General features: G+C 44.1%; 1 protein-coding gene across 1 annotated transcript; it reads right to left on the reverse strand.

The window, feature by feature from the left end:
- Positions 1–95,088: 95,088 nt before the first annotated feature.
- On the reverse strand, positions 95,089–209,615 carry LOC140186649 (branched-chain-amino-acid aminotransferase, cytosolic-like). The gene is made up of 11 exons (XM_072241047.1): positions 209,464–209,615; positions 174,696–174,752; positions 157,003–157,203; positions 148,262–148,372; positions 142,321–142,440; positions 142,039–142,202; positions 135,918–136,060; positions 116,897–116,982; positions 116,282–116,422; positions 111,706–111,780; positions 95,089–97,654 (listed from the first exon to the last, which is right to left on the reverse strand). The coding sequence occupies exons 1-11, from the start codon at positions 209,467–209,469 to the stop codon at positions 97,613–97,615; spliced, it is 1,146 nt and encodes a 381-aa protein (XP_072097148.1). The 5' UTR covers positions 209,470–209,615; the 3' UTR covers positions 95,089–97,612.
- Between the last annotated feature and the right edge of the window lie 78,743 nt (positions 209,616–288,358).

Consider the following 288,358-nt stretch of genomic DNA (forward strand, 5'->3'; position numbering starts at 1 on the left):
AGCCAAATACTCAAGCAATCACAGCGTTAAATCCGCGGATGACACGACAGCGTAGGGGCTCATCGCCAGCAATGCTGAGATAGCTTCCAGAAAGGAGGTGGAAGAGCTCGAGGCCCAGTGCTTAGCAAATGACCTCTTCTTTAATGTCAGCAAGACAAAGATGATGGTTATCGACTTCAAGAGAACTTGTACCACTCACACCACCAGCTCCCCCCTCCCCCCACCTTATATCGGCAGCACAACAGTGGAAACTGCAAGCAGTTTCAGACTCCTGGGAGTGCACATCATACACAACTTCTTATGGTCCCAGATCATATCCTATACAATCAATGCCTCTAATTTCTGAGGAGGCTGAGGAGAGCTGGACTTTGCACATCTATACTCACATCATTCTACAGATGCACAGTGGAGAGCATCCTAACAAGCTGCATCACTGTCTTGTACAGAAACTGTACTGCAGCGGACAGGAAAGCTCAACAACAAGTAGTTAAAACTGCCCAACGTGTCACTGGCACCAGCCTACCCACCATCAAGGTCATATATATAGGAAGGTGCTGGCAAAGGGCCGGTAACATCATGACGAATCCCATGCATTCTGCTCATGGTCTGTTTGTCCCATTCCCATCAGGGGGCAGGCTTTGTAGTATTCATGCCAGGATCACAACCAATTACTTTCCCCAAGCAGTAAGGCTGATCAATGCCCCCAGCTACTAACTCCACCACTACTGTATTATTTCCCATCACAATGACTTTGTTGTCTTTACACTTGTGCACAGGAAATGACGTTAAACAATCTGAAATCTTGAATGTATGTCTCTCTGAAAACAAAACTGCCATATGGAGGGTCGTTTCAGTATCTCAGAACTTGGGTAATCTCCTGGGATAACTCAAATAATGACACATTGCAACTGTGGTGTGCAGGAGAGAGAGAGAGAGGGTAGGGGTGCAATGTTACATGGAGAACTTAATCATTACTGGAAAAAATGAGCATGAGCACCTTCAAAACTTAGATGTTACATTACAAAGACTCAAGGAATATGGGCTAAGGGTCTGGAAGGACAAGTATGAGTTCTTTTGAACTTTGATTGAATATGTGGGCCATGTGATCGACAACTCCATGGGAATGGCCTGAAGAACCATGACAGAGGATTCACAAAGACCTTGCAGGACCTGCAGAGGGCCAAATATTCTTGGTTGTAGTGGAGACACAACCTGCAAATGGCCTCAGAACACCATCATGAAGAGAACTACATCTGAAAAATGCACTGAGGAGTGATGTTCCTTCTTCAGTCATTTTGGCTTCCTCAACAGCTGTGAGTGACAAGGGCCCACAACTTCTGTCTGAAGAGTTCAAGGTATTTATAGAAGCAAACAGTATTCAGCACATCAAGCCAGCACCATGTCATCCAATCACTAAAGGCCTTGATGAATGATTTGTACAAACAATGAAACAAGCCCTCAAGGCTTCAGCAGGAGATGGATGGCTCAACCGGCTTCTTTACACCTTCTTGCTGACGTACCACAACACACCTCACACCTCACAAGGCAAGTTGTTCTCGTTTCTACGAAGTGAAGGAAAGAAGTTTTCTGATGAGAAAAGTCTAATGGGTACTTTACCAATTGATTTAAATTCTGAGCTGGTTTCGGCAATTACATCACTGGGTGATAACTGCCGGAGTGCACCTGTGGAAAGCCAAAGTTATCATCGTCTGAGAGTGTTCTCTGGAGTCAAGCCCATCCCCGGTGGTGAGGTCCTTAATGGCAGAAAACCCATCGGTCACGTCCATGGACTACACGCAAGCATGGGAAAATGTTTTCGGTTCGACAGTGGAGCTTATGATGAGGTTCAGGCACACATTCCAGGAGAAAAGGGAGAAACTTCTGCCTACATTTTCGGGCTCGAGAGACAGCTGCGTTGCTTGTCGCATAAAGGGGCTGTTCAGCTGGCTGAGATAAATGGATTAAAGATGAAGCAAGTTGTGAAGGGTGCACTGTCACATGATGTCAATGCTTTAAGTATCCGAATGACTCACAAAACATGACCCCCCCTCCCGTGTTTGTTGAGCTGATCAGGAGGAAAATATGTTGGAGGAGCAGGAGACCTCCACCAGCAGGGAAAAGTCCTCAGTAGTAGCTCCTGTTGCTGAAGCTATCTCTGATGCCACACATGTGGGAGTTTTGCCAGATGAAGTGAAAAACTTGCAAGCTGAGGTATTTCGGTTGATATTGGCTAGTGCAGCCACCAAGCTTGACAAGTCCAATAGGAAACCTAACCCACTTGTAAGATGTAAGATGTAAGAAAGTGATCCAACGGTTACTTAAGCGGAAAAGGAAATTGGAAAATTTCAGAGGGACCCAGTAAGGGAACAGCCCGGCATCTCTGAGAGAACACATTCCAGTTCAAGGGAAACACTGAAGTGCAAAACTCTATTCCTGAAGGCTTAGTGGGGCCAAGCTCTGATGTATCCCTATGGATTAAGGGTATTTATGCTAGAACCATACTTGACCCACGTTCTCAGGTTACTCTACAGATCCTTCCACAACTAGTATTTGATGCATTTGCCATTGACTCCACTCTATGCCCTGGATATCTGGGGCTTTAGTACTGATGATTACCCGTTATTTGTTACTTGTCGTTGAAGCTGGAGTTTTCAGAAGCAGATGTTGGAGTAGCTGAGACTCTTGATACATTAGTGTTGGTCTGTCTGGATTCAGTTGAAAAAGCTGAAGGTTATTGTGGGAACAAATACTCCCATTGTGAGAAAGCTCATAGGAGTATGTTAGGAGAGAAATGGGGCAAGTTTTATGAAAACCTTATCCATTCACCCCGTTTTCAGAGCGGCTTTTGAGAAGGTGCAAGTTCCTCCAAGGATGATGAGGATAAATGAGGAAATGTGTGGTACACCCTGTCCAAACCCACCGTGTTAAGTCCTGGGAGGTAGCTAGAGTGATGGGAAATCCCAAATTCCCCTGAATGCCTGATGCTGTGGCCGTCCTGATGGATGCTGTGGAAATCATGAAGCAGATTCACGCTTGCCTGCTGGAGTGCTGGTGAGACCTGAACTGCAGAAACCTTCGGCTGTCCGCATAAACGGGATGATAGTGATTGTCAGGAACACCTCAGAGGGAGGGGTCACCCTCAGACGTGGGAAGCTGATGGCACATCTTTTCCCTGTGAGGATAATATCTAGTTTCCCTTTGAGAAAACCGGGAAAGGGACAGTATTCTGGATTGGGAAAGTTAACAGCAAAGTCATTTAACTTTGGTGGTTCCCCAGTACCTAAGGATTGGAAAAGGATACTAACTGAGAAGATGCTGAAGATCGAAGATGTTTCTTCTACTGATGAGTTTGAAGTTGGCTGCTCCAAGAGTACTCGTCACACTATTAGAGCAGAGTTAGCTAACGAGCCAAGTTGGTGTATGAGCCCAGGTGAGCAGGTTGCATAAGGATGTAATGCTGAGGTTTTATGAAGCATTACCCTCATTGTGAGGAGTTTAGGACCACATTTTTAAGAAAGGACATGCTTGCATAGGAGGGGTTCCAGAGGAGTTTCAACAGAATGATTCTGAGAATGAAAGGGTTAATATATGAGGAGCATTCGATGACTTTGTGTCTGTACTCATTGGAGTTTAGAAGAATGGGGGGGATCTCATTGAAACCTATCAAATATTGAAAAGCCTAGATTTAGTGGATGTGGAGAGCATGTTTTTATAGTAAGTGAATCTAGACCCACAGGGCACAGCCTCAGAATAGATGGATATTCCTTTAGAACAGAAATGAGAAGGAATTTATTTAGGCAGAGGGGTGAATCTGTGGAATTCATTGCCATAGACCCCTGTGGAGGCCAAGTCACTGAGAATATCTAAAGCGGTGGTTGATAGTTTCTTGATTAGTCAGGGAGTTAATGGTTACTGGAAGACAACAGGGTTATGGGGTTAAGAGGAATAATGAATCAACCAATTTAGAATGGCAGATCAGACTTGATGGGCTGAATGCCTTAATTCTGCTCCTATTTCTTATAGTCTATATGCTGTGTGTGGTATATGTTCCAGTTGAAGTGTATCGTCATCTGACTGTATATATATACAACAAAATGAAACAACGTTCCTCTGGACTATTGTGCACTCACACAACATATATCACACACACAGTACATAAACCAAAATATTATATTATAAATAACTTAATAAAATACCACTTAAAATACATGTAGTAAAACACAGCACATGTAAACAGTAAATAGTACAACAAACAGCTGGCTGTCCTTGTGACAAGACATTTGTGGTGGCAAGGTATTCATTAATATCACAGCCTGAGGGAAGAAGCTGTTACCCAGTCTGGCAAGTCCTAGCCCTGATGTTCCTGCACTTCCTTCCTGATGGTAGTGGGTCAGAGAGATTGTGGGATGGGTGGCAGGGATCCTCAACAATGCTTCTGGCCCTTCATCCGTAACGCTCCCTGTAAATGTTCTGAAAAAAACAGGGAGGGAGACCCTGAGGATCTTCTTGGCAGTTTGTACTGTCCTCTGTAAGGTCTTGCGGTCTGATGCCTTGCAACTTCCATAACACACAATGATGCAGCCAGACAAGAAAATCTCAAAGATGCTCCTGCAGAAAGTTGTTGGAACGGGGGCCTTGCAAGCCCAATCTCCTGATAAAATGTAGACACTGCTGTGCCTTCTTGGCTAATGAAGGAGGTGTTGTGGGTCCAAGCTGGATTGTTTGTTATGTGGAACCCAGGAAACCTGTGCTTTTCACTCTCTCTACAGCAGAGCAATTGATGTTCAGTGGAGAGTGGTCAACCTGTGCCTTCCTGAAGTCCACAATCACCTCTTTTGTCTTGTCCACATTGAGACTCGGATTGCTGTTCTCTCATGATTTTTTAACCCTCTCTTCCTCCTCTCTGTATTCCAACTCGTCATTGGTGCTGATGAAGCCAACAACTATAGTATCATAAATGAACTTAGTGATGTAGTTTGAGCAGAATCTGGCTGTGCAGTTAGGTGTGAGTCAGCAATATGAACCGCAGTGGGCTAAGCACACAGCCCTGGTGTGGGGGAGGCACCAATGCTCAGCGTGATGGAGCTTGAGGTGTCACCGCCAACTCGGCCAGGGCTCCTTCCATCAAGAACTCCAAGATCCAGTTACAGACAAAGTGCACTGGGTCGGACAAAGGTATAGGATCATCAGTGGACTGATCTGAGCAGGAGGCAAACTGGAAAGGGTCCAATGCAGTTGGAAGGTGGAATTTTATATAATCCGTTACCAGTTGGTCAAAGCACTTCATGATTGTTGAAGTCAGGGCCACTGGATGGTAATCATTTAAGCCAGTTATTGTCACTTTCTTGGGCACCAGAGTGGTGGTGGCTGCAGGAACAACAGACTTTTCCAGAGAGTTATTAAAGATGTCCTTTAAGACCTCTGTTAGCTGAGTGTATAGTCCCTCAGCACCTGACCAGGCATGATGTATGGCCCTGCAGTTTTGCTTGGGTTGACTCTGGCTAGGGTCCTCCTCACCTTGGCTGTGGCCAGACTGTTGCTCAGGAAGAGAGGGGGATTTTCCTCAATTTTCCTCAAATTGAATGCCACATCATTCAATTGATCAAATCATGCATAGAAAACATGTAGCCATTCAGGAAGGGAAGCACTCCTGTCATTGGTATATAGGTTGGACCTGTAATTGGTAATGGGTTGTGTACCATTCCACCTACGCCATGTGTCACTGGGGTCACGAAGATATCTGTGGATTTTGTGTGCGTATTCATGCTTTGCCTTCCTGATGGCACGAGAGAGCACAGCTCTTGCTGACCTTAGAGTAGTCCTTTATCCACTCTGAAGGCAACGTCCCTAACCCTAAGCAGTGCATGAACCTCTGCAGTCAGCATGGTTTCTAGTTTGCCCTGTTTAATCACAGCGACATCCTCAGTGCACTTTCCTATGTTTTGTGGGTGTGCCATGGTCCAGAGGAAGATTGTTTAATTTGGTTTTATACAGTTACATGGCAACAAACTTGAACTTGGAACTTGAGACTTGATTCAGTTCCCAAGAATTGTAAGCAATATAAATATAAAATCAGTATGTTTTCCATACAAGTAACCCATTTCATTTACAGGCAGGAGATTAGAATTAGTACCTGGGCCCACAAGCGTAGCAACATTAAGGAATTAATTTATTCACGCACCGTCTAAAGTTGGGCACAATCAACTAATGTGATCTTAGGTGGTCTTGAGCTGGAATTAAGAGACTTTACCTTCATAGATATGTGTAATAGTCCCTCATTGCTGTGAATAATGAATGCCACCTAGTGTTCCTTTAAATTCCTGATTCTGAAATAAAGAGTCACCACTATCAAATAAATCATTCTTTATCAATGTCAGAGTTTCCATCGTTGTTTAAAAAGAAATAGCCTCATTGTTTCATTGGACAGATGCTTTCTATCAACCATCACTGTTAAGTCAGTATACTTTACTTTTAATTCTTACTCAAAATGATTATTTTACATTGGGATACAGCTCCATATGAGCTGACTTTATTCTTCCACCACCTCAAGAACTCCCTTGCTCTTCATTGAAATAACACTGGACAGATTCAGCTCAGATTCAAAGTTGATCTAACATCCAGGAGACAGCTCCTCTGCCTGTGCACCACTCGCCTAAATCATTTGCTTTCACAACCCTAAAACCGCCAACACCAATTTTAAAGTTCAAAGTAAACTTAAAGTGCACAGTAGAACAATGAAATACAATAGAATCAATGAAAAACTACACCCAGACAAAAGCTGACAAACAACCAATGCGCAAAAGAAAATAAAGAGCAAGTACAAGTAAATAAATAAATAATATTGGGAACATAGTTGTAGAGTCCTTGAAAGTGCGTCCAACGGTTGTGGAATCAGTTCAGTGTTAAAGTGAGTGAAGTTACCCATTCCGGTTAAGGAGCCTGCTAGTTGTAGGGTAATTACTGTTTCTGAACCTGGTGGTGTGGGACCTATGGCTCTTGTTCCTCTTCCCCAACAGTAGCAGTGAAAAGAGGGCATGGTCTGCAAGATGATGGACACTGTTTTCTTGTGACTGAGCTCCCTCTCCCTCTGTCCAATGAAATAATCGGAACATTTCAGATTCCATATTGGTGGAAATTCTGACAGAATCTGTTTTCACTAACTCAGAATACTTTGCTTCATGGTGGTATGCGTCTTTACATTAGTGACTGGAGACAATAGAGTGCTTCATCCAGTTGTAGTCATTGAGTCATAGAGCACCGTACAGTACAGAAAGAGACACTTTGGCCCATCCAGTCCATTACTGTTATTCTGCTGATTCCCATCAACCTGCACCTGGACTATAGCCATTTGTACCTTTCCCGTCCATGCATCTATCTAAATTTCTCTTCAAGTTTGAAATCAAACTCATGTTCACCATTTCCACTGGCAGCTCGTTCCGCAGTCTCGCCATCCTCTGACTGAAGAAATTTCCCCTTAGGTTCCCCTTAAATATTTCACTCTTCATCCTAAACCCATGACCTCTAGTTTTAGTCACACCCAGCCTCAACGGACAAAGTCTGTTTGCATTTACCCTGTCTATGCCCCTCATAATTTTGCATGCCTCTATCAAATCTCTCGTCAATGTCCCAATAAAATCCTAACCTATACAACCTTTCTCTATATCTCAGGTCCTCAAGTCCTGGAGGTAGGATTATTTAAAATATATTTTCTGAATAATACTACCCCCTTTCTTCCTGTTTCCACAGTCACCAAGAATAATGGGATCACCCATTGCCAAAGCTCATTGGAGCTACAGTTATCTGTTCTTAATCAGAATCAGGTTTAATATCACCAGCATATGTTGTGAATCTTGTTAACTTTGCGGCAGCAGTACAATGTAATACATGATAAACATAGGGAAAAACTGAGTTAGAGTAAGTATATATGTATATTAAATAGTTAAATTAAAACGAGTAGTGCAAAAACAGAAATAAAAAAAGTAGAGAGTTAGTCTTCATGGCTTCAATGCCTATTTAGAAATTGGATGGCAGAGGGGAAGAAGTTGTTCCTCAACAGTAGAGTGTGTGCCTTTAGCCTTCTGTAGCTCCTTCCTGATGGTAACAATGAAAAGAGGGCACGTCCTTAATGACGGACACTGCTCCTGAGGTGCCATTCCTGATGGTAACAATGAAAAGAGGGCATGTCCTTCATGACGGCCACTGTTTCTGAGGTGCCGTTCCTGATGGTAACAGTGAGAAGAAGGCATGACCTTCATGATGGCCACTGTTTCTGAGGTGCCGTTCCTGATGGTAGCAGTGAGAAGGAGGCATGACCTTCATGATGGACAGTGTTGCTGAGGTGCCGTTCCTGATGGTAGGAGTGAAATGAGGGCATGTCCTTACTGACAGACACTGTTCCTGAGGTGGCGTTTCCTTGAAGATGTATTTGACAGTACAGAGGCTGGTACTCATGCTGGAGCTGACGAATTTTACAGCTTTCTGCTGTTTACTTCAATCCTGTGCAGTAGCACCGCGCGCCCATACCAGACGGTGATGCAGCCTGCCAGGATGCTCTCCAAGGAACATCAGTAGAAGTTTTTGAGTATTCCAGGTGACAAACAAAATCTCCTCAAGCTCCTGATGAAATACAGCTGCTGCCTTGCCTTCTTTATAGCTGCATCACTATGTTGGGACCAGGTTAGGTCATCAGAGATGTTGACATCCAGGAACCTGAAACTGCTCACTCACTCTCTCCATATCTGATCCCTCTATTCGGATTGGTTTGTGTTCCCTCATCTTACCCTTCGTGAAGCCCACGATCAGCTTTTTTGTTTTACTGACATTGACTGCAAGGTTATTGCTATGACACCACTTAACTAGCTGATATATCTCACTCTCGTCACCATTTGAGATTCTGCCAACAACGGTTGTATCATCAGCAAATTTAAAGATGGCATTTGAGCTATGCCTAGCCGCACAGTCTCAGCTGTAGAGAGAGTAGAGCAGTGGGCTAAGCACACATATCCCTGTGCTTGCTTGTGAGATCTTGGTTTTCACTCGTAACTACCACAGTTTATACTTTACCACAATGTCCAGTTTATTGTCACTTGTACTAGTATGGTGCTCTAATGCTAATGTAAGGATGCAACGCTGAGGAAAGAATGAAAAGCTGCACGCAAAGTTGGACAAACAATTACAATGTACAAACAATTACAAACTGTGCAAATACAAAAGAAAAAGCCTAAAGAGAAAAAATAGAGCAGTGACCGATCGGAGATCGGAAGTGTGAGAAGACATAGCTCACTTATATCTGTCGATTGAGTACAAAAGGCATTGACTGATTGCAGTTTGATGTTTTGAGCAGCAGCCAATCAGCAAGTGGGATTGATTGCCAAAAATAAATAAAAAATGGGCAGGAGAAAGTGGAGTGGCCATTGTTGGAGTGGGCACTGTTAGAGGGGCATTTTGAGGATTTAGCTCTTTGAGGCTTCAATGAGGGGAAGCTTGAATGAGAGAAAGCATAAAGCTGTTGGTAGAATTTTTCGCTACAGTTTATTTAGTGCTTTTACTTCTTTATATTTGCTCAGTTAGAACATTAGAGATGCCAGGCAGTATAGTCTAATGCTCCTCTTGCAGGATGTGGGAAGGCAGGGAGACCTCCAGTGTCCCTAATGGTGACACCTGCAAGGTGTACATCCAGTTGCAGCTTCTAACACTCTCCGTTAAGGAATTGGAGCTGGAACTGGATGAACTCTGGATCATTCGGGAGGCTGAGCGGGTGATAGATGGGGAATATATAGTTACACCCAATGTGCAGGACATAGGAAACTGGATGAAAGTCAGGAAAGGGAAAGGGATTAAACAGTCAGCGCAGAGTACTTCTGTAGACAAGGATGAGATTCTTTCCTCCTGGGTGCCAGGTTCCAGGACATCTCAGATTGAGTCATCAGCATTCTTAGTGGGAGGGTGTACAGCTAGGTGATCCATGTAAGTACCAATGACAGTGATGAGGTTCTGCATAGGGAGTTCAGGGAGTTAGGTGCTAAGTTAAAGGACAGGACTGCCAGGGTTGTGACTTCAGGATTGATACTTTTGCCATGTGCTAGTGAGGCCAGAGGTAGGAAGCTCATTCAGTTTAACACGTGGCTAAGGACTTGGTGTAGGAGGATGGGCATCAGATTTTTGGATCACTGGGCTCTCTTCCAGGGAAAGAGGGACCTATACAGAAGAGATGGATTTCACCTGAACCATAGGGGGGACTAATTTCATAGCGGGAAGGTTTGCTAGTGCTGCACTAGCGGATTTAAACTAGATTTGCAGGGGAATGGGAACCAGAGTGCCAGAATATCTCCTCCTCACTGACGATCAACATTGGTGCATCTCAGGGGTATGTGTTTAGCCCACTGCTCTACTCTCTATAAATCAAATACCATCTATGGATTTGCTGATGATACAACCATCGTTGGTAGAATCTCAGATGGAGACGAAACAGGAGTGAGATATGCCAATTAGTGGAGTGGTGTAGCAGCAGCAACCTGGCACTCAGCATCAGGAAGATGAAAGAGCTGATTGTGGACTTCAGGAAGGGTAAGATGAAGGAGCACACAGCAATCCTCATAGAGGGATCAGAAGTGGAGAGAGTGAACATTTTCGAGTTCCTGGGTGTCAAAATCTCTGAGAATCTAACCTGGTCCCAACATATCGATGCAGCTATAAAGAAGGCAAGACAGCGACTATACTTCATTAGGTGTTTGAAGAGATTTGACATGTCAACAAAAACTTCTATGGATGTACCGTGGAGAGCATTCGGACAGGCTGTATCACTGTCTGGTATAGGGGTGGGGAGTGGGGTTCGACTGCACAGGATCATAGTAAATCTAGTCAGCTCCATGTACCCAGGACATCTTCGAGCAGTGGTGTCTCAGAACGACATTATTAAGGACTTCCAGTACCTAGGGCAAGCCCTTTTCTCACTGTTACCATCAGGTAGGAGGTACAGAAGCCTGAAGGCACACACTCAGCGATTCAGGAACAGCTTCTTCCCCTCTGCCATTTCATTCCTAAGTGAACATTGAACCTATGAGTACTACCTCACTTATTAAATATATCTTATTTCTGTTTTGGCATGATTTTTAATCTATTCAATATACATTTACTGTAAATGATTTACTTATTTATATATTGATTGTTTTTTTCTTCTTCTATATTACATATTGCTGGTAAGTTAACAAATTTCATGACACGTGCCAGTGATAATAAACCTGATTCTGATTCTGAACTGATAGTGGAGAGTTTGTGGAGACAGTTGTTGTTAAGACCTCAGAAAAATTCAGGAATCAGAAGGTTGAGAATGGTGTGACTAATGTTCTACGCTGTGTATATTTCAATGCAAGTATCACAGGAAAGGCAGATGGGTTCAGTGCATGGATCAACACATCAGATTATGATATTGTAGTCATTGGTGAGACTTGGTTGCAGGAGGGGCAGGACCAGCAGCTCAATATTCCAGGGTTCTGTTGTTTTTGATGGGATAGAACAGAAGGGATAAAAGGAGGAGGTGGCGTTACTAGTCAGGGAAAATGTCACGGCAGTGCTCAATCAGGACGGACTGGAAAGTTCACCTAGTGAGGTGCTATGGGGAGAATGAAGGAATAAAACAGATATAACCATCTTAATGGGGCTATATTACAGACACCCAACTGCTTGCGGGATTAAGAAGAACAGATTTCTAGAGAGATCGCTGACTGCTGCAAGAAACATAAGGTTGTTATAGTAGGTGATTTTAACTTTCTACATATTGACTGGGACTCCCATACTGTAAAAGGACTAGATGGGATAGTGTTTGTTAAATGTGTTCAGGAAAGTGTCCTTAATCAGTACATAGCAGTCTCAACAACAGAGTGTGCAATACTTGATCTGCTATTAGGGAATGAGACAATGCAGGTGACAGAAGTTCGTGTCGGGGAACACCTTGCATCTCGTGATCATGATACAAGAGGTACGTAATAAAGTGGCCATTGAATATAAGTCCATGATGTTGCAAGAGGTGGCCTTGGTGTTCCATTGCTGAAGTAAGGTGAGAGTTGTGCAGGTCAGTTCAATATTCTTCTGTACACAAGTACATGATTGACAAGTAGTTCTTTGGTAATGAAATGTCCTGAGGAGTTAAATATGTAAAATTAATGCAAATGTTAATGTTTTAAGCCAGTGGAGGGCAAGGATAAATCTATTTGGCCCTCTGGTCCATTTTTGTCCAAGCAATAAATGTATCTTCAAAAGAAATAAACGCACACCTCTTTGCACCTGATACAGCAAACAGATTCTCCTAAGCCAACATCTGAAGCAAAGTTCCGGTGTCCTATTTTATTCCAAGGAAATGTATATTCAGTGAGGATCATGTTTGAATATCTTATGCATGCCACATTCTTCTGAATATTGCTTTAATATGTGCCCTAAGCAATTAGGACCTGGCAAAATGACAGGAGGAATGGAGAATAAATGTTTTATGGATGCAGATCAAAGATCTTATTCTTAAACTATATTTTAATAGAACTGTTCAGGTAAACATATTCAGAAATAAATGTTTCATTGTTAGTTTATTATTGCAGTTTGTTCAATACTATGAGATGGAACATGTCTTGTACAAAAACGCCATTGCTATTATCAATTTTCTCCCTTCCCTTTCCTGAGAGTGAGGAATTACCTTGTTGCTTATTGGTACAAATTACATCAAACATAGAACATGGAATACTACAGCACAGTATAACCCTTACCTCCTACATAGCCCTCCATTTTGACATACATGTGCCTCTCTGAGAGTTTCTTACATGTACCAAATGTATCTGTGTCTACCACTACCACTTGCTGGGCATTCCAAGCACTCACTGCTCTCTGTGTTAAAAAAAGTTCACCTCTGACAGACCCCATATGCTTTTTCCAATCACCTTAAAGTTATGCCCCCTCGTATTAGCCCTTTCTGAGAAAAAATTTCTAGCTATCTACCCAATCTATGCCTCTTATCATCTTGTACACCTCTATCAAGTGTTCCTCCTTCACCCACTTTACAAGGGTGAATGCACAGCTAGCAGCTCACACAAGTGACACCTATCCATGCAAGGCTTGGCTGCAAGTACAGCTGGCCAGTCAGCTTGACAGGTAGCAGAAGCAGGCCTAAACCTGAGTCCTTATCAAATAAACATCCTATCAAAGAGCAATGGCTCTTTCATCAATCATGTCTTCAAATGAAGACCATCTCACAAGTGAGAAAGGACCTGATGAATGGCCATTATCGTAAATCGTGTTGCAGCTAGTAACTGGTAACTCTAACGACCTGGGTTGGATCCTGACCTCTGCTGCTGTCTATGCAGAGTTTGCACATTCTGTCTGTGACTGAAGGGATCCCACCCGCCCCCCCCCCCGCTTCCTGCCGCCGATGTACTGGTCTTCTCCCATATTCCAAACCCTTTCAATCTGGTGGGTTACCTGGCCACTGTGTATCATCCCTAGGGTGTGACTGAATGATAGGATCAGAGGTAGCTGGGAGAAATGAAGGGAAATTAGAAATGAGAATGAGTGTGAACTCAGTGGGTTTCCATAATATTGAGACTCCATTAACATAATCTCTCTCTCTACGGATACTGCCTGACCTGCTGAGTATTTTCAAAACTGTTGTCCAATGGAATGAACTTTGAGTTTTCAAATTTTAGTTAACCCTTCCCTCCCCTCTTGTTAATCTGCCTATTTCTCCCTTCCTTCCCTTCCACTCTCTCCTTGCAGCCCTCCTCTGGTTCTCCCATTTGTACCCCCTTTCCCTTAATATCCCCTTCCTGTCCTCCAGTCCTGTGTCACCCATACTAAGGTTCCATTCACCCACCAGAAATGCACGCACACAAACAGAGTTTACCCACAGGTTCCTCTCCCGCCCCTGTCTGGTTCTAGTTCCATCTGTTATTCATCTCTCCCCTAATGGTTCCCATTCTCAGCTCTCTTACTCATCAGCGTCCAGCTCTGGTAATACTTTGTGTTCCTGCTTATTGTCCTCCAGCAGCTGTCTCCTATCTCCACCTACCTCTCAATATATTTGTCTTCTCATTCTTTGCCTTCATCTAACATTCATAAGATCATAACACGTAAAAACAAAATTAGGTCATTGGCTCATCAAATCTGCTCCACCATTCAATCACGGCTGATTTATTATCCTGTCCCCTTAAAGCCAATATCCTGTCTTTTCCCCTTAGTCTTTGACACCTTTACTAACCAAAGACATATCAACCTTGAATAAGACCTGCTACCATCTGCTAACTTCACCCCTACTCCCCTCTCCTACCTGGGACAACCAACATGGTATCTTACACCCCACGCCCCTTCCCCAGTCCACCAATAATCTCAGGCTTCTGTCTCCTCACTTTACCTTATACTGTACATGTCACCTTTCAATCCCAATGCAGGGTTTTAGCAATGATAATTCCATTCCTCCCGTGGATTGACAATCAAAGGATCAACAATTCCTTTCCTCCCATGGATCAACAATTGAAGCATCAGCAATTACTTTTCTCCCACAGATACTGCTCGACTTGCTGAGTTCCTCCAACAGATTGGCTGTTGATCCAGGTTCCAGCATTTGGATTCTTCTGTGGTTTTATTTCTGTTTTATCTGCGGTTTTTCACCCACCTCATCAAGCTAAGTGTTTCATTGGGCACCTTCTGCAAAATCAGTCTTTAATCTTAGATGAGAGATGGCCAGTCATTTAAGACTGGATCTGTTGTAGAGTCTACTCTGGTCTATCCATGACCTCTTACATCAGGAGTCCACAAGAAGAGTAGAATCAAATTAAAAAAAAGATTCCTGTATCTGCAGTCTCTTGGGTCGACATTCTGCAGCCATACTGCAGAATTTGCTCAACCTGCTGAGTTCCTTCAGCAGCTTGTTTGTTGTTCTAGATTCCAACATCTATAATCTCCTGTGTCTCCAAAAATGCTGGGACTGCAGATGTACTTGGACAGTTTTCAGCCAAGCAACCCATGTGACCTTGAGCTTATGTGCAGAAAGCAAACTGCAGCCTGAGCAAGAACATTGGAGCAGAGATTTATAAAATAAATGTTGAACGGTATATGGCATTAAACAATTATTTACAGATCTGGGATTTGTCCCTTTAAATCAAGTAATGTGGTCAGAATATCACCTCCTACTCTGCAGGTGATGTTGCTGGATCTTGAGGAAATGAGTTACAGGGAAAGGTTGAGTAAGTTAGGACTTCCTTCCCTGGAGTGTAGGAGAATAAACGGGAGATTTGATAGTGGCATAGAAATTGAGGGTTATAGAGAGGGTAAATGCACGCGGGCTTTTTCCACTGAGTCAGTGAAGAACTTGAGGTCATAGATACATTATGGACATTTAAGAAACTCTTAAATAGGAATATTAATAATAGAAAAATGGAGGGCCATGTAGGAGGGAAGGGTTATATTGATCTTAGAATAGGTAATGTCAGTACAACATTATGGGCCGAAGGGCCTATACTGTTCTGTAGTGTTCTATGCTCAATATTCTAGGTTTAAGGTGAAAGGTGAAATATTTAAGGGGAATTTGTGGGGAATCTTCTCTCATAGAGTGGTGGGAGTGTGGTGCGAGCTGCCAGTGGAAGTGGTAGAGGTGGGTTCAGTTATGACATTTGAAAGAATGTCGGGGGTCTGGAGGGCTATTGCCCAGGTGTAGGTAGATGAGACTAGGCAAAAGATCAGTTTGGTATGGACAAGATGGACTGAATGGCCTGTTTCTGAGCTGTAGTACTCTATGAACCTCTGAGAAACCGCAAATTTCCATTTCCATAGACGCTGCTTGACTTGCAGTTCCTCCAGCATTTTGTGTGCTCTTGTTTTTATAATGTTTGCATAGCACACTTTAAATAGAAATGAGCTGACTAGTATACATCAGAGAAGGAAGTAGTTAGCATCATTTATAGACTGAAGAAGTTTCACCAGTTCTTATTAGGAAACTAGAGTCATAGGCTCAGAAAGTAATAAAACTCAGAAACCCTAATTGATCCATGCCAACCAAGATGCCCGTTCCAGCTAGTCCCATTTGTGTACAATTGGCCCATATTGTTCTAAATTCATCCTATCAATGTGCTTGTCCAAATGTCTTTTAAAAGTTGATATTTTTCCTACATCAACTACTTCCTCTGGCAGCTTATTCCAAATATGCAAAGAAAGCCCTCTGCATGAAGAAGTTGCCCCTCAAGTTCTTTTTAAACCTTTCCTCTTTCAGCTTACCCCAATGCCTTCTAGTTTTTGGTTCCCATTGCCTGAGAAAAAGACTGAGGGCATTCATCCTATCTATGCCCCTCATAATCTTACATGATTCAATAACATCACCTTTCAGTTTCCCATGTTCCAAGGAACGAACTCTTAGCTTATCAAGTCTCCCCTTATAACTCAGGACTTCGATTCTCAGCAACATTCTCATAAGTATCTTCTAAACTGTTTCCAGCTTAGTAACCTCTTTCCTATAACAGGGTGACCAAAACTCCGCACAATACTTTAAGTGTAGCTTTACCAGTGTCTGATATAACTGCAGTATAATGTCCCAATTCTTATAGTCAGTGTCCTGACTGATGATGTTCAGTGTGCCATCACCTTCTTCATTACCCTGTCTAGATCTGATGCCTCTTTCAGGGAATCATGAAATTGTACTCCTTGGTCTGTCTGTTCTATAACATTCTCTAGTGCGTTACCATTTACTGTATAAATTCTACTCTGGTTTTGACTTCTTAAAATGCAACAACTCACACTCATCTGGATTGAATGACACTTACCATTCCTTGGCTCAGTTACCTAGTTAATGAGATCCCCCTGCAATTTCTGATAACCTTTATCACTGTCTATAATACTACCCATTTTAGTATCATCCACAAACTTACTAACCTGGCATTCATAGCAAGAGCATTCGAGTACAGGAGCAGGGAGGTACTACTGCAGTTGTACAAGGCCTTGGTGAGACCACACCTGGAGTATTGTGTGCAGTTTTGGTCCCCTAATCTGAGGAAAGACATCCTTGCCATAGAGGGAGTACAAAGAAGGTTCACCAGATTGATTCTTGGGATGGCAGGACTTTCATATGATGAAAGACTGGATCAACTAGGCTTATACTCGTTGGAATTCAGGAGATTGAGCGGGGATCTTATTGAAACGTATAAAATCCTAAAGGGATTGGACAGGCTAGATGCAGGAAGATTGTTCCCGATGTTGGGGAAGTCCAGAACGAGGGGTCACAGTTTGAGGATAAAGGGGAAGCCTTTTAGGACTGAGATTAGGAAAAACTTCTTCACACAGAGAGTGGTGAATCTGTGGAATTCTCTGCCACAGGAAACAGTTGAGGCCAGTTCATTGGCTATATTTAAGAGGGAGTTAGATATGGCCCTTGTGGCTAAAGGGATCAGGGGGTATGGAGGGAAGGCTGGTACAAGGTTCTGAGTTGGATGATCAGCCATGATCATACTGAATGGCGGTGCAGGCTCGAAGGGCCGAATGGCCTACTCCTGCACCTATTTTCTATGTTTCTATACCATGTACTTTCTCAAATCTTTGAAGTTTCACCAGTTTTAATGAGGAAGATCTTTATTTTTCAGTCACAGACCAGAAATCCCTCTTTGATGAGTTAGGTACAAAATCTTCAACTCTAATATGACAGCTTTTGTTTTCCCGAGAGCAACAGTCTTCCAAACAAATCCCAATTGCCAATACTTTATTCCAATTACAGTGCTAAGGTTCAAGTTCAATTCTACTACTAAATATTTATTAATAGTTTCTTAAAGTTAATGGAGACTGCAGGCCCAGAGGCAGCTTGTCCTGGGGTTGGAGGACTGTGTGAACGGGTGACTAGGAGGGAGGTAAGGGGCATGTTTTGCTGAACATTGTGGTTATTCTACATTGGTGACGGAATGTGTGGTGGCATTTCCAGGCTGCCCACAGCACATTCTTTCATTGACACAAATGAAGTATTTTACTGTATGTTTCAATATACATGTGATATATCGATAAATAAATAAATCTGAATCTGAATTTATTGTTATGGTTATACATGTATAAGGTATAAATACCATGAACATTAGCTCATGAACTTTACCAACACGATAAACATAAATTACATAAAATTAATACTTTATACTTTATTGTCGCCAAACAATTGATACTAGAACGTACAATCATCACAGCGATATTTGATACTGCGCTTCCTGCTCCCTGGATTACAAATCGTAGTAAATATTAAACATTTAAATTATAAATCATAAATAGAAAATATAAAAATGGAAAGTAAGGTAGTGCAAAAAAACCGAGATGCAGGTCTGGATATTTGGAGGGTACGGCCCAGATCCGGGTCAGGATCTGTTCAGCAGTCTTATCACAGTTGGAAAGAAGCTGTTCCCAAATCTGGCCGTATGAGTCTTCAAGTTCCTGAGCCTTCTCCCGGAGGGAAGAGGGATGAAAAGTGTGTTGGCTGGGTGGGTCGTGTCCTTGATTATCCTGGCAGCACTGCTCCGACAGCGTGTGGTGTAAAGTGAGTCCAAGGACGGAAGATAGGTTTGTGTGATGTGCTGTGTTCACGATCTTCTGCAGCTTCTTTTGGTGTTCGACAGGACAACTTCCATACCAGGTTGTGATGCACCCTAGAAGAATGCTTTCTACGGTGCATCTATAAAAATCAGTGAGGGTTTTAGGGGACAGACCAAATTTCTTTAGTTTTCTTAGAAATTATGCATCAACTACACGACAAGGTAAACAAAAGTAAATGTAACAACATTAGACTAAACTGTAAGTGATATAGTCTAAGGTAGAATTAGGATTTAATGAAGGGTCTCTGTTCAAAATTTGACTGTTTCTGTTGCCTGATGCTGCCTGAGCTGCTGAGTTCCTCCAGCATTTTGTATGTGTTACTCTAGAATTGGGGTTTTTCAAGTCAGTTTAAGAACCTGATGGTATTGGAGAAGAAGCTGTTGTTGAACTATGAGGTGTGGGTCTTCAGGCTCCCATCCCACTTACATGATGGCAGCATGGAGAAGGGGGAATGTCATAGTTGGCGAGATTGCTCTTGTGAGACATTACCTCTTGTAGTTGCCCTCGACAGTGAGAAGCACTGCCCCCAAATTGGAGCTGTAGCCTCTTGCATTCCTGTGCACTGGAGCTTCCGTACCAACCTGCGATGCAATCAGTAGGAGTGCTTATCTGGTACAGCTGGCAAGCATTAGACCTTAACTAGACAACTAATGGGTAATGACTTTCTGATCACAGCTACAAAACATAGAAGACATTCTAAACAAAATCCATGAGCAAACCATCAGTGGTTAGCTGACTCAGATATAACTGTCCACATGTGAACGTAAAACTATTTTTCAGCTCACGTTACAAATTGTCAGTTAATCCGGGATGTCTGAAGAGAATATTCACTGAGAGTGTCCTGAGAAGATGGTCCTTTGGTGACCACTCAAAAAAACAGTAGCACTAAATACAGTGTCTTGTAAAAGTATTCAGCCCCCAACCCTTTCTTCACATAAATGATTATTACAACCAGGGATTTTGATCAATTTAACTGAGAATTTTCATTTGTGAATGACACGTTCCTGTTTTCACAGTAGAGCTCAAAAAAAAGCTAGGAAAAATTGTAAAGGTAAGAAAAGCTAAAAATTCAAAACCTGAAATATCTGCAGCTCGTAAGTAATTCATCCCCCTTTGCTCAGTACGTACTTGAGATACCTCTTGCAGCTAACACAGCCTACTGGATAATCTTTTTGGATAAGTCTCTATTTGCCTTGCACAATGTGGTGAAACAAGATTTGCTCATTCCTCCTTGCAAAATTGCTCAAACTGTGCCAGGTTAGTTGAGGAACAGCGGTGGACAGCAATCTTGAGGTCTTGCCAGACATGTTTGATCAGGTTAAGGTCAGGACTCTGACTGGACATCAGTTTTCTTCATTTGAAGCTACTCCATGGATGCTTTAGTATTGGCCTGCTGAACGATGAACTTCCTCCCTATTTTAAGCTTTCTGGCAGAGGCTAGCAGATTTTATTCAGGCTTTCTATATTTAGCAGCATTCATCTTCCCATCAATTCTAACCAGATTTTCAGTGCCTGCTGCTGAAAAACAGCCCCATAACATGATGCATCCTCCACTATAGTTTACGTTAGGGATGATGTTACCTGGCTGATGTGCAGTATTAGATTTACGCCACACGTAATGTTTAGTGTTGAGGTCTGAAAGTTCTACTTTAGTCTCATCCGATCACAACAACTTCTTCCACATCTTTACAGTCAAGCAGGCTTTTTTTTTAGCTACGACTTCTTCCTTGTCACTCTTCCATAAATATCTTTTTTCAGCAAGGCCTTTGAGATTGTGAAGACATGGACTTTATCTCTAGTTTCAGCCATTTTGTCTAAGTTCACAGAGTGACTGTTGGCATCTCAATAGCCCTCTTACAAGTGTCCTTCTCCTCTGGCAAGTAGTTTAGAGGGGCATCCTGACCTAACAGGTGTAGCTGTGGTTTCATATTATTTCCACTTTTTCATGATGGACTGCACTGATCTCTAAGGTATGTTCAGTGCCTTTGAGATGGTCTTGTATCCTTCCCCAGATTTGTGCTTCTCTATTATCATTTCCCTGACTAGTCTCATATTTCTTCAGCCAGAAGTAGTGAATCTGTGGAATTTATTACCATGGATGCCTGTAGAGGCCAAGTCATTGAGTATATTTAAGGCAGAGGTTGGTAGTTCCTTGATTAGTCAGGGCATCAAAGTTTATGGGCAGAAAGCAGGAGAATGGGGTTGAGAGGGATAATAAATCAGTCATGATAGCATGGCAGAGTAAACTTGATGGGCCAAATGGCTTAATTCTGCTCCTATGTCATATGTCTTATGGTCCAGAGCAGTATTTATTAGTCCATGCATGATACAATTTTATGCTGAGTATTTTTGAACCATGCTCATTAACATAGTTTTTATAGGAATATATTCGTGTCTGGTTGGTGCTTTCATGGCTGGAAGCTCCTCTCCGATAATTAACTCCCTTTGCCTGTTCTATCCACCCACTAGCCACGCATTTCACTACCAGCTCTTCTCTCACCCACCCCTCATTTGATTCTTGCTCCACATGCCTTTCCCCTCTCCCCTAATGGTTCCCATTCTCAACTCACTTACTTAACAGATTCCAGCCCTGGTGTTCCATTGTGGTTCTTCTTTCAAGGCCATAAGATCATAAGTTATTGGAGCTTAATTAGGCCATTCAGCCCATCAAATCTGCTCTGCCATTCAATCTTTCAGTTTCTTCTCAAAGATCCCAAAGATATTCTGGCATTGGTCACTGTAAATTCCCCTAATGCAGGTGACTGGTGAGAGATTCTGGATTGGAGGTGTTAATGGGCACATGTAAGAGAGACTTCATGGCAGGGAAGTAGGTGGGGATTGGAATTGCCCTGAGAGTCAACATTGAGCTGAATGGCCTTACTGAATGTCTTTATGACTTTTGATGTGAATGTAGGGACAAGTGTGAAGTGCTCAGTAGGCTGCCTCTCTTGCAATCTGCAATTAACACAATAACCAATTGCTTCTGCAAACTAGAAACCGTGATTACAACACATCTGTTGACTTAATTTTGATATCCTTCAAGACATTTACAGAGCAGGTAGAGTAATTATCTGACAGCACATCCCAAAAGCTTCATATTCCTAGAGTGTCAGGATAAATTTTGAGCTCAAGAATTGTACCTTCATCATTCTGACTGAGGGTTCCATATTGGACCACACTATTGTTCCTATTATCTGGCCACTTGGGATTGAGGATGAATATCAGGAGGTACAGAATGCCACACCACCAAGTTCAGAAACAGCTGCTTTTCTACAGCCATCAGGTTCTTGAACTGACCTGCAGAACCCTAACCTGACCTCAACAATGGAACACAATGGACCACCTAATGCACTACTACAGATTTCTCTTCAATCATGTCTTTGTCCTTTTTTTTGTGCACTCAGATCTTGCATTTACCCAGGTTGTTTTCATCACTAATTACATATTTAATTAATGTAGAATTTATTCTCTGTGTTGTCTGTACTTGTATACCAATGATGCTGCTGTTAGCAAGTTTTTCATAACACTTGTAACTCACTGAACTCGTGCACATAATAAACTTGACTTGAAGTTTGAACTTGCTTCCACTGTTGTTCTCACAAGTTCAGTGTGGAACTCGACTGAATGTAAAGGGTACCATAAAGAACATAGAACATGGATCACTACAGCACCATACCACGTCCTTTGGCTTACAACATTGTGCCAACCTTTTAACCTTCTAAGATGAACCTAACCCTTCCCTCTTACATAGCCCTCCATTTTCTATCATTCATATACCTATATAACATACAAATTCACACTCGTCAGCCTGATCAATATAACTTTAACATTTGTGACCAAAGCCACATGGATCTTTCCCTAAAAGGCATTAACAAATGAGTTGTGATTTATGAGTAGCCAACGACTCCGTGTGACTTTTACTGATCCCAACTTTTTAATTCTGCTTCCAGTCAGGAACTACAGGATCTTAAATGCCCCTAATGCGTCTGTATCTACCACCAATCCCTGTCAGAAAATGACACAAAAATGAACTGAAAGAAAGCTTTAGAATACAGGAAGATATTCCTGTCCCCATTCAGTGGAGCAGAAAGGTAACAAGTGGAATTTAATTCAGATAAGTGTGAGGTATTACCTTTAAGAAATGCAACAGTGCAAGGGAATATACAGTGAAAGAGAGGATATTGAGAAATATGAGGGGACAGAGGGATTTGAAGTTTATGCCCACAGATCCTTGAAGATAGTAGGTCAGGTTAATAGGATGGTTTTAGAAGGCACATGGGATGTCTTTCATGTCAAACAAGAGCTACCCAACCTAATGCCAGATAGAAGAACAAAGTAAATGAATTTTGGAATGTATGTTCTGAAATCTCTGAAGTTAGCAGGGGAGCCCGATAGACTGATTAAGTTGGTGCAAGGAGTACCTGTGTGATGAGAAACCTAGATGAGAATGGTTTGGACCCAAGTGCTGGAGAATCTGAGACTGAAATTGAGACATGATGCGAGACTGAAACGAGAACAGAGTACAAAAATAGTCACTAGACAATAATCCAAGTTAGCTGACAGTTGAGCACTGAACCTCCATTCAAGTGCTCCTTAAATATTGAAATCCTGGCACCAAAACATGGCTGCCAATTAGCAAGATGGTCCTGAATCCTTAAAGGGGCCAATCCAGCTATCCATATTCCAGATAGTTTGAGCATTTAAACCCTAGAAGCTAGCATGTTTGGGTGCGTATCATAAAAACCTGTCCCTGTAGGTGGGGGAACTGGAGAAAAACAAGATCATTACCTCAGTAGATTCAATAGAACACTTAACAAAATCAGATACATACTAATCACTGTGATGAATTGAAGCTTATGCTCTCCCTTTTCCCCCTGGAATTTGCTTCCCAAGATCAATAAAATTAATACTTGTCCTATCTGATTCAACCTTAGACATCTCTGAAGCCTTGAACATCAAAACAATGGCTCCTCCAGCCTTGATTCTTCTGAAAACTCAACATACATCTCCATGATTATTGTCTCACTAATGACAGTCTTCTATACCAGAAGATCCAGAAAAATCTCTCTTATCCTTTCCACCTCTTCACCTCTATCTTCCTTCAAGATGAGCTTCAGATCAAAGCGAACACTGAGTTTTCCAAATTTAGTTAACTCTCCCCTCCCCTGCATTGCTCCCCACCTCTGCTGCCAAGCTCTTTCCCATTCCCATCTCCTCCGGTCCTCCCATTTTGTCCCCTCACCCAGCCCCCCTTCACACATCTTCATTTCCACAACCCCCTCACTGCGGTTCTATCTATCCACTACATACAGTCACCTTCAGGAATCTACTCCTAGCTTTACTCTCTAGTTCCGGTTCCATCTGCCTAATGGTTCCTATTTGCACCTCACTTACTTATTGGAGTCTGCCAATAGTAGCCCTTTATATTCCTGGTTCTCTCCCTCCAGTGCTATCTCCAACCTTCTCCTTTCCTTACCTCATCTACCTCATTCTATCTGCCTCCCATTTATTTCTCTCTCACTCTGTATGCCTCCATCCCTAATTCACTCCACCCCTCTCTTCTCTGCTACCTAGTATAACTTGCCTGTCATCTGACACCTCTCGTCAGCTTGGGTTCCTGATCACCACTCCACTTCCCCTCTCTGTACTGGCCATCTCATCCCTGATGCAGGGGTCTTGACCCAGATCATCGACAGCTCCTTTCCACTCCACGGATGCTGCTCAACCCACTGAACTCCTCCAGAAGAATGTCTGTTGCTCTGATTCCACCACTTTGACCTGTTAGCCGCCTCTCTAAATGTCTTCCACGACTCCAACTGATGGCACAACTGGATTGAAAGATCTCACAGCTTAATATTAATGCAGACCATTGCTTAGTTCCAGCAATTCACTTCTTGCTCATTGCCCGTCCCCATCGATTACTATGAATTTCATTTGCACAACCTCACATGACATTTCTATTGTATTATGTGAGTACGAGGTCATGCATTTAGTTGGCGGTCTATGCCATTTTCACAAAGATTCATGATACAATCAATGAGCATGTTTGATTTTATGGACAGCAGCCACAAGATACCTCTCTTCATAATTAGTTCCACTTCAGAGAGCTTGCACAGAATATTTAGTGTCTTTCAATTTGGCAAAGTGATTTTTCTTATGTTTTTTTTTTACCTTGCATGAGATTGGAACTGAACTAGCATGCACATTCACACAGCCAGACATGTAAGCCTGATCAATTTAACTTTAACCTTTGTGACCAAAGGCACACGAATTCTTTCCTAAAGGACCGCAACAAATCAGTTGTGATTTATGATTAGCCAACAACTCGGTGTTGAGAACTTTTACTGATTTCAACTTTTTAATCAGGTGGTGAGCGCCAATAGTTTTTGCTGGTGGGGGGTGGGGTCATTGCCTTGCTGATGCTTGAGTGTGGGAAGGGGGAGCTAAGAGGGGACTTTGGGGTTCTAACATTTAACTGTCATTCATTTTTCAGGGCACTTTTTTTTGTGGATGTTTGCGAAGAAAAAGAATTTCAAGCTGTATATTGTATACATTTCTCTGACATTAAACGTACCTATTGAAACTTTACTTTGATTCCATTCAGGAACTACAGGGTCTAAATTTAGAACTAGGTTGCTTAAAACCCTCTAAAGTACATGAAGAATAGCAGAAATCGAGTGCCTGCACCCTTTACTGAGGCTGGGAATTAAATGAAGAGATTAAACTCAGAATGAATTTTTCTTATAGGTTTGGGCATTCAGCATTCCAGACCAGCGTAAGAAGCAAACTGGGCATTAACGCTCAAAGGAGGTGCTGGAGACACTCAGTGCGTTGGGCAGCATCTGTGAAGGGAAATGGAGATTCAATGTTTCGGGTTGTGACCCTTCACCTGGCTCCTGATAACTGGTCCCAACTTGAAATGATGGCAGTCTATTTCCCTCCACAGAGGTTGTCTGACCCATTCAGTTCCTCCAGTATCTTGTTTGCTGCTCTAGATTCCAGCTTCTCCAGTCTCTTGTGTCTCAAGGCATGTGTGAGAGTCTCCTTATTGGTCGCATCATGGTCTATTATAGCAATTCATACGCACAGGAACGTAAGAAGCTGCAAAGGGTAATGGACTCATCCCAATACATCACAGCGCAATCCTCCTCACCATCAGTAATACCTACAGGAGGAATAGCCTCAAGAAGGCAACCATCCATCACCAAAGATGCCCACCATCCAGGCCGTGCCATCCTCTCACAGATACCATCGGGCAGGAGATACAGAAACCTGAAGAACATCACCAACAAGATCAAGAACAGAACCTCGGGTCTTTGGGCCCACAGCGAAAGATTTTCCGGCCTCCCTGACGACACACGAGTCTCCAGCCGTGACACCGACCCTCGATCCGCCCGTCTCCAGAGCCCCGAGATCTTAGGCTTCCGAACACTATTGAGACTCTCAGCCAAACCTTTGGCATGTTGAATAACGGCCAGTTGTAGAATCCCAAGAACGGGTCCTATTCCCACAAAGAACTGAAGCCTGCATGTAACTCCAGGTCAGGGTCTTCAAAAGAACCCTGAAAGGGAAAAATAAAGATATTAAAGGTGGACAAAGAGCTGTTTCTGAAGATGCAAGTGAAGGAGTTGCCGTTAGGCACCACCATCCCCCCTAAGCTTCGCCTTCTTATGAGAACTGTCGATATTGCAATTTTCCATAAAACAAAACCACATCATTTGTGCACGTCAAGAAAGGCAAGTTGATAAAAAATGAAAAGTGACACAAATTCTGTGAGGATGTATTTCTATTTAATTTGTATAGTGATTTGTGAATTTCATTTACTCAAACTGCTCTCATGCAGGAGTCACTTGTTTAACAAGAAGAGTGGATAGAGGGGGCCCAGTGGATACAATGTAATTGGATTTCTGGAAAGCATTTGCCAGGATGCAATAGAAAACGTTATTGCACAGGCTGAGTGCTCTAATGATTTGGGGTAATACATTAGAAAGGACAGGACATAGGAACTGGGATGAATGTGTCATTTTCAGACTGTCAATCGGTGACTTATGGGATGCCTCCTGTAGCTAATAACGTGGCCACTGAGTGCATATTCATGATCATCTGCTATAGCCCATCCACTTCAAGGATTGATGCGTTGTGCATTCAGAGATGCTCTTCTGCACACCACTCTTGTAACACGTGGTTATTTGAGTTACTGTCACCTTCCTGTCAGCTTGAACTAGTCTGACCATTCTCCATAAAACCATAAGACCATAAGACAAAGGAGCAGAAGTCGGCTATTTGGCCCATCGAGTCTGCTCCGCCATTTTATCATGAGCTGATCTATTCTCCCATTTAGTCCCACTCCCCCGCCTTTTCACCATAACCTTTGATGCCCTGGCTACTCAGATACCTATCAATCTCTGCCTTAAATATACCCAATGACTTGGCCTCCACTGCTGCCCGTGGCAACAAATTCCATAGATTCACCACCCTCTGACTAAAAAAATTTCTTTGCATTTCTGTTCTGAATGGGCGCCCTTCAATCCTTAAGTCATGCCCTCTCGTACTAGACTCCCCCATCATGGGAAACAACTTTGCCACATCCACTCTGTCCAGGCCTTTCAACATTCGAAATGTTTCTATAAGGTCTCCCCTCATTCTTCGAAACTCCAAGGAATACAGTCCAAGAGCGGACAAACGTTCCTCATATGTTAACCATCTCATTCCCGGAATCATTCTAGTGAATCTTCTCTGTACCCTCTCCAACGTCAGCACATCCTTTCTTAAATAAGGAGACCAAAATTGCCCACAGTACTCCAAGTGAGGTCTCACCAGCGCCTTGTAGAGCCTCAACATCATATCCCTGCTCCTATACTCTATTCCTCTAGAAATGAATGCCAACATTGCATTCACCTTCTTCACTGCCGACTCAACCTGGAGGTTAACCTTAAGGGTATCCTGTACGAGGACTCCCAAGTCCCGTTGCATCTCAGAACTTTGAATTCTTTCCCCATTTAAATAATAGTCTGCCAGTTTATTACTTCTGCCAAAGTGCATAACCATACACTTTCCAATATTGTATTTCATTTGCCAGTTTATTAGTCTGCCAGTTTATTACTTCTGCCCATTCTTCCAATCTATCTGAGTCTCTCTGAGACTCTCCGTTTCCTCAGGACTACCAGCCCCTCCACCTATCTTCGTATCGTCAGCAAACTTAGCCACAAAGCCATCTATTCCATAATCCAAATCGTTGATGTACAATGTAAAAAGAAGCGGCCCCAACACTGATCCCTGTGGAACACCACTGGTAACCAGCAGCCAACCAGAATAGGATCCCTTTATTCCCACTCTCTGTTTCCTGCTAATCAGCCAACACTCTATCCACGTATGTAAATTTCCCGTAATTCCATGAGCTCTTATCTTGTTAAGTAGCCTCATGTGTGGCACCTTGTCAAAGGCCTTCTGAAAATCCAAATATACAACATCTACTGCATCTTCCTTGTCTAGTCTACTGGTAACTTCCTCAAAGAATTGTAATAGGTTTGTCAGGCAGGCATTTCCTTTAAGGAATCCATGCTGAGTTCTGCCTATCTTGTCATATGCCTCCAGGTACTCTGTAACCTCATCCTTGACAATCGACTCCGACAACTTCCCAACCACCGACGTCAAGCTAACAGGTCTATAATTTCCTTTTTGCTTCCTTGCCCCTTTTTTAAATAGCGGAGTGACATCTGCAATCTTCCAGTCCTCTGGAACCATGCCAGAATCTATGGACTTCTGAAAGATCATTGCTAATGCCTACGCAATCTCCACTGCTACTTCCTTCAGAACACGTGGGTGCATTCCATCTGGTCTGGGTGATTTATCTACCTTTAGACTATTCAGCTTCCTGAGTACTTTCTCTGTCGTAATTGTGACTGCGCACACTTTTCTTCCCTGCCACCCTTGAGTGTCTGTTATACTGCTGATGTCTTCCTCAGTGAAGATTGATGCAAAATACTCGTTCAGTTCCTCTGCCATCTCCTTATCTCCCATTACAATTTCTCCTGCATCACTTTCTATCGGTCCTATATCTACTCTCACCTGTCTTTTACTCTTTATATACTTGAAAAAGCTTTTAGAATCCTCTTTGATATTATTTGCTAGCTTCCTTTCGTAGTTCATCTTTTCCCTTTTAATGACCTCCTTAGTTTCCTTTTGTAAGGTTTTAAAAACTTCCCAATCCTCTGTCTTCCCACTAATTTTTGCTTCCTTGTATGCTCTCTCATTTGCTTTAACTTTGGCTTTGACTTCTCTTGTCAACCACGGTTACATCCTTTTTTCTTTTCTGGAATATACCTGTCTTGCACCTTCCTCACTTCTCGCATAAACTCCAGCCACTGCTGCTCTGCCGTCTTCCCTGCCAGTGTCCCTTTCCAGTCAACTTTGGCCAGTTCCTCTCTCATGCCACTGTAATTTCCTTTACTCCACTGAAATACCGACGCATCAGATTTCGGCATCTCTTTTTCAAATGTCGCAGTGAACTCAGTCATGTTATGATCACTGCCTCCTAAGGGTTCCTTCACCTCAATCTCTCCGATCACCTCTGGTTCAATACACAATACCCAATCCAGTACAGCCGATCCCCTAGTGGGCTCAACAACAAGCTGTTCTAAAAAGCCGTCTCGCAGACATTCTACAAATTCTCTCTCTTGAGATCCAGTGCTGACCTGATTTTCCCAATCCACTCGCATGTTAAAATCCCCCACAATTATCATAACACTGCCCTTCTGACAAGCCGTTTCTATTTCCCATCGTAATTTGTAGTCCACATCCCTGCAGATGTTTGGAGGCCTATAAATAACTGCCATCAGGGTCCTTTTACCCCTGCTATTTCCTAGCTCAACCCATAAAGATTCTGCACCTTCTGATCCTATATCACCTCTTTCTAATGATTTAATATCATTTCTTACCAATAAAGCCACGCCTCCCCCTCTGCCTACCTTCCTATCCTTCTGATACACTGTGTATCCTTGGACGTTCAGCTCCCAGAGACATGCATCCTTTAGCCACGTCTCAGTGATGGCCACAATATCAAACCTGCCAATCTGTAGCTGTACGACAAGATCATCCACCTTATTCCTTATGCTGCGTGCACTTAAGTATAACACCCTCATACTTATTATCCTCTGACCTTTCTCATTAACAAGGCCTTTTCACCCACAAAGCTGCCAGCCACTGGATTTTTTTTTTGTTTTGTTTTTTGCACCACTTGTAAACTCTAGATATCATTGTGCATGAAAATCCCAGGAGATCAGCAGTTTCTGAGATACACAAACTGCCTGTCTGGCACTGACAATCATTTCTCAGTCAAAGTTACTGTACTTAGATCACATTTTTTCCCCACTATGACATTTGACCTGAATGACATCTGAACTACTTGACCATGTCTGCGTGCTTTCATGCGTTGAGTTACTGCCACTTGATTGGCTGATTGGGTATTTGCATTAACGAACAGGTGTAGAGATGTACCTAATAAAGTGGGCACTGAATGTACATTCTATAAAGAGGAGACCATAATGAAACTACAATGGATGCAGAGAATTTAAGCGAGATGGCAAGAAACTGGCAGATGGAATATAATGATGGTGAATGTGAGTTGATCAACTTTGGAAGGAAGAAAGGCAAACTGTTAAGTTAGCAAATTGGTTTATAATTTCCACATGTGCTGAGCTAAAGTATAAAAACTTTGTATTACATACTGTCCATACAGTACCTCGGGAAAGTACATGGGAAAGTGTTACAGTTACAGAGGAAGTGCAATGAAGGCAGACAATAAGGTGAAAGAGATATAATGAAGTAGATTGTGTGGTCAAAGGTCCACCTTATCATTCCTGGAGACCAAAAATGTTGGAACATAAAGAAATCTGGGGTATCCATACATGAAACACAAAGGTAACATGTGACTAGAAAGGCTTACGCAATAAGGAGCGTGGAGTTCAAAAGTGAGATGTTTTGATGAAACTATACAAGGTTTTGGTGAGACCACTTCTAAGATACTGTGTTGAGGTCTGGTATCCATAATATGATTACATTGGAGACAACGCAAAGAGAATCCACTTTGTTGATTGCTAGGATGACGAGGCTAATATCTGCACAGAGACAGAATAGGTTGGAACAGTTTTCCTTGCAGAATAAGAGGTGGTCGTGTTCAAACAGAAGATTTTTTTCTACCTCTCTCTGAGGGCATAAATCATCCTGGAAAGGTGAGGAGGCGGAATTATGGAAGATTTGCAAGGCAGAATTAAAACGTAGAACATACAACATAAACCATTGAGCAGTACAGCACAGAACAGGCCCTTTGGCCCGCAATGTTGTGCCGACTTTTTAACCTACTGCACAATTAAACTCACCCTTCCCTCCCACACAGCCTATAAACCCTTAATTTTTGTTACATCCATGTGCCTATCTAAGAGTCTCTTAAATCTCCCCAATGTATCAGATTCTGACATCACCCCACAGTGCATTCCAATTATTTACCTCTCTGTGTAAAAGAACTGCCTCTGAAATCTCCCCTAAAATTTCGTCCACTCATCTTAAAAGGATATCCTTTAGTATTGGCCATCACCGCCCTGGGTAAATGCCAGTGACTCTCCTCTCTACCTATGTCATTTATAATCTAATCTCCTTTGATCAAGTCACCTTTCGTTCTCCTTCACTCCAAAGAGGAAATCCCTGGCTTGCCAAGTTGCCCTCATTTAAACTACAAGGGATTCAAGGGGCATAGGGGAGAATGGAAAAGTGGTGCTGAGGCCACACTTACATCACCCTCCCAATTACTGTACACCTCCTTCAGTTCCTCAAGTTTGATGTTCTCATGAGACAAAGCCCATTGGGGCAGTCGACACTTAGCACCATCTAAGGCCAAGTTGTCAATTACAGGCCACTTCACTTTGCAAAATGACCCAAGGCAGCAGCACTGCCAGGAGCTGTGTAACTGCAACAGGTGGACCAATCACAGAGGCTGAGAGTGAAGGATGGGTTTCACCAATCGTGATTTGGCCCATTACATGGTAGCATTGTTTCCCCTGCACACGGGAATGCCCTTGTGCACCAGTTCCATTGCACAGTAGTCCCTACAGTCAATCATCCCCATTCCTTCAGTGTGAAATTCAGTCTGCCGCATTAGGACTGGAGGGACAGTGTTATAGGGAGAGCTTAGACAGGCTAAAACTTTATTCCTTGGAGTATTGTATAATGAGAGGCAATCTTATAGAGATGCCCAAGATAATGAGGGGCATAGTTAAGTGCATTCTTCCAGGGTTGGGGAATGAAGAACAAGTGGGCATAGATTCAAGGTAAGAAGGGGACAATTTAATGGGAACCTGAGCAGTAACTTTTTTTACGCACAGGGCAGTCCATATGTGGGATGAACTGCCAGAGGAAGTCGTTGATGCAGGTACAATGACAACTTTTAAAAAGAACAAGTACAAGGATAAAAAAAAGTTTAGAGGGACATGGGCCAGACACTAGCAAATGCTGCCTGCCTTGCTGAGTATTTCCAGCTTTGAGGTTTCATTTCAGATTTTAGGTGTCTGTACTTATTTTATTTTTCATTTCTATTAGTCCATACTACTAGATTAGTACAGTGACAATGTGTTGGAAGAACTCAGTGGTTCCAGCATCTGGGGGAAAGAATTTGCTAATTCTTTGCTGTTCCTCCAGTAGATCAAGATTCAAGACTCCTGAGCACAGGAGTTGAGATGTTATGTTGAAGTTGTATAAGATGTTGAAGTTGTATAAGATGTTGGCAAGGCCTATTTTGCATTATTATGTGCGGTTTTGGTCACCTACCTACAGGAAAGATATAAATAAGATTGAAAACGAACAGAGAAAATTTAAAAGGATTTTGCCAGGACTGGATGACCTGACTTATAAGGAAAGATTGAATAGGTTAGAACATTATTCCTTAGAATGCAGAAGATTGAAGGGAGATTTGATAGAGGTATCCAAAATTATGAAGGGTATAGATAGGGTAAATGCAAGTGGGCTTTTTCCACTGAGCTTGGGTGAAACTATAATTAGAGGTCATAGGTTAATGATAAAAGGTGAAATATTTAAGGGGAACATGAGAAGAAACTTCTTCACTCAGAGGGTGATGAGAGTGTGAAATGAGCTGCCAGTGCAAATGGTGGATGCAATCTCAATTTCAATGTCTAAAGGAAGTTTGGAGAGGTACATGGCTATGATCTGGGTGTGGGTCGATGAGACTAGGCAGTTTTAAATGATTTGACATGGACTAGATGGGCCAAAGAGCCTGCCTCTAAGTAATTTTCTATGACTCTTTTCAAAACTCATGTTTATTTATCACACATACACGGAAACATACAATGAAATGTGGCATTTGCTTTAACAACCAACACACCTGAGGATATGCTGGGGACAGCCCACAAGTGTCACCACACATTCCCCTGCAATGTAGCATACCCACAGCGTTCAGCAGAACAACACAGAACACAACAAGCAACAAAATAACTGCAGCAAAACAAGCCCCACTACTCCCTCCAACCCATGCACCCTGTCCTCTCACCCCAAGACAGACCATCTTCTTTGGCCTCCAGGATCCTCCAAGGTCGTATGATCAACATTATTCATCATATTCATTTAAATGTATAAGAAATTTGCTGTGAGGTGTTAGTTAGGACACAACATACAATTATAAAGAATAAATAATTATATAAAAAATAAAGTTCAAAGTTAAAGTTCAGATATGGGACAAAAGGGGCATAAATACAGAATTACCTGCATATACTTATAATGTAAATGCTATTATAAATACTGCATATACTGCATGTACTGTACTTACAATGTAAATGCCATTATAAAAAGTGAGTTAAAGTGTTTACAGTGCTGTGCAGTGCAGTGATGGGGTAATAGATAGTGGGGTTTGTGGAGGTGGTCACTAGAATCGTTGATCAGATTAATTACCTAGGAGAAATTAATCTGAATGTTTGATGCACCAGATTCCAGCATCTGTGGTATCTCATGACTCCACTTGATTACTAGCTCAGTAACTTAATCAATGTGCCAGCTGTTGTGTTTTTAATATTTCAGTAATACTTGAGTAATATTGTAAATATATCGTTTGATTGAGCATTCTTTACTTGTTTTAATAATTCATTATGAGTTCTATGTAAAAGTGCAACCATCATTACACCACTGCATCATATTTGCATGACTCACTAAAGTAAAACTTGAAGCAGAACCATATTTTCTGCCTCCACATTTTTCTTTTAATTAGTTTAATGTCTTGGAGTTACAAAACATAGCTGTGGCAATGGGGATGTTTTAAATGAACCCGAGTCAACTACCTACCTGTTGAAACAAAGAAAGACATTTGAGTTTAAAAAAAAAGTGCAGCACTTACTCCTTTAGGAAAGGACAGAGATGGTTAAGTTTAAAAAAAACAGTAAACAGATAAAATTCATGGGTTCATAAACAATGAGTATTGAGTGAAAATAATATTAAGAAATAAAAAAAAACAGAAACAGCTGGCTACATTGGAGAGATAGGCGCATTCGATTGCACAAGAGATAACTGGGTGTTGTTTACTGAAGGGATTGAATAGTATTTCGAAGCAAATAAAGTAGCCAATGAAAAGCAAGTGCCAGTTTTGCTGAATGCTTTAGGTGAAAGAGCATTGAGTTTTCTTAGAAGTTTAACTGCTCCAACCAAATCAGCCAAGATGAGCTTTGCTGATACCATGAAAGTAATGCAGGAACATTTGGAACCAAAACCATTATTGATTGCATGATGCTTTAGATTTCATAAGTAGAACCAAAAGGAAAGCAAGTCAATTACAGCTCACATGGCTGAAATGAAGAGTTGTCTGAGCATTGTCAGTTAGGTTATGGGCTCAATAATACACTGAGAGATCATTTAATTTGTGGAATCTTACAAGGAAGCATTCAAAATTGGCTCCTAACTGAAGCACAACCTACATTTAAAAGAGCAGTTGAAATCGCTCTATCATTAGCAAAGGCAGATAAAGAAGCAATTTAGTTACAGTCAGGAATGAAACTGAGTGTGAACAAAATTGCACCATCTAAACAGAAACATGCCTGACTGAATAAATTGCATAACCATTGTGGCAGGGGTTCACATACACCGGATCAATGCAGGTTTAAAAGTGAAACTTGCAGAAAATGCAACAAAGTAGGACATTTACAAAGAGCAGGTTGGGCAGACAAAAATTAATCGACTGCACAGGAAAGAGAAGAAGATCAAAAGTCAAGTTACAGTTTCAAAAAGCACACTAATCTGCATGACGTTGATGAAAATTCTGATAATGATGAGATTGAAATAAGACTCAGTAGCCTTGAGATTTACAATGTGAAAACTAACAGGAGACAATCTTACACCAGAAGTGAATGGCAAATTAATTCCAATGGAACTGGTCATCAGCTCAGCTGTTTCAGTCATTCCACAAAATGTGTTTGGATGGCATTTTAAGGATACTGAACTGAAACATGCAGATATCCAACTAAGAACTTATACTGGAGAAAAGATAACTCCTATGGAAATGGCATTCATAACAGTGGAATATAAGAACCAACAAGCTACATTGGGCTTGTATTTGGTAAAACCTGGAGATTTGATCTGTACTGGGTCCAATGTTGTTTGTCAAATACATCAATGGTCTGGATGATGGGGTGGTAAATTGGATTAGTAAGTATGCAGATGATACTAAGATAGGTGGTGTTGTGGATAATGAAGTAGGTTTTCAAAGAGAGATTTGGGCCAGTTAGAACAGTGGGCTGAAAGATGGCAGATGGAGTTTAATGCTGATAAATGTGAGGTGCTACATTTTGGTAGGACTAATCAAAATAGGACATACATGGTAAATGGTAGGGCATTGAAGAATGCTGTAGAACAGAGGGATCTAAGAATAATGGTGCATAGTTCCCTGAAGGTGGAATCTCATATGGATAGGGTGATGAAGAAAGCTTTTGGTATGCTGGCCTTTATAAATCAGAGCATTGCGTATAGGAGTTGGGATGTAATGTTAAAATTGTACAGGGTATTGGTGAGGCCAAATTTGGAGTATTTTGTACAGTTCTGGTCACTGAATTATAGGAAAGATGTCAACAAAATAGAGAGAGTACAGAGGAGGTTTACTAGAATGTTGCCTGGGTTTCAGCACCTAAGTTACAGAGAAAGATTGAACAAGTTATGTCTTTATTCTTTGGAGCGTAGAAGGTTGAGGGGGGACTTGATAGAGGTACTTAAAATTATGAGGGGGATAGATAGAGTTGATGTGGATAGGCTTTTTCTATTGAGAGTAGGGGAAATTCAAACAAGAGGACATGAGTTGAGAGTTAAGGGGCAAAAGTTTAGGGGTAACACGAGGGGGAACTTCTTTACTCAGAGAGTGGTAGCTGTGTGGAACGAGCTTCCGGTAGAAGTGGTGGAGGCAGGTTCGATTTTGTCATTTAAAAAAAATTGTCTAGGTATATGGACAGGAAAGGAATGGAGGGTTATGGGCTGAGTGCAGTTACAAACGTTTGTAGATGGGACTAGGTGAGACTAGGCGTTCGGCACAGACTAGAAGGGCCGAGATGGCCTGTTTCTGTGCTGTAATTGTTATATGGTTATATGTTATATGGCCAGTATTTTGGGGTCATGATTGGCTGAAGCAGCTACAAAGTGACTGGTGATCCATCCTCTATTTACATGTCATATTCCCTGCAATAGAGTCAACTGAAAGCTAATTAAGAAATATACTGGATGATGCCACAGTAGTATTCAAGGATGGTGTTGGAAAACTCAAATCTATCAAGGGTAAAATAGTGTTAAATGAAAATGCCACCTCCAAGTTTTACAAAGCCCACCTGGTTCCTTATACCATCTGTGATAAAGTAGCCCATGAGCATGGAGATGAAGGAATTCTTTGCAATGTTGAGAGGAGCCTGTGGGCAATGCTAGGGGTCCCAGTAACCAGGACGGATGGGTCTGTGAGTATCTGTGGTGATTTTAAGCACCAACACCCTCTGCCCAGGATAAAGACTATCTTGTCAATTACTATAACAGGCTCCTGCCAAACCTGGCTCCAGCCCCTTGAACCCATTACTAGAGTTCTGGAAGAAATGACAATGGACAAAGCCATGTGAAGAAGCTTTGCAAAAGGTGAAGGATATGGTGATGTCAGACACTGTACTCACACATCATGAACACATTGTCCAGTGAAGCTTGCCTGTGACAGTTTGCCTTATGGTTTAGGTGCCGTCCTGTCACATGTTATGAGTAATGGAAGCAAACTCCTTAGCATTATGTTCCCTTACTGCTGCAGAGAAAAGCTATGCACAGATTGACAGCAAGACTTTGAGTCTAGTTTAGGATATAAAATGTTTCAACCACTACTTGTTTGGAACAGAGTTTGCCCTCATTACTGATCAACCTCTAGTGTCCATTTTCAACCCACAGAAGAATGGTCCACTATTAGCAGCAGCACAAATTCAGAGATGTGCTCTTTTCTTAGAGGACTCAATTACAAGATTGAATTCAAGAGGACGACTAATCACGGAAATGCTGAACGATTGTCCCGTTCGCCCTTGGAAAAGGAAATGCTTGACAAATTTACAAAAGAGGACACTCCTCTTAACGCATCCCCCCAATGCAAATCAAACGCCTCCCTATTACGGCAGAGATGATTCAAAGGGAAACCAGAAAAGACCCCACACAGTCTTAGGTCTACATGGCAACTCAAAATGGTTGGAAAGTGCAGCAGAAATCCCACTTCCCCATTTTTACCAGTGCTGGGATGAACTTGCTCTTGGCAGGAGTTTCCTTACGTGAGGATTGTGAGTAGCTGTGCCATCCAAGCTAACAACTAAACAATTGAGGAGCTACATACTGGTCAAAGTTAAGTGTTGGCTCAACGCTTTATCTGGATGCCTGGGACAGGTCAACAGATCATGCAGCTTGCAATGCCCTTTTCAAAATGCCAACACTTCCAGACGATGCCAAGTGCAGCACGTCTCTGTCCCTGGGAATGGACTGCATTGTCCTGACAGAGGGTTCATTTGGATTTTGCTGAACCATTCATGGGTGCAAATGTCTTTGTGCTAGTGGATGCAGCTATAAGGGGCCCAGAAGTTTTCCCAATAGCCTTCTCTGCAACCTCGCACACTTTTGACGTGTTGAGAAGCCTCTTCTCAAGGACTGAACACTTAGTCAGTGACAAGGGACCACAATTTGTTATGGAACAGTTTCAGTTGTTCTTGAAAATGAATGGAATAAGACATGTCCAGATCCTGCTGAAGGGTCTCGGCCCAACAACGTCGACTGTACTCTTTTCCATAGATGCTGCCAGGCCTGCTGAATTCTTCCAGTATTTTGTATGTGTTGCTATTTATTTAAGTTGAGTTGGATTCTATATTGAGTTGAGTTTATAGCTAAATAGGAAGGAATGTTGTGTATTTTATACAAAGTTTGTATTTCAGTAATACTTGAATAATAATAATAATGGCTCCATCTGTCTAAGTAGACAATGGATGAGCCCGGTTATTCCGGGGCACAGACCTGGGCGATGGATATGGAGATCCTGGGCTGCCCAGACATCAAGATCCCCCTCTCGGCCTCGCGGATGTAGTCCAAAGGAATAATCTGAAGCGGTACATTTGGCATCAGCTTGGCTGCGGGAGCTGCCGGGAGGTGGCGTGATACGTCATCCAACCGCCTTAGGGTCTCCACTCGGGATTTGTGTAGGGTTTCCTCCTTAGCCTTCTCCTCTTCCGAAGATACTCACAAGGCAGTGGGATTCGTAACCCTGGACAGGGGCCCGTACCGGGTACTGTCAGCTGGAGCCAGCTGAGCCCGGGACTCGTGTAAGGCAGGGTCGTCACACCCTGTAGTAGTGACATATGGAGCCACTACCCACTACCTATGAATAATATTGTAAGTACGTTGTTTGATTAAGCATTCTTTCATTAAATAATTCATTATGTAAAAATATGTGAATGGCATATGTTATTATGCCACCATGTCATATTTGCACACCCTCACTAAAGTTAAAAATGAAGTAGATGCACCTCCTGGCTCTGCATTTTTTTCCCCAATTAGTTTTAAGTTTTAGAGTTACAAAACATAACACCACCCCTAAACCATAATCTCATATGTTACATCTTCATCAAAAAGAGCATAATTATTTCTTCTCTATTTATTGAAATGTGTTGTTTTGCTTTATTTAAGAGTGGTAACCGTCTTCATTTTTAACCAAGGCATCTGTTTTTCCATCTGTCAGTGATTTGACTCAAAATCATTGAAAATTACTTCTAAAAATCTATTCAGATTTATTTAATGTTTCAATAAATGTATAATAGCAACTTTATGAGTGAATTATATTTTATTTAGTTTGCATAGACTTTTATAATATCCTTGCTGGTGCTGCTGAAAATTAATATCACATGGAAGGATTTCTTGAACGAGTGCATTTGTTGGAATTTCTGTTCAGCTGTAGTGGGCCAGTTGTTTTGGGCAGAGCCTGATTTTGATGAAGCTACAGGGGGCCTGAAGACAGAGACTCGAGGTTTTAGGAACTGCTTCCTCCCCTCTGCCAACGGATTTCTGACCAGAGGATGAACAAGCATGGCCTGGCTAATTTTTGCACTTCTTATTTAATTTTTAATATAAATTGCTTATTGTAATTAATAGCTTTTATGTATTGTAGTGTACTGCTGCACAAAACAACAAATTTTATTTCATACGTTAGTGATAATAAACCTGATTCTGAAATTTATACTAGTGTAAAAGATTGGAAGAACCTTGAGCAGTAAAGGTTTGGGAAATAATTTGCTTGGATGTAAAGACTGTTTAATAGGATTGTTTACTCTGGTGTGCCAGAACTGCACAGATTGCACCAATACGGCCAAAAAATGAATGTAGAATCTCAAATGCAATGGAAAATCAGTAAAAATACTGCAGAATTTAAAAACTAAAACAGAAAATGCTGAAAATATTCAGGATGTCAAGCTGGCATGGTGGGAATAAAACAGAGCTAACCAGTTAAGACAAGACCCTTCAATGGAACTCGGAAGGAGACAAATAAAGTAAGATTTGATAGAGGTATAAAACTTATGAGGGATATAGATACGGTAAATGCAAGGAGGTTATTTTGACTAAGGTTGGTTGAGACTAGAACCAGAGGTCATAGGTTAAGGGTGAAAGGTGACATATTAAATGATAACATGAGGGGGAGCTTCTTCATTCAGCGGGTGGTGAGAGTGTGAAAAGAGCTGCCAGCAGAAGTGGTAGATATGGGTATGATTTCAATGGTTAAGCAAAGTTTTGGTAAGTACATGGATGACAGGGGGCTCAGAGGGCTAAGGCCCAGATGCAGATCAATAGAACTAGGCAGAATAATAGTTTGCTAATGGGTCAAAGGGCCTGTTCCTGTGATGTAGTGCTCTATGCCTCTTTGTAAGGAAGGATGGAGGAGAACGATGGTCTCTGGTAGGGTAAAATTGGGGTGACCTTAGAGCTGAGCTGTAAACAAAGTTGAATGTCAGCAGCTAGAAAGTTAGGTCATGGACAAAGGAATGTGAAAATTGTGAAATGTAGGCCTGGCAGGTCAGGCTCCACTTCCCAAGGGGGAGAGAAGGAAAACTGAGGGAAAACAAAGCAGAAGAAGCCAAGCCAACATTGAAGATGGCCGATTGATACAGGAAGCAAAATCAAATTACTTGAAGCTGAAGAATTCCGCATTATTTATTGAGGAATTTTAGTATGTGACCAATTCCTCCATCTATCTTGATGCAGTGTGTCAGTGTAGAAGTTTCCAGAGTCTGATTGCCTTTTATTTTGGCTTTTTCCTCTTGATTTCTTGTTTTAGTCTCGTCCTAAAACATCAATTGTTTATTTCTCTTCATAGTTGCTGCCTGACCAGCTGAGGTCCTCCAGCACCTTGGGTGCTTTACTAAAGATTTCCAGCACCAGCAGCCTCTCTGCTTTACACAATGTAAAGTTCTTTCATAAACGAACTGACTTCGTCAGAGTAAGATACTGGAGGATAACTGATCATTTAATCTAACCAAGTTATGGCATTTATAGAAGAGCTCACTTTGTGTAAACCAGAGAGGGCTGCAGGTACAATGGAAAACTAATAACAGAGTGCAGAATAAGGTGCTGCAGTTAAAGAGAGATTGCAATGCAAGCAGACCATAAGGTACAAGGTCCAAAATGGGGTAAATTATGAGGTCAAAATTCTATCTTATCATTCCAGTAGTTCAGAAAACCTGCCAGTCCAACACACATATTAGTAGAGTTTTACTGTACACTATTCACCCCTCTCTCTGGAACTTATGCATGTTCAGAATCAGAATCAGAATCAGGTTTATTATCACCAGCATGTGACATGAAATTTCTTAACTTAACAGCAGCAGCTCAATGCAATATATAACCTAGCAGAGAAAAAAAAAACAAATAAATAAAATTCTGTACCTCCTACCTGATGGTAACAGTGAGAAAAGGGCATGCCCTGGGTGCTGGAGGTCCTTAATAATGGACGCTGCCTTTCTGAGACACCGCTCCCTGAAGATGTCCTGGGTACTTTGTAGGCTAGTGCCCAAGATGGATCTGACTAGATTTACAACCTTCTGCAGCTTCTTTTGGTCCTGTGCAGTAGCCCCTCCATACCAGACAGTGATGCAGCCTGTCAGAATGCTCTCCATGGTACAACTATAGAAGCTTTTGAGTGTATTTGTTAAGTTTTTCAAATTCCTAATGGAGTATAACTGGGTCTTGCCTTCTTTATAACTGCATTGGTATGTTGGGACCAGATTAGATCCTTAGAGATCTTGACACCCAGGAACTTGAAACTGTTCACTCTCTCCACTTCTGATCCTTCCATGAGGTTTGGTATATGTTCCTTCGTCTTACCCTTCCTGAAGTCCACAATCAGCTCTTTTGTCTTACTGGCGTTGAGTGCCAGGTTGTTGCTGTGACACCACTCCACTAGTTGGAGTGTACGCCCTCTCGTCACTGCCTGAGATTCTACCAACAGTGGTTGTATCATCAGCATATTTATAGGTGGTATTTGAGCTATGCCTAGCCACACAGTCATGTGTATACAGAGAATAGAGCAGTGGGCTAAGCACACACACCTGAGGTGCGCCAGTGTTGATCGTCAGCGAGGAGGATGTGTTATCACCAATCCGCACAGATTGTGGTCTTCTGGTTAGGAAGTCAAGGATCCAGTTGCAGAGGGAGGTACAGAGGCCCAGGTTCTGCAACTTCTCAATCAGGATTGTGGGAATGATGGTATTAAGTGCTGAGCTATAGTCGATGAACAACATCCTGACATAGGTGTTTGTGTTGTCTAGGTGATCTAAAGCCGTGTGGAGAGCCACTGAGATTGCGCCTGCCATTGGCCTATTGTAGCAATAGACAAATTGCAATGGGTCCAGGTCCTTGCTGAGGCAGGAATTTAGTCTAGTCATGACCAAACTCTCAAAGCATTTCATCACTGTCGATGTGAGTGCTACCGGGTGATAGTCATTAAGACAGCCCACATTATTCTTCTTAGGCACTGGTATAATTGTTGCCTTTTTGAAGCAAGTGGGAACTTCTGCCCATAGCAGTGAGAGGTTGAAAATGTCCTTGAGTACTCCCACTAGTTGGTTCGCACAGGTTTTCAGAGCCTAACCAGGTACTCCATCGGGACCTTCTGCCTTGCGAAAGTTCACTCTCTTTAAAGACAGCCTAACATTGGCCTCTGAGATGGAGATCACAGGGTCATCAAGTGCAGCAGGGATCTTCACAGCTGTAGTTGTATTCTCCCTTTCCAAGCATGCATAGAAGGTGTTGAGTTCATCTGGTAGTGAAGCATCATTGCCATTCATGCTATTGGGTTTCTCTTTATAGGTATTAACATCTGCAATGTATTTGCCCCTGCACACACTTGGAAAATTACCATTTGGACTTTACACTTAGTGGCCACTTGACTAGGTACACCCGTACTCTAGCTTGTTAAAGCAAATATCTAATAGCCAATCATGTGACAGCAACTCAATGCATAAAAACATGCAGACATGGTCAAGAGGTTCAATTGTTGTCCACACTAACCATCAGAATGGAGAAGAAATGTGATCAAAGTAACTTTGTCCATGGAGTAATTGTTGGTGTCGGATGGGATGGTTTGAGTATCTCAGAAACTGCTAATCTCTTGGGATTTTCATGCACAGCAGTCTCTAGAATTTACAGAGAATGGTGCAAAGCACAAATAAAAAAAAATGAGCAGCAGTTCTGTGGGAGAAAACAGCTTGTACCAAGAAAGGTCAGAGGAGAATGGCCAGAATGGCTCAAACTAACAGGTTGGTGACAGTAACTCAAATTACCATGCAGTACAGCAATGGTGTGCAGAAGAACATGTCTGAATGCCCAAAGTGTTGAACTTTGAAGGAGGTACCCCATGAAGTATCCAATGAGTGTATTTTTCTCCTTGCTTTTTCCAACAAAAAGTTTCAAATGCACCTTCCTCATATTTATGAAGTAAGGTTCTAAATAGCTCTTTGACACACATCTCATCTTGATATGTAGGTTTCAAACCATCCTGAGTACTTTTACCATCTGTACTTTTTTTTAATGAGATCTGCTGTCTACTGTTTCAGTGAAGTGTTTAGAAGACTACTTCTCAAAGGCTAAAGCCATTTCAAAGATTTTTATTGATAAAAGAATCCTGAATTTTTGATGTTCCATTTAACAGCTACATGTTTTTTGTCCTTGCTACAACAGATGTGCTAGCCTAAAAGAGATACGATTTATTCCATAATTCAAAGATGTTTACTGGGAGAGTTCATGTACCAACTTCCATTTTAATGATTCCTTTTCAGTTTTTACAACATCTGCATGGAAATTCAATCAAAGGAAATAAGCTAATATATTTCTCAATTTATCCCTTTTATGAATGGATTTAAAGTTGCAATATTGTTTGGACTGACTTCAACAACTTGCTGTGACTGCTTACATCTTAAATGATTATTGTAATTAAAGCTGTTGTGTAGTTTAGTAACTGATATGGCTGGCATTGGGCATTCTTTGAATTGATTGGGCCAATTTTCAAAATAATATGCATAACCCAAGTATATTAAAAGTGTTGTTTAAGATTTTATTGTGTGCCAGACCTTATTTTAGTTCAAGAATTGCCTTGCACATTTTAGCATTGTTTTTCTAATTGTGCAAAGGAAAGTGTTTCAGGAGAAGCTCAAAACATATCAATAGTATCTCTAGAAGATGCCTCATACATAATGGTTATCAAACTGAAGCTGTTTAACACATCTTCAATCTCATAACCAGTTTCTAAAGTCCTTACTGTGTTGGCGCGTGGCCAAGTGGTTAAGGCATCGGTCTAGTGATCTGAAGGTCACAAGTTTGAGCCTCAGCTGAGGCAGCGTGTTGTGCCCTTGAGCAAGGCACTTAACCACACATTGCTCTGCGACGACACTGGTGCCAAGCCGTATCGGCTACGGCCCTAGTGCCCTTCCCTTGGACAACATCAGTGGCGTGGAGAGGAGAGACTTGCAGCATGGGCAACTGCCGGTCTTCCATACAACCTTGCCCAGGCCTGCACCCTGGAAACCTTCCAAGGCACAAATCCGTGGTCTCACGAGACTAACGGATGCCTATTTAAAAAAAAGTCCTTACGGAAGAAGGGTCTCAGCCTGAAATGTCAACTGTTTATTCATTTCCATAGATGCTATCTGACCTGCTGAGTTGTGCTAGCATTTTGTGTGTGTTGCTTTGGATTTCCAGCATCTGCAGACTTTCTCATGTTTATCATTGTTCCCACCTGCTCTCATTCACTAGTGCCTTGAGATTGAGGATGACCTGCTTTTAATCTGATCTTGTGGATTCTGAGATCACGCTAACCAAATGTAGAAGGATGTACATCAGGCATCTTGTCTATTGCCTGAGCATCTTCATTGCCTCTTGTACTGTTATACAAGTGCATGCCAGCCCTCCAAGGCTGCTCTGGCAGCACTTCCTAAATATTTCCAACTGGAAGGAAAAGACAGCACAGGAAACCAGTACTTTGATGTACTCTTCCAAATCACAAACCATGCTGACTTGGAAATATAAACCTACCCCCTCCCCTTACACCACAGATGCTGCTCAGCTCACTGAGTTACTCCAGCAGATTGTTTGTTGCTTCAGACTCCTTTGAAATACAAGCACTAGGTCTGAATTGTGTTGCACCTTACCTTGGCTTAGGAGATCTTTCACAGCAAAGTTACAACAATTCGAGAAAATGAAACAGAATCAGAATCACGTTTAATATTGCTGACATATGTTGTGAAAGTATACTATAAATTAGAATAAGAAATATATATAAAAAAATTAAGCAGGAGTGTAAAAAGAGAGCAAAGATAATGAGGTATTGTTCATGGGTTCATTGACTGTTCAGAGAGCTAATGATGGAGGGGAAGAATTGCTTGTAAAACATTGAATGTGTGTCTTCAGGCTCCTGCACCTCTTCCACAATGAAGTACTGACAAGAGGGAATGTTCTGGGAGGTGGGGTCCTTCATGATGGATGCTGCCTTTTTAAGGCATCACCTTTCGAAGATGTTCTTGATGGTGGGGAGGCTTTGAGCACGATGGAGCTGGCTGAGTTTACAACCCTGTGCAGCTTTTTCTGATCTTGTGCGGTGGCCCCACCGTACAGCCAGTATCAATGTCATTGTCACTACCGAGGTCAATATCCCCATCACCAAAGCTTTGGTTTCATTCATTTAACTTATCTGGGCACTTGAAGATCACCGTATCCAGCATCAAACTCCCATAACAGACACTCATTTCCAAGCCTTGCCATAAGAAGAGATGACAAGAGTCAGCGGAAAAGATTCCAAGCCTTCTTGAAGGAACGCAACAGCCCCATTGGTTCACAACCACTTGAAGTGAAGACGGAGCATACAGGAAAGTGTGAGCAACCTTGATTCCATCTATCAAGAGCAGGCTGAAGCCCAGTATTGTTGCAAGGGGTGTACTGTCACATGCTTATGCAATTTTAGTACTGGTGACAACCAAAGAAAATTATTACAAAGGATTTCAGTGTTGAAGTAATATACACCTATACACCAGGTAGACAATAAGACCATGAGACATAGAAGCAGAATTAGGCCATTCAGCCCATCGAGTCTGCTCCACCATTCAATCATGGTTGATTTAGTTTCCCTCTCAACCCCATGCTCCTGCCTTCTTCCTGTAACCTTCAACACCCTTACTAAACAAGAACCTATCAACTTCTGCTTTAAGTACAGTATACCCATAACTCGGTCTCCATAGCTGTCTGTGGCAATAAATTCCACAGATTCACTGCCCTCTGGCTATAAAGAATTCCTCCTCATCTCTGTTCTGAAGACACCTTTTTATTCATGAGGCAGTGTCCTTTAGTCCAAGACTCTCCCATTTTTGGAAACACCCTACCACAAAACACTTTACAGGATGTGGGGATCTCAAGGCAATTTTTTGCTCAAGTCCTTGCACTCAGGGCTCTAACGGATTTATTTCATTGTCTCTCTCTTCCTCAAAAGCCAACACTCACATCAGTCTCTCACCAGTCCAGTTCCAGTGTTGAGAGTGGCAGATGTATTCTCTGCACCTGAGCCCCAGAGATCGCTGCTAGAATTTCTTTATTCTTGGGAAGTGACTGTTCAAAACATAATTCTCATTGGAATACCAAAAGATCCCTCCACAATTTAGGCAAAAGATCCAAGTGATTTTATTGTACAATTTGTTTCAGCCCTACCCTCCTTTGCTACAGAGCAGCTGTGACTATCCGGTCGTAGATTAGTTTCTACAGTTCAACACATTATGTTTTACTTGGTCTCCCTTAACCACAGTTAATATCAGATGATATTTTTCTTGAGCTCATCTGGGAATTTAATGAGACATTGTTAATTGCAATGCATGACAAATGATGGGTATCTGCTAATTGTAATGCATAATTCACATTAATGTATTTGCACAATGGAACTTCCAAACAAACAATTTAACCGGTATTCAAAACAATTCGGATATTAAAAGTTCCCCAAGGCACAGACAGCAAGCTCCAGGTTCCCTTTGCAACTGTCAGAAGTTTCTCGTGTGGACCATTATCAATGTTATGCTGTGATCCCCTGTGCAGTGACTTCCAACAATCTACGCTCAAAGGCCAGAATGTATCAGTTGGGTAGTTCTTAGGGGGTTGCTAATGGCCTGGAAAGTTAATCTAGACAACTGCAAGAATTTCTGTGTTGCAATATTATGGCTTGCATCGAGAAAAATAAACCACGGTGAAATATAAATGCATGGTACCTCATCGAATAACCAGTGTTTGGGCTTAAATAACGTGAAGCAGGGCTACCACCTGATGTGGGAGTAGGTACATTCACACTTATGACCTCATTTTAGGTCCCCAGTAGCTTCAGTTTTTTTTAAATTTACATTGCCAGGCACTTATGCTTACAGGGTGCTCATGCGCCTATTATGCGCTATAGAAACACAAGGGATTCTGCAGACGCTGGGAAACGTAAGCAAAGCACAAAAAGCTGAAGGAACTCAGCAGATCAGCCTGTATGTATAGAGGGAAATGAACAATCAGAGATTCAGGCATAAACCCTTCCTCAGGACTGTGAAGAAGAGGGCAGAAGCTTCCAGTTGAGTTCCTCTGGCATTTTGTACTGAAGATGCTTTAGTGTGCTTGTAGCCACTTCTCACGATCATCTCGTACGTCAGGAAGAGGGAGTTGATTTGCTTAGAGGATGACACCTTTAACAAGTGTGGAACTCATCTGGGACATCCTACAAGTGATGTCCTGCTTAGAGTTAGAAAGTAACTCTTTCTCCATGCGGCCCATTAAGTTCACGCTGCAGCCATTTACACTAGTCCCTTTCTACATACCCCACCCACGTCTTCATTAATTTCCCCCCTATTCTGCCACTCACACTGGGACCAATTTGCAGCAGTCGAGTAACCTGGTAAACCCACGTGGCTGTGGGAGGTGGAAGGAAACCACAGCAGCAGGAGCATATCCATGTGGTCATGGGGAGAACTTGCAAACTCCACACAGACAGAGAGTAGGTTGGAACCGGGGTTGCTGGAGCTATGTGGCAGTGGCTTGGCCAGCTGCACTACTGTCCTGTCCTGCTTCTTATCATCTAGTAAAACAAGGAGCAAATCACACAACGAGTTAGTACCAGGATGAGAATTTGGGCGAGGACATCATCTGTGGAGGCTCAAGAAGGCAGCCCATCACTGTTGTGTATTTAATGTCAGTTCTATTCAAGTAATATTGTAAATATATTGTTTTTGTTTAAGCATTCTTTGTTTTTTTTTAAATAATTCCTTATGGGTTATATGTAATAGTACTTGAATGGCATATGTCATTTCGCTGCCATGTCATATGTATGTGCCTCGCTCAAAGTAAAGATGAAATCAGACTTGCATTCCAGACTCCCTTGTTTTTCTTCCAATTAGTTTTATGTTTCAGAGTTACAAAACATAACAGTGTGAAGAGGTATTTTTAAAATGAGCCCAAGATGACTACCTTCCGTTTGAAGTGCAGCGAGTCATTCAAGTGAAAAGAAGCGCGGCGAGAAAAGGTTGAGTTAGTAAATACAGCACAGTATGTGCTCTTTGGAAGGGACAGACACAGCTGAGATTTAAAAAAAAATAGACAAATTCACAGGTTCAAAAACAATGAGTACTGGGTGATAATAATCATTTTTTTAAAGCACAGAAATGGTTGGCTATATCTGAAAGAATGATGCATTTGATTCCACAAGAGATAACTGGAATTAGTATACTGAGCAAATTGGAGCAATATTTTGAAGCAAATGAAATAACCAATGAAAAGAGAATGCCAATTTTGCTGAGTGTATTGGATTTAAAGGCATACCATTTGCTTAGAAGTTTAACTGCTCCAACCAAGCCAGCCAAAACAACTTTTATTAATATCATGAAAATAATTCAGGAACATTTAGAACTGATCATAACATAACATGATCATAACATGATTGAGTTCACTGTGAAATTAGAAAAAGAGAAGCCGAAATCTGATGTGTCGGTGTTTCAGTGGAGTAAAGGAAATTACAGTGGCATGAGAGAGGAACTGGCCAAAGTTGACTGGAAAGAGACACTGGCGGGAAAGGCGGCAGAGCAGCAGTGGCTGGAGTTTATGCAAGAAATGAGGAATGTGCAAGACAGGTATATTCCAAAAAAGAAGAAATTTTCGAGTGGAAAAAGGATGCAACCGTGGTTGACAAGAGAGGTCAAAGCCAAAGTTAAAGCAAAGGAGAGGACATACAAGGAAGCAAAAATTAGTGGGAAGACAGAGGATTGGGAAGTTTTTAAAATCTTACAAAAGGAAACCAAGAAGGTCATTAAGAGAGAAAAGATTAACTATGAAAGGAAACTAGCAAATAATATCAAAGAGGATACTAAAAGCTTTTTCAAATATATACAGAGTAAAAGACAGGTGAGAGTAGATATAGGACCGATAGAAAATGATACTGGAGAAATTGTAATGGGAGATGAGGAGATGGCAAGGAACTGAACAAGTATTTTGCATTAGTCTTCACTGAGGAAGACAGCAGGATACCGGACACTCAAGGGTGGCAGGGAAGAGAAGTGTGCGCAAGTCACAATTACGACAGAGAAAGTACTCAGGAAGCTGAATAGGCTAAAGGTCGATAAATCTCCTGGACCAGATGGAATGCACCCTCGTGTTCTGAAGGAAATAGCTGTGGAGATTGCGGAGGCATTAGCGATGATCTTTCAAAAGTCGATAGATTCTGGCATGGTTCCGGAAGACGGGAAGATTGCAAATGTCACTCCACTATTTAAGAAGGGGGCAAGGAAGCAAAAAGGAAATTATAGACCTGTTAGCTTGATATCGGTGGTTGGGAAGTTGTTGGAATTGATTGTCAAGGATGAGGTTACAGAATACCTGGAGGCATATGACAAGATAGGCAGAACTCAGCATGGATTCCTTAAAGGAAAGTCCTGCCTGACGAACCTATTACAATTTTTTGAGGAAATTACCAGTAGGCTAGACAAGGGAGATGCAGTGAATGTTGTATATTTGGATTTTCAGAAGGCCTTTGACAAGGTGTCACACATGAGGCTACTTAACAAGATAAGAGCCCATGGAATTACAGGAAAGTTACATACATGGATAGAGTGTTGACTGATTGGCAGGAAACAGAGAGTGGGAATAAAGGGATCCTATTCTGGTTGGCTGCCGGTTACCAGTGGTGTTCCACAGGGATCAGTGTTGGGGCAGCTTCTTTTTACATTGTACATCAACGATTTGGATTATGGAATAGATGGCTTTGTGGCTAAGTTTGCTGACGATACGAAGATAGGTGGAGATACGAAGATAGGTAGTGCTGAGGAAACGGAGAGTCTGCAGAGAGACTTGGATAGATTGGAAGAATGGGCAGAGAAGTGGAAAATGAAGTACAATGTTGGAAAGTGTATGGTTATGCACTTTGGCAGAAGAAATAACCGGGCAGACTATTATTTAAATGGGGAAAGAATTCAAAGTTCTGAGATGCAACGGGACTTGGGAGTCCTCGTACAGGATTCCCTTAAAGTTAACCTCCAGGTTGAGTCAGTAGTGAAGAAGGCGAATGTAATGTTGGCATTCATTTCTAGAGGAATAGAGTATAGGAGTAGGGATGTGATGTTGAGGCTCTATAAGGCGCTGGTGAGACCTCACTTGGAGTACTGTGGGCAGTTTTGGTCTCCTTATTTAAGAAAGGATGTGCTGATGTTGGAGAGGGTACAGAGAAGATTCACTAGAATGATTCCGGGAATGAGAGGGTTAACATATGAGGAACGTTTGTCCGCTCTTGGACTGTATTCCTTGGAGTTTAGAAGAATGAGGGGAGACCTCATAGAAACATTTCGAATGTTAAAAGGCATGGACAGAGTGGATGTGGCAAAGTTGTTTCCCATGATGGGGGAGTCTAGTACGAGAAGGCATGACTTCAGGATTGAAGGGCGCCCTTTCAGAACAGAAATGCGAAGACGTATTTTTCGTCAGAAGGTGGTGAATCTATGGAATTTGTTGCCACGGGCAGCAGTGGAGGCCAAGTCATTGGGTGTATTTAAAGCAGAGATTGATAGGTATCTGAGTAGCCAGGGCATCAAACGTTATGGTGAGAAGGCGGGGCAGTGGGACTAAATAGGATAAAATGGATCAGCTCATGATAAAATGGCGGAGCAGACTCGATGGGCCGAATGGCCTACTTCTGCTCCTTTGTCTTATGGTCTTATGGTCTTATGAAGGCATTGTTCATTGTAGAACCTTTTAGTTTTCATAAGCAGAATCAAAAGGAAGGTGAGTCAATTTCAGCATATGTGGCTGAATTGAAGAGATTGTCTGAGCATTGAGAGTTCAGTGATGGGCTTAATGATACACTGAGAGATTGTTTAGTTTGTGAAATCTTACAAGAAAATATTCAAAATTGGCTCCTAACTGAAGCACAACTTACATTTAAAAGTGCAGTTGAAATAGCTGTATAAATGGAAACAGCAGATAGAGACACAACTGAGTTGCAACCAGGTAAAAAAGTGAGCACGAACAAAATTGCAATGTCTGGATGGAGGCCTCCCCAGCTGATCAAATTGTGTTACCACTGTGGTAAGGATATACATACACCAGAACAACGTAGACATAAAGATGAAACTAGCAAAAAATACAACAAAGTAGGACATGTACAAAGAGCATGTTGGCTGACAAAAAATAATCAGGTTGTGCAGGGCAGAGCACTAATCTACATGTTGTTGATGAAAAATCTGATAATGATGAGATGGACACAAAACTGAGTAGCCCTGAGATTTACAATGTGAAAATTAATAATAGACAAGCAATGTAGCTTACAACAAAAGTGAACAGCAAATTAATTAAAATGGAATTGGATACTGGCTCAGCTGTTTCAGTCATTGCACAAAATGGATTTGAACTGTATTTCAAAGATACTGAAGTGAAGCCTATAGATATCCAACAAGCAACTTATACCGGAGGAACGATAGCTCCTGTGGGAATCACATTCGTAACAGTGAAATACAGAAACCAACAAGCCACATTAGGCGTGTATGTGGTAAACACAGGAGGGCCAGCATTATGGGGACGTGATTGGCTGAGGCAGCTACAACTTGATTGAGGATCCATCCAGCATTTGCATGCCACATCCCTGGCAATGGCGTCAACTGAAAACGAATTAAGAAACATATCAACGGTAAAATGGTATTAAATGAATGTGCCTCACCCAAGTTTTGAAAAGTCCATCTGGTTTCTTATCCACCATGAAATAGCCGCTGATCTAGGCTGAAGGAATTCTTTCCAAGGTTGATTGGAGTCCATAGGCAACACCATTGGTCCCAGTAGCTAAGAAGAATGGGTCTGTAAGGATCTGTGGTGATCTTAAGGTCACTATTAATCCAGTACTGAAGGTAGATCAATACCCACTGTCCTAGATAGAGAATATTTTTGCAAACCTTTCTGGAGGGAAACACTTCAGTAAAGTGGACTTTGCTGAGGTCTACCTACATATAGAGATGGAAGAAGAGTCCAAAATAGGTTCTTTTTAACATAAACACTCAGGAATGGCTTTATCACTATAATAGCGACATACACACAATGCTGGAGGACATCAGCTGGCCAAGCAGAGTCAATGGAAAAGAGTAAAGCTGCTGTTTTGGGCCGAGACCCTTCAGCAGGACTGGAGAAAACAAGATGAGGTATAGAGTCAAAAGTTGAGGGAGCCCTTGGAAAGACATATCTGAATGGGAATGGGAAGTGGAATTAAAATGAGCGGCCTCCTCTACTGTTGCGATGAGGCCACACTCAGGTTGGAGGAACAACATCTTATATTCCGTCTGGGTAGCCTCCAACTTGATAGCCTGAACATCAATTTCTCAAACTTCTGGTAATGGTATCCCTCCTCTCCTTCACCATTCCCATCCCCTTCTTCCTCTCTCACCTTATCTCCTTGCCCACCCATCACCTCCCTCAGGTGCTCCTCCCCCCTTTCTTTCTTCCATGGCCATCTGTCCTCTCCAACTGGGTTCCTTCTTCTCCAACCTAGTAGCTCTTTCACCAATCAACTTTCCAGATTTTTATTTCACTCTTCCCCCTCCCAGTTTCACCTATCACCTTGCGTTTCTCCCTCCCTTCCCCCTCCCTCTTGACTCAACTCTACATCTTTTTTTCTCCAGTCCTGCTAAAGGGTCTCAGCCCAAAAATCAATTGTACCCTTTTCCATAGATGCTGCCTGGCCTACTGAGTGCCTCCAGCATTTTGTGTGTGTTGGCTGGATTTCCAACGCCTGCAGATTTTCTCCTGTTTGTGATTGTATCGCTATAATAGGCTTATTTTTGGAGTAGCGTTTGTACCTGCACTCTGGCAGAAAGCTATGAACCAGGTGACGCAAGGCTGCCCAGGCATTCAGTGTTACCTGGATGACATCATTGTCATCAGTGTTACCTGGATGACACCAGTAAGAATGACAAGGTACCTCTCCAAAATTTCAAGGTAGTGATAAAAAGATGCGAAGATTATGGACTCAGCACTACGAAACAAGTGTGGAGTCTTTAAACCAAGCATCACTTAGTAGTTGTATTGTATAGTACATTGTATATATAATATATAACTAGAGAGCTATACATTACAAATTTGAGTTGCATATCCACGTATAGTGAATTTGAGTTTATAGCTAAGCAGGAGGAGTGCTATATATTTAATATTTCGGTGATATTTAAGTATTATTGCAAATATAATGTTTAAATAATTCATTATGTGTTGCATATAATAGTACATAAATGGCATACATCATTACATCACCATGTCATACATACGTACCTCGCTTAAAGTGAAAACAAAGTGAGGCTCACATTCCAGACTCCCTTTTTGCTCTTCCAGTTTGCTTCTTGTTTTGGAGTTACAAAACATAACCATCACCACCTTCTCAAGTTCGGTTAAGGTTGGGCAATTGAACGCCAGTTCGGCCTGCGAAGTGCACATCACCTGAATGAGTAAATAAGATGGATGTTTGCCATAGACTCAGCTGCTGGTACTTATCTGGGCTGTAGCGTCATCCACAGACATCACACTTAGGGCCACAGCAAGTGATCTCTCAAAGCAAACAAAATTCTCCCAGACGTGGTGGGCTAGATATGCAGTTGACATGTCTAGACAGGAGTCACTGTCTCAAAATCAGGGTTCGGCCATTCAGAATCGAAATGGGATGGAATTTAACTGTCTAAGGGGAGCTGTAGAGGCTCAATCACTGAGTAAAATCAAAGTATGGATCAGTAAATTTTTAGATGCTATGTGCTTTGAGATAGTGCGGGGGAATAATACTCTTGTAAAAGATCATTAATGATCATATTGAATGTCAGAGGAGGCTTAAGGAGCCAACTGGCCTACATCTGCTTCTGAAGAAGGGTCACAGCCTGAAACATTGACTGTTTATTTATTTCAATAAACGCTGCCTGACCTGCTGAGTTCTTCCAGTATTTTGTGTGTGTGTTGCCCTGGATTTCCAGCATCTGCAGACTTCCTCATGTCGATGATTCCTGTCTTTTATGTTGTTATCTCAGAATTATGCATGATGAAACCGACATCCATCATTAAGGACCGTCACCTTTCGGGATATGCCCTCTTCACATTCCTACCACCAGGGAGGATGTACAGGAGCTTAACAACCCACACTCAATGTTTTAGGAACAGCTTCTTCCCATCCGCCATCAGATTCCTGAGCAGTCCATGAACCCATGAAGATTCCCTCGATAGTCCGATTTTGCACTAATTATTTAATTAATCTGTTTTCAATTTGTTTGCTTATTGCTTACTATTTATTTATTATTGTGACAATAATTTTTGTGTTGCACTGTGCTACTGCCACAAAACAACACATTTCAGGTCAGTAGCAATAAGCCTGATGCTGATTCTCAGTGCAAGAAGCTGTGTTCATGGGCTCCAGTGGCTTGGGATCAATGATGACATCGGGGAGACTCCAATCCCATGGGAGTGCACCATTTGCCACCGCCGTCCTCATTTCCCTTACTCTCCCAGCAGCCTAGTGCTGCTCTACAGTGGGTGGAGGGGAGAGGGCAGTTTAGAGCTTCAACTCCCATGCCAGCAGTTAATCTAGGAAGGACACAGAACTTCAAGCTCCATATGCTGCTGTTCTGGCAAACATGGAGGCAGTGACTGAAGTGAGAGCAACAGTATATTGCCAGAAGTTCTTGGATGGGTACATTGAGTGCTGGGACTTAAAGGATTATGGGCCAATCAGAGGAAATTGGGACTAGCTTCGTGGGTAACATGGTCAGCATGGTCTCATCGGGCTGAAGGGCCTAAATCCTTGCTGTATTGCTCTACGGCACTATGAGCCTATTACTGTATAACACAAAAATGGTGGGTTATGTAGAAGAGATGGGTTAGATTGATTTTATAGTTGGTTGGAAAGTCAGCACAGCATCGTGGGCCAAAGGGCCTGTACTGTGCTGTACAGAATTCATGCATCTTCCTGTGCTGCTACTGCAAGTTTAGCGTTGTCCGTGTGCCTCCCCGTCCATGTGGAGATGACAGTAAATTGAACTTGACTTGACTATGACTCCTTATCGATGGCGGAAAGGCAGGAAATGATTCACTTGCCTCAAGATGGCCTTGCCTCGAGTCTGCTCTATTAACCACAATACATGTGTGAGTGGACCAGTTGAGTTTCTAGTCCATGGTGACAAACCCCCCTCAACAACCCCACACTCATTTCAGATATACAGGCCTATAAAAAGTATTCACCTCCCTTGGAAGTTTTTGTGCTTTATTGTTTTACAACATTGAATAACAATGGATTTACTTTGGCTTTTTTGACACTGATCAACAGAAAAGAGTCTTTCATGTCAAAGTGATAACTAATTTCTACAAATTGGTCTAAATTTATTACAATTATTAAACACAAAATAATTGACTGCATAATTACTCACCCCCTTCAAGTCAGTATTTAATAGATGCACCTTTAGCAGCAATTACAGCCTTGAGTCTGTGTGGATAGGCTTCTATCAGTTTTACATACCTGGACGCTGCAATTTTTCCCCATTCTTCTATACAAATCTGCTCAAGCTCTGTCAGATTGCATGGGGATCATGAGTTAACAGGCCCTTTCAAGTCCAGCCACAAATTCTCAGTTGGATTGAGGTCTGGACTCTCACTTGACCACTCCAAGATATTAGCATTGTTGTTTTTAAGCCATTCCTGTGTAGCTTTGGCTCTATGCTTGGAGACATTGTCTTCCTGATGCAGACAGCATCAGATTTTCCTCCAGGATTTCCCTGTATTTTGCTGCACTCATTTTACCCTCTACCTTCACAAGCCTCCCAGGGCCTGCTGCAGTGAAGCATTCCCACAGCATGATGCAGTCACCACCATGTATCACAGTAGGGATGGTGTGTTTTTGATGATGTGCACTGTTTGGTTTATGCCAAACATAGCATTTAGTCTGATGGCCAAGAAACTCAATTTTGGTTTCATCAGACCATAAAACATTCCAGCTGACTTCAGAGTCTCCCACATGCCTTCTGGCAAATTCTAGTCAAGATTTCATGTGAGTTTTTTTCAACAGTGGAGTTCTCTTTGCCCCTTTCCCATGAAGCTGTGACTGATAAAGCACCCGGGCAACAATTGCTGTATGCGCAGTCTCTCCCATCTCAGCCAACAAAGCTTGCAACTCCTCCAGAGTTTTCATAGGTCTCTTGGTGGCCTCCCTCACTAGTCCCCTTCTTGCACGGTCACTCAGTTTTTGAGGACGGCCTACTCTCGGCAGATTTACAGCTCTGCCATATTCTTTCCATTTCTTGATGATTGACTTAGCTGTACTCCAAGGAATATTCAATGACTTGGAAATTTTCTTGTATCCATTTCCTGACTTGTGCTTTTCAACAACCTTTTCACTACAGGTTATATGTAAAAGTATGTGAATTGTATATGTGATACATGCATGCCTTGCTTAAAGTAGAACTAAGTTAGACTCATATTTTGGACGCCTGTCTTTTCCTTTTACTTAAAGTTTTGGTGTTACACAGCATTCATTTTGAGACTCATTTTCTTGCAGGCATTCATAGTAAAAAAAGAAATACAATAGAATTTATGAAAAACTGCACTTAACAGAGTCTGACAAACATCCAATCGTGCAAATAATAAATAAAAAAAGATAAGTAAGTGACACTGAGTTGTCGAGACCGTGAAAGTGAGACTGTAGGTTGTGGAATCAGTTCAGTGTTGTGATGAGAGAAGTTATCCATGCTGCTTCAGGAGCCTGATGGTTGTAGTTAAATTCTCTCTTGTTGCAAGAAGGCCATTCCCTGATACTTCTGTGGAAGTTACTTGCCACTTATTGGTCCATACCTGACCATTGTCTAGTTCTTGCTATATAGAGACATGGGCTGCTTCACTTACAGTGGAGTACTTAATGAAATTGAATATTGTAACAACATCAGCAAACATCCCTATTTTCAAAGTCATGAAGGTGGGATGTGGAGCATAAAATCCTAGAGGATCAAGTAGATTGTCGCTGTGATATAAACTTCTCTGTAATTGTTTGTAAAGAGTTTACTCTTACTCGTGAAGAAAACAGAAGGATGAAACTAATTCAGGATGTCTTTTAGATAGCACATTACTGAGTTTACTTAAGGCAGAGATTGATAGGTTATTGATTGTTAAGGGTGTTGTTAAGGCTAATAGGAAAAAGGTAAAAAATGGGATGAAAGAAAGAGAAAAAATATGCAGCCATGGCTGAATGGCAGAACAGACTCAATGGAGCAAATGGTTTAATTCTGCTCCTATATATTATGGTCTTAAAATTCTCCTCTTCCAAATCTTCATCATCATAAAAAACATTTCAACCTGGATTTGTCCTGATCTTGGATGCACTATCAGCATCCCTGTCCATAACACAACCATATCCAAAAAATCTTCTCTCCCCTTCTGACTCTTGGTTGGCATGGATCAGTTAATTGAAAGAGCACGTTTCCATGCCATAGCTCAATGACTCCATGTCCAAAAGGCTAATTCTACCCGCCTGACCCCAGTTCAGTACCCAGACTATCAAAAAATCTTTACACACTAGAACACTCCATCACAGGTAGATGGGGTTGTAAAGAGAGCTTTTGACACATTGACCTTCATACCTCTAACACTGTCCCTCTCCAACAATGTCCATTCCGCTTGCCCCTGCCTTATTTTTGTGTGTGGTGCATTAAGTACAGGAATTGGTATGTTATTTTGAAGTTGTATAAGACATTGGTGAGGCCAAATTTGGAGTATTGTGTGTAGTTCTGGTCACCTACCTACAGGAAAGATACCAATAAGCTTGAAAGAGTGCAAAGAAAGTTTGCAAGGGTGCTGCTGGGACTTGAGGACCTGAGTTACAGAGAAAGGTTGAATGGGTTAGGACTTTGATCCCTGGAGCTCAGGAGAATGAGGGGAGATCTTGTAGAGGTATGCAAAACTACGAGGGGTATTGATAGGATGATGTATGCAGGCTTTCTCTCTGCAGGTCTGGTGAGAATAGAACTAGTGATCTTAGGTTTAGTGCAAAGGTGAAATATTCAAGGGTAATCTAAGGGGGAAGTTCTTCACTCAGAGGTGGTGTAAGTGTGGAACAACTTCCAGATTAAGTGGTAAATGCAGGTTCAATTGTAATATTTAAGAGGTTTGGATAGGTACATGGATGGAAGGGATATGTCTAGTAGATGGAACTATGCAAACCAGGCTGGCACAAACTAGATGGACCAAAAAGCCTTTTACTGTGCTGTAGTGGTCTATGACCTCATGAATCTATGCACACATGCTATTTCATGGAACTATGCCCTGGTTTCATAAACTACATATTATGAATCTACAATTAAATGTACATTAGATTCATGAGCTATATATGCAAATGGACAGTGGTTAGAATATGTGAATGTACATTTAGATGTACAATGGCTGGTAGTTTAGACAAGTAAATATACATCAGTTAGAATTCAATATGAAAATAGATCACAGAATCTGTCCCTCCTACTTTCATCCACTGTCTTTGAATACCATCTGTCGAATATTGAATGACCCCTAAATAACACAGGCAAGTACTTGACAGAAAGGCTGAAGATGAGATAATGATATTGCCTTTAAGAATCTAAACGGTGTTGTCAGCAACTTAATTAATTTGAGTCAGTATGTCTGACAAATACCCCTTGGGCTTTTTAGTGCCATCTCCTACTGTTAAAGTCCACTTGAGAGAGAGAGAGAAAAAATAAGGCTATATCACATCAGTTCATTAACTTTTAAATGTAGTCCTCTTCCCATTTCTGTGTGAGTACAATGAGAAAACACTATGTGGTGCATTTAAAAGGGCAGCTCTTTCAGCAATAAACACAATCTGCATGTGAAGCTTTGCACCACATGGAGGCATTGAATTCTGTGGAACTTAGAAAAATATGCAAATATGGAACAACAGCAACATTATTCTGTGAAAGTGATTTTTTTTGCAGGGAGGGGGCAGTACAATTGAACAGAAAATAATAGATCTGCCGTCTGTGGTCAGATACAGAGTGAATATAACTGTTCAGAAGCAGCATTCTGAACGTAAATTTTGCTTCAGCATAATTTTACTATCAAGGTTTAAAGTAAATTTATTATTAAAGTATATATATCCCCATATACTACTTTAAAAATCATTTTCTTGCAGGCCTCGAAAGGAAAATAAAGACATACAATAGAATTTATGGAAAACAGTCAATAACAAAGACTGGCAAGAAACCAATGCATATAAAATATGGACCTCACTATGGCTCTGTGACCTATCATCAGAAGAGCAAGAATATTTAGATCTTCTATGCGGCCCCATGGTCTTACTGAGACTGGTCATTGTTAGTTATCAGTGCTTTCCAAATGTTTTGATGCCTAATGTTATGTGCAAGTTGCAAAGCAAGCATTTAGGGTTTCTTTCCTTCAAAACAGTTCCCTCTTTAAAAGTCTCTGCCTGCACCTCATTGAGGGGAATGTAGGGAGAATAAAATGGAATCAGCATGGGATTAGTTGAACTCATGTTTGAAGGTTAGTGAGGACTTGGTAGGCTGATGGGCCTGTTTCTATGTTACTTTGTGCTTTGATTCCATATTCCTGACATTTCACCTGTTTGACCAAACTTTTAAAGCTTCCCGTTGTGGCTTTGTGCCAATATTTTATTGTTAATGTTAATTCAAAGCTCCTGGAGACATTAAAAGGACCCTGGAAATGCACATCATCAATGCTGTTTTGTTGGAAATAAATGTCACTTTATGGGCTTCCTAGATGGTGATATCTCTAACACAGGTAATATGGAAATGAATGTCACAATCTACCTAATGTGAAACACTACATTTGGGGACGATTAAGATAAAATACAGTGTTATATATAATGCTTTTCCATCAGCAGTGACCTTAAACAGCCTTCCTATAAACAGTCTCCTCGGAGTAATTGAAATAATGAACCTTCACCATATTCACGTGGAATGTACAGAAAGATCTCAGGTTTAATCAAAAGGAATGGTGCCTCTTAAAGGGAAACTAGTCCCAAGTGGCAATGTCGGTACTTCCATTAAATGCTTACAGCTCATACACCACATGTATTGCACTATTCACTGTTGTTCTTCTTACTGTTTGGTCTTTTTCGATTATTCTTGTGACCAAATTGCACATGTCTAACTGCTTTATCCCTTCTTGGCCACCAGGACAGTTTGCAAAGTAATGCTATAGCCTCCAGGACCAAGACTAGCTGTGTAACGTCCAACTCAAAAGGAATTATCTAATAATGTGCGTGATGTATTAAAAGCTGGATTGACACAGAATGCAGTTTTAATTGACATCATTTTAGGCCGTCTTTTTGTTTTGCAAGATAGAGATGGCATGATAATGAAATTGGTTAAAACAGTTAACCTAATCATAGCTGCTAAAGGTCATCAAGAAAGTTGGGGAAGGAAGCTAGCTTGCCATGATTAAAAAACTGACTTTACAATTTAAGTTTAATTTATCTGTAAATTGGTAACCTTCACAAGAACGTGACAAGATGATTATGTTGCAGTGTTGTTTCCTCTGATTTCCTTTGAGCCTACGGTAAGCCAAGTATCTTTGTTGCACAGACAATTTACGTACTTAAAAATATTCATTTCTCCTGGAGCCTGTTTAATACTATGCATCTGAGCTGACAGCTGTTATATATATAATAACTGCATCACAATATTATTCCTTAATATTCTCAGTACAGGTTATCTGCAGGTGCAACATAAAACAAATGTCGAAACATCATGCTTGATTCGAGGACAATTAAAGACCTAACATTTCTATAGCACCTTTTGATAAATCCGAAATTACTGCCAATGACAAGTACAAACTTGTAATGTTAAGAAAATCAGTAGCCAATATGGACACATGCCTCAACAGTTTTACCAGATAATATCAGTGGTAGTGGTGGGAGGTAGACATTGATCATGATCCCTACAGTATCAGATCTCCCTTGTTCTTCCTTCCTTAATGCCTTGAGATCTGTGAAGCCTTCCTAAGATGTCGGACAGCACCACACTGCAATATCAGAACAGCAGTACACATACTTGCACTGCATCCTCATAGCCGCAGGGTCCTGGTCCGAATCCTGACTTTGAATTCTCTCTGTATGGAGTTTGCGCATTTTCCCCGTGACTGTATAGGTTCCCTCAAAATCATTGCAAGAGATTAGCTGGTCATCATAAATCACCCCTTTGTATAAAAAAGGAGAACCAGAGGGAAGTTGATGGGCATGGGGTGAAGGGGGATTAGATGTGACTTGATACAAGTGTACAAAATAATAAGAGGCAAAGATTGTAGACTGAGCAGATCAGCAGAGAGCTTTTCCTCGTGTAGAAATGGCTAAAGCAAGGGGATATAATTTAGGGTGAAAGGAGGAACGTATCAGGGTGATATCAGAGGTAAGTTTTTTACACAGAGAGTGGTGACTGTGTGAAACACCCTGTCGGGATGGTGGTAGAGAGTCATTTAAAAAACTCACGGATGGTAGACTAATGGAGGGCTATGTAGAAGGGAAGGGTTACATTGATCTTAGAATAGATTAGAAGGTTTGCACAACATCATGGGCTGAAGGGCTTGTACTGTGCTGTAATTCCCTATGTTCTATGTGTGAGGGAGAATAAGTTGCAAGTAGTGAGTGCAACAAATGGGAATGCCCTCTGGCTGCTAGCATGAAGCTGATGGGCCAAATGGATGCTTTCTGGTCATTGTAAGTATGGCACCTGAAGAGTACAGAACTTCTTCAAGGTTGTGATGTGTGTCCACCTTGTGCTAATGAACTGCTGCTGTAAGAAGGAGGGTTTGTGTTCAGAATACTGGGGGTTGCTTGAACCCACAAACATTCTGACTCAGAAGTGAGTGCCTCCACTAGCCAGTACCGACCACCAATCCAATCTGGGACTTCCCTCACGTGTTCAAATTACGGTTTTGGTGAACATGCAGATAATCATTGTTGATCACTTCTAACAACATAACAAACTACCACAATGAAACTAACAGTAGAAATGGGTGGAATTGGGTCAATAAGGAGATCATGTTGAGTATTTTAGCTTTCTGAGGCCTCCAGCAGTCAGAGTCAACCATGGACGTTGCGCCCTAGCTGTCTAGCTACGTAGCCAGAGCAGTACGATATAGAGAGCAAGCTGTTGCCCATGTAGCAATCTCTCCCTCTCTCCACAACGGATGAACCCAAAGGAATGTTTGAGACCGATACAGTTTGGTACCAGCAGTGTCGCAGGAGTTGCCAGTCAGCGTTAAACTCAACGTAGGATTGCTTTAGTGACTCCAGCGTCAGATTTTTCCCTCGGGGTTTACTCCCGAAGCTTTTCCCATGAGCGGATATAGCTGCAAGGCAGCAGAAGTTTGAGATAAGAGTTTTCTTTCTCTTAGATGAGCTGCCAACCATAGCTGATAAGCCTCATCTGCCCAAAGTTACTGGTCTTAAGGCAGCTGTAACCCGCCTTTGGCCCTTCTCCTGTCAGTAGACATGGTTCCACTGGGCTTAGTAGCTAAGCCACACATGAAGGCCAGGAGCTGGACTTGGTTATCAGAGGTTATTTGAAGCACAGGGCTTTGGGAGCATTTAACAGATAGTGGGAGCTTGTTCCAATACCACCCCCTAGCTATAACAACCTTAAGGAACCATTTTGGCTTTACCGATAAACTACAAAAGGCACTTTCATCTCTCGTTACCAGAAATTATAAAATATATTTTTGTCACATGTACATTGAAACATCAAATCAAACAGTGAAATATGTCATTTTGTGTCAAATCAGATCAGCAAGGATTGGGCTGGGCAGCCACAAGTGTTGCCACACTTCTGGCACCAATATTATCTGCCCACAACTCAATAACCCTAACCGTGAGAGGAAACCCGAGAACCCTGAGCAAACCTTTGTGGTCATGGGGAGAACATACAGACTCCAACAGGCAGCAGGGGAATTGAACTCCGATCGGTGATCACTGGTCCTATAATACTGTTATGTTAACTGCTACACTACTGTGCCACCATATTGGCAATATGGTGGTAAAAACCAGAACAATTGTGATTTTCAACAGGATAAGAGTAAATAAAATCTATGTTAAAGATCTGAATTTACCGTTAATGCCCGCTGCCTACCTGTGCAAGACTAATCTTACCTTGTAAACTCAAAGGTCAGTCTTAAGAAACAGCTCAGCCAGAACAAGGCCTACAGATATCTCCTCTGACAGACAGCAAAGGCTCACACTCAGCTCTGTCAGCTGTCAAAACTATCATGGTCTTTAATTAGAGTGATTAGTTAATTAAAGTTTTGGGGATTCAGTCTGTCACCAAATACTCTTCTAAATTTCCTCAAGTGAATGGGGGAGAGCATTCTGACTGGTTGCATCACAATCTGCTACGGAGCTTCCAATGCGCAGGATTGCAAAAGGCTATGGCAGTGTTGAATACTCAGCCAGCTCCATCATCAGCACAATTCTCCTTGTTATTGAGGACATCTTCAAAGGGTGGTCCTCAAGATGATGGCATCCATCATTAAAGACTGTCACCTTCCGGGACAAGCCCTCTTTGTGCTACGACCATCAGGGAGCAGGTGAAGAAGCCTGAAGACCCATGCTCAATGCATTCAGACCAGCTTCATCCTCTCCATCATCAGATTTCTGAATGGTCCATGAACCCATGAATACGATCTCATTATTCATCAGTTGCCCTCTTTATTTTGGTAAATTTTAGCACTTTTTTAATGTCTTGTACTGTACAGCTGCTGGAAAACAGCAAATTCCACACAGCATATGGGTGTGACAAATAAATCTGATTCTGATTAAATAATTAGAACACAAAAAATAGATTTATAAACTAAATATTTACAAATCTTTTGCATAATTATATTACAAACATTAAACAAAACACAAAAATGTAAAAATATGCAACATTCCATATTTATCCTCTTCTATTTCCTGCAGCTCAAAAATTCCCATTCAAATGAACAACTTACAACACCTGTGCCAGTTCCAAAGTCAAAGTCAAAGTCACATTATATGCACAAGTGCAATGAAAAACTTACTTTCAACACCATCACAGATGTATGGCATCAGATAAGCGGTATTCAGAAGGAAAACATAAGCACAAATCATACACATTCTTCACAAGAAAAAACAGAACATGGTGCCTTACGGAACAGCTTGTTTAAGTACCAAAGACATCCAGGCTGGTAGATTATCTGGTCATTTTAGACTGCCCCTGGAAGGGATAATTGATGAGAATTTGAAGTGAGTAATAATGGGTTAGGGAAGGATTAATATAAAAGTGGGTAGTTGTTGATCAGCACACAGTCATTGGGTTGGTAGTCTTGTTATGGAATAATAGAGTCATAAGACCATAAGATATAAGAACATAATTTGGCCATTTGGTCCATTGAGTCTGCTCCGTCATTTCATTATGGCTGATCCATTTTCTCTCCAGCCTTCTCCCCATATCCCTTCATGTCCCGACTAATCAAAAATCTATCAATCTCTGCCTTGAATATACCCAATGACTTTGGCAATGAATTCCACAGATTCACCACTCACTGGCAAAAGAAATTCCTCCTCATCTCCGTTCATTGGGCACTGCACGACAGAAACAGGCCTTCGGCCCATCTAGTTCATGCTAAACTATTCTCCTGCCTAGTCCCATCAGGACCATAGCTCCCTGTCATCCTCCTATCCTTATGCTTTTCCAAACTTCTCTTAAATGTTGCAATCGAACCCAGATCCATCGCTTTGTTGGCAGTTTGTTCTACACTTGCAGCACCCTCTGAGTGAAGAAATTCACCCTTAGATTCTCCTTAAATATTTCACCTTTCACGCTTAACCCATGACTTCTAATTCCAGTCTTACCCAGCCTCAGTGGAAAAAGCCTGCTTGTATTTGCCCCCTCTATACCCCTCTTAATTTTGCACACCTCTACCAAATCTCCGCTTTATTAAAGTCATAAATACTTCTGTGCTGTATCCCTCTGTACCTCCATTACTAAGCTCTGGAGGGCATTCAGGAGTGAAACACAGCCAGGAATGGCTGGCACGGTTGCCACTATGACATAAGGGTCTTGCAACCTGCTGGGAACGATGCTGGAAAATGCTGTCAGTTCTGTGCAGCAGCCAATAAAATCTGAGCCAGAATAGATACCTGACCCAAATGGGAGGAAAGAGTGGGAACCGAGGAGGCTCTGTGTACAGTCTCCCAGCCCTCTGTGAATATTGGGAAGGTGACAGAGGACTGGCTGATCCTGTGAGAATGCCACAACACAGGAAAGAGAGAAGAAAATCCCCAACAACAAACTAGATTTTAGATTTAGAGCTAGATTTAGATTTATTTATCACATGTATATCAAAACATACAGTGAAATGTGTCATTTGTTTTAACAACAAGCGCACCCAAGGATGTCCTGGGGGCAGCCCGCCACATATTCCAGCGCCAACATAACTTACCCACAATATTCAGCTGAACAACACAACCAGCGAAAACAGCAACAACCAAATGAAATAAGAAAGCAACAGCAAAACAAGCCCCTTTCCCACCCTCTCACATACACAGCCAGGCCTCCAACCCTGGACAGGCGGCCTCCAGGCCTCCACTCCATGGACCTGCACTCTCAGACTCAGACATCAAGCCTCCAACTCTGGACTTCGTTGATCTCTGTTTGGGCCCAGACCTTCAGGCCTACATTTCCGGACTCATACCTGGGGCAGTCACTGAGCCTCATGGCTCCTTCCTCTACCTTCAGGCTCGTTGTCTTCAATTTTCAACCTTCAGGCTCCTGCGTTGGACTTTGACCTTTGGTTTTGCCCTCTGGACTGCCCCTAGGACTTGCCGATTATTGATATGCCATTTGGGCCACAACCCTTTTGACCTGAATCATGCCTTTCATCCATACAGATCTGGGACCTTCGGCCTGGGGATTATTGGTCCCTTCAGCGCCTGCTGACCGAATCTCCAGGATCTCTGAGCTCGGCCCATAGAGACTCCAACCCAGACTCTGAACACTGCTTCCCGGCCAGGCTTGCAAATTCATTAACTCCCCCGACCTTTAGCTCTCCTTCAACCTTTCCCTAAACCAGAACCTGTCCTCTGACTTCCCATAATGTCATAATGTCGACAAAACCATTCCCACGAGCTAATAAACAACTAAGGCAGAGCCATGGCATCAGTAGACGTTGCAGCCTGGTGCCATGTTGACTGGAAATCATGTGATCTCACCCCATCAGAGATACCCCTTTCTTCTGATCACTCTCATTTTTTCTGCTACTTTTTTTCTTTTTCTCAATTCTGATAAAGGGTCTCAAACTTAAACATTAACTGTCCTTCTCTCCGCAAATGCTGCCTGCCCCGTCGAGTCCTTGTAGCATTTCCTGGTTTTATTTCAGATTCGCAGTATCTACAGTTTTTTGATTCTCCTCCGCCAATAATGAATTTATTTTAATGTTGAGGTAAGGCTGGCAGAAGGACTCAGAGGAAGATGTTTCACCCTTTAGATGGTGCCTGACTTGCTGATGTGATTTATGCTTTTCAGATTGCTGGTGCTTGTGTTTTTTTTATATTTTTGTTGCCTTTTCCAGTTTGCTTCTTATGGCTGATGATTGGAGTGGACTGTCTGGAAAAGCAGTCAGTAATATTTCACTATCGATCCATCAACCTCGCATGTGTTCAGGCTGAACATCTGGAACGGCTGATGAGATTCACAGCAATATCACATTAACTCTCCTACTCTTTGGAATTCAGAAGAATGAGGAGAAATCTACTGAAACATATAAGACTCTGAGGGTTAATGACAGGGATGATGTTGAAATGGTTCCATTAGTTGGTGAATCTTGAACAAGGGGATATGATCACAAGATCAGAAGGCCAAAATGTATTTATTTATTATTTGTCTATTAGTCTATCTATTAGGATAAAGCATGGCGACAGACTCTTTCAGTATAGTGTGCCTATACCACTCAATTACACTCATGCAATTAATTTACTGACCTGTACGCAGGAGAAAGCAGGAGCATCTGGAGGAAATCCAGAGCATCACGGGGAGAGCATACAGACTCCTTACAGATAGCCGTGCAACTGAAGCTGAGGTGCTGGTGCTGTAGTAGTGTCATGCTACTTGCTGCTCTACTGTGCCACACTTCTGAAATTTAAAACTGGACTGTGTCCAAACTTTGCGTAGGAGGAGGAGAAGATGGCGGCGCGATGGCAGCGCGCATGGCCACTTCGGTGGTGATGTCTGTTATTTGTCAAGTAGGGGACCGTGCACAATTCTGATTTGATGGAGACAGACATGAGAGCACGGAGGAACATCTGGAAAACTTCTGAAATACCTGCTTCGCTGCCGCTGCTACTGTGTGGTAACCGGAATCTCTGGAGCAGAAGACCCCGAAATCAAAGTTGCTGGTAAACGCAGGAGGCCAGGCAGCATCTCTAGGAAGAGGTACAGTCGACGTTTCGGGCCGAGACCCTTCGTCCGGATCTCGGGTCTCGGCCCGAAACATCGACTGTACCTCTTCCTAGAGATGCTGCCTGGCCTGCTGCGTTCACCAGTAACTTTGATGTGTGTTGCTTGAATTTCCAGCATCTGCAGAATTCCTTGTGTAGACCCCAAAATCCTCGGCTTTGCGAGTTTCAGCGGCCGGGGCGAGGTCGAAGGCACTCAGGAGACTGTATCAGAGAAGCTGGTCGGAAGCTCGAGGTTTTCTGACGGTGGACTCAGTGTCAGCTGTGGTCGGCTGCTTCCAAGGCATCGGCAAGTTGACGGTGCCTGGAGGTTTATGGTAGAGAGTTTCTCCCTTTTGCCACCTGCTATCGGGGACTCGGGAGTCGATCGACTTGGGGACTTTTGAGACTTTATTTACTGTGCCCATGGTCTGCTCTTCATCAAATTATGGTATTGCTTTGCACTGCTGTTACTATATGTTATAATTATGTGGTTCTGTCAGTGTTAGTCTTTGATTTATCCTGTTTTTCTGTGATATCACTCTGGAGGAACATTGTATCATTTCTTAATGCATGTATGCATTTCTAAATGACAATAAAAAGAGGACTGTGTTCTCATAATCTAAAGGTGGTAACTCTCTAGAGCACTCTACCCTGCCAGTTTGTGTAGACGATTGTGGATATTTAAAGAGGAATCAGATACTGTTTTCTTTGGAAAAAAATCAGCAAATTAACAGCAATGAGGATCTGGCACAGAAGAGCAGAGAGTGCCCAGGGTGGATCAGCCATGTTCATATTGAATAGTGGGACATGTGTGAGGGTCTAAGTGACCTATTCCTACTCACGCTTGAATGTCCTACATGAAGACGCACTCAATGAGAGAATGTTTAAGCACAATGAGAGAAAATCTAGATATTATTGATAGATTCCACCAAAGAACATGTCCAGAGAACACAAGCTCTGTGGGCCAAATGGCATCCTCCTATGGATTAAGTTCCCACAGTTCCAAGGTCATCATTAAGAACATTGGTCAAGAATTGTCATGTACTTCATGACCACCTTGTTCATTGAAGAGATCAAGTTATTCTAAGTTTGCATGTACTGACTGTAAGATCACCTTTCTCATTTCACCCTACTTTTGAAAAAACTTGAGATGTTTCAGAGAAATTTATGTCATTCAGATCTTCTAAACCTCCATTCATTGTACCGAAAAGAAATACAGGAGAAAATTTAAGTTTTTAATTAAGGCATCAGAATCAGTTTTATTACCATTGGCAATGTCAAGAAAATTGTTGTTTTGTACCAGCAGTTAGTGAAGTACATAAAAAATCATTGTAAGTTGCAACAAAAATTTAAATTAGTTCATTAATTATAACAAAAGATAATGAAATTATGTTCATAGACTCATGAAATGTTCAGAAGTCTGATGATGGAGGGGAAGAAGCTCTTCCGAAAACGCTGAATGTGGTCTTCAGGCCCTTATTTCTCCTTTCTCATGGTAATTAATGAGAAGAGGACATATCCCAGATGTTGAGTGTCTTTAAGGCACCTTCTTGAGTCACCACAGTTTGAAGATTTCCTTGATGGTGGGGAGGGTTGTGCCTGTGATAGAGCTGGCTGAGTCAATAATTCTCTGCCTGCTCTTTTGATGCTGTGCATTGAATGCTCCATTCCAATTTGTGACACAGCCAGTTAGAATACTCTCTATTGTACATCTGCAGAAATCTGCTAGTCTATGGTGTCATACCAAATTTCCTCAAATTCTAATTTTTTTTGGCATTTCTGTAAGGTTTCCAATCTTCAGGCAGGAGGAGAAGATGGCGGCATGACGCAGCGCGCGCAGCTCTCCGGTGAAATGATATCGTATTTGTAAGTAGGATGCCGTAGACAATTCTGATTTGATGGAGACAGATGTGAGAAGCACAGAGGAACATCTGGAGAAATTTCTGAAATGCACGGTTCGCTGTCGCTGCTACTGTGCGATCGAGAATCTCCAGAGGGGAAGGCCCCAAAATCCCCGGCTTTGCCTGCTGGGGTCAAAGCATTCAGCAGAGATGGTGCTCGGTACTCGGTGTCAGAGGGCTGATCAGAGCTCGAAGTTTTCGGATGACTCAGAGTCGGACTGTGGTCGGATATGGCAGGGAGGGTTTTCTTCATTCTCCCGTCTGCATGAGATGATGGGACTTTCGAGAGACTTTGAACTGTTTTACTGTGCTCATGGCCTGTTCTTCATCAAGTTATGGTATTGTTGCACCGTTGTAACTATATGTTATAATTATGAGGTTTTTGTTAGTTTTTCATTCTTGGTCTGTCCTGTGTTTCTGTGATATCACATCGGAGGAATATTGTATCATTTCTTAATGCACGCATTACTAAATGACAATAAAAGAGGACTGTGTGTCCTCATAATCTAATCTAACCTAATCTAATCTAATTACATGCAAACTACAACTCCTCCTCACTGACAATCAACACCAGTGCCACCCATGGGTGCATGCTTAGCCTGCTGCCCTATTCTCTATACACCCTTGACTGTATGGCTAGGTACAGTGCAAATGCTATCCATAAATTCGCCGATAACAGAACTATCGTCAGCAGAAATCTCATGTGGTGATGAGGATGCCATACACGAGTGAGATAGATTAGTTGGTTGAATGGTATCGTAAAAACAACCTTGCATTCAACATAAGTAAGACCAAGGAACTGATTGTGGACTTCAGGAAGGACAGCCCAGGAGAGAGGTCAACAGTGGAAAGACTGAGTGCCTTCAAGTTCTGGGGTGTCGACATCTCTGAAGACTTATCCTGGGAACATATTGATGTAATTACAAAGAAAGCATGCCAGCAACTATATTTCATTAGGGGTTTGAGGAGGTTAGAGGGTATGTCATCAAAGAAACTATCAAATTTCTACAGATGTACAACAGAGCACATTCTGACTGATTCCATCACTGTCTGGTAGGCGATATCAATGCACAGGATCAGAAAAAGCTGCAGAGGATCACGAACTCAGCCAACTCCATTGTGGGCACTTGCCTCCTCCTCAAAAAAGTGGCATCCATCATTGAGGACCTCCACAGCTTCCACATGCCCTCTTCTCATTGCTACCATCAGGGAGGAGGTACAGTAGCCTGAAAACACATACTCAATGTTTTAGAAACAGAATCATCCCCTCTGACATCAGATTTCTGATTGGGCCATGGACACTACCTCACTTTTTCTCTCTTTTGCACTGTTTATTTATTTTTTAAATATATATCTTATTGTAACTTATAGTAATGGTGTAGTCGGCAGGATTACTCCATTACTATAATTTACAATAAGATATATATTTAAAAAAACAAATAAAAAGTAATTAACTTACTGTAATTTTTTGTATTACACTCTATTGCACAGAACAACAAATTTCATGACATATGTCAGTGAAAATAAACCTGATTCGGATTCTGATTCTGAACAGGGACAGGCGTTGATTCAGAAGGTATCAGTCACCAAAAGCATACCTGGCAGGGTTGCGAACAGCAGCGCCAACCAACTGGCTGGAGTGTTCAAGGAGATCTTCAATCTCTCACTCCTGCAGTTTGAGGATTCCACATGCTTCAATCATACCGGTGCCCAACAAGAGCAGGATGAGATGATTCAGTGACTGTTATCTAGTAGAGCTCACATTTACTGTGAAGGAGTGCTTTGAAATGTTGGTTGAGTCTAGAATTAACTCCTGCCTGAGCAAGGACTGGGACCTGCTGCTGTATTTTGCCTACCACCAGGACCGATCAACAACAGATGCAATCTCACTGGCTCTCCACTCTGCTCTGGAACAGCTAGACAACAGCAAAATATAAGTTAGGCTGCTATTTATCAATTACAGCTCAGCGTTCAACACCATCATCCTCTCAAAACCAATCAACACGCTTCTACACCTTGACTTTCTTGTCATAAGACCACTGTCAGTGAGGATCAGTAATAATGTCTCATCCCCACTGATTATCAGCACAGGTAAACCTCAAGGATGCATGCTTAGCCCAATACTCTTCTCTCTCCACATTCATGACTGTGTGGATAAACACAGCTCAAATGCCATTCATGAATTTGCAGATGACAGCACCGTTGTTGGTAAAATCTGAGATGACAATGAGGAGGCATATCAGAGTGAGACAGATCAGGTGGTTGAATGGTGTTGCAACAAGATTCAAGATTGTTTAATGTAATTTCCAGTGCACAAGTATAAAGGAGAATGAAATAATTATGATTCTGGATCCGATGCTGCACAAAAAAACACAATAGGATAAAAATCACAATAAAAATTTAGAGGACAAAAACTACCTGTATAAATACATAAGATAGCTTTTATATATATCTATAAATAGATAGATTGATTGATTGATTGTACGTCCATAAACTGACGCTAGAGACAGGCAACACGCATCAAAGTTGCTGGTGAACGCAGCAGGCCAGGCAGCATCTCTAGGAAGCGGTACAGTCGACGTTTCGGCCTGAGACCCTTCATCAGGACAAACTGAAGAAGGAGCTTTTAAGAGATTTGAAAGTGGGAGGGGGAGGGGGAGATCCAAAATGATAGGAGAAGACAGGAGGGGGAGGGATGGAGCCAAGAGCTGGACAGGTGATTGGCAAAGGGGATATGAGAGGATCATGGGACAGGAGGCCCAGGGAGAAAGACATGGGGGGGGGGGAACCCAGAGGATGGGCAAGAGGTATAGTCAGAGGGACAGAGGGAGGAAAAGGAGAGTGAGAGAAAGAATGTGTGTATAAAAATAAATAACGGATGGGGTACGAGGGGGAGGTGGGGCATTAGCGGAAGTTAGAGAAGTCAGTGTTCATCAAAGGAGAAATTATTAAGAGTAAGGACTAACTCCACTAGACGGAGCAGAGTGGTGGTAGAGGGGAACTGATTAGGTCTGGAACCCAAAAAGAAGCGGAGAGCTTTGAGACCTTCCTGATGGGGGATGGAAGTATAAAGGGACTGGACATAGAGACAGGAATGTCTGCACATAAGGTGCCAGACAGGAAATGATAAAGCAATGGTGGTTAGGGGTGCGGAGCAGTGGGTTAGTGGGTGGAGGTGCTGATCAGCCTTACTGCTTGGAGAAAGTAACAGTGTTTGAATCTGGCAACCTCGCAATCAATACCAACAAGATCAAGGAATTGATTGTGGATTTCAGAAAAGAGTAGTCAGGACAGCACACACCATTTCCAACTGCAGGATCAATGTTGAAAAGGGCAAGCAGCTTGAATTTCAACATCTCCAAGGATCTGTCCTGGGCCCAGCAGATGGAAGCAACTATAGATTTTGAGGAGAGTTGATATGTCACCAAAGACTATAGTGGGTATCTACATGTCTGGAGAGCATTCTGATTGATTCTATCACTTCTTGGCAAGGAGACTTCAATGTACAGTATTGATAGAGGCTGAAGAGGACTATCAACTTAACTAGCTTCATCATAACCACAACCCTTCAATCCTTCAAGGACATCTTAAAGAGATGGTGCCTCAAGAAGGCAGAATCCATCATTGTTATCCAGGACTGTTACATGGAGCGACTGAGGAGAACCCAAGTGCAGGACACAGGCAAAGAGACTTGACACAGAGATGCATTTGGACATGACTTGGACCTGGAACTTGACTTGGACTCAGAACTTGACCTAGACCTCAGAAGTTGACCTGGACTTGGAACTTGACTTGACTTGGACTAGAAGCCTGGAACTGGACTGAACTTGGACTCAGAACCTGGAACTGGACTGAACTTGGATCGGAGCCTGGAGCCTGGACCTGGAACATGGAGCCTGGAACTGGAACACGGAGCTTGGAATTGGAACACAGAGATGACAACACCAAACAAAGACAGACAATTTATATCTTGGCTCAGAGGAGCAACAAACAGTCAGCAATCCTCAGCTAGACACGAAGAGACAGAATTCCCAACTCGGAGTAGTGGCAAACGGCCGGACCTACTCAGCTGGGAATGAAACGACTAAACCTACTAACAACTGACAATATGAATCTTGACACGGAGTAGCTCATGAAGCGGTAAACAGCCGGCAATCACTTAGCTGGAAACGAAGAGACAGAATTCCCAACTCGGAGTAGCGGCAAATGGCTGGACCTACTCAGCTGGAAACAAGATGACAGAAACCAAACAGTGACAGTCCATTTGTACCTAGACACGGAGAAGCTCATGAAGACGGTCCCTTATTCTTGGCGGCTCGAAGGACAGTCCCTTACAGTATTCCAGGCGGCTTGGAAGACGGTCCCTTATTCTTGGCGGCTCGAAGGACAGTCCCTTACAGTATTCCAGGCGGCTTGGAAGACGGTCCCTTATTACTGGTGGCTCGGAAGATGGTCCTTTATTCTTGGTGGCTTGGAGTGGTGACAATCGGCCAGCAGATCTCAGCCGAACATGAAAACAACAGAGTTCGCATCTTAAGTCGGAGTAGTGGCAAAATGGCCGGCAACTCAGCTGGACACGAAAACGACTGAATTCCCTAAGCAGCCACAGGCACTGAAGCAATTTAGAGTCCATGGTTCTCGGCTGCCGCAGGACGAGCATAGCCGCACTGGCTACGGTGATGAACCAGCAGCGAGTAGATGTGGGTCGGAGTTTTATGCTGCCGGTTCGAATGAGGATCAGGTGCCCTAATCAAGGAGCCCAGTGGAACACGGGGAAAAGGAAATTAATTGAAATGAGGAGTCAACAGACCGGACCGTGACAGGGACTTGCCTTCTTATCATTCCTATCATCAGGGAAGAGATACAGGAGCTTGAAGACCCACACCCAACCAATCAGAAACAGCCATACCTCTCTATCATCAGGCTTCTGAATGTTCTGTGAACCCATGAACAAACACTATCTTATTACTTTATTTGTTTGAACTATTTATTTACTTCGTAATTTATAGTAATTTTTTGTCTTTACACTGTGCTGCGGCTGCAAAACGTCATATTTCTTGTCATTTCCAGACAGTGATACTGAACCTGATTCTGATTCTGCATTCGTTTGTATTTTAATTGGTGAACAATTGGCAATGTGGTTTAGAATTGTCGAGAGTGCCTCAGGGCAAGAATCGTTACAACTTTCATTAAGCTCTCCTGTTCTTTAACTTTCTGTTCACTGTGTTAATAGTAGGTGATAGCTATAATTCAAGGCCTGCATTCTTGCTCAATGTTATAAGGTTGAAGGTTCAAGTGCTGCTCCAGAGATTCCAGCACATAATCCACGTAGGCACTCCAGCGCAACATTGAAGGGGAACTGATAGTTAGAGGTGGCATTGTACATTAAGAGGCAATAAACTGAGGCTAAATCAAATGGATGTAAAAGATTCTGTGAAAAAAATCAAATTCATTCTGTTGAAATCAATTGACAATAACTAGTGGATTTACTCCTGTCTTGGTGAAGATTAGCTTCCATTTTTTTGTTTGATTCACATAACGTGCCTGTGCAAGGATCAGCGAAAGGGAAGGTAAAAACAAATAGACTGCAATCAATGCCTCAAGAAAGGATAATCATGCCTGGGATGCCTTCTGACACTTGTTTCGAAAAGACAGCAAACGTGGAAAGCAATTCTAAAGAAAAGATATGCAAAGAGGACACTTGTGCGTGGGAGTCTTTGTGTGGGAAGACAATCATCTCATCAGTGTCTTGTTCAGCTGAGACACAAAGAAGCAGCTTCGAAGGAGCATTGGCTATTTGTGTGAAAAGCCCAGCTATGTGTGCGGAGGGTGAGAGAGGATGGTTCAAATAAATCCCAGGGAATGAAGTAATTATGCACTCCAAATAAAGATAACAACTTTAATACCTTGTGATTTATTTCACATACAAAATGCTGGGGGAGCGCAGCAGGTCAGGTAGCATCTATGGAAAGGAATACACAGACAACGTTCGGGCTGAGTCCTGATGAAAGACTCTCTATAGATGCTGCCTGACTGGCTGAGCTCCTTCAGCACTTTGTATTTGTAACGGCCTTTGCCCCACTGACTCCCGTTGCCTAGGGTGAATAGCCGTCGACCCTGCCAAACAGTGCAAATGCTTTGGTGCGGATAAGGTGTGAGTCACCCAATGATCAGCCACGACACAAATATGAAACAATATACAAAGTGAGAGTAAAGAATTATACTTTATAGCAAATTTTGGTGATGGGTTAGTAGCAACAACTAAAAGAAAAGGCGCCACATAGGTAACTTATCAGTCTTGTGGACATAATATTTTAATACATCGGAGCTCACGCCTCCGATTCCATCCACAACGTCCTTCCGAAACTCCAGCCGCCCTCCGAACCCCTGAGGTCCGGTATCCATCGCCATGGAAGTGCTGTCCGTTCCTCACATGTCCATCCTGTCTGCTTGCCTCCAGAAAAAGCCCACGCTCCTCAACTCAACACACATATACAAGATAACAGAACATGACTTCCATTGGCTAACAAACGAACACAGTTTCCATTATCACATTGTATAACCCAAACATTGCTGTTACAGAAAACCCCTTGCTCAGCAGTTAACAGTACGAGAAGCCATTTTAATGTAACACCTCAGAGAAGCCATTTTGATAATAAGCGATGAACAGTTAACAGTCTGTCTAGTATTACTGAAGGCCCTACATATATGTTACTCTGGATTTCCAGAATCTACAGATTGGCTTGAGATTAGTTTCTATATATTTTTGCGTCAAATTTGCAAAGGGCTAGGGTAGTCATGAGAGATGTCAATATGCAGGTAGATTGGGAAAATCAAGGTTGGTGCTGGATCACAACAGAGGGAATTTGTAGAATGCCAACAAGATTGATCTTCAGAGCAGCTTGTGGTTGAGCCCACCAGGAAAAAAGCAATTATGGATTGGGTGTTGTGTAATGAAGCAAATTTGATTAGGGAGCGAAGGTAAAGAAACCCTTGGGAGGCAGTGATCATAATATAGATTTCACCCTTCAGTTTGAGAGGGAGAATATAAAGTCAGATGTATCAGTATTACAGTTGAGTAAAGGGAATTGCAGTGGCTTGAGAGAGGAGCTGGCCAAAGTTGATTGGAAGGGGGCACTCGCAGAGTTGGTGACAAAACAGCAATGGCTGGAGTTTCTGGGAGCAATTTAGAAGATACAGGATAGATGCATCACAAAGATGAAGTATTCTAAAGAGAGAATGAGGCAACTATGACTGACAAGGGAAGTCAAAGACAGCAGAAAAGCAAAAGATAGGGCATGTAATATAGCAAAAAATAACGGGAAGGTAGAGGATTGCAAAGCTTTTAAATGCCAACAGGAAACCAAAAAAAAACATACGGGGAGAAAAGGTAGAATACAAAGGTAAGCTAGCCAAAAGTATCAAAGAGGATACCAGATGCTTTTTTCAGACATATACAGTGTAAAAGAGAGGTGAGAGTGGATATCAGACCACTGGAAAATGACGCTGGAGAGGTAGTAATGAGGGACAAGGAAATGGCGGATGAACTTAATAAGTCTTTTGTGTCAGTCTTCACTGTATAGGCACCAGAGTATGCTAGAAATTCAAGAGTGTCAGAGGGCAGGAATGAGCGTTGTTGCTAGCACTAAGGAGAAGGTGGTTGGGAAGTTGAAAGGGAATTGCAGAGATACACAAGTCACCTGGATCAGATGGCCTACACTCCAGGGATCTAAAGGAGATAGCTGAAGAGATTGTTGAGGCACTAGTAGTAAACTTTCAAGAATCACTAGATTCTGGAATGTTTCCAGAAGAGTGGAAAATTGCAACTCTCACTCCACTCTTTAAGAAGGGAAATTTTAGGCTAGATAGCCCGACGTTAGTGGTTGGGTAGATGTTGAAGTCCATTATTAAGGATGAGGTTTTGTAGTACTTGGAGGCACATGATGAAGTAGGCCAAATTCAGCACGGTTTTCTTAAGGGGAAACCTTGCCTGACAAATCTGTTAGAACTCTTTGAGGAAATAACAGGCAGGAGAGACAAAGGAGAATCGGTGAAAGCTGCTTACTTCCATTTTCAGACAGGCTTTAATAATGTGCTGCACATGAGGCTGCTTAACAAGATAAGAGACCATGGTATTACAGGGAAGATACCAGCATGAACAGAAGCAACACACATAAAAGTTGCTGGTGAACGCAGCAGGCCAGGCAGCATCTCTAGGAAGAGGTAACGTCGACTGTACCTCTTCCTAGAGATGCTGCCTGGCCTGCTGCATTCATCAGCAACTTTTATGTGTGTTGGTTGAAATTCCAGCATCTGCAGGTTTCCTCGTGTTAGCATGAACAGAAGACTGGCTGATTGGCAGGAGACAAAGAGTCGGGATAAAGGGGGCTTATTCTCATTGGCTGCCAGCGACTAGAGTTGTTCTGCAGGGGCAGTCTTAGATGGAACTGATGGCTTTGTGGCCAAGTGTGCAGGTGATACGAAGATAGGTGGAGAGCCAGATAGTGTTGGGGAAGCAGGGAGTCTGCAGAAGGACTTGGACAGATTGGGAAAATGGAGAGTGAAGCAAAAGACGGAATATAGTCTAGTGATATGAATGGGTCATACACTTTTATTGAAGGAATAAAGTTATGGACTATTTTCTAAATAGAGAGAAAATACAAAAATCAGAATTGTAAAGAGATTTGGGGGTCCTCATGCAGGATTCCCTAAAGGTTAATTTGCAGGTTAGGTCAGTTGGAAGGAAGACAAATGCAATATTAGCATTAATTTCAAGAACACTACAAGTTATGCTGAAACTTTAAAAGGCAGTGGTCAGACCGCACTTGGAGGATTGTGAGCAGCTTTGGGCCCCTTATCTAAGAAAAGATGTGTTGGCATTGGAGAGCATCCAGAGGAGAATCACGAGAATGATTTTTGGAATGAAAGGGTTGTTGTATAAGGAACGTTTGATGGCTTTAGGCCAGTACTCACTGGAGCTTAGAAGAATGAGGGGGGAATCTCATTAAAACCATTTGATATTGAAAGGTCTAGACAGGGTGGATGTGGAGAGGATGTTTCCTGTAGTGTGTGAGTCTAGGACCAGAGAGCTCAGCTTCAGAATAGATGGATGACCATTTCAAACAGAGATGAGAGGGAATTTCTTTAGCCATTTTAAGGTTGCATGTCAAGGTCTACAAGTCCATAAGATAAAGGAGCAGAATTAGCCCATATGGCCCATCAAGATGCTCTGCCATTCCATCATGGCTGAAATATTATCCCTCTCAACCACATTCTCCTGCCTTCTCACAGTAACTTTTGACACCCTGTCAAGCTCTGTTTTAAATATACTCAATGACCTCCACAGCTCTCTGCGGCAATTAATTCCACCCTCTGAGTAAAGAAATTCCTTCAAAGCGACTGCAGGGGCGTGCTGTTTCATTGTTCCTTAAAGGTTGCTCTGAGGGCCTCCCTGATGGACAAGCGTTGGCATAATCATCTCCAGTGCTCAGAACAGCTGCAAAAGAGAACCTGCAGTCCTTCACAGCTGAATTTATGTATGGGCAACCACCACGGTTGCCAGGTAATCTTATCCCTGATGCTACAATCGTCTGGTCGGCGTCTGGGCAGCGTACCACTCTCTTCAGTAAACTGAATTCTTTTACACCTATTCCCACGTCGCAGCACAGCACTTGAGTTTCAGTTGACCTACCACATTCATTTTTGTCCGCCATGGTGCACAGTAACACCCCCTTACGATGACCCATTCCACATTTTGGAATGGAATGAAAAGACTTTGATTGTAGACAGGAATGGCAAGCCTAATGTATTTCTGTAGATCACTACTGACACCTGGATGGTTCCACTACCATAGCCCCTGCATCACGACATGACGATGTGCGTGTCAGCACACCCCTGGATAAGCCAAAGGGATCTAACCAAGGCACATAGGACCCGAGTCAGGTGGCTCATATGAGTTCCAGACAGACTCAGAACGCCGGTTTTGGTGAATTATTTGGGGTGGGGGGATGACTATGTAGGGTAATATAATGGGTGAAAGGTCTGAAGGTGGATAAGTCACCTGGATTGGAATGACTAAGCACCATGGTTTTGAAACAAGCAGCTCAACAAATTATGGAGATTCTTGAAAGAGGTATTTCAAGAATCACTAGAATTCCAAAATGGTTCCAAAAGTCAAGAATTGCAAATATCACTCAACTCTTTACAAAGGAAGCCAAAAGACAGGTAACTTTAGACTGGTTAGTATGACTTCAATGTTTGGTAAGTTTCTAGAGACTATTATTAAGGATGATGTTTCAAGGTATTTGGAGGCACATGGTAAAATAGGCTGAAGTCAGCAAGGTTTCTTGATAGGCAGATCTTAACTGAGAAATCTGTAGGAATTCTTTAGGAAGTAACAGCCAGGATAAACAAAGGAAAGTCAGTAGATATTTTTTATTTTTAGTTATTCAAAGATACAGCTTGGCCCAGGCCCTTCTAGCCCACTAATACATCCCGCCCCAACCAGCAACCCTCAGAATTTAACCCTAGCCTAATCATAGGCACTCTTCCCTCTGAGCTGTGCAGGTGAGCAACCGCACAGTTACTGAAATGTTCCCATGCCTATAGCCTTTGTGACCACGCAGCTGGAATTTTCTTTTATATAATGTTAATATAGTTTTCAAATCTATGTTAAAAGAATTGTTAAAAGCCCTGTAATTAATTATGTTAATGAATATCATGCATAAATTTCTAAATAATAAATGTACCACAACCTTTACTTTGAGACATTTTAGAGCTTCAACATATCTGTATCGTCTGTGTTTCAAGTTACAAATTGTAACAATAAACACAGAATGGAAGTCAGTAACTCAATTAGCTCATAAACCGCCAGCCCACTTAACGCCAGCCCCATTCATAGCATGCATATTACAATAAAAGAATTTAAGTTGCCAGGCAGTTTACAGGCCATGTAAAAATTTCTTGCCAGAGTAATGGATGGTCTGCAGAGCTGTAAAAATAATTAGAGGGAATGTTGAACACAGGACAATTTACAATGACCAATTAACCTATTAACCAGTACATCTCTGGACCATGGGAACCAGAGCACCCAAAGGAAACTCATGTGCACACAGAAAGAATGTACAAACTTTCTTACAGAGGACATTGGAATTGAATTCTGAACTACAACACCCTGAGCTGTAATAGCGTTGCGCTAACCACTACATTATCATGGTGCCACTATTATTTACTTGGATTTTCAGATGACTTTTGAAAGGTGACACACACAAGGTGGGTAAACAAGTGAAACACGCTGGTTCCGTCGCCTGCGTAGGTCTCGGGAAGACAACCTTCGGCCCCATCAAATGTGGGAAATTGAAGTGCAAGCCCACCAAATCCACCTGTTTGTGTGGATGCTGCATGATTCGTTACCCTGTTACAAGTCAGTACCACAAAATAACAGACAGCACACCACATACAATTCGAAATTCAGCGTTGGTGCGGGAGCAAGGAGTGCTCGAGGTCGACGGACGACTGGAGATCGGAGGATCGGAGGATCAGCCGCTGTAGGTAGGCCGAGGAAGATCGGGACTACCTAGGCATTACCTGAGGAGGAAGGTAAAACTGCGCAGGCGCGGGTGATGTCAGCGGCAACCGCGGAGTTTAAAAAGAGGTCCACTTTCAGGTGTGGGCAGCGGAGTGCGCGGGAACAGAGTGCTGGGCTTTGGCTCAGTGGGCTTCGGCGTAAGGGGGTCTTCTGTGAGAGGTAATCAGTGAGCCTGAGTACGTGCTTGCTGAGGAAAAAAGGTAAGGTCGGTAGGTACTTTTTCATTTATTCTGATTAATCTGGGATCAGATAATGGGGGAGATAGTTAGAGCAGTGGTGTGCTCCGTATGCAGTATGTGGGAGGTCAGGGTCAACGCAGTTATCCCTGATGATCACACCTGCAGAAGGTGCATCCAGCAGCAGCTCCTATCAGAGTGAGTTAGGGAATTGGAGCTGGAGCTGGATGAACTACGGATCATTAGGGAGGTAGAGACACAGATAGGTAAGAGTTATCGGGAGGTAGTCACACCAAAAAGACAGGAGGTAGGCAACTGGGTGACTGTCAGGAGATGGAGGGGGAGCAGGCAGAGAGAGCAGAGCACCCCTGTGGCCATTCCCAACAACAATAAGTATACCATTTTGGATACTGTTGGGAGGATGACCAAGTTGCAGTGGTTCTGTCTCTGGCACTGAGGTTGGATCCTCGACTCAGAAGGGGAGGAGGGAAGAGAGGACAGCGGTAGTGATGGGGGATTCTATAGTCAGGGGAGCAGATAGGAGATTTTGTGGGGGAGATCAGGAATCTCGGATGGTATGTTGCCTCCCTAGTGCCGGGGTCCGGGACATCTCAGATCGGGTGCAAGTTATTCTTGGGGGGGGGGGCAAGAATCCAGAGGTTGTGGTCCATGTAGGGACCAACGACGTGGGTAGGAAGAGTGAGGGGGTCCTGTGTAGTGAGTTCAGGGAGTTAGATGCGAAGCTGAAGGGCAGAACCTCCAGGGTAACAATCTCAGGATTGCTACCTGTGCCACGTGCGAGTGAGGCGAGGAACAGAAGGATTATACAGGATTATACGTGGCTGAGAGGATGGTGCAGGAGGGAGGGCTTCAGGTTTTTAGATAATTGGGCTTTGTTCCAGGGAAGGTGGGATCTGTTCCGACGGGACGGTTTACACCTGAACTGGAGGGGTACTAACATTCTTGCAGGAAAGTTTGCTAGTGCTGCTTGGGGGTGTTTAAACTAAATTTGCAGGGGGCAGGGATCCAGAATGTGAGAGGGGATAGTGAGATGAAGTATAAAGGACAGATGGGGACTACACGGTTCCGGAATATTAAGTGTGAAGTAGAGAAACGAGTGATAAGGAGGATACATGTGCAGAGGGGTGGTCTGATGGAGCATGGAGTTAAACGTGCAGAAAGAGTAAGTAAATTAAAGAAGAACAACAAAATTCAAGGGGCGTATAGCCTGGTGAGAGTTCGGGGAGCTGGGTTATGCACAATAGGCAGCGATTTAAACAGAGAGAGGAGAAGTGGGTTAAAAATTCTATATTTGAATGCACGAAGTGTCAGAAATAAGGCGGATGAGCTTGAAGCTCAGGTGCGAATGGGTAACTATGATGTTGTTGGGATAACGGAGACATGGCTGCAGGGGGATCAGACCTGGGAATTGAATGTACAAGGGTATACATGCTATCCAAGGGACAGAAAGGTGGGCAGAGGGGGTGGGGTGGCCCTGTTGGTGAGGAATGAGATTCAGTCCCTTGCAAGGGGGGAACATAGAATCAGGAGAAGTAGAGTCAGTGTGGATAGAACTGAGGAACAGTAAGGGCAAAAAGACCCTAATAGGTGTTATCTACAGGCCCCCAGACGGTAGCATGGATATTGGGTGCAAGTTGAATAGGGAGTTAACAATGGCATGTGGCAAAGGAAATGTTGCAGTAGTTATGGGGGATTTCAACATGCAGGTGAACTGGGAAAATCAGGTTGGTACTGGACCCCAGAATAGGGAGTTTGTAGAGTGCCTACGGGATGCATTTTTGGAGCAGCTTGTACGAGAGCCAACCAGGGATAAGGCTATTCTGGATTTAGTGTTGTGCAATGAACAGGATTTGATAAGTGATCTTGAAGTAAAGGAGCCATTAGGAGGTAGTGACCATAATATGATGAGTTTTTATCTGCAAGTTGAGAGGGATAAGGGCAGATCAGAAGTGTCAGTATTGCAGTTGAACAAAGGAGACTATGGAGCCATGAGGGAGGAGCTGGCCAAAGTTGACTGGTCGGATATCCTAGCAGAAAAGGCAGTGGAACAGCAATGGCAGGTATTCTTGGGAATAATGCACAAGGTGCAAAATCAGTTCATCCCCCAGAGAAGGAAGGATTCAAAGGAGAGAAAGTGGCCACAGTGGTTGACAAAGGAAGTCAGAGATAGCATAGCATTAAAAAAGAAGTATAACAGAGCTAAGGTGAGTGGGAAGACGGATGATTGGGAAATTTTTAAGGAGCAACAGAACTTAACTAAAAAGGCAATGCGGGGAGAAAAAATGAGGTATGAACGCAAGCTAGCTAGGAATATAAAGGAGGCTAGCAAAAGTTTTTTTAGGTATGTGAAGAGAAGGAAGATAGTTAAGAACAATGTTGGGCCCTTGAAGAATGAATTGGGAGAAATTGTTATGGGAAACAGAGAAATGGCAGACGAATTTAATAAGTACTTTGGATCTGTCTTCACTAGGGAAGACACAAGCAATCTCCCAGATGTATGGATGGGCCAAGGACATAGGGTAACAGAGGAACTGAAACAGATTGACATTAAGAAGGAAACAGTGATGAGTAGACTGATGGGACTGAAGGCTAACAAATCCCCAGGTCCAGATGGTCTGCATCCTAGGGTACTAAAGGAGGTGGCTCTGGAAATTGCAGATGCATTGGTGATCATTTTCCAATGTTCCTTAGATTCAGGATAGTTCCTGAGGATTGGCGAATGGCTAATGTTATCCCACTTTTTAAGAAAGGAGGGAGGGAGAAAACAGAGAACTATCGCCCTGTTAGCCTAACATCAGTAGTGGGGAAGATGCTAGAGTCTATTATTAAAGATGAAATAGCGGCATATCTTGATAGCAGTGATAGGATTGGGCCGAGCCAGCATGGATTTACCAAGGGCAAATCATGCTTGACTAATCTATTGGAGTTTTTCGAGGATGTAACCAGGAAGATAGACGTGGGAGATCCAGTGGATGTGGTGTACCTTGACTTTCAGAAGGCATTTGATAAGGTACAACATAGGAGATTGGTGGGTAAAATCAGAGCTCATGGCATTGGGGGGAGGATATTGACATGGATAGAAAACTGGTTGGCAGATAGAAAGCAAAGGGTAGCAGTGAATGGGTGTTTCTCGGAATGGCAGGTGGTGACTAGTGGGGTGCCACAGGGCTCGGTATTGGGACCACAGCTGTTTACGATTTACGTCAATGATTTAGAGGAAGGCATTGTGAATAACATCAGCAAGTTTGCTGATGGTACTAAGCTGGGTGGCAGTGTGACATGTGATGAGGATGTTAGGAGAATTCAAGGTGACTTGGATAGGCTAGGTGAGTGGGCAGAAACGGCAGATAGCGTTTAATGTGAATAAGTGTGAGGTTATTCACCTTGGGAGCAAGAACAGGAAGGCAGATTATTATCTGAACAGTGTGAAGTTAGGTAAGGGTGAAATACAAAGAGATCTAGGAGTACTTGTTCATCAGTCTCTGAAGGTGAATGAGCAAGTGCAGCAGGCAGTGAAGAAGGCAAATGGAATGTTGTCCTTTATTACAAAGGGAATTGAGTACAAGAGCAAGGAAATCCTTTTGCATTTGTACAGGGCCCTGGTGAGACCACACCTGGAGTATTGTGTGCAGTTTTGGTCTCCAGGGTTAAGGAAGGACATCCTGGCTGTGGAGGAGGTGCAGCGTAGGTTCACTAGGTTAATTCCTGGGATGTCCGGACTGTCTTACTCAGAGAGGTTAGAGAGACTGGGCTTGTACACGCTGGCATTAAGGAGATTGAGGGGGGATCTGATTGAGACATATAAGATTATTAAGGGATTGGACAAGATAGAGGCAGGAAATGTGTTCCAGATGCTGGGAGAGTCCAGTACCAGAAGGCATGGTTTAAGAATAAGGGGTAGGTCATTTAGGACAGAGTTGAGGAGGAACTTCTTCTCCCAGAGAGTTGTAGAGGTGTGGAATGCGCTGCCTCAGAAGGCAGTGGAGGCCAATTCTCTGGATGTTTTCAAGAAGGAGCTAGATAGGTATCTTATGGATAGGGGAAACAAGGGTTATGGGGACAAGGCAGGAAGCGGGTATTGATAGTAGATGATCAGCCATGATCTTAAAATGGCGGTGCAGGTTCGAAGGGCCGAATGGCCTACTTCTGCACCTATTGTCTATTGTCTATTGTCTATTTAGTTTTATAATTCTTAATTTGACTAAAGGGTTAGTAAAGAAAAAGCAAAGAAAGAAAAGGGCCCATTTTTAATGAAACTATCTAATGTGCACAAGTTGGAGCTCACGGTTTCCCCTTCACCTATCCTCCTTCGATCTCCCTGGGTTTCATCGCATCCCGGCTTCACTCCAGGTCGACTCCTCTGACCTCTTTTCCACGGTGTCTTCTCTTTTCTCCCCTCTCAAAAGCCCCAAGCCCAACCTTAGTTTCTATCACCAGAAAATCCTCCCCTGAATCCGTTCATCCCCATTGGATGGCATACATTTCTTCCTATCTCTTAACTTCAACAGTAACCAAACACGTAGCTTACACAGAGGACCAAAAAGCATAACAGAGAAAAAGTATGAACCATGTGAATCAGGGCATTACACAAGATTGGAGCCATGTGTTGTAGGAAAGATACTAGCATAGATAGAAGACTGGATGACCCGGCTGAAAGCAAGGAGTGGGAATAAAGGGGCCCTTTTCTGGAATGGTGCCAGTAACTAATGGTGTTCCCAGGGGCTGGTAATGGGTCTTCTACTTTTCACTTACATGTTAGTGATCTGAATGACGGAATTGATGGCTTTGTGGCCAAGTCTGCAGATGATACTAGGAAAGGTAAATGAGCAGGTAGCACTTACCTTGCTTGGAAGCATGGATCTGCAGATCTTAAACAGATTAGTGGAATGGGCAAAGAAGTGGCAGATGGAATACATGTCGGGAAGTGTATGGTCATGCACTTAGGTGGAAGGAATGAAGGTGTAGACTATTATCTAAATGGAGGGAGAACACGGAACTTGAAGATGCAAAGGCACTTGAGAGTCCTGATGCAGGATTCTCTAATGGTTAACTTTCAGAAAGAGAGAGTAGTAAAAAAAGGCAAATGCAATATTGCCATTAATTTCAAGAGGACTAGAATATAAAAGCAAGGATGTAATGCTAATGCTTTATAAGGCATTGGTCAGACCACATTTGGAAGATTGTGAGCAGTTTTGGTTGAATAGAATAATCCTGGGGTTGAAAGGGTTAACATATGAGGCTCTGGGCCTGAACTAATGGACGATGGGATCTGATTGAAACCTACCTCATATTCTACTATTTTGCAAATAAAACATATGAGGGTCATTTTATGTGCTTAACAAAAGCTGCAGCCCTTTCATTACGAACAAACCAAAAACGATCGCATTGCACTAACATTATTACATCAGACACCACCGCTTAAAGTGAACACAACTCCACGTCAGTGTTCGTGAACTATATAGAACAGTTTCTATTATGAACAATATTTGTCATCTGTCACCCATTATATTACTCTACACAGCAACCCACCCACCCCCCCAAGGAATTCACTAAAACTGGCATTGTGAGTCTGTCTGGAACTCATAGAAGCCCCCTGGCTTGGGTCCTACGTGCCTTGGTTACATCCCTTTGGGTCATCCAGGGGTGTGCTGACATTCACATCATCATGTCGTGATGCAGGGGGTATGGTAGTGAAACCATCCAGGTATCAGTAGTGACCTACAGAAATATATTAGGCTTACTCTTCCTGTCTACAATTAAAGTCTTTTCATTCCATTCCAAAATGTGGAACAGGCATCGTAAGGGGGTGTTGATGTGCATCCTGGCGGACTAAAATAAATGAAGTAGGTCAACTGGAACTCGAGTGCTGTGATGCGACGCAGGAATAGGTGTAAAAGAACTGAGTTACTCAAGAGGGCGGAACGCTGCCGAGACGCCGACCAGACGATTGTGGTATCAGGAATAAAATCAGCCAGCACCCGTGGTGGTTTCCCATACACTAATTCAGTTCCAGGTCCTCTTTTGGAACTGTTCTGAACACCAGCAGGTCCCACTGGAGACGGTTGTGCCAACACTTGTCAGTCAGGGAGGCCCTCAGAGCACCCTTTAAGGAACAATGAAACTGCTCGTCCCTGCTATTGGACGGCAGGTGATACGCCATGGTGTGATACAACTTAACACTGATGTTCTGGGCTATCTAGGGGACGGGGGGAGGGGCAGAGGACCAACTGGGTTCACATTGATGTGGTCAAACCATCACTCAGGGACCTCAAAAGGTGCTGATGGTGCCTGAACGTGATGATTAATTTTCACCTGCTGAAGCACAGCACAAGCTGCACTCGAGTCTTGCATGTCCTTCCTAAGGCAATGCCACACAAACTTTAAAGCAACCAGTTTCTGTAAAGCCTTCCCACCCAGACACGAGAGGCCATGAATTGAGTTAAAAACATTACACCACCAGTCTGCAGGCACTGTGGGGCGATGATGACCAGTTAAGACATCGCACAGGAGAAAAATTCCTGCCCCTCCCACCCAGACGACGTCAGCCTACCACAGGCCCCTGACTGCTGTCCTGTGTGCTTGGACCTCCTGGTTGGTAGCTTGATCGGCTACCAACCTGGCATAGATAACTGCGACCTGCATAGCATAAACGGTCGGTTGTGAGAGGCAATCAGCCACAGCATTACTTTTCCCTTCGATGTGCTATATGTCAGTCATGAATGACAAAATGTAGGCCAGTTGGTGTAGACAGATCCATGATCTGATGCTTTGGCCATCACTTGCACGAGGGGTTTCTGGTAAATGAATACACTGAAATACCCGTCCTCCAATAGGAAACAAAAATGGTGGTCAGTCAGATAGGGACCAAACTCTATTTCCTCTCAGGCGGCAGGGGGAGGATGTTGGGGGTTGCTAGTGGGGCAGAACTGCTGGCTGACGAAGGCTACCACATGTGTCCAATCAACTGTTAGTGCACAGCACCCACAGCATAGTTTGAGGCATCAGTAGTGATGGCTGTAGCTGCATTCGGGAGCGGGTCACATTCGAAAGAACTCATTTGGAGTCATCAAAAGCTCTATTAATGTCAACTGACCATTGAAGCATGTGATTAAGGGCACTGCCTTTAAGAGCACTATACACGGAGACATAATTTCAGCGGCTCGTGGAGTGAAATGGTGATAGAAATTCACCATGCTTAAGAACTCTTGCAGTGCTGTGGTAGTGCAGGACAATGGGAAGTCCATAATTGCAGCAGCTTTTGACGGGGTTGTCTCACATCTTGCGGAGATGTGGTGGCAAAGAAAGTCGATAGTAGACAATCTGAATTGACATTTAGGGGGGTTAATAATCAGCCCAAGTTGCCTTAAGCACTTGAAAAGTATGCAGAGGTGTGATATGTGCTCGGCTTTGGAGGCAAGTACGTTGTCCAGGTAAACAAAAAGAAAATCTAGGTAGGTTCCAGTGACGTCATCGTTCAGAATGGCAGCTTAAATCAACAGCTCCTCCAGATATCTTGCCCCGCTAAGGCATCAAATCTAAGACCTTTCGAACATATCTGAATTGATAAGGGGGCAAGAATGGGGAGAAAGAATGGAGATAAAAAAAGCATCACTGCGGAGCCTATGGAAGAGAGAGGTGCAGTGCGCGGCTCTCCTACATGTGCACGTGGCAGCGTGGCTGACGTGGGGCCTCGTGCAGGCGGCTCTCTTACTCCTGCGCGTGGCGGCGAGGCTGACGCGGGGCCTCATACAGGCGAAGCGGCAAATATGATGAAGATTCTGGAAGAGATAAGGGAAGTCCAAAAAGATATAAAGCAGCAACTCAATGATATAGTCAGAGCTCGCCAACGTCAATCAGAAAATAGCGGTGGCAGAGACTCGAATTGAGAAGGTGGAAGACCGCGTGCAAAACATGGAACAGACACTAAGTAAGAAGATAAAAATATTAAATCAACAGGAAAGTAAATTGCTTGACCAGGAGGGAAGATCACAATGGAAAGATATCAGGATTTATAATGTTCCTGAAGGAGCGGAGGGATTGTCGATGATAGACCGTGTAGACAAGCTGCTGCGGGAAGCGCTGGAGATTCTCCCGAATATGGAGATGGAAATAGAAAGAGCACATCGTTCTCTCGCCCAGTGGCCTGCTAGAGACAGGCAAAGTAAACCGTGATCCATTGTACTTAAATTTCTCCGATTTAAAAGCAAGGCAGAGATTCTACGAAGGGCCTGGGGTAAGAAGAGGGTTTTTTGGAACGAGAAGTTAATATACTTCGATCATGATTACCCCCCGGCAGTCCTACAGAAATGGAAGGAATATTCCGTAGCAAAACGAATATTAAAGGAAGAAAAGATTAAATTTCAAACCCCGTACCCTGCTAAACTGAGGGTATTTTACCAACATAAACACGAGGAATTCTGCAGATGCTGGAAATTCAAGCAACACACATCAAAGTTGCTGGTGAACACAGCAGGTCAGGCAGCAACTTTAGGAAGAGGTACAGTCGATGCTTCGGGCCGAGACCCTTCGTAGGACTAACTGAAGGAAGGTATTTTACCAAGAAGGGGTACGACTGTACCAGACAGTGGAAGAGGCGACTACAGACATGAACAACCGGGTCTGTCCATTAGCGTGGTCAAACCAAGGGAAAGTCTGGCTGAGCAGTTGTTCCGAACTGCTTGGGAAGTAGAGAACCGAGAAAGCGGGGGACGGGAACAGGACGAGAGAAGGATATTAGGAAGAGACTGTGAGTTCTCCGAAGACAACCCTCACCTCCTCCAGAAGAGCCATAAGGTTTGGCTAACTTTAAAAGTGCTGATAAACTAAACGGAAGCAAAAATAGACGGTGATATACCTATCTCGAGAAATACGTGTTATAATGTGGTTTTTATATTACTCAATTTTTAAAAAATTCATTTATTTATTCCTTTTTCCCCACCTAAATGAGAATATATACATGGGAGGAATACAGAGGGAAATCATTTCTGTGTAATGGACATAGTTTTTTTTACTTACTTTTATAGGTACTGCAGCGGGGGCCCTCAACTCACAAGTAGGAGGGGCTATACCCCACGGCTAGACTTTTCTTCTAGCCCAACCCAGGGTCATCTAGAGACCCCAGCCTTGGAACCACACCTTCCTTACCTTTCTTTTTATTATTCACTTTTCTTTGGTTCTTATTTGTTCAGGGAGTAGATCGATTAAGTTATACAGTATTCTACAAATTTCAATGATATACTAACTTAGAGAGTAAGACCATATATTTTGGGTATATACCTCAAGAATGGTTGGAAAGAGATAAATATAAATATTTAATGAATGCACTGCTGGTGACTGGTAAAAAGACCCTGACCAGGAAATAGTTATCTCAGGAGAGCCCAACTTTAAATGTATAGATGGAAATTACAATGGACATTTACAAAATGGAGAAGATAACATCTGTTAATCATAAGTTGGAACAATTTTATTCATACTGGAAAAAATGCTTTAACTACATAACGTCTTATAGGTCTGATTTTATTCTCATAATCAATGAATATGTTGTTTAAAAAAATCACTCCCTACTCTGTACATAGTTTTCTTCTTTCAATTGTTCTTTCTTTCTTCTTCTTTCTATAAGAGTATACTTCTGATAAATATTTTGTGGAGATTAGTGACAAATATGATTATATGAAATATATGTACAGTATCTGAAATACATCTTATGGAAATGCTTGTTTGATGATGAAATTCAATAAAAAAAATAAATTACAAAAAAAACCAAAAAGAAAATCTAAGTCTTTTAACACAGAGTCCATTAGTCATTTAAAAGTCTTTGCTGCATTTTTCAGCCCAAATGGCGTGCACAGAAACTCAAATGGGCCAAATGGGGTTATAGCAGAATTTTGGGAATGTCCTCAGTGTTCACAGGAATCTGATGGGAGCCCCTAACTTTAAAAAAGATTACCTTTGCTGCCAAGTGTGATGTAAACTCTTAAATATGCCAGACCACATAACAATTGGGAAATTGTTCTTGTTACGCCAGCGGTAATCACCGTATGGCTGGCAACTGCCATGGGGTTTAGAGACCATGTGGAGGGGTGAAGCCCAAAGGCTATTTGACCTGCATACAATACCAAGCATTTCCACATTAGCAAACTCAGCCTTTGTGCTGGCCAGCTTTTCGGAGTCCTGTTGAAGCGGACCGGTGAGGACCGGTGAGACATTTGCAGAAATGTGGTGCAAGTGAATTGAATGTGGTGGTGCAGAGTCGTCGTGGGAAACTTTCTGGGGGTGGGGGGTACAGTGTAATGACCCAAAGTCCTTTGTGCCCACAAGCCTGCAGTTCTTAAGATCTACTAATAGTCCTTTGGCATACAGGAAATCTGCGCTGACCGTTGGTCTAGCAATTTTAGCCATGACAAAGCCCCACATGTAGCGTCATCCACTGAAGCAGAGAGTCACTGGACTAGACCCATAAGTCTGGACCCTGCTGCCGTTGGCAGCCACCAGCAAGGGTCCATCGCTCCCTGCCTTATAATCAACGGGCAATGCTGGTAGCACACTGCCACACAGGAGCCATCGCCATAATGAACAATAGATGACTCTGGCAGCTGGAACCCACTATGTTCACAGACCTCTAATGTGCTGATGTGCTGGCACTGTCAAACCTGCATGGCAGTCAGCACACTTTGATGTTCTTACCGAACAGTGTGTGGAAAAAACATAGACCCACCATGGTCTGATTCGGAGCTTGCTGACAGGGCTTATTGAGAAAGGGAAAGGAGGATGAATGATACACCTCTGCCTGGCTGAGTGTAGACCATCAGCCATTTTAGCAAGCTCCCTATTGTCCTTCACAGGTGTATTAGCAAGGGCTGTCTGAACTCGATCAGGTATCTGTTGCATAAAGATTTCTTTAAAATTAAAACAAAGGTGGTGATTGCCCAGGAGAGGTAGCATGCAGGCCATTAGTTCTAACCCAGGCCCGGCCTGGAGAGCAGCTGTTGGGCATGCTCGGACTCAGACATTCCAAAAGTTTGAAATAGGTGAGTTTTCAGTGACATATTTATCATGTGCAGGCAGATCTTCCAGTTGACTCACACTCTGGCTGAAGTGGACATAGTAAAATTTGGTATTGTCTGCAGAGATTTCTCCCAGCGTAAACTGGGCTTCCGCCTGTGCAAATCACACAGTAGCATTATGCTCCCAAAACTCCGGCAGTTTCAAAGCCACTGTCATGAAGTGACTCTAGAATCATCCAAGAGTGTCTGGGTTTCCAATGTGGGATTTTGTGAATATAACGTGCGAGAGTCGTTTTATATGCTTTACTTCCATCACAAACAAAACCAAAAGCAGTTGCCTTCCACTGATGTCATTACATCTGACACCAGTTCTTAAAGTGAATACAACTCAATGATGGTATTCATGAATTATGTAGAACTGTTTCTATTATGAACAATATGTGTCATCTGTCACCCATTAATTAAATATTGGAAGGTCTGTAAACAGTGGGTGTGGAAAAGATACTTCCAGTCGTGTGGGATCTAGAACTGGGATACAGTTTCAGAATAGAAGGATATCCTTTAGAATAGATATTAAGAGTATTTAGCTAGAGGGTGGTGAATCTGTGGAATTCATTGCCACAGATGAATGTGGAGGCCAAGCAGAAGTTGATAGGTTCTGATTAGTCAGGGTGTCAAGGCAAGGGTGCAATGCTGAGCCTTTTTAAGGCATTGGTCAAGCTGCACTTGGAGTACTGTGAGCAGTTTTGGGCCCTGTAGTTAAGAAAGGATGTTAAGCGAGGGTCCAGAGCAGGTTCATGAGGATGAGTGGATTAACATGTGTCACACATAAAAGTTGCTGGTGAACGCAGCAGGCCAGGCAACATCTCTAGGAAGAGGTACAGTTGACGTTTCGGGCCAAGACCCTTCATCAGGACTAACTGAAAGAAGAACTGGTAAGAGATTTGAAAGTGGGAGGGGAAGAGGGAGATCCGAAATGATAGGAGAAGACAGGAGGGGGAGGGATGGAGCCAAGATGGACAGTTGATTGGCAAAAGGGATATGAGAGGATCATGGGACAGGAGGCCTAGGGAGAAAGAAAGGGGGAAGGGGGGGGAAAACCCAGAGGATGGGCAAGGGGTATAGTGAGAGGGACAGAGGGACAAACACATCGCCCCCATTTCAGGCACATCTGCTCTCACTTCATCCTCCCACTACCCCACTAGGAATAGGGTTATCCTTGCTTGTCCTCACCTACCACCCCACCAGCCTCCGGGTCCAAAATATTATTCTCCGTAACTTCCGCCACCTCCAACGGGATCCCACCACTAAGCCTCTTTCCCTCCCCCCCCCTGCTTTCCGCTGGGATCGCTCCCTACGCGACTCCCTTGTCCATTCGTCCCCCCCATCCCTCCCTACCGATCTCCCTCCTGGCACTTATCCTTGTAAGTGGAACAAGTGCTACACATGCCCTTACACTTCCTCCCTTACCACCATTCAGGGCCCCAGACAGTCCTTCCAGGTGAGGCAACACTTCACCTTTGAGTCGGCTGGGGTGATATACTGCGTCCAGTGCTCCCGATGTGGCCTTCTATATATTGGTGAGACCCGATGCAGACCGGGAGATTGTTTCGCTGAACATCTACGCTCTGTCCGCTAGAGAAAGCAGGATCTCCCAGTGGCCACATATTTTAATTCCACGTCCCATTCCCATTCTGATATGTCTATCCACGGCCTCCTCTACTGTAAAGATGAAGCCACACTCAGGTTGGAGGAACACCACCTTATATTCCGTCTGGGTAGCCTCCAACCTGATGGCATGAACATCGACTTCTCCAACTTCCACTAATGCCCCACCTCCCCCTTGTACCCCATCTGTTATTTATTCATATACACACATTCTTTTTCTTTTTCTCTCTCTCCTTTTTCTCCCTCTGTCCCCCTCACTATACTCCTTGCCCATCCTCTGGGTTTTTCCCCCCTCCCCTCTTTCTTTCTCCCTAGGCCTCCCGTCCCATGATCCTCTCATATCCCTTTTGCCAATCACCTGTCCAGCTCTTGGCTCCATCCCTCCCCCTCCTGTCTTCTCCTATCATTTTGGATCTCCCTCTTCCCCTCCCCCTTTCAAATCTCTTACTAGCTCTTCTTTCAGTTGGTCCTGACAAAGGGTCTCGGCCTGAAACTTCGACTGTACCTCTTCCTAGAGATGCTGCCTGGCCTGCTGCGTTCACCAGCAACTTTGATGTGTGTTGCTTGAATTTCCAGCATCTGCAGATTTCCTTGTGTTTGCCGGATTAACATGTGTGTGGTGTTTTTGATGGCTGTGTGCCTGTACTCCCTGAAATTCAGAGGAATGAAGGGGGTATCTCATTGAAACCTGTTGAATATTGAAAGGCTTAGATAGAATGCATGTACAGAAGATGTTTCCATTTGTGGAGGAATCTAGGAGCAGAGGGCACAGCCTGAGAAAAAATGGAAGTCTCTTTCAAACAGAGGGACTTCAGCCAGAGGGTGATGAATCTGTGGAATTCATTGTCCTCTTCCCTCTCAGTCCCCATAAAAGTTTTTGATCTTTTGCCAACACAGGTGCTGCTTGACCCATTGAGTGTTTCCAGTGTTCTGGGCTTCTTTTGTTTGTTAATGGAAAAAGAGTGACCTATTTGTATATCTGACAACACACTTGTACCCTCACAGGTGATGAAAGTATCATGTATCTTTTATTATGGGAATCAGAACAGACTTTTAATGAAATGCATTTTTAAACTAAAATGCTTGCTTTGAACATTGAAGACAGTGAAACAGATTCCACAACAAGTATTTTTTTTATTGTGTTATTCTACGGCCAGGAATATAAACAACAGTAAAATTTGCATAGAATCACTGCACATAGTTAGCACTACACAAAGTAATCTGTTACGTGGGCATGGTGCAGAATCCTCAAGACCTCAGCACAACTACCAGGTCCTCTTCCTTGTAAACACAGGTCTCAAACAGAAAATAGAGGCTGAACTTATCCAGTGCTTTTGCTGTATAAATACAGGTCCCCAAACACTTCAAAGCCAATGAGGTCCCTCAATGTGGTCACTGGAGTAATGTAGGGAATTACAGTTTGCCCATAAGTTGACAACGCAAGCACTATTGAGGCAGATGCCCGCACAATTTGAGATATCATTCAGATGCTATATATTGGCTAGGAAAGCAGGCAGGTTTCTTGGTGTTGTATTGAAAATTCTTTTACTCCCATTTGATGGGACAAATGCAAAACAGTCTTTCTGTGGAGACAGGAACACAACCGATGAAAGTCCACCACCAAAAAAGAATTGTCAACGGGATAACTAATTTCTTCTCCACAGATGCTGCCCGACCTGCTGAGTGTTTCCAGCATTTTCTGATTTAATAGATTCATAGAATCATACAGCGGCCAACTGGTCCACTGATCAAGAGCCCCATCTAAGTTAATCCCATTTGCCATGTTTGGCCCATCCCTCTCTAAAATTTAGAGTCAAAACCTTTTCTACTTTCACATGTTCAATATCTGCAATTCTATATTGTTTTTTGCTTTTTGTTCCCTCAGTTTAATATCTCATTCAAAAATCATCCCTCATATACGATTCTGGGCTGTGACCACATTAATGAAGCTCTGATATTGGCCTTGTTTTGGTAGTTTCTGTCAAAATATTGGTATTTGTACCGAATACTGTTCAAAGGTATTAGGCACCTTAACTATATACATGTGCATAGTACTGTAAATATCTATGTATATTATGTACTGAGGACTACTGTGACATGTGTAAGGGAATAGCAGTTTACTGGTTCTACAATAGTGTGGTATGACAGTACTTCCACACAACACCCTGTCCAGAGTGTACACCAGAATCATTCCCTCCAGTCAAGCCAAAGTTAGAAAGGATATCAATTAATTTACGTTGGAACGGTACAAAAGGATGGTAAATTTGCAATCCCGAAGCCATGAATTAAAATTCTATTAAATCATTTGGTGAAACTGAATTCGATTAGAAGCTGCAGGATTGGCTGCTGTATAACCCTAAATGTGTAAAAAGGAACAGGTCCTGGAGCTTGTACCAACATGACACTTTCCCCCTGCAATTTGAGTCCATTAACCTCCCTTGGTTCCAAATTCCTTAAAACATAATTGATTGATATCTATGTAATTGAATCTAGGCTATATGTTATCCCGATCAACGCCATGCATTAACACTTAAACCCACATGTTCAGGAACTTGCTGCTGGTGAGGAATGGTAAATGTGCTGCTACTTGATCTCCAAAGCTCATTCGACTGAAGTCAGTGGAATTGACTGCAGAGGCAGAATCTAAGGCATGTTTTTTTATTTAACATGTTCAGCATACCAAGCCAGGAATATCTTCCCAAACTATCATCTTTGCAAGGATCAAAAGAATTGAGAATAAATACACCACAAGAACAAATGCAGAGCATATCATTTACAGTGTGTCTTATATTTTAAAAACCATGGTTTACTTTGCATCGATTTAATGGCATCAGAAAATTACCAAAGGTTGTGTATAAATTATTAAATGTTCACATGATGTCAACTGCGTCTCAGTTTGGTGTGTAATCTGTAGAAATCTATTATTTGGCATTTCAACTCTTACAATTTTACTTTTGGAACACAATATATGAGTCACTGCTACTAATGCAACATGGCTGAGAGCAGGGATTCCCATCCTGAGATCGATGGCCCCCTGGTTGATGGTAGGGGTCCATGGCATAAAAAAGGTAGGGAATCCTTGACTTAGAGGAATGCAGGAGTTTACAAGCCTAAACAATACCATGTTGACCTCAAGTCTTGACCTTTATTGTTTGATGGGGATATTATCTCCCATTTCACTAACTCCATTTATTAAAGGCTGGCACACTATTTCTTCTTGTACAGTAGAGTTGACTGATAGACAAAAAGGGCAACTTAGTTACCAGGTATGAGCTACACCTCGTGTGCCAAAGATGATGACACAGTTGTGACTTGGAGGCACACCATACAGAGCCACTGAACTAGAGAAGTGAGAATGGGAACATGCTGAGGCTCATCAGCAAAACAAAATCAGAACCAGTGAGAAGGCAGTTCTTGCCAGTGCCTCCGCCTGATATAAAACTGCTCTACTGAACACAAGTGAAAATCGGGTATACTTTGCAAACTGATTTGTGCTTCACTCTATTGAATGCTAAAGGTCAGCAATCCTTCACCGTGACATTAATACCGCTGAAGAGGAGTCGGAGCTATTGTGAAACTTGGCACTTGTCCAGTTACTCAAACCTTCAGTCGGACTGCTTGTAAAAATGCTCCAAGCCTCACGCCACCACGCAGGTCCAGTCACTCTCTTCACGTCCATGCTGTCAAAGATATTTGCATCCTATTAGCATGATGGCATATATTAAGCAGTGCACAAATATCAGGCTCATGTCTCACCAATGTGGGAAAAACGATACTACTGTCAACACATTACCCTTTTATTGTGTTGCAAGCATATGTTTTCTTGTCATGTGCTGTACTAAAAGCTTAAATTCCACTGATCGAGAGATCAAATATTGTTCTCTGAAGTTTACATTACCTTATGTGTCTCAGCATGGCTGATCGTCTACAGTACACCCAAGGGGCAGAGGAGGGGACTTAAGCAGAAGTGTGGATAATGTGGAGGTTGTTTGGGGGGCCCTTACATGGGGTTCTGGATAAGTTTGTCCCACTGAGTCAGGGAAAGGATGGTAGAGTGAAGGAACTGTGGTTGGCATGAGATGTCAATGGAAAGAAGGAAGCATACTTAAAGTTGAGGAAGGAACCATCACACAGGGCTCCTGAGAGTTATAAGGTAGCCCGGAAGGAGCTTAATAAGGGACTCAGGAGAGCAGGGAGACTGACTCACACTGCTGGCAATGACCTTTCCATGAATATAACAACCTGCAGGCAAGCAAATCTCAGCTTCTAGGTTTCAGCTTTTGTATAGAACAGTACAGCACAGGAATAGGCCCTTTGTCACACAATATCTGTGCCAAACATGATGCCAAATTAAACTAAATTTCTTCTGTCTGTACATGATCCATATCCCTCCATTCCCTGCATATTTATCTGTCCCACAGATTCTTAAACACCACCATTATAGAGTTATAGAGCACTACAGCACAGAAGCAGGCCCTTTGACCCATCTAGTTAACTTGTCTAGTCTCATCAAGCTGCACCTGGACCACTGCATTTCATACCCCTTCCATCTACATATGTATCAAAACTTCTCTTGAAGTCTGTGTGGGGCGCCACTCCTCGCACACAGGAGTAAAGAAGTTCCCCTTAAATATTTCACCTTGCATCCTTAACCTTTCACTTCTAGTTCTAGTCTCACCCAACTTCAGTGGAAAAGGCCTGCTTGCATTTACCCTATCCGTACCCCTCGTAATTTTGTATGCCTGTATCACATCTCCCTTCATTCTCCTATGCTCCAGAGAGTAAAGTCCTAAACTATTCAACTTTTCCCTACAACTCTCAGTAACATCCTTCTACTGAATCTGTTTCCATCATTACCATTGGCAGCACATTCCTGGCACTCATCACATTTGGCACAAAAAAAACTTGCCCCAAACATCTCCTTTAGCCTTGCACCTCTCACCTTAAATGCACGCCCCCTAGTACTCGACATTCCTACCCTGGGATAAAATCCTGATCGTCTGAATATCTATACCTTTCATCATTTTATAAACCTGTCTCAGGTCTCCTCTGCTCCAGAGAAAATAAACTAAATTAGTTCAATTTATAGCTCACACCCTCTAATCCCGGCAGCACCTTGGTAAACTATTTCTACGCCCTCTCCAAAGCCCCCACACCCTTCCTTAATGGTGGCAACCAGAACTTCATGCACTAGGAGATTTCTTGAGGCCCCACCCACAGGAACCCAAAGGACCTTAAACTGTTCAAAGCTACTGAAAGCCTTTAAAATAACGTGGAGCATTAGAGACATTTAAAAATTCAAAATAATTCAGAATATAAAAATAGACTTAATTAGGAGAACGAAGATGTCCTAGAAAGTAACCAAAATTGGCATGAAAATTTTTAAAAAATTGAACCACCTAACCTTTTGACTTGGGATTAATAACCGCATCCAGGTTAACATCGTGAGGCTCATGCTAAACCCATTACCCCCTCTGCTCAGTATGATGTCAACTCCATGGCAGTTCAACAACTCAGCAGAAGGTGCCACTGAGGCTGTGTGCAAACTACCAACTGTTCACCTTACGCTTTCTCTTGACTTCCTCGCGCAACAGCACAGAGCCAGCAGAAAAGAAAGTGCAACCCTGCTCGTTACAACCTTCCGCTTGAATACTGAGTTTAACAAGTTCCCGCGTTGACAGCACGTTTCCCTCTGTAATGCTAGTTCTCCTTCTCCCAATTATCAGAGCACTTCGCCGGTCTTTGATTTTACTTGTCTCCTTCACCTTATTCCATCATTCATTTATCTCTTCATCTCTCCCCCCCTCGCCCTGAGGGCAGCCATAGTGACACTGCTGGTAGAGCCGCTGCCTCACAGCAACAGAGATGCCAGTTCAATTCTGACCTCCGGCACTGTCTGTGTGGAGTTTACAAGCTTTCCCTGTGACCATGTGGGATTCCTCTGAGCGCTCTGGATCCCTCCCTCATCCCAATTATGTGCGGCTTGCAGAATTAATTGGCTACAGTAAATACTCACTGGTTTTAGGTGAATGGTGGCAACTAGAGGGTGCTGATAGGAGTGTGGGGGAGAACAAAAAATAAGATTGATGTAGGATTAGTGCAAGTGGGTGGCTGATGGCCCATGCAGACGAGGTGAGCCAAAGGGCCTGTTTTGGTACTGGCATTCTCTGATTGACCGAGAACCTGATGAAATCCCATTCATGAGCTCAGCTGCAGAAACATGCAGGAATCTCAACATAATTCAGAAAGTTTCAGCCTGATAGATTGAAACCATTTTCACCAGCTTTTACTCACAAAATGCTGGAGGAACTCAGCAACCCAGGCACTCCCTCTGCACCAATCCTAAACTGACCATGAAACCCGCAGATAAGGGTGGTGCTGCAGTAGTCTGGCGTACTGACCACGACCGTGCCAAGACCCAGTGCCAACTCTCAGACACCTCCTCTTACTTACCCCTCGAACAGCACCCCACACAGGAACACCAGGCCATTGTCTCCTACACCACCAACAACCTTACTGACTCTGGGGATCTCCTATCCACTGCCACCGACCTCATAGTTCCAGCAATCTACACCTTCCACTTCTACCTCCTTCCCAAGATCCATAAACACACTTGTCCCGGTTGACCCATTGTTTCAGCTTGTTCCTGCCCCACTGAACTCTTATCTGCATACCTCGACTGTTTTATCGCCCCAGTTCAGTCCCTTCCTACCTACATCCATGACACTTCACACACTCTTTATCTCTTCAATGATTTCAGGTTCCCTGGCCCCCATCGTCTTATTTTCACTGTGGATGTCCAGACCCTATACACCTCCATCCTCCAACAGGAAGGTCTCAAAGCTCTCCGTTTATTTCTGGACACCAGGCCTAACCAGTTTCCCTCCGCCATCACTCTCCTCTGCCTAGCGGAACATGTCCTCACTCTAAGTAATTTTTATTTTGGCCCGTCCCACTTCCTTCAAACAAAAGGGATAGCCGTGGGCACTCACATGGGTCCCCCAGCTATGCCTGCCTGTCTGTTGGCTACGTAGAACAGTCTATGTTCCAAGCTTACACTGGTGACCGTCCCGCACTTTTCCCACACTACATCGATGACTGCATTGGTGCTGCTTCCTGCAACCATGTGGAATTTGTCGATTTTATCCACTTTGCCTCCAACTTCCACCCTGCCTTCAAATTTATCGTGCATTTCTGAAACCTCTCTCCCCTTTCTCGATCTCACTGTCTCTATCTCTGGAGACAGCTTGTCCACTGATGTCTATTATAAACCCACGGACTCTCACAGCTACCTGGACTATACTTCTGTTACTTGTAAAAATGCTATCCCTTTCTCTCAATTCCTCCAACTCTGCCGCATCTGCTCGCAGGATGAGGCTTTTCATTATAGAACGAAGCAGATCTCCGTTTTCAAAGAAAGGGGCTTCCCTTCCTCCACCATCAGCACTGCCCTCAACCACATCTCTTCCATTTCACATACATCTACTCTTACCCCATCCTCCCGCCACCCTACCAGGGATAGGGTTCCTCTTGTCCTCACCTACCACCCCACCAACCTCCGAGTCCAGCACATAATTCTCCAAAACTTCTGCCATCTCCAACAGGATCCCACCACCAAGCACATCTTTCCCTCCCCGCACTTTTTGCTTTCCGCCGGGACCACTCCCAACCCAGCTCCCTTGTCCATTCATCCCTCCCCACTGATCTCCCTCCTGGCACTTATCCTTACAAGCGGAACAAGTGCTACACCTGCCCCTACGCCTCCTCCCTCACTAACATTCAGGGCCCCAAACAGTCCTTCCAGGTGAGGCGACACTTCACTTGTGAGGCTGTTGGTGTCATATACAGTGTCTGTTGCTCCCGGTGTGGCCTCTTGTATATCAGTGAGACCCGATGTAGGTTGATGGACTGCTTTGCCGAGCACCTACGCTCCATCTGCTAGAACAAGCAGGATCTCCCAGTGGCCACCCATTTTAATTCCACTTCCCATTCCCTTTCTGATATGCCCATCCGTGGCCTCCTCCACTGCCAGGATAAAGCGACACTTAGGTTAGAGTGTATATTACACTTGGGTAGCCTCCATGTAAGATCAGTGTAAATGGGGTCTCAATGATCAGTGGGCTGAAGGGCCTGTTTTGCTGCTGTATCCCTCTTGGTGTGGCTAGGCATAGCTCAAATACAATCAATAAATTTGCTGATGATACAACCATTGTTGGTAGAATCTCAGATGGAGACAAGAGGGCGTACAGGAGTGAGATATGCCAACTAGTGGAGCGGTGTCACAGCAACGACCTGGCACTCAATGTCAGTAACACAAAAGAGCTGATTGTGGACTCCAGGAAGGGTAACATGAAAGAACACATACCAATCCTCATAGGGGGATCAGAAGTGGAGAGAGTGAGCAGTTTCAAGTTCCTGGGTGTCTGAGGAGATCTCTGAGGATCTAACCTGGTCCCAACACATCAGTGCAGCTATAAAGAAGGCAAGACAGCGACTGTACTTTATTAGGAGTTTGAAGAAATTTGGCATGTCAACAAATACACTCAAAAAAACTTCTGTAGATGTACAGTGGAGAGCATTCTGACAGGCTGCATCACTGTCTGGTTTTGGGGGGGTGCGGGGAGAGGCTACTGCACAGGACCAAAAGAAGCTGCAGAGGATTGTAAATTTAGTTGGCTCCATCTTGGGTACTAGCCTACAAAGTACCCAGGACATCTTCAGGGAGCGGTGTCTCAGAAAGGCAGCGTCCGTTATTAAAGACCTTCAGCACCCAGGGCATGCCTTTTTCTCACTGTTACCATCAGGTAGGAGGTACAGAAGCCTGAAGGCACACACTCTGTGATTCAGGAACAGCTTCCTCCTCTCTGCCATCCGATTCCTAAATAATAAATATTAAAAAGTGAGGTAGTGTCCAAAGATTGAATCTTTGGACACTACCTCACTTTTTAATATTTATTATTTTTGTTTTTGCATGATTTTTAATCTATTCAATATACACATACTGTAATTGATTGATTTATTTATTACTATTATTTTATTTTGTTTTTTTTCTTCTATATCATGTATTGTATTAAACTGCTGATGCTAAATTAACAAATTTCACGACAGATGCTGATGATAATAAACCTGATTCTGATAATGGTGGCCATTTGTATTTGTTCTCTTTGCCCTAGCACTTTCTCTGCCCATTACAACCAGTCCTAAAGCTTTACAATTTCTTCATTCTGCTAAACTCTAAACATTCAACATCTTAAATCTATAAATATCTGTCCGACTGAGCTGAAAGATTAAGCCTGTTTTTATCTCTTTACAGTTGCTGCCTGGCCTGGGGTCATTTCGCGCATTTTGTATTTTTATTCACAGGAAAGCAAACAGAATGGGAATAGGCCATTCAGCCCCTTTATACACCCAGGTGGGGAATTAAAATTCAAGTCACTAAATAAATCCAGGAGTGAGGTAAACAGAACCAGGTTTAAAATGGATTGTTGTAAATCTGCCATTTATTCCTGATCTGGTGTATCTGGTGACCAATCAATGTAGTTGAGTCATAGAAAGACAGAGAGTCATACACCATAGTCAGCCTAACTCAGCCATGCTGTCTGGCATGCTCATTTATGCTAATTCTATTTTACTGCATTGGGTTAATATACCTCTATATCTTTCCTATCCTTATACTGTACCTATCTAAATACTTTTTTAAATGCTGATTGCACTTGCTTCTGCCATCTCTTTTGGGTTTGGCAGCTTGTTCCATATACCCATCACCTTCCATGTCAAAAACTATAAATATTTCAACTCTCACCTTAAACCTATGCCTTCTAGCTTTGGGCTCCCCTACCCTTGGAAAAAGACTCTTTAACTATCTACCCTATCTATACTCCTCATAATGTTCTAAAGCTCTGTAAGGCCACCCTTCACCCTTCACCCTCCCGTGCTGAAAACAATCCCTGCCTATCCACTGCCTTGTTGTAACCAAAGGCTTCCATTCCAGGCAACATTGTTGTGAATCTCTTCAGCACTTGCTCTAGCACAACCGCATCCTTGTAATAGCGTGGTGAGCAGTAGTGCACACAACATTCCTGATGTGGTCTAACTAATGTCTTGTAAAGCTACAACATGATTCCCTAACTCTTACTCTCAGAATCCCTGTCGGTAAAGGAAAAAGGAACCTAAACACCATCTTCACCACCTAGTTTCAGGGAACAATGAACCAAGGTCGCTCTGTACATTGACACTTCTTGGAACAATCTGCCAGAGGAAGTGGTTGAGGCAGGTGTAATTAGAAAGTTTATCAGATGTCTAGACAGGTACCTGGATAGGAAAGGTATGGAGGGATGCAGACAAACGGGACTGGCTTGGATAGACATCTTGGCTGACATGGATAGGTTGTGCTGAAGGGTCTGCTAGTGTACTATATAACTAAGACTCTGTATATCATTCCAGCTTGGCATCAGCGTATCCCTCTGCAATTGGACCTTGGACTTTCTGAATAACAGACCCCAATCAGTTAAGTTAGACAACCTCTCCTCCTCCACTCTCACCCTGAACACCGGCGTGCCTTAAGGCTGTGTGCTGAGTCCTTTTCTGTACTCCCTTTTCACCTATGACTGCATTCCTGTACACGGTTCTAACTTCATAATCAAGTTCACAGATGACACCATGGTGGTTGGCCTGATCAGAGGGGATGACGAGACGGCCTACAGGGACGAGGTCCAGCACCTGGCCGCGTGGTGTGCTGACAACAACCTGGCCCTTAACACCCAGAAGACCAAGGAGATCATTGTGGACTTCAGGCATGCTAGGAGTCACACTCACGTCCCCATCTACATCAACGGAACTGTAGTAGAGCGTGTATCAAGCTTCAAATTCCTTGGATTTTCCAAGGATCCCACCTGGTCCCTGAACTCCTCCATCCTGATCAAAAAGGCACAACAGTGCCTTTATTTCCTACGAAGCAACAAGAAAGCTCACTTCTGTCCCAGGATACTGATGGACTTTTACCACTGTACCATTGAGAGCATACTCACCAACTGCATCTCAGTGTGGTATGGCAATTGTCCCGTATCGGACCGCAAAGCACTCCAGCATGTGGTGAAAACTGCCCAGCAGTTGGCACCCAATTGTCCACCATTGAGAACATCTACCATAAGCACTGCCTGGGCAGGGTGAAAAGCATTATCAAGGATGCATCTCACGCTAACCCTGGACTTTTTACTCTCCTCCCATCCGGTAGGCGCTACAGGAGCCTCCACTCCCACACCAGCAGGCACAGGAAGAGCTTCTTCCCTGAGGCTGTGACCCTGCTGAACCTCACATCACAGCACTAAGCAGTATTGCACCCATATTGTTCTGTCTCAGTACTTTTATATTTGTGTGCTGCAGCACTTACTTTTTATTCGCAGTTATTTTGTAAGCATCATTATTCTCTGCATTTCTGGTTAGATGCTAACTGCATTTCATTGGCTTTGTATCTGTACTTGGCATAATGACAATAAAGTTGAATCTAATCTAATCTAATCATTCAATTGCTTAGCTATCTGCTTTCCAGATGTTATCACTGACTCTGCTTCCACCACTCGCTCCGGGCATGTTCTCGATATTCGTCAATTTGCTGGATGAGAAAAAGACCCTCTCAGACCTCTTACTCAAAATCTAATTCCTCTAGTTTAATCTCTGATATAGGGAAAGATTCCTATTATCTATCCTATTTACACTCCTCATAATTGTATAGTCTTCTCCACGAGAAAGAACCGCTTTTCCTCTCTCTGCTCATAACTGAAACACTCCATCTCAAGCAACCTCCTGGTGAATCATCTCTGCAGCCTCTCCAATGCTATCACACCCTTCCTATAATGGGTGGCCAGAACCATCCACTCCAGTTCAGTGCTTTATAAACTTGGAGCATAACTTCCCTGCCATTCTATTCAATACCAAGACCACTGAAGGCTCGTATCCCACATGCCTGTATAACCATGTTATCTACATGATAACATAATAATCAATACCATTATTAGCCAGACTATTGACCGCTTTCATTCTCCTGCCTTTGTGAAATCACCAGAGAGCTCAGAGTGTTAGAGCATACAAAGCAGCTCATTGCTCTGTTGGTGGTCGAGGTAAAGACTGACAGCCAGTGTCACAGATTTCTGCTCTGCTTTCTCTGGGTCCTCACTGTCCAAATGTTTGAACCTTTCTCCTGTATCACAGGCACCAAAATGACTTAGAATCCAGGCACCCTCAATCAAGAGTTGAGTGTTTTCCTTGCACATACTCTCAGGTATTCAATGTAGACCTAAAGCAACACACACAAAACGCAGGAGGAACTCAGCAGGTCAGGCAGCATCTATGGAGGGGAATAAACAGTTGATAGTTCTGGTCAAGACCCCAGATGAAGGGTTGAATGTTTATTCCCCTCTATAGACGCTGCCTGACCTGCTAGTTCCTCCACCATTTTGTGTTTGCTTTAGATTTCCAGCATCTGCAGAACCTTGAGTGTTAATGTATAGCTTATCTTCTATCACCTTTAAAGTAGGATTTAAATAATTCTCTTTTTGTGAGTGTAAAAATCCAAAAAATACACCTTCTGTCGCCCAGCAAAACCCAAAACAATAGGCACAATAACTTGACAACTACTGTATCATCTGGGCGTTGTATGTTCCAACAATTGTGGGTGGAGGGGGCAGGGAAGTGAGACTACATGGTTTATTTACGTATGGAGCTAATGGACAAAACAGCATTCCTCTCTCTAATTGTATTCCCTCATGTCCTTTATAATTGTGTGACTTATAATTCTCCTCAAACCTCCAATCAAATTGTATGCTGTTACATTCCTCCAATTTAAAATGTACATCCTCCATGAATCTGATATCCCCCTAATCATTGTTTGCAGGATTTTCAAGGTTGGTTTCATCTACTGACACTTAAATTATGCCCTATGCTAGACACACAATATATCCCAGAAAGTGGTTCCACAGAGAATGGTACTGGCCAGCTGAATCTCCATGGGTAGACAATGCCTCTGCGGGCTACTGGAGCAATTATCCTCACTGGGTATATTCATGTTCACCAACTACGTCTTCTCATGTGCCAGTTATTGTGAACAAAGTCATAGAGTCAAAGTGTCACAGAGTCATAGAGTAATATTGTCATAGTGCCATAATGTCATCGAGACATAGATTCATAGAGAAATAGAGAGACGCAGAGATACAGAGAGACATAGAGAGACACAGAGACAGAGAGACACAGACAGAGAGACACAGAGACACAGAGGGACAAATACAGAGAGACACAGACAGAGAGACAGAGAAACACAGAGACACAGAGAGACAGAGACAGAAAAACACAGAGAAAGAGAGACATAAAGACAGAGAGACAGTCATAGAGACACAGAGACATAGACACAGAGAGACGGAGTAATACAGAGGCACAGAGAGATACAGAGACAGTCTATTACTATTTATTATTTATTATTTATGGTGCAACTGTAACGAAAACAAATTTCCCCCGGGATCAATAAAGTATGACTATGACTATGAATAGAGGCATAGAGGCATAGAGACATAGAGACATAGAAACAGAGACACAGAGACAGACATAGAGACAGAAAAATATAGAGACAGAGTCAGAGACACAGAGTCATAGAGACAGAGACAGAGAGTCACAGAGTCATACAGACAGAGATACAGAGTCATAGAGACAGAGACATAGAGACAAAGGGTCATGGAGTCATACAGTTCGGAATCAAGCCTTTGCACTCAGCTGGTCCATGCCAATCAAGATGCCCCATCCAGTACAGTCCCATTTGCTGACATTTTCCCGATAACCTTCTAAAAAGTAATAGCAGGTGGAATACAGTGTAGCGAAGTGTGTGGTCATGCACTTTGGTAGAAGGAATAGCGTAGACTATTTTCTAAATGGGGAGCAAACTCAGAAATCAGAGGTGCGGGGACTTGGGAGTCCTAGTGAAATATTCCTTAAACGTTAACACACATGGAATATGGGGAGCAGTTTAAGGTCTTTCCTAATCATGAGACAATTAACCTATCCAGTACGTCTTTGGATTGTGGGAGGAAACCGGAGCACCCAGCCAAAGCCCCGGGAGGACATATGGATTCCTTACGGAGTACAGCGGGATTGAACTCTGAACTTCCGACGCCCCGAGCTATAATAGCATTGCACGAACCGCTGCGCTACAATGGTGGCTAACAAAGGACGTGCTGTCAAGGGCCCACTGAAGGTTCACAAGAATGATCCTGGGAATTAAAGGGTTAACATTTGGGGAGTGTTTCATGGCTCTGAGCCTGTACTTACTGGGTAAAGAAGAATAAGATGTGATTTCATTGAAAACTATTGAATATTGAAAGGCCTAGATAGAGTTGACATGGAGAGGATGTTTCCTATAGCGCGGGACGTCTCCGACCAGAAGGCAAGGCCTCAGAATACAGCTCTTTAGTACAGAGATGAGCCAGAACTTTTTTTAGCTAAAGTGTGATGAATCTGTGGATTACTTTGACACAATCGGCTGTGGAGGCCAAGTCAATGGATATACTTCAAGTGGAAGTTGATAGGTTCTTGATCAGCAAGGTGTCAAAATTTACAGGGAGAAGGCCGGAGAATGAGTTGAGAGGGATAATACACCAGCCTTAATAGATTGGCAGAGCAGACTCGATGGGCCAAATGGCCCAATTCTGCTGTTATATCTTATGGTAAACCTTTCCAATCCATGTAGCTGCCTAACAATCTTTCTAAAAGTAGTTATTGTACCTGCTGTATGACTTCCTCTGGAAGCTCTTTGCACATATTGTAGATTAGATTAGATTCAACTTTATTGCCATTGTGCCATGTACAGATACTTAGTTAATGAAATGCAGTTAGCATCTGACCAGAAATGCGAAGAATAGTGTTATTTACAAAATAACTGTGAATAAAAAGTAAGTGCTACAGCACACAAATATAAAAGTACTGAGTCAGTACTATATGGGTGCAATACTGCTCAGCGCTGTGATGTGAGGTTCAGCAGTGTCACAGCCTCAGGGAAGAAGCTCTTCCTGTGCCTGCTGGTGCGGGAGCAGAGGCTCCTGTAGCGCCTACCGGATGGGAGGAGAGTAAAAAAGTTCATGGTTAGGGTGAGATGCATCCTTGATAATGCTTTTCACCCTACCCAGGCAGCGTTTATGGTAGATGTTCTCAATGGTGGGCAATTGGGTGCCGATAATCCACTGGGTAGTTTTCATCACATGCTGGACTGCTTTGCGGTCCAATACGGGACAATTGCCATACCACACTGAGATGCAGTTGGTGAGTATGCTCTCAATGGTACAGCGGTAAAAGTCCGTCAGTATCCTGGGACAGAGGTGAGCTTTCTTGATGCTCCACAGGAAATAAATGCGCTGTTGCGCCTTTTTGATCAGGACGGAAGAGTTCAGGGACCAGGTGAGATCATCGGAAATGTGGGCACCAAGGAATTTGAAGCTTGATACATGCTCCACTACAGCTCCGTTGATGTAGATGGGGACGTGAGTGATGCATCCTTTGTGTCAAAGTTCAAGTTCAAGTTGATTGTCACCTGTCTGTACATATATACGACCAAACAAAACAGTGTTCCCCCGGACCTCAGTGCACCCACACAAGATACATCATACATAGCACATAAACTAAAATGTTACATTATAAATAGGTTAATAAAATATAATTCAAAATGCAGGAAACCCATGCAGTCACGGGGAGAACAAACAGACAGCAGCTGGAATTGGACTGGGTTGCTGGTGCTATAATTGGTTTACACTAGCCACTATCCAACTGGGTTGCCCCTTTTGGATCATCAGCAGTATAATTAGGTAGAGCAGCCTTGAGGTTTTGGTAATAGGATAGCAGCCGAGATGGTGATGAGATCAAAACCTAACAGTGCAGGTCATGAAACTGAGGATAATATAAGCTGACATCAGAGAAACGACCACATAAGTGATTGAATGGTCATAAAGATATGCGTGGTGAGTGAGCTGCCAGGGGAAGAAGTTGACACACCTGCCAGATTTTGTCCAACTCATTCCTTCCCTCAAGGCAAACAGAGCTGGGGCCATACTGCCAGTCTCACCCACAGAGACACAAGTGAACAGATCAGCCTCTGAAGCTGGAACACCATTCATTGACTGATAACCTCAGTTAACCCACATTCAGACAGTTCTATCACAGGCACAACACTCCCCACCATTGAGGACATCTTCAACAGGTGTTGCCTCAAGAAGACAGTGTCCATCATTAAGGATCCTCAACATCTGAGGGTCCCTCTTTTTATTACTACCTTCAGGGAGGAGATATAGGAGTCTTTAGACCTACACTCAATGGTTTAGGACCAGCACCTTTCCCTCTGCTATCAAATTTCTGTATGGTCCATGAACCCACGAACGCTATCTCATTATTCATTTGTTTCTGTATCAGTCACTTACTTTTGACAATTTTTAGTAATTTTATGTCTGCATTCCTGTCCCAACACAAGTTTCATGTCATATTTAAGTCAGTGATAATAAAACAGATACTGAATTCTGCAGAGATCAGGGAATGGAGTAAAGAGTTAGGTCTTTATGTTTCAACTTCTCAAAATACTGGTTAGGCTACACTTGGAAGTATTGTGTGCAGCTGTGGTCCTCACACTATAGGATAGCTGTGATAGTGCAGGAGACCACGCAGAGGAGATTGACCAGCATCTTACCTGTATATTTGCCCATTAATTCAAATATCTAATCAACCAATGACATGGCAGAAAGTCAATGCATAAAATCATGCAGACATGGTCAAGAGGTTCGGTTGTTGTTCAGACCAAACATCAAAATGGGGAAGAAATGTGATCTAAGTGACTTTGACCATGGGATGTTTGTTGGTGCCAGACAGGGCTGGTTTAAGTCTCTGAGAAACTGCTGATCTCCTGAGATTTCATGTCCAACAATCTCTAGAGTTTACAGGAAATGGTGCAAAAAAACAGAAAAACATCCAATGAATGAGCAGCCAGTCTGTTGGCAAAACTCCTTGCTAATCAGAGAGATCAGAGGAGAATGGACAAATGGGTCAAGCTGACAGGAAGGCAGCAGTAAGTCAAATAATCACTTGTTACAACAGTGGTGTGCAGAAGAGCATCTCTGAATGCATAGCGCATGGACCTTTGAAGTGGATGGGCTTCAGCAGCAGAAGACCACAAACGTACACTCAGTGACCACTGTATTAAGTACCTCTTGTACCTAGTAAAGTGGCCACCGAGTGTACACAAAAATATGAGAGACAGAGATGGGATAGATAGTTAAAAAAAATATTTTCTCCCATGGTAGGGGCATCAAAAACAAGAGGGAACAGTATTAATCTGTGAGGGAAAAAAATAATTTGAAGGGTTTTTTTTCACAGAGAGTGGTTGATATCTGTAACATGCTGCCAGAGGAAGTACTAGAATCAAATATAATCACAACGTTTAAAAGACATTTAGTCAGGCACTTAAAGAGGGAAAGCAGAGAGGGATGTTCTGAAATTGGGAAATAGGATCAGTGTAGATGGGCGGAAAGGACATGGATCTGGATCTATTTCAATTCTGTACAGCCTCATGTCCCTGGGTTCTCTATTTCCCAGCAGTAGAATGAGCCACCAAACACAGTCATTTAATCACTCTAAACACCACTGGATCAACCCCTCGTACACAGGTAAACTTCTGTAAAAAGTCGTGGAAATCCTGTAATCACTTCATACTCACTTGTATATTGGCCAGGCTGTCAGCAAGCTCCCTTACTAACTTTCCTCCACTTTCCAGGGTTGGAATATGTAGGCTCTAGAATGATAGATAAAAGAGAATGTAGAATAACCATATAAACATATAACAATTACAGCACGGAAACAGGCCATCTCGGCCCTTCTGGTCTGTGCCAAACTCTTATTCTCACCTAGTCCCACTGACCTGCACGCAGCCCATATCCTCCATTCCTTTCCTGTCCATATTGCTGTCCAGTTTAACTTTAAATTTATAGTTTATAATTTAAATTTTCAATATTTACTAATTTATACTATTTTTAATATCTTTAATATTTAATATTTGTAATCCAGGGAGTGGGAAGCGCAGAATCAAATATCGCTGTGATGATTGTACGTTCCAGTACCAATTGTTTGGCGACAATAAAGTATAAAGTATAAATGACAACATCAAACCTGCCTCAACCACTTTTGCTGGAAGCTCGTTCCACACAGCTACCACTCTCTGAGTAAAGAAGCTCCCCCTCATGTTACCCCTAAACTTTTGCCCTTTAACTCTGAACTCATGTCCTCTTGTTTGAATCTCCCCCACTCTCAAAAGCCTATCCATGCCAACTCTAACTATCCCCCTCATAATTTTAAATACCTCTATCAAGTCCCTCACTCAACCTTCTACATTCCAAAGAATAAAGACCCAACTTGTTCAAACTTTCTCTGTAACTTAGGTGATGAAACCCAGGTAACATTCTAATAAATCTCCTCTGTACTCTGTCTATTTTTTTGACATCTTTCCTGTAATTTGGTGACCAAAACTGTACACAATACTCCAAATTTGGTCTCACCAATGCCTTGTACAATTTCAATCACAGCACAGCTCCTGATACGTCCACCTGTTGTGTTCTTTCGCAGTAGTTACCGATGACCAGGCATAGAGATCTCAAACACTACCACATCAGTCACAGAGCAAGAAACAATAGGTCAAGCAGCAGATGTAGGATGAAGTCAATTGTCAATGTTTTGGGTGAACAGCCCTGATTCATGACTGAGAGTGGAGAGGCGATTTCCTTGGAATTCTATCTCCCCATTCCACTTCTCCTCTTTATACTGGCCAGCATGGGCTGAGGAGGGAAGTAAGATGACAGTCAGATTGCCTTCCCTAGCTGACACAGTCAGCACTTCCCAAGCTTATGAACTTTACCAGCTAGGACAAGAGCATGAAGTTGCCCTCCAAGCTACAAGCCACCCTGACTTGGAAATATATGACCGTTCTGTCACTATTGCTGGGGCTAATCCCTGGAACATTGTGAATATACTTACCCTGCACCTCATGGACTGCAAAAGGCAGTATATCATTTTATTGTAAGGGCAATTAAAGACAGGCAAGTAAATGCTGGCTCAGCCTATGAGGCTCACACCCCTTGATTGTATGGGAAAACAACTGAATTGAGGGTATGTGTAGGGTTTGAGTTGGAGAAACTGTTGTCAGTTGGGCAAGCACTGTGCCAATCTGTGGGTTGTTTTATGGGTGAGAAATGCCACCATTTGTATATAGGTGCACAATACCACCATGTTATTTTGTGTCACACCAGTCCTTACCAAAGGGTCAGCAGTGGAAATGGTGAACAGTCTGAAGTTCCTGGTGTCACCATCGCTGAAGATCTACCCTGGGCCCAAGCATATTGATGAAATTAGAAAGAAGGCATGCCAGCGGCTGTATTTCACTAGAAGTTTGAGGAGATTTGTTATGTCTCCAAAAACTAGCGAATTTTTACTGATGTACAGTAGTCATCATTCTAAGTGATTGCGTCACTGTCTAGTGTGGTGGGGCCACCACACAGGTTTGGAAAAAAGCCACAGAGGGCTGTAAACTCAGCAGCTCTATCATGAGCACCAGCCTTTCCGATATCAGGAAATCTTCAAAAAGGTGATTCCTCAGAAAGGCAATCTCTATCATTAAGGATTCCCCTCTCCCACCATCACACAGGGCATGCTCTCTTCTCTTTGCTACCATCAGTGAGGAGGTACCAGAGTCTGAAGACACACATTCAATGTTTTAAGAACAGCTTCTTCGCTCTGCCTGGTGCGTGGCCAAGTGGTTAAGGTGTTGGACTAGCAATCTGAAGGTCGTGAGTTCGAGCCCCAGCCGAGGCAGTGTGTTGTGTCCTTGAGCAAGGCACTGAACCACACACTGCTGCAGTCTGCCCAGCTGAAAATGGGTACCAGCAAAATGCTGGGGGTTAACCTGGCATCCTATCCGGGGGGGGTGGGGGGTGTCTTGTCCTCTCAGTCACTTCATGCCATGGAAACTGCCATAAGCACTGGCGGGTCAGACTTTAACTTCTTCTCTCCGCCATCTTATTTCTAAATGTTCCATGAACCCACTACTTTGCTGTCTTTTTGCACTACTTGGTTATTTTATATATTCCTTATTGTATTTGTTTATGACTTACACTGTTCTGCTGCCACAAAACAACAAATTTCATGACCTATGTCAGAGATAATCAATTCATTTTTGATTCTGATTCTGAATCAGCACTTCCTGTGGACGACATCAACCTTCATCTCTTCTGCAGTGCTGTGTGAGGGATCTCAGGAAGAGGAAGTCCTTCACCACCCACTTACAAAAAGTGACTACCCAGTGTATGAACACAAGAACTACCAACAATAGATTACCGACCCTGAACATTGACTCCATTTCACCCCCCACAGTCGCTGCCTGACCTCCTGAGTGTCACCAACGCCTTCTGTTTTCATCTTCTAGTATATAAGAATCCAATAACTTTGGCCCCTATCTCAGCAGCATTGTGCGTAGTCAGACAACCTAAATCTTTCCTTATAAAATTAGAGCAAAAACACAGGCTGTTTATAGTTTGTGTGTATTGACATACACCTGCCATACTGACTGCCTCGCCCTCTAAGTACCTCTTCCCACATTTCTACCATTACCTTTTCTTTTTGTAATTCCAAGCCATTAAATGCATCCGCATGACCTACTCCACGTGACCTGTAGGTACTTTCTTCAGGAATTAACCTAACTTTATCAAGTTGATTTCACCGTATTTATTCACGTCTCCATTTCCTTTTCCACACCATCACTTGTTTGACTTGACTTGTTTGCCTCCTCTTGTGCAAGCTGAGGCCACCCTCAGGGTGGAGGAGCAACACCTTATATTCCATCTTACGGCATGAATATCAATTTCTCCTTCTGGCAAAAAAAAATCCCTCTCCCTCTCCTCTTCATCTATTCCCCACTCTGGCCGCTTACCTCTTCTCACTTGCCTGCCACCTTCCCCTCAGTCCCCTCCTCCTTCCCTTTCTCCTATGGTCCACTCCCTTATCAGATTCCCTCTCCAGTCCTCTATCTTTCCTACCCACCTGGCTTCACCTCTTACCTTCTAGCTACCCCCCTTGCCCTCCCTCCACCGTTTTATTCTGGCTTTTTCCCCCTTCCTTTCCAGTCCTGCAGAAGAGTTTTGGCCTGAAGTGTTGACTGTCAATTTATTTCCATAGCTACTATCTGACCTGTTGAAGTTTCTCCAACATTTTGTGTATGTTGCTTTGGATCTCCAGCATCTGCAGACTTTCTCATGTCTCTACAGAGTTATATCCTACCTGGGTCAGAAAGAACCTCTTTAACAATCTGTCCCTTTGCCCCTTCATTCACTCTTCCTGGAAGTGTGTCTATCAAGAGATGAAATCAACCCAAACCAAGAAAATCAAAAACAAGTCTGCATATGCTAGCAATCGGAAACAAAAGTAGAAAAGACCAGAAATACTCAGCAGGTCAGGCAGCATCTGTGCCAAGAGACACTAGGTCAATGTTTCAAGTGAAAGACCCTTCATTAGGACTGGAGAAGAGAAGGAAACAAGTTATTTTTAAGTTCCAGAGAAGATGAAAGAAAGGATGAATAGGACAAGTGCACAAGAAAACCGACTGGGTACTGAAAGGCTTGGATAAAGTAGACATGGAGAAAGAGTTTCCATTAATAGTAGAGTCCAGAATCTGAGGGCACAGCCTCCGAGTAAAAGGTGGTCCCTTTAAGATTGAGGAGGAGTTTTTTCAACCAGAGGGTGGCGAAACTGGGAACTCGTTGCCACATAAAGCTGTGGAAGCCAAGTCATTCAGTAAATTTAATGCAAAGATTGACTGATTCTTGATTGGTACAAGGTTTAAGTGTTGTGGGGAGAAGGTGAACGGTGTTGAAAAATGGCAAAGCAGACTCAATGAGCCAAATGGCTTAACTCTGTTCTTATAACTGATAGCTTTACAGTCTAAAATAGGAGCAGGAGTCGCCCACCCTGCACTTCAAGCCTGCCCCACCATTCAATGATGTCTCATTTACCTCAGGCATCAACTCTTTCTCTGTGCCAGATCCCCACAGCATTCAATTCCCTAATCTTTCCAAAATGTACCTACCTCCACCTTATATACTGAACACCATAATGATCTAAGCTGCCTCCCAAAGGCAATAGCTGTAATTGGGAGACCCTGCTTCTCTCTCCATAGACATTGCTTTCATATGGTGTGTAAAATCCATCAACAAATGGTCGTTCTCCCTATATATAATATCTAGTGTCCTCACCTCTCCTTTGTAAAGGATCCGTCCCACTGGGCACAAAGTGCAAGCTGTTCCTGTTCCAAACATTTCCTTGACTCGGCCTTCATTCGCACCTTTGATAAGCTGCTCCATCGTTAACAAACGGTCCGCAACTTTGAACTTATTCTTCACATGGGCAGAAGAGGAGACACACTCATGAAAACATCAGCTCCCATTCACCTTTCTAAGCTTTGTTTATAAAAGATAAAATTTGTACCTTCTTTATCACTGTTGCACATCTAACAACATTGCCCACATTTAACCAGACATCCGCAACTCATTTTAAAAGCAATTGGTTCAGTATTAGGTCTCATCAAATATTTGACCCCAAATTTATTAATAAGTACTTCAAGCAAAGTCGACAGTGCAGTCAGAAGTAATATATATTGATTCTAATAAATGAATAAACATAACAAGGTTTGGACTGAGATACAGATATGAATTACATTAATAGTTAATGTTCAAATCAAAATTAAACAGATTAGCAGACTACAAATTTAGTGTTGTATTTAGAGCAGCTAATTAGCTGTTAGCATGATGCCAATCAGTCAGGAGAATGCAGTAAGGTTAATGCTGTTCTGTTAAGCAACACTTACTCACCCACTTGCGAGTTAAATCCAGAATGCTTTGCCTTATGACTCCAGGCAATATGATGCCATCCAGTGGAGGTGTCGCAAGTTCTTCCTCTGGGGAAACCGAACAGATTCTACTCTGAATATGTACAGCAGGAAGACTAATGCACTAATTAGAATTTAGCTGCATAATTTGGTGTCGTGCTCTCACTAATATTAAAGCCCATCTTTCATCAGCATAGATCTCCTGATTCCCTACAGCAGGAGGGAACCATGCAGCCCACCTTAACAGTGCTGCCCCTCTGACATGTGGCTCGGTGGGCTCCACTCCTGCAATATTTCCCAGCAGAGGGGCAGAATCGTCCTACCACAGGCCGCTGACCCCATTTGAAATTGGAGTGTGGGTGGGCTTGCTGTCTCACTGTGCCTAAAAGTCACCCCACAAAGCCGAAACTGGGATTCAGAATGGTTAATCTTGCACGTAATCTTATCAGAACGAGGGGTCACAGGTTGAGGATAAAGGGGAAGCCTTTTAGGACCGAGATTAGGAAAAACTTCTTCACACGGAGAGTGGTGAATCTGTGGAATTCTCTGCCACAGGAAACAGTTGAGGCCAGTTCATTGGCTATATCTAAGAGGGAGTTAGATATGGCCCTTGTGGCAAAAGAGATCGGGGGTATGGAGAGAAGGCAGGTATAGGGTTCTGAGTTGGATGATCAGCCATGATCATACTGAATGGCGGTGCAGGCTCGAAGGGCCGAATGGCCTACTCCTGCACCTATTTTCTATGTTTCTATGTCTAATGATTATCGGAGGAGTTTGTAAACAATTCAAACAACCTTAACTAATTGTAAAAATAATAAATTTATTTGGATCTGTAAAATTTAATTAAAATAGAGTTAAATACAGATAATTAGTTAAACCACTTGCCTTCACTTAACCCTAAGCCATCAGTGCCACTATAACAACACCATCCAGCCCTGGTGTAGAGACATCAGAGGCCTTGAATTAGTATTAGTAGAAGATAGATACTTGGTCAGTATGGACAGGGTGGGCCGAAGAGCCTGTTTCAGAGCTGTATAACTACGTGAGGCTGCAAGTGCTTCCCATCCCTGTGCTCCAAATGCTACTGCTAAGACCACAGTGCAACAGAGGATTCAAAGCATTGGACCTTGTACTGTGATGCATCCAATGCATGAACATTTTAGAGTGCAGGATGGGCAGTCAAAGTTGCCCAGGAAGAGGTTATGACCAGATGTCCTCTTCAAAACCGTGGGTAAGTGGTGACCACAATTCAGCTTATAGCCCCTCCTCCCCTCTGTCCAATATTACAATCAAGTCTGTTTCCCCCCCCACCCCCGACAATTCATATAGTGTGCACTTCTTCATCACTACTCTCTGGCCCACCTCACCACTACCTTTCTCACTAGTCAGTGAGTGTGAAGGAAGGATAGGACAGGGACCCCAGTGAGCTTAAAGCGAGTTTGGGAATATTGTACCCTTTGGACAATCAGAGAGCAGATTAGTCATAGTCATACTTTATTGATCCCGGGGGAAATTGTTTTCCGTTACAGTTGCACCATAAATAATTAAGTAGTAATAAAACCACAAATAACTAAATAGTAATATGTAAATTATGCCAGGAAATAAGTCCAGGACGAGCCTATTGGTTCAGGGTGTCTGACCCTCCAAGGGAGGAGTTGCAAAGTTTTTGATGGCCACAGGCAGGAATGACTTCCTATGACGCTCTGTGTTGCATCTCGGTGGAATGAGTCTCTGGCTGAATGTACTCCTGTGCCCAACCAGTACATTATGTAGTGGATGGGAGACATTGTCCAAGATGGCAACTTGGACAGCATCCTCTTTTCAGACACCACCGTCAGATTATTGGAGCTTTAACTGGATGCAAAAACTGCTTCAATTTATATATCACGTTAATGGAAATTCTGAAGTAATTCATTGCGAAGTTCTTTGAGGCTGTGTATATGTATTTCCTGCATACTTGCTCACGCTGAAACTTAGTATGTTAGGCAATTCAGCACTCTGTTTGTCACATCTAGTCCTGAAGACAGGCAGGACTGAGTGGTTGGTCTCTAACAGAAAGCATCAGGAATGAATGGGTAATGAGGAAAACTGCAGTACTATCTCCCTGCACACTTCTCCAGTGGGGCCAGGAGGCTGTCAGTGCCGACGGCAACTTGGCACGGGTAGCCCCTTCACTCGCTCGAGGAAAAGAGGGGACAGGGCAACACAGAGGGAGCAAGGGTGCTGGGACTTCTACACCGCTCATCCAGAGAGCCAACAAAGGTACAATCACAGTGCTGTGTGGTTTACAGTTCTGTCAGAGAGGATCTGTAGTTCCGGTTAAACCTGAGAATTGGAACTGAGGCTCTGCTCCATTGCACTGAACACCTAGAGGCCTAGTGTTCAGGGTAGCATAAGAGGTGACTCTGGAGTTTGAGGCCTAGTGTTCTGTGAATGGTGGGTCCTGGAGGATCAAATCGCAGGTCTGGAAGTCGAATCCCGTTGTCCAGAGACCTGAGTCTGTGAATCTCTGTGGGACCACCGGGGAAGCAGAACCCCAACACCTGCCAGCCCGTTTCCAAGCCCGAGACCCCTGGAGGCAAAAGCTGAAGAAGGCATCTTGTCCTGGGGTTAGAGGACCGTAGATGTGTGTGGGTGGGAGGGAAGACCGGAGCTTGTTTTGCTGTTGTTCTTTTGTTGCTTGTTTTGTTCTGCGATGTTCTGACAAGCAGCGTGAGCCTACTATTTGGCACCGGAATGTGTGGCGACAATCGTGGGCCGAACGCGGCACACCCTTGTTAACATTTCACTGTCTTTCCATGCACATGTGAGATATACTTGAATTGTGGAAGAGCAGAATAGGATTAGGACCGTACATAAGGTGAATCAAAACACACTGCAGCGCTCCAGGTCGGACTCCCCCATCATGTGGCAGTGCTATGGATGAAAGCAGAGAGGAGAATGTCCCCAATGGAGCAAAGACAAAGCAGCACCAACCTTCCCCAGCAGCTCCCTAGGGTGCCATGGGCCTTAGGAAAACTAGCCGGCACTCCTTTTTGTGCTGGACTTGTTGAATTGAAGCTATCTCACACTGGGTCAACTGGATGGATCAAGTGGGTGGTGGAATAGAGAAACAGAAGGATGAGATCACATTCTATGCAGCCTCAAAATATAAGGACTTTCTTTAGAAATGGATTTCTTTAGTCAGAGGGTGGTGTATCTATGCGATTCATTGCCACTGACGGCAATGGAGGCCAAGTCTTTGGATATATTTAAAGAGGAGGTAGATAGATTCTCGATTAGTAAAGGCATCAAAGGTTACAGGGAGATTAGATTAGATTATGAGAACACTCAGTCCTCTTTTATTGTCATTTAGAAACGCATACATGCATTAAGAAATGATACAATGTTTCTCCAGAGTGATATCACAGAAAACAAGACAAACTAAAGACTAACACTGACAGAACCACATAATTATAACATACAGTTACAGCAGTGCAAAACAATACCATAATTTGATGAAGAACAAACCATGGGCACGGTAAAAAAAAGTCTCAAAAGTCCCCGAGTCGATCGATTCCCGAGTCCCCGATAGCAGGCAGCAAAAGGGAGAAACTCCCTGCCATAAACCTCCAGGCACCGTCAACTTGCCGATACCTTGGAAGCAGCCGACCACAGCCAACACTGAGTCCATCCGTCCAAAAACTTCGAGCCTCCGACCAGCCCCTCCAATACAGCCTCCCAAGCGCCATCCTCTGCCGAGCGCCTTCGACCTCGCCCCGGCCGCTGAAACAAGCAAAGCCGAGGATTTCGGGGCCTTCTGCTCCGGAGATTCCGGTTACCACACAGTAGCAGCGGCAGCGAAGTAGGTATTTCAAAAGTTTTCCAGATGTTCCTCTGTACTCTTATGTTTGTCTCCATCAAATCAGGATTGTGCACAGTCCCCTACTTGACAGATAAAAATATCCATCACCGGAGAGGCTGCGCGCGCTGCCGTCACGCTGCCATCTTCTCCTCCGAAGGCAGGAGAATGAGGTTGAGAGGGATAGTAAATCAGTAATGATCAAATGGGGGAGCAGACTTGATGGACTGAAAGGCGGATTTCTACTCCTACATCTTATGGTCTTACAGTCATTTGATCTGCCTTGCCCTCCAGACAGATTGGCCTTCATCTTGCCCAGCACTACCTCCAGCTTGCATGGGAATGAAGATGCACTCTGTTGCCTTCGAATTGGAAACCGTTTCTCTCATCAGTTAATGTCTCCTTGCTTGCCCTCTATTTGTGCAAATTGCTCACAAGAAGAACAAGTGAAACAGATGCTGCAGGCCACTCAGCCCCTCGATGAGATCATAGCTGATTTGTCACCTAATCACCACTTTCCCGCACTAACCCCATATCTCTCAAATCCCTTAATGTCCGAAAACAAATCTTTTGAATTTTCTACAGAAAAACACCCTTTCAACAGACACAACATAGATCAACGGCAAGAAGATTTTACAAAGGTCAGAGGATCTTCAAGATATCCACAGTCTATGCGTAGGTATAGTCTTCAGAACCCAACAGAGAGGATATTTACATTTCAACCCAACACACTCTGTCCTTCTGCAATTAGTGGAGAACACACATCGGTCTTCATTGAGGGACCGGTGGTGGAAAAAGTGACCGGCTTCAAGTTCTTGGGCATCAATATCTCCAAGGGTCTGCCCTGGGTCCAGCACACTGACGTAATCATGAAGAAGGCATGCCAGCAGCAGCACTTTGTTAGGAATTTGAGGAGATCTGATGTGTCATCAAAGACTTTAGCAAATTGCTACAGGTATACATATGGTGGAGAGCATCCTGACTGGTTGCATTACCATCTGATATGGAGGCTGCATTGCACAGGATCAAAAGAGGCCGCTGAGAGTTGTAAACTTAGCCAGCTCCATCACAGGCACAGCCCTCCTTACCATCAAGGTCATCTTCAAAGGACTGTGCCTCAAGAAGGCAGCATCCCTCATTAAGGACCCTTATCCTGGGACATACCCTCTTCTCATTGCTAGCATTAGGGAGGAAGTACAGGAGCCTGAAGACCCACATTCAATGTTTTAATAACAGCTTCTTCCCCTCCAACTTCAGATTTCTGAACGGTCCATGAACCATAAACACCGCCTCACTATTCCTCTTTTGCACTACGTATTTTACTTATTTTTTCCAAGTCAGAGAATTTTTTGTCTTGCACTGCACTGCTGCCACAAAACAACATATTTCATAACATATGTCCGTGATAATAAACTTAATTCTGATTCTGATCCACTTTCTCAGATCACAGTATCCTTGATATGAAAGTTCTCTCAACCCAAATAACTTACTTGCTGCCAGTTATGCCACTGGTGATTAGGGCAGTAATGAAAGTCCTCCATCTTCTTGAGGGTGATGTTCATGTCAGCAGCTTCCTCTTGGTTTTCATTACTGTCAGTCATGCAAGTCCCGGGTGGTGACTCAGGAATACCGTCGCACTCAGATGTAGGAGAATTCTTCATTGCTGTTTTACCAGTCAGGGTTGTTAGCCCTGAGCTGAACCCTGAACCTGAAGGACTGGTGGACCACTCCTAGTCCAGCCTCTAACCTTTGACCTGTTTGGCATGGGTGACCATACCAAGAGCCAAAGCAGAAAGCCCTGACTCCAGCCAACAGAGCTCTCTGGGTCATTGAGGCATGCAAGGCTCCAAGCCACAACAAGTTGTTGTCCTCTTGGGTGAACCCAGACTAAGGTGCAGCACAATTCAGCCCCACTGGTTTATACTTCCAAGGAGACTCACGAGTTTGCAGATGCTAGAATATGAAGCAACAATGTGCTGAGATAACTCACTGGGCCCATGCAGCATCTGTGATGGGTGGGGGGGGGGTTGGAAAAGAGGGTGGAATTATATTTTCAAGTCAGCATGGCTTATGATTTGGAGAAGTACTGTCTTCCTGTACTTTCTTTTCCTTCTGGTTGGAAATATGTGGGAAATGCTGCAGAGCAGCCTTGGAGGGATGACATGCATTTCTATACCAGTGGAAGAGGCACTGAAGATGTTCAAGCAGTAGGTGAGATGCCAGTCAAGTGTGAAGTAAGGTTTCAACTCTATAAAATCCTGGTTAGACCACAGTTGGAGTACTGTGTTCAGTTCTGGTCACTTCATTATAGGAGGATGTGGAAGCTTTAGAGAGGATGCAGAAGAGATTTACCAGAATGCTACCTGGATTAGAGGGCACATCTTATGAGGATAGGTTGAGTGAGTGAGGGCTTTTCTCTTTGGAGTGAAGGAAGATGTGAAGTGACTGAACAGAGATGCACAAGATGATAAGAGGCATAGACTGAGTGGATAGCCAGAGACTTTTTCCCAGATGTGGCTAATACGAGGTGGCATAATTTTCAGCTGATTCGACGAAAGTATAGGGGAGATATCAGAGGAAATATTTTCTACACAGTAAGTGGTTTGTGCGTGGAATGCTCAGCCAGCGGTGGTAGTAGAGGCAGATACATTAGGGACATTTAAGAAACTCTTTGATAGGCACATGGATGATGGGCTATGTAGGAGGGAAGGGTTAGATTGATGCAATGTTGGCATAAGGGTGTGGGCTGAAGGGTGTGTAGTGTTCTATATTCTGTGTCCAAACTGCCTTGGCCTGGGTGGTGTCAAACTTCTCAAGTGTCACTGGAATTTTACTCATCCAGAGGAGTGAAAAATATTCTGTCACTGTCCGGGCTTGGATGCTGTAGGTGGGAGAAGGGTTGCTGGAGTCAAATCACCACAGGACACATATCTTCTGGTAAGCTCACAAAAACAATACTGACACTGGAGCGACAGTGCTTATGATTTCAATAGTTCCATTTAGTTGTAATAGTTCCATTTAATATCAAAGAGATATATACAATATATACCCTGAAATTCTTGTTCTTTGCAGACATCCACAAAAACAGAAGAGTGCCCCAAAGAATGAGTGACAGTAAAAACGGTACAACCCTAAGTTCCCCGACATGGAGCCCCCCCACCCTTTGTTGAAAGCAATGTCAATCAGTGCCAGGGGAAAAGGCCCCTCCTCCTGCAGACCTGACACTTTGTAACACAGGTGCTAGATATTGAGAAATTAGAGGATTCATGGGACATGGGGTTAAAGCAAGAAAACAACACTAAGATAGAAGATCATATTGAATGGTAAGCAGTCACGTACAGTCTCCTGCTTCCATACCTTCTGTTCCGAATAGAGATCATGAGTTATCAGCTCATGTTGTCCAGGTCTTGTTGCTTACAAATTTGCAAAACACAAAATAAACTGGGCTTTGAGTATTACGCGCAATTTAACTCACCACATCACCAGAATTGTGCTGGAGAGAGTGCTGAGGAGATCGACCAGGATGTTGCCTGGATTAGATGATTTTGGTTATGGGGAAAAACTGGAGTGAAGGAGATCGAGGGGTGACCTGATAGAAGTAGATCAAGTTGTGAGAGGCACAGATAAAGTAGATAGCAAAATTCTTTCTTCCCATGGTAGGGGTATCGCAAACAAGAGGACATTGAAAGCATGGAGTTTGAAAGGGGGTCTGAAGTACGGATTCTTTTTACACAGAGAGTTCGTTGATATCTGAAGATGGTCGTGGAATCAGATATAATCAATATAGTTCGAAGACATTTTGACAGACTCCTAAAAAGTCAAAACATAGAAGTATATTCTACCACACTCTTAGCTTGATGTTGTCTTAATGCAAGTGAGTGTAGCTGGAAAACGCTGTTGGCATGGCATGATGGGCTGAAGGGCCTGTTTCTGCTTATGACTCACAACTATTTTCTGAGGAGTTAGGGAAGGGGTCCCCGAATGGCTTCTCTTTCCACAGGTGCTGCTTGACTGACGGCATTCTCCCTACAGTTTCCGTTCTTGTTTCATTTTCCAAGGGAATAGGGATGGAGCTGAGCATTGTGCCTTCATCCAGAAACATCTCCACTCTGACTTCACAATGAAGGGAAAACCACTGACTTCAACTGTAGCAGAGAATTATGGCATCCCACGTCATTTCTAGACTAGACAAGGAGAACCGATCGCAGTTACGGAGGCCAGAATGTTACCAAATGAGCAGCATCAATACCTTTAGCACATCTTCAGCCAAGTTTCCTCTGTTGAAACAAGCTGCCTTATTCCAGCTTTTCAAATTCAGGTTTATTATATATACCTGTATATATATGCAACCAAATGAAACAACATTCCTCTGGACCAATCATATATCACGCAAACCACATAAAGAAAAATATTACCATAAACAAGTTAATAAAATATAAATCAAAGTGTGCAGCAAAGGTAAACAGTGAACAGTTTGCTGTCCAAGTGACTAGTCCTTGGTGGTGGCAGGGTATTCATTAGTCTCACAGCATAAGGGAAGAAGCTGTTACCCAGTCTGGGAGTCCCGGTCCAGATGCTCTGTACCTCCTTCCTGATGGTAGTGGGTCAAAGAGGTTGTGGTGTAGGTAGCAGAGATCCTCAACAACGCTTAAAGCCCTTCATCCGTAACACTCCCGGTAAACATCACAAAGGGGGGTGGGAAGGAGAACCTAATGAACCATTCAGTATTTTTACTATCTCCGCAGGGTCTTGCAGTCCAATGCCTGCAGCTTCCCTACCATACAATGATGCAGCAAGACAGGACACTCTCAGTGGCTACTCCTTGCATAAGTCGTACATGTCTCAATCACCTCAGAAAGTGTATCTTCCTGAATAATGAGGAGGTGTTGTGGGTCCAGGTTATATCGTCCATTATGTGCACACCAAGGAGCTTTGTGCTCCTCACTCTCTGCACAGCAGAGCCATCGATGTGCAACAGAGAGTGGTTGACCTGTGCCTTCCTGAAGTCCACAATCATCTCTTTTGACTTGCCCACATGGAAACTCAGGTTGTCGTTCTCACATCATTTGAAGAGTCTTTGTACCTCCTCTCTGAGTGCCAACTCATCATTGTTGCTGATGAGGCCAACCACTGTTGTATCATCAACAGTTTGAGCTGGATCTAGCAGTCCAGCCGTGAGTCAGTCACATGAACAGCAGCGGTCTGAGCACACAGCCGTGGGGTGGGGGGGGGGCACCAGTGCTCAGCATGATGGAGCTTGAGATGCCGCTGCCAACTTAGGGTGACTGGGGTCTTTCTGTCAAGAAGTCCAAGATCCATTTACGGAGAGGGGCATCAAGTCCCAAAAGGGGCAATTAACCCACCAACCTCTGAGGGGTAATCATGTTAAACGCCAAGCTGAAGTCGTTGAACACATTCTGGCATATGGGGCATCATTTTCCAGGTGGGACAGGACAAACTGGAGTGTTGAGTCAATGGGATCTTCAGTGGACCTGTCTGAGCAGTAGGCAAACCAGCCCAATGTAGCTGGAAGATGGGAGTTTGCTAGGTCCTGTGATTGTGTGTTCAGAAGAAGGGGAATACACTAAAATTATGCAAACAAGCCAACTCCAGAGTCCGGCTAAATCCCACCGCCACTGGTAAGCCAGTTGTACATTCTCCCGTGACCACGTGGGTTTCCTCCAGGTGCTCTAGTTTCCTCCCACAGTCCAAAGATGTACTGGTTGGTAGGCTAATTAGTCATTGTAAATTGTCCCATGATTAGGCGAGGGTTATATCAGGGGATTACTGAGCAGTGTGGCTCAAAGGGCCGGAAGGGCCTGTTTCACATTGTATTAGGAGAGGAATGGAACTCTGGGATTACTGGGTTTTGAGATTTCAATAGAGGAAGCAGAAGTCACAAATCCCTTCAGGAAAGGAAATGGATGAATACTGCAAATGAGAAGTTGTAGCTCTGCACGGGGATAGCAGGGATAGAGGGTTCTTTTGGAGGGTAGTGGAAGAGAAAACAGGGTGAACACCCTTCTTTAAGAACAGGCCATTTAGCCTACGATTCTGTGCTGATTTAAACAAATCCCAGCTAATCAAACATGGTCTAAATCCCTCCATTCCTTGCCTATTCATGTGCTTTTAGACAGCACTGTCATTTGTTTCCACCCCCTCCCCTGGTGACATCGCCACTCTCTGTTTAAGAAACTTGTCTCACACATCTCCTTTAAACTTTTCCCTCTCTCACCTTAAACCCATGCGTTCCACAATGTTCCACCTTGAGGGAAAAGCTACATATCCTGTTAATGCTTTCATAAATTTATATACTCCTATTGAGTCACCTTTCAGCCTGACGCTCTGGAGAAAATAATCCAAGCTTGTTTGGCTTCTCCTTCTAGCTAATATTCTCCAATCCATGCAGCATGCTAGTAAACCTCTCCAGTACCCACTCCACATCATTCCTTTGTGCAACATAATTCTATAACCCTATAAATGAGCCACGCACCAACATGAAGCCATCTTTAACGCAATCGATGGTTGTACAGTTACTCAGGTGCTTTCTTCTGGCAATGATTTCCCTCATTGTAGCACACAACAAAAAATGTAGCATTAAGATTTGAAAGTGACATTTCCTTGAAATTTTTTGCAATTATTTCCCCCCTGTGTGTATCTAAGAGAAGTTGCCTATGCCATTAGTTTTGGAACAATTATAATAACTTTGATTAGTGAGACAGATTTCCTGTGAGGAACACGTATCCAACTGTCCCGCAGTTAGAAAATGTCTAATGAGGTGACATTTCCAACATAGCACTTTCCAGAAATTTTCTCAAAAATAAAAGCTGGCATGGACATGTGGGAGAAGACAGTAGTCAATAGTTTGAATGAAAAGGCTGACTTTAAGGAGAGGTGGTGAAGTTTCACAACAGAAATCCAAAGAGGCTGGGCTTCAATGATAGAACAAATAAGGGACATTTAGAAGGGCAAAACAGAAAGGGCTTAGAAATCTCAGAGCATTGCAGAAGAGGCAGAAATGCAGATCTCCACTCCTTCTTCCACTTCTCTCTTATCTCCTTCCAGTTGTATCTTCTCTAACTTTGAGTAACAAGCCCCAAGACCATAAGTCATAGGAGCAGAATTAGGCCATTCTGCTCCACCATTCCAACATGATTTATTTTCCTGCCCAATCCCATTCTCCTGCCTTCTCCCCGTAACCTTTGACCCACTTACTAATCAAGAACCATCAACTTTCTCCTTAAATATACCCAATGATTTGGCCTCCACGGCCATCTTTGACAATGTATTCCATAGATTCATCATCCTCTGGCTGAATAAATACTTCCAGATCTCTGTTCTAAAGGGATGTCCGTCTATTCTGAGGCTGTGCCCTCTAGTCCTAGACTGGAAACACCTTCTGCATGCCCACTCTATCTAGGCCTTTTTCAATATTCAATAGGTTTCAATAAAATCCCCCATCATTCTTCTAAACTCTAGTACAGGATCAGAGACATCAAATGTTCTTCATCGATTAACCCTTTCATTCATGGGATCATTCCCTTCCCCAGTTTGTATCAGTGTTGCTCTTTCCAATGGGTTCCACCTTATCACAGACATTCCCATTCCTCTCTACACCACTCCCACTCCTCTGTAATGTAAAGCACGCCTGGTATCGAACCTTTCTTGGCCCCGGTGGAAGGTCATCAAGCTGAACCACTGACTTTGTTTCATTCTCCACAGATTCTGCCTGGCCTGCTGAGTATTTCTAGCATTTCCAGTCTTTTTTCAAACAGGACTGTACATTTCAAACAGTGAGATCAGAGGGGTTTGAAAGCAATGACAAGAATTTTAAAGGTTCAAATGTCAAATTTAATGTCAGAGAAATATATACAATATACATCCTGAAATGCTTTTTCTTAAGCAAAGTTACTGGCGGGACTCAGTGGGTTGAGCAGCACCTGTGAGGGGAGAGAAACTATTGATGTTTCGGGTGGCCACTGGACTGGAAGTCGACAAGGGTCAGGGTAAAAGAAGGCATAGTGTGAGTTCAGATGCAGCCAGCAGAATTCTGGGTGATCAAAGCTTCACCGAGATGGGAGGACAGCCCGCACACAGGAAGAGGGACACAAGAGACTGCAGGTGCTGGATGCTGGAGGAACTCAGAAGGTTAGGCAGTGCCAGTGGAGGATAACGGACAGTCAATGCTTTGCGTTGAGACTCTTCATCTGGACTGGAAGAGGGGAAGATAGCTAGTATAAAGAGGTGCAGGAAAGGGGTGGAACAAGAGCCAACAAGTGATAAGTGGACCCAGGTAAGGACAGATTAAGAGAGAGTGGGAATGGTTACAGAGGTTGGGAGGTGATTGGTAAAGGCCACGGTGGGCTCCAGATGATGGAATTGGATGGGAAAAGAAGATGGATCATGGAGTCAAATGAAGGAGGTGGTAGGGCTGGAAAGAACAGTGGGGGGAGACTACCCAATGGGAGGAGTGTGTGGGTGGAGGAAGGAAAAAGAAACAGGGTGGTGAGGGGTTGAGGTGAGTATAGGAAGATCTGGGTAGATCAGGAGGACAGAGAAAAGGGGATAGTGGGGGAGCAGTTTTCCTGAAGCAGGAGAATTCAATATTCACAGGAATAGTCCAGTCTCTATGCAAAGGAACGATGAAGAAGGGGTTTAGCAGCAGATAGGCTGGAATAGCAATGATAAAAGCCAGTGTTACACGATCCTTGGTCTTGAAGATGGAGTGAAAGATTAGAATACAAGCAGCAAATCACCGTGCATATGTTCATCATTTACCTTTCTTAAATATTTGGATTGACCATAATTCTAATGGCTCAGCTGAGGATATATATGTGGTTGAAGAATCCTTATAGTTTATTGTCCCAGAGTGCTGCTACTCTTCATGAATGAGCTTGCTAGGTTCAGGCGTCTTGCAGGATGGCTGCTTATAATATGCAGATGCTTCAAGGATTATTTCATAGATAACTTTCATGGCACTAAGGGACATTAGATAGTTCAGAGTGCTGTACTAAGTGATGGGTAAGATAACTTGTTTCTCTGTGCAACAAAATAATACTCCGAGTCCACTCAGGCTTCAATTAGTATGCATTGAACTTCAACTGGGCAATGGGAAGGGAACACAGCAGTCTGCCCTTTATCCCTATTCTGCAGCTCGTGCGCGCGTGCACGCATGAGTTGATGAGCTGACTGCCCTTTTAATGGACAATACCAAGCAGATCCAAAGTAAAATGTCAGTGATATCCCCTGTTGTGTTCAGTAGTACAGTATTTTAATGAAACAGCTACACATTAGCAACAACTTGTCTTTAAATAGTGCTTTTAATGTAATAAAGCATCCCAAAGTCCCTCACAGGAAGCTTACAGACACTAGCAATGGTTTAATCAGAGAAGTTCCTTTTATCATCTAAAAGGAGGGCATTTTAAAGGATTTAATGAGGGGTTTCTGGCGTTCATCTGAGAAGAACGGTGAAAGTAATCAATAATTGGCAGAGAGCTTGGTCAGAGGGGAGCAGAGTTCTCAGAGGGTTGTGGATGGAGAGAGAGCTCAGTGAATACTTGGCTGAGAACTTTAATTACACAGAATGTAAAATAGTACAGCACAGGAACAGGCCCTTCACCCCACAATAGTGTTCTGAACTAATTAAGCTAATAATGCCTAATTAAACTAATCACTTCTGCCTGCACAATGGTCGATATCCTTTCATTTTCTGCATATTCATGTCCCTCTCAAAGAGCCTCTAAAACACCTCGACCATATCTGCCTCCACCACCCTGGCAGCACACTTGAGCCACCAGGAATACCTCCTTCGAACTTTCGCCCTCTTGCCTTAAAGGTTCGCCCTTCAATATTAGACTTTTCACCCGGGGGAAAAAATGCCAGCTATCTACTCTACCTAAGCCTGTCAGAACGATATGAGCCTCTCTCAGGCTCCCCTCAGCCTCCGCTGCTCCAGAGTAAACAACCCAAGTTGTCCAACCTCTCCTTAAAGCACATGTCCTCTGCACCAAACAGCAGCTTGGTAAATCACTTCTGCACCCTCTCCAAAGTCTCTACATCCTTCCTATAATGAGGTAACCAGAAATGAATGCAATACTCCAGATGTTGCCTAACTAGAGTGTTATAAAGCTTGAAGGTAACTTCCTTATTCTTGAGTTTCGTCCTCGAGGAATAAAAACAAGTATGCCATAAAAAAGCCTTTTTCCTACCCTTATCAACTTGTGCGGCCACCATCAGGGAGTTTTGAACATGGACCATCAAGGTCCTTCAGTACATCAATTCTGATGCTTTCAGAGATATGGACTGATGTCAAGAGGACTACAACAATGTGGAATGCATCTTGGTATCAAAAATGATAGGCAGAAGAAAGGTAGTGAACAGCAATTACTGCCGGCAGAAGATGGGAGTCAGCCCAGGACAGCGTAGAATGGTCAAGGTAAATGCGAATCGGTGTCTACATTTTACCCCAGCCCCATATGTCCTAATGCTTTGCTTCCTGAAAGTCCACCAATCCACCCATTGCTCTTCATCTATTCTGATGTTTGCAAACTCAATAAACTCTTCAGGTTATGGCTGGGTTCTGTTCTTCTGAACTGCTCATGACTCCGACTGTCTGCATGACAGAAATGCAGCCACAATCCAAGTTCCCAATCAGCAGAAGATGCCTGCAGCCCTGCAGCAGTGAAGTTGAAAGAAGTTATCCCCTCTGGTTCAAGGGCCTGACGGTTGAGGGGTAATATCCGTTCCTGAACCTGGTGGTGTGGGTCCTGAAGCTCCTGCGCTTTCTTCCTGATAGCAGCAGTGAGAAGAGAGCATGGCCTGGATGGTGAGGGTCGCTGATGATGGATGCTGCTTTCCTACAACAGTGCTAGGTGTATTTGTGCTCAGTGGTGGGGAGGACTTTACCCATGATGGACTGGGCTGTATCCACTACATTTTTTAGGATTTTCCATTTGAGGACATTGGTGCTTCTATACCAGGTCATGATGCAACCAGCCAATATACTCTCCACTATACATCTATAGAAGTTTGTCATTCACAGTAGATACAAAGAGACACAATAGAATCAATGGAAGACTACAAACAAAGATGAACAAACAACCATCGTACACGTTATCCACGCTGGTTCAGGAGTCTGATGGTTGAGGGGTACTAACTGTTCCCGAACCTGGTGGTGTGGGACTTAAGGCTCCTGTACCTCCTTCCTGATGGCAGCAGTGAGAAGATACATCAAGCTGTTTCACCTCCCCCTCACAATACACCTCAATGCACAGTTAACAGCAAACCCAATTTCTTCCTCTGTTTCATTGCTGTTTGTGGAGAGTTAATGGACAATGATCACCAGCCATTGTTGTCACATTACAACAGAAGGCTGCTCCTCAAAATAAGTAGCTCATTGGCTGCAAAGTGCTTTGGGAAAGTATAACAGGTGCTATAGGAATGCATGCTGTTATGGTGATAGGAGTAATAAGTGACTTCAGGCATGCTGCAGGGGTAAGCTGTCACATGCTATCTTTGAATGATTCCTACCAGCTAATTTCTAAGAGCGCCTTCTTTCCTGCATTGATGAAACAATTCTCACACATTGTTAATTAAGCTGTAGAAAGCAGTCTGCTAACAGACAGAGTGTAGCATTAATCTCTGCATTACTGTAACTAGTACAATTTTCCACTGTGAGGTAATTACACACGTATCTTGCATCCCTTATCGATTCCAACTTCCAGTGAAACCTTTGCCGCCAGATTAGTGAATATGTTACTGTGTCCAGCTGGGAAGGATCAAGCAGGTTTTATTAAAGGCACTACCGCAAGAGAAAGTTTAAAAGAGAGCGGTTAATTTTGTAATGAAACGTAGAGAAACAATGCAGCCAGCCCATTTTACACTTCATGGGATTAAATTGGCTTTTATTTACCTTCTGATACTTCAGCTTTGGGAACTGAATTCATGAACATAGTTCTTCTCAGAAAATGGACTCACTACAACCAGAAAGTGGCAAAGGAATGGGATTATTAAGTGAACAACCTCTTTATAAGGAAATCAGGCAAACCTCCTCTTCACTACTTAAAACACTGCTTTATACTTTAAATGCCCTCCAGCTTCTCTTATTAATCAACATTTTTCTTTATAGCATTCTGTTGTTTTGTGCTCATCATTGTATTTATTGTTTTTATTTATAATTTACCGGTCACACAGTGAACTTCATGTGATCAGGGACTTCCATTGCACCCTCGTGCACATGCCCTATCACAGTAGGGTATGAGGACCACCAGCTACCAGCTTAGGCAGACTGGTCAGCTCAGATCTTCAGTGAGATCCAAGCAGTTCTGCAATGCCTTGTGGAGAACAAAGGGTATGACAAGGGACAAAAGAAGTCATGGTCATCTACTTCAACCAGAGAAGACCCCAGTTGCGAAGACTAATTGTACCACCATACCTGGACTTCTGAAGTCGTCGTGTGGAACTGCCCCAGGACAACAGCCATTCCACTTTACAAACTTTCCCTCACAGGTTTCTTGGTGCAGCTCACATCATCTAACTGTCATCATCAAGTGCGATGGACAACCAGCCGATGACAATAAGTTAATTTGCTTTGGTCTGAGCTTACGGTTACATTACCACAGGACATCGAGTGATACTGGGTGGATGGAGCTGAGACACACATAAACCATGCTGTAACTTAATAGGAGGGTGCATCCTTTCATCTATTTATTGTTTCTTGGAATGTGGTGCTGCTGGAAAAGAGCATCAATTTTTGCCCATCCCTACTTAAATAATCATCCGTGAACATCCCCACATCTGATATCACAGAAGCAGGTCATTGATAAAGTGGTTGAATAAGGTTGTGGCTAGGACACTTCCCCAGGGAACTCTTGCAGAAATGTCCACAAACTGAGATGATTGACTTTGGAGATCACAACCCATTCCCTCCCTGTAAGGTATGACACCAACGACCCTATGTTTGCTTTGAAGCCAGTCTTGGTCAAATGCTGCCCTAATGTCAAAGGCAGCCACTCCTGCCTCATCTCCAGGACCGGGCTCTCTAATCCATGTTCGGACCAAGGCCATGATGAGGTCTGGAGCCAGGTCGTTCCAGTGATAGTAAACTGGGCATTGGTGAGCCGGCTACTGCTATGTACCACATCTTCTGCAAGGATTGTCACCTCATCGTGGTGGAGAGGCTTGAGATCTCCTGAGATCCCGAGAGCGATGCTGCCTGGAGCTTAGCTCCTGGTAGGGTCAACCATGTTGGTAAGGTCAAGGGGTAATCCCGACAAAGAGCAGTCCAATCAAGTCCCCAGCAGCGGATCTGGCAGAAGGTGATGGCACATCAGTACGGCAGTGAAGGCGGCAGAATGCTGCAGCAGCGAAGGGTCCCCAGTCGTCTTGCCACTGGACCCTGACCCTGATCTGTCAAGGACCATGTGGTGCCTGCCTGTCCGTCAGCCTCCCCGTGTTAAACAAAGTCACGCACAGGTGTTCTCCAAATGGGAATAACCACTTAGGTGAGCAACATACTCAACTCACATGATCACACTAGTACTAGGTACCACATGGTAGCATTCATGACGACAGTTTCCATCACTGTGCTGTTGGTAAGGAATAGATTGATTGGGCAATAATTATGCTGAATGAATTTCTTCTGTTGCACAGATTATCACTGAGGGAGTTTTCCACATTGTCAGGCGGATGCCAGTATTACGACGGTACGAGAACAGCTTGGCCAGAGTTCCAGATAGTTCACATTACGACTGGGATATTGCCTGGTTTCATAAGCCTTTGCTGTATGAAGTTAGAGTACCTAGGGTGAAGGCAGCAATGCCCTTACTGAGCAGCACAGCAAATGCTGGCGGTGTCTGTCAGCACTTACGGAGGGAATTGGACAGTCAACGTTTCAGGTTGAGGCCCCTCCTCCAGAGTGCTGGTAAGAGGCAGAAACGGGCAGTGCTGGATGGAAGGCTGTGGAGGGAGATCTCCAGGAGGAGATGAGGTCAGTGATGATATGATGGTCGATGATTACTGACAGCAGCCTGATTATTACTAGAAGGACCCTAGTCCAGCATTCACTAGGAAGAGATGCTCGCAGTACATTTTCCACTTTAATATATGTACAATACCAATATATTAATAAAACCTACTTAGTAGATAAGAAAAACTGACAATCCCCTTATTTTCCTATTATACAAGAAACCCTTCAGCCCATTAAGTCTGTGCTGGATCTCAGAAAATTCCTATTCCCTAATTATCTTCCTGCAACCTATTCTCTTTCACTCATCCATTAACATTCTCTTGATTCTTCTAACACCCATCCACACTAGGTGACCGATTACCCCACCAGTGGAATTTGGAGATGTGGGAGGAAACCAGAATGCTCAGGAGAAAACCCACAGGGTCACAGGGATAACGTACATACTGTACCCAGATAAAACACTAAATGCACCATCCAGTGAAAAGCAGGGCAATTCTCCTGTGCCTAAAGAATTGTATATACTCAAGAACACTCACCAACATGGTTATTGTTGTTCCTGGATCTTGCTTTGTGCAAATATGTTCCTGCATATCCCACATTACAATAGGGATCTCACATCAAAGTGATCTTAATGGTGAAGGAACACATTATGACACAATAGTGACACACAAAATGCTGGAGGAATTCAACAGGTCAGGCAGCATCTGTGGAAATGACTCAAGCCAAGACCTTTCATCAGGACTGAAGAGGGGCCTCTGCTCCAAATGATGACTGTCCATTCATTTCCACAGATGCTGCCTGACATGCCGAGTTCCTCCAGCATTTTGTCTGTGTTGCTCTTGATTTCCAGCATCTGCAGAATCTCTAGAGCTTATGACACAATAGATAGACTTTTGCATTAAGATGCAGCTAGATAGATTTTTGCATAGAAGGAGAATTAAGAGTTCTAGGGGAAAAGAAAGTAGCTGGAACAGAGTCCACGATCAGATCAGCCACGATCTTACTGAGTGGCGGAGCAGTTTCAACGAGCCAGACAGCCGACTCCTGCTCCCATTTCTGATGTTCTGTGGATATCCTGATCCTCTGAAAGGAGCTATAAAAATGGAATTCTTACAATGGACACTCAGCCGCTTAATTAAAAAACACAAACATAAATAACACAAAGAAGAGTGAAGCTCAGTTTTTGCATCACCATACCTCCATGCTCGTTTATCCAATAAAGAAAGAGATTCATTGTTCCTGCTTCAGTTATCTTCTCATCATCATCATACAGCCACAACACCTGCTGACAACCTACTTTCGCGGCTTCTGACTGTGCATAAAGTGAACATCCATAATTTCTAAAACGAGAAAAGAACAAGGAGTTACAACCAGGCTTTGTTTTCTAAAGTTGCCGTCTAATTACTGGGCGGCACAGTGGTGCAATGGATAGAGCTACTATCTCACAGCACCAGGGCCACGGGTTCAATTCTGATTTCGGGTGCAATTCTGTGTGCAGTCTGTAACGTTCTCCCTGTGGGTTCTCCACTCTCCTCCCATATCCCAAAGACTCGCAGGTTGGCAGGTTAGTTGGTCACTGTAAATTGCCCCTAGTGTGTTGGTGAGTGGTAGAATCTGAGAGCAGCTGATGGGAAAGTGGTGTGAATAAAATGGGATTAGTGAAAGTGGATGATGGATGAACGAAAGGGCCTATTTCTCCACTGTCTCTCAATATCTAAGTCAAATGTTGTGTTCCAATAAGATGACCCCAGGCTGAAGCAACTGCTACTTATGGGGGAAGCTGGGGGTGTCTGTGAATTCACGAGACCACTGGAGGATGGAGATGGAAAGTAGCCTGTCCTGTGGTTAGAGGACTATGTTCCTGGGCGGGAGGGAGGAATGGAGTTTGGTTTGCTTGGTTTGGTCTGCTTTGTTGTTTCATTCTTGTTCTCCTAAACATTGTGGGTATACTATGTTGGCACCACAAAGCGTGGGCTGCCCCAGCACACCCTTGGATATGTTGGCTGTTCACGCAAATGGCACCCTTCACCGTGTATGTACTATACATGTGATAAATAAATCTGAAAAGGAATATGAGTCAGATTCCTCGTGCTAAGTTCAGGCACAGTGCGTGGGAAACGGTTAGGCAAAATGGCTCTGAAAGGACAATGGTGGTCGCCTATTTAGCAACCCAGTGCAGAGAGGACCACACGTCTACCTGGACATCACCCTTGTCTGTCAGTCTTTCAAGCAGGACATCATCCATTCAGCCCTCTTACCCCCTCAACATTACACTGAGTTTGGTCAGTGTCTGTGTTTGTACCAGAGCCACGTTCTCCATTTTCATATTCAACCACTCCCTTCCCCCTCCATCTCCGTAGTACTGTTTGTTGGCTATCACCCATCCGTTTCCTTCCAGACTGTGCCAGTAATCTCTCCTGCCTACCTAGCACCTACATTTAAATAGCTGCTATTGCAATAACTGCTTTACATTTAAATTCCGCTGCAATAAGAAAACCTAACTTGGATTCGGTACCACGTGTACATAATTTAGTGGCCACCAAGTGTATGTCAGGTTTGATATCACTGGCATATGTCATGAATTTTTTTTGTATGCTGAAATACATAATAACAAAAACATACAAATAACAAATATATATTTTTAAAAGTAAGTAAATTAGATAAGTAGTGCAAAAAGAGTAGAATTATTTAGGTCGTGTACATAGTGTTTATTGTCCATTCAGGAATCTGATGCCAGAGGGGTAGGGTAGCAGCTGTTCCTAAAACATCAAGTCTTCTGCCGTTGTAACCCATCCACTTCAAGGCTCAATGTGTTGTGTGTTCAGAGATGCTCTTCTGCACACCACTGTTGTAACGTGTGGTTATTTGAGTTACTGTCACCTTCCTGTCAGCTTGAACCAGTCTGGCCATTCTCTCTCAATAACAAGGCGTTTTCACCCAGGGGTCTGCCACTCACTGGATTCTTCTGTTGCTTTTTGCTCTATTCTCTGTAAACTCTAGAGGCTGTTGTGCGTGAAAATTCCAGGAGCTCAGCAGTTTCTGAGATATTCAAACCACCCTGTCTGGCACCAACAAATGGCCAAAGTCACGTAGATCACATTTCTTCCCCATCTTGATATCTGATCCCACAACAACTGGACCTCTAGACTGCGTCTGCATGCTTTTATGCATTGAGTTGCTGCCACATGATTGACTGATTAGATATTTGCATTAACAAGCTGGTGTACTAGTGTATCTAATAAGGTGGCCACCTCAATCTGTCATTAACATGTCAAGTCTTTTACTAGTACCTCTCCGATAACTGAATATTACTTTGAAATAGCAAGATCAAAATAGTCTACTTTACCCCAGTTATGATCTCCCCAGGGTTAATGCAGCTTTAGTGTCTTCACTGGAATCATATAAAGAGCTCAGATTAAATCTTATTTAAGTTCATCAGTCCATTCTATTATTCCTAGTAAATCACAAGGGGGTGATTGCAATTTGCCAGCACTTCATTTGAGAAAATACATTGAGATTTTATTTCTTTGTTGTGACTATTAATAAAGTTTTCAGTCCATTAACTGAAGAATTGCAAGGAAGTTGTTCTTGTATCCTGCATCCTTTCATCCTATTCAAAATTCCGCGCTATCTCTCTCCTTCTCTACCTCGCTCCCTCTCTACCTCACTCTCTCTGTACCTCATTCTCTAGCATTCTCTATCTCTATCTCTATCTCTCTGTCACTCTCTTTGACCCCTCCTCACGAACTCCCTGCCCAGGTGGCACGCTGTCATAGCGCAGTAGGAAAAGCTGCTACTTCACAGCACTTGGATACAACGTTCTCCCTGTGGGCTTTCTCTGACAGCTCCAGTTTCCTCCTATACCTCAACATTGTGCAGGTTAGTATTTTAAATAGTCATTACAAATTGCCCCGAGTGTGTAGGTTTCCATGATTTCCTTGCTTCCCCCAAGGACCAGTTTCTTCCAACATGCAACGTATTGTTTGCCAGGTTAACTGACCTTTGTAAATTGATGAGTGCTCGAATTAGCGGGGGGGGGGGGGGGAAGGGTGGGAATTCATGGAGAATAAAATGGGATGAATGTAATGGTTACTGTACAGGTCCAATGAATGGTTAATGGTTGGTGTGAATTCAATGGGCTGAAGAGCCTGTCTACCTCATGGAGACATGGCGCTCTACAGCAAAGAAACAGACCGTTCTGCCTAATCCCATCGACCTGCACTAGGACCCTAGCTCTCCCATCCATGTACTTAACCAAACTTCTCTTAAATGTTGAAATCAAACCTGCATCTACCACTTCCACTGACAATTTGTTCCACACTCGCCCTACCCTCTAAGTAAAGAAGATCCTGCTCATGTTTCCCTTAAACATTCCACTTTCACCCTTAAAACATGACGTCTAGTTCTAGTCTCACCCAACCTCAGTGGAAAAAGCCATTTATCATATCTATACCCCTCATAATTCTGTATACTTCTATCAAATCTCCCCTCATTCTCCTACAGTCCTGGGAATAAAATTCTAACCCAATCAATCTTTCCCTATAACTAGTTCCTCAAGTCATGGTGAGATCCTTGTAAATTTTCTCTGTTTTCTTTAAATCTTGCTTCCTTAATATCTCACTCAGCATCAGTAGTTCTTTGGAGACACGGGTGAGTGACCAAATGAGGTGGAATCAAAGTTTACCTAAACTGCTCAAAGAAATATCATTGTTTCTTAAAGGCGAGGCACTCCTTTTCAGATGAACGTAATTAATTGGGCAGAGGATGTCTAGTGAAAGCTATTGGGGGTTGCAATTAACTTCTGAAATTTGGCATGTGTCACAGTAATTAAGGCAATCTTCATACTTCCAAAGATGTTGAAACTTCTGCTGATCATACCAAATCATTTATTATCTTGGTTCAAAGTTGTCAACTTCTCTAATGTAAATCTCCCTCCACACCCCAGTAACAATGGTGCCACACTGGCTCCACACTGCACCCCATAATCGCTATCTCATCAGGAAAAGCACACAACGAAGGCTCACGCTATCAGCAACACACACACGTTGCTGCTGGGACTCAGTAGGTCAGCTGGCATCTGTGGAAATTAATGAACAGTCCACTTTTGGGCCATCAGGACTCTCCCATGATTAGTCTTTTCACATTCTAATATATCCACATTCAAAGGAAAAGCGCCTCCTAGCTTTATAAAATGTCTGCCCTACCAGGACCGAGGAGCACGTAATAGATCTTTGAGCATGGTAAGAGGGTTTATTACTTAGCACTTGTCCAGTGGAGGTTAGTCTAACTCACCACAGGGGGACAGGTGAAAGATTTTTTTCCAGTTTTCTGCTCTCTCTCTCTGTGCCCCCCACACACCCTCACACACTTTCACTGTCACATACACACACCCTCTCACTCTCTCACACATACACTCTGTTTCTCACACACACACCCTCTCACTCTCTCACACATACACACTCTGTTTCTCACACACATACGCACACCTCTCACTCTCTCACACATACACACTCTCTCTGTTTCTCACACACTCACTTTGTCTTACTTACACACACACATCCTTTCTCTCTCTCAGTTTCACGTACATAGACACTCTGTTTCTGCCACACACACTCTATTTCTCACACTCACTCACACATGCAAATCCTACACACAAAACATGCACATCATACACACATTTTATATATATATATATTCTCTCTCCTTCTCATATACATACACACATAAAAATGAGCACAATGCAATCCAAGGTCTGTGCAAAATATTGTTTATAAAGCATCTTTCTCAACTCCAAAGCATTCCACATGCTAGACACTGAATCAAGTCTTTCTCTGAGGTGGCCACTGAGGGTTGGGAAAGCAAGTCTTCTCAGTCATTCCTGCTCTGGGGAGAGGAATGTCTTTATGTGCAGTAGATGCTGGACACCAGCTGTCGCTGGGGCTTCAGAGAGTGAGGTGTTAGTCCAGTGGAATGGAGGTCCAAGACCACTGGAGACCAGGCAGTCAATGTGGAATTAGTACCCGTATGTCTATTTACTCACACATATACACACACACACACGCACACACACATCCATGCGCGCATTCTCTTTGTCTTCATAATTCTTGCTCTTGCTCTCCTTGATGGCCTCTTATTCTTTCTGCCTCCCCCTCAGTGAAGAAAACTGACCCAAATTGACCTCTTTCATATCTCTTTGTCCTTCCAAGTAGTTTTCCCTTATACGACAACACTGATGTTATGCTGGAAATCTTTAGGCAGCAACAAGGTTAGAACAACCTCAAGCTCTTCAGACAGATAGTATTTGACCAGAACTTAACACTGCTTCTGCCCTGGTCCCATTATTTCAGTCATCTAGATTTCACCAAAAATAATCCATCTCATTTCCCACAGATTTCCACTAGTTTTCAATTGCAGATTTCACTGTCCCTTGTGGGAGTAAGCCTTTCCTGGCACCACCCAAGAAGCCAAGCTCTCCTTCCAAAACTTTGGCCTTCCTCAAGAGTTTGCCACTGCCCACCCTACACCCTACTAGTAAAGAAAATACCTGAAGCATCCAGCAGGCCAGGCAGCATCCACGGAGACAGCAACACAGTTCAGACTGACCTTGTTTCACAATCCATAGACGCTGCCTGACCTTCTGAGTATTTTGTTTCCATTTCTGGCTTCCAGCACCTGCAGTTCTTTTAAGTTTCAAATATCAAATTTTAAAATTGTTATGCTGTATACTTCCCAGTTACATCAACCCCTAACCTACATCAAAGGGCTTCAGAGAAGAAAGCCAGTCTGGATGATTTAACCTTTACAACACTAGATGCGTCCATCCCAAGGACACTGCTTCCCTTCTGAACACTGCCCATTTCCACTCTCTCAACGAGAGGCAACTAAACACTTCAAGACCCTAGGAGAATTCACCCTGGACTACCTCCTGAAAGAGTACTTCACAAAGCGGAAAGCTACAAATGCAGCCAAATAACACGAGGGGCTGAGATGGGCTGTGCAGCCTGAATGCCGTTCGTTCCAGCTTGGTCACAACAGCACTGTCTGATATGACATCCTTTGACTGATACATTAAACCGAGATCTCACTCCATCTTCTTTCCCTTTGAAGGACCCATGAGGAATGCTAGGGCAGTTCTGCCATGTTTCCAGTCAATCATCATTCCCAAACAGAGGCCAATCCCTCATTGCCATGATGGGAGCTTGCAATGTGCCCATTAAGCTCCCATGATTTCCACACCACAGCATGGGGCTTGGCACATGAAAGGCACCAGGTCAAAGCAGACCTTATGTTCTGACTTGTCTTGAGTTGTCTTACGCACCCTCCGAGTTTGCAGTCGCCCGTCCCTCCTTTCCAGGCTCGAACATACTTGGGGTTTGCCCACAGGGACACAGCGTTGATCTTTCCTGTGCTGAAGTAAGAGCCAACCGGACACAGGATCACGTAGAGCAATGCTTTCGTCGGCACCTTCACGCCAAGGTGCTCCTTTGGATAGAATCAGAAGGTAAATCAGCAGCAAAGCTGGACAAACATCAACCTTGGCAGCAGGTTCATTATTCCACCCTTCCTCAACACACACAAATGCAAGACCAGAAGTTCTCACCTCGGTCCCGATAAAAGTTGGGCGAATATAGAGACTTCCATCCTTGGTGTAAGGTACCCATTCTTTTTCCAGCTCCACCAGCTTTTTGATGCATTCCAACAGCTCAGTCTGATCAAAAGTCTAGGGAAAGAGAGATTTTCTCATTCACAACAATGCCCTGCATAAACAAGATGAACAGCAAAAGAGCCAAATGAACCGGTTCATCAGCTGCAGAAAATACCAACACTCATAAACGTCATTTACAGAAGCAGAGGCAATCTCGCTAAAGATTGCTTCAAAGAAAGAATGCTCTGAATGAGGCTCTTATAAACTGCAGGAGTACACTTAATAAATAAGTCTTCCAAATAATGACACATGATTTCAGAATCTCTTGTCCTTTCACGCTCATAAATTTCAAGTTCCTGAGGATTGGAGGGTGGCTAATGTAACCCCACTTTTTAAAAAAGGAGGGAGAGAGAAACTGGGGAATTATAGACCGGTTAGCCTAACGTCGGTGGTGGGGAAACTGCTGGAGTCAGTTATCAAAGATGTGATAACAGCACATTTGGAAAGCCGTGAAATCATCGGACAAAGTCAGCATGGATTTGTGAAAGGAAAATCATGTCTGACGAATCTCATAGAATTTTTTGAGGATGTCACTAGTAGAGTGGATAGGGGAGAACCAGTGGATGTGGTATATTTGGATTTTCAAAAGGCTTTTGACAAGGTCCCACACAGGAGATTAGTGTGCAAACTTAAAGCACACAGTATTGGGGGTAAGGTATTGATGTGGATGGAGAATTGGTTAGCAGACAGGAAGCAAAGAGTGGGAATAAACGGGACCTTTTCAGAATGGCAGGCAGTGACTAGTGGGGTACCGCAAGGCTCAGTGCTGGGACCCCAGTTGTTTACAATATATATTAATGACTTGGATGAGGGAATTAAATGCAGCATCTCCAAGTTTGCGGATGACACGAAGCTGGGTGGCAGTGTTAGCTGTGAGGAGGATGCTAAGAGGATGCAGGGTGACTTGGATAGGTTGGGTGAGTGGGCAAATTCATGGCAGATGCAATTTAATGTGGATAAATGTGAAGTTATCCACTTTGGTGGTAAAAATAGGAAAACAGATTATTATCTGAATGGTGGCCGATTAGGAAAAGGGGAAGTGCAACGAGACCTGGGTGTCATTATACACCAGTCATTGAAAGTGGGCATGCAGGTACAGCAGGCGGTGAAAAAGGCGAATGGTATGCTGGCATTTATAGTGAGAGGATTCGAGTACAGGAGCAGGGAGGTACTACTGCAGTTGTACAAGGCCTTGGTGAGACCACACCTGGAGTATTGTGTGCAGTTTTGGTCCCCTAATCTGAGGAAAGACATCCTTGCCATAGAGGGAGCACAAAGAAGGTTCACCAGATTGATTCCTGGGATGGCAGGACTTTCATGTGAAGAAAGACTGGATGAACTGGGCTTGTACTCGTTGGAATTTAGAAGATTGAGGGGGGATCTGATTGAAACGTATAAAATCCTAAAGGGATTGGACAGGCTAGATACAGAAAGATCGTTCCCGATGTTGGGGAAGCCCAGAACAAGGGGCCACAGTTTGAGGATAAAGGGGAAGCCTTTTAGGACCGAGATGAGGAAAAACTTCTCCACACAGAGAGTGGTGAATCTGTGGAATTCTCTGCCACAGGAAACAGTTGAGGCCAGTTCATTGGCTATATTTAAGAGGGAGTTAGATATGGCCCTTGTGGCTACGGGGGTCAGGGGGTATGGAGGGAAGGCTGGGGCGGGGTTCTGAGTTGGATGATCAGCCATGATCATAATAAATGGCGGTGCAGGCTCAAAGGGCCGAATGGCCTACTCCTGCACCTATTTTCTATGTTTAAGGGAGCATTCAGGAATTGGAACTTGAGGCAAGCCGGCAATTTCTGTGTTGTATCTTCTAAGCTCAGAGCTCAAGTGTGGAGATCAAGATAATGCAGATGCATAAAATAACAAGTTGATAGAATAGAGAAAATTATTTACTTTGCTGATGAATCGCGAACAGAACCTCAAGTTAAGAGCAGGTCTCTTAGGAGTGAAATCATGTATTACGGTAATGTATCACGTACAGTTGACATCTGGGACTTCCTCCAGAAAGAATGTAGAAGTTGGGGAATGATTAGAAAAAGTGAGGATCAAGCGATTAGCATCAAAGAATGTATAACAAAGGCATGCAAATTGAGCTTTTCTTAATGGGCAGCATAGTGGCACAGCTGGTGGAGCTGCTGCCTTGGCGCCAGAGACCTGGGTTCAATACCAACTTCTGGTGCCCTGTGTGGAGACACAAGTGACTGCGGATGCTGGAATCTGGAGGAACAGACAATCTACCGAAGGTGCTCAGTTGTCAGTCAGCATCGGCGGGACTGTGTCTGAGTACCAACTTGAAACCGCAACAGTTTTTTTCCTCCCACAGATGCCTCCTATTCAGATTTATTTATCACCCTGAACATCCAAACACACAGTGAAAGGTGTTGTTTACCTTAACAACCAATGCGCACAAGGATGTGTTGGGAGTAGCCCACAAGTGTTGCCACATATTCTAGCGCCAACAAAGGATTTAGCTACTCCACCCTTTGAGATCCTCCCGCAGTTGGTTTGTTGCTGGTGTTTCAGTGTTCTCTCTGTCCTTGTTCTGGTTTCTGCCCACATCCCAAAGATGAGCAGGTTGGTAGATTAACTGACCACTGTAAAATGCCTTGGTGTATACATCAGTTGTAGAATCAGGGAGAGGTACTGAGAATGCAGGCAGAATAAAGTTTTACCAGAGTGCCACCTGGATTAGAGGATATGAGCTGACTGGAAAGATTGGCCAAACTTGTGTTGTTTGCTCTGGAGTGGTGCAGGTTCTGTGGGGACTTTTTACTTAGAAGGCCTTTGACAAGGTTCAGCACATGAGGCTGCTAAATGAGATAAGAGCCCATGGTATTACAGGGAAGACATAAGCATGGTAGAAGACTGGTCGAACGGCAAGAGGCAAAGTGTGAATAAAGGGGGTCTTTTCTGGTTGGGTGCTGGTGACTAGTGCTATTTCGCAGGAGATGGTGCTGGGGACCACTTCTTACACTATGTTTCAATGATTTGGATCTCAGAATTAATTGCTTTGTGGACAAGTTTGCAGACGATACACAGGTGGAGGGACAGGTCGTGTTGAGGAAGCAGGGTGTCTGCAGAGGGAGTTTGGGGGAAGGGCAAAGGATTGGCAGATGGAATACAGTGTAGGGAAGTAGATGGTCATGCACTTCAGCACTAGAAGTAAAGGCATGGACTACTTTTAAATGGGGAGAAAATTCAAATATCAGAGGTGCAAAGGGACTTGGGAGCCCTCATACTGGATTCCGTAAAGATTAACTTGCAGGTTGAGTTGGTGGTAAGGAAGGCAAAAACAATGTTAGCAACAGTTTTGAGAGGACTGGAATACAAAAGCAAGGATCTATTGCTGAGGTTTTATAAAGCATTCTCTGTATTCTCTCAAACACGAGGAATTCTGAAGATGCTGGAATTTCAAACAACACACATCAAAGCTGCTGGTGAACGCAGCAGGCCAGGCAGCATCTGTAGGAAGAGGTACAGTCGACGTTTTGGGCCGAGACCCTTCGTCAGGACTAACTGAAGGAAGAGCTAGTAAGAGATTTGAAAGTGGGAAGGGGAGGGGGAGATCCAAATGATACGAGAAGACAGGAGGGGGAGGGATGGAGCCAAGAGCTGGACAGGTGATTGGCAAAAGGGATATGAGAGGATCCAAGAGCTGGACAGGTGATTGGCAAAAGGGATATGAGAGGATCCAAGAGCTGGACAGGTGATTGGCAAAAGGGTTATGAGAGGATCCATGAGCTGGACAGGTGATTGGCAAAAGGGATATGAGAGGATCCTCTCATATCCCTTTTGCCAATCACCTATCCAGCTCTTGGCTCCATCCCTCTCCCTCCTGTCTTCTCCTATCATATGGATCTCCCCCTCCCCCTCCCACTTTCAAATCTCTTACTAGCTCTTCCTTCAGTTAGTCCTGACGAAGGGTCTCGGCCCAAAACGTCGACTGTACCTCTTCCTAGAGATGCTGCCTGGCCTGCTGCGTTCACCAGCAACTTTGATGTGTGTTTCCCTGTATTCCCTGTAGTCAGACTGTATTTGGAGTATTGTGAGCAGTGTTGGACCCCTTATCTAAGAAAAGGTATGCTGGCATTGGAAAGGATCCAGAGGAGGTTCACAAGAATGATCTCAGGTATAAAAGGGTTTGCATATGAAGTGCACCTGATAGTTCTGATCCTGTACTCGCTGGAGTTTAAAAGAATGAAGGCCGATCTTATTGAAACCTATCAAATATTGAAAGGCCTAGATAGAGTGGATATTCCTTATAGTGAGGTATTCTTGAACCAGAGGGCACAGCCTCAAAATAGAGGGACGTCTATTTAGAAAAGCTATGAGGAGGAATTCCTTTAGCTAGAGAGTGATGAATCTGTAGAATTCATACAACAGACGGCTGTGGAGTATATTTAAAGCAGAGATTGATGGGTTCTCAATTAGTATGGGTGTCAAAGATTATGGGGAGAAGGCAGGAGAATAGGTTTGAAAGGGATAATAAATCAGCAGTGATGGAACAGCAGAACAGACTTGCTGGGCAAAACAGCCTAATTTTGCTCTCTTTCTTATGGTCTTATGGAGATCTGATAGTGATTTTAAAATTAGGAGAGGCGTAGATAGAGCAGACAGCAGTATATTTTTCCCGGGGTCAAAACATCTAATGCTACAGGGCATATTTAAGATGAGAGGGATTAGGTTCAAAGGAGATGTGCAGGGCAAGCTTTTTAACATAAAGAGTGGTGGGTGCCTGGAATGCACTGCCAGGATGGTGGAGGATGCAAATACGAGGGGTATTTAAGAAGCTATTAGATAGGTGCCTGAACATGTAAAGAATGTGGGGACATGGACCGTGTACAGGCAGAAGGTATTAGGCGTCAATAGCTTTAGTTCAGCACAACATCATGGACTAAGAGGTGGCAAATGGATTTCAATACGGGCAAGTGCGAAGTGATGCGTTTTGGAAAGTAAAGCTCGTGTAGAACTTACACTACAAATGGTAGGGCATTAGAGAGTGAAATGGAGCAGATGGACTGAGGAGTACAAGTATATAGTTCATTGAAAGTGGCATCACATGCAGACTGGGTGGTGAAGCCATTTAGCATGTTAGCCTTCATCTTTCAGAGCATTGAGTATGGGGGTTGGGACATTATGTTGCAGTTAAACACAGACACTGATGAAACCCCACTTGGAGTATTCTGTACCGCTTTGGTGACCCTGATATAAGAAAGATATGGTTAAAGTGGAAAGTACAGAAAAGACTTACAAGGCTGTTGCCAGGACTTGAGGGCCTGAGTTGGCAGGGCTAGGACTTCATTCCTTGCAACAAAGGAGAATGAGAAGAAACCTTATAGAACTGTTTATGATTATCAGAGGCACAGATAAGATGGATGTTAACAGTCTTTCCCCAGGGTAGGGGAGTCCAAAACTGGGGGTGGGGAGGAGTGTAGACTTAGGGTTAGAGGGGATTTAAAAGGGATCTGAGAGGCAGGCGGTGAGTATGGAATCAGCTGCCAGAGGGATTGGTTGAGGCAGCTACAATAGTATCATTTAAGAAGCACTTGGATTGGAAATTGCACAGGTGTGGCTTACAAACTGGGACTAGTTGGCTGGGCACCAATGTCAACAGGGGCTGATTGGGGTGGTGGGCCTGTAATTCTGCTGCATTGGTCTATAACTGTGTGATGGTCCAACTTGCACCAATTAGCAAATTTGCTCAATCTCTAGAACTGGCATTGTGGAACCAGAGAAATTTCACAGAATTATTAGGAGTTGTTACAATCTGAAAGAATCAACTGGTAGAGGTAAATAGCAACACACCCAATAATTTGTCAGTACTCACAGGAAGAGCAGCCCTAATGGCTGATTTCAGCATCCGGTCCATGTTCATCATGGGTCGGAAAAGCCGAATCTTGTTGTCCACCCCTCGGAATGCCTTCAGACCTTCAAACACCTGCGGGGAAGACACCCAATCAAATAAGAATCTGATCAATGGAAAATTTTCAGAATCAGAATCAGGTTTATTATCACCGGCATGTGTCGTGAAACTTGTTAACTTAGCAGCAGCAGTTCAATGCAATACATAATATAGAAGAAGAGGAAAAAATAATAATTAATCAACAAATAAATCACTTGCAGTATACATATATTGAATAGATTAAAACTTGTGCAATAAAACAGAAATAGTATATATTAAAAAAGTGAGGTAGTGTTCACAGGTTCAATGTCTATTTAGGAATCAGCGGGCAGAGGGGAAGAAGCTGTTCCTGAATCGCTGAGTGTGTGCCTTCAGGCTTCTGTACCTCCTACCTGATGGTAACAGTGAGAAAAGGGCATGCTCTGGGTGCTGGAGATCTTTAATAATGGATGCTGCCTTTCTGAGACACCACTCCTTGAAGATGTCCTGCGTACTTTGTACCCAAGATGGAGCTGACCAGATTTACAACCTTCTGCAGCTTCTCTCGGTCCTGTGAAGTAGCCTCCCCCACCTCCATACCAGACAGTGATGCAGCCTGTCAGAATGCTCTCCACGGTACATCTACAGAAGTTTTTGAGCGTATTTATTGACATACCAAATCTCTTCAAACTCCTAATGAAGTATAGTCGCTGTCTTGCCTTCTTTATTACTGTATCGATATGTTAGGACCAGGTTAGATCCTCAGAGATCTTGACACCCAGGAACTTGAAACTGCTCACTCTCTCCAATTCTAATCCTTCCATGAGGATTGGTATGTGTTCCTTCGTCTTACCCTTCCTGAAGTCCACAATCAGCTCTTTCGTCTTACTGACATTGAGTGCCAGGTTGTTGCTGTGACAGCACTCCACTAGTTGGCATATCTCACTCCTGTACGCCCTTTTGTCTCCATCTGAGATTCTACCAACAATGGTTGTATCATCAGCAAGTTTATAGATCGTATTTGAGCTGTGCGTAGACATACAGTCATGGGTGTAGAGAGAGTAGAGCAGTGGGGCTAAGCACACACCCCTGAGGTGCACCAGTGTTGAGCATCAGCCACACAATTATGGGCACAATTGTTTAAGAAAAGCAGTTTTTACATCTGTTCACATAATTCACATTCTCTTACAATGTTGAAAGAGGCCATTGTCCTACCAAATATTAACTGGTCCACAGAGGAAACCTAATTGCATTCCCCCACATTTCCCTATAACCTATCCTCATTCTAAGATAATTAGTTAACAGTAACCAACCCATTTACCAATTTAAAGCAGCATATGTGGGCCACTTGAGCTAGTGTTTATTAAGGTCTGAGAGATGAAGAGGGTCAGTAACTTTAAATTCCTTGGGATTATCATAGAGGACCTGTCCTGGGACTAGCATGTAAGTACTATTGCAAAGAAAGCACGGCAGCACCTCTATTTCCTTAGAAGTTTGCACAGATTTGGCATGTCATCTAAAACTGTAACAAAGTTCTACAGGTGCACAGTGCAGAATGTCTTGGTATGGATCATGGCCTGGTATGGAAACACCAATGCTAAAGAATGGAGAAGCCTACAAAAAGTAGTGGATACAGCTCAGTCCATCACAGGAAAAGCTCTCCCTACCATTGAGTACATCTACAAGGAGAGCTGCCATAAGAAAGCAGCATCCATTATCAAGGACTCCCAAGATCCAAGCCATTCTCTCTTGTCGCTGCTGCCATCAGAAAAGAGGTAAAGGAACCTTAGGTCCCACACCACCAAGTTCAGGGACAGTTATTACCCTCCCAACATCAGGCTACTGACCCAGTGTGGACAACTTCACTCACCTCAACGCTGAACGGATTCTACAACCTATGCACTCACTTTTAAGGACTCTACAACTCATGTTCCCAGTATTATTTACTTATTTATTTATTTATTTATTTTTATCATTTGTTCTTTTGTATTTGCAGTTTGAATTTTGCTCATTGGTTGTTTGTTAGTCATTGTATTTCTTCATTTGCAATGCCCACAGGATTTATTTCGACAGCACAAAACTATTGTGCCATGCCAATGGCTTTTAGGACCACATGGAGAAGGAAGCCATTGAAATAAAAGTAGAGGGAAATAACTTCAACAAAGAAGAAGGTCTCGCTCTAAGTAAGAACTGGAATTTGATTGTAAACAAAGTGGGGCAGCAGAAACTGATCGGATGAGGACTAACCAATCAGGAGGGACGGACTACGGGGTATAAATATCATCTGACTAGACATGCTCAGGCATCATCCTTGATGAAGATGGCAGAGTTTGTCATTGAAATATCGGTTAAAGTATCCGTATCCAGCTGGAAGCCCAAGAAGAGTTTATTGATCATATACACCAGGGAAGCGCCAGGTTCCTCTCTATAAAAAGTTGTTTGTAGTGTTTACAGTGCAGTGCAGTGCCTTAGGTAATAGATACAGAGGGTAGGTGTGGGGATACGTAGAATGGCTGAACAGATTAATCACCTGGGGATGGAACTTTTAAGACAGTGTGAGGTTTTTGTTTTAGTAGCCCTGTAAAGAAAGGAACTTCTAAAAGAGGAAGTTTGCTGGGTAGGTAGCGTCAGCAATGATTTTCCTGCCGGCTTCTTTGTCCTGGACTCATACAAGCCCCGCAGTGATGGTAGACTGCAGCCAGTGACCTTTTCTGTTGACCTGACCTTTTGCTGTAATTTTCAAATACTGTGAGAAAATGCAGCACTAAACCAGACAGTAATGGCTGATGTGAGGATGCTCTCGGTGATGGCACTGTAGAATTGAACTAAGATGTTCTGGGAAAGGTGGAATTTTACAAAATGCCACAAGAGGTGCATCCTCTGCTGAGCATTTTTGTTAATGATGGTGATACGGTTCTCCCACATGAGGTCCTGTGTAGTAAACATGCCCAAGAACCTGAATGTTGAAACAGTGCCGACTGTCGAGTTGTTGATGTTGAGTGGATGGGAAGGAGACACATTTCTCCTTAAGTCGATATGCATCTCCACAGTTTTGGGAGCATTCAACCCCAAGTTGTTGTGGTTGCACCAGGACACCAGCTTGCTTACTTCCTAACCATACTTGGATTCATCGCCTCTGGTGATCAGTCCAATGGTCATCCGCACACTTTATCGGTTTATCCGATGAGTCACTGGAAACACAATCACTGGTATGGAGAAAATAGGAAACACCCCTAAGCAGGATGTGGAGGTATGCTTGTCTAGTCTCACACACTGCCTCCTGTCAGAGAGGAGGTTACTGCTGATGGGACCTGGTACGTTAGCTTTGGGGAGTTTCTGTTGCAGAAGCTCAGGACTGATGGAATCAAGATCAAGTTGAAGTTTGATTGTCAATCAACTATACATGAACACCCGTGAATACAGACAAATGAAACAGAGTTACGCCGGGGCCAAGGTGTAAAACACAGTACCATCTGTCACACACAGCACAAGGCACATAGAACCATAGAACATTACAGCACAGAAACAGGCCTTTTGGCCCTTCTTGGCTGTGCCGAATCATTTTTCTACCAATCGAATACTGGGGTGACCATAAACTCCAGACTGCATGCCACACCACACCGCCTCCAGTGAAGCGCACCAACTTTGGCACATCTCTCATGGGCGGCTGTAAACAGGTGGCACTGCGGCTTGAATCGGACTTGCAGCATTCCACATTAATGACGTCCAAAAGGGTGTTACAATCACAAGAAAAGCGGCTAAGACCATCACTCGCTGTTAAGTTTGCACACCATCTTCACGCACCGACCCCTCTGATGCCTCTCTGACACAGGCAGCAAGCAGCATGAACCAAACCTAGTCCAGCTCCGTCTGTACCAGGCCAAAGAGCAACTCACTGACGGGGTAGACCTGCGGTACTTTAAGCTCCTAGTATCCAGCAGTGTCTTGGAATCGTAACAAATACATTTGAAAAAGACCACAACATCTTCAGTTGTCCCCATAGAAGCCACTGCGATCCAATATGCCACCTTACTGGAAGTGCCCGGAAGTTGAAGGATGCACTGAAATCGATGGACAGAATCCTGACATATATACCAGGGGAGATGACGTATGACGTGCTGCAGTACGAAGAGAGGACCGATGGTCTGAACAGATCGACGTGTGTTCATGTGATATGAAGAGCCACACTTCACATTTTAGCTACAGCTTCTTCCCCTCTGCCATCAGATTTCTGACCGGTCCATGAACACCACCGCATTCTTCCAATCTTGCACGACTTACTAGTTTATTTTTGTAACTCGCAGTAATTTTATGTCTTGTACTTTACTGCTGTCACAAATCAACAATTTTCATGGCGATTGTCAGTGAGAATTCACCTGATTTTGATTTCCGATTTTTCCCTGATTGCTGGAAGCGAGTTAACCATCGGCTCGGATATGCTGTGGTGTCTTGCCGTGTAGAGTCTGGCTGCCACCCTATCAACAGCACAACAGGCCAAGGCCTACAGTTTACAGGCTGCTTCGGGAGATCGCAAGGTTGTGAAAAGCCCTGCTTCAATACCAATACTTTCTTTCACGAGAGCAGCACCCTTGTTCTACCTGCTAACAACCACTAGAGGATGCAGCAAGCACAGTATATCAAATCCTCGTGTGTGAGTGGAGAGATCAAGAATTTGCCTGCACAACTGCCCAGTAATCCATTTCGAGTCGTAGAGCCTTGTAGCAATACAGCAGGAATGCAGGCTCTTCAGCCCAACTGGTTCATGCTAACCACAGTGCCCACCCAGCTAATTCAAGGTCCTGCATTTGGCTCCTATCCTTTCAAGCCCTGCCCCTCCATGTGCCTATCCAAGTGCTTTTTAAATGATACTGCTGTACTTCTTCAAACACTCCGGCAGCTCATTCCTTATGCTCACCAAACTCTGCGTGAAACTGTTACTCAGCAGTCCCCTTCTAAACCTCTGCCCCCTGCCGTGTTATCATCCACTTTATCTGTGCTTCTCATAATTTTAAACAGTTGCCTCTCATCCTGCTATGTTCCAAGGAATAAAGACCATACCTGGTCAACCCCTTGCTATAACTCACTGCCCCTAGTCTTGGCAACGTCCTTGTAAATCTCGGCACACTCTCCAGTCTGACCACCGCTTTTCTATAATTGGTGATCAAAACTGTACACGGTTCTCCAAGTTCAGTCTTATCACAGCAACATAGTGTCCTAGCTCCTAGATTCAAAGCCCTAAATGATGCAAAATGCTTTTTAAACCATCTGCTGACTGGCTCAGGATGAATTAAACCACACTAGTCTGGATAAATCTGTAACCAAAGCTTTTTCTCTTCGTTTTGACCCTCCATCCACACTGAAACGGTGTTTTCCTCCCCCGAAAACAGAGCTTTTCTAAAACGCTCTCCAGAGTGTTTAAATCTGAAAACGCCAGCTGGGCGGTGTAGTGTGTACAGGTAACCGGAGTTTTTAAAAAACCTGTCGTCCCTTTCATCGGTGAAGAGACTATGGCTGTAGGAAATGTTTCTAGGGTGACCCCTCTGTGGGAGTGGGGTTTGTGTGTCCGTATGCGTAGCTATTGTAGTGGCTGTGAAGCTGGTGTTGTGGCGGTGAAAAGTACTGGGGGGGAGCCATCATATTCCTCATCATTGCAGATCCCTCTGCAACAGAGTTAGTCAGTTTTTCAAAGTTCATCGTCAGCCGGGTCGCACTGTCCGTGAACTCCCTGTCGGCTGCCTCCGTACGCTCCAGTATTTGTTTTTTTAGTTTTAAGTCCTCCTGCGCAAGAGCCAACAGCTGTCTGTCCTTCGGCAATTTCCTTTTAAGGTTTTGTAGTCTGTAACCGGACAAACGTGCACCAAGTATACCGTTTCCTCTCCGCTTCTTTTCTGTAGATGTGTCCTGCGCATGCCTAGTAGGAGGAGATTCGCCCAAGTACCCGTTTTAATGTGGACAGAGGTATTTTCAAAAACACCTGGTGTGGACGCCTATCGTTTTCACGCGAAACCGGCATTTTCAAAATTATCCGGTCTAGTGTGGACGTAGCCTTAGAGGGGAGTAGCTGAGGGATCTGAAATCCCATCACTTATAATCACCCTGCACCAATACAAAGCACCCATCCATCTCATTGTTATCCTGGCAGTGAGTGAAGAGGAGCGCCAGCACCTGACAGTTCCCCTCCAAGTCACAGACATGCTGACTTGCAAGTCTCTCACCAGTCCTTCACTGTCGCTGGGTCTAACTGCTGGAACTCGAGCACCGAGATCACCATGAGAGCTCATTCACCAGGAATGCAGTGGTTCCAGAAGGCTGCTTAGCCGCACCATTCCAGGACTGGTTACGGTGTCAAAGGTTGCGGAGAGAAGGCAGGAGAATGGGAAAATAAATCAATCATGATGGAAGGCCAGAGCAGGTTTGATCTAATTCTGCTCCTATGTCTTATGCCTGTGATGGTCTAAACACCCGTAATGCCCCAATCCCAAAATATTAATGGAACCTGCATGTGCCACTTGCCTTGAAGAGAATCTGTTTCTCTCCAAATAATAATAATAATAATAAGTACCTTATTGATCCCGAGTGTGAAATTATTTTGTTACAACAGCAACATTTAAAAACACACTTAGCAATAATAATACATTAAAATAATAAATACAATAATAATACTAACTAATAATAAAGTATTTTTTAGGCATCTGTTAGTGTTGCGAGACCATGGATCTGTGCCTGGAAAGTCTTCACTCTCCAGGGCGCAGGCCTGGGCAAGGTTGTATGGAAGACCAGCAGTTGCCCATGCTGCAAGTCTCCCCGCTCCACGACACCAATGTTGTCCAAGGGAAGGGCATTAGAACCGATACAGCTTGGCACCAGTGTCGTTGCAGAGCAATGTGTGGTTAAGTGCCTTGATCAAGGACACAACACGCTGCCTCAGCTGAGGCTCGAACTAGCGACCTTCAGGTCGCTAGTCCAATGCCTTAACTACTTGGCCACGTGTCCACGCTAATAAAGTATAGAATAATAATATAAACAATAATTTACCAATGTGCAATACTGTGCATTAATAATGTACGAAATAATAAAAGAGAACACTGTACTATGATGTGTGTTCTCCTGTCGCACAGAGACGAACTGCTGTACTTGCTTATTGCATTTGGTAGGAATGATTTTCTGTAACGATTCATGTGACAGCGAAGCTGAATGAGCCTGTTTGAAAGGGTGCTCCACTGCCTATTCAGCAGGTCATGGAGAGGATGTGCCTGATTGTCCATAATGGTTAACAATTTGTTTCGTGACCTCCTCTCCACCACTAACTCAAAAGAGTCTGGGTTGTAGCCAAGGACGGATCCAGCCTTTTGATGAGTTTATTTAGTCTTTTTGCTCTCTACTGTATGATGCTGACAAGCTGGATGTGTATTTTCATAGGGGTAGTTACTAAGTTCAAAGGAACAGTTACCCAAGAGAAGACATTTGTGGGGGGGGGGGTAGGGAGGGGAAACTGGAGCAGCTAGCAACTGCTTCTTGAAGCCAGAAACCCAGGTTAGATCCTGACCTCCGGTGCTCTCTGTGTGGAGTCTGCAGGCTCTCCCCACGACCACATGGGCTTCCGAGAAAACTTCGGATTTCTCCCACATCCCACAGATGTGCAACCACACACCAGAGATTGTCACTAGCATACAGGAGAGGGGTCGAATGTAGGGGGCAGTTGACTGGAGTTTGGGAAAAATCATGCAGAATCGGTATAAGTGTGAGATTAATAGTCAGAGATGGTCACTTGTCTCCAAGCATATCTACAACCGTCAGTGATTCACTTTATATGCAGCAAGACCCCACAAGCAGCAGTGATATGACTAAGCGATCTGCTCAGTTATCTAATCTGCCAAGGAATCATTTTCAAACACCTCAGTAGGTCCAATGATGCCTCAGTTTAATGTCTCACCTGAACAACAGCATTGCTGGCTCCCTCAGTATTACATTGTATTGCTAGACTGGATAATGTCCCCTCAGTGATGCAAATCTACCACTTTCTCATTCAGGGACAAAGAGTGCTATCAACTGAACAGCGAGGTCCCACGTCCTCTAACAAACTTCGACAGATGCACTGTTGAAACTATCCTGACTGGTTGCACCATTGCCTAATACGGCAATTCCAACACGCAGGAACAGAAGAGACTGCAGAGATTAGTGGGCAACGCACACTAAGCCCAGTCCGTCACAGGCACCACCCACCCCACCACTGACAGCGTCTGCAGGAGGTGCTGCATCAAGAAGGCGGCATCAATCATCAAGGAAGCTCACTATTTGGGTCATGTCCTCTTCTTGCTGCTGCCATTGGGCAGGATGTAGAGAAGCTTGAGGTCTCGCACCTCCAGGTTCAGGAACAGCTACTTTACTGCAAACAACAGGTTCTTGAACTGACCTGCTTAACCCTATCCTACAGTACTTCAGCAACAGAACACTGTGGACCACTCCTTGTGCTACCTTGAATTTATCTCTGATTGTGGCTTTTGCATTAATAGCTTATTTTGCACAGTCCCTTTCCTCATTGTCTTGGATAATTTATGTTTTCTGTGTGTCTGTATCTACCTGCCTGTGGTGATGCTTCAAGCCAGTCTTTCATTGTAACAGTACCTCACCATACTTGTGCACTCCATTTGAACCAACCAAAGCCAAATTCCTCTCCGCCAGCTTACCTGCACAGAATACTGGAGGGCCGATAACGCAGGGTGCAGCGAGAAGTTCTGCATGGGTTGAATCCGTGGTCTCTCCCAGCCTCCAGATAATGTCCAGTGAATCACAAGCATGTGATCAGTGAACGCCGTGCCAAAAGCCAGGTGGTTAATGTCTGGTTTCTCTGCTAAAGTTTTAGCCATTTCGATGTCAAGGTCTGAGGCCTGAAAAGCACAAAGTTGGGAAAGAAGTAAATTCAGCTCCAATTATTTTGAAAGTTTGGATGTGAAATGTTGCATTGAATTTATAGTATAGAAACAGGCATTTCCTGTACTCCTCAAGTCCCTTATTTGTTCCAATCTGCCTATATTTGTTATGCACTTCTTTGTCTTACAAGGTAAATAACCTGTCCCAATCTACATTTGCCAGATTCCTTCTGATACCATCAGAATTGGCCTTCTTCCAATTTAGAATCTTAACCCCAGATTAGATGTATCTTTTTTCCATAATTACCTTGAACTAATGGTTATAATGGCGAGATACAGTGTTCCCTTTCATAAACTCCTGTCACCTGCCCTGTCTCATTCCCTAATAGGAGATCTAGTATCACACTCTCTCTAGTTGGGACTTCTATGCACTGATTAAGGAAACTTTCCTGAACATATTTGACAAACTCCCTCTTACAGTATGGGATTCCCAGCCAATATGTGGAAAGTTAAAATCACCTCCTATCACAACTCTATGTTTCTTGCAACAGTCTGTGATGTCTCTACAAATTTGCTCCTCTAAATCCCACAGACTTTTGGGTGGTCTATAGTATAATCCCAATAATGTGATCATACCCTTCTTAGTCCTCAATTCTACCCAAAAAACCTCACTAGATGAGCTCTCCAGTCTGTCCTGTCTGAGCACTGCCATGACATTTTCCCTAGCTAGTAATGTCACCACTTCTCCTTTAGTCCCTCCCACTCTGTCATGTCTAAAACAACAGAACCCTGGAACATTGAGCTGCCAGTCCTGCACCTCCGGCAACCAAGTCTCACTAATGGCTACAATGTCATAATTCAACGTGTTGATCCATGCCCTAAGTTCATCCTCCTCTCCTATAATACTGCTTGCACTGAAATATACGTAAGTCAGAACATTAGTCCCACCATGCTCAAGTTTTTGATTCCTGACTTTGAACATAGGCTTAACATCTTTCCCTCTGACCACTCCACTACCTGGTCTGGTGCTCTGGTTCCCATCCCCCTGCAACTCTAGTTTAAACCACCCCGTGCAGCACCAGCAAACCTTTCCACTGCTCACCCTTCTACTTGAGAATGCTGTGGACACGATCTGAGGTGTCCCTGACCCTCACATCCAGAAAGGCACATGCCATAAAGAAACTTTGTTCTCATCCACAGAGCCTCCTTTCTGGTCCCCTAACAAACAAATTCTCTTCACTACAGCTTGCCTCTTCTCTGCCCTTCATTTCTGAGCCACAGAGCCAAATTCAGTGCCAGAGATCTGACTGCTGTGAATTTCCTCTGCTAGGTCACCCCTCCCCCAATAGTATCCAAAGCAGTATACCTGTTGCTGAGGGGAATGGCCACGGGGTACCCTGCGGTAGTCACCTATCCCTTCTGCCCCCACCTGACGGTCACCTGCGTCTGCACCTTGGGTGTAACTACCTCCCTGTATGTCCTGTCTATCAACCCCTCAGCCTCCCAAATGATCCAGAGTTCATCCAGTTCCAGCTCCGACTCTTTAACACAGTCTATTAGAAGCTGCAACTGGATGCACTTATTGCAGATACAGTCATCAGGACATTGGAGATCTCCCTGCATTCCTACATCTCACAAAAGGTACATTTCACTATCCTGCCTGGCATCCCCACTACTCTAAGTATGAAATAAGAAAGAAAGAATAAAGAACAAACTAAAATCTAACTATGGCCTATGCCTCTCCTTGCCGAAGCCTCAATGAGCTAAAGCCTCAGTTCCCACTCTTACACTGTCCCACTCACACAATGGCTGCTCCCAAAATGTCTGTTCTGCTTAAACCTAACTTCTTTTTATTGGATCTTACCAACTGTCTAATCATGCACAATCCAATGTCTTCTCAGGAACTGTGGTACACAAAATGTGTCAACTGCCCACACACGCTTTTGAACTCTCTCTCTCTCGACACTATCCAATGTGTCCTTGGCAACGGTGGCACCCAAAATGTGAGAACTCATGTTTTCAGTATCACTTATTGATTTTTTTTTTGTATTTGCACAGTTTGTCTTCTTTTGCACATTGGTTGTTTGTCAGTCTTGTTTGTGTGTATTTTTTCATTGATTCTATTGTATTTCTTTGTTCTACATAAACGCCTGCAAGGAAATGAATCTCAGGGTTGTATATGATGACATGTATGTCATTTCATAATGAATAAATTTATTTACTTTACTAATAACGTTTCGAGCATCGAACAGTTCAGCACAGTAGGCTCTTCGGCCCTTCGGGGCGGCAGAGTAGGGTAGCGGTTTACTTGATTGTTTATTTATTGAGAGACAGTGCAGAATGGGTCCTTCCCGTCCTTAGAGTCACATTGCTCAACAACCCCCGATTTAACGATCGCCTAATCACGGGAGAATTTACAATGACAAATTAACCTACTAACTGGTACGTCTGCCTCTTTGGACTGTGGGAGGAAACCAGAGCAGCCGGAGGAAACCCACGCATTCCAAGCAGAGGACGTACCGACTTCTTACAGCTGACATTGGAACTGAACTCCGAACTCTGATGTCCCGAGCTGTAATAGCTTCGCACTACATGCTGTGCTACTGTGGTTTCCACGTTGTGTCGTTGCCATGCTGTCTGCTGAGAAGTGAGTCAGAACTAAAGAGCTCTCTCCATGGTACAGATGCACACAAAACCCCCATGGATGCGAGGGGGAATGTAGAGAGGGGGTGTGGTCCCCTACTTTGTGTTTGGACTCTCCCCTCTTGTGAGGAATAGGCCCAATTGACTCATTCCTGCCCCCAGTAACCATGGAGACTGGATAGACTGGGTTTGTTTGCCCCGAAGCAGAAGGGGCTGAGGGTGTTCTCCTTCCAATATTCTTATTATTAATTTTACATATAAGAATACAGAGTGCAAGCAAAAAATATATATATCAATATATTATACCAAATCACATATAAAGACTCCTTACCCTATATTCATATAGATTAATTAATTCGTAACATTGAAATATAGTAATTTTGTTATACCAAAAAAAATCTAACCCACTACCAAGACCAAAGCTTGGTAAAGAAAAAAAAAATTATTAGTCATGATCTGTGCTTTAACACCAAATTAAAGGTTTTGAAAATAATTCAAAAAAGTTCCCCACAATGTTTGAAAATCTTGGCTAGGTTCAGAGATTGAACATCGAATCTTCTCTAAATTTAAACTTGACCACATCACGTAACCATTGAGCGTTAAGGAGAGGCCGCATCTTTCCATTGAAGCAAGAGCGTCCTTCTGGCCATAAGAGACATAAAAGCCAAAATATGCAAGTTAGCTGACTCCAAAATAATATCCTTTCCTCCAACAATACCAAATAAAGCGGTCAAAGGATTAGGCTTAAAGTTGACTTTGAAAAGTATCAAAAATGTTTGAAATACTTCTTTCCAATATTTTCCAAGACTCGAGCATGTCCAAAACATATGAATGAGTGAAGCTTCTCCATTATTACATTTATCACAATACGGAGATATATCCAAATAAAAACAAAACAACTTATCCTTGGTCATATGGGCCCTAAATTGTAGGAGGGAGTGGCGGGCACATAACGATGAAGTGTTAATCAATTTAAAAATTTGATTCCAAGTTTCCTCAGAAATTGAAGTCTGTAAATCTTGTTTCCAAAGGTTTTTAATTTTATCTAAAGGAATACTTCTCATTCCCAACAGCATATTATAAATATTAGATACAGATTCATTATAAAAAGGTTTCAAATTAAAACTTACAAATTGTAGATTGTTATCAGGACTTTTAGGAAATGTACTTATTTGAGACCGTAAAAAATCTCTTACTTGTAGGTATCGGAAAATATGAGTTTTGGGTAAACTATACTTAGTTGACAGCTGCTCAAACGAAAAGAGACTTCCCTCCACAAACAAGTCCTGAAAGTATTTACTACCTAATCTATCCCATTCTTTAAAAACCACATCAATCATAGAGGTTTTAAAAAAATTAGAAAAAATGGGACTCGAAAGAGAAAATCTCAATAAGCCAAAGTATTTTCGGAATTGTATCCAAATTCTCATAGTGTGTTTAAGCACCAGATTATCAGTTAACTTACTGAGAAACAAAGGAAGTGAGGATCCAAGAAGAGAGATAATAGAAAATTTATTAACAGAGTTAGCTTCTAAAGAAACCCACTCGGGCAATCCTCACAATTAATGTAATAGATCCAAAATGTAAGATTACGTATATTAACTGCCCAATAATAAAATCTGAGGTTTGGTAAGGCTAATCCTCTATTCTTTTTATCTTTCTGAAGATGAATTTTATTTAATCTAGAATGCTTATTCTTCCATATATAAGAAGATACAATAGAGTCAAGAGAATCAAGAAAAGATTTAGGGATAAAAACAGGCAATGCCTGAAAAAGATATATAAATTTAGGTAATATATTCGTTTTGATAGAATTAATTCGGCCAATCAGTAATAACGAAAGAGGCGAACCAATTTGATAGTATCCTTTTTATGTGATTCAATAGGGTAAGAAAATTTTCTTTAAATAGACACTTATAGTTTTTGGTGATTGTTACACCTAAGTAGGTAAATTGGTTTCTTACAATTTTAAAAGGAAGGTTAGAATTTGTTGGTATCAAATTATTCAAAGGAAAAAGGTAACTTTTATGTATGTTTAATTTATAACCTGAGAACTGGCTAAAACAGAAGAGTAAAGAAGGCACATGGGGTAACGAAGTCTCAACATCAGAAATAAATAGCAGCAGATCATTAGCGTACAGCGAGACTTTGTGAATAGTGTCTTTCCTTAAAATACCAGTGATATCATTAGATTCTCGAAAGGCAATGGCTAAAGGTTCTAAGGCCAGATCAAAAAGCAAAGGGCTCAACGGACAACCTTGTCTAGTGCCACGTTGAAGTTTAAATGGTTTGGCGTTGTGAGAATTAGTGATAACCTTAGCAGAAGGAGCTAAATAAAGTAATTTAATCCATTGAATGAAAACGGGTCCAAAATTGAATTTTTCTAAATTTTTAAATAAATAATTCCATTCAACTCTGTCGAAAGCTTTCTCAGCATCTAGGGATACCACACATTCCGGTATCATGGAGTGTTTTAATTTGACTTTTAGGAGTTGGGTTTCAATTGGATAGGTTAAAAGGAGATCATATTTAGTTTTAGTTTCAACACCTCTTTCATATAAGGCAGGTTTTGGAGCCAAGGCATACTCTTGGTCTAATTGTTTCAGCTGATTAGCTAATTCACTTCTCTCTTTATTAGCTTTTTTCTTAATACTTGCAGTATAAGAAATAATTTGTCCTCTAATATATACCTTAAAGGCATTCCATCTGATAAGACTAGAAGTCTCCTCTAACATATTCTCTTCAGAAAAAAAGTAATTTGTCTCTCCATAAACTTTAAAAAATCTTTATCAGATAACAAAGTTAGATGAAATCGCCAAAACCTATTTGTTTGAAGAAGGCCAGGGAGATTTAAAGATAGGAGCACAGGAGCATGATCTGAGACCGCAATCTCTTTATATTCACAGGATCGAACTGATGAAATCATTTGGCTATCAATAAAAAAAATCAATCCTGGAATATGTATGATGGACATAGGAGAAAAATGAATATTCCTTGTCTACTGGATGAAAAAAACGCCAAGCATCAACAATACCACATTTCATTTAAAAAGATTTAAAGAACACAGCTGATTTATTTGGTATCACTAGTTTAGAAGATGAATGATCTAAAGCTGGATCTAAGCAACAATTAAAGTCTCCACCCATCACCAATGAGTACAGACTTAGATCTGGCAAAAATGAAAAAAAAAATGCTCAAAGAAACCTGGGTCATCTATATTCGGAGCATACACATTGGCAAATATCAATAGTTTGTTAGTTAGTTTCCCTGATACTATAACTAAATACCCATTAGTATCAGAAATTACTTTATGTTGAATAAAGGGAACTTCATTATCTATAAGGATCAAAACCCTTCTGGCTTTGGCCTGAAACGAGGAATGAAAATGAGATCCGCTCCATCGATTAAAAAGGCATGAATTGTCACACTTATGCACATGGGCTTCTTGAAGAAAAACAATTGGTACCTTAAGTTTTATAATATAGGCAAAAATCTTATTTCTTTTCACAGGGTGATTTAGCCCTTTCATGTTAAAACTAAGTAAATTAATACTTTGATCCATTTTTAAACTATTTATAAGAAAGGTTAAAGTAGCAATCAGAGAAATATATATTAAACCCAAATAATAAACCTTAAGATATATTAGCTAAGCAACAGAATTGGCTAGATTCCCACATCAGCTTCAAGAAAAAAAAAACTCCCCATCCCCCTCCCTCCTCCCAAAGGGAGAAAATTGGTCAAAGAACAACCGCTATCTACCCTCACTGAAAACATCCCCTTAGAAAGCCTGTTGGAACCACTCCAAAGAATTCAAGGTTATTTACTGTTCCAACCAAAACTAAATAATATACAGTAAAAAGACAAGCTTAGACAGGTTTATCAAACAGATAGAGCAACTATTCATACTGAAAAATAGGAAACAGTCATTTTTTAAAATATATAGTATTTCTGTTTTTGCAAGATTTTTAATTTATTGTTACATGCTCAAGGAGATCTGTTTTTTTTTGTGAGAATGCTGTAATGGTCTTTTGGAGGTCACCTGATGTGATTTTCCTGCCAATGTGAGGTCACGTGATGACATGTGCCCCGTGAGTATATATAAGGGTTGACCCAGGTGACGCAGTTGGTTTTTAAGTTTGTAGATTTCCAGGTAGAACGTGCTGTGCCTCCGTTTCTGTTGCATTTGTTTTTGTGACGCAGTTTCATTTTTAAACCAGTTGTGCGTTCTGTTGAAAGATTCCATATTATTTGGACTGGAAATTTGTGGCTGGATGTGCCAATTTACTCAATTCCAACAGTTGAAGGGAGAGTGAAGAATTTATCGAAGGATCGAGAGAAGTCGGCATCGTTTGGCAGTTTAATAAAGAATCGACCTTATTGAGTCTTCGTTGGAGGAGTACCTGCATCGAGATAACTCTTGCCAGAAAGAGCAAGGAATTCATGCAAAAAGCTGCTCTCTCTCTAATGGAATTTGTCAGTCGATTTAAACTGTTTATTTTCAGCATCGTGAGTCCTGTGGACAGAACCAGCAGTAAAGGTGCATCTATGAAGAAATCCTTCTCCAGAGAAGTCTCTCCCAATTGAACGTGTACATCTGTTGGACTTTCGAAGTTATCGCTTTAAGAACTATATCTAACTGTATCGCTTTAAGAACTGTTTCCGCATTTAACGCTTTAAAAACCAAAGCCGAGTGGAGTTGGTGAACAGCTGCATATCTGTTAACCTCCGGTTAAAGTTTTCCTTTTTTTTTCCCTTATCGTTTATACGTGTTTAATGAATGTTTGGTTGTTTTTATATAACCTGTCTCGATTGATATTCATTGTTGCCGTTTACGTAACACTATTCAAAATATGTATACAGTCAATTTTTTGAGGTCTAAGAATTCTTGCGCCTGCTCCTTTGTACAAAACCACTTAACTGATCCACCTTCCATTGTGATTCTCAGTCGAGCTGAAAAACGAAGAGAAAGCTTAAAATTTTGACTGTACAGCTCCGCTATAACTTTTTTTAAACTTAACATGTTCTGCCATAACTTCTGATGAAGAATTTTCAACAATATGAATCTTCTGACCTTGGTAGTCAGTCACACGTTTTCCACGGGCATCAAGAATCAGACGGTCCTTTATCTGAAATTCATGGAAACATATAATGACTGACCTTGGTTTTGACTTTGAAGTCGACCCATAGATAGGTGATCTGTGAGCACGATCAATCAAAGGCAGAGACTTAATAATATCAGGGAATAATTCCATCAAAAGGTTTGCAAAGAATTCTTTAGGATTACCTGCTTCCTTTAGCTGTTTAAGTCCCAAGATTCGTAAGTTGTTTCTCCTACTTCTGTTTTCCAAATCAATAAACTTCCGTCTCGGTATTTCGTTGGACTTGGTTTGTTTTTCATACAGCTGTTGCAAATCATCCATTCCTTTGTCCAGTATGGTAATAACCTCTTCATGTTCCTTTATCTTCTTATCATGCTCGGTTAGAGTTGCTTGAATATCATCTAATTTCGTACCTATTTGTTTAATTTCAGAGCTGATTTGTTGTGAATCCACCGACGCTTCTTTTCTGAACTGTTGAAACTCCTCAGTAAGCTTTTGAATTGAGCCCATAATAGCTTCCAGAGCTGCTTTGGTAGTCATAGTAATATAACAACCCGTCTAATAGTAGTATTTCAAAAGGTTGGAGACAAAAGTAAGTAAGTTAGGAGCAGCAGCAGAGAGCTGTTATTCCATCAGTGGCCACCAGGCAAATCCCAGTTGAGGGTGTTCTGACAGAGCTTAACAACGTGATGGGGAAGATAGATAGTAATATCTTTTTCCCCTTGGTGGAAGTCACTCAGACAAGAGGACATAAGGAAATAGGAGATTTAGAGGGGATCTGAGGGGGAATTGGATCCTAAAATAGGTAGTGGACACAGGCAATATCAAGATTTTTAAGAAGCATTTCAACAATTATTTCAGAATCAGATTCAGTTTTATTGCCACTGATATACAATATGTCATGATATACATTGCGTGGCAGCAGTACAGTGCAATACATAAATATGCTATAAATTACAATAAGAAATATATTATAAAATAAGTAAGTAGAGCAAAAAGAGAACTAAGCTGGTGAGGTAGTTTATGGACATTCACAAATCTGACGGCTGAGAGAAACAAGCTCTTCCTAAATCAGCCTGAATCACAAGCCTAGGGATCTAACACAGGTAAATAGGATTCGTGTAGGATCATCAGGGGCGTATCTATGGAAAACAGCGCCTACGGCAAGCACTGAAATTGCGCCCCTGTCCAAACATCTGACACCCAACTTTTAGATAACTTTACCATAATATCAGCATAAAAATACAAGTCAAGCTCGTTAATTTTTTAATTAATAAATTATGGCACTACATGAAAATTATAACTGCACCTTCCTTGCTTTCACTGATGCAAATTGGTCTATGATGTGATCAAAGTCAGTTTTTTCAGTTTCTTCTCTTTCTACAGTCAGCAGAGCAAGATCACAGAGTCTGCCTTGACCCATGGAGGCTCTCAAATACAAAAGTATTAGTTTTAACTTGCTGAATGATCTCTCACAGCTGGCGATGGAAACTGCGATAGTTAGCATTATCTGAATAGCAATGCGAAGATTGAGGAAGACGCTCTCAACTCCATACTGAACAATAAATTCAAGAAGCTCTTCAGGTCTTGATATTTTCATGTTGACCCACCTTGATAGCAACATTCTGCAATTCAACATTTCTTCATATAGCTGCTGTCCATCAACATCAGAGCTGTACAATTCGGCCAAATTTTCCCACTTCTTCTTCAGGTCGTTACTGTCAGCGCCGTAACACAGTCCCTCGACATCGAGAAGGAACCCAAACTCAGCGTCAGTGTCGTGCAAATGAGCGAACCTTTCGTCCATTTCTCTGTGAAGACAGCTGAGTGTTCCCTTCATGACTCTTTCCATTTCCTCCTTAGCTGTTAACCCAGCATCTCTCGAGTTCTCATCAGCCATTTGCTTCTTTCGTCTCTGACGTCTTTCAACTTCAATATTCCATTCTTGACAGAGACCGACTCCTTCTTCGAGTGACTCACTGACCAACACTTCTCTTTCATCATAAAAATGATCTCGGAGGGCTTTCAAATCCAGGGCAGCATCGTGGAAGTTCATGCTAGGACCCTGCAGCCTCTTTTGAATACAGTCAATGCGAATGAGTACTTTGTTCCAAGATCCTAGCAAAGTCAGAAAATTGTAACTCAACATGCGGTTGTACAGCTGCCTTGCTTCACTTCTTGTTTCACTGGTCTCGTTTTCATTGTCTATCATGTCCTGGAGAACTTGAAGTATCTTCTCAAGGTACTTGTTGACAGGCTTCACTGCTTCTGTCCTTGCACCCCACCTGGTTTCAAACTCCGATTTAACAACCATAGGCACGGCGTTTTTGAGTTTTTCCCAGCGCTGTGTTGAACGAGAGAAAAACACATAGAGAGCTTCGATGGTTCCAAAAAATGTGACCATCATTGTATCCTGCTTGGCTGCTGTACATCCACCAAGTTGAGTGAGTGATTGTCGCAATTCACAAACACTGCCAGGTTGTTTTTCTCACTTATTCTTTGATGAACACCACTTCTGTGTCCAGCCATCACAGCAGCGTTGTCATAGCACTGTGACCGACAATCTTGTAGCTCCATTTCGTCCTTCTCTAGCTGTTTCAAGATGTTTTCAACCAAACTCTCAGCATCCTTCTGGCTTATCTGGATAAAACCAAGGAAGGACTCTTTAACATGGCCTGTCTTCCTCTCAAAATCAACTTCCACATACCTCACTACTTCTGACATCTGCTCACGGTGTGCCTGATCAGGAGTTGAGTCGAACATGAAACCATAGTACTTGGCTTTACGAATGCTTCTCAGTAAACTCTGGTGAACAGTGGATGCCATTATGTAAATGAATTCGTTCTGGACACCCAGTGAAAGATAAGATGTGGATCCAGGATGAATTTCCAAATGAGTGAGGTGTTCTTTTATGACAGGGTCAAATATGGCCAGTAGTTTCAGTAATCCAAGGAAATTTCCCACATTGGAGTCATCGTCTAGCTGAAGTGACTCCCTGTGTCCTGGCAAGTTCTGATTTGCAAGGAATTTTATGCAGTGAAGGATTCTCGTCAAGATATCACGCCATTTCTTATTTCCCTTCTCAATCTGTGACTGAAATACCGCATCAACAACTCCTCTGTCTCCAGCTAAATTTCTTTCCATTTCTTTCTACCGTGTGAAGCATTCCTGATGATTCTTGGCATTTTCATGAACACTAATTCTTTCAGGTGATTTCCACTGGTTGAATCCACTTTCCTGCTTCAATGAGGATTGATGGTCTGACCGGGAATAGAGAACACAACAGATACAAAACGTAGACTTTTTGGAAGGGAAATAGACCAGCCATGAGCAAGTCACTTCCTCACCATGCCCATTTCCCAATTTCCTCTTGAACCAAGTTTTGTTCATTGAGCAGTTACTTGTTGGCAGGAAAGGCCCCTCACTATTCTGGAAATACTTTGAACCCAGCTTTATTATTTCTGTTCTCAACACGTCAGGCAGAATTGCTTTTCCAGTATCCCTGGCGAAGTTCAGAAGTTCAATGTCATGCTGTTCAATCACTTCTGGTATGACAGTTCGAGGCTCTTTGACACCATCCAGTTCACTAGGTTCAGTGTCGTCAGGTTCAATCTCGTCAGGTAAAATCTCGTCAATAACTCAACATCACCACCACCACCATCGTCTTCCCCTCCTGTCATGTCCACGTTCTCTGTGGCAGCCTCACTCTTTAATCTCGTCATACTCCGATTTATCTGACATGACTTCTTCCTCGGCTTGTGACGCATTTGTACTTGATCCACCTTCGGATTCTAACAAACTTGTAGCAGGTGCAGGTGACTCCATGGAACGTGACGAATTACTTGTTCTGGGCTTTTCAAAGAAGGGCATGAAGAACTTCCTCAACTTCTTGGCTTCCTCCATCTCCAACGTTCGACTCTTCCGTCCTTCAGCTCCACTTTCCTTCTTCTTCATGAAGAAATGTTTCATGGTCTTCTTACGCTTCTCACCCATGATAATCAAAGACAGATCATACAACTGAAGAAAATTCTTTTTTCAGTATCTAAGGATGGCTTGTCTGACTTTATTAGAAACTGCTCAGTGGCGCCCCACTTCAGGTGGCGCCCAGGACACGTGCCGTACCTGCAATACCTTAGACACGTCACTGGGGGTCAGTATGAACATGGAGAGCCAAAGAATCTGTTTCTATGTTGCATGACTCCATGTCTTTATAATACCGTGGCTCATCCACTGGTTAGTGACTGGTGATGGAGCTCACGGTGAGGATAAACCCAGCTGTGATCAGTGAATGTGGGCACGTGGCGAAGTGGTTAAGGCATTGGACTAGCAACCTGAAAGTCATGAGTTCGAGCCCCAGCCGAGGCAACGTGTGTTGTGTCCTTGAGCAAGGCACTTAATCACACATTGCTCTGCGACGACACTGGTGCCAAGCTGTATAGGTCCAAATGCCCTTCCCTTGGACAACATCGGTGTCATGGAGAGGGGAGACTTGTGGCATGGGCTACTGCTGGTCTTCTACACAACCTTGCCCAGGCCTGCACCCTGGAGAGTGAAGACTTTCCAGGTGCAGATCCATGGTCTCGCAAGGCTAACGGATGCCTTTACTTGATCAGTGAATGGAACTCAAGACCCACTGCAGAGACAAAAGAGATTCTGCTGATGCTGGAAGTCTTGAGCAATACACACAGGATACTGGAGGAATTCTGCAGGTCAAACAGCATCTATGGAGGGGAATAAATAGCCAATGTTCTGAGTATTGCAGTTCTTTTTAAAATGGACATCTCCTTACCCAACCTTGTGCTTTGAATTAATGACGGAAGACCTGAACCTCCCCGCTCCCAACCTTTCCAGAAGCTCCATACTTCCCTGGCCATTCACAAAAATACACAACCCCTGTGTCATTAACTGTGTGTCTGATGCTAGGCAAATATCAGCGTACAGTAAGAGGAGCTTTGCACGTAAGTGCCTAAGTCACTTTGCACAGTAGGGGAAAAGAGAGGGCTTTTCTCTTTTGAGCAGAGGAGAATCAAAGATGACTTGATAGAGGGGTATAAGATTTTAAGAGGCATGGAGAGAGTGGAGACCCAGTGACTTTTTACCAAGGTTACAATGGCTAATACCAGAAGACATCCTTATAAGGTGAGCGGAGGAAAGCTTGGGGCAGATGTCAGAGTTAGGTTTTTGGCACCGAAAGTGGTAGGTGCCCAGACCCAATGCTGTGGGTGGAGGTAGAGCTGATACAAAAGGGACATTTAAGAGACTCTTAGGTGGCACATGGATGAAAGAAAAATGGAGGGTTATCAGCTGTGTAGGAGGGAAGGGTTAGATTGATGATGGAGTAGGTTAAAGAAAGGGTTGTCACATCATGGGCCGAAGGACCTGTAATGTATTGTATTCTCCGTGTTCTAAGTTCTGTATTCTTACAGCACTAAAAAAGGCCCTTCAGCCCACCAGGTCTGCACACACCCCTAACTATCCTTTTGCACAAATCCATTTTTTGTTCTCTCCACATTCCAATTCTCCCAAGTGTCTATCACTCACCTACAGTCAGGTAATTCACAGTGGCCAAATGACCTACAGAATGTAGATCTCTTGGACGAAACTGGACCACCTGCGAGAAACCCAGGTGGTCACAAGGAGAACATATAAAGTCCACAATAGACAGCACCTGAAATCGGGATTGAACCTGGTCACTGGAGCTATGAGGCAGCTCTACCAGCGGTGATACTGTGACAACCTTGTGTTATTACTTCCCCAGTATACATGAGTGCAAATCATTCTTTACTTTCTATTAACAATTTTTGGAGGACAGATTTCATTATAGATGAAAAACCTATCTGGATTTCCTTTAGAAACCTAATGTTTGAGTTTTCACTCAGTGGCCACTTTATTAGATACATCTGTGCACCTGCTCGTTCGTGCAAATATCTAATCAGCCAGTCATGTGGCACTAACCCAATGCATAAAAGCATGCAGACATTGTCAAGAGGTTGACTTGTTGCTCTGACCAAATATCAGAATGGGGAAGAAATGTCATCTAAGTGACTTAGACTGTTGGTACTAGACAGAGTTGTTTGAGTATCTCAGAAACTGCTGATCTTCTGGGAGTTTCATGCACAACAGTCTCATGAATTTACAAAGACTGGTGCAAAAAAAAACAAAAAAAAAATCCAATGAGCAGCATTCTGTGGGCAAAAATGCCTTGTTAATAAGAGAAGTCAGAGAAGAATGGCCAGACTGGTTCAAGCTCAGAGGAAGGTGACAGTAACTCAAATAACCACTCACTACAACAGTGGTGTGCAGAAGAACATCTCTGAACACACTATATACATAGAAACATAGAAAACCTACAGCACAATACAGGCCCTTCGGCCCACAAGGTTGGGCCAAACATGTCCATACCTTAGAAATTACTAGGCTTACCTATAGCCCTCTATTTTTCTAAGCTCCATGTACCTATCCAAAAGTCTCTTAAAAGACCCTATCATATCCATCTCCACCACCATCGCTGGCAGCCCACTCCACGCACTCACCACTCTCTGTATAAAAAACTTACCCTTGACATCTCCTCTGTACCTACTCCCCAGCACCTTAAACTTGTGTCGTCTTGTGGCAACCATTTCAGCCCTGGGAAAAAGCCTCTGACTATCCACACAATCAATGCCTCTCACCATCTTATACACCTCTGTCAGGTCACCTCCCATCGTCCGTCGCTCCAAGGAGAAAAGGTTGAGTTCACTCAACCTATTCCCAAAAGGCATGCTCCCCAATCCAGGCAACATCCTTGTAAATCTCCTCTGCACCCTTTCTATGGTTTCCACATCCTTTCTGTAGTGAGGCAACTAGAACTGAGCACAGTACTCCAAGTGGGGTCTGACCAGGGTCCTATATAGCTGCAACATTACCTCTCGGCTCCTAAGTTCAATTCCATGATTGATGAAGGCCAATACACGTACGCCTTCTTAACCACATATATTGAACGTTGGAGTGGACAGGATACAGGAGGTACCTAATAAAGCAGCCACTGAGTGTGAGTGTTCATGTGCATGTGAAGGATCCTATTGATTACACAATTCTGATCACTTTTGTGTTCTGCAAACTTCAGAAAGCACACCCACCCCTAGGCACCTATTTCTTTCTTGTGACTGGAGTTCATATTTCCAAACTAGACTAGTTCACCATTGAAGCAAATAGCTTCTTGTTAACCAGTTAATCATAAAACAGGTGTCTATCTTGGCAACAGGTCTACAACACAGGGGCATCAGCAGAGTGGATTTCAAGTTGGCTAAGGAGTGATCAGCTATCAATCACAGCCCTGCCTTCTCTTTATTTCATTTTCACCTCCAACGTTACCACAATGGGAGGCCATGCTCCAAATCATAACTAATGGTTTCTGTTGTTCAGTGGTCTGTATAAATGGCTTCCAGTGTAAGTGTGGTCATGGCTATAGATTATAGAATCTAAAAATAAGGATTTCCAATTGGAATTAATGTCTGCTGATCAAAAATCTACGACACTGGAAATCTAAAATGGATATAGAAAACGCTGGAAAATGCTGGTTAGGCCACATGCATGGACAATCTTAGACCAGAAGTATTAACTATTTCTCCTTCCACAGATGCTGCCTGACTTGCTTAGTTTTTCCACTACTTTCTACCTACATTCTCATCCGTTCACTATCAATCTTGACTACAGAAGTCGAACGAGCTCTTGACTACAATGGAAGATCAGTTCATGTTGAAAGCTTATTAAAATGCAACAGTTCCAGGAAACTCCAAATTGAATGCCACAGTCATATCCTGGCTCATGGCAATCACTAAATAAGATTGGTGACAATCAATATGGCTTTTCAGTCCTATTCATCTATAGGCATGTATGCAATTAGGAATTGAGAGCCAAGAAATTAATGTAAGTCACTTAAAAGAGGCGGGAGGAGAAGATGGCAGTGCGACATGCGTGCGCAGCTCTCTGGTGAAAAATGATGTTGTATCTGTTAAATAGGGGCTGTGGACAATTCTGATTTGATGGAGAATGGACGTGAAAGCACAGAGGAACATCTGGAGAAATTTCTGAAACGCCCGTCCGCTGGTGTCGTTACTGTGTGACCGGGAATCTTTCGGAGGGTAGGCCTCAAAATCCCCTGCCTTGCCTGCTTTTGGTGACCGCGAAGGAGTTTCGGATGACTCAGAGTCGGACTGTGGTCGGCATGGCAGGGAGAGTTTTTCTTCCTTCTCCCGTCTGCGTGAGATGTGGGACATTTGAGAAACTTTGAACTTTACTGTGCTTACGAACTTTCTTCATCAAGTTATGGTATTGTTGCACTGTTGTAACTATATGTTATAATTATGTGGTCTTGTCAGTTTTTTCAGTCTTGGTCTGTCCTGTGTTTTGTGATATCACACCGGAGGAAATAATGTACCATTTCTTAATACATGCCTTACTAAATGACAATAAAAGGGGACTACGTGTCTTCATAATCTAATCATGAAAATCACTAATTTACAGTCAACTGCAAATTATTACAACGTAAATTCCATGGTGCTACTGTTGTCATAGAGCAACTGAACTCTGAAAACTCACATTTGTTCCTCAATCATACTTTATTTACTTGTGCACAAAGAGAAAAGTGAGGTCCCCTGTCACCAAACTTCTCTGAAGTCTGAGCAAAAAAAATCCCATTTTTATACCGAATTGGTTAGCTGGATACAGATACTGACCAATTAGTAACCTTCTGTATGTTTGAATTCCTTATTTGCATGATCAATTACCAATCACACAATGATAATACCGGTACTAATAGCCAATAGAATCTACATTTAAAGGCCAATAGTACTTCAGATTTAGTCAAGTAACTGGCCAATAGTAAGTATCATCTGAGAACTCTTTGTATTCTTCCTTACCTTATCTGCTTATACTAACTGGCTCCAGTCCCCTACTGTTAAAAAGAGAAGCTATGCGCATCAAAGATCATTTTAAAAAGACCCTTCTTACTTGGGCTGACTGTTTACTACCCATAAACTATCCTTGCCTGAACATTACTAAACCCTGCTGTATCTTTCACACTATAACCATTAATCTATCCCAGTTATTAGAGACCAGTTTCCCGAATCAGTGAAATTAATTGCACCTAAACTTCATCCCCAAAATTCACAGGAATGAGTAACCAAATAACTAATCAAAATCACTGATACGCACATGTCTCATTGATCAAGTCTTCATGAGGTTTCCCAGTTTGAAAGAAATGAAGACACAGACTTGCAAGCTAATCTTCTTCTTAGAATGTTCTTTTATAGCCAATTAAATAGATTAGTAGTACTATGAGGCATACATCAGCCAAGTTAAATGCCACAAGAAGCCACACACATTTGGTAGATAATGCCCAAGCAGTCACATTAAGACATTTTGTTTAGGGATAAGTATTGGCCAAGACTTCAAGAGAGAGCACATCCATTTGTTTCTGACCTATCTGTATATTTTACCTCCAATCACCTTTAAATTATTGCCCCTTGTATTAGCCATTTCTACCACAGGAATTAGTCTCTGGCTATCCACTCCATCTATGCCTCTTGTCATCTTGTACACCTCTATCAAGTTTTATTTAATCTTTGTTTCTTTAAATCATTACTTTTTGAACATGGCCTTCCCATGTACATCCCCTTCTCCTCACTCAGCAGGGTTTGAGATATAGTCTTTTTAAAAACCTTACGTGTCTTACCTCTGAACCATGCCCACATAGTGCCAACACACCAATCAAAATTCAGGTCATACCTTAAATGTGTCAGCAACAGGCTGCAGGGAATTCCCAGTGATCCCATGATTGGTGCTCTACAGGAAGAAGAGAAAATAGTACATGATTAGAAAATGCACTGTGTCGCACTTCAACGATTCAACTTTTATTTTGAAAAGAATGTAATTGTGAGGCTATTGCAAAAAGCTTTGTTAAATCACTTTAAAAATCTCCAGGATCTTGCTCACACTCCCCTCCCTCTATCACTTAAGATCCATGAGCCAGTCCTCACCGAGGAATCAGAGGTGGAGAATGTCAGCAAATTTAAGTTCCTCAGTCTTGTCATTTCAGATTGTCTCTCCTCAGTCCAGCACGTAAGTGCCATGACAAAGAAAGCACACAGCACCTCTACTTTCTGAAAAGTTTGTGAAGATTTGGCAGGTCATCTAAAACTCTGATAAACTTCTATAGACGTGCCTACAAGAAGTAATAGATGCGGCCCAGTGCATCACAGCGAAAGCCCTCCTCACCATCCAGCACATCTAAATGGAGTGCTGTTGCAGGAAAGCAGCATCCATCATCAAGAACCCCCAAAATCCAAGCCATGCTTTCTTGTCACTGCTACAATCATGAAGAAAGTACAGGAGCCTCAGGACCAGCAACCACCGCCATGTTCAGAAACAGTTATTACTACACAACCATCAGGCTCTTGAATCAGATGGGCTAACTACTCAACTTCACTTACCCCACTATTGAATGGTATAGACTGACTTTCAAGGATTTCATCTCATATTTATTACTATTACTATCTTTTTTTTTCTTTCTTTTTGTACTTGCATAGTTTGCTGTCTTTTGCACACTGATTGTTGGTCAGTTCTGTTGGGGGCAGTATTTATTGATTCTATTGTGTTTCTTATATTTACTGCACATGCCCGAATCTCAGGGCTGTATATGGTGACACATATGTAATTTGATAAGAAATTTATTTTAAACTTGAAACGCCGGAATTATTCTTTGAAATCACCCACCTTAAGCAATGTAAATGTCATTTAACAAGAGTGTTCACAATAACTAGCATGTACACACAAACTGCACCATCCCCTGAATGGGATTGAGATACACAATACTAGCTGGCAGGAGACTGTACTTGTCAGTGTACGTTACACTAGACAGTTTGCAGTGACAAGCACAAACAAATATATGCACTGTACCGGCAGATATACTAAGCAACTGTTAACAGATGTTCTGTATACAAAAATAAAGCTACTAAAAATGGATAATGTGAATTGAAGGCATAAGCAATCAAGAGGGCATGAAACTTTTGAATCTGTCAGTCATCCTGACACCTGCTGTCTTTACAGCCACTCTCCCAGTCCGACACATTTACAAAGGGCACAGGAGGGCAGTCAGACATAGAGATAGACCATTAGGCCATAAGATATGGGGAAAGAATTAGACCACCTGGCCCATTGACTCTGTTCCCCCATTCAAACATGGCAGATTTCTTTATCAAACCCATTCTCCTGCCTACTGCCTGTAATCCTTAAACTGCTTCCCAATCAAGAGCCTACCAATCTCTGCACTAACTACACTTGGCGCCAAGAGCCCTCTGTGGCAATGAATTCCACATATTCACCACTATCTGGACGTCGCTTAATTCTTTGGCTGTGCCCTCAGATTTAGACTCTACTATGAATGGAAGCGTCCTCTCCACGTCCACCCTTCTGGTATTCAGTAAGTTCAAATCAGAACAACCCCTGCAACCCCACCCCATCATCATTCTGAATTCCACTGAATACAGGCCCAGATATGTCAAGCAATCCTCAAAGGTTAAGCCTTTCATTCTTGGGGTGATTCTTGTGAACTTTTTCTGGCCCTCATCAACGTGCAGCCATTTCTGAGCTCCATTATGGGATTATGTTGCTAGAAGGAAAAGAAGACATTAATCAATGTTCTTAAAGCCCTTTTGATAAAAATCAGAATCAAGTTTATTACCACTGACTTACAGGACATCATATTTGTTCTGCGGCAGCAGTACAGTGCACACATAAAAATTAATATAAATTACAAAATAAATAAATAGAGCAAAAGACAAGGCATAACAAGGTAGTGTTCATGGGTTCATGAACTGTTCACAAATCTGATGGGGAGGTGAAGTAATAGCTGAGTCACTGAGTGTGGGTCTTCAGGCTCCTGTGCTTCCTTCCTGATGGTATAACGAGAAGAGGGAATGTCCTTCATGCTGAGTTCCTCCAGCGTGTTGTGAGTGTTGCTATGTACCTCATGTCCCTGGAGTTTTCTCTCTGCACATTGGGTGTTTGGTGGTCTTTGGTTTTAATGGATTCTATTGGGTTTCTTTGTTTTGTGGCTATCTGTATGGAGACAAGTCTCAAGGTTATATAAAGTAAAAATACTTTGACATTAAATGTATTTTAAACTTTGAAAGCCTAGAGACTGGAGGCTGGACTTGGAGGACCATCCATGTGTAGGTGCATGCAAGGGAGTAAAAGAGCTTGTTTTTCTGTTGCAGATTTGTTATATTCGGCTTTGTTCTGTATTCTGTGTTGTTCTGCTGAGCATTTGGTGCCAGTATGTGTGGCAATACTTGTGGGCTGCTTCCAGCACATCCCTAGCTTGTTAATGCAAACAACACATTTCACTGTACATTTCCATGTACAGGTGATAAACAGATCTGAAAATAAATCTAAATCTGAATAATATCTGGAAATCTCTCAGCTATGATCACTCAAATGCAGAAATAGCATTTGGCATGGTATCGTGACCCTCCGGGCCTGGCATTGGTTGCGCAAGAGGCGGGAGGGGAGCACCATCTCACAAACTGTTGACTATCCCTCCTGCTCCATCTGTCGAAGAGTCAACATCACCCTCATCAACCACATTAACCTCAGTTCAGCACAGAACCGGAGAATGGTGTCTTCCTCCTTTCCTTAAGCAGCCCCTCAGTCCCAACGAAATGCTTCAGAGAGGAAATTAGGCTGCCTTATCTGGGCTTTGCTAAAAATCAAACATAACCTCACATTCCTATCTGTCAGATCACCCACTTGCTCTTACTTCAGTCATCTTACACTGCGCGTCTGGAATCCTGGATGCCACAATTACACAGGGATATTTCATGAGAAAAGACACCCCTAGCAGCTTCTGCTGTCCTTCAGAAAATCTGATCTGATCCACTGTGGCGCGTCCAACTGCAAATTGAGAAGTACTGGCCATCTGATCAGTGGCTGAGTGCGGACAGAGACAAGATGGGAAAGCAAATGACTTGAGAAGGATAGATTATTGATTGTAGTTGCTTCAGCTATCAATTACAGAAGAGCTGAAGTGATCTCTGGGGCGTCATAATGAGCAGCTGAACCTTTCAGCTGCAGCCGTAATAAAATGCTCACTCTCGATCAGACAGACCTATTGCATTACACCCTTCAAATGGGTTGTAGCTATGGGACCCACACACCAGTCGAGGACAATTTCCATTTCTGTTGATTGATTCTGAGACATACACACTTAAATTTATTGGCGCTCTGAGATTGCTTTGGTTGCTTCATGAAAAATGCAAACCTTTAACAAGTAAGGTAAAGCAGAGAATATTGAGTGGAGTGCATTCACGGATACTTTCCCACCCCCTGGCACACACCAGAGTCCAATGGCCTGAGCCAGGAGTTTGATGAAAGCCAGTCATGACAGCGATCCCCTGCGTGATTGGGCTTTTGCTTTCCTGTTCTACTAGTCCCTGTGTGTATCATGATCACCTTGTTTACGTTTCAGAGACAGAATGCTGAAGGCAAGATGCATTCCTAAATCTGTGGCAGGGCATGAGACCAGAGAAGTGGGCCTTTCAGCCCATCAAGTCTACATGGGGAAAGTAGTGGAGGAAAGGAAACGATGCACCACTGAACACATCTACGAAGCGCACTGCCACACAGAAGCAGCATCCATCATCCAGACCATGCCCTCTTCTCACAACTACCATTGGGCAGGAGGTACAGCAGCCTCCAGGTCCAGGGACAGTCGTCAGGCTCCTGAAATTGCCTGGACAGCTCTACTCACCTCAACTCCAAACACAACTTACAGACTCACTTTCAAGGACTTTACAACTCATGTTCTCAGTATTATTGTTTTCTTTTGCACATTGGCTGTTACTCAGTCTTTGTTAATGTATGGTTTTTCCATAGATTTCATTGGGTTTCCTATAAACGCCAGCAAGAAAATGAACCTCAAGGTAGAATATGGTGACATATCTATACTGCGCTTTGATAATACATTTACTTCGACTTTGATCAATCCCCATTCCCTCAGTATATTTCCCTGTACACTAGTCTCTCCCTCGTGTCCATTTGCACCTCTCAACACTCTAACCACCCAGCTACACCCGGGCTGATAGAAAGCAGTCAGGTAAGCCAGCATGTCTTTAGGATGTGAGTGAAACTGGAGCACCCAGGGAAAAGCTATGCGGTCACAGGGAGAATATGCAAGCTTCATCCAGACAGGACCCAAGGTCAGGAGCTGTGAGACATCAGCACAACCCGCTGAGTCATTACGCCGCAAGGCTCGGCCTCCTAGCCGCTGCTCTGCCTTATTTATTCTTGCATGATTTCACCACCAAGCTGCATGTGCTCAAATTAAAAAGAATTCTGCTGACTGCAGCCTCAGGGCACCCATAAACCACACACCATACACTGCTGGCAGTTGAAATCAATAGGAATCACCATTGTGCATTGGGAAGGCATGGGAATGACATAAATGGTTCAGTAATCCTGGATTTTTATTGATTCAAATTGAAGAATAAACATTGGCCAGGATTAGGAAGATCCCTTCTTCAGAACAATGGCATTCCTGAGATGAAAAATGCCACAGAGGCTCAGTTTACTAACGTGACAATGTAAACAGTCAAGCAGTAACTCACTGGAGAGGGAACAGGGATTTTTTTAAAAATCAACTGCGATGCGTCTTACAATCAAATTTAACCGATCTTAGATCATGTCAAAGTCAAGAGTGGCTAATGGGGCCTCTGTCTCATTGCTCCAACAATCTGGGTTCAATATTGAGATTTGACTATAACCACTATAAGATGTAGAAGCAGGAATCAACCCTGATGAAGGGTCTCAGCACAAAATGTTGACTGCTAATTCTCTTCCATAGATGCTGCCTGACTTGCTGAGTTCCTCCAGCGTTTTGTGTGTGTGTGTGTGTGTGTGTGTGTTACTTTGGATTTCCAACGTTTGCAGAATCTCTGAATTTATGGAACAGAATTAGGTCATTTGGCCCATTGGGTCTACTTCACCATTCGATCATGACTGATTTATTTTTCCTTTTCAACTCCATTCTCTCACATTCTCCCCCTAACTTCTAACTTTGCGGGTTTCTCTGAGGTGCTGAGTTTCCTCGCACAGTATTTCTCCTTCAGTTTGAACTAGTAAACTGTCCTCAGTGTGTAGGTGGGTGGAAGGACTTGGGGGGAGCTGAGGAGACTGGGAGGAGAATAAAAGAGGATGTGTTGGATTCATCTAAAAGGATAGTTTGTGGTTGGCACAGACTCAATGGGCCAAAGGACCTGTTTCCATGTTGTATCTCTCTGTAAGTACAACTCCAACAAGTGAACCCAGAACCAGTTTCAAAGTAAAATCCAGACCCCAACAATCCCTACATGGTTCAGTGCATTTGTAGCTGGGATAGTGGTGCACTTGAACCTGGTGTCAATGAGTAGGAAACACCAACCACATAGCCTGCACAGTCAATTTCACCACTGCTTGAGGAGAGCATTATCAAGCATTATTTAGTTTGAAGTATCCTCCTGTGATCTTAAAGATGGTCTTCATTTCAGCTTTGGAGAATATACATTCAGCACTGGTTGCTTCACAGAAGGAGCAGAGTGCTCACCATTCAAGGCCGCACAGCGGCATAGTGATAGCACAATGCTTTACAGTACCAGTGACCCGGGTTCAATTCCCACTGCTGCCTGTAAGGAGTTTGTTCAATCTCCCAAAGACTGCGTGGGTTTCCTCCGGAAGCTCTGGTTTCCTCCCACAGTCCAGAGACGTACCGGTTGGTAGGTTAATTGTAAATTGGTCATTGTAAATTGTCCTGTGATTAGGCTAGAATTAAATTGGGGATTGCTGAGCAGGTGGCTTGAAGGGTTGGAAGGGCCTAGTCCACACTGCATCTCAATCAATCAATCAATAAATCAATCCCAGATCTCAGCCAGTTTCTACTTGTATTCACTTTGAATGGGAGGAACATGGGGGAGGTTAGTAACAGAGCATGGGAACCAGGTCATTCATCCCTTGGAGACCATGCTCCGACAATCACTTCCATCACTACCGAGTTCACATCCACTCCACCCTCACGTGACACCTTGCTTCCATTACCATGGCAACTACTCTGTCAAGACCATACTGAATCACAGAGATGTGAATCCAGCCCAGTCGATTATGAAATCCAGCCTCCCCTCTGTCTACGCTTCCTGCTGCTTGTAGGAAAGCAGCCACCTTAATCAAAAACCCCTCCCACCCCATTCATTCTCTCTTCATTCCTCCCCCCACCATTGAGCAGAAGATACAAAGCTTGAAAGCACACACCAGCAGACTCAAGGACCCACTGTCATCAGACAGTTGAACGGACCTCTTGTATGATATCAATAAACTCTCGTTTTTCAATCTACCTCATCATGGCTCTGGCAGCTTTTCTGTCTACACGTTCCCTGTAATTCTAACACTAGCTTCTGCTTTCTGTTATTGTTCTTCCCTTTCCTTTGTACTATCCCTTTCTCTTCCCTTTGTACCATTTTCATGTACGCTTACATGTAACATGTTCTGTATGGATGGCATGCAAAACAAAGTTCTTCATTCCATCTCAGTATACGTGGCATAAATAAACCAATTTACCATTTCCTCAAGAACTAATGACACTCCCTATATTAAAACTGATTCACCTGACTTCACTTCATTGGATTATCAGAGAACAGAGTCTCAGGCATGTGCTGTCATTTATATTGAGAAGTACATCATGAACAGTTAGCAGATTCAGAAACCCTACCCAGACTGATTTCCCTTAAACTGTTCTACCTGGTAAACAAGTCTACCTAAGTGAGGAACCTAAGTCTTCCTGGTAATTAAGAGCCGAGCCCCCTTTCTATCAAACTGTGTGAAACATGATGCTCACTGATTTTAACTTGGGAGTTTCCCGTTCTGCCAATTAAGCATACAGTCGCTGAAGATTAAAACTACCACACTCCCATCCTTTCCTCTGCAGCCCATCTCAGAATAGGTAACCCAGTATCATACCTAGTGTGCACTTGGTTAGCCTATAAACATCTCCCATGTTATTAGGCTCAGACTTATTTTCCTTTAGTACATTAACCAGTTGCTGAGAAGTTTGTACAGACCCTGATTTGGCTGTTGCAGTGTAGACAATGCTTCACTCTGCACAAATTTCAAAAAGCTGCTGGGAAAGGAGTTTATACAGGTGTCCCCCGCCTTTCGAACGTTCGCTTTACAAAACCTCACTGTTACGAAAGACCTACGTTAGTACCCTGTTTTCGCTTTCAGAAGGTGTTTTCACTGTTACGAAAAAAAAGCAGCGCACGATAAAAAATTCAGCACACGAAAAAAATCAGCGCACAATAAAAGACAGTGCGCGCCCCGAGCAGCAGTTTGCAAGATGAGTTCTATGGTGTCGGAAAAGCCTAAAAGAGCTCGTAAGGGTGTTACACTTGGCGTAAAACTAGACATAATTAAGCGTTTCCATCGTGGTGAACGAAGTAAGGACAAAGTTAGTTTGGCTTGTGGAAGCTGACGAACATGATGTTGGAAGAGGAAAGGATAACAATCAAAACCGAATGCAGTAGCGAAATGAACGTGAAGCAACTGCGTGAGATTTTCGCTGCAATGATAAGTACGACTTTAATTTTGAAAGGGTACGTAGGTTTAGGAGATAGTTGCAGCATGGTTTGAGTCCTTACGAAGAACCGTGTGATAGAAAAATGCGCGAGGCTCAGCAGTCAAGCAAGCCTTCCACATCAGCCACAGCAGACAACGAACCTCGACCTTTCACATCGAGGTGGGCAGTCATAAGAGAAGATGAGCTGCCTGCTCTAATGGAAATAGACGACGAGATGACACCCCAGTGTCCCACCACCCCAACACCCAGGCCGCGGACAGATACTGTACCGATTCGCGGAGAATGCAGCAGTAGCCAGGAGGCACACAGGACATCTTTAAGAAAAAAGCCAAAATAAACATGCTAATTAATTAGGTGCCGCCCCACACTTAAATGTCGGCCCAGATCAAAGGCGATGCAGTCAGCAAAGGCGATGCAGTCAGCGCCGGATTTTTGCCAACAGCGCTTGCGTGAGATTTTCTGCCAACGGTGCTTGCATGAGATTTTCGCTACGGAGAACAGTGCAGTAATGATTGTGGAAAAGTATTTCTACTTTATATAGGCTGTGTATTTATCATATCATTCCTGCTTTTACCATATGTTACTGTTATTTTAGGTTTTGTGTGTTATTTGGCATGATATGGTAGGTTATTTTTGGGTCTGCGAACGCTCACAAAATTTTTCCATTTAAATAAATGGTAATTGCTTCTTCGCTTTACGACATTTCGGCTTACGAACCGTTTCATAGGAACGCTCTATCTTCGGATGGCGGGGGAAACCTGTATCTACTAGATGGGGTATGCATATGCAAAAAGGCATGTGACAGTGTTTATCTAGTCTCAGTTGAGTGAAATCAAGTTGGGTGAAATATGTGACTTTTGCATCAGGGGAGATACCCAAAATAGCTGTCTTTTATCTTGAAATCTCAGAAATGCATGAAGTCTGATAATGAACTGGATCAGCTACGCAATACTAACTGACACAGATGCGATAGGGAGGCATCACAAATTTAGGATGGTGTCTCACTAAAATTCACCAAATCATTCCCTACCGCAGTCTTTAGAAGAGTGGTGGGTTGCAGTGGCAACAAGGTTTTGTGGGGAAGGATCACAGTCTAGGCTCCTTCTGCTAAAGTGCATGGAGGGGCTGAGTTGGGAGCGGAATCCCCTCAAACAACAAAAGGGTGTATTATTCCAAGGGAATATGGAAGTATCAATAAATAGCAATACTGAACATAATGAACCAGAGGCCGAGCCTCAGAATACAAGAACAGTGCTTTAGAACAGAGATGAGGAGGAATTTCTTTAGTTAGAGGGTGGTGAATCTGTGGAATTCATTGCCACAGATGGCTATGAAGGCCAGGTCATGGGGTATATTTAAAGTGGAAGTTGATAGGTTCTGGATTAGAAAGAGCATCAGAGGTTACAGGAAGAGGGCAGGAGAATGGGGTTGAGGGGGATAGTATATCAGCCACGATCAAATAGCAAGGTGGACATTGGGCCGAATGGCCTAATTCTGCAACTATGCCTTATGGTCTTATGGTCATATAATGACCATGAATGAATAAAATTGAACTACTTCTTCTTTTGCATTTTTTTCTTTATTTTGAATTAAGTTCATTTTTGAAATACATAATAAAAATTGGGAAAAGATTTCTACAAAGTTGTATGATGTTTTGCTATGATAGGGGGACTATTGGAGAGGGATTTTGAATTGTTGTCACAAACAGAAGTGTTTGTTACTATGGCGATAAAAGCTGAAGTACTGTCTGTAAACCAGAGGTGCCTGAACTTAAAAACGCAAACACGAGGAATTCTGTAGATGCTGGAAATTCAAGCAGAGATGCTGCCTGGCCTGCTGCGTTCACCAGCAACTTTGATGTGTGATGCCTGAACTTGTGGGTTTGAAGGACTATATTCAGGTCAGAACAGATGACCATGAGCTAAAACTGTTGCCACCACTTCTGACCATTGCCCCACTGCACATGAAGGACGCAGGATTGTTGAAGTACTGGCTTGATGTCGCAGGGTAGGATACTGCCAGGGCTTCAAATACAAATGTAGATCTTGACCAGCTGCTTATACAAAGTCCTCTAACCCATCTCGGTCACTGCATGAGAGTCTTAGTCCATCTTTGTCAAAGGCACCTACACATATAATGTCAGAAGGTCACTGCACCATACAGCCATCAGGTCCAAGCTGACCACTGCACTCAGCTCCATTTACCCACATTAGATCTACAATCTTCTATTCTTTGGTGACTAAGCTGCTTGTGTGGTTTAATTCTGACTGCCCTCACTTGCGGCTCTCTTCACTGTTGCTGTCCTCTAATGTTGTCACTGACCTTTTGATCATCAGCCCAATCCACTCACAGACCCTCCCCCCAATAGCCCTCTCTCCAAATGACTTCCTCTGCAATCTCCACAGTACAAAGGGATCAGGAGAGAGTGTCGTTCATTATCCACAGACTTGCATTATCAGTTTATCAGAAGTTCTTCAAAGGGCCAGTTCAAGAATCACAGTCAACCTAATCTGTCCAAGGGTCTGGGCCTGCAGTCTATCCATCCACTAAATGCACCAATAAGAGTTATTTTGCTTGCACTATGCAGGAATGCACCAAGTGTCAAAACTTTTCTCCTTGCATCTTTACGTTATTGTTCCTTGACATGAAACGTAGACAGGTGTGATCTGAGTGACAATTCTCTCTGAGGAATGATACCATCCCTTACTTATCTCTTTCTTTATGCATCATTATTATTACTTTATTTACTTTATTGCCGCCAAACAATTGATACTAGAGCATACAATCATCACAGCGACATTTGACTCTACATTTCGCGCTCCCTGGAGTACAAATTGAAAGTAAATATAATAAAAATTTAAATTATAAATCGTAAATAGAAAATAGAAAATGGAAAGTAAGGTAGTGCAAAAAAAAAATGAGAGGCAGGTCCAGATATTTGGAGGTTACGGCCCAGATTCGGGTCAGGATCCGTTCAGCAGTCTTATAGCAGTTGGAAAGAAGCTGTTCCCAAAACTGGCCGTACGAGTCTTCAAGCTACTGAGCCTTCTCCCCAAGGGAAGAGGGACGAAAAGTGTGCCGGCTGGGTGGGTTGTGTCCTTGATTATCCTGGCAGCACTGCTCCGACAGCGTGCAGTGTAAAGTGAGTCCAAGGACGGAAGATTGGTTTATGTGATGTACTGGGCTGTGTTCACAATCTTCTGCAGTTCCTTCCGGTCTTGGACAGGATAACTTCCACACCAGATTGCGATGCACCCGAGAAGAATGCTTTCTACGGTGCATCTATAAAATTAATGAGGGTTTTAGGGGACAGGCCAAATTTCTTTAGTTTTCTCAGGAAGTAAAGGCGCTGGTGGGCCTTCTTGGCAATGAATTCTGCTTGGTTGGACCAAGTCTGGTCATTTGTGATATTGACCCCGAGGAACTTAAAGCTTCTGACCTGTTCCACCGGCGCACCACCGATGTAGATGGGGTCGTGCGGTCCGCTACTCCTTCTGAAGTCAACGGCCAATTCCTTCATCTTGCTGACATTGAGGGATAGGTTATTGTCTTCGCACCATGCCACCAGGTTCTTAATTTCCTCTCTATACTCAAACTCATCATTACCCGAGATACGGCCTACAAATGTTGTGTCATCAGCAAACTTATGTATTGAGTTCGATAGAAACTTGGCTACACAATCATGGGTGTACAGTGAGTACAGCAGGGGGCTGAGTACACAGCCTTGTGGGGCAGCGGTGCTCAGAGTGATTGTAGAGGAGAGCTTGTCCCCTATTTTTACAGCCTGGGTCCTGTCTGTGAGGAAGTTGAAGATCCAGCTGCAGATCTGAGTGCTAAGGCCCAGGTTCTGGAGCTTAGGAATCAGTTTATTTGGAATGATGGTATTAAAGGCAGAGCTGTAGTCAATGAAAAGGAGCCTTACATATGCGTCGTTATTCTCCAGTCATTTTATTATGATTTGGTATAGTAATTAAGTCATTTCATTATGATTTGGTATTATAATTAGTGTTGAGGATGGTTACAGCTATCCAATAATAGTCAGACACCACAGCCTAATCAAGATTCCAATCTAAACTAGACCTATTTGCGTATGTTTGACCAATATAATTTTTCCTATTCAGGTATCTGTCCAAGTTCCTTTTAAATGTTATTGATCAGCCTCACACAGCTCATTCCATATACTGACCAAGTTCTGTGGGAAAAATAGGTCCCTCAGTGTCCCATCAAATCCCTCCCCGAACACCCTAATCCTATGTCCATGATTCCCTAGCCCTAGGTATTCACCCTAACTATGGCCCTCATGATTTTATACACCTCTACAAGATCACTCCTTACTCTCCTGCACTCTAATGAACAAAGTCCCAGGCTGCTCAACCTCTCTTCATAACTCAGTCTTTTAAGTGCCGATAACATCCTTGTAAACCTCCTCTGCACTCTTTCCTGCTCAATGGCACCTTTTCTACAGCAGGGTAACCAAAACTGAACATAATATTCCAAGCGCTGGATCACCAGCATCTTGTACAGCTGCAACATAACATCCCACGTTCTGCACTCAAAATGCCCTGACTGATGAAAGCCAGCGTGCTAACAACTTTCTTCATCACCCTGTCTCTATGTGATGCCACTTTCAGGAAACTATTGACTTGTACTTCAAGGTCCCCCTGTTCTACCACAGACCCCAGTGGCCTACTGTTCAGTGTGAAAGTCCTGCCCTGATTTGTCAACACCTCCATTTGCCATTCCTCGGTCCATTTACCTGGCTGATCAAAATCCCTTTATAGTTCCTATAACTTTCTTCACTGTCTGTCACACCAACTACTTTAGAGTCATTTAAATACCTACTGACCTTGCTTTGTACATTCCCATCCAAATCATTGATATAGACAGCAAATAGCAATGGGCCTAGCTCATTTGGCACAAGTTTCCAGACCAAAAAAACAACCTTCCACCACCATTCTCTGCTTACTACCATCAAGCCAAGTGTGGACCAATTAGCTAACTCTCCTTGGATTCCATGTGATCCACCTTTCTATAGCAGCCCACCATGCAGAATCGTATCAAAGGATTTCCTGATATCCATAAAGACTACATCGGATGTCCTGCCCTCATAAACTTTCTTGGTTACTTAGTCAAAAAACTCAATCAAATTCATGAGGCCTGATCATCTACACATCATGATGTTGATAGCTATCCATAATCAACCCCTGTCTTTAATTAGTCAGGTCACTCGTCTGAGTGCTACTGGTACCACGTAACCCGGTACTACCCGTCGCATGGTCGGGTGGTCGGCGACTAAACCAGCTCCCCCACCAGGCTTGCCTGGTGAGGCGGGTGGCTAGACACCCTGCTGGACGAAAAACAAGACCTGTCAAAGGGCAGATGAACCCTCTCGACTGGTCAGGACATGCAGAGAATCAGGTAGAAGGCAAGAGATTGGGGCTGGGGGGAAAATTGAATCAGCCATGATTAAATTGCAGAGTAGATTTGATGGGCCAAGTGGCCTAATTCTGCTCCTATATCTTATGGTCTTTTGGTCTTATGATTGAACTCCTGTAATATTACTCAATTCAAAAGCTGAATGGACTGTATATTCAGTCCTTTGAACAAACTTGTTTTCTCTCTCTCTCTCCAGTTTTAGAATCATTCTTTCGTATATGCTTTTGATGCCATTCATGACAATACTGTGGTGGTGTCATTACCATATGGTCAAGATGGTGTGGAAGTGCAACATCCATTAATGTCGTGGCTCAGACCTAGTCACTTTTTAGGTACACAGAGATGGATTTGGAAAAAGCACAGGGAGTTAGGAGTCAGTTTAGAGTTTAGGGACAAGGATGGGTGGAGTTAGAGCTCAGGGTGGTAATTGTAGTGGCTGGGCTGGAGTTTGACTCCAGATCGAAGCAGTCTGCTCATCCTGGAAGTCATGTCGTGGGTGCTGAGGAGACCAGCCATCCCCAGGTTGGAGAATGGTCTCAGGTTGAAAGGTGATATGAGCAACGAGTCCCAAGGAAGGGTGGGAGTCACAAGTGTTTGGTGACCACCCCCCAAGGTCACGGGGGTCATTGGTCCGTGCTAGTCTGGAGGTCGAGGTCTACTGTGAGTCCAGAAGTATTAGCCAGAAGAACAAATCCAGCAAAGTACAAAGGGCAAAGTAGAAGGTCAAAGGCCGAAGGAAGAGGCCGAAAGGAGGCACAAGGGCCCAGGTTACCTGAATCGGGGGTACATGCAAATCTGGAAGCTGAAGCCCAAGGGTCAAACCCACGATCGAAGTTCTATGGTGAAATCCAAGGTTCGAGGCCAATGTCTGTGAGTCTGAGAATTTGGGATGAGGATGGGAGGCCTGTAGCCTTCTGTCCTGGGGTTGGAGGGTGTGTGTGTGTGTGGGTGTGTGTGTGTGTGTGTGTGTGTGTGTGTGTGTGTGTGTGTGTGTGTGTGTGTGTGTGTGTGTGTGTGTGGTAGGAAAGGACCTTGTTTTGTTATTATTGTTTTTGTTGTTGTCACTTCTTACGCTGTTCTGTGGAACTCTGTGGGCAGACTATGTTGGCGTCAGAATGTGTAGGAATACTTGCAGGCTGTCCCCAGAAATCTTTCAGGGTCACTGGGGTCTGAGGTCCATGCAAATCCTTGGGTGTCTTGGTTGTTAGTGCAAATGACAAATTACTGTATGTTTTGATGTATATGTAATAAATAATCTGAATCATATTGAATGATTATTTATATATTTTCTGACTTACAAACAAAATCGTCTGTAAAAACAAAACCTGTTTGTTAGCCGGAATTGCTTTAAATATGTAGTACAGAGTTCAGTCTAAACAAACCTTCTAAGGTTACAACAGGGACTGTACTTGAACCCAGGAATTCCTGAAGGATGAAGGGAAAAGATTTCTGTTTGTCGTTCTGCTCCAGTGTGCAAACTGGCTTCCACAAGAAGAGATCAGAGATTCAACCTCGAGAGAAAGATAACAGCAGGAAACGGCCGGTTTTCATGCATCGCTCTTCGAAGTCTGGCAGCTGGTGCTCGCTACAGGTTATAGGTAGACATTTCCAGCCACATGGAACTATCACGTGGCAGCATGTAATGAACGGAGCAACTGTAGGAGCGGATATCTGCTGCCGGAAAGCGGTATGGACTTGGCACTGATGCAGGGTGGGATTGAGTCCAAGCCCCCAAGCCAATCCTAAAATATATCAGTATCACCATTCTTACAAGGAACTTCAAAATACTAACAATATATTCACAAGTGAGCTATATTCTATGGAAACACCGGGACTCGGGATCTAATCATACCTTGGAACAATACCTTAGGCTCCACTTGGACAGTTTCCAACCTGATAGTATGAACACTAAATCCTCCAACTTCTGTCAACGATTCCCTCTCTCTCACTCTTCCCTTTTCTCTCTCCCTGATCCAACTGGCCCCCACCCCCATCACCTACACACTCTTGCCAGTGGGTCCCCTCCCCATCTTCCTCTCTTTACTCCATGCTCCATCTTTCTCTCCTATCAGCCCTTCACCACCTATACCTATCACCTTCCAGCTTCTCAGATCATTCCACACACACACGCATCTCCCATCAGCTCCCCATCCCTTCCCTCCACCTCTTTATGCCAGCTGTCTCCCTCTCATAGGATCATGGCCTGAAATGTCCACTGCCCATTTGCAGAAGCTGCCTAACCTGTTGAGTTTCTCCAGCATTTTGTGTGTAGCTGTCTATTCTATGATACCCAACCAGGCACTTTGCAGTCAATAACAAAATTCTCAAATTTTCAGTAACTCGCTCTTTCTGTCTGGACCTGAATTGACCATTTCTACTCAGTTGTTCCTATTTTATTTGTATAGTCTGGTCTGTTGAACATGGTTATTAAAGACACAAAATTGACTATAATGCAGGCAAAAAAAAGCATTATGTTCAGTCCTTGTCCTCCTCTATTGCCATTCTAAGGTTGGAGGAGCAACATTTCATATTCGGTCTGGGCAGCCTCCAACCTGATGGCATGAACATTGATTTCTCTAACTTCAAGTAATTTCTCAACTCCCCCCCTTTTTCCATTCCCCATTTTTGCTCCCTTCTAATCCCTTCCTTTCTCCTCACCTGCCCATCACTTCCCTCTGGAGCCACTCGATGGTCCACTCTTCTCTTGCATCAAATCCCTTCTTCTTCAGTTGTTTACCTTTTCCATCTATCACATCCCACCTTCTCACCATCCCCATCTACCTTCCCCTCACCTGGCTTCCCCTATCACCTGTCAGCTTTTACAACTTCTCAGGGTAGTACGTCATGACATATATGTAAATTTACTTCGAAGTTTCAACTTTTGATTGGGCTGTAAATTGTCAGAGAGCAAGGTGAAGAAATAGTGTAGCTAGTAAACCCATTTTGATCCTGACCTCTGATTGCCTGTCTAAAGTTTGTATGTTCTCCCTGTGACTGCCTGTGCACCCACCACCCCCTCCTCCACCACCCCCCCCCCCCCACCGGTGCTCCAGTTTGTTCCCACAGTGAAGAACATTATCACAAACTATAGGGGTATCCTGATCAACTGGGTAGGTGAGCCAAGGATGGCAAATAGAAGTATGAGGTGTTGCATCTTAGGAAGTCAAACCAGGACAGGGATTTCATGGTGCATAGTAGGACATTGCGCAGTATTGTAGAACAGAGGCACGTTGGAATTCAAGTACATACTTCACTGAAAGTGACATTACAGTTAGACAGGGTAGAGAGAAGACTTTAGCATGCTGGCTTTCTTCAGTCAGGACACTGAGTTTGGAAGTTGAAAGGTCATATTGCAGTTGTACAAGATTTTGGCAATGCCACACCATGAGGATGTGTACGGTTTTGGTCACCTTCCTATGAGAAGGACATCATTAAACCTGTGAATTACAAATTGCAACTACAGGTGATTCCCAGATTACACGGGTTCTGATCCTGTGAATGGTTTGTAACCCGGATAATTCACAAGTCCAAAATGCAGCCACAAGCCAAGTTACTACACAGCTGAAGATGCCCGAGGGCCTGCGTCAGCTGGAAAATCCATCTCGTCAGTACCCCAAACGCATGTTTATCTGCTACAGTGGCGTGTTGTAACAGCTGTATGACCCAGAGGTCCCCTTTAATAGAGCTCCTAGCACCTGATTTTCAAACGTTTCTTCGGGCTGAGGGAGCTCGATCGAACCTGCTCCCCCGTTGCACAGCTGAGATGTGTGATGCATCTCTGTTACTACCCGCTCTGCAAAGTGACCTGTTTCTCAGGTTTGACCTCCCTCTCACTGCTCTTCATTGCTTAAATATTATTATATACACATTTTAAAAACAAAGTAGTATTTTTGAGAAAATACAAGAGGTTCTGCCAATCACAAACACGAGAAATGCAAATACTGGCAATGCAGAGCTACACACACAATTTGCAGCAGGAACTCAGCAGGTCAGGCAGCATCTACGGAAGGGAATAAACAGTCAAAGTGAGGGCTAAGGCCCTTCCTCAGGACTGGAAAGGAAGGGGGAAAAGTCAAAATAAGAAGGTGGGAGGAGGGGGAGGAATAAAATCTGGCAAGTAATAGGTGAGACCAGATGAGGGGCGGAGGAAGAAATCTGCCGTGAACTAAAGAAATCAATGTTCAGCTGTCAGGACAGAGGCTACAATTTTTGAGATATTCTTAATATTCAGATTATTTCAGGTGATGATGCTGAAGTAACTTAACAGTCTGTTCAAGGAACCATCCATCTGGTTCCACCATCTGCTTTGGCCGCAGGCCCTCAAGGACAATCAGTGTAGACCGTTGCCTGATTGAAGTGGTCAAATGTTTCTGTGGGGATCAGGGGGTGCAGCATTGTCCAATGCTCCTTGGTAACACAGCCAGGCCTGGGGATACACAAGAGGCTGGAATCAAAAGCAACAAATCATTTTCTGGAGGAACTCAATGGGTTCAGCAATATCTGTGGGAGAAAAAGAATTGTTGACATTTCAAGTTGAAACCCTGGATCAGACAGTTCCATCTTTTGCAAAACTGGGAACTCTAAAAGTCAAAGTCAATCTAGTATCAAAGTACGCATATGTCACCATATAATACTGTGAGATTCCTTTCCCTGCAGGCGTTTACAGGAAAGTGAGGTGTAGAGTCCTTGAAAGAGAGTCTGTAGGTTGTAGAATCAGATCAGTGTTGAGGTGAGTGAAGTTATCCACGCTGGTACAGGAGCCTGATGGTTGTAAGGTAATAACTGTTAATGAACTTGGTAGTGTGGGACGCAAGATTGCTGGACACCCTATCCAACTGCAGACGACAGCATGGCCTGGATGGTGGGAGTCCTTGATAATGGATGCTACTTTCTTGTGGCAGCGCTCCTTGTAACCGTGCTCAATGGTGAGAGGGCTTTGCCTGTGATGGGCCATCTGCACCACTCTCCATTCCTAGGCATTAGTAAGCACTGGTAGACGCGGAATGTTCACATACCCAGAGGCAATAGAGCTAACTAGTGCTTTCAGTTATAGACTTGTATTATATATGAGCATATAAACCAAAAGCTGTTGAAAGCATCTGTAATTCAGCCACACACAAAGAACAGGGTTAGGAGTCGATTTCTCTCTTTCCTCTGGAAATCTGTGCACTGTATTGCTACAGACAAGATCTCAGCATGAAATTTGAGACAGCTGAAGCAACACAAAAGTGGGTTATTGGCGACACCTATGCCACGCATGGGCGTACAGTATGCCCCTGAGGGCAGCAAGGTCCACAGCCTGCAGGCTAACTGACTTAGAGCTCTATAACCCAGGTTCGATTCTGACCTCAGGAGTTAACTATGTCGTATGCACATTCCCCTCGTGACCATGGACTTTCCTCCTTGTGTTCTAGTTTGCTCCTAAATTCCAGGTTAATTAACAACTGTAAAATTGCCCTTGCTGCCAAAATGAAGAAATGTAGCATCGACATCAACAATTGGGAAACCAATGCCAAGGACAGGAAACTCTGGCAAGCCGTCATCCGAGAAGGAACAGCAACTTTCGAAGCCAACAGATGTGCAGAATTAGAAGAAAAGAGAAGAAAATGGAAAGAGAGGCAGCAACAACCAAAGCCCGATCTGCCATCTGGAACTACCAGTCCTGAATGCGGAAGAACTTTCAAAGCCAAGATTGGACTCATAAACCACTTGAGAGCCCATAAGTAGATCAACAGAACGAAGACCATCATACTCGACCTTGACAGATAGCCACAACAATGACAACAACGAGATAGATAGTAAAATTTGAGGGGAATTGATGTTGAAAGCAGGCAGATTAAAATCTGATTAGTGTAGTATTAGTGTAAATGTCAACATATTCGGGCACAACCCCTCCCCACCATCAGAAGTATCTACAGGAGGTGCTGCCTCAGGAAAATGTCATCCATCAGCTAAGATCCCCACTGTCCAGGCTATGATATCTTCCCGCAGCTACTATCATGCAGGAGGATGGTTTGAAGGCCAACACCACCAGGTCCAGGAACCTTTAGTCTACTGAACCTGAAGATATCGAGTATATCTTCATAACGCAATGGAATTCTGACACCATCTGTAGAAAGTTTCTATGTTCTCCTTGTGACTACTCCGGTTTCCTCCCACAGTCCAAAGAAGTACCGGTTAATAGGTTAATTGGTCACTGTAAATTGTCCTGTGATTAGGCAATAGGTAAGTTGCAGGCTGGCACAGCTCATTGGGTTGGAAGGGCCTGTTCTACACTGTATCTCTAAATTTTAAAGGATAATTAATTAATAGGTGGCATTCATCATTAAAGACACCCACTTCATTAAAGATAGAACAGCTTCTTTCCCTCCGCCATCACATTTCTGAATGGTCCACTACTTATTATTTATTTTATATATATATATATATATATATTTATTAGAATTTATATGATATTTATGCATGGCACTGTACTGCTATCACAAAACCTAATAACTACCTCAGTGTAGCCACTTTGACAACTGCAAGACAATGGATTTTTCTTGTTCTAGTTGTGCTATTTCATGCATAGAATTGTCTAATGTATACTTCATTTGTGGTTTCTCTTGTGCACGCGCTGCCTCCAGTGCTATGTATCTAGATGCCGCAAGTAAGCTTTTCGTTGCTCTTGTGCGTGCATGGGCTTGTACACTTTCCACTAAACTAGGTGGTTACTGGCAGAAACAAGCTTGGTGGGCCTAGGTCACATTTCCATGGTGTATCTCTCTAAGGAGACATTTCCCAGGATTAAAAGGGAGCATCACTCCCATTTTCAGTACTCTTGACCATATTTTTCAGTCAAGATTCAATTTGTATTCCCATTTCTCTGAACCATATCCCCGGCAGCTTTAAACACAGAACAGAATACACAGGAACAGGCTTCACAGTCCACCATGCCTGCACCGATCAGGATGCCAATCTAAATTAATCTCATTGCCAATCATCAGGTTCCCCCTCTGCCTCCAATACCAATCAAAGTTTGTTCAATCTTCTTATAGCAAACACCCTCTAATTCACGCAATGTCCTATTGAACTTCCTTTGCACCATCTACAAAGTCTCCACATCCTTCCTTTAATGCAGCAACCAGAACTGCTCACAGAACTCCAAATGTGGTCTGACTGAAGTTTTACATTGCGTGCAACGTAGCTTCCTGACTTTTATTTTCCAGGCCCTGACTGATGAAGGCAAGCACACCAGACACCTTCTGCACTGTTACTGTGCTTACTTAATTATGGTGTTCTTTCTTGTGAAAATTGGGATATTTATGTTTTCTTCTGAATGCCACTGAAATGATACTATGTGCCTGTGATGCTGCTGCAATAAGTTTTTCATTGCACCTCTGTGTACATGTACTTGACAATGAACTTGACTCAAATTTTGAAGTAGTCCATATCACTTCTATGGTCACATCCAGGAGCCATGGATGTATACCCCAACGTCCCTCTGTACATCAATACTCCTAAGGCTCCTACTTTTGTCTTGCATTTGACCACCCAAATTGCATCACCTCACACTTGTCTGGATTATACCCCAGCCGATATTTCTTCTGCCCAGATTCTCAGCTATTGGAGACGAGCCTATACAGCAGGCAGCGGTCGGAGCGGGTAGCAGAGTGTAGGGCTTTGGGTTAACGGGCTTAGGTGGTAATGGGAAGAGGTGAGAGCGAGGCACCAACCCTTTTTTTTCCCTTGGCGAATCGACCCGGACAGACTCACACAGCTAACGGTACAAGCTAATGGTTTAAAAAGTTCTTGTGTTTGGCGAGGTAAGTGGGTGAGCAGACTTATTTTTTCTTGTTTCATTCCTGTAGAATTAGGTAGTATGGCTGCAGGGTTAGTGCTTTGTTTAGGGTATCAGATGTGGGAATCCTGGGAGACCTCCAGCCTCCCTGATGGCCACATCTGCACCAGGTGCACCGAGATGCAGCTCCTCAGAGACCGTGTTAGGGATCTGAAGCTACAGCTTGATGACCTACAGCTTATTAGGGAAAGTGAAGAGGTGATAGACAGGAGCTACAGGGAGGTAGTCATCCCTAGGCTGCAGGGGTCAGAAATCTGGGTGGCTGTCAGGAGAGGGAAGGAAAATGCCCAGATAGTGGAGAGCACCCCTGTGGCTGCCCCCCTCAGCAACAAGTATCTCATTTTGGATGCTGTTGAGGGGGATGAGCTGACAGGGGATGGCCACGGTGACCAGGTCTCTGGCACTGAGCCTGGCGCTGTTGTGCAGGAGGGAAGGAGGGAGAAGAGGAATGCGGTAGTCATAGGGAATTCCATAGTCAGGGGAACAGACAGGAGACAGAGCTTGATAGAGATACCCGCATGGTGTGTTGCCTCCCAGGTGCCAGGGTACAGGATGTCTCAGACCGGGTCCAGAATATTCTGAAGGAAGAGGTCGAGCAGCCAGCTGTCTTGGTACATGTTGCTAGCAATGACAGATAGGAAAAGGGGGGAGGTCGTGAAGAGAGATTTCCAGGAGTTAGGAAGGAAGCTGAGAAGCAGGACCTCCAGGGTAGTAATCTCAGGATTGCTACCTGTGCCACGTGTTAACAAGGGCAAGAATAGTAGGATCAGGCAGATGAATGTGTGGCTGAGAGACTGGTACAGGGGGCAGGGCTTCAGATTCTTGGATCATTGGGATCTCTTCTGGGGGAAGTATGACCTGTTCAAAATGGACAGGTTACACCTGAACCTAAAGGGGACCAATATCCTGGCGGGAAAGTTTAATAGAGCTGTTAGGGAGGGTTTAAACTAATTTGGCAGGAGGATGAGAACTGGAATGATAGAGCGGAGGAGGGGGAAAACAGAAATAAATTGAAGATAGTGAGCAGTAAAGATGTCAGGAAGGACAGGCAGGTGAAGGGGCAAATTTGCAGCCATTGGGATGAGTTGCAGTGCAATCAAAGCAAAAAGTACCAAATACTGGATTTAAGGTGTTATACTTAAATGCACACAGCATAAGGAATAATCTGTCGTACAGCTACATGTTGGCAGGTATGACATTGTGGCCATCACTGAGACGTGGCTAAAGGATGCATGTCTCTGGGAGCTGAATGTCCAAGGATACACGGTGTATCGGAAGGATAGGAAGGTAGGCAGAGGGGGAGGCGTGGCTTTATTGGTAAGAAATGATATTAAATCATTAGAAAGAGGTGACATAGGATCGGAAGGTGCAGAATCTTTATGCGTTGAACTAAGAAATCGCAGAGGTAAAAGGACCCTGATGGCAGTTATATACAGGCCTCCTAACAGCTGCAGTGATGTGGCCTACAAATTACAACAGGAAATAGAAAAGGCTTGTCAAAAGGGAAGTGTTATGATAATTGTGGGGGATTTTAACATGCGAGTGGATTGGGAAAATCAGGTCGGCACTGGATCTCAAGAGAGAGAATTTGTAGAATATCTATGAGATAGCTTTTTAGAACAGCTTGTTGTTGAGCCCACTAGGGGATCGGCTGTACTGGATTGGGTATTGTGTAAAGAAACAGAGGTGATTAGAGAGATTGAGGTGAAGGAACCCTTAGGAGGCAGTGATTGAGTTCACTGTGAAATTTGAGAAAGAGAAGCTGAAATCTGATGTGTCTGTATTTCAGTGGAGTAAAGGAAATTACAGTGGCATGAGAGAGGAACTGGCCAAAGTTGACTGGGAAGGGACACTAGCTGGGAAGGACGGCAGAGCAGCAGTGGCTGGAGCTTATGCGAGAAGTGAGGAAGGTGCAAGACAGATATATTCCAAAAAAGAAGAAATTTTCGAATGGAAAAAGGATGCAACCGTGGCTGACAAGAGAAGTCAAAGCCAAAGTTAAAGCTAAGGAGAGGGCATACAAGGAAGCAAAAATTAGTGGGAAGACAGAGGATTGGGAAGTTTTTAAAAGCTTACAAAAGGAAACTATGAAGGTCATTAAGAGGGAAAAGATGAACTATGAAAGGAAGCTAGCAAATGATATCAAAGAGGATTCTAAAAGCTTTTTCATGTATATAAAGAGTAAAAGACAGGTGGGAGTAGATATAGGACCGATAGAAAATGATGCTGGAGAAATTGTAATGGGAGATAAGGAGATGGTGGAGGAACTGAACGAGTATTTTGCAACAGTCTTCACTGAGGAAGATATCAGCAGTATACCGGACAAGGGTGGCAGGGAAGAGAAGTGTGCGCAGTCACAATTACGACAGAGAAAGTACTCAGGAAGCTGAATAGTCCAAAGGTAGATAAATCTCCTGGACTAGATGGAATGCACCCGCGTGTTCTGAAGGAAGTAGCTGTGGAGATTGTGGAGGCATTAGCAATGATCTTTCAAAAGTCAATAGATTCTGGCATGGTTCCGGAGGACTGGAAGATTGCAAATGTCACTCCGCTATTTAAGAAGAGAGCAAGAAAGCCAAAAGGAATTTATAGACCTGTTAGCTTGATATCGGTGGTTGGGAAGTTGTAGTCGATTGTCAAGGATGAGGTTACAGAGTACCTGGAGGCATATGACAAATAGGCAGAACTCAGCATGGTCTCCTTAAAGGAAAATCCTGCCTGACAAACCTATTGCAATTTTTTGAGGAAATTACAAGTAGGCTAAACAAGGGAGATGCAGTGGATGTTGTATATTTGGATTTTTAGAAGGCCTTTGACAAGGTGCCGCACATGAGGCTGCTAAACAAGATAAGAGCCCATGGGATTAAGGGAAAGTTACATACGTGGATAGAGCATTGGCTGATTGGCTGGAAATAGAGAGTGGGAATAAAGGGATCCCATTCTGGTTGGTTGCTGGTTACCAGTGGTGTTCCACAGGGGTCCATGTTGGGGCCTCTTCTTTTTACATTGTACATCAACGATTTGGATTATGAAATAGATGGCTTTGTGGCTAAGTTTGCTGATGATACAAAGATAGGTGGAGGGGCCGGTAGTGCTGAGGAAACGGAGAGTCTGCAGAGAGACTTGGATAGATTGGGAGAATGGGCAAAGAAGTGGCAAATGAAATACAATGTTGGAAAGTATATGGTTATGCACTTTGGCAGAAGAAATAAATGGGCAGACTATTATTTAAATGAGGAGAGAATTCAAAGTTCTAAGATGCAACAGGGCTTGGGAGTCCTCATGCAGGATACTTTTAAGGTTAAGCTCCTGATTGAGTCGGTAGTGAAGGCGGCGAATGCAATTTTGGCATTCATTTCTAGAGGAATAGAGTATAGGAGCAGGGATGTGATGTTGAGGCTCTATAAGGCACTGGTAAGACCCCACTTGGAGTACTGTGGGCAGTTTTGTCATCGTCATAGTCAGTCATAGTCATACTTTATTGATCCCAGGGGAAATTGGTTAAAAAATATAATGCCACCATACTGCTGCCACGCTAATGAGATGTGTCTGAATGTAACTATTTCCAGCAAAGAAGGGCTCCTTATTTAAGAAAGGATGTGCTGACGTTGGAGAGGGTACAGAGAAGATTCACTGGAATGATTCCGGGAATGAGAGGGTTAACATATGAAGAGCGTTTGGCAGCTCTTGGACTATACTCCTTGCAGTTTAGAAGAATGAGAGAGACCTCATAGAAACATTTCGAATGTTGAAAGGCATGGACAGAGTGGATGTGGCAAAATTGTTTCCCATGGTGGGGGAGTCTAGTACAAGAGGGCGTGACTTAAGGATTGAAGGGCGGCCATTCAGAACAGGGATGCGAAGAAATTTTTTTAGCCAGAGGGTAGTGAATCTGTGTAACTTGTTGCCACGGGCGGCAGTGGAGGCCAAGTCATTGGGTGTATTAAGACAGAGATTGATAGGTATCTGAGTAGCCAGGGCATCAAAGGTTATAGTGAGAAGGCAGGGGAGTGGGAATAAATGGGTGAATGGATTAGCTCATGATAAAATGGTGGAGCAGACTCAATGGGCCGAATGGCTGACTTCTGCTCCTTTGTCTTATAGTCTTATGGTCTCATCAATATCCTGCTGTACCCTTTGACAACTTTCCTCACTGTCCATAACTCCACCAATGTTCTTGTCATCTGCACACTTACTAATCAGACCACCTACATTTTCATCCAAATTATTGATAAGGACTAGAAACAACAGAGGCCCCAGTCCAGTCTCACAAGTCATTGGACTGAAAACAAAAGGGGCAAAGGACTGATCACAACTGCTGCTAAAGTATATGAGCTCACAACTGACATGATTGCCTCTAGCCCCCAAGTCTAGTCCGGAGCTGGTGGGAGATGCTGATCAATCTGCACCATGACAGTGAGTCTATAGAGAAGATGGTGATCAAGAGAAAAGCTGCAGATGCTGGAACTCCAATCAACACACATATACTGCTGGAGGAACTCAGCAAGTCAGGCAGTATCTATGGAAAAGAGTACAGTCAACATTTCAGGCTGAGACCCTTCAGCAGGACGCTGACTCCAGTGCCCCAGCAGTCTGGGACTGTCACCCCCAGTCACGAGCCCCGCTGGCCTGTGCACTTGTACTTGTTAGTTGTTGTCTTACCTAGCATCGTTAAACCCTTGTGTAACATAGTGCTACACTAGATGGTAGTAGGCCATCAGAAGACTCTAGGTTTCAGAAGGAGGCAGTGAATAGAAACCATACACTCCTGGAGATAAGTTTTGTGCTTATAAGAAAAAAAACAATATGTACAAAATATTTACATGAGCAAGAACAATTTGAAATTCCAACACTCTGTTTAGGTTCAAATCTTAGATATCAAACCACAACAAATTTCTTTTTAATTAGAATCAGTGAGATTTCTTTATTACTCTAATCTCTCTAACTAATTAGATCTAGTGTTATTCCCTATTTAAAAGTTTACAGACTAAACTTTCCTTTTTACTTACCCCTAGTTAGTTAGAAACCAAATATAATTCCTATTCTTAAGTATTATAGTTAACTTCAGTTTCAGTTCCAGGCAGTATATCTACAAGTTTAAATTCAAATTCAAAAATTATATATACACAGTTTAACTCCTTTCATGACAATACTCCAACATCACAACTTTTAAACAAAGTAAATCTCACTCAGTATCTTATCAAAGTCTTTGCGAAAATAATCAGTTCTTGCCGAAAATCAAATTAGGATTCTTCGAATGAAAATAAACTTATACATCCAACCATATTAAATCCTCTGCATCATTACTCATTTCGCTCCCGCCCTGGTTCATCAACTCTTGGGTAGTTCGCCATCTTCTTTCTTGGTTCATTAGAATGAAATAGTTTATCATTCACGGCAAGTCAGTTCACAAACTTGTACACAAACTTGACCAAATCCCTTGGTATGATTTTACAGAACTAATTCCCGACTACACGGTAGGGATTTTGGACATTCATCTCTGCTGATATTATCTCATTATAGCTGCTGTGTGTTATAGCCGTAGCTTCAATAAATCAAGAGACCCTACCGAAAATCCTGACAATTCTGGACAAAGTTTCTCACCCTCTGAATTCCATCTTGGCTGAAGAGAGGTGCACCGTTAGTAATAGACTAAGACAACTGCACTGCTCCAAAGAGCGCTATATGAGGTCACTCTTACACTCGGCCATTAATCTATAGCCATGGAGGTGATGAATCCCCTACTGTTCGACTGTTTGGGGTAACGTATTTTTTATTCTTTCTTACTTCTCTTCTAATATTTGTATATCTGTACATTTGTAATGCTACTGTGATATCATAATTTGCTTTGGAATCAATAAAGTATCTATCTATTACACTAGTGGTCACCAACCTTTTTAAGCCCAAGATCCCCGACCTCAGTGAAAGGCAAAATCTACCTACTAAATCATTTAGAGAAAAAACAGCTCAGATTGTACTTCCAATTTGAGGCCTTTTATTTGGGTGAATTGTATTTGAATTACACAAAATACTTTTGTCAAACTTTCAAATTAATTCAAAGAAGAAAACACTGTAACTAGCATATCAAACAGGCCATAGCTGTCTTTCTTTAAGAATATTACAATACTTCACACCTTTAATTCTAAGTTTCATTATTTAATTTTATTTCGACACGAAAAATAAATGAATAAGAATTGACTGTTGCACTCAGTGTGATGACTGGGGCTGAATACTTTCTGCTAGTTCCCTGAAATTTGGCTCATAACTACAGACAGCCAATCTGAGACAGTCTGTGAGGTGTAGAATTGTCAACTGTTCTGTATTTCCCCCGCTAAGGTAGAGCGTTCCTATGAAACCTTTCGTGCCGAAATGCTTTACGCCAAAGAAGCAATTACCATTAATTTATATGGAAAAAATTTTGAGCGTTCCCAGACCCAAAAAATTAACCTACCAAATCATACCAAATAACACATAAAACCTAAAATAACACTAACATATAGTAAAAGCAGGAATGATATGATAAATACACAGCCTATATAAAGTAAAGATAATGAAAATCAAGCCAAAACCAATTCGTGGGGTAAAAAAATTGGCACGTATGCGCATGCGCACACAGGTGCCCGCGCAAGGCTTCATGGTCATTGTAGTCTTCTCGGGGTAAACACAAATGTCCCAGGATTTGACTGCTACCTTTGTCCCTTAGTTGGGAGTGAGAAAGTTGGCAATCCTAGTGAGGTGTCTGTCAGTAAGTCAGTTTCTGTACTTAGATTTAATAATTTTCATCTGTGAAAATGCAATTTCACATAATAGTGACCCGAAGTAGGCACTGACTTTCAGTGCTATAAAACTAACGCACAGACCGCACATTGCTCGGCCCCATCAGTAGTAATTGCCACCAGTTTATGAATGGGGATGTCATTTTCACGAACATATTTTTTAAACTCATTATAAATATCCTTACCTCTCGTTCTTTCCTTTAATTGCAAAAGAGTGAGGAAGTCCTCCTTTGTTGTAAAATCCTGGAAAGCTATTCTGACAAATACAACAAGCTGAGCTGTTTGCATTACATCCAGGGATTTATCGAACTGTAGTGAAAAATATTCACATCCTCTGACGGTGACTCTACCCTTCTTGTCACTGTTGCAGGGCCAAGCGGTACATTATGTATTGCGGTTGTGATGCCGTTTTTGTTTTTAAAGTCATTAAAAACAGTCTCTGCGGTAATGACCATTGTTTCCTTGAATAAATCGCCATCTGTAAAAAGCTTCTTGTGTTTAGCCCAAAGGTGACTTACACGAAATGAAGCTTCAACAGCAGCCTTATTTTGAGCAGCATGTTTTGTGAAAAACAATTGCTGGACCTTCAACCCCGATTTCAGCTCAATTTTCCAGGCACGAATTGCTCTCTTTGGGGGGTAGGTGTCTTTAAATTCCTGGTGGTTGGTGTTGTGGTGCCACTCCAGATTCCCTCTTTTAGTCAGTGCTTGTGTTTGGTGGCACAATATACAGACACACTTGTCTTTCACCAAGGTAAATAGAAATTCCTCTTCCCATTCTGGATGGAATTTGTACGTTTTTGCTGTCTTTCGTGGAGTCTCCACTATGCTATCAGGGTATCATGAGCGATTGCCGATTGCATTGCCTCTGATCTGAGCCGACATTCACCTAATTAATTAGCTTATTTCGGCTTTTTTTCTTAAAGATGTGCTGTGTGCATCCCGACTACCGCTGCACCACTGCATGCTTCGCGGCCCGGAGGTTGGGGACCACTGCCGTATATTGATGTTTGCGACCGTCTGTACTCTTATCTAATCTGATTGGTCACTTTGATGCAGCACAGGCTACGGTGAAAACGCGGTGCATGGCGGCGGAACTACACACATGCGCACTGGGCAGAAAGAACAGAACTAAACCCCCGCAACCCGGAAACAATCTCTCTTTACAAACAGCTTTTTAGCGAAAATATTGCTATATTACCATTATCCTAATTAGTATCACTTTTATAATGCTCACATTACAACAGTATTTGTGTATTTATTTTTGATGTTTCTTCAGGATCTACTGGGAAAGTCTCAAAGATTGACCGGTCGATCGCGATCAACGGCTTGGCGACCCCTAGTTTAAGTGGTCTGCTGAAGAGTAGAGTCCAAAAGCAACAGGGAAGAAGCTGTCATTGAGCGTGGTAAAAGACGAATCTGAATAAACAGATCTCCAAGCAAGCATGACTCAGCAAGCAGGACTCTTGACCTATTTTGAGCAATGTGGTTGGTCAACAATATCTTCTGTGTCTCCCCATTTCACATGAAAATGAGACTTACGGATGCTGACAAGTTGCCAGCTGGAAGTATAGTACTTACAGTCCAGCAGGGCAGGGCTAATCCGCAGAGCCAGGTAGAACTCAGCAGGCAACCCTTTGTTTCCAGCAGTTTCACTTGCCACAAAGAAATGGATAGATCTTGCCAGCTGACATAGTGAGAGGGCTGAGCCTCTCCCAGCCCCTATGCTTAACCATCATCCAACTCTTTCTGCAGGTCATCAAGTAGGTCTGGAAAAAGATGCCATGGCCTTTGTACCGATTCTTTGCCAGACATGGGAATCTCGTCCACTTTCCCAGGGCAGCCCAACCGCTACTGTAACGCTGTGGAAGACACAGAGTGGTCCACAGAGAGCAGCACAGTGGACCCAGGTTCAATCCTGGCAACTACCATTGTCCACGTGGAACTTGCACTTTCTCCCTGTCACCTCGTGGGCTCCCTCCCACATTCCAAAGTGCAGTTTGGTAGGTGAACTGGCCACTCTAAGTTGCCAATAATAAACACAAGAGATTCTGCAGATGCTTGAAATCTGGAGTATTGCACACAAAATGCTAGAGGAGCTCAGCATGCCAGGGTGCATCTACACACAGGAATAAGCAATTGATGCTTTGGATCAAAACCTTTCATCAGGACCACACTGTAAGTTGTTCATAGTGTGTGGATGAATGGTGAGATCAGGGAGGAATTGATCAGAATGATGAGAGAATAAAGGTGGGACTAATGCAGGAGTAGTGTAAATGGGTGCCGGGGGTCAGTATGGGTTTGGTGGGATGATGTTTCCATGTTGTATGTCTCTATGGGTCCATAACTTCCCTGTGTGGAGCTGTCCACAACAAGCTGTTGCAGCCTGGCATACCATGAGGAAGAAGGAACAGTCACAATTCAGAATCATGAGTCATAAAGCTGTATAGCACAGCCTCAGGCCGTTAGCCCACCTCTGCACTGCTGATCGTCCTATCTACACTCATCACACTGCACCAATTCCACATCACTCAGTGCCCTGCTCATTAAAGCACCTGACAAGCTGCTTCTTACATACTGTTACTGTTCCATATTCGATAGCCTATCCGATCTCTCCTGATAGCTCAAGCTTTCCAGTCCAGGCAACACCCTTGTCAAGCTTTTCTGCACCCTCTCGAGTTTAATCAAGATGGCAGTGCGATGCAGTGCACGCGGCCGTTCCGAATGATATCGTATGTGTAACGAGGGGCCGTGCACAATCCGGATTTGATGGAGACAACCGTGAGAAGCGCAGAGGAACATCTGGAGTAACTTCTGAAATTCCTGCTTCGCTGCTGCTGCTACTGAGCGATCGAGAATCTCCGGAGATGAAGGCCCCAAATCCTCGGCTTTGCGTATCGCCTGTTGCCGGGGCCAGGGTCAAAACGCTTGGCAGAGATGGTGCTCGGTGCTCAGTGTCGAACAGGTGGTCGGAGTCTCGGAGTTTTTCGAACAGACTCGGAGTCGGACTGTGGTCAGACGCTTCCCGGATGCTGCATCGGCAAGCTAGCGGTGCTGGAGGTTCACCGTCTGCTGCTGGAGGTTCACCGTCTGCGTGAGATGATGGGACTTTCGGGAGACTTTGAGACTTTTACTGTGCCATGGTCTGTTCTTATCAAATTACGGTATTGCTTTGCACTGTTGTAACTATATGTTATAATTATGTGTTTTTTGTTAGTTTTTAAGTCGGTTTGTCATGTGTTTTTCGTGATATCATTCTGGAAAAACATTTTATCATTTCTTAATGCATGCATTACTAAATGACAATAAAAGGGGACTGCGTGTCCACATAATCATAATCAAATCCTTTGTGCATGCTGACCAGAAATGCACACAATAACCCAACTATAGGATAACTAATATCTTGTATGATTGTAACATAACAGCCCAGCTCTTACACACAATACACCACCGATGAAGGACAGTGTGCCGTTCACCTTCCTCACCACTCTGCCTGAAATCCATTTGGAATTGGCATTACTTTATTATTGTCCCATGTCCCAAGGAACAGTGAAAAGCTTGTCTTGAATACTGTTCATACAGATTACACGTTCATTGAGCTACAACATCGTAAAGCAATAACAATGCATAATAAAGTGTAACAACTAGAGAGAGAGTGCAGTAAGGCACAAGATCATAACTGTGAGATCAAGAGTCAATCTTATTGTACTGAGGAACAATTCAATCGTCTTATAACAGGTCCCGGACTCCGACTGGGACTTGGAACTCGGAACTTGGGACCCGGACTCGGACTGGGACTCGGAACTCGGAACTTGGGACCCGGACTCGGACTGGAACTCGGAACTCGGGACCTGGACCTGGACTCGGACAGGGACTTGGAACTCGGGACCCGGATTTGGACCCAGACCTGGACTCGGAACTCGGAACAATCCGAGCCCGGACTCGGAACTCGGAACAATCCGAGCCCGGACTCGGAACTCGGAACAATCCGAGCCCGGACTCGGAACTCGGAACATCAAAACACAGAGCCAGTACTCTTCCTTGGATACAGGACACAGAGCCTGGACTCTTCAAGGACACAGGACACAGAGCCGGGATTCTTCCTTGGATACAGGACACAGAGCTGGAACTCTTCTTGGACAAAGAACACAGAACACAAAGTGACAGTTCCCCACTCAGGGTAGCAGCAAACAGCTGGACCTACTCAGCGGAGACGAGGACACGAAGAGACAGTTCCCAACTGAGGGTAATGGCAAACAGCCGGACCCCCAGTGGAGGCAAGGACACAAAGAGACAGTTCCCAACTCAAAGTAGTGGCAAACAGCCAGACCTACCCAGCCGGGACAAGGACATGAAGAGACAAAACCACAACAATAGACAGTTCTTTTATCTTGGCATGAAGTGGCTCCAAGTAGCGGCGAGCTCGCGACTCGGCCCCGGAACTAGAGACAGCAGCTCCAAACTCACTCCGGCGGGTTAACTTGATGGACCCACTCCAGCGAGGTAGCATAGCGGGCTCGCTCTGGCGCGGTAACTTGACAGGCTGGCTCCAGCGAGGAGAGGCGACTGACTGGCACTCGCTTCAGAGAGGAGACTTGACTTGCTCCAGCAAGGTGACGTCTGGTGACGTCAGGTGATGGTCTAGTCCTGAGCAGCTGTAAGGGGAGGTGGGGGAGGGAGGGAGGGAACATCGACTCAGACCATGAGAGGCCTGCGTCGGGCATTTTCATGCCTTACAAGGCGCAGATTGGAAGTCTGTGTGGGGCGCCACTCCACGCACAGACACTGGAGCAATGTGTGATTAAGTGCCTTGCTCAAGGACACAAACACAGCTGCCACAAGGCTCGAACTAGCGGCTTGAGATAACTAGACGAACGCCTTAACCACTTGGCCACATGCCCAACATTTTAAGCCGGACACTATGTACTGACCATTCAGCTGAGAATCAAGGCTTAGCCACGTGCCCAACACTATAAGCTGGACACTATATACTGACCATTCAGCTGAGAATCAAGTGCCTTAATTACAGAGGCCAAGAAACATGGGGAAGCAATGAATTAAAGGAAAACAAGGAGTCAACGGTCCCAGTTGTGACACAAAGGAAATTTAAAGGGAATCAGGGAATAACCGATCAGGACCGTGACAGTTATAAGGCTACCGAACGGTTCCATTATATGACCTTACAATCTATCTCATCATGACCTTGCCCCTTAATGTCCACCTGCACTGTACTTTCCCTGTAGCTGCAACACGATATTCTGCCTCATGTTATTGTTTTCTTTCCCTTGCACTACCTCAATGTACTGATGAAGTTAAATGATCTGTATGAATGGCATGTAAGACAAAGATTTTCACTCTACCTCAGTACATGCCATAGTTACTAAGCAGCCATCTATTATCAACCTTCTTCACCGTGCATTTGGTGTTTTTGCCAGCTGACAGATCATACCATCTGCATTCTCATCCGACTCAGAATGAATATCGGCAACACTTTAGCTGGGCCACGTTTGGAGTACTGTGCGCAGTTCTGATTGCCTCTTTAAGGGAAGGATGTGGAGGCTCTGGTGAGGAGGTTGTCTGGATGAGAACGTATTAGCTCTAAGAAGAGGTTGAGCAATCTTGGATTGGTTTCCCTAGAGCACCCGAGGCTAAGGGGTGAATGAATAGAAGTGCATAAAATTCTAGGTGGAGAAGACACTCAAAGGCTTTCCAGGGAGTGGAAATGTCTATACCAGACAGCATAGGTTTAAGATAAGAGGGGGAAAGTTTGAAGAAAAGTTCCTAGACAAGTTGTTTTTTTAAAACAGAGAGTGGTTAGATGTCTCCAAAGTGCTGTCAGAAGAAGAAGTGGAACAGATACCATAGGACAGCTCTGTCTGAGAGTCACTTAGACAGAGAGGTGAACAGGCAGGGAGAGGAGGAATACAGATCTTGTGCAGGCAGATGGGGCTAGCAGATTGGCATCATAGTCAGCACAGACAAGATGGTCGAAGGAGCTGTTCCTGCGCTGTGTGGTTCTCTAGTCCATGAAACTGATGCAACGGAAGAAAATCTCGGATAACTTTCAAACCCGAATGAACAGCTACATATCAGTAGCCCCACTGCCCTCCGTGGGAGCCCGCTATATCTCAGCATTCGAAAGAAATGCTGGATTTTCGGATGTTAAGAGGGGATCTGGGCTTTGCCCGGAGCGGGTACCGTGGGAACAGGCTAGAGGGGCCAAGTGGTCTATTTCCTCTCTAGCTCGTGAATTATAAGTACCAAGGTCCTGAAAGTGGCGATGCGATCAAGATCTAAGATTGTGATTCACGGAAACCGTATTTATTATTCCAGTAATGAAAAAAAAAGTTCTGCTAATTTTACACTGGGAAACGCCCCGCTTACTGGAGGAACACTTCAGTGTGTTCCACTTACTGGGAGAACAGGTTTCCCATCCCCAGCACGATGCAAGGGAGACGAGAGGGATCAAGCACGGCTGCTCCCGTCTGTCAAAGCGGGAGCTGTCGGTTCCTTCACCGGCACGTCTAGTCACAGCAAGGGAAAGCGGGGCTGGCGGGGCACGCAGATACTCAGTAAGGGTGGGGGGTGGTGGGGAAGAGACCGTCCACAATTACAGCATAAAACTGGATCCGCCGCCGACGTTTGCCTCCTAAGCGAGAACTGAGATAATTTTAGAGACTTAAACTGGTCTTACTTTATGTTCGATTTTGCACGTCTATGCAGGTTACCCACCCCTCCAATTACGTGTAGTTCCATTGCCCCTTTTACAGAGTTCAATACGGTTTTGAGATTACGGAAAAGGGCAGGTTGAATTGATCCGTGCGGAACATGCTTTGCTGTAGTTTACCTCCATGAAGCTGAATTCTGGAAACAGTCGACTGTAGGAATATACCGGTGCGCTCGGGCTGACGGAGCCGAGATCCAGCAGAACTCTCCCCGGCGATGCTAGCAGTCTCCTTATGGTGATGAACAACACGTTCGCAGAGGCCGCGCTACATTTGGCTCCTATTTAAGGTGGATACAGCCTGCCCCCTTATTGCATCAGCCACGGGGCGCCTCCACCCCCCTCAATCCCATAGCCTTGTTTTTATTAGAATAATGCCAGGAACATTATACCTGACACCTCGCAGACGCGCCCTATTGCAAAATGTTCCCAACATCAACATAATCATTAAGTTATTTTGTTTAAATATTTTAGTTTTTAAAGAAAACGTCAGATGTGCTACCGTCCAACAAATTAACCAAATCTCCTTTTCACAACTTCCTCACACGTTATTCAGCACTTTATTGGGACATTATCTAATTCATATGTTCATTCATGTCCTCTTTTCCTCATTTAGAATTTCGTCAATGTTCTCTTTTCTGCCACCCACAACTCTAGATCCAAAACTTCCTCCTTTTAGAACAACCAACTACTGTACTCCAAACCAAGCTGCCGATATACATGTGTCTAATTTTTGTATTCCCAGCAAGCCCATTATTACTGGCTGAGGTTATCTCATTTGGAGAAGTAAATTAAGGTTCTGATGCTTTCATCTTCAAATGAATCCATGGTTTCTTGCCCTCCCCGCCCATTCTTCTCATTTAAAATCAATGATAGCTTACTTTCATTTCTGTATGAAGGATTGAGATTGCTAATGTGGGACACTTTCACAGATGGCACAAGAGATGTCAGATAGGGCAGACAGATGATAGATTGTGAGCTGTTCCACATTTTCTGTCACTTACACAGGATGGTCCTATAGACACTGAACATAGACAGTACCACACAGGAAAAGGCCCAAAATTAAATATTTTCTGCCTGCACATGATCCATATTCCTCTGTTCCCTGGATAGGAATGAGGCTTTTTAAAGCCTCCTAGAAGGCACTGCTGTAGCTTAGCAATATTCAATTCATTTTCATTTACTTACATATTTATAGAGAAAGAAATGCGTAAGGGACATTTTAGCTCTGCAAGTGTCTTTGTCCTTTCATCTTACACTATCTGCTCTCTTTATTTCTCAAACACAGAATATAGAACATAAACAGTGTTGCACAGTACAGGCCCTTCTGTCCAAGATGTTGTGCCAACATTTTAAGCCACATTAAGATCAGCCTAGCCCTTCTCTCCCACATAGCCCTCCAGTTTTCTTTCATCCATCTAAGAATCGCTGAAATGTCCCAAATGTATCTGCCTGCACCATCACTCTTTGACTGCAAGTTCTGCACACCCATCACTCTGTGTAAAAAAATCCATGTTACAATGAGGGAATGAAGCGAACCCAAGTGCAGGGCACAGGCAGTTAGGATGCTCATGCAGATGTGAACATTGAACAGCAAACAGGAGGGATCTTGACACGGAGAGATGGAGTTCATAGGTAAACCTTGAAACTGGAGCAAAACTTAGAACACACGGTCCTAAGCGGCCGAGTAACGTTAATTACCACACAGGCAAAACCAACGATCTGGCAACTAGTGGCTGTAACGCCAGGGTTCTTATGCTGCAGGTCTTGATGGAAACCAGGTGTGCATTCATCAAAGAGAATTAGAAGCAAATGGGAAATTGGCAGTCGGAACCGTGGCACAATCAAAGGAAATTAGGAGAAAGATAGGGAATTAACGATCAGTACCATGACAGTAACCCCCCAATGGGAGCCTCCAGGCAAACCACCAGGCGTGTCTGGATTGTCTCGATGGAAATCACGGAGGAGGGAAGGGACCTGTCAAAATGGGGGGGCGTTGATGGTGGACCCAAATGCAAGACACAGACACTGAAGTACTAGGAACAGGACTTAACTAGAGTAGGGACATGACAGGATACAGACAAGGAGCAGGGACAAGGATGCAGACTTGGGCTAGGACATGGACTAGACAGGGAACCCGGACAAGGAACTAAGAACTAGAAGCCTGGTCTAGGGAGAGCAGGACCAGGACTAGAAACCATGGACTAGGAGACAAGGCTTGGACTCTGAGCCAGAGACTGGACAAGGACCCAGAACCTGGATCTTGCCTCAGGCTCGGACCCCAGAACCAGGCAAGCACATGACATGGCTACAGGACAGGACGTGGCTGGGGTCTAGAGGCCTGAGCTTGGAGGCAGGCTGGGGTCTTGGGTCTTGAGGCTTGCAGGCTGGGGTCTTGGCTCTTGAGGCTGCAGGCTGGGAGCTGGGGTCTTGGAATGTGGAGGCTGATAACTCGGAGGCTGGAGCTCGGAGACAGACTGGGAACTGTACATCAACATAGAGCCAGGACTTATCCTTCGAAAAGCCGGGACTCATCTCTAACACGACACTAACATGAGACTGGACAGAACATAGACATAGAGCCGGGACCTATCCTTAGACAAGCCAGGGTTCAACTTCATCTCCACACCAAGGTGGGACAGGTCCCTCTGTCGGGTAATGGCAGAACGGCTGGACTTACCCAACAGAGGCGAGGACAAGACAAGACAGATTCCCCCGCAGAGTAACAGCAGAACGGCCTGACTTACCCCACAGAGGCGAGGACAAGAAGAGACAAACGCCAAAGAACAACAGACAGTTCCATCTCTGCATCGGAGTTGCTCTGAGTCGCAGTAACGGCCAGCAACCTAGGCTGGCTATGGAAACAGCCGGATCCCTACTTAGCTCGGAGTGACTGACGGCCACTCAGCTGGCCCTGGAAACTGCGGAATCCATACCACAAAGACGGCTACGACTACCTACAGCAAGGCTGCATGAAGCAATGGTTTTCTAATGCGGCCTAAAGATGGTAAGTAGCCGCTCTAGCCTTCCACTGGCAGGTTGCTCCCAGGGGATCTTGACAAGACAAACCAGCCATCCACACTCAACCCCAAGGCTACTTATATTCCAAGCCCCAAGATGGGAATCAGGTGCCTATGACTAACTCAACCAACACAAGGGACAGCTGGAAGACCCAGAGTCCTGAGTCCATGGACCAGACCATGACAGTACCTCCCCCCCTTCTATGGCTGGTTCGATCTGTCACAATGGGGGTGCGTTGATGGCAGACCCAAATGCAAGATACAGACACTGAAGTACAAGGAACAGGACTTGACTAGAGTATGGACATGACAGGATACAGACAAGAGCAGGGACAAGAACACAGACTTGGACTAGAACATGGACTAGACAGGGAACCTGGACAAGGAACTAAGAACTAGGAATCTGGGCTAGGGAGAGCAGGACCAGGACTAGAAACCATGGACTAGGAGACAAGGCTTGGACTCCGAGCCAAAGACTGGACAAGGACCCAGAACCTGGGTCAAACTTCATCTCCACACCAAAGTGGGACAGGTCCCTCCATCGGGTAATGGCAGAACAGCCGGACTTACCCAACAGAGGCGAGGACAAGACAGATTCCCCCGCAGAGTAACAGCAGAACGGCCTGACTTACCCCACGGAGGCGAGGACAAGAAGAGACAAACACCAAAGAACAACAGACAGTTCCATCTCTGCATTGGAGTTGCTCCAAGCCGCAGTTATGGCCAGCAACCTCGGCTGGCTATGGAAACAGCCGGATCCCTACCTAGCTCAGAGTGGCCATTCAGCTGGCCCAGGAAACAGCTGAATCCATACCGCAAAGATGGCTATGACTACCGACAGCAAGGCTCCATGAAGCAATGGTTTTCTAACGCGGCATAAAGATGGCAATTGGCTGCTCCAGCCTTCCACTGGCAGGTTGCTCCCAGGGAATCTTGACAAGACAAACCAGCCACCCACACTCAACCCCAAGGCTACTTATATTCCAAGCCCCAAGATGGGAATCAGGTGCCTATGATTAACTCAAACAAAACAAGGGACAGCTGGAAGTCCCGGAGTCCTGAGTCCATGGACCAGACTGTGAACCGGAATGCGGACTTCACACACTGGACCATGACAGGGGAATGAGCAGGGAATCCAGGAGAGTTCCTCCAAGCCGTATCCCTCCCAATTGACCAGGTACTGGAGGCCTCTGCCTCGGCGGCGCACATCCAGTATTCACCGGACGGTGTACGCTGGGTGGTCATCAATGATCCAGGCAGGTGGAGGGGGTTCAACAAGAGGACATAAAGGGCTGACAGATACAGGTTTCAATTGGGAGACATAGAACGTGGGATGAATGTGCATGGATCTGGGCAGTTTGAGTCTGACCACTGAAGGGTTGATGACACTCTCAATCTCGAATGGTCCCAGGTAGCAAGGAGCAAGTTTCTTGGGTTCATTCTTGAGGGGGATGTATTTTGAAAGAGCCAAACTTTCTGCCCTGGCCGATAATTTGGTGCAGGAATTCGATGGTGTTCGGCAATCCTCCGGTTGCGGTCAGCTGAGCAGAGCAGGGCCGAGCATGCATCCATCCAGATCTTGTGGCACCGGCGGAGATGAGCCTGAACTGAACGCACAGCGATGTTGCCTTCATGTGCAGGAAACAAAGGGGGTTGATAGCGAGAGAGCATTCGTAGGGAGACATTCCGGTGGCAGTGCTGACCAGGGAGTTGTGGGTGTACTTGACCCAAACGAGCTGGATGCTCCAAGGTAACGGGTTGTTGGTGCTTATGTAACGCAGAGCTGCTTCCATACCTGGTTTGCTTGTTCTGTTTGACCGTTAGTCTGCGGATGGAAACCGGAAGACAGGTTTACTGAGGCTCCAAGGGCTTGACAAAAGGATCTCCAGACTTAAGAGATGAACTGGGGACCCCGGTCAAAAATAACGTGAGAGGGAATACAATGAAGGTGGAGGACGTGATGGACAAGGAGGCAGCTGTTTCACGGGCTGTAGGGAGTTTGGGAAGAGTTACAAAATGCACAGCTTTGTAGAAGCGGCCCACCACGATGAGTACAGCAGTGTTCCGATGTGAAGGGGGTAGTCCAGTAACAAAATCCACCGCATTGTGAGACCAAAGGCAGCTAGGGACAGGCAGGGGCCGAAGCAGCACAGCAGGTGGTCGATGGGAGGCTTTTCCGCGGGCACAAACAGAACAAGCAGAGACGAAGGAACGGGTGGCAGCGTCCATGGAGGGCCACCAGAAATGTCCCTTCAGGAGGGACAGAGTTTGATTGATTCTGGGATGGCAGGTGAAACGAGAAGTATGCCCCCACTGGAGAACCTGAGACCAAACAGAGTCGGGCACGAAGAGGTGATTGGGGGGCGGGGGGCGTCCATCGCCTGGGTCAGGTTGAGTCCGTTGTGCCTCTTTGACTATGGATTCGATCTCCCAGGTCAGGGCAGCCATTACACAGGATGGTGGAAGGATGGTCTCGGGGTTGGGGAAGCCCTCCTCGGAGACGTATTGATGGAAGAGAGCATCGGGCTTCCCGTTCTTGGACCTGGGCAACAAGTGAATGTGAATCTAAAACGGCCAAAAAAATAATGTCCAACGGGCTTGGCTGGAATTCAGGCGTTTGGCGGTTGGGTGCATGCGAGATTCTTCTCATCAGTCCAGACGATGAATGGATGTTCCGCTCCCTCCAGCCAGTGCCTCCACTCTTCCAAAGCGAGTTTGACTGCCAGTAACTCCCAGTTCTCAATGGCGTAGTTCCGTTCGGGGGGGATAGACAACGAGTGAAGAAGGTGCAGGGATGGAGTTTTTATTCTGGGCCGGAGCGTTGGGAGAGGACCGCTCCCACCCCAGAGTCAGAGGCATCGACTTCCACAGTGAATTGGCCAGAGGGGTCTGATTGGACCAGGATGGGAGCAGAGATGAAACGCCTCTTCAGCTCTGAGAAGGTTGAGTCCGCTTTGGAGTCCCAGTGAAAAGGGGTCGCAGGAGAGGTGAGTGGACTAAGGGGCGCTGCCACCCTGCTGTAATCCCTGATGAAGCAACGACAGAAGTTTGCGAACCCCGGAAGTCACTGGAGTTGCTTGAGTGTTGTGGGTTTTGGCCACACCGTCACCGCCCGGATCTTTCCGGGATCTGCCCTCACTTGCCCGCTCTCGATGATGTACCCTAGGGAACTGACAGAAGGGACATGAAACTCGCACTTCTCAGCCTTCACGAATAGTTTGTTCTCCCAAATCCTCTGCAGAACCTGACGGACATGGTGGATGTGTTCCTGAAGACTCCAGGAGAAGATTAAGATGTCGTCCAGATAAACAAAAAAAAAAACGGTTAATAAAGTCCCTAAGGACATTGTTTATCAGAGCTTGGAAGACGGCGGGGGCATTGGTGAGACCGAATGGCATGACCAGGTATTCGAAGTGACCAAGAGGGGTGTTAAAAGCTGTTTTCCACTCACCTTCCTCCCTTATCCTGACCAGGTGGTAGGCACTTTGTAGGTTCAACTTAGAGAAGATGGCGGCTCCATGACGGGGTACGAAAGCAGAGTTGATAAGGGACAGTGGATACTTATTCTTTATGGTGATGCTATTCAGGCCCTGGTAGTCAATGCAGGGGTGCAGTGAGCCATCTTTCTTCCCCACAAAGAAAAAACCTGTGCCAACAGGGGAGGATGAGGGTCGGATAATGCCCGCCACGAGAGAGTCATTTAGGTAAGCCTCCATTGCTTCCTTTTCTAGTCAGGACAGGTTATACAGCCGACTGGTGGGTAGAGGGGCTCCAGGGAGAAGGTCAATTGCCCAATCGTAAGGGCGGTGTGGAGGCAGGGAAAGAGCCCGTTGTTTGCTAAACACTTCTCCCAGATCGTGATACTCTGCTGGAACCTTGGATAAGTCAGGGGTTTCAGCGGCAGACGAGGTCACGGTGACTTTCACGGGGAAAGGGCCGATTGTAGACAAGTGGAGAGACAGACCGGACTCCAGCTGACTATCTTCCCGGTGGACCAATCAATGTGGGGATTATGGAGCCTTAACCAGGGGTACCCAAGAACTATAGGAGCGTGAGGAGAGGAAATTAGGTTAAATCGTACCTGCTCCCGAAGGTTCCCGGAGAGAATAAGAGACAGGGGTAGTGTGCAGTGTGTGACTCCGGCCAGAAGTCTACCGTCCAGTGACCAGGCTTCCAGAGGAGTACTTAACAGCTCCCGAGGAATTCCGGGCCGGGAAGCTATGCTTTCATCCAGAAGGTTTCCCTCAGCGCTGGAGTCCACCAGTGCTGACAGAGGCAGGGACTGTTGGTTGTAACACAAAGTGACTTGGATCTGCATCCGGGGTTAGGGGACGGAAGGGAATGTTGTCTGGCTCACCAGGGTCCCACTTTCTACTGGTGCCTTCCCTTTTGGCCGAAGGGGACAGGTAGCAGGGAAGTGGCCGGACTGGCCGCAATAGAGACACTCACCGCTCTCTATCTCCAGAGTCGCTCTGTGGGAGAAAGATGGTTCCGTCCCAGCTGCATGGGTTCCTCTCCCGGGGCAGTGGAAACGGCCGGGCTGGGACCTATTCTAGGAGCAGGAGGAGAAGAGAGGCTTGTGCTGGTGGGAGACGGTAATGAGTGCCGTGGAGTGGCCAAAGGTGGTGTACAACCAGTTCTTTCCCTATGGCATTCTTGAAGACAATTGTCCAACCTGGTGGCTAGAGAGATCAAGGAATCCAGGCTGTTGGTGTCGTCTCTTGCCGCTAGCTCGTCTTTCACCATGTCACTGAGACCATTCCAAAAATCCCTTGGAGTGCCTCACCGTTCCACCCCGAGTCGGCTGCTAACGTCCGGAACTCCGCAGAATATTTGACAACACTGCGTGAGCCCTGACGGAAAGTGAGTAGACGCTAAGTGGCATCTTTACCATGGACGGGGAGGTCAAAGATCTTTCTCATTTCCGCGATAAAGGTGGGGAAAGAAGAGCAGATATCTGGTTGATTATCCCAAACAGCCATAGGCACTTCCCCACAACAACCTCATGATATAATCTATCTTTGCATGGAGTACGTGGATGACTGCTATTCGAACACCAAGGAGCATTTCAGGAGGAAGGCTTGGCACTTCCCCAAATCCCCAGCGTAGTGTTCTGGTTCTGGTATGTGCGGCTCTCTTGGCGGGGGTGTTGCTGACACGTAGGGGGTTGCCACTACAGGCTGTCTGGGCTGGTCAGACAGAGTTCCATGAGTGGATGGGGTAAAATGAGTGGATACATGGTCCACCTGGTCACCGATCTTCGTTACGTTAGCAGCCAGGGAAAGGAGGTTCTCCATGACATCCCGGAGAAGTTGATCGTGCAGACCCAGTAGGGAGCCCTGGCTGGCGAGGGCTTGTTGCAGGGTATTTGTGTCCGCTGGGTCCATTGTGGGCAGATTGTTCTGTTACAATGAGCAAATGAAGTGAACCCAAGTGCAGGGCACAGGCAGTTAGGATGCTCATGTGGACATGAACGTTGAACAGCAAGCAGGAGGGATCTTGACACAGAGAGACGGAGTTCATAGGTAAACCTTGAAACTGGAGCAAAACTTAGAACACACGGTCCTAAGCGGCCGGGAAACGTTAATAACCACACAGGCAAAACCAACAATTTGGTGACTAGTGGTTGTAACGCCAGGGTTCTTATGCTGCAGGTCTTGATGGAAACCAGGTGTGCATTCATCAAAGAGAATTAGAAGCAAATGGGAAATTAGCGGTTGGAACCATGGCACAATCAAAGGAAATTAGGAGAAAGATAGGGAATTAACGATCGGGACTGTGACAACCTACCTCTGGCATCTTCCTATCCAATCACCTTAAATTTTGCTCCCTTGCATTAATCATTTCTACCCAAGAAAAAGTTTCTGGTTACTTATTTGATCTATGCCTCATCATCTTATAAACCGCTCATCCTCCTTTGCTCCAAGGAGAAAAAGCCCTAGTTTGTTCAACCAATACTCATGCATCATGCTCTCTAATTCAAGCAGCATCCTGGTAAATCTCTTCCGCATTCTCTGTAAAGCATCCACATCCTACCTATAATTAGGGGCCGTGGACAATTCTGATTTGATGGAGACGGACGTGAAAGCGCAGAGGAACATCTGGAGAAATTTCTGAAACGCCCGTTCGCTGTTCTCTTTACTGCACAATCGTGAATCTTCTGGAGGGAAGGCCTCAAAACCCCCGGCTTTGCCTGCTGTTGGCGACCGAAATTGAGGTCGAATCACTCAGATAGAGATGGTGCTCGGTATTCGGTGTCGGAGAGCTGATCGGAGGCTCAAAGTTTTCGGACGACTCAGAGTCGAACTGTGGTCGGGCATGGCAGGGAGAGTTTTTCTTCCTTCTCCTGTCTGCGTGAGATGTGGGACATTTGAGAGACTTTGAACTTTTTACTGTGCTCATGGACTGTTCACCATCAAGTTATGGTAATGTTGCACTGTTGTAACTATATGTTATAATTATGTGGTTTTGTCTGTTTTTTCAGTCTTGGTCTGTTCTGTGTTTTGTGATATCACACCGGAGGGAATATTGTATCATTTCTTAATGCATGCATTACTAAATGACAATAAAAGAGGACTGTGTGTCTTCATAATCTAAATAATCTAATGAAATGACCAAACCTGAATGCAATAATTGAAGTGTGGTCTAACCAGTTTTATAGAGCAGCAACATTACCTTAGGGCTCCTGAGCACAGTTCTTCTGACTACAGAAGGGCAACACACCATGCACTTTCTTATCAACCTATCAACTTCAGCGGCAACAGTGAAAGGATTTGTGGAAAGGATCCCTCTGTTCCTTCACATTGCTAAGAATCAGGCCATCAACCCTGGGCCCTGCCTTCAAGTTTGACTTTGCAAAGTTTATCAGTTTTCCAAATTAAGTACCATCTGCCAATTCTCAACTCAGCTCTGTGTCCTATCAATGTTCTACTGTAACCTTGAGCAACCTACTACACTATCCACAACACCACCATCATTTGTGTCACCTGCAAACTTACTATCTCATTCTTCCACTTCCTTATCCAAGTCACCTCTAAAAATCATGAAGAGCAGAGGCCCCACAACAGATCCTCGCAGAATACCACTGGTCACCGATCACCAGGCAGAATACCTCCATCTACAATCACGCTCTGCTTTCTGTGGGCAAGCTAATTCTGAATCCAGACAGTCAGCTTCCTTGGATTCCATGCCTCGTGACTTCCTGAATGAGCCCACCATGGGGAACTTTTTCAAACACCTTACCAAAATCTACATGCTTCACTCCCACTGCTCTACTTTCATCAATGTGTTTTGTCACCGCCTTAAAGAATTCAGTCAAGCTCATGAGGCACAACCAGCCCCTCACAAAGCCATGCTGACCATCCAAATCAAATGCTCACAAACCCTGTTTCAAAGAATCCTCTCCAAACACTCTCAAACACCCAGCATTATTTTATAAGCAAGTTTTTTTTGTCAGCTTTCAAGATCCCTCACGTGCTCAGCACCCGATGCTTTAAACTGCCTGCATCTTGTTTGAATGGAGGTAGCTGAGCCGGTATTACTCTGTCAAACTTCACAACATATTTGGCTTCCACCACCTTGCCTGACACCACATGCTGGACACTGACAACTCTCTGTAAGCCACACTCGTTCCCTGCACATTTTGTTTTTCCCCTTCTTACCCAAATGCCCCTCCTCTAGTGTTTTATCATGGACAGGGACTCAAGGTTCCCCATACCAACTCGCATGCTCCTTTTCCACTCTGAGCTGACGTAAACCAGGCATTCCAAAGAGCCAGTAGCGAAGTTGTATTTGCTCAAGAAGACATTCAACACATCGGTGTAGGCTCTCTCTGCCTACTGTACTGGAGTGCATCGTGCATGGGAACAACATGAACTGGCCAACTACCCAGGTATAACTAGGATGAAAATTCAAAAAAGAACCTGCAAGTATTGGAAACCTGAAATAAAACAGAAAATGCTGGAAGCACATCAACAAATATGGTCATATCTGCAGAAAAAGGAACAGTTATACTCCTTTTGGTTTGAAGACATTTTATCAGAGAAAAAGAGAGAGCAAGTTAGTCTAAGTAGCAGAGAAGGTGATAGGTATCTCTAGCCCTGCGTCCTTTCCCCTTTACCTCTTTGACTGACCTTTGAGGGATATACTTTTTCATGAACTGATTCCATGATCTACCGACTCACTTTCAAGGACTGTACAATTCATGTTCTCGGTCTTATTGTTTGCTTGCACAAATGTCTTCCTTTGCATCTTGGTTGTCTGTTAGTCTATGTAAAGTTTTTCATAAATTGTGTTCTATTTCTTTTTTTTCCTGTGGATACCTGAAGGACAATGAATCTCAGAGTAGTATTTGGTGACATATACATACTTTGATAATAAATATAGTTTGAAATCCTTGCATGTTAACCAATTTCCCCTGGGATCAATAAAGTATGACTATGACTATATTGGGAGACCCAACATGACATTAACTTTTCATTTATTCTTGGTAAGTGGGGAAAACTATTAGGGTAGCCAATTTTGCCCAGTCCTGCAGCATGTGCCTAGAATTATTCATGGGTAGACTCAATTACTCTGCCAAGTTCTTTTCCATGGCGATTAGCAACAAACAAATTAGGGAAGAGTGATAGGTGTGAAGGGAACTTTACACAGAGGGTGGTATGTCTCTGTAATTGTCTCCTCTGGCAAATCAAGGAGGCCAAATCATTGGAGGGGATTAAAGAGGAAGAAGATAGATTTTTGAAAAAAGGACTTGGAAGCTATTAGAATCTGGGACAGAAGAGGAAATGAGGCATTGGGCAGACCAGCCATGGTCTGGGTGCATTCACCCTACCTATGCCTCATGATTTTATAGACCTCCATAGAATCTCCCCTCTTTCTCCAAAACTCCAATGAATAAACCCCAATCTGCTCAATCTCTCTGTATAACTCAGTCCCTCGAGTCCCAGAAACATCCTCACAAACCTCTTCTGCACTCTTTCCAGCTTCAGGGCATCCTTTTTAGAGCAGGGAGACCAAAACTAAATAGAATATTCCAAGAATCACCTCACCAATGTGTTATACAACTGCAACATAACATCCAAGTTTTATACTCAGTGCTTCGACTGCTGAAGGGCAGCATGCCAACAATCTTCTTTGCGCCGTCTACCCCTAATGGCACTTTTGGAAACCATGTACTTATACTCCCACATTCTTCTGCTCTGCCAACTTTCCCCAGGGCCCTGCTAGTTACTGAAAAGTCCTTCCTGGAATTATCATCTGAAAGTGCAACACCTTGAAGTTATCCAAACGAAGCTCATTACCATTCCTTAGCCCATTACCCAGCTGATCATGATCACCCTGTAAATCCTGACTACTATCTTCAATGTCTACAACACCACCTACTTTAGTGTCATTGGCAGATTTACTAACCATGCCATGCATTTTCTCATCCCTTGCCTGTCTGTTGTCTTGGCCTTACTTCATGCCATCATGAGCTGCTTTTCTTGTTAAGGAGTTGTGAATACAATTACACAGACATCAGCAAACATCCCACTTCTGATCATCAATGAAGCATCTGAAGATGGTTGCGCCTAGAGCTCTGCTCTGGGGTACTCCTGAAGTGATGTCCAGAGAAACGGACAATTGACCTTCAAAAACCATAGCTATCTCCCTTTGAGCAAGGTACACCTCTGATCCTGCTGAAAGATCTTGGCTCAAAACAACGACTGTTTATTCCTCTCCATAGAAGCTGCCTGACCTGCTGAGTTCCTCCAGCATTTTATCTGCATCGTTCTGGATTTCCAGCATCTGCAGAATCTCTTGTGTTCATCCTCTGTTCCTTGATGTCCATGCACTTCAACTCCACCACAACTTGTTAACGCTATGGCGTTAAGTCAAGAGGTACCACAACTTTAAAGACTGTCAATCTCACTTCTCCTCACCTCTGGAACTGAGCTCTCTGGTGCATGTTTGAACAAAGGTTGTAATGATGTCTGATGCAAAACCCAAACTGGGCATCAGTGGGCACTATTGGTGATCAAGTGTCACTTAGCAGCAGTGATAATACAGTCCTCTCAGCAAGCTCTTGATACTGTGTATTGTATTGAATTGAATAGACTGAAGACTGACTTCTGAGCTGGTGGTGATCTCAGGAGGAACAGAAATGGATCATCAACATGACACAGCAGGCTAAATGCCATTTCTGCTTCAGCCCTGTATTCTGCGCCCAGTATCAATGAGAATAGGAATTGGAACCTTCTCTCTGAGTTCTCTTATGACTAAACGAGGTGGAACTCAATCCCAAGATTCCTTGGTTGTGAAAGAACTTTGGCCTGTCTATTGCACACTGTTTTTTTTTGTGGTCTTTTACAACGTAGTGCTAGGATGGATTTTCCCTGCTGCCTTTCTTCAAAAGGTCGATCATGGGAGACCTGGTCAAAAGACTGTGGCCCTGTTTTTTCTCTCTGTATATTAGCATAGCCTGACCTGCACGTTCTGCAGCCCTGCCTTTCACAACTTTTACATTGTGAGCTGCTCACGCAATATCAGGTCCATCACCTTGCCTGGCTCATATCCCAAATGCAGTTTCAGTATGCTTGCTCCTCTGGTAAGGCTCTCCACGTACTGTTTCAAGAACCCCTCTTGGATGCATTAGAGAACTCTTACCCAATCTAAGCCTCTTGTGTAATGAATTTCCAATCATTACTAGGGAAGTTAAAGTTTCCCCCTATTATGACCCTGTTGTTTCTGCACCTTTCTATTATCTGTCTATCTTTCTCTTGGTGGCTTTTGGGGAGCTTAAAGTGCAATTCCATCAGCATAATTGCAGCTTTTTTCTTTTGGAATTCCACCCTATTTAACACTGTGGATGAGGTCTTCAGTGTACTATTGTGGCATCTCCCTTATCAGTATTACAACCCCTCCACCTCTTTCAATATCACCCCAATCTCTATCATGTCTAAAACAATGAAACCCAGGAACAATGAGCTGTCAGTCCTGTTCTTCACACAACCAAACTTCTCTTAGGTTCTCAGTTAAAAAGGGTGTCAGAGGTTATAGGGAGAAGGCAGAAGGATGGGATTGAGAGGGATAATAAATCAGTCTGAGTAGAATGACAGAAGATACCTGATGTCCTAATTCTGCTCCTGTATTTAATGGTCTTGTGGTCAAATTATTTTCTCCAAATCAAAGTACACAGTGGCCTGACATAAGGATGTTTTATTCAGCTGAATAAATAAGCAGTAACATAATGACCGATCACCGTTAGCTTTGTTAAAAGCACCTCTTATCAAGCAATATTTGACATGGAGCTGTGATCTAAAAGGTTAATAGAGCAAGTGACTAGAGAGCTTGCCAAAGACACAGGCTTTTAGAAGAAAAGTACGGAGATCAAATGCCAGACTTTCTGACCTTGGCATTTAAGGTCTCTCCTGTCAATGATGGAGTGAGTGAAAAAGGCCAAGAGCAGTTACCCACGGGTACAGTTACCCACTATACTGGTGGGTACAGTTACCTCAAAAGTTTATGGTTGCTGGAAGTTCCTTATAAGTAAGGGGTACTTTTTCCCAGTTCAAAATGAAAAAGTACTTATATTTCCTTTCAATGCAGCTGCCATCTATATCCTGTGATTTTCCTGCTTAATTGAGAAACATGATTACTCAATAAGCACTTATGAATTCCTGAGCTTTAATCATCTTCTCCAACAAGGATCAGTTTGTACTCAGATACTTTTGTTTACTCTGCATATTCACAACTGGACACTGTGTGCTCAGGGCCTGGATCAACCAGAGATTAGTGCTAACAGGACCCCCATCTGAATCGAGCTATGGATTCAAATTTCAGTACGTACAGAGAGTTGACACCTTAGGGCAGCATGAAGAGGAGCTATGCTGTCGAAGGTGGCTGCTGAACAGCTTCTGCTTTGGGGGAACTTAACAAGAAGTATCAACAAGGGTAACCATTTGATATTGTGTATGCAAATTGTCGCGAGGCTTTTAACAAAGGTCCACATGGCCAATTGATTGAGAAGGTAAGTGACAATGGGATACAAGGGGAAGCAGAAAGCTGGTGTGATAATTATCGGAGGGGGAAATAGTGTATTGAGTGATGTAAGTTCAGTGAATGGAGGGCCATGTGCAGTGAGATCCCACTGCCTCAGCAACGGAACCCTTACTTTTGATGGAAGATATAAGTGACTTGCTTGTAAATACAGGAGCTACAGGAGCCACGATTAAGACGTTTGCCAATGATATCAAGGTTGGTAATGTGAGGACAAGAAGATACCAATGCACTGATTAGGAAAGCACAGAACTAAGCATAGGTGGCCAGTCAAGGTTTCCCAGACATTCTCTCTTCTCCCCTCTCCTGTCAGGCAGTAAATACGAAAGATAGAGAGCGTATATCACCAGACTGAAGGCCAGCTTCTACGCACCGTTATCAGAGTCTTGAACAGACCTCTCGGACACTAAGGAACTCTTGATCTCCCAATCTACCTAGTCATGGCCCTCACATTTTATTTGCCTTTCTGCACTTCTCTGTAAACTGTACCACCAAATTCTGCATTTTGTTTTCTTTTTACGACCTTAATGTATTTATATATGGCATGATCTATCTGAATGGCACACAAAACAACTTTTTTTGGTACCTGTAACAGTAATAAACCAAACCCAATACCGGCACCTAGTGCCATATTAAATTCAGTCTGAGATAGTATGAGCTGAAACAATTGGAAACAACAAAGCGGGTGAAGAAATACACAATAAGTGGTGAGATACCTCTATGTTTAGAAAAACAGAATTAGAGAGCCAAATCGGAAGAGTTGGGAGTGGGCCGAATTGAGGCGGCAGCTCCCAGGCCCGGGAGCGTATGGAAGCAGCAGGATCCGGATTTCAGAGCGAAGATCACCCCGCTATTTGACCAATTTAAGTGCCGGGCCGGATTGAAAAAGCCAGGTTGTTGGAGCCAGAAGAGAGGAACGGGCCAGTGTTCAGTTCACTGCTGCGCAGGATTCCTTCGTCTCTGCACTGAGCTGAGGCTGCGGCCTGCAACCAACAGGCTCCTAGATCGTCTGCAATGATGACTGGTTTCGTGGCCGTGGGCTCACTTTTGTGAATTTCAGTTCTGAATGTTATTTGCTTACTTTTATTGTTTGTATGATTTGTTTTTTTCTGCATATTGGGTCTTAAGTTTTCTTTTTCTTTATGGGTTCTACTGGGTTTCTTAGTTTTGTGGCTGCCTGCAAGGTCAAAGTTTATAGTAATATTTATTATCAGAGTACATACATGTTATTACATGCAAACCTGAGATTATTTTGATGTACAAAGTAATAGCAAATCTCTGCAGACTCCTCAGGAAGTAGAGGCACTGACGTGCTTTCTTTGCAATTATACTTATATGATGGGTCCAGGACAGGTCCTCTGAGATAGTGACACCCAGGAATTTAAAGTTACTGACCCTCTCCACCTCTGATCCTCCGATGAGGACTAGCTCATGGACCTCTGGTTTCACACTCCTGAAGCCTACAAGTAGTTATGACACCACTCAGCCAAGTTTTCAGTCTCCCTCCTGTATGCCAATTCATCACCCCTTGGACACAGCCCACAACAGTGGTGTCAGCAGCAAACTTGTATACAATGTTGGAGCTGTACTTAGCCACACAGTCATAGGTATAACACGAGTAGAGCGGGGGGCTAAGCATACATCCCTGTGGAGCTCCTGTGCTGATGCAGATTCTGGAGATGTTTTTGCCAATTCCAACTGACTGGGTCAGCAAGTGAGAAAATCCAGGACCCAATTGCACAATGGGGTATTGAGGCCCAGGTCTTGGAGTATACTGATTAGTTTTGAGAGGACGATGGTACTAAATGCTAAGCTGTAATCAATAAAGAGCATCCTGATATCAGCATCTTTGTTGACCAGATGTTGTAAGGTTGTGTGAAGAGCCAATGAGATGGCATCTGCTGTGGACCTGTTGCTTCAGTAGGCAAACTGTTTTTATGTCATTCATTCTTTTGGGATTCTTCTGTTTTTGTTGATGTTGTGAAGAGTAAGAATTTCAGGATGTATACTGTAGACATTCTCTGATAATAAATGGAACCATTTGAAAAGATCAGCACAACATTGTGGGCTGAAGGGCCTGTACTGTGCTGTAATGTAATGTTCTATGCTCTATGTAACTTCATGGTCACAAATCCCTGAAGACTGCAGGATAGGTAGACAGTTAAGGAAGCAGATGGAATAGACATACTTATTTGCTAAGCCACGGAGTACCAAAGGAGAACTGTATTTGATCCTAGTTAAGTCACATCTGAGTAATTTGTCATCACATTACAGGAAGCATGAAACAGCATTGGGGAAAATGCAGAGATCATTTACAAGGGTGTCACTAAGGATGAAGGATTATAGTTGAGGTGAGGCTGGCTAAGGCGTGCTTTATATCTATGAATAAGTGAAACTGAAGTGAGATTTGACTGAAGTGTATAAATTTCCTTTTCTTTCCTTTGCACAAATTGGCTGCCACAGGCTCTGCGCTTCAAGAAAAATTCAAATCTGACATTAATTAGTCCTTTGGGGCAATCAGTTGTTCTGAGAGGCACTGTATAAACACAAGCCATTCTTTATATGATATGGGTTGTTCATAGTTATCTGATATTGAGGCACGTTCAACAGGAGATACATGTAAATACTAAGTAAGAATTGTTGTGGAACTATTTCTCTTGACACCAGAGTCAAGACCAGACCCCAGGTTGGCGAATTTTAACTCTAGTAAGCAATATTGCTAAGGATATGCTTCTAACAAACAAAATGTCTTTTTTTTTGTTTTTTTGTCATCTTGACCTAAATGGTAACGCCTTTGCTTCTAAGTCAACAGGTATAAACTCAAATCTAAGAAGCTATGGATTTAATATTAGATAACACTCCAGCTCTGGACTGAAGGAATGCTGACGTGCTTTCTTTGAGACATGCTGTTCCATGCCTGCCCTTTTAACTGGGTTCAGAATGTCGCTGGGTTGAGAAGAGGCAAGGAGACATCAGAGTCAAAGTCAAAGTCAACATTGAAGTAAATTTATTATCTAAGTATATGTCAACATATACTATCTAGAGATTCATTTTCTTGCAGGCATTTACAGGAAAATAAATATAATAAAAGTTATGAAAAGTATATATAAACAAGGACTGACAACAAGCAATGTGCAACAGAAAACTGCAAATAAAATAAAACTATAAATGTAATATGTATAATATTTATGTACAGTATGTGTCGGACATCCATTAATTTGAGACGACACTTAGAACAACAACTATTTGAGAAAATAGCTGGAATTCCCATAATTTATTTGGGATACAATTCCACTTAATTGGAATAGGAATAGGACACTGTTTCTGAACAGTTTCTAACCAGTGTCAGTTGCATGCACTTGAGTGGCTGTTAGATACTACACCGTGCTTAGAGCAAACAGTTTTTAAATAAAGTCAGTTGCACGTGTTTGTGTTCAAAAAGCAAGGATTTTTGTCGCTGATAATTGGTGAGAAATACTCATTAAGACAATTCAGAACTGTTTTGCTCACTACAGATTCAAGCATTCAGACTTGGAGATGCCAGAAATAGCCAAGAGTGAAAATGAAATGATTTCACTACTTCAGCAAGCTAGGAATTTACAAATAATTTGAAGGTATCAACAATTATATTGAATGTTACCACAAAAATGAAGGTTTGGAGGATGAAAACATCACACACATTGTATAAAGGCAGTCCATTATTTGTCTAGGGAGGCGTAGCACCTAACGAAGGGGCTTGTTGTGTCCATCCTGGGACAGCTCACTCACCTTTGATCCCCACCAGACACTCAGCACTTACCTGTGGCTACAAGTAGCTATTTGCATGCGAGAGCAGCCAAAACCTGGTATACACCTTCAACAGATGGACTAAATCAGGTGAGGATAGCCGATAGGTCTTATACCCCAGTGAGATAGGGAAATGCCCGGCCTAGCATGTGAAGTCAGCTTGCGCGTGCTGGCAGATGAGATCAACAGTGAGATCCAGCAGCCAGGAAGGTGATTCTGCAATTCTTCGTGGAGACCGAAGGGCATGACAAGGTACAGAAGAAGTCTTGCTCATCTACTGCAACTAAGGAAGTCCCCAGTTTGTAAAGACCAGGTGTACAACTAGACTTGGACCTCTGAGGTCAAGAGAGTGGAACTCCCTTAGTGCAGCAGCCTTCCTACTTTAAAAACTCTCATATGCAGATCTCCTGCCTTGTTGGATATGATGGATGACCAACCATTTGCACTAGATCTCTGCACTGATTTTGGTCGCTTAGAGCTACTGTCACGGTCCGGTCCGTCGATTCCTTATTTCGGGTTTTCCTGTTTTCCCTTTTTCCATTAGGTACCTTAATTGAGGCACATGATTCTCATTTTGGGCTGGCACATAAATACCTCTCAAACCAAGGATTCCTTGCTGAACTTTTCCCTTCCCATTCCTTCTGAACCTTTGCCTGCAACCTTGTCTGTATTGCCATCAAGTTCAACCGCCGGAGTGAGACTGGAGCCTTGCCACGCCAAGAGAAGGAACTATCTATCATTGAGTTTGGGACTGTCTCTTTGTGTCCCCCTGTTTAGAAACATAGAAACATAGAAAATAGGTGCAGGAGTAGGCCATTCGGCCCTTCGAGCCTGCACCGCCATTTATTATGATCATGGCTGATCATCCAACTCAGAACCCTGCACCAGCCTTCCCTCCATACCCTCTGATCCCCCTAGCCACAAGGGCCATATCCAACTCCCTCTTAAATATAGCCAATGAACTGGACTCAACTGTTTCCTGTGGCAGAGAATTCCACAGATTCACCACTCTCTGTGTGAAGAAGTTTTTCCTAATCTCAGTCCTAAAAGGCTTCGCCTTTATCCTCAAACCATGACCCCTCATTCTGGACTTCCCCAACATCGGGAACAATCTTCCTGCATCTAGCCTGTCCAATCCCTTTAGGACTTTATACGTTTCAATCAGATCCCCCCTCAATCTTCTAAATTCCAACGAGGATAAGTCCCGGCTCTATGTTGATGTTCAGTTCCCAGTCTGTCTCTCAGCTCCAGTTATTAGCCTCTGCATTTCAAGACAAAGATCCCGCAGCCAAGCTCCTAGAACCCCAGCCTTGAGAGACCCAGGACCCGTCATGTCCTTGCCTGGTTCTGGGGTCCGAGCCCGAGGCAAGACCCAGGTTCTGGGTCCTTGTCCAGTCTCGGGCTTGGAGTCCAATCCTTGTCTCCTAGTCCATGGTTCCTAGCCCTGGTCCTGCTTTCCCTAGCCCGTCTGCATTCTTGTTTAATATCCGTGTTCTGTGAACGAGTCCCGGCCCTACGTCCTGTGCTCCCCAAGGAGGGGTCTGGCTCTGTGTTCCGTGTTCCGGTGCTCCAGGCCCAAGGCCCTGTGTTCCAGCCCTGTCCTAGTCTGAGCTTCGTGTTCTCATCCAGTTCCAGTGGCTTGCCCAGCCCAGGAGTTCCTCACCCAGCCCGGTGCTGGAGATTCCTTGTCCTGTGCTGGATCGTCCCCATCTGAATCCCCGGCAGTTTACCTCGGCAGTTCCCTCGGCAAGTATCCTCGGCGGTCATCCTGGCCCTGCATCCTAGAAAGGGTCCCAGCCCTGTGCTCCAAGGAGGAGTCCCGGCTCCATACTCAAGAACCTAACCAGGCCGAGTCCAAGAGCCGAGCCAAAACTAGTCCAAGAGGCTCGTCCTGCCCTGGAGTACCTCGTCCAGTCCACGTCCAAGGCTCTGAGCGTCCTGTCCACGTCTAAGAGTAGTCCTCGCCTGGATCTGAGTCCCGAGCCCGGGTCAAAACCCATGTTCCAGGTCCCTGTCCAGTCTCTGGCTCGGAGTCCCAGTCCAGGCTCCTAGTCCCTTGTTCTTATTTCCCCGTCTGGGTCCCGTGCTTCTCGCCCAAGTCCTAGCCCAGGCCCTGAATCCTGGTCTCGTCCAGGGCCTGTGTCAATGTCCAACGTCGTTTCTTCCTGACTCACCTTGCTATCTCGATAATCCTAGTCCTGTTCCTTGTACTTCAGTGTTTGTGTCTTGCTTTTGGGTCCGCCTTCAGTGCCCCCTTGTAACACCTACAATCTACGCAAAGTCATCAAGGCAACAAAATGACAATACAGGGACAAGATCCAGACACAACTCTCTACCAATAACACATGCAGCCTATGGCAAGGTCTGCACACTATTGCAGTCTTCAAAGCTAAGCGCAGTGGTGCTGCCAACATCACTGCCTCTCTCCCAGATGAGCTAAATCTTTTATACGTGTAACGCACTGTAATGTTTCACTGCTAATGTAATGGTTTCTCTGTAGCAGCAATGTTTAGTTTGTGACTACAGATAGCGGGGGCTTTGGAATGTGTGCCATCCAATGAGAGGTATGTTGCTTCTTTCTTGTGGGTCTGAGAGAAGGTTTTGGCAAGATGAAGAGAGAAGATACAAGTGGAGAGAGTTGGTAGACCACCGGAGTGGACTCGGAGCGAGGGTCCGACGGTCAGCGGTACTCGGGGGAAAGAGTGGACGGAACCGTGAGCTCCAACGTGCACATTAGACTGTTTCATTAAAATGTGCCCTTTTTTCTTTTTATTTTCTTTACCAGCCCTATAGTCAGATTAAGATTTATAAAGTTCAATTGTTTAATTGCATATGGTGTACTTTCTGATATTTTGCGTTTGGATTTTTAACTGGGCAACACATCACACAGCATCCACACAAACGAGATTTCTCAGTTTGGCTGGGCCGCAGGCTGTCCCTTCCTAGACAAATGCATGCTGGCTGAACCGGAGGGTTACATACGCTCGGTTCGACGTCACCAACACCGAGCCCCCAAGGAGAACCGCTGAAGCAACCTGCACCTTAGTCATCCCTGAGGCTGGAGTACACAAGGGTTTCCAACGAGTGGACAGTCGCAAGGCTGCGGGACCGGACGGCATCCCAGGGCGGGTACTCAGGCTTCACCCACAACTTGCAGGTGTGTTTACAGATGTTTTTAATCTCTCCCTCTTGCAGTGTAGAGTGTTCTCCAGCTTCAAAACATCCACCATTGTTTCTGTACCTAAAAAGACCAAGATAACATGTCTGAGCAACTGGCATCCTGTTGCCCTCACCTCAGTAATAAGCAAATACTTTGAGAGGCTGGTCGAAGACTACATCTGCAGCTTGCTACCACCCACACTGGATCCCCTACAATTCATCTACCGACACAACCAATCAACAGATGATGCAGTAGCCACAGCTCTACAGACCATACTTACACATCTGGAGAAGGAGGATGCTTACGTGAGAATGCTGATCTTGGACTACAGTTCAGCATTCAACACCATAATTCCCTCCAGGCTTGACAAGAAGCTCAGAGACCTCAGCCTTAACCCTGCCTTATGTAGCTGGATCCTGCACTTCCTGTCAGATCGCCGGCAGGTGGTAAGAGTGGGCTCCCTCACCTCCATCCCTCTGACCCTCAACTCAGGTGCCTCTCAGGGCACCTCCTTTACTCTCTGTATACCCATGACTGTGTTGCCACCCACAGCTCCAATCTGCTAATTAAATTTGCTGATGATACCACATTGATTGGCCTTATCGCAAATAATAACGAGGCAGCTTACAAAGAACAAGTCATCACCCTGACTCAGTGGTGTCAAGAAAACCACCTCTCCCTCAATATCGCAAAAACAAAGGGGCTGGTTGTGGACTACAGCAGGAATGGAGACAGGCTAAGCTCTATTGAGATCAATGGATCCGGGGTTGAGAGGGTGAACAGCTTTAAGTTCCTCGGCATAAACGTCACCGAGGATCTCACTTGGTCTGTATATATTGGCTGTCTGGAGAAAAAAGCACAAAATCGCCTCTTTCACCCCAGGTGGTTGAAGAGATTTGGCATGAGACCCCAAATCCTAAGAACTTTCTACAGCGGCACAATTGAGAGCATCCTGACTGGCTGCATCACTGCCTGGTATGGGAAATGTACTTCCCTCAATCACAGGACTCTGCAGAGAGTGGTGCGGACAGCCCTGTGTATCTGTAGATGTGAGCCTACTACTATTCAGGACATTTACAGAGACAGGTGTGTAAAAAGGGCCGAAGGATCATTGGAGACCTGAGTCACTCCCAACCATAAACTGTTCCAGCTGCTACCATCCGGGAAACCGCACCACAGTATAAAAGCCAGGACCAACAGGCTTCAGAACAGTTTTTTCCATCAGGCCATCAAACTTATTAACTCACACTGATACAATTGTATTTTTTTGCTATATTGACTGTCTTGTTTCACATACTATTTATTACAAATTACTATAAATTGCACATTGCACATTTAGATGGAGATGTAACGTAAAGATTTTTACTCCTCACGTATATGAAGGATGTAAAAAATAAAGTCAATTCAATCAAAAGAACATGACAGTGTACATCGAATGAATTCCTCCATTGGTAACGATTAGGAACTAACACACAGTTTTATGGTACTGTAGTAGTATTGGTTGTGCTCTACTCTGTTTTGTATTTCATTTTAATAATGAGTTGTTTCTAAGTTAAATGGTAGTTTGTTTTTTTTTTGCACCTTTTTAACCATTTCCAGGCAAGACTTTAGTAAGGTATTTGACACGGCATGGGAGGTAGGTCAGGGATGTTCAGTCGCTTGGCATTCAAGATGAGGTAGTATATTGGATTAGACATTGGCTTTGTGGGAGAAGCCAGAGTGTGGTAGCAGATGATTCCTCTCTGGCTCGAGGCCTGTGACTAGTGGAGTGCCACAGGGATCGGTGCTGGGCCCATTGTTGTTTGTCTGGATGACAATGTGGTTAACTGGATCAGAAAATCTGCAGAACACTGCAAGATTGGGGGTGTAGTGGAGAGTGAGGAAACTATCATGGCTTGCAGAGGGATTTGCATCAGCTGGAATAAATGGGCTGAGAAATGGCAGACAGAATTTAATGCAGACAAGTGTGAGATGTTGCAATTCAGTAGGATCACACCAGACCAGCCTCTTAAAGTGAACCACGACAGGACAAAATGCCTGAGCTGCTACTATAATCTTTGTGTCTATCTGAGTATCTAAAAGCCATTAACAGTTTTAAAACTTGGACAAATTGTAAAACCTGCCTTATTTTACCTACCTGCCATGCAATTTCTTGAATATCTTACACTTCACATAATTCACATACAGATTACTTATTTCTTTTGCAGATTTATCAAATTACTTAACAAACCATACAAAAATATTGAGTTTCAAAAAATAAACGTTGAATCAAATATTTTATTTTAGCTTTGTTTATTTTGTATTTTTTGCAGACCCAGTGTAAGTTGAAATGTTGAAGAAAAGGAAATATGATGACAACTATGTTTAATGGACGTAACGGGACAGAGTGAGACCATAAGACAAAGGAGCAGAAGTTGGCCATTCAGCCCATGGAGTCTGCTCCGCCATTTTATCATGAGCTGATCCATTCTCCCATTTAGTCCCACTCCCCAGCCTTCTCACCATAACCTTTGGTGCCCTGGCTACTCAGATACCTATCAATCTCTGCCTTAAATACGCCCAATGACTTGGCCTCCACTGCCGCCCGTGGCAACAAATTCCATAGATTCACCACCCTCTGACTAAAAAAATTCCTTTGCATCTGTTCTGAAAGGGCGCCCTTCAATCCCTAAGTCATGCCCTCTCGAACTAGGACTCCCCCACCATGGGAAACAACTTTGCTACATCCACTCTGTCCGTGCCTTTCAATGTTCAAAATGTTTCTATGAGGTCCCCCCTCATTCTTCTAAACTCCAAGGAATACAGTCCAAGAGCGGACAAACGTTCCTCATATGTTAACCCTCTCATTCCCGGAATCATTCTACTGAATCTTCTCTGTACCCTCTCCAACGTCAGCACATCCTTTCTTAAATAAGGAGCCCAAAACTGCCCATAGTACTCCAAGTGCGATCTTATCAGTGCCTTATAGAGCCTCAACATCACATCCCTGCTCCTATACTCTATTCCTCTAGAAATGAATGCCAACATTGCATTCGCCTTCTTCACCACCAACTCAACCTGGAGGTTAACCTTAAGGGTATCCTGCACGAGGACTCCCAGTGAATTCTCTCCCCATTTAAATAATAGTCTGCCGGTTTATTCCTTCTACCAAAGTGCATAATCATACACTTTCCAACATTGTATTTCATTTGCCACTTCTTTGCCCATTCTTCCAATCTATCCAAGTCTCTCTGCAGACTCTCCGTTTCCTCAGCACTACCGGCCCCTCCACCTATCATCGTATCATCAGCAAACTTAGCCACAAAGCCATCTATTCCATAATCCAAATCGTTGATGTACAATGTAAAAAGAAGCGGCCCCAACACTGATCCCTGTGGAACACCACTGGTAACCAGCAGCCAACCAGAAAAGGATCCCTTTATTCCCATTCTCTGTTTCCTGCCAATCAGCCAATGCTCTATCCACGTATGTAACTTTCCCATAATTCCATGGGCTCTTATCTTGTTTAGCAGCCTCATGTGCGGCACCTTGTCAAAGGCCTTCTGAAAATCCAAATACACGACATCCACTGCATCTCCCTTGTCTAGCCTACTTGTAATTTCCTCAAAAAATTGTAATAGGTTTGTCAGGCAGGATTTTCCTTTAAGAAATCCATGCTGAGTTCTGCCTATCTTGTCCTATGCCTCCAGGTACTCAGTAACCTCATCCTTGACAATCAACTCCAACAACTTCCCAACCACCGATGTCAAGCTAACAGGTCTATAATTTCCTTTTAACTTCCTTGCCCCCTCTTAAATAGCGGAGTGACATTTGCAATCTTCCAGTCCTCCAGAACCATGCCAGAATCTATTGACATTTGAAAGATCATTGCTAATGCCTCCGCAATCTCCACGGCTACTTCCTTCAGAACACGAGGGTGCATTCCATCTGGTCCGGGAGGTTTATCTACCTTTGGACTATTCAGCTTCCTGAGTACTTTCTCTGTCGTAATTGTGACTGCGCACACTTCTCTTCCCTGCCACCCTTGAGTGTCCGGTATACTGCTGATGTCTTCCTCAGTGAAGACTGATGCAAAATACTCGTTCAGTTCCTCCGCCATCTCCTTATCTCCCATTACAATTTCTCCTGCATCACTTTCTATCGGTCCTATATCTACTCCCACCTGTCTTTTACTCTTTATATACATGAAAAAGCTTTTAGAATCCTCTTTGATATTATTTGCTAGCTTCCTTTCATAGTTCATCTTTTCCCTCTTAATGACCTCCTTAGTTTCCTTTTGTAAGCTTTTAAAAACTTCCCAATCCTCTGTCTTCCCACTAATTTTTGCTTCCTTGTATGCCCTCTCGTTTGCTTTAACTTTGGCTTTGACTTCTCTTGTCAGCCACGGTTACATCCTTTTTTCTTTTCTGGAATATACCTGCCTTGCACCTTCCTCACTTCTCGCATAAACTCCAGCCACTGCTGCTCTGCCGTCTTCCCCGCCAGTGTCCCTTTCCAGTCAACTTTGGCCAGTTCCTCTCTCATGCCACTGTAATTTCCTTTACTCCACTGAAATACCGACACATCAGATTTCGGCTTCTCTTTTTCAAATGTCACAGTGAACTCAATCATGTTATGATCACTGCCTCCTAAGGGTTCCTTCACCTCAATCTCTCTCATCACCTCCGGTTCATTACACAATACCCAATCCAGTACAGCCGATCCCCTAGTGGGCTCAACAACAAGCTGTTCTAAAAAGCCATCTCGCAGACATTCTACAAATTCTCTCTCTTGAGATCCAGTGCTGACCTGATTTTCCCAATCCACTCGCATGTTAAAATCCCCCACAATTATCATAACACTGCCCTTCTGACAAGCCTTTTCTATTTCCTGTTGTAATTTGTAGTCCACATCACTGCAGCTGTTTGGAGGCCTATAAATAACTGCCATCAGGGTCCTTTTACCCCTGCTATTCCTTAGCTCAATCCATAAAGATTCTGCACCTTCCGATCCTCTATCACCTCTTTCTAATGATTTAATATCATTTCTTACCAATAAAGTCACGCTACCCCCTCTGCCTACCTTCCTATCCTTCCGATACACCGTGTATCCTTGGACATTCAGCTCTCAGAGACATGCATCCTTTAGCCAGGTCTCAGTGATGGCCACAATATCATACCTGCCAATCTGCAGCTATACTAGAAGATCATCCACCTTATTCCTTATGCTGCGTGCATTTAAGTATAACACCTTAAGTCCAGTATTTGGTACTTTTTGCTTTGATTTCACTGTAACTGTATTGCACTGCAACTCATCCCAATGGCTGCAAATTTGCCCCATCACCGTCCTGTCCTTCCTGACATCTTTACCGCTCACTATCTTCGATTTACTTCTGTTTTCCCCCTCCTCCACTCTATCATTCCGGTTCCCATCCCCCTGACAAATTAGTTTAAACCCTCCCTAACAGCTCTATTAAACTTTCCCGCCAGGATATTGGTCCCCTTCGGGTTCAGGTGTAACCCGTCCTTTTTGAACAGGTCATACTACCGCCAGAAGAGATCCCAATGATCCAAGAATCTGAAGCCAAGCCCCTTGCACCAGTCTCTCAGCCACGCATTCATCTGCCTGATCCTACTATTCTTGTCCTTGCTAGCACATGGCACAGGTAGCAATCCTGAGATTACTACCCTGGAGGTCCTGCTTCTCAGCTTCCTTCCTAACTCCCGGAAATCTCTCTTCAGGACCTCCTCCCTTTTCCTATCTATGTCATTGGTACCAACATGTACCAAGACAGCTGGCTGCTCGCCGTCTCCCTTCAGAATATTCTGGACCCGATCCAAGACATCCCGTACCCTGGCATCTGGGAGGCAACAAACCATGCGGGTATCTCTGTCAGGCTCACAGAATCTCCTGTCTGTTCCCCTGACTATGGAATCCCCTATGACTACCGCATTCCCCTTCTTCCTCCTTCCCTCCTGCACAACTATGCCAGGCTCAGTGCCAGAGACCCAGTCACCGTGGCCATCCCCTGTCAGGTCATCCCCCTCAACAGCATCCAAAACGAGATTCTTGTTGCTGAGGGGGGCAGCCACAAGGGTGCTCTCCACTATCCGGGCATTTCCCTTCCCTCTCTTGCCAGTGACCCCGTTTTCTGACCCCTGCAGCCTAGGGATGACTACCTCCCTGTAGCTCCTGTCTATTACCTCTTCACTTTCCCTAATAAGCTGTAGGTCATCAAGCTGCAGCTTCAGATCCCTAACACGGTCTCTGAGGAGCTGCATCTCGGTGCACCTGGTGCAGATGTGGCCATCAGGGAGGCTGGAGGTCTCCCAGGATTCCCACATCTGACATCCTGAACAAAGCACTAACCCTGCAGGCATGCTATCTAATTCTATAGGAATGAAACAAGGAAAAATAAGTCTACTCAGTCACTTACCTTGCCAAACACACAAACTTTTTAAACCGTTAGCTCGTACCATTAGCTGTGTGAGCCCTGCTGTTCTTCTGTCCAAGCCAATTCGCCAAAGGGAAAAAAAAGAGTTGGTGCCTCGCTCTCGCCTCTTCCCATTACAACCTAAGCCCGTTGAGCCAAAGCCCCACACTCTGCTACCACTCACTCTGCTGCCTGCTGTATAGGGTGGTCTCATTTTTAAACTCTCCGCGCAGTTCTGTCTACATCATGTGCCTGCGCAGCCTCGTCCTTCTTGTACTCGAAGAAGTTTCTAAAAAAAAACTGCATTCCTTCAGAATTTAGCTCTCACACTGCCTTTCTTGTGCCAATCCAGAAAACAACCGTTGGAAGTCCCCTTCCTTTTGAAGGAATACTGTTGCCACAGTATTTTTTGTGTAGAAAAATTCTTGGATTTGCCATTTCACAAAAACCTTTTCTTGAAGCATCCTAACAGGCTACTTACCAGATTGCCAAACGAAAGAAGCTGCACACTATTGAAGAGATCTTAGTAAAGCCATGTGCACTAGAAAAGGTCAAGCTGGTTTGTGGACTGGAACAGAGGGAAAACAAATTTAAGTGGTACCCTTATCAAGTAATGGGATACTTTAACATTTTGAATTGGGTAATTGGGGATTTGGCAACCTTGCAGTTCCCATTCAATACGCAACTGGATGAAACTACAGACATCTCTCAATATAGTCAGCTCCTTGTTTTTGTTAGTTACATGCATACTGATGCTATCAAAGAAGAATTCTTATTTTGTGAGTCCCTTTTGGAAACTACATAGGCTATTGGTGTTTTGGAAATAGTAAATATGCTCTGACATACATACACTGAGAACATGAGTTGTCTAGTCCTTGAAAGTAAGTGTGTGGGTAGTGGAAGGATAATAGGCAGATTGTGAATTGCCCAACACAACTCACTCAATATGAGTAGGAGTTCAGTATCAGATGGTTGGCTTGGAAGTACACAGTGATGTTGGTTCACTTGGCAACTTGGAGAATTTCATAGACAGAGTGATGCTGAATTTACTCCTGTGCCGTGGTGTGCCTGCTATAATTAATCCAAGCCTCTGAAACATAATAGAGAGCAAAACACATCAAAGTTGCTGGTCAACGCAGCAGGCCAGGCAGCATCTCTAGGAAGAGGTACAGTCGACGTTTCAGGCCGAGACCCTTCATCAGGACTGACGAAGGGTCTCGGCCTGAAACGTCAACTGCACCTCTTCCTAGAGATGCTGCCTGGCCTGCTGCGTTCACCAGCAACTTTGATGTGTGTTGCTTGAATTTCCAGCTTCTGCAGAATTCCTGTTGTTTGCGATAATAGAGAGCAGTAACTCCTCCTGCCTGTCAGAACATAAGGCCAGGCCTGTTCTGGCTTTTTCCAAATTCTAGTTTATTTATCAAATGTACTTCGAAATGTACAGTGAAATGTGTCTTTTGTGTTAACACACCCAGGAGCGTGCTGGGGGCAGCCTGCAGGGGTCACCACACTTTCCAGCACCAATATAGCACAACTGCAATGCTTGGCAGAACAGTGCGGAACACAACTATCGACAAAATAACAACTGTAGAATATCCCTTGATAATCCCTCCCACCCACACACATATACCGTACATAATATTTCAGTTCTCAGAATGGTTCTGGACCTACCCGACCTGCTGTCAATCTGCGTTCATTTCAAAGTGCCCGCATCAGCTGTTTTTGATTTTCAGTTTTGTTGCAACAAGTACATCAGGTTCCACCACCTAAAAAATAGCTTTATTTATCATTTGTACAGTACATTGAAACATAGAGTGAAATGTGTCATTTGCGTCATCATTTCTGATTGGAGGCAGCCCACACCTCTGGTGCCAACATAGCATGCCCAGAACTCACTAAACCTGACCGATCCATCTTTGGAAAGTGGAAGGAAACCAGAGCACCTGGAGGAAACCCATGCAGTCACTGGGAGAACATACAAACTCCTTACAGATAGTAACACACACAAAATGCTGGTGAACGCATCAGGCCACGCAGCATCTCTAAGAAGAGTTACAGTCGATGTTTCGGGCCAAGACCCTTCGTCAGGACTAACTGAAAGAAGAGATAGTAAGAGATTTGAAAGTGGGAGGGGGAGGGGGAGATCTGAAATGATGGGAGAAGACAGGAGCGGGAGGGATGGAGCTAAGAGCTGGAAATTAGATTGGCAAAAGAGATATAAGAGGATCATGGGACGGGAGGCCTAGGGAGAAAGAAAGGGGGAAGGGAGCCCAGAGGAAGATATAGTGAGAGGGACAGAGGGAGAAAAAAGAGAAAGAAAGAGGAAAAAATAGTAAGCAAAGGGTGGGATAAGAAGGGGAAGTGGGGCATTAACAGAAGTTAGAGAAGTCAATGTTCATGCCATCAGGTTGGAGGCTACCCAGACGGAATATAAGGTGGTGTTCCTCCAACCTGAGTGTGGCTTCATCTTGACAGTAGAGGAGGCCGTGGATAGACTTATCAGAATGGGAATGGGAAGTGGAATTAAAATGTGTGGCCACTGGGAGATCCTGCTTTCTTTGGCGGACAGAGCATAGGTGCTCAGCGAAACGGTCTCCCAGTCTGCGTCGAGTATTGCCAATATATAGAAGGCCACACCGGGAGCACCGAACGCAGTATATCACCCCAGCCGACTCACAGGTGAGGTGTCGCCTCACCTGGAAGGACTGTCTGGGGCCCTGAATGGTGGTGAGGGAGGAAGTGTAAGGGCAAGTATAGCATTTGTTCCGCAACAACCTGATGGCATGAGCATTGACTTCCTAACTTCCGTTAATGCCCCTCCTCCCCTTCTTAGCCCATCCCTTATTTATTTATTCCCCTTTCTTTCTCTCTCTTTTTTCTCCTTCTGTCCCTCTTACTATATCTTCCTCTGATGCTCCCCTCCCCGCTTTTTTCCCCCTAGGCCTCCCATCCCATGATCCTCTCCTTTCTCCAGCCTGGTATCCCTTTTGCCAATCTACTTTCCAGCTCTTAGCTCCATCCCTCCCACTCCTGTCTTCTCCTATTATTTCGGATCTCCCCCTCCCCCTCCCACTTTTAAATCTCTTACTATCTCTTCTTACAGTTAGTCATGACAAAGGGTCTCAGCCTGAAACGTCAACTGTACCTCTTCCTATAGATGCTGCCTGGCTTGCTGCGTTTCACCAACATTTTGTGTGTGTTGCTTGAATTTCCAGCATCTGCAGATTTCCTTGTGTTTCCGTCCTTACAGATAGTGGTGGGAATTGAACCCCGATCATTGATCACTGGCTCTGTAAGATAATTGCGCTACACAAATACACCACACAGCATGTCCATCAATAATAGCCAAACAACTCAGTCTCCAAGATTTACAGGGGAAAATATCTTTTTCGTGAATTTATGCTCTCAGTGTCTCACAAAAATTTTCATAATTCTTAAAATTCTACTTGTTTGCTAATTCTTCCAAAAGTTGGCTATTCCCACCAAGTCTAACATTCTGCAAACTTGTGCTCTGTCAAACAGATAATGGCCAACCAATTTGTTAAACACTTCAGTAGCTGGTGAGAAAGGTGCTGCACAAATGTCTTGTGAGAGAAGCAATGTACAACTGACTGCAGTTAATTGTTCATTAGAACCTGTTAGTAGAGTCAAGAGAATAGGGAGGCTAAAGAACAGTGAAAAAGAAAAAGTATAACTGAAACCTCGAATACATGGCCTTTTGGTAAGATGGTGGTGCACTTCGTCATGATGACTTCTCCATATCCAGCAAATGGTGCAAATATTTGTCTTACATGTTTTACTTATGATCACAAGACCCTATTGACATTAACAATACAAAACACTGTAAGTCCAGTTCATTAGTGAGACTAACCGCAGAAGAGCTGAGTAGCCTTGGGTTATTGCAGGACCAGGCTCTCCAGGATCTCATACCATGGCGTTGCCTGTTCCAGCCACCCAGAGGAGAAGGCACTGGAAACAGTGTGAGAGTGTGCTGGAATCTGTGCTATACTGAAAGCCTAACTCAGCAGTCAATAGTGGTCTCCAAAGTTCACTCCCTGGAAAACCAACTGGATTACCTCAGTCTGCAGCTGACCCACCAGAAGATGAAGAACTGTGTGTTATTCTTACTGAAACATGGCTCTAGAACAACATCTCATGCACCATTAATCTCCAGGCTATGCCACTCAGGTTCCTGTGCTAATATTATTTTTTGACTGTATTGTACTTTATCGTAACTCTATATACAGTGTGTAACTCTATGCACTGTGTTTTGCACCTTGACCCCAGAGAAACAATCTTTTGTTTAGCTGTATACATGTTCCTGGTTGAATGACAATAAACTTGAACTTGTATTTACATATTAAAGGATGAGCTAGTGGGCCAAATACACAAAAATAAAAGAATCCATGGTATATCAAGAAATATTTCCAACCACGCCTGGAAAATAATTTTTGGAATTGGTTTATTATGTCTTATGTACCAACGTAAACCTCTAGGAGTTTGAAAAGTGGATATGGATATTGGCAGCTAAACCTGCCATGAAGGGAGTGAACTAACCTTTGAAGGTTAGGTGGCTGCAGTATAGCCTCCATTTAATGAGGATACCCATAGCTATCTATTTCAGACAGTGCCATTAAAGTAGCTTGCTTTGTCCTGGATGATACTGAACTTCTTGAGATCTGATGAAGGAGCACTCATCCAGGCAAGTTGAGAATATTCTGCCATGGGTCTGACATGTGCCTTGTGAAAGGTAGAGGTGCATGGGGGTGCCAGAATGTGAGTCAATCGTCATGTACCGGAGGGCACGTCAGCCCCTATATATCTGACTATTCCTTCACCAGTAATCTCTGTGGTAGCACCTCCCATAACCACAATCTCTCAACAATCAGGGAAAAGACAACTGACATCTCCAAACATTACCACTAGCAAGATGCATTCCCTTGCATTGATGCATTGATTTAGAAACAAACCTCAATTCCTGCACTTTTAAGATTCAAGATTATTTATCACATGTACATTGAAACATACATAATTTATGTTAACAACCAGCACAAGCAAGGGTGCACTGCGTGCAGCTCACAAGAGTCGTCGCACATTCCAGCACCCACGATGCTTGGCAGGACAACACAGAACACAACAAGAAACAACCCGTTCCTCCCTCCCACCCACAAACACAGTCCTCTAAACCCAGGACATTCCATCTTCTTTGGACTCCAGCCTCCAGCAGACTTGGACCTCAAGCTTTTTTTTATATTTTATTTAATTTTTTAAAGAAGCAATATAAGGACTCAATTAATACACATTGAAAATAAATTAATTCAAATACATCAATAAGTCCGAGAGAAAAAAAAGAACACCTATCCCAACACCATCTCCCCCCATTTAGAAAAAAGAAGGGAGAAAAAAAACACATAAAAGACAGAGGAAAGAAAGGAGAGAAGAAAAAAGAAAAGAGAAAAAAAGAAAAAGAAGAGTAGGCATCCAGCTCTCAGTCAGTTTAAAATACAAATTAAAGAAACTAACTTATAATAAGGTAAAATAAATAAAATAAATCTGGGCATTTAAGTAATCCAAATATGGTTGCCAAATCTCAATGAACATAGTGTATCCATATAGTGTATCCATTCCTAAGGGGTAATCTTCTCAAGGGGTATACAACTTTGCATTTCTTTATTCCAATGATCAATATGTACAAGGGAATCAGATTTCCATGTTACCGCTATGCATTTCCTGGCCACTGACAACACAATTTTCATAAATTTGGATTTATTCCTGGGGAGGTTAACTTGGACCTCAAACTTGGGCTCACAGACATCTGGCTTTGATTTATAGAGACATACAGCAGAACAACACAGAAACAGGCCCTACAGTCCAGCTTGCCAATCTACATCAATCCAATTTTCCTGCAATAGGACCTTCTATGTTTTGCCTATGCAAATGCCTGACTAAATGCTTCTTAAATGTAGTAATTATATCTGATTTCACCCCAACTTCCCTGAGAATGGCTTCCATTTATTGACCAGTCTCTGTTAAAGGGTCATTACAGAACAGCTTCCATTTATTGACCAGTCTCTGTTAAAGGGTCATTACAGGCTTCAAACCTCCTAGTACTGTGCCCCCTTCCAGCTCTGCTTCCCTCCCTGGTGAGCTCAATTACTTTTACGCTCGCTTTGACTGAGAGAACAAGGAGGTCACCCTCAAAGCGAATCTCCCACCTGGTGAACTGCCTCTCTCACTTTCCACCTCCGATGTTTACGCCACCCTGAGCAGGATGAACGTACGGAAGGCAGCTGGTCCGGATGGAATACCTGGCCGCATGCTCGGAGTCTGTGCAGGGCAGTTGGCCGGGGTCTTCACGGACATTTTTAATCTATCCCTGGCCCAGGCAGTTGTCCCCACAAGCTTCAAGATTGCCACCATCGTGCCACTGCCAAAGCATTCCACTGCCACGGGCCTGAATGACTTCCGTCTAGTTGCACTCACCCCCATCATTGCAAAGTGCTTAGAGACTGGTTCTATCACATCTGAAATCCTGTCTGCCCCCTACCCTGGACCCCCATCAATTTGCCTATATTGCACCAACAGGTCAACAGAGGACGCCATCTCCACGGCATTTCGCTCTGCCCTGACCCACCTGGACAGCCCAAACAGCCCTAACTCTTACGTCAGAATACTGTTCATTGACTTTAGTCTGGCATTCAATGCTGTGATCCCCTCCAAGCTGATAACCAAACTTCGCTAGCTTGGTATCAGCATATCCCTCTGCAATTGGACCTTGGACTTTCTGACTAACAGATCCCAATCAGTTAAGTTAGACAACCTCTCCCCCTCCACTCTCACCCTGAACACCGGCGTGCCTCAAGGCTGTGTGCTGAGCCCTCTTCTGTACTTCCTTTTCACCTATCACTGCGTTCCTGTACATGGTTCTAACTCCATAATCCAGTTCGCAGACGACACCACGGTGGTTGGCCTGATCAGAGGGGGTGATGAGACGGCCTATAGGGATGAGGTCCAGCACCTGGCCGCGTGGTGTGCCGACAACAACCTGGCCCTTAACACCCAGAAGACCAAGGAGATCATTGTGGACTCCAGGCATGCTAGGAGTCACACTCACGTCCCCATCTACATCAACGGAACTGTAGTAGAGCGTGTATCAAGCTTCAAATTCCTTGGTGTCCACATTTCCAAGGATCTCACCTGGTCCCTGAACTCTTCCATCCTGATCAAAAAGGCGCAACAGCGCCTCTACTTCCTGTGGAGCGTGAAGAAAGCTCACCTCTGTCCCAGGATACTGACAGACTTTTACCGTTGTACATTGAGAGCATACTCACCAACTGCATCTCAGTGTGGCATGGTAATTGTCCCGTATTGGACCCCAAAGCACTCCAGCGTGTGGTGAAAACTGCCCAGCAGATTATCGGCACCCAATTGCCCACCATTGAGAACATCGACCATAAACGCTGCCTTGGCAGGGCGAAAAACATTATCAGGGATGCATCTCACCGTAACCATGGACTTTTTACTCTCCTCCCATCCAGTAGGCACTACAGCAGCTTCCGCTCCCGCACCAGCAGGCACAGGAAGAGCTTCTTCCCTGAGGCTCTGACACTGCTGAACCTCTCATCACAGCGCTAAGCAGTATTGCACCCATATTGTACTGTCTCAGTACTTTTTTATTTGTATGCTGTAGCACTTACTTTTTATTCGCAGTTATTTTGTAAATAACACTATTCTTTGCATTTCTGGTTAGATGCTAACTGCATTTCATTGGCTTTATATCTGTACTCGGCACAATGACAATAAAGTTGAATCTAATCTAATCTAAAAAACTCACTCTTAAGATCACCTCTGAAAGTCTTTTTTGTCATCTTAAAACTGTATCCACTTGTTCTTGATGCCGCTGCCCTCAAATAAAGGTTTTGACTGCCTTCTCTATCTATGACTCTCATAATCTAACATACCTCTATCAGGTAAGCCCTCAGCCTCCTTCGCTGCGAGGTAAACATGCACCCCCTAACCAATCCCTCCCCTTAACTAAAGTCCTCCATTCCAGGCAGCATCCTGGTGAATCTATCCTGCACTCTCCCCAGCTCAGTTGCACCCTTTCTATAGTTGGTGCCTTGAATTGTGTGCCCATAGTGGTACTCCTGACCCCAAAGGATCATAGGAGCAGCCTCACAAGATGAGCTGCGGTGATTGAAAAATGTGGCTCCACACCAATTTCTCAAGAGCAATTAAGGAAGGGCAAAAAGTTTTGGTCCTGACAGCAATGTCGTCATCCCAAAATGTATACATAGATGATAAAATATTATTGCACAGTACAGGCTGAAGAGTTATACATGGTGTTGTGCCAAGCTTCTAACCTACTCTAAGATCGATCTAACCCTTCCCTCTTTCATAGCCCTCTATTTTTCTATCATCCACGTGCCGATCTAGAAGTTTCTTAAATGTCCCTAATGTATGTGCCTCTACCACCATCCCTGGTACGTTACTTTACTTTATACTTTATTGTCGCCAAACAATTGATACTATAACGTACAATCGTCACAGCGATATTTGATTCTGTGCTTTGCGCTCCCTGGAGTACAAATCGATAGTAAATATTAAAAATTTAAATTATAAATCATAAATAGAAAATAGAAAAGGGAAAGTAAGGTAGTGCAAAAAAAACAAGTGGCAAGCCCGGATATTTGGAGGGTACGGCCCAGATCCGGGTCAGGATCTGTTCAGCAGTCTTATCACAGTTGGAAAGAAGCTGTTCCCAAATCTGGCCGTACAAGTCTTCAAGCTCCTGAGCCTTCTCCCGGAGGGAAGAGGGACGAAAAGTGTGTTGGCTGGGTGGGTTGTGTCCTTGATTATCCTGGCAGCACTGCTCGGACAGCAGTGTTCTATTAGAGTGAATTCTATTACATTCTGGTAGAGTATTCTATTAGTGTACTCTTCATGTACAAAAAAAACTTACCTCTGATATTCCCCCTATCTCCAATCACCTTAAGAATATGCCTCCACATATTAGCTATTTTCACCCTGAGAAAAAAGTCTCTGGCTATCCACTCAATCTATGCCTCTCATCATGCACACTTCCATCAAGTCACCACTCAACCTTCACTCCAAAGAGAAAAGTCCTCGCTGGCTCAACCTATCCTCATAAGACATGCCAGGCAGCATCCTGGTAAATCTATATATGTAAAAAGGCAGAGATGTTCTCTAATTATTGCACAACCAATGTAACAGAGCAAATTGGAAGCTGGACAGAAGATCATTCAGACTAATCTCCGGGTTGGGTCATTGGGATTGAAATACTGGCTGAGTGGAGCAACAACAAGCAACCTCTTACTCAATGTCAGCAAGACCAAGGAGCTGATTACTGACAACAGGAGGAGGAAACCAGAGATCCATGAGCCAGTCGTCAAAGGGGTATCAGATGTGGAGAGGAACTGTCCTGGGTCAAGCATGTAAGCACCATTACAAAGAAAGCACAGCAGCACATCTACCTTCTTAGAAGTTTGCGAAGATTCAGCATGTCATCGAAAACTTGGTTAAATTTCTATAGATGTGAAGTGGAGAGTATATTAACTGGTTGTATCATGACTTGGTATAGAAACACCAATGTCCTTGAACAGAAAAGCCTACAAAAAGTAGTGGATATAGCCCGGTACTGAACACATCTACATGGAGCCCTGTCACAGGGAAACAGCATCTATCAACAAGGACATCCACCACCCAGGTCATGCTCTCTTCTCACTGCTGCCATCAGAAAAGAGGTACAGGAGCCTTAAAAGCCACATCCCCAGATTCAGGAACAGTTATTACACCTCAACCATCAGTCTCTTGAACCAGAGGGGATAACTTCATCACCCCCTCACTGATCAGTTCCCACAATCTCTGGACTCAATTTCAAAGAATCTTCATTCCATGTTCTCAATATGTATTGCTTATTTATTTACTTTTATTATTATTTCATTTGATTTTTTTTCTATTTGTATTTGCACAGTTTGTTGCCTTTTTCCCATTGGTTGCTTGTCCGCCTTGTGTGCAGTCTTTCATTGATTCTATGGTGTTTCTTTGTATTTACGGTGAATGCCAGCAAGAAAATGAATCTCAAGGTTGTATATGGTGAAATATGTGTACTTTGATAATAGATTTACTTTGAACTTTTGGAGCTTTCCACTGCTAAGTTTTTCTTTACAGTTTCTGGTCTTCTGATTGGTGGTAATAGATTGACATGGTTATTTAACCTAACGTAGACAGCAGCTCGCACCCACTTTACCTGCGGCCACTGCTCCCATACCGCCTACATGCCCATTTTGTACAGGGAAAGGACTGGTGTTTAAAATGGCTATGGTCTCCCTCTGCCACTGCAGGGTGAGCATGTTCATTCAAAATCCAGTTGAGAATTTGACTCCGAATCAGTGCGGTTACTGCAGGGCGAGTCACTGAACCTCACAATCCACGTTATTCACTCTGCTCTGTATCATCCTGTAGTTGATGTTTCAAGGTCTCACTGATAAACAGGCAGACTCAAATTCAGATTCATTTTTGTCATAACTACATTGGAACATACAGTGAGATGCCTAATTGGCATTAACAGCCTAAGGACGTGCTGTGTCACCACACATTCCTGCAACAACAATGATCATCAGAGCAGCACGAGCAACAACAGCAAAACAAGTCCCGTTCCTCTCGCCCTCCCATCCACTCAGACACACAGGCAGTCCTTCCAGCCCAGGGCAATCTGTCTCTGGACCTCCTAGACAAGAACCTAAAGTTGAGCTGATGAATGAGCACCAAATCAATCAGGTGCTCTGTAAATATTAAAGTCCTGGCACCAAAACAAGGCCACCAATTAGTGGGGTGGGCCAGGATCTTTACAGGAGTCACGTCAGCTATCCGTTTTCCAGAGAGTTAGAATGTCTAAACCCTGGAGGCTGGTGCAGTCAGGTTCATATTGTAACAGGACCTCTTTCCCTATGGGAGACTCCTGATGGCCCTGGTTGCTCAGAGAGACGATGATAGTGGTCAGGGATGAGCGCCAGATCCGGAACCAAGCACCGATCCTCGGGTCCGAATCCTTCCCAACCCACGAGGAACTGCCAAGCACCCCGAACAGTTCATGAATCCAGAATTCCTTTTACGGTGAAGACCTGTTCCCCATTGACAAACCGGGGTGGCAGTGGGACTGATGGTGGTGGGGCTAATGAACTGGTGTTTACAAGTTTTAATTTGGAAATGTGGAAGGTGGAATTGATCTTGAGGGTCTGGTGGGGCTGAAAGGTGTAAGCCACTGGGTTTACTTTCCTAAGAATCTTGAAGGGTCCAATGAACAGGCGTCAGCTTCCTAGGATCCACCCGGAGAGGCAAATCCTGAGTAGACAGCCAGACCCATTGTCCAGACTGCAAAGCTGGTCCCTGTCTTCGTTGGTCTCTGTCTTCTCTTGCAGTTAGCCTTTATTTCATCCTTTTGGGTAGAAGCCAACAAAATCTCCCCTGCCCTTGCCCATTTTTCCTTGCAGCATCAGGCGAGATCTTTGCTTTGCAGGAACCCTAACCTCGGCCTCCTGCTCAGGGAAAACTGGCAGAGGATATCCAAGTTGGGATTTGAATGGGGATATCCCATGCTTAGAATGCTGTAAAGTGTTTTGGGTGACCTCTGTCCACGTCAAATGGTCACACCATCGTCTGATTTTTCTGAGGCCAGGCATCTTAGGGTTCGTTCCAGATCTCAGTTCACATGCTTCCAAGGAAAGGCTCACTGTTGTCCCAGTCAGCGTACGGTACACACTCCAAAAACATGACGCAAATTGAGCACCACAATCTGACACAATGTCCACCAGAAATCCATGGATCCTGAAGATCTGGTGCAGGACAATTTCGGCCGACTCTACCACAGATGGTAGTTTGGCCAAGACAACGAATTTTCAGGCCTTCAAAAAACGATCTACAATTACCATGGTGACAGTCTTCCCCTTGGAAGGCGGAAGACCTGTGACAAAGTCCATGGAGATGTGCGCCCATGGTCTGTCCAGAACAGGTATAGGGTGAAGGAGCCCTTGAGGTTAGGTGCGGGGTTCCTTATTCCGGGTGCACACCTCACATTCCTACATGTTTAGTTGGGCCTCCCTTGCTATTCCAGGCTACAGGTATTTTCTTTTAATGAACTTGAGGGTGTTGGCAATCCTGGGTATGCTATCATTCTTGATGCATGTCTGCATTGAAGTACCTGAGATCTGATGGAACTTGGGATGAACAAGTGACCCAGAAGGCAGTTTTTGGGAATCGCCCCTTGTGCCTGAGCCTTGCGAACAAGTGTGTCGATTCCCCAATGAATTGATGCTATCACCTGAGCTTGGGGTAAAATGGTGAAATGGGGACACCTCTTTTTCCCTTATTAGGAAGAGAGAGATCCTGTAGAATGTTGAATTACCGGGAGAATGAGTAGTCTTTGGGCTACTGCAAGTCTGTGTCTTTATTGATACTTTGCTGCACACTTGAGTGCTCTGTTGGGGGTGCTGATAGTTTTTTTGCTGGTGCTTATGCGTGGGAGGAGGAGCTGGGGGGGCGGTTTGGGGTTCCAACATTTAACTGTCATTCATTCTTTGGGACACTCCTTTGTTTTCATGGATGGTTGCGAAGAAAAAGAATTTCAGAATGTATATCATATGTATTCCTCTGACATTAAATGTAGCTTTGATAGGCTGCTCCTCTCTTTTGGGTTCATCATACTGATGGGACAAGGCATCTGTTTTCTGATTCTTTGACCCCAGTCGATAGGTCAGGACAAAATTGAAATGGTTAAAGAAAAGAGACCACTTTGTCTTCCTGAAATTCAGTCATTTGGCCTCCTGAATATAAGCCAGGTTCTTGTGGTCTATCCATACAATAAAAGGGTGCTTGGCCCCCTCAAGCCAGTGACAGCATTCTTCCAAAGCCAACTTGACCGTGAGCAGCTCTCTATTTTCACCTCTGCCAGGAGTAGCTGCCCGGAGTAGAATGTGCATAGATGCAGTTTATTATCCAAAGGTTCTGATTGAGACAACACTGCACCCACTCCAATATCTGAGGCGTCCACCCCCACAATGAAGTGAAGGTCTGGGTTAGGTGAAACCGAAATGGAAGCTGCCATGAACTGTTGTTTGAGCTCTGCAAAAACAGCCTCCCCTCCACTCAGTAGTCCAAACAAAAGGGCCATGGATCTCTTAGTGCTGTAGGCAGAGCCACCACTGAGCTGAAGTTCCTGATGAACTTTTTGTAAAAGTTGGTAAATCACAGCAATCATTGGGCTTGTTTCATATTGAATGTTTGTGGCCATCTCTGACTGCCTGTGTCTTGGTAGGATCCATCTTGAGGTTGCCATTCGAGATGATAAAACCCAAAAATGAAATGGTGGTTATGTGAAATTTTCAGATTTTTCCAGCTTGACGTAAAGTCCATGATCTAGAAACCTCTTTAAGATATCCCTGATGTGAGTGGACTTCAAGAAGATTAGGATATTATCCAACTAGACAAAGGCATACTTATGGAGAACATTCCTGAGCATATCATTTATAAAGGCCTGGAAAACTGCTGGTGCAGTTGCGAGACCGAAGGGTGCAACCAGCTACTGTTGGTGTGTTGAACACAGTCTTCCACTCATTACCCTCATTAATGTAAACCACACTGTATGCACTGCACAACTCTAGCTTTGAGAACTCTCTTGACCCTTGGAAAATCTCAGAGGCAGTAGTCATGAGTGGAAGGGGGTACCGATTTTTGGTCGTTATGCAATTCAGCACTCTGTAGTCAATGCATGGCAGCAGGCTCCCGTCCTCTTTACTGTACGAAGAAGAAGCCTTCACCAGCTGGTGATGTGGAGGGCCAAATGAATCCCATGCCAAGAGCCTCCTTTATGTCTTCCTCCCTAGCACTTCTCTCCAGGCCTGAGAGCATGTATAATTAACAGTGCAGAGAACAGGTACCAGGAAGTAGCTCTATAGCATTGTCATAGGGTCAGTGCAGTGGAAGGTTCAAGGCGTTTCCCTTTCTGAAGACTTCTTCCAAATCCTTGTAGATGGATGGGATTTCAACTGGCTTGGGTGCTGTAACTGCCCCAGAACCTCCCTGCAAGGACAACTCCCAAGGCTCCTTAGGTAGTGGGGATGATTCTGCAGACCTCAGATTCTCCTCTATAGGTTCACTGGAGTCTTTAGTTGAAACAAACACCAAATTCTCATCTCTATCCTCAGGCAATGGCAACAAGGTGCTACAAAATGGTCTTGTGCTCCTGTGACTAGGGTCCAAGGGTCTACGTTTAGGAGCTATTCCCTCAGATGGGACCTGGCAAACTTAAGGGATTTGGCTGCTAGAGTTTCAGACTGCTTGGACACCTCCTTGGCTTTCTCCTGAACTGGAGACCCTCTCTCTCCAGTTCCAGTGCATCCCTGTCTAGGCAGGGTTGGGATTCACACGGTCCCATTGGCTGGAGCCGGCTTATCTGCATTTGGAGGCTGGACTGGGTCTTCCCAAGCCGCCAGGTTACCCTAAACAAGTCTGCCTCCTTGATGGCCGCTGGTCAGGGGAGAGTCAGGGTGTCAGGACAGCAAGCCAAAACCATATCTTCTTGCAGCCACTGGACCATGCAATGATCCTCCCTTCCTTCCAGTTCACAGAAGGGTTAGGCTGGAACAGCAAAGGGTACCCAAGGATCCCTTGGCTGAGAAGAATTGATAACATAGACACAAATGTCCTCCACATGTTCTTCTATCCTCATCTGCAAACCTGATGTCTGCTGCAGGATCTGCCCAGAACCAAGAGGACGACTGTCCAGGGCGGCTGCGGGCATGGGATGGCTTAACTCCTGCAGAGGTATGTTGAGTCCACAGGCGGTCCCCCAAATCCAGGAAATCACTGGTTGCCCCAGAGTCCACAAAGGCATTGACCGCTTATTGGTTCTTACTGCAGGAGATCTCTGCCTTCTGACACCAGAATCAGTAGGGTTGGGAGAAGTAGCTGCTACCATCACAGTCCTCCTGACACTGAGTAAACTTAGGGCGGCATGATAAAGTACTGATTAGCACATTGCTTTACAGTACCTGCAACCCGGGTTGAAATCCTGTCACTGCCTTTGTATATTCTCCCCATGACCATGTGAGTTTTCTCCAGATGCTCTGGTTTCCTCCTACAGTCCAAAGACATATCGGTTGGTAGATTGGAAAGGTTAATTGGTATTTGTAGTTTGTCCCATTCGGATTAGACTAGAATTAAATTAGGGAATTACTGGACAGCGCAGCTCGAGTAGATGGAAAGGCCTACTCCATGGTGTATGCCAATAAATCAATAAATCTTAGCAGTTTCTCGGTGGCTAAAGCTTCGGACATTCGGCCCACAGGTGACCTGCTCTCCCGCAGTAATAGCAGCAACCAACAAGTTGTCTGTTATATCTCCCTTCTCGCTGTGAAACGGAGACATCCCTTTCTCCCTTATTAGGGAGAGAGAGAGCCTGTGGTATGTCAAATACCAGGTGAACAAATAGTCTTTGGAGCACTACAAGTCTGTGTCTTTGCTGTTGCTTTGCTGCAAGCTTGAGTGCTCAGTGGTGGGTGCCAATGTTTTTTTTGCTGGTGGGGAAGGGGGGATTGTTGCTCACTGTCGCTTATGCACAGGAGGGAGAGGAGTTGGGGGGACTTTGGGGTTCCAACATTTAACTGTCATTCATTCTTTGGGGCACTCCTCTGTTTTCGTGTATGGTTGCAAAGAAAAAGCATTTTAGGATGTACATTGTATACATTTCTCTGACATTAAATGTACCTTTGAAACTTCTGAAACCTTCGAAACATTAACTCTGATGCCAGGACCTCTGCCAGGGTGAGAAGACAGCTGAAACGTCTCAACCCAAGCAAGGCTGCAGGACCGGATGCTCAAAGCCTGTGCCCCTCAGCTACGTGGAGTACTTCGCCATGTCTTCAACCTCAGCCTGAGGCTCTGGAGGGTTCCTGTACTGTGGAAGACGTTTCTGCCTCGTCCCTGTGCCAAAGACGCCGCGCGCCCCAGCGGCCTCAATGACTACAGACTGGTGACATTGACCTCCCACATCATGAAGACCCTGGAGACACTTGTTCTGGAGCTGCTCCGGCCTATGGTCAGGCCACACTTAGATCCCCTCCAGTTCGCCTACCAGCCCTGACTAGGAGTTGAGGATGCCATCATCTACCTGCTGAACCGTGTCTACGCCCACATGGACAAGCCAGTGAGCACTGTGAGGGTCATGTTTTTTGACTTCTCCAGTGCATTCAACACCATCCACCCTGCTCTGCTGGGGGAGAAGCTGACAGCGATGCAGGTGGATGCTTTCCTGGTGTCATGGATTCTTGATTACCTGACTGGCAGACCACAGTACGTCTGCTTGCAACACTGTGTGTCCGACAGAGTGATCAGCAGCACTGAGGCTCCACAGGGGACTGTCTTGTCTCCCTTTCTCTTCACCATTTACACCTCGGACTTCAACTACTGCACAGAGTCTTGTCATCTTCAGAAGTTTTCTGATGACTCTGCCATAGTTGGATGCATCAGCAAGGGAGATGAGGCTGAGTACAGGGCTACGGTAGGAAACTTTGTCACATGGTGTGAGCAGAATTATCTGCAGCTTAATGTGAAAAAGACTAAGGAGCTGGTGGTAGACCTGAGAAGAGCTAAGGTACCGGTGACCTCTGTTTCCATCCAGGGAGTCAGTGTGGACATGGTGGAGGATTACAAATACCTGGGGATGCGAATTGACAATAAACTGGACTGGTCAAAGAACACTGAGGCTGTCTACAAGAAGGGTCAGAGCCATCTCTATTTCCTGAGGAGACTGAGGTCCTTTAACATCTGCCGGACGATGCTGAGGATGTTCTATGAGTCTGTGGTGGCCAGTGCAATCACGTTTGCTGCTGTGTGCTGGGGCAGCAGGCTGAGGGTAGCAGACACCAACAGAATCAACAAACTCATTTGTAAGGCCAGTGATGTTGTGGGGATGGAACTGGACTCTCTGACGGTGGTGTCTGAAAAGAGGATGCTGTCCAAGTTGCATGCCATCTTGGACAATGTCTCCCATCCACTACATAATGTACTGGTTGGGCACAGGAGTACATTCAGCCAGAGACTCATTCCACTGAGATGCAACACAGAGCGTCATAGGAAGTCATTCCTGCCTGTGGCCATCAAACTTTACAACTCCTCCCTTGGAGGGTCAGACACCCTGAGCCAATAGGCTGGTCCTGGACTTATTTCCTGGCATAATTTACATATTAGTATTTAATTATTTATAGTGCAACTGTAACGAAAACCAATTTCCCCTGGGATCAATAAAGTATGTCTATGACTATGACTATGACTATGACTCTCTTCAGTGGAGAGTCTTGTGCAACCGATTTGCACAGGCTCAACAGGATCTTGAGCAGGAGACAACTTGCTCATTGTCCAAGGTCAGGAAGTGGAACTGCAATACACTGAGGTCAGACTTGGGCTAGCCCTCTTCAACCTCTTGAGGTAGTCCCACTTTTGCTCCACCGGGCTAGTATCGAGGTGGATGGACTGATGGATCAGAGTCCCTAAGTCCTGTACTGGCTCCTCCGAGGTTCAGGCATCCCTTAGTTCACCTCGTAGTCGTGGCAGTACAGAGTGACTGAGGCCTCCCCATTCCAGCCAAAGTTGAAAACTCAACAGAGTAGTCAGCTGCTGACTGGCTGCCCTGAAGCACTTTCATCAGATGGTCTGACGCTCAGTTTCCTCTGGCGGGATGATGGAACACCCTCTTCATGACAATCATGAATTTCTCTGAATCCAAGCAAATCTCTGACCTTCGCGGTGGCCTAGGCCAGGGCTCTCCCAGTCAGGAGAGAGATCATGAAGGCAACCTTTCCACATTCCGTAGGAAACTGGGACAACGAGTTCAAACACCAACAGACATTGAGTGAGGAAGCGGTGTAGAGGACCCGGGTCACTGCCGAATCTCTCCAGGGTTGGAAGGTGGACTGGTTCTGCGGAACGACTGACAGTCTCACCCGAGCGACTCTTGCTTCCTCTCTGCGATAGTTGCTGCACAGCGACCTGGAGGTCCTGCATCTCCAGGCTCTGCCTAGAAATGTTCTCGCTGCGACCGGCCACCAATGGCAAGAGTCTCTGATACCCCACTGGGTCCATGTTAGGCTCAATCACACTGTGACAAGAGACCAAGGCAAGGACGGTTACGATGCGAGTGCTGGAGTATGTGAGACCAGAAGTGAGACATGATATGAGACTGAAACGAAGGCAGGGTTCTAAACTAGATGCTAGACAAGAATCCAAAGTTGAGCTGACGATTGAGCACTGAACCCCAGTTCGTGTTCTTTAAATACTAAAATCCTGGTGCCAAAATATTTGAACCAATTAGCGGCGTGGGCCTGAAACTTTAAAGAGGCTGTACCAGCAATCCATATTCTAGAGAGTTACAGCATCTAAACCCTAGAGGCAGGTGCAGTCGGGTGCATGTTGTAACACTACCATTTGTAACCTACAGCACTCTACAGAACTTCAGCTTCCATCTGGGCCTGGAGTACCCTTCCGGAATTTATACTGAATTCTCAAACTCTTTATTTCTGCCTACATTAATTAAAGACTCTCACCATATCAGAAACACTCAGTTCATTCCACCTATTCTTCTCTCCTCTGCCACTCAAAACTAACCTGTTATCTCTCTTTCCCAGTTCTGATGAAGGATCTAGCACCTGAAACTTGTCCATGAAAGCTGCCCAACTGTTAAGCGTCTCTTGCATTTTCTGTTCTTCTTCTAACAAAGGAGCATCTGCAGCCTTTTTGTAATCTATAACTTCCACCTGGCAGGCTCCATGGCTTATTATTTCAGTGACATTTCCCGAGACCAGTATTGTTTGGTTTTATTTTGATTAATGAATTGAAAAGGTAACAAGTGACAGTTGAGTAACTCCTTTAGAATTTAGCATAAAGTCCAATCTGAAAAAATTATCTGCATTTACCTGACAATATATATTTGATTATATTTATTTTATTTGGAGATACAGTACGGCAACAGGCCTTTTTGGCACAATGATCCTGCTGCCACCCATTTACACCCATGAGCCCAATTAAACCGAGCTGTCTTTTTAAAGATTGCCTATATTTGTCAAGTTTTTTTTAGATTATGAGGACACTCAGTCCTCGTTTATTGTCATTTAGAAATGCATGCATTAAAAAATGATACAACGTTCCTCCAGAATGATATCACAAGAAAACACAGGACAAACCAAGACTAAAACTTACAAAACCACATAATTATAACATATAGTTACAACAGTGCAAAGCAATACCATAATTTGATAAAGAGCAGACCATGGGCACGGTAAAAAAAAGTCTCAAAGTCCTGATAGACTCATCATCTCACGCAGGCGGCAGAAGGGAGAAACTCTCCCCGCCACGAACCTCCAAGCACCGCCAACTTGCCGATGCAGCACCATTGGAAGCACTCGACCGCAGTGGACTCTGAGTCCGTCTGAAAACTTCGAGCCTCCAACCAGCTCCTCTGACACAGCCTCTCTGAGCACCATCCTCTGCCAAGCCCCTCGACCCCATCCCAGCCGCCAAGCAACAAGCAAAGCTGAGGACTTGGGGCCTTCCCCTCCGGAGATTCTGGATCACACAGTATCAGCGGCAGCGAAGCAGGCATTTCACAAGTTTCACCAGACGTTCCTCTGTGCTCTCACGTCCGTCTCTATCAAATCAGGATTGTGCACGGCACCCTACTCGACAAATAACAGACATCACCACCGGAGTGGCCGCTGCGAGCTATGTCGCGCCGCCATCTTCTCCTCCCTCCTCCATGCGTCTTTGCAATACAGCAAGGTAGAAATCAGAACACAAATGTGTGGGGTGGGAGTAAGAGATATTCATACCTATTACTTTCATTTGGCAGAAAACATCACATTACTTTGATAATGTATGTCAATATTATGTTTTCAATAATACATTCCTAATACTTTTTGTGTTACAGTTATCAATCTGAAAGAGAGCTACAGTCCCACAGGGGGAGCAGGTCCTTGCCACAAGGCTCGGTAGTGTTGATGCTGGCTCCTTGGGAGTCACTGGGTCTTACAGTTGCCTGAAGGAACAGGGCACTTGACGTAGCAAAATGTTACAAGTGATTTGCAAACAATTAAGTATGAGCTGCAGTAGCCTGGCTGGTTAGGCTACTGAAGACCCAGCCAGAGTTCTGGACCATGATCTAGGGGAATGAGTTTGATTCCTACACAGGCAACAGGGGTGTAGAAACTCAAGCAATTAAGTATCTGCGGAATGGAAAAGAAAGTGGATGCCAGTAACTGCAATTGTGAAATTACTGGATTACTGTGAAAATCCACCTGATACATTAACTTGAGGGAAGGTAGTCTTCCATCCTTATCCAGTCTTGACTTTTCATTGGACTGTCGGCCTTTCAATGTGACTGACTCTAAACTGTGTCCACAGTTAAGCAGGAAAGGGCCGTAACTGCTGGCACCACCAGAGATATCCACAGCAGCAATCTATGATCAGGCAGAAGGTACTGCAGCATTAGCACCAGAACCATCAGGCTGGGTAACAGCTTCTTCCCCCAGGAAGTCAGACAGTTTAACACCCTTCTCCCACCCCTACCCCCCAACTCCCCAACTCACAGACACACTCTCATCCCGTACTGGTCATTTTTAATCTTTTATTGCTGGTGTTTCACATCAAGCTAGTTGTCATTCAACCATCACAAGTACTGTATACACCTAAACCAAACAAGGTTCCTCTGGGATAAAGGTGCAAAACACACTACATATATCACAGACAGAACATAAAATAATATTAAGACAATAATATTAACAGATTAAGAAAGTATTCTGCAGATGACAAGTTGGCATAAAATGCATATACTATGTACAGTTAATCATACAACACGATTACTGCTACTTGCACTGTCATAAATAATATTTCGTGAGTGACAGCAGGGTGTTCTCACAACCTGGAACCTGTTATTAGCTGTTCTCAGCCTAATAGTCCCTGTTCTTATAGTACGGTACCTTTGGCCAGACGGTAGGAGGTCAAAGAGATGGGGGTGGGGAGAGCGTCCTTGACCATGGTGAGGGCTCTGTGAATGCTCTTCTGGTGTTTGTCCTGGGTGTAGAGACCTCGATGATTCTCTCAGCAGTCCTGACAACCTGTTGAAGGGTCTTATTGCTACCATATGTATCTGTCTCTTTGTTTTATTACAGCAGTGCCAGTAATATTACACTGCCTTACATAAACAGCTAACTCGCACTTGGTGTCAACCTGTCACTCAGGGACGTGAGACAGGCGTGAAGGATGAGATAGGCAGTAAAAGCTATGGCTGACGTAATGGTGGCCACCCATCACAAATTATGTCACTAAAAGCAGCAAAAAGCTTCTTCTGAAGAAAGGCAGCTGGAATAGACCATGACAGAGTCGCTATAAGGAGAAATGGTTCGGACAATGTGTAAATTGAGAACGATGAGGGTGGGGTCAGATATAAGAAAATGGGACCTCACAGAAATATATAGCATCATCTCAAAAATGCAAAGATGCATATTGGCCTATTGATCTCTGTGGCTGACACCCAAATAAGTGTTGCAGAAGTCTCAGTGACTGATCATCTTTACCGCGAGATATTCTGCTCGGTTGGACTGAGACTGAAGTGTGTATAAGGAGTATCCAGAAAAAAAGCATACTTATAATTTGTGATTAATACCAGACAACCAGAAGACTGCAACTGTTATACCCCATTTAAAAAAGTGAACAACAATAAACATGGCAGAACATCCACTGTTACTTCTCTCTGTAGATGCTGCCTGACCTGCAGACTTCATCCAGCATTTTGTGTGTGCTGATCTGGATTTCCAGCATCTGCAGAATCTCTTGTTTATATATTAAACTGGCAGATATATAAACATAAGGCCATAAGATATAGGAACAGAATTAGGCCATTCAGCCCATTGAGTTTGATCATGACTGATCCATTTCTCTCTCAAGCCTATTCTCTTCCCTTCTCCCTGTAACTTTTCATGCCCTCACTTATTAAGAATCTATCTACCTCTGCCTTAAATAGACACAATGACCTGGCCTCGCAGCCACCTGTAGCAATGAATTCTCTTCATCTCCATTCTAAATGGACGTCCCTCTATATTGAGGTTGTGCCCTTTGGTCCTAGACTCCCCCACCATAGGAAACAACTCTCCACATCCACTCTATCTATCAATGTTCAGTAGGTTTGAATGAGATCCCTGCATTCTTGTAATTTCCAGCGAGTACAGGCCCAAAGTCAACAAAACGCTCCTCATATGATAAGCTTTTCATTCCCAGAGTCATTTTCATGAACCTCCTTTGAACCTTCTGCGATGTCAGAACATCCTTGCTTAGATAAGAGGCCAAAACTATTCACAATACTTCAAGTGAGGCCTCACCAGCACCTAATAAGGCCTTGGCATTACATCACACATAAAAGTTGCTGGTGAACGCAGCAGGCCAGGCAGCATCTCTAGGAAGAGGTACAGTCGACGAAGGCAATTTTTATGTGTGTTGCTTGAAATTCCAGCATCTGTAGATTTCCTCGTGTTTGCGTTCGGCATTACATCTTTGTTTTTATATTGTAGTCCTCTTGAAACGAATGCTAGCATCACATTTTTCTTCCTCACCACGGACTCAACCTGCAAGTTAACCTTTAGTGAATCCTGCACAAGAACTCTTAAATAGCTTTGCACCTTGGATTTTTGAATTCTCTCCTCACTCCAAAAATTGTCTACGGTATTATTCCTTCTACCAAAGTACATGACCATACACTTCCTGACACTGTATTCCATCTGCCACTTCTTTACCCATTCTCCTAACCTGTCTAGTTCCTTCTGCAGCCTCCCTGTTTCCTCAATATTACTCGCCCCTCCACCTAACTTCATGTGTCCACAAACCTGGCCATAAAGCCATTAATTCCATCATCCAAGTCATTGACATATGTAAGGGGTTTCTTCTTTTAGGTTACTGCGTAGGCTAATTAAAATGGCTTCTTTGTTATGTTATAATTAAAATGGCTTCTTTGTTGTGTTAAGTGCTGAGAAAGTTCTCTTGCTAGCAGCTTGTTTGGGTTATATTATTGATAACAGAGCGAATGAAATAATGGGTGTCCATGTTATTCTTTCTAGTGTGTGCAGTAATATCTATAAACTGTAATTCATTTAATCGTATATGGTGTATTGTCTGTTATTTGGCGGGGTGTGGTACATCCATACAAACTTAATTACCCAGTTTGGCGGGGCCGAGGGCTGTTTCCCTAGACGACAGCGAGTTGAGCGACCCTGAGGCTTGCCAGGAGGGCTATACATATAATGTAAAATAAGCAGTCCCAACACTGAACGCTGCAGAATACCACTAGTCACTGACAGCCAATCAGAAAAAGCGTCATTTATTCCCAATCGTTGCCTCCTGCAATCTGCCAATGCTCTATCCATGCTAATATCCTTCCTGTAATACAATAGGCTCTTATTTTGTTAAGCAGCTTCATGTGCAGCACCTTCTCAAAGGCCATCTGAAAATCCAAGTACACAACGTCCATATAATCCTTATGTTTACATACCCTTGATGTTAATACTGTTAGGGGCAATAATTCAGAATATATTTATTTGGCATTTGGCAAAATATGAGCTAATAACATAATATCTACATGGATCTCTTTAAGTCAGATCACATTGGACCAGTCTGAGCTCTATGGTGAGGAAACTAAGTCAGGTAAGTTTCTGGAGTAACACATACAAAATGCTGAGAGAATTCACCAAGTCAAGCAACATCTATGCAAAGGAATAAACAGGATCGATGAAAAGCCTTGGCCCGAAATGTCAACAGTTTATTCCTCTCCATAGATGCTGCCTGACCTGCTGAGTTCCCTCAGCAATTTGTGCATGTTGTTCTGGATTTCTAGCATCTGCAGAATCTCTTGTGTTCATGAGTTGTTGGATTTTCAAAGCCATTTGACAAAGCAATGTGTCATAAACTTATTTCAGAAATAGAATTCGTTGAATTAAGGGAACAGTGGTGACTGGTCAAGACCCAGTAAATCTGTAACAACACTGTACAATCCAACAGTGAATGAAGCCATTATTTTCTTGTGCAGAGTGTATCTTGGGATCAATATTTTAGCATGGTTCTGCTGGTCTGTATCGATCTAATCAGGAACTGACCATGTATTGACACCTGCACAACAATCAGGTGTGGTGTTTGATTATTCCTGTGGTATCAAACGTTTCTTCTCATTCCAGTTAATACACAGAGGTTCAATAATTGCTTGTAAGTATGACGCGCTTATTTTGTAATTTATTAATAATTTCCTATTGATTTTCACAATCTTTAAAGACACCCAATCATAAACACAAAAGATTCTGCAGATACTAGAAATCCAGAGAAACACACAAAAAGTACTGGAGGAACTCAGTAGGTCAGGCAGCACCTCTGCAAAGGAATTAAGAGTTGACATTTCAAGTGGAGACCTTTCATCAGAATTGGAAAGGAAGGGAGAAGATGCCAGATTAAGAAGGTGGGCAGGGGGGAAGGAGTATGAACCAAAAGGTGATAGGTGAAGCCAGGTGGGTGGGGGAGGGTGAATAAAGTGAGAAGCTGAGAGTTGGTAGGTGGAAAAGGTAAAGGACTGGAGAAGAAGGTATCTGATAGGAGAGGAGAGCAGACCATGGGAGAAAGAGAGGGAGGAGGGACACCCGGGGAGGTGATAGGCAGGTTGTACTCCAGGGAGCGTAAAGTGCAGAATCAAATATCGCTGTGATGGTTGTACACTCTAATATCAATAGTTTGGCGACAATAAAGTAAAGTAAAGGAGAAGAGGGACGAGGCCAAAGTGGGGAATTGAAGAAGAGGAAAGGGGGAGGGGAAAATATTACTGGAAAGAGCAATCAATGTTCATACTATCAGGTTGGAGGCTACTTAAATGAAATGTGAGGTGTTGCTCCTCTAACCTGAGAGTAATCTCATTGTGGCAGAAGAGGAGGCCATGGACCAGCATGTTGGAATAGGAATGGGGATGGGAATTAAAATAGTCGGCCACTGGGAAATCATGCTTTTTGTGGATGAAGGAAAGGTGCTCGACAAAGAGTTCCCTCAATTTAACGTCAGGTCTCACCAATGTAGGTGAAGCCACATTGGAAGTATTGGATACAATAGACAACTCCAACAGATCCACAGGTGAAGTGTTGCCTCACCTGGAAGGACTGTTTGTGTCCCTGAATGGAGGAGGGAGGAGATGAATGGGCAGGCGCACCACTTCTTTTGCTTGCAGGGATAAGTGCCAGCATGGAGATCAGTGGGAAGGGATGAACGGACAAGAGAATCATGGAGGACGTGATCCCTATGGGAATCAGAGAATTGAGGGGATGGAAAGTTGTATTTGGTGGTAGAGCCCCATTGAAGATTACAAAAGTTGAAGAGAATGATGAGTTGAATGCGGATGCTCAGGTGGTGGTAAGTGAGGATAAGAGGAACCCTATTCCTCTTGAAGCAGCAGGGTAATGGGGTGAGTGCACATAGTAGATTAGATTATTAGATTAATTAGATTAGATTATGAGGACACGCAGTCCTCTTTTATTGTCATTTATTAATGCATGCATTAAGAAATGATACAATGTTCCTCCAGTATATCACAGAAACACAAGACAAACCAAGACTAAAAAAACTGACAAAAAGCACATAATTATAACATATAGTTACAACAGTGCAAAGCAATACCATAATTTGATAAAGAACGGACCATGGGCACAGTAAAAAAAAGTCTCAAAGCCTCTCAAAAGTCCCATCATCTCACGCAGACGGTAGAAGGAAGAAAAACTCTCTTCCTGCCATGAACCTCCAGCGCTGCAAACTTGCCGATGCAGCACCCGACGACAGCCGACTCTTGCCTCCGTCCGAAAACGTCGAGCCTCCAACCAGCCCTCCGACACCGAGCACCGAGCACCATCTCTGCCGAGCGCTTCGACCCCAGCCCCCGGCAACAGGCAACAGGCAAAGCCGAGGATTTGGGGCCTTCCCCTCCAGAGGTTCTCAATCGCACAGTAGCAGCAGCAGTGAAGCGGGCATTTCAGAAGTTTCTCCAGATGTTCCTCTGTGCTTCTCACGTCTGTCTCCATCAAATCAGGATTGTACATGGTACCTACTTACAAATACGATATCATTTCGGAGCGGCCGCACGCGCTGCGTCGCGCCGCCATCTTCTCCACCGCTCCATACTTATCCGGGAAATGGAAGAGATGTAGGCGAGAGCAGCATCAATGGTGGAGGAAGTGAAACCCATTCTTTGAAGAAGGGCATCTCTGATGACTTGGAAAGGAAAGCCTCATCCTGGGAACAGCTGTAATGGAGCCATTATGGACTGAGAATAGAGAATGGCATTTTGATAGGACACAGGGTGGGAAGAGTTATAGACAAGGTAGCCATGGAAATTTTGAAGGAGGAGGACATTTCTGATCTATGACATCCAATTCGTATTGCACACACACAAGCTGAAAAACCCTAAGATATTTGAAACCCTTATTGCAGAGGAAGAAGCCGGCTTTTCACTCAGGATTCCAAATGGAATCATGTGTTTGCACTATCTGCAACTTCCCATCTGGATTGATTTCTTACAGGGAATTAATCTTTCCCATATGTCAACAGCTCAGAATTGGACAGCCATGAGTCAGTGTGAACTATTAACAGCAGTACCATATTCCAGTGCAATGGGTAGTCACACAGATACTTCTCACGCTCTGAAACTTTTCGATGATTTTAAGTTCCCTAGCCTCCACCGCTTTATTTTCACCAAGGTTGTCCAGTCCCTATATACTTCCATCCCCCACCAGGAAAGTCTCAAAGCTCTTCGCTTCTTTTTGGATTCCAGACCTAACCAGTTCCCCTCTACAACCACACTGCTCCATCTAGCAGAATTAGTCCTTACTCTTAATAATTTCTCCTTTGGCTCCTCCCACTTCCTCCAAACTAAAGGTGTAGCCATGGGCACCCGTATGGGTCCTAGCTATGCCTGCCTTTTTGTTGGCTTTGTGGAACAATCTATGTTCCGAACCTATTCTGGTATCTGTCCCCCACTTTTCCTTCGCTACATCGATGACTGCATTGGCGCTGCTTCCTGCACGCATGCTGAGCTTGTTGACTTCATTAACTTTGCCTCCAACTTTCGCCCTGCCCTCAAGTTTACCTGGTCCATTTCCGACACCTCTCTCCCCTTTCTAGATCTTTCTGTATCTATCTCTGGAGACAGCTTATCCACTGATGTCTACTATAAGCCAACTGACTCTGGACTATTCCTCTTCTCACCCTGTCTCTTGCAAAAATGCCATCCCCTTCTCACAATTCCTCCGTCTCCGCTGCATCTGCTCTCAGGATGAGGCTTTTCATTCCAGGATGAAGGAGATGTCCTCCTTTTTTAAAGAAAGGGGCTTCCCTTCCTCCACTATCAACTCTGCTCTCAAACGCATCTCCCCCATTTCACGCACATCTGCTCTCACTCCAGCCTCCCGCCACCCCACTAGGAATAGGGTTCCCCTTGTTCTCACCTACCACCCCACCAGCCTCCGGATCCAACATATAATTCTCCGTAACTTCCGCTACATCCAACGGGATCCCACCACTAAGCACATTTTTTCCCTCCCCCCCCCCGCTTTCTGCAGGGATCACTCCCTACTCGACTCCCTTGTCCATTCGTCCCCCCCATCCCTCCCTACCGATCTCCTTCCTGGCACTTATCTTTGTAAGCGGAACAAGTGCTACACATGCCCTTACACTTCCTCCCTTACCAACATTCAGGGCCCCAGACAGTCCTTCCAGGTGAGGCGACACTTCACCTGTGAGTCGGCTGGGGTGATGTACTGCGTCCGGTGCTCCCGGTGTGGCCTTCTGTATATTGGCGAGATCCGACGTGGACTGGGAGATCGTTTCGCTGAACACCTATGCTCTGTCCGCCAGAGAAAGCAGGATCTTCCAGTGGCCACACATTTTAATTCCACGTCCCATTCCCATTCTGATATGTCTATCTACGGCCTCCTCCACTGTAAAGATGAAGCCACACACAGGTTGGAGAAACAACACCTTATATTCCATCTGGGTAGCCTCCAACCTGATGGCATGAACATTGACTTCTCAAACTTCCACTAATATCCCACCTCCCCCTCGTACCCCATCCATTATTTATTTATATACACACATTCTTTTTCTCTCTCTCCTTTTTCTCCCTCTGTCCCTCTCACTATACCCCTTGCCCATCCTCTGGTTTTCCCCTCTCCTCCTTTTCTTTCTCCTTAGGCCTCCTGTCCCATGATCCTCTCATATCCCTTTTGCCAATCACCTGTCCAGCTGTTGGCTCCATCCCTCCCCCTCCTGTTTTCTCTTATCATTTAGGATCTCCTCCTCCCTCTCCCACTTTCAAATCTCTTACTAACTCTTCCTTCAGTTAGTCCTGACAAAGGGTCTCAGCCTGAAACGTCGACTGTACCTCTTCCTGGAGATGCTGCCTGGCCTGCTGCGTTCACCAGCAACTTTTATGTGTGTTGCTTGAAATTCCAGCATCTGCAGATTTCCTCGTGTTTGCGTCAGGATACCTTCACTCAGATTCTGATTTATTTATCACAAGTACTTTGAAGCACATGGTGAAATGGATCATTTGCATTAACAGCCAAAACACCCAAGGATGTGCTGGGGGCATCCTGCAAGTGTCACCACATATTCTGGCATAAACATAGCATGCCCACAATGCTCGGCAGAACACAACAAAACAGAACATACCAAGTGACAAAGCAACAACAGCTATACAAGACCCAATCCTCTTCATGTTGTGTATTTAATATTTCAGTAATATTTAAGTAATACTGTAAATATATTGTTTGGCTAAGCATTCTTTGTTTAAATAATTCATTATCAGTTACCATTTAGATTTAGGTTATGAGAACACTCAGTCCTCTTTTATTGTCATTTAGAAATGCATACATGCATTAAGAAATAATACAATGTTTCTCTGGAGTGATACCACAGAAAACAGGAAAGACCAAAGACTAACAAAAGACCAAAGACTAGCGAAACCATAATTTGATGAAGAACAGACCATGGGCACAGTAAAAAAAAAGTCTCAAAGTCCCGAGTCGATTGACTCCCGAGTCCCCGATAGCAGGCGGCAAAAGGGAGAAACTCCCTGCCATAGACCTCCAGGAACTGTCAACTTGCCGATACCTTGGAAGCAGCTGACCACAGCCGACACTGAGTCCATCCGTCCAAAAACTCCGAGCTTCCGAGCAGCCTCTCCACTACAGCCACCCGAGCGCCATACTCTGCCGAGCGCCTTCGACCTCTCCCCGGTCACTAAAGCATGCAAAGCCAAGGATTTCGAGGCCTTCAGCTCCAGAGATTCCGGTTACCACGCAGTAGCAGACATTTCAGAAGTTTTCCAGATGTTCCGTTGTGCTCTCACGTCTGTCTCCACCAAATCAGGATAGTGCACAGATAGCAGATATTCATCACCGAAGTGGCCGCGCACGCTGACGTCATGCCGCCATCTTCTCCCCCCTCCCGGGAGGATGTAAAAGTATGTGAATGGTATACGTCATTATGCCACCACATCATATGTCGGCACCTCTCTAAAAGTAAGAGTGAAGATTACATGTATCTTTCAGGCTCCCCTGTATTTCTTTTGGTTAGTTTTATGTTTTGCAGCTACAAAATATAATGGTGGTGATGAGGAAGTTTTAAATGAACCCAAGATGACTGTTAAAGCACAGCGAAACGTTCCAGTAAAAAATATGCGCAGCGAGAAAATTGAGTTAAAAGGAGCGCAGTACGTGCTTTTTCGGCATCAGGTTTATTATCACAAGCATGTGTCATGAAATTCGTCAACTTAGCAGCAGCAGTTCAATGTAATATATAACATAGAAGAAGAAAAAAATGAATAAAATTAATGATAAATCAATAAATAACAGTATACATATAATGAACAGATTAAAAAGTGCAAAAACAGAAATAATACATTTTTTTAAAAATGAGGTAGTGTTCACAGGATCAATACCCATTTAGCAGTCGGATGGCACAAGGGAAGAAGCTGTTCCTGAATCACTGAGTGAGTGCCTTCAGGCTTCTATACCTCCTACCTGATGGTAACAGTGAGAAAAGGGCATGTCCTGGGTGCTGGGGGTCTTTAGTAATGGACATTGCCTTTCTGAGACACCGCTCCTTGAAGGTATGCTGGGTACTTTGTAGGCTAGTACCCAAGATGGAGCCGACTAGATTTACAACCTTCTGCAGCTTCTCTCGGTCCTGTGCAGTATCCTCCCCATACTAGACTGTGAAGCAGCCTGTCACAATGCTCTCCACGGTACATCTATAGAAATTTTTGAGTGTTTTTGTTGACATAACGAATCTCTTCAAACTCCTAATGAAGTAGAGTCGCTGTCTTGCCTTCTTTATAACTATATCGATACGTTGGGACCAGGTTAGGTCCTCAGAGATCTTGACATCCAGGAACTTGAAACTGCTCACTCTCTCCACTTCTGATCCCTCTATGAGGAGTGGTACGTGTTCCTTTGTCTTACTTTTCCTGAAGTCCCCAGTCAGCTCTTCCACCTTACGGACATTGAGTGCAAGGTTGTTGCTGTGACACGACTCCACTAGCTGGTGTACCTCACTCCTGAACACCCTCTCATCTCTATCTGAGATTCTACCAACAATGGTTGTATCATCAGCAAATCTATAGATGGTATTGGAGCCACATAGTCATGGATATAGAGGGAGCACAGCAGCTGACTAGGCACACACCTGAGGTGCACCAGTGTTGATCATCAGCGAGGAGGAGATATTATCACTAATCCGCACAGACTGTGGTCTTCCGGTTAGGAAGTCAAGGATCCAGTTGCACATGGAGGTACAGAGGCTCAGGTTCTGTAAGTTATCAATCAGGATTGTGGGAATGATGGTGTTAAATGCTGAGCTATAGTCGATGAGTAGCATCCTGACATAGGTGTTTGTATTGTCCAGATCGTCTAAGACCGTGTGAAGAGCCATTGCAATTGCATCTTCTGTTGACTTATTGTGGCGATGGACAAATTGCAGTGGGTCCAGGTCTTTGCTGAGGCAGGAGTTCAGTGTAGTCATTTCAGTAATGGACAGTGACATTTGAGTTTTAAAAAAGGTAGAAAACAGACAAATTCATGGGTTCGTAAACAGTGAGTACTGGGTAATCATAAGTAAAACAAAGCAGAAATGGCTGGCTACCTTGGAAGGACAGATGCAGTAGGTTGGTTGGATATTGTTAGTTTTCACATTGTAAATCCCAAGGCTACTCAGTCCTATATCACTCTTACGATCAGATTTTTCATCAACAGCATGCAGATTAGTGCTCTATTTGAAACTCCAACTTTTTTTTCTCTTCTCTGTGCAGTCTATTTATTATTGCCTGTCCAACATACTCTTAGTATGTGTCCTACTTTGTAGCATTTTCTGCAAGGTTCACCTTTAAGCCTGCATTGGTCTGGTGTTGTGAGCCCCTGCCACAATGGTAACACAATTTATTTGGCCAGATAGGCCTCCGTCTGGACACTGCAATTTTGTTCACACTCACCTTCAGTCCTGCATCTCTGACTGCTGTTCCCATGATATAGTGATTTCAACTGCTCTTTTAAATGTGAATTGTGCTTCAGTTAGGAGCTGCCTTTGAATGCTTTCTTCTAAGATTCCACAAACTAAACAATCTCTCAGTGTATTATTAAGCCCATCACTGAACTGGCAACGCTCAGACAATGTCTTCAATTCAGCCATGCATGCTGAAATAGACACCCCATATTTCTGATTCTGCTTGTGCAACCCAATGTGTTCTGCAATCAACAATGATTTCAGTTCTAAATATTCCTGCATTACATTCACAATATCAGCAAAGCTCATTTTGGCTGGTTTGGTTGGAGTAGTCAAACTTCTTAGTAAACTGTATCCAACTATTATTGGCAGAATGTTAAATGGTGATGAGAGGGCACACAGGAGCGAGATATATCAGCTAGTTGAGTGGTGTCACAGCAACAACCTTGCACTCAATGTCACAAAACACCAAAGAATGGATTTGTGGACTTCAGAAAAGGTAAGATGAGAGAACACACACCAGTCTTCATAGAGGGATCAGAAGTAAAAAGAGTGAGAAATGTCAAATTCCTGGGTGTCAATATTTCTGAGGATCTATCCTGGGCCCAGGATGTAGCTACAAAGAAGACATGACAGTGGCTATATTTTATTCGGGGTTTGTGCAGATTTGGTATGTCACCAAAGACACTCACAAAATTCTAAAGCTATAATGTGGAGAGCATTCTAACTGGCTGCATCACCATCTGGTATGGGGGAAGGCAGTAGGGGCACTGCTGCATAGGATCAAAATAAGTTGCAGAGACTTGTTAACTTCATGAGCTCCATCATAGGCACTAGCCTCTGTAATATCCATGACATCTTCAAGGAGCAATGCCTCAGAAAGGCAACATCCATCATGAAAGACCCCCATCACCCAGGGCATGCCCTGTTCTCATTGCTACTATCAGGAAAGAGGTATAACAGCCTGAAGGCACACACTTAACAATTCAGGAACAGCTTCTTCCCCTCTGCTTTCCAATTTCTGAATAGACATTGAACCCATGAATACTACCTCACAACTTTTTTTTAATAAGTTAAATTACTTATTTAATTTAACTATTCAATATGCATATACTTACTGTAATTCACATTTTTCTCTATTATTACGTATTGCATTGTACTGTTGCCTCAACACAACAAATTTCACAACACATGCTGGTGATATTAAACCTGATTCCGATTCCACCTATTACACTCAGCAAAACTGGTATCCATTTCTCATTGGCTATTCCATTTGCTTTAAAACACTGCTCAGTTCACTCAGTATATAGTGCATCACCCAGTTATCTACTGTGCAATTGAATGTGCCTATCTTTCTGACGTAGCCAGCCAGTTCTGCTTTTTTATTATCTATGATTATTATCAACTGGTACTCATTGTTTATGAACCCACAAATTCAACCATTTCTTGCCTTTTTTTTTAAACTTGACTGCCTCTGTCCCTTCCTGAAAAAGCATGTACTCTGCTTTATTTTACTCAACCATTTCTCTCCTCCAGAAAAGAAAGTATGCTGTGCTTTTTTTTAAACTTGAACATCTCGCTGCGCTTCAACAGGTGAGCAGTCATTTAGGGTTAGTTTTAAAATTTACTTATTGCCACTGTTATGTTTTGTGACTCAAAAACATAGAACTATTCAAAAGAAAAACACTGAGAATGAGCTGAGAATGATGTATCTGCTTTCTTCTTACTTTACTGAGGCACAAACTTATGATGTGGTGGCATAATGACATATGCCTTTTACATTTTTTTAATTATAAGCTATAATAAACAATGTAAACAACAAAGAATGTTTAATCAAACAATATATTTACAATATTACTCAATGTAACGTTCCGTTATTTTGGCTCGTGTATGTCTAGGGGAAATCCCGCCCAGCACCTGCTTCAGCAGTCCCCTCAGGGTCAATCGTCGCCCGAATCAATCACAAACATCAATCATCAGCCAGCACACCCAGTAAATTTTAACACATACACTTTATAGATATTACTAATTCTAGGGCATTAATATACATGTGATACAGAGAGGAAAGTAATGAAAAAAAAAGGCGCCAACACTTATTCAAAGTCCAAGTTCTTCGCGCGCTACCGTTGGAGCTCAAGTTCGACGTCAGACGACCACCCGAATTCCGTCGACCCACGGCTCGGGACCACCCGAAGTGATCGACCGGAGCCTCTCCGCACGTCCGCCGTCCTCCTCGTCTCTCCTCCCGACTCCCCCCCAAAACTCAGTCCACAGTCATATCATACAGCATGGCATCCGAAAACAAAACGATACATAACCACCCATTGGCTAATAGCACCCTCTTATCACCCTCTAAACCACAATAAACTGCTAGCGCAAACTCTCTGCAGCGTTAAAACACAACAAAGCCGCATTCCACAGATTAACATAACAAAAATCGCCATTTTAAATGTAACAAAAGAAAGACCCCGTACACTCTCCCCCCACCTAAAAAAAGTCATGCCCTCATGACGTTAACAGAATTCACTAGTACTCCTTGTAAAACACAAAACCCAACCCAGGTGCATAAAGCAGTGACATAACTTTGCAGGGCAGTAGAGATTACACCCTGCTCTCCCGGCGCTATATAAGTGAGTCTTTCCGGGGGATGCCTACTCCTCTGAGGCCTCAGGACTTCCTCTGTGGACTCTCCCTGTTCAGACACCCCAGGTGACCCCTCGAGCCGATCTGTCGGACCTTCCCCTTCACCGGGATCCCTCTGCCCCGGTGAGCCCTCTGGCTCGGGTTCTGCCTCCACCCTCTCCTCCCCCAATGCCGGCTGTAATACAGGCGGCTCTGCAACACCCTCCCTCGGTCCCCCTGACTCAGTGATGGAAGGGCCAAGAGTCTCTTCTCCTGGCACCGGGGAATCAGCGAACGGAAGCAGGTACCACACGTCCGAATCATCATCTTCCGATGACGTATCCCTTCTCGAGGTGGGGACCGGCCCCGTTTTCTTCGCAGCGGCCTCTTCCCGCGCCCCGCGCCCTCGCAGAGTCCTCGTACTAGGAGTAAACTCCCATTCGGACTCTAGGTCCATCTTCACCTCTCGACCCAGAGGCAACAGGTGGTTCCGATGGAGTACCTTGACAGGCCCCTGCCCGCCCTCAGGTCTCACCCGGTAAACCGGGAGATTCGGCATCTGACTCTCCACCACATATGGGGTGGCTGCCCAACGGTCCGCCAACTTGTGCTTACCCTGTAGTCCTAAATTCCGGATGAGGACTCGGTCTCCCGGCAATAGCTGGACGAACTTTACCTTCTGATCATACCTCCTTTTATTCCGCTGGTTCTGCTTGGTGGCTGCCGCCTCAGCCAACTCGTACGCCCTTTTCAACTCTCTCCTCATATCGGACACGTACTTCAGACATGGCTTCGAAGGTATTTCCCCCGCTTCAGTCCCAAAACACAGATCAATGGGCAACCTCGCTTCCCGTCCGAACATCAGATAGTAGGGCGAGTACCCCGTAGCATCATTGCGAGTACAATTGTAACAATGAACCAAATGGGCGATGTGCTGACTCCACTTACTCTTCCGTCCAATCTCCAAGGTGCCGAGCATGTCCAGCAGGGTCCGGTTAAACCTCTCGGGCTGAGGATCACCCTGAGGGTGATAGGGGGTGGTTCTGGACTTTTCAACCCCAAGCATATCCAGCAATTCATGGATAAGCCTGCTCTCGAAGTCCCGTCCCTGATCACTGTGGATCCGCCGGGGAAGGCCATAATGAACAAAGTACTTCTCCCATAACACCTTCGCCACTGTAGTCGCTTTCTGATCCTTAGTAGGAAAAGCCTGCGCATATCTAGTGTAGTGATCCGTGAGGACCAAAACATTCGCGGTATTGCTGGTGTCCGGCTCAATAGACAGGAAATCCATACACACCAGGTCCATGGGTCCTGCACTCTGCAAGTGGGATAACGGAGCCGCCTGCGCAGGCAAGGTCTTCCTCCTGACGCAACGGCTACAGGTCTTACAGTATTCTTCCACCTCCCCCCTCATCCGGGGCCAGTAAAACCGGTCCTTGACTAATCCATAGGTCTTCTCTACCCCTAAGTGCCCGGAATCATCATGTAGAGCCTGAAGCACAGCCTTTCGATACTTCTCGGGCATGACCAGCTGCCAGCGCCGGGGGTGGTCCGGAGGCGAAGTGACTCGGTACAGGACGTGGTTCTTCAGCTTCAACCGGGGCCACTCCTTCAGTAGTAGAGGAACGGAGGCATGTTTCGCCTTCTCCACCTGCCCCATATCACCCTGGCTAACCGCGTACCAGATAGTGCCAAGGCTTGGGTCATCACGCTGAGCCGCCTGTACTTCCTGGTGACTCAACTCCGGCAGCTGCCGGTTCCTCAGAGCAGTCACATTACAGTAACCAGTGGGCAGCGCGTCACCGTCAGCCCCCAGTTGATCTACTGCCCGATCCGTTCCCATCTGTGCTCCTACTTCCCCGTCGCTCCCAACTTGACACATGGCCTTTACTCCCTGGGCAGGGACACTCTTCCACTCCTCGGCCGTGCCCGACTCGTCGTGCGCCCGACGAGACAGGGCATCTGCATCGATGTTCCGACTCCCCGGGCGGTACTTCAGGCTGAACTCATAGGCAGACAAGGCTGCTACCCACCGGTGCCCAGTAGCGTCCAGCTTCGCCGAAGTCAGGATATAAGTGAGGGGGTTGTTATCAGTTCTCACTTCAAACTGGGCCCCGTATAGGTAGTCACTCAACTTGTCTACCACCGCCCATTTCAATGCCAAGAACTCCAGCTTGTGAGTGGGATAGTTTCTCTCAGATGGCGACAAGCTCCGACTGACAAACGCCACTGGCCTCAATCCGTTTCCCTGTTCCTGGTACAGAACAGCCCCAAGACCCTCGTGACTGGCATCAGTGTGTAGAACATACGGCTTCCGGGGATCAGCAAAAGCCAACACTGGGGCCTGTGTCAGCGCCCTTTTTAGAGATTGGAACGCCTCCTCACATTGAGCATCCCACCTCACTCCAAAAGGCTCCCCCGGGTTCAAGTATCCTCCTACCTCCGACCCTCGGTCTCCCTTCCTCCTCCTCCCCCCCATAGGTGGATAGCCACACAACAGCTGGTTCAATGGATGACTCATTTTCGCATATCCTTTCACGAATCGCCGGTAATATCCGCAAAACCCCAAAAACGAGCGTAAGGCGCTCACCTTCTGAGGTCTCGGCCAGGTGGTGACTGCGGCTATCTTATCCGGATCGGTGGCCACTCCATTTCGCGAGATTATGTGCCCAACATAACTGACTGACGTCTTACAGAACTGGCATTTATCCAGGGAAAGTTTTAACCCTTCCTCTTTCAGCCGACTCAGCACCTTCAGCAGCCGCTCCTCATGTTCCTCCAACGTAGATCCGAACACTATCAGGTCGTCCAGGTACACCAATACCTCCAGCAGGTTCATGTCCCCCACTGTCCGCTCCATGAGCCGCTGAAAGGTGGCTGGGGCCCCCGAGATACCTTGGGGCATTCGTTCGAACTGGAAAAACCCCAGGGGACAGATAAAGGCTGTCTTCTCCTTATCAGTCTCGCTCATCGGAATCTGGTAATACCCACTCCGCAAATCCAATACACTGAACCACTGTGCACCACTTAGACAGGCCAATGCATCTTCCACCCTCGGGACCGTATATTGGTCGGGAACAGTGCGGCGGTTCAGGGTCCTATAGTCCACGCACATGCGTACCTTCCCATTTTTCTTCCTTGCCACCACTATGGGGGACGCATATGGGCTTCGGGCCTCCGCAATAATCCCGGCATCTTTCAACTGCCGCAAGTGCTGCCGCACATCCTCCACATCTGCTGGGGCCAACCGCCGCGACCTCTCCCTAAACGGGGTGTCATTTGTTACCCGAATGGTGTGCCGAGTGCTCTTGGAAAACCCTACATCAAACTCGCCCTGAGAAAAGACATCCCCTAACTTCAGCATCTTCTCCACCAGCCTGCTCTTATACGCCGGCGGTACAGGGGAGTTTTCAAAATTAAAGGCCTCCTCGGTCAGCCGCCCCCCGTCTCCCAATAGTTCTCTTCCAGTGGGCTTCACAGGGGCGCTGGACATCACCGTCACCGGGAACAAGTGCGCGAGGGGCATCCCGCGCTTAAAGGTGATCTCCCTCTCCGTTATGTTCCGTATCATCACCCCCATCCGCCGTGCCTGTACAGCTGAGGGCCTCTGCAATTCAGGTCTCACCAGCGCCCCAGCCGGGAACCAGAACTCCCTTTCCAGGTCGTCGGGGGCGTCTACTAGCAGGGCCTCTCCCGGCGGCAATCCGGGGAATCTGGGGGTTCCCATCACTAATGCCGCCTCCCCTGGCTGTATCACCTTAGGCCTCGCCTGAGTGCACCACACCGTCCCTCGTTTGCACTCCGGGTCCAGCCCCTGGGGGTCACTCACTCCTTCGTACACTCCTCGGAACACGGGGTGTACCGAGAGGGTCTCCAAAAAGTTCTCCCCCCCCTTCTTCTTACAGGCTCCCAAGAGCCGTCGCACCAGAGGGGAGTTAGTCCCCACCAACAGGGCAGCACCACCGGTCTCCACCGGATCCGGACAAACCAACACCAGCGTCTCAAAGGCTTCCGATACTCCCACATCTCCCTCTGAAAATTCCACTCTCACTGACAAGTATCCATCGTACGGGTAATCACCATCACTTATGCCCCAAATCTCCAATGCGTTAAACGGAGTTACTGCCAAATGCTTCAGATATTGGTTGTAGAACGACCGGTACAGTAAGGTAACCTGCGACCCGGTGTCAAGGATTGCTTTCGCAAAGATCCCCTCTATCCGTAGGGACACGCTGGAACGGGGTCCCACCAGCCCATCAGGAATTTGGGCTTGTTTGTTCCGGGGTTCCATAGGGGTTTTCTGGGAACGTGTTCCTCCCGAGACTCCAGTCCGTTCCCTCACTGAGCCTCTCTTAAGTTTCCCGACACCTCTCCCTTCTTGGTGGCCTGGGGGCCCTCCCCCCTCGGCGCATTTCGTCTCTCACAATCCTTCCGTAAGTGGCCAGCTTCCCCACAGTGGTAGCACGCCCCCGGCCACTCACATTCCCGGCGGAAATGCCCCTCTCTCCCACAGTTATAGCACCCACTACTCGCCGCCTCTCTCCTCCCGATACGGGCCCCCGAGGACCCCTTGGATTTCTCTGGTCTCATCCCGGCTACCACCTCCTGAACCGCTGAAAACCGTCCCTGAGGGTCCGAGCCCCCTGGTCGGCCCAAAGCACACTCCTCGGCCCGTACCTCTCGGATCAGCCGTCCGAATGATGGAGGGGAGCTCTGCTTAAATGACTGCCGTACACTCCAAGCCACCCTGTCATCCTCCCGGGAACCGCTACATATCTGGCTCATCCTTAACTCCGCCACATCGTCCTCCCTCACTATACCTCGTCGCAGCAACCCCGTAAGCTTTCCTTCCAGCCTGAAAGCATAGTCGGAGAGCTTTTCCCCTCTTCTCTGCCCCATCCGTTGAAACTCTGCTAAATGCCGCCAGGGATCCCCTGACAGTCCAAACACTTCCTCCAAAGCGTCTAAACACTCCGATAGGGAAGCCAAGGGGCGTGCCGCTCTCAGATCGCGGACCACCCGGGCTGCCCCGCCCCTTAAGCTTTCCACCAATCGCTGTCTCTTTTCCTCATCCGAAACTGGCCACACCTCTAACAATTGGGATGTATCTTCAACCCAGGTCTCATAGTCATCCTCCCCTTCCGGGGTGGGCTTGGCTCCCGAGAAAATTCTCAGCTTCGGGCGGTGCACCTCAACCCTTCTCGCCAGGGAGATAATGGCAGCCGTTAACTCGGCAGTCTCCTCAAGCCCATGGGGGCGAGGCCTGGCCAAACCTTCCCACTCCGCACCTCTACCTCTTGCTACGGGCACCCGGCCGGGGGCCTCAACTAGCTCCTCCGGCACCTCCTCACTTGCGTCCTCGGGGAGGGTATGGAGACCCCACGGCCCCGCCTCCCCCTGGACATGGACTGTCGCTGGTAATTCTAAAGCCATGACGTCGGCACTCGCCCGCACCAACATCCAGCAAGCCTCCAGTTCTTTCCCACCCCTTCTAGCTACAAGTTCTACCTGCCCGATACCTTTAATCAAACTCAACCCTCGCACCAGTACCTCTGCCGGAATGCGATAATCGACCCCGCTTACCACACACGCATGATTCACCGGTACCTCCTCCATTTCACACCAACTTACAATCTTATCTCGCTCCATCTTCACACCACTTACCGCAACCACAAGTACAACTTTCCCGAAAAAAAAATCCAAATCCCTGACGGTAGCCCCCACTTGTAACGTTCCGTTATTTTGGCTCGTGTATGTCTAGGGGAAATCCCGCCCAGCACCTGCTTCAGCAGTCCCCTCAGGGTCAATCGTCGCCCGAATCAATCACAAACATCAATCATCAGCCAGCACACCCAGTAAATTTTAACACATACACTTTATAGATATTACTAATTCTAGGGCATTAATATACATGTGATACAGAGAGGAAAGTAATGAAAAAAAAAGGCGCCAACACTTATTCAAAGTCCAAGTTCTTCGCGCGCTACCGTTGGAGCTCAAGTTCGACGTCAGACGACCACCCGAATTCCGTCGACCCACGGCTCGGGACCACCCGAAGTGATCGACCGGAGCCTCTCCGCACGTCCGCCGTCCTCCTCGTCTCTCCTCCCGACTCCCCCCCAAAACTCAGTCCACAGTCATATCATACAGCATGGCATCCGAAAACAAAACGATACATAACCACCCATTGGCTAATAGCACCCTCTTATCACCCTCTAAACCACAATAAACTGCTAGCGCAAACTCTCTGCAGCGTTAAAACACAACAAAGCCGCATTCCACAGATTAACATAACAAAAATCGCCATTTTAAATGTAACAAAAGAAAGACCCCGTACATCAAATATTACTGAAATATGAAATACACAGCAGCCTTTATTCATAAAAATATATACTAGAAATAGAAAAATCAATACAAAGTTTTATTTATATCCATGCCCTTGTCCAGTGTATCCATCAAGGTTTGGCAGGTGTATACATTGAGTTAATATTCTCTATGCACAAAGCACCAGTGCCACTTAAGTGACCTCTCTTGCAGTTCATGTCGGCATGCCATAACCTTTACATCTCCTGCACTTAGGTCCCATTACTTTGAGCTGACATGTTACAGTGACTGCAAATAGTTGAGTTTTCCATCTCAGCCTATCACCAAGGATTTACGTTTCTCAAGATGTTTGATGAGTTAATTATGTCAGGCCATTTCTCCAAATCTTACCAACGTTTGCCAATCCAAGTTCGCTAGAGGCTGAAGGCTGAAGACAGCTTGCCCTGGCGTTGGAGGAATATGTAAGTGTGTGGGAGGGTGGAACAGGGCTTCTTTTTGCTGTTGCTGTTTTGTTATTTGTTGTATTCTGTATTGTTCTGCCGAGCAGTGTGGGCATGCTATGGTGGGGTTGGAATGCATAACAACCCTTGCGGGCTGCCCTCAGCACATCCTCAGGGGTTGATTGTCAACACAAACAATGCATTTCACTGTATGCTTCGATGCACACATGATAAAAAAAATCTGAATCTTGAATTCTGAATCCAAATTTCATTTTCTTTTTACCACATCATCTTTGCCGTTGTCCAATGTTTGCCCTGAAAATACCTTGTCTATAACAGTGCAATAAGCACAGTGTATAGAATAATATGCAAGTGATATTGTCAGCTCTTACAGGTATATTTAGTTTATTCAAAGTTCCCAGCTTGTCCATCTGTACACAATGGTATTGGTATATTATTGTTATGTATAACAAGGTATGGTCAGTATCTTTGTTTGATGTACCTTCCAGACCAATCATTCCATACAGATTACATTGAGGAAGTACAAAGAAAACTGTATGCAGAAGATGTGTGTCATTCAATAAGATATTTTGTAAGAGATACCACAAAGCTCACTGGTGCCAAGGATGTTATCTGAAGTATCATCCAACAACGTCCTGGAGCTCAACCATCCAGGAGATTGTGTCAGACATTGAGCTGCTAGGTCATATCTTGCCAGGTTTCTTGATTCCACCTTTCTATTCCTTGCTCTTTGCTATTTTAACTTCTCTGTGTCTTTAATATCTGAATTGTGAATGATGGTGGACAATTAAGCAACTCACTGGAGGATGGGATTCCACAAATATTTCCATTCTCAATGAAAAGTTTTCAGAAAGTGGTGAATGCAGCCCAGTCTATCACAGGCAAAGTCCTTCTCACCATTGAGCACATTTACCAGGAGTGCCTCCACAGCGAAGCAGCATCCATCCAGGCCATGCTCTCTTCTTGCTACTACCATCGGGCAGAAGGTATAGAAGCCTTAGGTCCAACATCACCAGGTTCAGGAACAGTTATTACCCTACAATCTTCAGGCTCCTGAACTGGAGTAGATAACTTCACTCACCACAACTCTGAACTGATTCCACAACTAACAGGCTCACTTTCAACAACTCTGCGACTCATGTGCTCAGTAATTATTTTTGCATTACTTGTCTTCTTTTGCACATTACTTGCTTTTTGTCTTTATTGATGTATATTTTTTCAGAAGTTCTATTGTATTTCTTAACTTTCCTGTAAATATCTGCAAAAAATAAATCCCAAGCTGATGTATGGTGACATATTCGTATGTACTTTTAGAATAAATTTACTTTGTCCTTGGTGGGGAGCCCAGCACATCAGTGCAAAAGAGAAACTGAAGTGTTTATAAGAACCTTCAACCAGAAGATCCATCTCTGCCTCTTCCAGCACTCCTCACCATGACTGATACCAATCTTCCACCAATTTGATCCATGTGATATCAAGGAATGTCAGAATACATTGGCTACAGCAATATCTACAGGCTCCAGCAGCATTCCAGAACTTTCCATACCCTTAAGCAAGTACAGTTGAGGCCTCAGTCATCAGGGTTGACCGTGGATGTTGTGTCCGAGCTGTCTAGATATGCAAGCCTGGGCAGTACAATATGGAGAGCAAGCCGTTTCCCATGTAGCAAGCTCCCCCTTTCTACCCTGCTGATGAACCCAAAGGAACGGCAGAGACTGATACAGTTCGGCACCAGAAGTGTCGCAGGGGTTGCCAGTCAGCGTTGAGCTCAACGTAGGACTGCCTTAGGGACTCCAGCTCTGGAATTTTCCCTCAGGGTTTACTCCCAAAGCCTTCCCCATTAGCGAGCCACACCTGAAGGCCAGGAGATGGACTTGGTTGTCAGAGGCTATTTGGGGTGCACACCATTGGGTACATTTAATAGGTAGTGGGAGCTCTTCCCCATTACAACACCCGGCTATAACAACCTTGAGGAACCAGCTACAACACTGGCAACTACCCGAAAAATGTGTAAAGTTGCCAACTGTATCCTGCCCACAAGCAGCAGGAGAAATTCCACCGGGCCAATTATAGCCCTTCAAGTCTGCTGTTGACCATCAGCAGACTGAGGGAAAGAACCTCTTGTCTAGCAATAAACTGCCTACAGGAACTCAGTTTGAGTCACCCAGCTAGCAGTCACACATGGACGCATGGGATGAAGTAAGATCAAGTGCCCCTCGGTTTCAATGTAGCATTTAATCAAGGTTGACATCACGGAACCCTAGTTAAACTGGAGTCAGTGGGGATCGGGGGGGAAGGCCATTGGTTGGAATAATTAACAGTTCACTCTTTTTGAATAAAGGATATGGTGGTTGAAGTATCATCATCTCAACCACCAAACTTCCCTGCAGAAGTTCCTCGGGTAGCGTCCGCAGCCCAACCAATCTTCATTTGTTTCATTGTTGACCTTACTTCAATCATCAGCAGAGATGTGGGGATGTTCACTGAAGTTTGCACAATGTTTAGGTTAGATTAGATAATGAGGACAATCAGTCCTCTTCTATTGTCATTTAGAAATGCATGCATTAAAAAATGATACAATGTTCCTCCAGAGTGATATCACAAAAAAAACAGGACAAACCAAGACCAAAACTGACAAAACAACATAATTATAACATATAGTTGCAACAATGCAAAGCAATACCATAATTTGATACAGAGCAGACCATGGGCACGGTAAAAAAAAAAGTCTCAAAGTCCTGATCGACTCATCATCTAACGCAGGCGGCAGAAGGGAGAAACTCTCCCTGCCATGAACCTCCAAACGCCGACAGCTTGCCGATGCGGCACCATTGGAAGCACCCAACCGCGGTCGACTCTGAGTCTATCCGAAAACTTCGAGCCTCTGACCAGCCCCTCCGATACAGCCTCTCCAAGCACCATCCTCTGCCGAGCGCTTTGACCCTGCCTCAGCCGCTGGACAACAAGCAAAGCCGAGGACTCGGGGCCTTTTCCGGACCACACAGTAGCAGCGGCGGCAGCGAAGCGGGCATTTCAGAAGTTTCACCAGATGTTCCTCCGTGCTCTCACGTCCGTCTCCATCAAATCAGGATTATGCACGGCACCCTACTTGACAAATAACAGACATCACCACCGGAGTGGCTGCTGCGAGCTGTGTCGCGCCGCCATCTTACCCTCCCGCAAGGAGTTTAGCACCATTTGTGGGCAGTACGGTGGCATAGCGGTTAGAGCAGTCACTTTACAGCAAACACTGACGTGGGTTCGATTCTGGCCACTGTTTGTAAGGAGTTTGTACATTATTCCCGTGACCGCATGGCTTCTCTCTGGGTTCCCCGTTCCCTAACCGTAACCAAAGACATATGGTTAGAGTTAGTGAGTTGTGGGCATGATATGTTGGCACTGGAAATGTGACAACACTTGCGGACTGCCCAGCACAATCCTTGCTGACTTGATTTGATGCAAGTGACCCAATTCACTGAGTGTATTGACATATGCCTGACAAATAAAGCTAATCATTATCATTAATCTCTTCTAAGATAACGAAGCAGTCCATGTAAAATGCAGAAGACCTGGACAATGTCCAGGCCTGGGCTGATTGGTGGCAAGCAACATCTGTGCCACATGAGTGCCAAAAAATGGCAGTATCCAACAAGATCAAATCCAGCTGTCACCTCCGATACTCAGTGGCATTACCATCGCTGAACTGGCCCTTATCAATATCCTAGGGGATACCATCAACTAGAAACTGAACCGGAGTCACAATGTACATAATGTGACTACAAGATCAGGTCAGAGGCTAGGGATCCTGTGATCAGGAAGTCACACCCTAACTTTTCAAATCCTGTTCAACATCTACAAGCTTCAAGTCTGGAGTCTGAAGGAATACTCTGCAATGTAGCAGTACTCAGGAAGCTCAGCACCAATCCAGTCATTGCAGCCCACTTGGTAGGCACCCCATCTGCAACCATTCACTCGGCCCACCAAGGACTCACTGTAGCAGCAGTCTACCATTCCCAGGATGCACTGCAGAAATCTGTCCAAGTTCAAAGCTCATGATTCAAAGTCAACTTATCAAAGTACATCTACATCACCATATACAACCCCAAGATTCATGTGGGCATCCTCAATAAATCCATAATAGAATAATAGCCATAACAGAATAAAATTAAAGACTGCACCAACTTGGGCATTCACTAGAGTGTAAAAGACAACAAACTGTAAATACAAAAAGAAAGGAATAATAAATAAATAAGCAATAAGTGCAAGAACATGAGATGAAAAGTCCTTGAAAATGTGTTTCAATGATGGGGTTAGTGAAATTGGGTAAAGTTAGCCCCTTTGCTTCAAGAACTTGATGGTTGAAAGGTAATGACTCTTCCTGAATCTGATCGTGTGAATCCTGACACTCATATACCTTCTTCCTGATGGCAGTAGTGAGAAGAGAGGATGGCCTGGGTAGTGGGGGTTCCTGATTCAGAAAAACAAAGAACGGGAGCACAATCACCAACTCCCAAATACCCCCTCCCACACAAAAAAATGAACAAAAATGAAACAGGTGCATTGGCCCCACAATCCCTCTCGCTCGCGTACAAAAAAAAACAAGAAAGATTGGGTGAAAAACACAGAATATAAAAACTATAAGACTGAAAAAGTCCATAATCCAAGACCATATGCAAAACGCAGAAAACCTGGGTAATGTTCTCTGGGCACAGTGGCAGCTTCCCTCTCCGTAGCAGAGTGATCCCACCAGCGATCAAAAGACAGTCTTCCCTCTCCGTAGCACAGCGATCCCACCAGCGATCAAATGCAGCCAGCCGGCGCTCACCCTCTGCATTCACCTCGATGTTTCAATCTCCCTTGTTGCTTTAATCAGTGAACAATGGAAGCTTTAATCAGCCAAATGGAGTGGAACATCAGCTCGCAGCCTGCTCACGACAAGGTTCACACACGTTGTCTCTGTATCCCAGAGCCCTTTCAGAGACTGCAGAGCACTGAAACACTCAATATCCAAACTGCATTCAAGACCAAAATTAAATGTAAAAGACACAAAAAAGTGAAATATATGGTTTCATGGTCTATCCAGAGGATGTCAACTGTGGGAGTGTTGCAAGCAGGTGCCATCTTGACTGGATGTCCACCACTTTATGTTGGATTTTCTACTCAAGAGTATTGGTGTTTCCATACCAGACTGTGATGCAGCCAGTGAATATACTCTCCACTACACATCTATTGAAGTTCATCAAAGTTGCTTGGCAAATTCCTAAGGAAGTAGAAGCACTGGTGTGTTTCCTTTGTAATCACACTTACATGCTGGGCCCAGAAATTAATGAAATAATATAGCTTAGGTTCCTCTCACTAATATTGTTTCAGCCACTTAACAACCTGCTATTTTCTATTTAAACCTGTCGTGCATCATTCTCTTTCATCTCCTGTGTTCTATTTATGCATGTGCCCATGGGATATTGTGTCCTCTCTCTCTTCACCACGTTCTGTCCTTCAGCAGTCCCTTACAATTGCAGCCAACGGTCCATGCCTAATATTTAAACCCTTGCTCTCTTCACACCGGGCTGGTCTTCCAGTACCTTTTTTTTTTTATTTCTAAAATGCACCATTTTTTTTCCTAATAATAACCCAGGGATGAATTAATCAAATTTCATCTTATTGCCAAATTGTATTGTATTACAGAACATAATGACTGGCAATTTTGAAATTAATCTGCTTTGTTTAGTGTCCCTGCAGTGGAACACATGGTAGAACAAACCACTACCTCATGGTTATGTGATTTACTTAAACCTGTTTCCAAAAATAGGACAATATTGTCAATATAAAGTGGCAGTCATCAGCAGACAGAACAAAGGGAAAACTATTCAAAGCGTACTACCTCTTTACCACTAGCCAAGAGCAATGTTATTGAGGTTGGGCAACAAATACTGGCTGTCACTAGTCAGTAACACTCACACCCTGAAAAATCTTCCACTTACAGATAAACTGAAACCCAGACTCGGCTTGACTTCTGTAAAAGGCACTCAATATTTGTATGAAAGGATATGTCCCAGACTTAGGCATAACAGTCTCTGGTTATATCCCTCTGTGGGACAACTTCAAACATCACGCCACTTTCTTTGATATCCTGAAGGCTATTGAGAAATCAGTTTGCAGTTCAAGATATGAATCAGAGTTGCTGGGAAATTACACTGAAATTGCTAAAGGTTCTTAATTCCGCAACTGCTGCCTTGTTTTACAAGTAAGATGACTATGTTTCGCAACTTGGGAAATTTAGTTCTGAGCTAAGTTACCCCAGAGTCAATTGGTTCTGATGAATGTAAAAGTTCCTGGTAGGTTTATTGAACTGGAGCAGCAAGCGTTTCCTTAGGACCGGTCCCACATTCATCCCTCAGAATATTCCCTACACAGAGTAACTGGTGTTTCAATGCTTTGACGTTTACAGGATCAAATATTCTGTGGGTTCTGTAGACTCTATATCAACAGGTTCTCTGACTCTCGCACTGACCCAAAACCCACAGGTCCCTTGTCCCCATTCACCCTCACCCCTTTGGACCTCGTCTCCCATTGATCCTAAACCCGCAGGTTTCCTGTTCTTTATTGACCCTAAACCTCTAAGTCTCTGCCTTCTATTGACCCTAAATCCCAGGCTCCTTTCTCCTATTGACCCTAAACCCATAGCCCCCTTTGTCCTACTGACCCTAAACACACAGCAGTCCTGTCTCCCATTGATCCTAAACTCATGGGCGCCTCTGTTCACAATGATCTCTTTGTGAGCCCCCCCCAGGATAGGATCAGGCGATGGGTTATGGATTGATGGGTTTGGGAAGGATTAGTGAGAAACAGGCTGAAGCTGTTTAACCAGCTCACATATAATACTGGATGAACTCAACAGGTCAGGCAGCATCTATAGAAATGAATTAACAGTCAACTTTTCAGGCTGAGACCCTTCATCACGACTGGAAATGAAGGGAGAAGATGCCAGAATAAGAAGGTCGGGGGACAGGGCGGGGGTGGGGGGGAGCTGCCCAAAACCCCGACTGTTTATTCATTTCCATAGATGCTTCCTGACCTGCTGATTTCCTCCAGCATTTTGTGTGCTGCTCTGGACTCCCTGCATCTGCAGAATCTCTTGGGCTTATGATCCAGCTGTTTAGGGTCTGTACATGAGGTTCTGAGTGAGACGTTCCCATGGGAAAAATCCACTACCATCAGCGAGGAACTCAGACAGGGACCTGTCAACTGCAGAGGGGTGGGAGACTATGATCTACTAATATCAGACAGCACTGGGAGGGCAGTGGATGATTCTCCTGGGGTGTGGGGGTCGGGACTAGCCCACAGGCTTCAGGTAACATTGCTGCTGTGACCAATGCGAGGCGATCAGCATTGGGAGGATGCTCCTGAAGAAGAGGAACAGCATTGATCAGTGGGGCGGGCATCTGGGGTGGGGGGCATGGCAACCACATCTGGAAGAGTTCCATTCAACTGCCGCGCAGCTGGAAGGTGGGGCAGAGGGAAATGAAGAGGAAAAGGAAGTGGAAAGGGGGCAGTAGGAAAGGAAGGGTGTGCAGAAACTGGAAGGAGCGGAGGAAGCTTCATTTAAAGGAAATTAACAGCTCATAAGGTTAGAGGAGAATGATTTCACTTGGCTCCCAGCAGAGAAACCTGTACTCCTTTCTGGATGGGGTGATGTCAACAGTTGGTAGAATGGTAGAAAGGTCCTCTGTTGTAACAGGAAGCTGCTCTAATGTGAGGCCCACTGTGCTCTCCTCACAACCTTGGTGATATGGTCTTTAGGTGAAGGTAGGCTGCTGGAGCAACAATGGAGATATGTACCAGAAAGCTCAATTGTTGGGGAAAGGACCAGGTTTTGGGGGCTCGGGTGGTGGCTGGGAGAGATAATGGGTTGGGAGCCGTTCTGATGGGAAGCAAAAGCCCATGGATGTAGGTAAGCAGACTCAAAGACCAGCCCGTGGAATGCTGCAGTCTGAAGACCCGAGGGGTGCTGAACCCCACAACAGCATGCTCCAAGAGTTACTCTCCAATGCCACAACAGAAGGGCTATTCCATCTTGTCGAGAGATACAACACAGCTCAGTATGGCAACTGCTCTGGCCTAAGACAGCAAGAAATTACAGAGAGTTGTAGAGATTGACCAGTTGATCACACAAACCAGCCTCCCCTCCATTGACTCCATCTATACCTCCTGTTGCCTGTTGAAAGCAGCCAACATCATCCAAGGCCACTTCTACCCCCGATATTCTCTCTTCTCCCCATCTGTCAGTCAGAAAATGCAAAAGTTTGAAGACGAGTACCAACAAACTCAAGAACAATTTCCATCCCACTGTTATTAGATTCTCAAACAGACCTCTCACACACTAACACTCTTGATCTCCCGCTCTACTTCAATGTCCCTTGCACTTTATTTGCCTACCTTCACTGTATTTTCCTTGTGACTGCAAAAGAATATTCTACGTTCTGTTTTTTTTTTACCAGCTCAGTGTAATTACATATGGTATGATCTGTCTGATCAACATGCGAAACTAAAGCTCTTCTCTGTATCTTGGCACATTTGATGATAAGAAACAAATAAAAAGGAAAACCATTATCAGAGATACTGGGGTGACTGAGAATGGAAGTGTCCAGCTGGCTTTTCCAAGCGGTGTAAAACAATCGGCGTATGAGCAGTACTGTGCCACTGTGTTCCCAGGCAGAAGTGCTAGAAGCACTAAAATTCAGGTGCCTGGTGAAGAAAGGAATTGGGAAGGCAAATAAATGATGGGAACAGCAAAACCCATGGACGCTGGAAATCGGAAAGGTGGAAAACACTGAGCAGTTTATATATTATCTCTGTCACGTACCCCGTGACAGGTTAAAGAACCAGCAGAAATGGAAAACACTTTGGAGTCCAGTATAGCTATTAACCAATGGTACTTATTAGTAACTACGCAATACAGTAATATAAATGCAGATAAATCAAACAGGTTAGCAATGATTATATACAAGTAAGTGTGGAAATATATATGAAAACCAAGCTTCTTCGAGTCTAGGGGTACATAGATAGTCTTACGATGATGAGTAAAGTTCAGTTCAGTTGGAGGGAGAGAGGGGGGGGGAGAGAGAGGGGGGGGAGAGAGGGGGGGGGAGAGGGGGGGGGGGAGAGAGGGGGGGGGAGAGGGGGGGGGGGAGAGGGGGGGGGAGAGGGGGGGGGAGAGAGGGGGGGGAGAGAGGGGGGGGAGAGAGGGGGGGGAGAGAGGGGGGGGAGAGAGGGGGGGGAGAGAGGGGGGGGAGAGAGGGGGGGGGAGAGAGGGGGGGGGGAGAGAGGGGGGGGGAGAGAGGGGGGGGGAGAGGGGGGGGGGGAGAGGGGGGGGGGGAGAGGGGGGGGAGAGAGGGGGGGGGAGAGAGGGGGGGGGAGAGAGGGGGGGGGAGAGAGGGGGGGGGGAGAGAGGGGGGGGGGAGAGAGGGGGGGGGGAGAGAGGGGGGGGGGAGAGAGGGGGGGGGGAGAGAGGGGGGGGGGAGAGAGGGGGGGGAGAGAGGGGGGGGGAGAGAGGGGGGGG

The sequence above is a fragment of the Mobula birostris genome, chromosome 23 (genome assembly GCF_030028105.1).
Source record: "Mobula birostris isolate sMobBir1 chromosome 23, sMobBir1.hap1, whole genome shotgun sequence".
In the NCBI taxonomy this organism is placed as follows: Eukaryota; Metazoa; Chordata; class Chondrichthyes; order Myliobatiformes; family Myliobatidae; genus Mobula; species Mobula birostris.

Bases quoted from the DNA above. Each gene is read 5' to 3' on its own strand.
- LOC140186649 (XM_072241047.1), bottom strand. The intron at 116,983-135,917 runs GTATGGTGATGC...CGGTTTCCCCAG, and splicing joins TTGGATAAACGAGCATGGAG to AGGAAGAACTTGCGACACCT. The intron at 97,655-111,705 runs GTGAGTATGAAG...TATCTTTGACAG, and splicing joins ACAGCCTGGCCAATATACAA to CATGGACGTGAAGAGAGTGA.